Raw genomic sequence first — 277545 nt, 5'->3', positions numbered from 1 at the left:
GTGCCTGCCCCGGGCAGGGAGAATGGTGCAGGGAGCTGGGGACCTTGGTTTCCCTGGAGAGGAAGCCGACAAAGGGCTACATGATTCACCGGCGTCTGCTGGCTAAGGAGGGACGGGAGCCAGGCCTCCAGTCCACGAGGCTGAGGGATGGGCATTCCTGAGCCAGGTGACCTGGGAAATCCAGACACAAACACGGGAGCTACCCAGCCCAGGTGGCCGTAGCCTCATAGGCCACGTAGGGGAAGGTCCGAGGGTCTGGGGTGGGACATAAGCGGGCCCGCAGAGCTCCCGGCCCTGGTGTGCAACGTTCACACACGTGGAGCCCCTCAGGCCTGCTCAGGGCTGGCACAGCAGAGCCCCTCACCCTCCTGGGCTCCTCAGGGGCTCATGCACTTGCTGGACTCAGTCAACCAGCCATGGCAGGAGTCAGATTCACTGAGGTCTCCACGGTGAGGCCAGTCTGTTGCCCTGGACACAGGCAGGGACACTAACCAGGTCTGGGGCAGGGCAGGGGGTCTCCGCCTCAGCCCTACTGACACTTGGGGCCAGAACATTCACTGTGGTGGTGGTTACATGTCCCCTGGACAGCAAAGTCGCTGTCAGTACAGACCAGTGGTCCAGAAGCCCTGCCCACCTGTGCTGTCCAGTCCAGGAATCACTGAGCACACAACGCTTGTGATCCTTTTTCACTTTAATTATAGCTAATTTAAATAGCCACGTGTGAGTGGAGACTTCCCTACTGGATAGCACAGCTCCAGAGCAACCGCACCACAAACCGACCTCTTCCCGCCTCCCCTGCACGGGGGCTGAGCTGGGGGAGGTTGGGGCATGAATGCTTTTCCGCTCCCTCCTGGTGTGGGCCAGGCTGCCTGATTAGTCACCAGGATTGGCACGGAGCACCAGGAACCTGAAGAGCTGCTCTCCTTGGCTCCCACAGTCGCTTCTGTCCAACCCGAGGCCTGGGTGACCCCAGCAGGTCCTGGAGTTACCCTCAGCCAGCATCTGGGAGCTAGCTGTGCCCAACACACACACACACACGCATGTGTACACACACATCTATGCACACAAATACACACACAAACACGCATACACACACCCACACATGCACATTCACATGCATGTGGGCACATACATGTACATACATGCACACAAATGTGCATGAACCCATGCATACACATGTACACAAACATGCATGCATGTGCATGCACACAGACGCACACTGCTTCTTGCTCCTGCACGCCCCCAGGTCCCACTATGGGCCCTCAGGCCAAGGTCACTTCTACTTCAGAGCTCAGGGAAGGTCACCTTCCTCTGGAAGATGCCAGAGTTGCAAACCACAGCCCCGTGCAGGCCCTGTGCCTGCCTGGTGCCTCCCGGGTCCTCCACAGCCTTTGGCCAGTTGGTAGTAGTTGTTCCCTTGTCCAAGGTGGGCTTGTCCATCCTTGCTCCCCTCAAGGACAGGGGCCCAGTCTAAAACCTGCACGGGGGGTGGGCTTCAACCAGAAATGGTCTTCTAGGGGTCTCCCCATAGGAGCTCCCCAGGGGCTGAGAGAGGGGAAAGGAGGGAGACGGGGGCTTAAGGAAGGACAGCACCCCAGCACTCCCCAGATCTCAGACCTGGAGGAGCAGTGGACCCAGGCCACATGCAACTGTCCCCACAGCTCCAGAAGGTTTGCTAGCCTGGCTGTTTCTCCCACCCACCAGGCAAGAGCGTCCCCTGTAGTCAGTGGAGCTGGGCTCCTAAAGCTCCCAGACTGCCTGTGGCGTCACCTCCTGGGGCTTCTCACCACCCTCCCGCAGGGCCTCCATACAACAGCTACCAGCTGCAGCCAGGAACTCTTAGCTCAAGCCCAGGGATCTGAGGAAACGACTGTGGCCCCAGATAGGGCCCCTGGGCCCCCACCCTCTTGGGGTGCTCTTTAAACCTCATGGGGGCTTGGGGACAGGGACAGACTCAGGCTCAGTGATGAGCTGAGGGCCTGGCCACATCAAGGGCAGAGTGTGAGGCCCTGGGCTCCAGTGGGTGTGAGCTTTGCTCTTTCTGATAGGCACCCCTGCCCTCAACTCTGGCCTGGGAGCTGCTCTGGGAGCCCCCAAGCCAGGCCTCAGTAGCTCTTCCCACACGGCTCCTCCTGCCTCACTCACGCGCTTGGCTCCAGGCGACTTGCTGTCCCCAGATGACGGCTGCTCAGTGTGTGAATGGGGCACAGGGTCCAAGGGCAATGTCCCCACCCTCCCTGTGCAGCTGAGCAGGCAGCAATGTTGGGCCTGGGCAGGGCCAGCTGTGCTGCACAGCCTTGCTGACAAATGCGGTCTCTTCTGCCCATGTGACGATTCATTTCCTGAGTAAACAGTAACTACATAAGCAGCAAATGTTTACAGAACGGTTATTTGGCTCCAGGCCCTTTTCTAAACTGTGTATATGGTAACTCTAGCAACCTTTACTGCAACCCTCGGGGTTCCCTGTATTTATTGTTCCCATTTCACAGATTATAAAGTAAAGGCACAGAGAGGTCAAGTTACCTGCCCAAGGTTGCACAGCTGGTGGGATTTGAAACTTGAGCACCTGACCCAGAGCCCAGCCTCCCAATCACTGGCACCCCACTGCCTAACAGTGGTGGGCACCCCCTTCTGATCAGGGCCCACGTACACCCTGCGCACCAGATGAATGTCGTTCCCTGCTAGGGGGAGGGGACAGACAGAAGGGGACTTGGCAAAGGCGTTGAGGAAAGCGTTCTGCGTAGAAGGAACAGCATGTGCCAAGGCTCAGAGATGGGGAGATGCTGAAACACTCACGAAGCTGCAAGTCATTCCTGCCAGGCTTGGTGGGAGGTGAGGACCCTCTAAACCCCTATACAGTCTGAGCTTGGTACTCAGGGCTGCTTTGTTTTTCTTTCTCTTATTTTTTTTAATTAATTTTTTTTTAAATTTTAATGTTTGTTTGTACGTATCTGTGGGGTACAGTGTGTTGTTTCACTACAGGAACATACTGTACACTGAGTCACTCAGGGTAGACAGCAGAGCTTTGGGCTCATTCATCCACCAATTCCTCCCCCACCTGCTCTCCCCTCTTGGCCTCGCTGACCGTGATTCTACTCTCTGCTTCTCTGAGAAGAACCACTTTTTTTTTGTTCTCTCTTTTAGATTCCGCATATGAGTGAGATCATGCAGTATTTGTCTTTCTGTGCCTGACTTACTTCCCTTAATATAATGGTCTCCAGTTCCAACCATGTTGCTGCAAATGACATGATTTGTTTTGTCTTGTTTTGTTTTGTTTTTAATAGCTGAATAGTATCCTATTGTGTGTATTTACCGCAGTTTTTTTTTTTTATTCATTCATCACTTTGGCGATCGTGAATAGTGCTGCAATGAACATGGGAACACAAGTGCCTCTTTGATATACTGATTTCATTTCCTTTGGGTGCATACCCAGTAGAGGGATTGCTGGGTCATAAGCATAACATAGTTCTATTTTTAGCTTTTTGAGGAACCTCCATATTTGTTTTCCACAATGGCTGTAGCAATTTACAGTCCTGTGAACAATGTAGGAGTATTCCCTTTTCTCTACATCCTCACCAGTACTTGTTATTTTTTATCATTTTGATAATAGCTATTCTAACTGGAGTAAGGTGACAGGTCAATATGGTTTTGATTTGCATTTACCTGACCATTAGTGATGTTGAGCATTTTTTCCTGTGGCTGTTGACAATTTGCATGTCTCCTTTTGAGAAATGTCTGTCCAGGTCCTTTGCCCATTTTTTCATTGGGTTATTTGTGGGGTCTTTTTGCTGTTGAGTTGTTTGAGTTCCTTGTATATTCTGGACATGAGCCCCTTGTCTGAGGTGTAGTTGGCAAACACTTTCCCCCATTCTGTAGGTTGTCTCTTCACTTTGTTGATAACATCTCTTGCTGTGCAGAAGATGTAGTCTTTTTAGTTTGATGTAGTCCTGGTTGTGTATTTTTGCCGTAGTTACCTGTGCCTTTGTAGTCTTATTCAAAAAAGTGCTGCCTGCTTCTATTTCATGTAGTGTTTCCCCTATGTTTTCTTCTTGTAGTTTCATAGTTTTGGGTCTTCAATTTGGTTCTTTAATCCATTTTGAGTTGATTTTTGTGTAAGGTGAGAGATAAGGGTCTAGTTTTAGTTTTCTGCATGTGGATATCCAGTTTTCCTAGCACTATTTTTGAAAAGGCTGTCTTTCCCCCAGTGTATATTTATGGCATCTTTGTTGAAAATCAGTTGGCTGTAAATGTGTGGGTTTATTTCTGGGCTCTCTATTCTCTTCTGTTGGTCTATTTGTCTGTTTTTATGCCAGTGCCATGCTGTTTTGGTTACTATAGGTTTACAGTATATTTTGAAATCAGGAAGTGTGATGCTTCCAGCTTTGTTTTTTTGTTGTTCAAGATTGCTTTAGATACATGGGGTCCTTTGTGGTTCCACACAAATTTTAAGGTCATTTTTTCTATTTCTGTGAATAATGTCATTGGTATTTTGATAGGGATTGCATTGAATCTGTAGACTGCTTTGGGTAATATGGCCATTTTGGTTATATTAATTCCAACAATCCATAAACAAGGAATATCTTTCCATTTATTGGTGTCTTATTCAATTCCTTTCACCAATGTTTTATAGTTTTCATTGTAGAGGTCTTTCACCTCCTTGGTTAAATTTATTCCTAGGTATTTCATTTGGGGGGAAGCTATTTTTGTGTGTAGATTTTTTTATTGAAACATAATTGACTGTACATATCTGTGGGGGACAGAGTTGCATATCAATACCTGTGTGCAATATGTGATGCTCAAGTCAGGATAATTTGTATATTCAATATTATACAATGTAATAATTTTTTATGGCCCTTTATGGAATCCTCCCTTACCCTCTCTCTTCTGGGTGTGTTGATTTTGTATCCTGCCACTTTACTGAATTCATTTATTAGTTCTAGTAATTTTTTGGTGGAGTCTTTATGTCATCTGCAAATAAGGTTAGTTTGACCTCCTCCTTTCCAATTTGGAAGCGCTGTAATGCTTTCTCTTGCCTTACTGCAATGGCTGGAACTTGCAGTACTAGGTTGGATAAGATCAGGCAAAGTGCGCATCCTTGCCTTGTTCCAGATCCTAGAGGAAAAGCCTCCCATTTTGTCCATTCAGTATGATATTAGCTGATGGTTTGTCATATATGGTCTTTATCGTGTTGAAGTACATTCCTTCTGTACCTGATTTGTGGAATGTTTTTACCATGAACGGGTGACGGATTTCATCAAATGCTTTTTCTGTGTCTATTGAAATGATCATATGGTTTTTTCCTTCATTCTGTTGATGTGACATATCACTTTTATTGATTCGTGTGTATTGAACATCTTTGCATCCCTGAGATGAATCCACTTGATCATGATGGGTGATCTTTTCAATGTGTTGCTGGATTCCGTTAGCTAGTATTTTGTTGAAGATGTTTGCATCTGTGTACATGAGGGATATTGGCCTACAGTTTTCCTTTTTTGTTGTGTCTTTTTCCAGTTTTAGTGTGAGGGTAAAGCTGGCCTCACAGAATGAGTTTGGACGTATTCCCTCCTATTGAATTTTTTTGGAAGAGTTTGAAAAGGATTGGTATTATTTTTTCTTTAAATGTTTGGTAGAATTTGGCACCAAGGCCATCTGGTCCTGGAGTTTTCTTTGTTGGGACACTTTTTATTACGGCTTTAATCTCATTACTCATTATTGGTGTATTTAGGTTTTCTAATTCTTCACAACTCAGCCTTGGTAAGTTGTATGTGTCCAGGAATTTATCCGTTTCTTCAAGGTTTTCCAGTTCATTAGCATATAGGTGTGCATAGTGGTCTCTTATGATCCTTCGTATTTCTGTGGTATCAATTGTAATGCCTCCTTTTTCATTTCTGATTTTGAGTCTCTCTTTTTTCTTCATTAGTCTAGCTAAAGGTTTATAGATTTTGCTTATCTCTTTGAAAAACCAACTCTTTGTTTCATCAATCTTTTGTACTGTTTTTTAAATCTCTATTTATTTTGGCTCTAATCTTTGTGATTTCTCTCCCTTTACTCATTTTGGATATGGTTTGTTCTTGTGTTTCTAGTTCCTTGAGGTGTAACATCACGTTGTTTATTTGAAGTCTTTCTTCTTTTTAGACGTAGGCACTTGTTGCTATAAACTTTCCCCTTAGAACTGCTTTTGCAGCATCCCACAGGTTCTGGTATATTGTTTTCATTTTTATTTGTCTCCATTCTTTTTAATATGGTAAATTTCATGTAACAAAATTTCACCATTTTAAACTGTGCAATTCAGTGATCTTTAGTACACTCATAATGTTATGCAGCATCACCTCTACCTAGTTCTGCAACATTTTCATCACCCCAGAGGAGAAGGAAAACCGTACCCATTAGCAGTCACTCCCTGAGTCGCCACTCCTAGCCCCTGAAACCACTCGTCCACTTTCTGTCTCTATAAATTTGCCTATTCTAGACATTTCATACCAATGGAATCGTGGTCTTTTGTGATGGGCTTTTTCCACTTGCCGTAACAGTGTCAAGGTCCATCGGTGCTGCAGCGTGTGCCAGTACTTCATGACTTTTCATGGCTGCATAGTATATTCTGTTGCATGGATGTGCCACAAGTTGTCCATCTGTTCATTGGTTATGTGCAATTTGGTTGTTTACACTTTTCAACTATTATGAATAGCATGACCATTTGCATACAAGTTTTCACGTGGACTAATGTTTTCAATTCTCTTGGGGTGGAACCTAGAGGTAGAATCGCTGGGTCATAGGGTAAATCTACATTTAAATTTTTAAGAAACTGACAGACTGTTTCCAAAGTGGCTGCACCATTTCACATTCCCACAGCAAAGCACGAGGGGTGCAGCTCGGGGTGGCTCCAACGGGGCAGCATTTGCATGGAATGTGAGCTCTGGAACAATCTCTCTGGCTGTGACGCAGACAGCAGGCTGGAAGGGAGTGAGAACAGTCATTGGGGACAAGGCTGAGAAGCGTAGCAGGAACATTAGCAGAGAGCTCTGAAGACCAGACAAGGGAGTATAATGTCTTGCTGCTAGCAATGTGGATCCATGGAAGGTTCTGGAGAGCTCCTATGTCACATGAAAGTGTAAATGAGGCAGTCTGACCTGGTGGCAGAAGCTTCCAAGCTGAGCCAGGCCTAGCCCCTCCCACTGCACAGCCCAGAGGGGTCCCCCTCTGGGGCGGAAAGGAGTGCTGATCTCTGCAGCTCCCTTTCAGTCACTAAAGATAAGAGCCAGAGGACCCTGCAAAGAAGAGCCAGGACCCAAAGCCCACGGTCCAGCAGGCAGGAGGTTAGCTGTGTGAGTGGGGCCTGCATGGGACCTCCTCCCAAGGGAGCCGAGTTTGCTCACTGAGGGCTGCTGGTGTGTTCAGGAAACATGATCAGCTTTCCAGGTGGACTCAAGTTGGGCCCGATTTGGCCCCTGGGCTGCTGATCTGTGTCACCTGAGGTGATGAAAGGAGGAAGGGGACCCTGCTGCGGTCCCCACATTTTGGGTCCTGGATGCAGCTCCGTGCCCTGGCAGTAGCCATGACCCAGATCCCAGTGCAGAAACATTACCCTAAAACTCACAAGGACAGGTCGGGAAGCTCTCATGCTGCTTGCAGGGGAGAAGAAATGCCTTTCACTAAAAGCGAGAAAGCACTAAAGTAGCCTCTGTGAGAGCATGGGGGGTGGGGCAGGCTGAGAGCAGCAGGCGGCTGACACCAGGCCCAGGCGGGGAGGCCAACCCCGCCTGGAGCGGGACTCTGGCCTCCTGGGTCTCAAGGTCAAGGTTTCTGTCGCCCCCCCCTCCTCTCGCCCAGGGCAGTCCCCGGAGAGCCACAGCCCTGAGAGGGGAAGGGAGGACCAGGGGACTGAGTGGGATTGGATGGAGAAGCAGAGGGACGGGGGAAGGACTCGAGGAGCCTGGCAACTCCGTGGACCGCTCGGCCTCTGCCCGCAGCCAGGCCCGGGCTCTAGAGGACGACCCCTGCCGCTCTCAGGGCCCGCGGGCACTTCGGACCAGGAAAGCAGGCCGCCTTTGTCCTCCGGGGGGCAGTGCTGGCTTGGTGCCCTGTGTCCCCACCAGGCTCGAGGAGACCCCAATGGGGAGTTTCCCATCCCGCACTCAAGGCCAGTGAGCGCCACTTCGGGGTGGCTCTTCCACGTGCTCAGAGGTCCCCAGCGTCCGGCCATAGCGCAGGTCCCCACAGGTCCCCCGCCGAGCTCTGGTCGCAGTGCGGGCCCCGAGGGGCACCCCTCTTCTCCCTCTGGAGCCGGCCGCACCCTCGGGGACGCGGCTGCTTCCTGCGTGTGGCCGTGAGTGACCGTGACGCAGCGCTCGCGTCCCAGGTCCCTGAGAGCTGGGCCGTTGGCTGCGGGGGCGTCCGGCGGCCACCGCCACCGCCTGACCCGGAGCCCGCAGCGGTGGAGGGGGCCGGGCGCCGGGGCCCGCACAGCCGGGCTCCTCCTGGGCCACCGCCACCGCCGGCGCGAAGAGGCGGCGCCGGGAACGGCGGGTGCGGGAGGGCGGCGGGCCGGTCCCAACAGCGGCCTCAGCAACCGAGCAGGACTGGGCTCTAGCAGCGTCCGACCCGCGGGGTCGCGGTCAGCCCCGGCACGGAGGGGACGGGACGGCGGCCCGGTGGCCCCTCTGGCCGGCAGGCTCCCCGCTCCCGCCGAGCTCAGCTGACTCGAGGCCCCTCCTCCTCACACTCGGAACCACGTGGTTCTTCTGCCACCGTCATTTGCAAGCAGGACGACAGCGGTTTTCCCACCCTCTGCTCTGCTCGGTCCTCTCACCTCCAGCCCCAGGAGGTGAAGTCTTGGGACGCCCCGAACCCCTCTGTCCCTCTTCCCCTCTGATGAGACCCGGGGGAGGCATCCACTCCCCTGCCCCCAGCTCCGGGTTTCCAGTGCCCGCCTGCGGGTGGAATTCCCTGAAGCTGCCCTTTCCACGGCCAGAGCCTCTGTCTCACGCTTGCTTTGCCCAGTTCCAGAGAGGTGGCCGTCACCTACCCTCCACTAGACCTCAACATGCCTGTGGGCACACGCACATGCACGCTGCAAGGGCACTTCACAAAGCTGTGGGCACCTGTGCAACGAACATACACATGAGTGCATGCACACACATGCACGTGCACACGTATGCACACACACACACACACAGTGCTGCCAGGGGCTGCTCTCCGCTGCTGCCCTCCCGCCACCTCCCTGACTGCAGACCTGGCTTCTGGCCCCCCTTGTTCACTAGGAGGCCTTTCTGGGCCCTTCCTGGCTGGGCTCAGGGTTTAGACTCTGAATCCTCACGTACCCACAGGTGCCTTTCTTTGCCCGCCAGGTGGATGGTCTCTGTGCCAGGCACAGGAGTCCTGGGAGCCATCTCAGCTGTTGAAGATGTTCATCTGTAGTCTCTGCAGCCTTCCAGTTACGTGTAAGGAGACTGTCATAGTCCGTTTGTGCTGCTATAACAAAATGCCATACAGTGGGTAATTTATTAAGAATATAAATTTCTTTCTCACAGTTCTGGAGCCTGGGAAGTCCAGAATCAAAGTGCCCATGGGTTTGGTGTCTGGTGAGGGCTCTGTCTCTCCTTCCAAGATGGTCCCTAGTTGCTGCATCCTCCAAGAAGTCAAACACTGTGTCCTCACATGGCGGAAGGGACAGAAGGGGAAAAAAGGAACCAATCTCCCCCTCAGGCTCTTTTATAAGGGCATTCATCCATTCATGACCCAAATACCTCCCAAAAGGCCCCACCTCCCAACACACGCATTGGGAGTTAAGTTTCCAACACGTGAATGTTGGGGACACATCCAGACCAGAGCAGCTTCTTGCTAAATGAAAATTTTCCTCTTTGCCTCCTGAGTTAGGAGTGCTGTCAGGATGGGCCTCGGTGTGGGCTGTTTGCACATCCTGCCAGGAGCTCAGCGGCCTCTCCATCTGCAGGCCTGGACCTCTCCTCAGCTCTGAGCAATGTCCTGCTACTGTCAATGATGCCACCTGCCCTCACCCACCACCACTCTGCCCCGTGTGAAACTCACCGACCCACTCACAGGCTCTTCTCTTCACTGCTGTCGTCTGAGTCTCCCATCTTTCTCCTTGTCATTTGCATCTTTTCACCTTTTTCTGCTGTGATGGACGGTGTTCCTCATCAATGACCATCCTTGGTGTTAGTTCCCCTGCTGACCTTTTCTAGCTCACAAGCCAGGCGTCATAGGTGCAGGAAGTCTTCTCTGCACCATGCCTGTGTCCCATCCTGTCTGCTTTCTCAGTGGAGGTAGTTGTGTTCGTCCATTTCTGTTGCTTATACCCGAAACTGGGTAATTTGTAAAGAAACAATATTTACTGCTCACAGTTTTGGAGGCTGGGAAGTCCAAAGTCCAGAGAACACATCTGGTGAGGGCCTTGTTCTTGGTGGTGACTCTACAGCGACACAAGGTATCACATGGTGAAATGGCAGGAGCAAGAGAACTTCTCACATGCTCTCCTTTAAAACCCTCAGAACCACTCCCATGACCACCATTAAACCATCGATGGATTAATCCATTCACTGGCGCATGGACCTCATCATCTAATCGCCTCTTCAAGGCTCCACCTTTCAATTACCATTCTAGGATTTCCCACTCTCTTTATACTGTCACAGTGGGGTTACATCTTCAGCATGAGCTTTGGGGGACAAACATACCCAAACCATATCAGTGGTATTACTCAATGAGCACGACCGCTGCTTTGTCCTCTCTCTGACCCCTGGGCTCCGGGGCCCGCTGTCCTCTTCCTTTGTAAGTTTGTTGGGGCTGTGGCTGGTAGTGGAGGAGCCTGGATGACCACCCCGCCTGTGGGCCACTGGCATGTGCTTGACTTGTGCCAGCCACACCTTCCAGCAACCCTACATCACCGTGTGCCCAGCTTGTAGAGTCAAGACACAAAGAAATGTGCAAGAACCAGGCAGATGGGCACAGCACCTGCTGCAACTGGGTGAAGGCCTCGGCACCATGGGCAAGCAAAGCAAGCAAGCCATGGAGGACCAGCCGAGAGGGGCCACCCAGGGCAGGAGGGAGGAAGAGCCGCCGGCCAGGTGAGCAACAGCGGAGGGTAAGGGGAGGCGAGGCTCCTCGGGCACAGAAGGCACCTCCTGCTGAACCTTTCAGGATGGGCAGCTGCCTGCTCCAGCTTCTCCACTCCTCTCCTCCCGTCCTCTCTCTCTTTCCCTATGTTTTTCAAATTTGTGGTAAAACACACATGACATAAAACTCACCGTGTTAATCATTTTTAAGTGCACAGTTCAGCAGCAGGAGGCACATTCACATCACTGCGCCACCATCACCAGCATCCGTCTCCGGAACTTTCCACCTTCCCAGATTGGAACTCTGTCCCCAGTAAACACCAGCTCCCCAGTTCCCCAGCCCCAGCCCCTGGCACACCTTTCTACTTCCTGTCTCAATGAATCTGATGACTCTGGGTGCCTCGTGTCGATGGAATCTACATTATCTGTCTTTCTGTGACCAGCTTATTTTGCTTGGCATAATGTCCTCCAGTTCCTCCATGACAGGATTTCCTTCCTTTTTATGACTAAATAATATTCCAGTGTGTGGACTGCTTCCACCTTTTGGCTCTTCCATACTCTCTTGAACCCCTGTTTTTGCTGGCTTTTGTTAAAATCATACACAATATTTGAAATTGGAGCTGCCATGGAAAATCTAGAGATTTTAAACATATAGCTTCTCTGGGCCCAGTCTCTGCGTCTCGCAATGATTTCTAAGGGAACAATGCACATGAGCATGCCTGTGGTTTTTCAGTGGGTTTTAGGAGAGGAAAGAAGAGATTGCTGACCTTTGAGTGCCCCGTGGGGAGCCGGATGGGGTGGGCTGCAGCTGGCGTGGCCTTCTCTCCGGCTATGAGCCAGGCACAAAGCCCCTCTCAGTGACCCTGGGATGCCCCAGGCTCCAGCCAAGAGGAAGCCACAGGTTGTTACAATTATGCAAATGGCCCTGTTCTCCCCACCCAAACCTTAACTGGCTCTAGGGTGGCATCCTTGGGCTTGCCAGTGACCTGTGACCTGTGACCTGAGGCAGAAAAAGAACTGGCCAACCAGCAAGTTACCATCTCTTAGGAAGCTGAACACATGCACCATACGGAGGTCAGGAAAGCCCTGAAGGGCACTGTGTTAGTCCATTTCTTTGCTTATAACAGAACACCTGAAACTGGGTAATTTATGAAGAAATAACATTTATTCTTACCGTTTCAGAGGCTGGGAAGTCCATGGTCCAGAAGACACATCTGGTGAGGGCCTTCTTCCTGGTGGGGACTCTACAGGTTTCCATGGTGACCAGGGTGTCACATAGCAAATGCACTGAGCAAAGGCCTCACTCGCTCCTTTTAAAGCCACCAGAACCACGCCCGTTACCCATGAATGGATCAATCCATTCACAAGGGCACAGTCCTCACCATCTAATCGCCTCTTAAAGGCCCCACCTTTCAAATACCACAGTTGGATTTCCTACCCTCTTAATACTGTTACAATGGGAGCCAGTTTCCAATACGTGAACTTTTGGGGGACACACTTGACCAGTAGCAAGCAGAAGCTACTAGAACCCAGAACACACCAGCCAGTGGAGGAAGAAGGCAGCTGGGTGGCCGAGAGGTGCAGGGCCGCCCCGAGAGACAGCAGTGAGGGCCCCCGAGAGACTCCCTCCCTGCATCCAGTCTCAGGTCGGGTTCCCGTGTGTCCTTCTGAGGACACACGCACGCACACACATCCCTCCCCCTGTTTCTGGAGCCTGGGGTAACCTACCACTTGCTTGATTAGAACCGTGAAGCAGGGATGGGAAGAGGAAGGCATGTGTGCTCTTGGGGGACGGTGCTGTGAGTTTTGAGGACCGAATAGAAAATATGGAGCTCTGCAGCCTGAAACTAGCCCTGGCCTGGCCTCAGAGACCTTGCCAGCCGCGCCAGTGGGTGAGGGACAACAACTTCGTTCACCCGGATGCAGGGCAGTGTAGGGTACCACCTTCTTTTTGGGGTGATAAAGTACAAAGCCGACTGTGGCCATGGTTGCCTACCTCTGTGAATGCACTAAAAACACACTGAATTGTACACGTTAAATGGTGAGCAGCGTGCAGTATGAGCTGTGTTTCCATAAAGCTGCATACGTACATGCACATGCACATGCACACACATTCACGCAGCAGATCACAAGAGAAGCCCTCCACGCCACAAGGACAGTGTTCTCAGTCTGCTCTTCAGCTCTGCCTCTGCTGAGGGTTCAGGGGGACAGAGGGCAGGCTGGACGTCCCCTCTCCTAGCAGGGCTTCTTCACTTGGGACCTGACTCACCTGCCCAGGAGGTCAGAGGGAGTTTGGGTTAAAGCTGAGGGGACTCAGCTGTATTTGGAAGTCCATTAAAACCACAAAGTATCAGGTGGGGTGGGAATGGGTCAGCAGACACACAGGACCCTGGCAGTGAAGCCCAGTGGATGGAGGGAAGCTGTGTACAGCAGGGACATGCGAGAATCTGTGCCCCAAGTCCAGCCTGGAAGCCCCCAGCCCCCCATTCTCCAGCAGGGGCCATGCCTTGTCTTCTTGGGAGACTTTGCTTCTACTGGGGTTTTGGATTAAAATAAAAAGACCTCAGGCAGGAGCAGAGGGGGCCACAGCCCAGTCTGGGACACACCTGGGGAGTCCTGGGCATGAGTGAGTTTTGAGGGAGGAAAAGGCCCAGGCCAGCACCCTTGCCGGGAAGTATGAGCCTGGGAGCAGGGCAGCAAAGCCTTGCTTCAAGAAGGCTACCCCCGCCTCTGAAGGCAGGGTCTGCACCTGTCAGTTTTGTTTGGTGCTGGCCTGGTCTTAGCACTCACCTTGAACTAGGCATCCACCCCGTAAATCATTCATGAAGCCAATGTTTACTGAGTGCCTACTATGTGCCAGGCGCAGGTGCAGGTGTCACTTGGGGCCGGTGTAAACTGGGAGACTGACAAGACCATTCCCAACAAGAAGAACACGGGATGTTTGCCAAGCGCCTGCATGGGCCTTGTGCTGACATTGTACAAGGAGTGCCTGGGGGGCACTGGTGTTTGGCCCCTTCTCAAGGTTGCAGGAGCAGATGGCAGAGCACACTCAGAGGAGCATGTGAGCACAGAGGATTCCTCCCCCCACTGTAGAGGCCAGAAGTGGGGAGCACAGCCTCTGCAAGCCCTGGTGCTGCAGGGTGCTACACAATGGGAAACTGAGGCACACACAGGGGACTACTGTGACCCTGGGGCATGCCTCTGCAGTATGGTGCCAGAAGCACAGTGCCGAGAGCCCTGGTTCAGGTCCCTGGTGAGTGGCTCTGCACTGGGCCTCTGCCTCATCTGGGCCACTGAATACAACACAAGAAGGACTTTCGTTCCTCTGTCCGGTGATTATTCTGACCAATACGAGAATACACAGGCAAAACCCTGGGGCCTGGGGTCTGGGGCCCCCCAAATGCTGCAGCTTCCTTGTCAAGAGAGGGCCCCGAGGTCCCAAGAAGAAGCTGCCGGCCATGATCAGCAGGGGGCTGCTAAGGGAGCAGTCGATCCAGCTATCCAGGGAGTGGGTACCAGGCCCCTCTGTTCAGTTTGCATGCGTGGTTTTCTCTGGCAGGAGGGTAGGGTGCAGTTCATCAACAGCAAAGCCACCAGCAAATTCTTCCAAGAAGATTATTTTTACTAATTTGGCAAGATCCCCCCCCCCCCAGACCCCCTTAGACTGAGGAACTGGGCAGTTCCCCACTGCCCACCACTCATTAGTGACAGATCGCAGTTTGCATCTCCTGTCTCCAGGCGCTGCTACATAATGCTCAGGAACTGATGCCTGGCTCCCCAGTCTCCCAGCTGTTTGGGGGCAGGGGCTGCACTACTGAGGCTGAGGGGTGGAAAGACTGGGAAGCGGAGAGACGTGGAATTGATGTCCTGCTGTGCTCCACGCCCAGGAACTGGCGGCTCCTGTAAGGGGGACTGCTCAGGAGTCCCGGGCATACAGGTGTCCCCGGAGCCCGGCCTATGTCACCCACTCTGGGCGCCCCAGCCCCCCATCACCCTCCCGCAAAGGGCACCTCCTGGGGGCCTCTCGCGCCGGCTTCTCCGACACCTTCGGGGAAAACGAAAAGCCCCAGCGCGAGCACGTGGAGACTGCCTGCAGGAAGGGCCAGACGACCTGCGGTCCCAGGGCCGCGGGACAAACGCGGGAGGAAGCAGGACGGGCGATGCAGGAGCGGGGTGCAGGGAAGCCAGAGTGCGCTCGCCCCGCCCCCGAGCGCCGCGGCCCCGCCCCCGAGCGCCGCGGCCCCGCCCCTCCAGGTTGCTAGGGGAAGTGGCGTCACAGCGCGATGGCGGCTGCTCCTTTAGGCGGCCGAAGGGGGATTTAGGCCCGGAAGATCCGAGTCCATCCGCGGCGGAGAGAGGGCGAGAGGGGCCGGCGGGGGCCGGAGCAGGGGCGGTGGCAACCGGACTGTCCCATCCGCCCGGTATTGAGGCGCTGGGAGCGGCGGGGCGGCCGGAAAGCGATGGTGAAAGCGGGGCCGTGAGGGGGGCGGAGCCGGCAGTCGGACCCGCAGTAGCGGCAGCCGCGGCGCCGCCTCCCGGAGCTCAGACCCAGGAAGCGGCCGGGAGCGCAGGAGTGAGCCGGGTCGCGCCGCCATGGAGTTGAGGGTCGGGAACAGGTACCGGCTGGGCCGGAAGATCGGCAGCGGCTCCTTCGGAGACATCTATCTCGGTGAGGCGCCCCCCACGGGCGCCCCGCCCCGCCGATCGGGGACCCCGGTCCCGCCGCCGCCCGAGATGAGCGCGGCCTCCGGAAAGTGGCGGGGGTCTGCGGTCGCGGGGCGTGGGGGCCCGCGGGCTCTGGGGCCGCCGGCTTGTGGCCGGAAACCAACGGCCACTCGGGAGCGCGGCCTGGGGTCAGCGGGGCCTGGGGTGGGGGAAGGGCATGGGGTCAGCCGGGCCTGGGGTGGGGGAAGGGCATGGGGTCAGCGGGGTTTGGGGGTCAGCCGGGCCTGCGGTGGGGGAGGGCATGGGGTCAGCGGGGTCTGGGGGTCAGCCGGGCCTGGGGTGGGGGAAGGGCATGGGGTCAGTGGGGTCTGGGGGTCAGCCGGGCCTGGGGACCACGGGGCCTGGGATCTGCAGTGCCCGTGGGTCAGTGAGACCTGGGGTAGGGGGGAGACCAGGGAGGGTCTGGGGGTCAACGGGCCTTGGGGTAGGGGGAAGGGCCTGGGGGTCAGCGGGACCTTGTAGTGGGGGGAGGTCCTGGGACTAGGGAGACGGCCTTGGGGACAGCATGGCCAGTGTCGGCTTATTCTCCACCCTTAAGGTTACTGCAATAAACAAAGGCCTGCTCTTCCCTCCGCACCAGTCTGGTGCTGGCTGTAGCCCCCTGGCAGGCTGCCCCTGCGTCTTCCACACGTGGGGGAAAATGTCACACCACGTGAATGCAGTGTGAAGGTGGGAAGTGTCCCAGTCAAATGAGGTTCCTCAAGGCTTTCTGTTCCTGCCCTTAGTGACAGTGGTAGCTCTACTGACCCATTAGAGGGGCCTTATGATCCCCTTTCAGCCGCAGCCTCAGTCCAGAAGAGAGAGATTTTGAAAAATGCTGCCTGAGCTAGGGCGGAGCAGTGTCTGTTCAGCGTCTTCCAGCCTTGGAGTGGTAATTGGTACCTAGAAATAAACGGGAATTGAATTTAGGTGAGCGTGGGCAAAGTCAGGTGGTGTAAAGATGTTGGCAAAATTAGGGGCAGGTGGAGTGGTAGAAAGTCATACTCATGAGCTGTCCTTTTGACTTGAAATTCTCAAGGTAGATTTGACAAAAAGGTTTGGGGTTAGAATGTTCTGGATTGTGTTATATTGACATTGAAAGAATGTGCACATACACATGTGTAATAAAAGGCTGGCTTAAGTCTTCGAGTTGAGAATTTTCAAATAATTTGTCTGTATTTCTCAATGGAATCGTATTGTGCATAAATTATTCCAAACCCCCTGAACTTGAGAACTTGTAGCCTGGCAGCTGGTATGAGTGCAGAAGGGACTGTTGTCAAGTAAGTTTGGGGGAAAACGTGTTCTGTTGAGCAGCCTGGCTCTGGTGTTTCTGTTTGGCATGTGATGCTTCCAGTCACGCCTGCATTCCCCTCTGCTCACGTCCTTCCCTCTCCTCACCTGAGAGAGGATTCAGGACCTTGTGGGCTGACAGTGTTAGGATGAATTGGCTCATTTGAGTACCTCATAATTACTTTTGGTGCCTGGTTAACCTACAGGGTAACCCCGTCACATGCCATACTGATGCCTTTGAACCTATACTTCTGCCTAATGGCTTGCTGAGTAAAATATGCTTTAGAGATGTTTGGGTTTTACTATTTAAACATTTATATTCAAGTAGTCAGCCAGAGGCACTCTCGGCAATGTTTTGGAAATCAAAGTGCTGGGTAGTGAAAGCTGTTTGGCTTATTTATAGAACAATAGATTTTGGCAAAAGTTTCAACCTCAGGATCTTGGAGCTATTCTGAAAAGCCAACACATTAGCCACCCTTATGCAGGCATCAAAAAGTAGATATTTTGAAACTTTGTTTTCTGGTCTGAGACCTTGCCAAACAGCCTTGTGCTCTCTGAAAGTAGATTCAGGCAAGTTGTGGTATGCTTGTCACCAAGTCACTCACAGAGAGGAAGCTCTCCTCATGGAGAGCGTAAGCTTTGTGGGGGACGCTGTCTACTTATTCACTGTTGCATCCTTTGGGCCTCACCTCATACTGGGCACATAGTCAGCACTTGATACAATTGGGGATTCCAGAGAGGTCCATTCTCATTTCCTCCTCTGTGTTCCAAAATGGACAGACTGTGGCTCTGGTGCCCTGGGGTTGGAACGCCCAATCGATTGGTCCATACATCAGGGTACACTTCCAGTCACTTGTGTGGGGTTGGGCACTACTGATCTTTTTGCATCAGCATGGGCTCTTGGCCTGCATCTCTGTCCTTTAAGGCCACCCTGTCAAAGAAATGAAATGTATAATAGTCGTGTTAGCTCGAGTAAGCCTGGAAAGGTGAGTCTGAGGAAGACTTACAGTTAAGACTCAAAGACGGCCAATCTGAAGACAGTGGGACGCAGTGAGACATCCATACCATAGTCTTCTTGCATGTGCTTGGGCAACCAGTTAGGCGTAAATTGAGGAATCAGGTGCTCATCTTGAAATCTGTGTGTCATATGTGTTCCAGCGTGAATGTAGTTAGCACCGCTCCTACTCCATCACTTTGGTGTTACTCAGAAAGCTCTCCACTCCTCCAGGTAGGGTTCACCTTGTTTTGAGTGTGGCAATTGGGGTTTTGGATTTCCACCTGGGACTTCTGTGCTTTCAGATGTTTGAAACTGGGGGGAGGGGAAGGCTGTCCTTTAGTTTGCAACGTGCTTCGCGGACAGAGAAGGCTCAGCATTGGCCTGCTTTCCCTGGTGGCCTGTTGTGCTGACAGCCAGGAGGAAGGGCTACAGTACTGTGCCCTGACAGGTTATCATTCACATCCATCCCAGAATTGCCCCTTCAAAGGGAGCAGTATCTTGGGACTATTTCTTGAATGCCCAGGATTCAGAAAGTATATGTACTGGACTTGGGCTACCGTGGGACCCCAAAAAGTCCAATCTCAATCCTCATTCTCAGCCTGGCAGATCCAGAGGCCCTTCAGGAAGGCAGGCTGGGAAGGCGTGGCAGCCCACACACAACCCTTGGAGAGCACCCCAGCAGCCTTCCCAGCCCTGTGTGTGCTCGCAGTTTTAATGTCCATGTGCTTAGGCCCATCGCTCTGGGGCAATAGGTTCTTTGAGTCAGTGGAAACCAGAAGTCCTTGGCTTTTGCTGGCAGTGTACCACTTACAGACTTGATAACATTTGAGAACAGAGCCAAGATTCTTAATGTGGACCGTGTGTTCCAGGCCCTAGCACGGCAAGGGTGTCTGGGGGAGGAAGCTACGCAGGGTGGGCTGGGCTGGAGGCCAGGATGTCTGGCGCTGTCGTCATGAGCAGAGCTGTATCTCTTCTAGAGGCAGGCAGCAGGGCCTGGGGGCCTGAGGGGTAGAATGGAGCTTTTCAATTTTCGCATCTTTCCTCTCACTGGCTGCCTTCTCTTGAGAAGCACTGTGCAGGGCGTGCGGTACACAGTAGGGCTGCAAGGCACTGGCCAGCCTTTAGAGGAGAGCATCGTCTGCCCTCACTGCAGCGCTGAGGACTGCAGCTTCCCTTGCCTTGGAGTTTGTGTTTTGCGCAAGTATGTCACATGAGAAGTCATGGTGCTGCACCACGCCACCATGCCAGCATTTGCCCTGCGAGACCATCTTTACCCTGCTGTTCCAAGGTGTCTCCCTATTTCTTTGTTGATAAGACAGTCCTTAATGGGAATTACCAGCATGCAGACTGGTAATTCAGAGTTATCTTCCTGTCCCAGGACAGGGTCCCACTCTGGGTTAGGTTCACTAAGTTCACCATCTGCTTTTGTCTGCTCAACTTGAGGGACGTAATTTTGCTTTCCTGGGACAAACGTTAGCCTTTGTCTAAACATAAACTAACATTTGTGTCAGGTGAAGGAAACCCTCTTACAGCAGACCCAGGTAGTTGAGCTGCGCAAGAGAGTAGAGGTTGTTTTGGTGACGGGATTTTCTTAATGTAAACAGACAACCTGAGCAAACGTCTGCTTGTCAGTTGGCTGTTACTTGTTCTGAACTCAGAACTCAGTAGTATCTTTTAAATAGTTCTCCTTCTTGTAGTACTTCTGAGGCTCGGCTGTGGTGAAGGACCAGGTTCTGTAATTTCCAATCTGTTGCAGACCAAAACTTTTGTACAATAGATAAAAATGTTGCAGCAACACCAAATTGCCATCACAGTTCCTCAGTGCTCCCTTGCTGTCCTGTGTGTGTCCCCATGTGGATTGATGTTAGTTGGAGGCCTGAACTTTGAGCAGCACTGCCAGTGGGGCTGGGGGGTGTCACCAGTGGGGAGACAGGGCTGCAGACTGGTGGATTTGAGTTTAACTTGGTGGCCTTGTGAAAGTTGGTACCCACAGGATGCACAGAAGCTAAAGCTCTCTTGCTTTCTATTTCTACCCAGCAGACAAGGTCCCTGAAGGAGGGTCCCGGAGTATGTGCTGCTCTCACTTCTGTTGGCAGAGCCCATGTCTGGCCACTCTTTTGTAGCCTGTCATCAGAGTTGGGACAACCTTTATGTCTGAGCCTGCAGGAGGGCTGGCTCTGTTGGCTGGCACAGCACATGGTCTTGGCTCCGTGGTAGAATGTGATTCATACTGTGTTCTAGAGTTGCCAGGGGTCATTTGTCCCCAGTGCTATCGATACTTGCAGGGATGACTGTCACATTAGCTTTATCAGCTATAAAACAGTGGAGCTAGAGGTGTTCTCCACCTTCTTAAGGCTGCTAGTCCAGCAGACTGCATGACCCCGGGCTGTCCTGTCACTGAACTGGCCAGGGCAGTGGTGCTGTCACCAGAGGCTGTGCTGCTCTTGCTTTGGGGTGCAGGGAGTTGCTGACGTAACTAGTGAGGTGAGTCACCACCCCTCCTGCCTGGGCGATTTCAGTTCAGAGTCCAGGTCCTCAAAGGAGCTCAGAGCTCATCTTTCTTTTGCACGGTATGTTTTATGATGAAGTCGTTACTCTTGTGATTGGATGACTGTCCCAGCTGTAGGCAGGAAGAGCAAAATGTATTATCTGTCTTCCTTTTGAGTGCCCCAAAGAGTCTTTGTTGAATGGTAAATGAGGTTCTTAAATCTAGATGGTTATTGGCAGTGATCAGATGGTGGTTTTATTCCTGTGGAACTGTAGCACTGGCTACCAGTTTTGGATCCAGGCTTGCTGGAAGCAGTGGATGTCACGCAGCCACCTGATCAGACTTAAGGTGACTCTGTTTCTCTGTGGTTCTTGGGGTTGACTGGACAAGTGTGAATTTTAGCAGACTGTCCTAATGCTTGCTGACCTTATTCTGCTTTTCATCTGGGAATCTCAGCTTCCTTTGCAGCTGTCAATCCATTCACCCACAACTCTCTCATGACACAGATGGCAGATCTCCTGCTGATGTCGACTGACAAGAGAACCAAGTCACCAAGAACTAGCCAGGTTGCTTTCCCCAGCACTGCAGTCTGCCCAGCAGAGTCTCCCTGGGAAGGAAGTCTCATAGGGTTCTCTCTGGACTGCTGGAGCCAGCGTTAATTCCTTTGCAAATAACCACACTACTGGGAAGAATTAAAGTGTTTTCTACTTAGAAGGAACCTGTGAAGGGAGAGGAGAACTGGGTAGTACCACGTAAGACTTACACTTCTGTTCTGTCCTTGGGAGCATCCTGTGGTAGAGAGTGAAGGAAGGTCTGAGCCCAGTTTTGGGTCAGATTTGAACTCAGGAGCATTTGTGTGTGAAATCTGGAAGGAGAGTGGTTGCCAGGTTTGCAGTTCCTTATTGGAATAAAGCAGAGAGAGAGTATTTCTAGATAAAAACTGTAATTTTGCCTCCGAATTCATAGGCTGACTATCACAGTATTAGTAGATGGGTCACCAGTTATAGCCACAGATTAACAAAAGCTGTGTGCCTAATGTGTGCATTGCATAAGTGGTGTGGTCTGGGCTTTGGAAACAGAATCCATTTTTCTGGTCTGGTGTCCCCAGGAAGGGAGGGGCAGCCCTTGGCCTGTTCTTTGCCGGGCCTGCGATGGGTTGGCTAGAGAGGACCCTTGCAGCCGAGTGGGGACTGAACCCATGAGAACTGCCCAACTTGACAGATGCATGAAGCTCAGTGCTGGGCCTGGGTGGACTGTGGGTATGTGGATGTTTGGTAAAAACCAGCTCTCCCTCTAGAGAGAGACTCAACACACCCCCATAGGCCTATCAAGGTGGCGTGGAGAAACAGACAGAGTCACCTCGGAATTCTGCCACAGTCTGCCTCAGGCCTGTGCGTGCAGGGGTCAGCTGACAGGGCTGATCGGAAAGTGTAGACCAGGAAGGACAGTGGCCTGTTTCCAGGTCCCCTGGTGACTGACCAGAGTGGTGCATGTGGAAGTGGGTCGTGGAATACCAAATAGACTTTTCTATACATTTCAGACACTTCTGTTAGAAAAGTGAAAATAAGGATAATTTCCACAGACTTGTCAGCCAGTGACACTGTCTCATGGTGGAAGGAGAGTATCCGCTGTTTGGTCCTCTGTGGAAAATCCAAATAGTGCCTTTTGTTCCTCTAGCACATGGTAACATCGGGTCCAGAGGTACACATCAACGTTTGTGGTTTCCTGTCTTTCCCAGGTACGGACATAGCTGCAGGAGAAGAGGTTGCCATCAAGCTTGAATGTGTCAAAACCAAACACCCCCAGCTCCACATCGAGAGCAAAATCTACAAGATGATGCAGGGAGGAGGTATGTCTTTTGCCTGTTAAAAAAAGAAAACCCAGGTTTTGTTTGATAAAGGAGAAAGCATCACAAATCAGAGCCTCTGGTTTATTTGGGGGAAAAGGGAGGAGGATGTCCATCCACAGCCCTGCCCAAGTGGTGGCTTTGTTCAGAGACTGTTCTAGATATAGAGGGCCTTCCTCAACAGAAAGAAACATAATCTTATGCTTTTTACTCAAGTACCACCTCCTTAGCTTTATGTTAGGTAAGAATGTCTTTGAAATCAAGGGTTTGTGTGAACACCGAGGTTCAGTGGTGGGCATGTCACACTTCAGGGCCTTCCTGATGTGCGATCCCTGGGTATGGCCTCTGCTTGGTCACATACTTTGCTTATAGCTTCTAGGCTCCAGTTTTTCACTGAGTAAAGCAGAGTTTTAAACTCAGCAACCTCTGTGACTCCTCCCAGCTCAGTTACTGTCTAGTCCTATGAAACATCACCCCAGGGCCTTACGGTACCTGGTGTCAGATGGTGGGCCAGATGTGGAGCTCACATCCTGATCTCAGAGTCTAACTTTTAGAATTCTCTGGACTTTAAAATAGTTTGGCTTGATGGAGCAGGAAGGAGTTTGATTTAGGGATTTCAAAGGTACAAAGACATGGCAGCATCGTGAAGGACATGTCTCGCCAGAGGAGCTCTTTTGGCGGCCAAGCCTCGGCTGCGTGTAGGAGCCCTCTTTAGGAACAGAGCCTGAAGCACAGCCCTTCCAGTCAGGAGTTCCTGTGACACTTTCCTAGTTGGAGGGTGGGAGGGGAGCCTTCTCAGCACTCTGCTGAAGGAAAGCTTGTCTTCAGTGCCTTTATCAGCCCTTTTGTCAGCAGAGGGGGAGGACTGTTGATTGTGACATCTTTTTTCAGCTTAATTTGTGCTACAACTAGAAACCAGCATTTCTAGGTATAGGGAACACAAAGTATCTTTGGCCTCAGGTATACCCCAAAGCTGCACAAATGGTCCTATGGGGCACGTTACAGAGGGGGATGTCCAGTGTCTGTCCCCGGCCCTGTGACCAGAGGAGGCCACAGGGATAGAATCTCCTACCTTGTCCCGAGAAGAGGTCAGCAGGGACCCAGCCCCGAGTGTCTGCATTCTGGCGGCCTTTGGTAGAGGACAGACTTCCCAAGGCATTGGGGACTGTCCACATAGCTTTTAACGTTGTGTCAAGCGGAGTAGAATACGGTGATGCAGGATGTGGCCTTTGCTGGACAGGAGGCTGGTGCTAGGCGTTGGGGGTAAAACCTACACACTTTAAAAAGTGAGGGTTTAGGGAGAGACTTGCAACGGAGTGTGCCAAAGGCAGAGGGAAGAAAAACACTCCACTAGAAATCCAGGATGGGCTCTGGCTAAACAGACCAGCACTGAGCAAAGAAGAGTATATTCGGTGCAGAACAGGCTTTCTTGACCTCGGCACTACTGCCATTTGTGGGGCCATTCTGCACTGTAGGATGTGGAACGGCATCCCAGGTGCCAGGAGCACCTTTCCTCCTCAGTTGTGACGATCAAAAATTTCTTTGGACGGTGGCAGATGCCCTCAGGGACAAAGTTGCTTCCCCTTGGACCCTCACTTAGATTGGGAGAACCACTGTCTCTCTTGTTCCTGCGCAAGTCCCTTTTGTAGGATCCTGGAAATCAAACAGAATTCCAGAAATGGACTTTCTTCCATCTGTACTTTCAGTGCAGAGCCACATCTCTGGCCATTCCCCACACATAGGTCAGGTTTTACTCCTGTTTTAAATGCATACTTGGAGGATACTTAAAGATCTAAAGATCTGTATTTTAGAAGAGGAATTACGTCCGGGAACGCAGAGTGCATAATTCTGGTAGTGATCATTGAACTCATTCTGAGACTAAACTGAGGATCCATCCATAGATACAGGATGGAAGAATCCACTTTGCCTAGAAACCCCCAAGTTTTGCTGCTGTCCAGCCTCTTGCAGCCTCTGTCCTGCAGGTGGATTGTTCTGTTTCTTCTGAAAGGGGCAGCAAGCACCTCCCATTGTGGTTTTTCTTTCTTTCATGTAAGAGCCAAGCAGTGGTGCTGAGTTCTGATCTTGCTTACATTTGATTGGTACAGGCTGCCTTGTAGGAGAAAGCTCAAAGCTGAGTGGCTTTATTCCATTCTCTGTAGCTTATCGCAGTGCAGGATTCATCCAGGAAACTTCCAGATGCTGGCGGGGTTGCTGTGCCTGGCTAGAGAGAGCTGCTGCACTCAATCACAGATGCTTAAGGGTGTAGTCAGCATTAAAAAAAACACATTCATCAAACATTCACCTGTGCAGTGGGTACAGTGTCTTTAGCCTTGTGTTATGAATGAGGAAACAGGCACAGACAGCTATGTAACTTTCCAAGATGCAGACTTGTACTTGAGCTTTCTAGCCCCTTGGCCACTGCTGCCCAGCAGCTGTCTGCTCACAGGGACAGGGTTGGTGGCTGCCCTCGTAGCACCTAGCTGTCAGGAATGTGCCCCAGATGCTTCCACCTGTCTAGGATCTGGTTGGGACAGTAGATGAAAAACCTGAAATAGCAGAAATACAGTAAATTAAAATTAGCTATGTAGGTGAAAGACTTGGATAAACACCACATTTTCCTCAAAATTGAGTGGATTGGCCAGTTAGCTCAGTTGGTTATAACGTGGAGCTGATAACACCAAGATCCAGGGTTCAATCCCTGTACCAGCCAGCTGCCAGACAAAACCTAGAGACTGTATTAACTGTTCCTTCCAATCCTAATATCCCAAAAAAGTAGCTTTAGCCCACTTCCTCATCCAGTAACCCCTCAGCAGAGAACATGTATTTAGTGCACCACTGCTTTTGTCAAGGCTAAAATTGCAGGTGTGGTTTGGGGGAGGGGAGGGTGTGGTCTTTGTGTAGAATCCGGGCCATGAATGAGGCTCTGCAGCTGGGAACAGGTGACTGCCTGCCATTATCTTTTTATTATGAAATATTTTACAATAACAAAGAACGTGTAATATGTAAGGTATTGAGAACATTCCAGTGGGCACCCCTGGCCCCCTCACCCCACTCGAGGGAACACAACCCTGTGCAGTCTGTGTACCCACCCAGCCCCAAGTCCATCTCCACCAGGCCCTTGCTCGTCCATTTTTGTTCTTAAGGTTTTGTTTCTCTGTCACCCCACGAGAAACTTATGCTTTTCAGAGTCTAAATAATGACATTGTCTGGAAACATTTGGCAGTTTTATTTATAATTATTTTAAGGTCAAATTGCTGAAAACTTCATAAAAAATTTTTATTGCTGAGTCCCCATATTTATATTGAAACATCTCATAAATCAAAATGGGAAGCATTTGCCAGTGCCTGACCTAGTCCTCCAGTTTTTCATCCCCAAGTGTGTGGTTAGGTATCTTTGGGTCTCGTGTGGGGAAAGGAGTATCAAGTATCAGAATTGCAAATAGTAGTTTGCATGACCCGTTTCCACTGTAGTGGTGCCTGGGCAGGGCAGCAAAGGGTCTCTGGCACAACTGGAATACTTGGCCACGGACAGCACTCAGTTCTTTGCTTTCTAACCCGATGGCCTCACCTCTTCAGCAAAAACACCACTGGCAGCACTTCAGGAGCACAGGCATTGCAGATGCTGCTTTTGCTGGTGCGCAGCATGTCTCGCTGGAGCCGTCTGTTGGCCATAGCGGGGAGGCTCTTCACCTGGTGCCAGAAGGGCACTCTCATGGACGGTGTCACTGCTGAGCGCTTCCTGGGGCTTCCTTCCCAGTCTGTTAGCTGATGGTCTGCTCAGGGTGGAGCGGGCCACAGGGAACGCTTCGCTTCCTTCCCTTCTGTCCAGAGGACTCTGTGAGCAGGAGCTCTGTGCTCCAACTGGGTTTCATCTAGCCTAGCGTGTGGGTGAGACAAAGAAGGGTGCACCATTGGGCTTGAGTGGACGTGAGTCCATGCCAAGCATGTCTTCTGAGCATGCAGAACTTTTAAGTATTATACAGTACAATCATTCTGTATGTATTCGTGACTTTTCTATGGACCCGACACATTCCTGAGACGCTTCCGTGCTGACACAGCTGTATGTGGTTCATTGATTTTCATTGCTGTGTATTAGTCTGTCGTGTCCACATAGAATGGTTCACTCATGTCATTCCTCCTGTGGTTGAGGAGCCATGGGTTGTTTCTACCTTTTGTTCTTTGGGACCGTGCTTCTGTGAACATGTGTGTCCACAGGTTCTGGTGCACACCTGCTTGCACCCACACCTGAGAGTGGCATGGCAGCTTCACGGAGTGCAAATGTCCAGTTCTGTGTGACCATGCTGAATTTCATGCAGATGCACATAAACACAAAAGTATTTCCCAAGGTGGTTGTGCAGACTTATTTTCCTGCCTGCAGTGCATGAGAGTTCCTGTTTGATCCATGTCATCTTCAGCCTTGTCGTGGTCCTTTCTTCTCAACATGGCATTGGAGACCCTAGCCAGCACAGAAGGTTGGGTGAGTGGCGTCAAAGAATAAGGATGGAAAAGGAAGGAATAAAACTGTTATTTGCAGGTAATGCAACTTCCTATGTAGGAAACACAGAACAAATTAGATATTTCAGCTAGATAGCTTAAGCTCAAACTATAAAATCAATTCATTTTATTATACCACCAAGAATCAGTTACAAAATATAATTTTTAAAATGCCATTTACAGTAGCAAAAAGAAACCTATCTTGGAATAAATCTTATGACAGGCAAGGCCTGTGTGCAGAAAATTAACAAACTTTATTGGAGGACTTCAAGGAAGCCTTACCTAAGTAGAGACATTCTTTGTTCATGGCAAGGGAGACTCAAGACTTGCTCTTAACATTCAGAAAGATTCCAGTCAAAATGGAGCAGAATTTCCTTACGTTGACAAGATGACTCTAGAATTCACAGCGAGGAGTGGAGAGCCAAGAGTAATGAAAACACTCCGGAAGAAATGGCTGGTTCTGGACGGGGACCAGAAGAGAGAAGGTGAATCTGGAAGGGAAGAGCACCCAGATGTCGAGAGGGCACAGGAGTGAGTGGAAGGGTGTCTGTTGGCCAAATTTGGGATGATTAAAACTTCAAAATGTGTCGTCTGTGGGAGGTTGGTTCCAGGGCTTCCCATGGATCCCAAAATCTGTGAATGTCAAGTGCCTGATGTAAAATGGCATGGTGTTTGCATATAGCCCCCACACACCCTCCGTGTATTTCAGATTATCTCTAGGGCATTTACAATACCTAATACAGCATAAGTAGTTGTTATGTCATATTGTTTAGGAAATAATGACAAGGGAAAAAGTCTGTACATGTTCAGTACAGCACAGTTTTTTCCTAATATCATTAATCCACAGATGCAGAGCCCACAGATACGGAAGGCCACCTGTAATGACAGGAATGGATTATAACATTTGAGGGGGAGAGAGACTTCATGGATCCATAATACTGCATATGTAAAGAGAGTATATATACAGAGAGAAGAGTTTATGATTCCTTAACACACACACACACACAGACACGTAAGAAGAGACAGTTAAGCTCCACAGAAGATTGCCACCTCTGCAGGCTGTTTTTATTTCCGGTCCTTTCCGTCCTTCATATAGGTCTAGATTTCCCCCTGGCGTTATTTTCCTCTGCGTGAAGGACTTCCTTGAACACGCCCGTAGTTCAGGCTGCTGGGGATTATCGTTTGTTGTGAGCAGTTTGATTACTGTGTGTCTGTAATTTTCCTATGCTTGGGGTCCAGTGAGCTGTACCTTGCAATGTGGCTTGTGCCCCCTTCTCCTTTCTCTTTCTTCTCCTTCGGGGGTTCCCGTTACACTGATGTTGGGTGCTTGGAGTTGTCCCACACACAGCTCACTGAGGTTCTTGTTTGCTGCTTCTGTTTGCTTTTTGTTCCTATTGCTACACCACATTTACACGTCTTCTGCAATGTCTGATCTGTTACTAATTCCACTCAGTGTATTTTTCATCTCAGACATTGTAGTTTTCATCTCTAGATGTTAGATCTGGGTCTTTTTTATATCTCCCGTGCCTTTAACTTTTTTGACATGGAATTCAGTTATAATTTATAAAAAGCTTTCTGTGCCCTTCTGTGTTGATTGTGACTTCTGTGTCAGTTGCAATTGGTTGACTTCTCACTGTCGGTTGTGTTTTCTGCTTTTCTGCGTGGCTGGTAATATCTGGATGCCACACATTGAGAATTTTACCTTCTTGGTTTTGGGTATTCGTACATTCCTCAGGTTCTTCCTCAGCATTGTGGTGGGATGAAGTTATGTACATTGACCTGTTCCGTCCTTGCTTCTGTGGTAATGTGGTGGTGAGGTGGGCGTTGGGGGGCTCACTTGAACTGGCTGCTGCCTGTCTTCCAGTCATCAGTGTCATTTGCAGATGTCCAGTGTCTTATAAACCATCCTTTCACGTTTTATGTTTTGTTTTCTTGGTTTTCAGGTATGAGGGTGAATTGTGTTCCTATTACTCCATTTTTGCTGGAAATAGAAGTAATTTTTAAACCTTTTTCCCCCTTAGAATCCCAACCTAGAGATAACTTTTACACTTTTAGAGGAAATAATAGCATTTCTTCCTAACTCTGAGATCAGAGATGATTTCTTAATATAAGATACTGATGAAAGCGTTACTCATGAAGGTAAAGATTAATACATCCATCTTCGTAAAAATTAAGGCACCTCTTTTCATCAAAAAATTCCAAAAGAAAATTTAAAACATGCTATTGACCAAGAGAAACTTCACATAAAACCAACAATAGTTTAGTATCCAGAATCTATAAAGAACCACTATAAATAGGAAAAAGATGCCCTGATAGAAAAATTCACAAAAAACACGCACAGGCATTTCAGAGCAGAAACATGTGTAGCCAATAAATACATGAAGAGATCCAAATTTAAGCATTCAGTGAGATACCGTTTTATACTCACTAGATGGATAAAGATTAAGAGCGACAGTCCAGGCGTTAGAGAGGAGGATGCGCACTAGCAGGACGTCATCCGTGGCTGGTGGCCATGTAAATTGATTTATCCAATTTGAAATCAATTTGACATCATCTTGTACATCTTGTGTAGTCAAGTAATTTGTACCCTACGACTCAGCAACTGTGTTTCTTGTTATATACCTGGAAGAAGAAGAAAAAATGAAAAAGAGTGTCATGTGTATAAGAACTTTCACAGTGGATGTGTATAAGGATGTACTTAACAGCACCGTTTATATGAGGAAAAGTGAACCTGAACCATCTGGATGACAGGAGGAAAGACGGGTGTACCAGGGCACTTCAGAAAGTTCACGGAAAGATCCATGATATCTTCTAAGTTTGTTTTCCTCGAACTTGTCGAAGTGCCCTCGTGTTCTGTGAGTGGGACGTGATGCAGCATGCACGCTTATTTCCTACAAGCAGGAAACGGCAAGCTTTTGACAGAGGTCGTCTGGGGAGCACAGGATGAGAGAGCATGTGGTGGGAGGTAGGTGCTACTGTTGGGAATGTTCTAGGGTCTTGTGCAGGGTGGTGGGTTCCAGGCTTCCATTAGATTGTGCTTTATATTATAACTTTGGTGTTATGTTCGTTCTCCTGAAAGTGTCAAATACCATCTTTATTTATATAATGAAACAACTTTTTAAATGAAGGGGATTTACCTGTTGGTGTCAAAACTTGCTATAAGGCTAAACTAAAAATTTGTCTTGCCATAGAAGGACATAAAAGGTTCATCCAAATAATTCACAAAGCCGTATGTAGAACCAGATGTATAGTTAGGATCCAGTGCTGTGAAACATACCGAAAAGGGTTTAGGAGAAATTATACAACTAAAGAGCATATTTTGGGGGACAGCATTGTGAGAAGTGCGTTTGTTTCGGTGGCATTTGAGTCTTGACTCTTTGGAATAAGGCTGCTCTGTACGTTCTTGTACAAGTCCGTGTGAGTGTCTATAATTTCCCTGAGCATCTTACGACTGTTGCCTCTTTGTGTGTGTTCTCAGATGAAGTGTCCAGGTCGTTTGCCCATTTTTCCAAAAGTGGAATGTTTGTCGTTTTAGGGTTGATTTATATTTTCAGATCTGATATATTTTGTTTTTGTTTTGGCTGCCGGCCAGTATGGGCATCCGAACCCTGGACCTTGGTGTTACCAGCACCACACTGTAACCAAGTGAGCTATCCAGCCTGCCTTAGATCTGATATCTTGAAGGCATCTTTAAATTCTTCCCTTGTTTGGGGTTCTGCACCTGCTGGTTCTCTGCGTTGTGTTTATCCTGCCATCTTTGTTCTGTCCTCCACTGACTTGTCTGCCTCCAGCCTGGGTCACCGTGTAGATCTGCAGAAAGTTCTCATTGCTTTTGCTCTAACCTCATCCAATCATTTCTGGCAGCATTTGAGTAATTAAAAATTTTTTTTGTACCCAATCCACGGTAGCTGTCTTGCTCTTCTGTTTCTCAGCCATGCATTCCTGATCTTTCTTCCAAACCTTGTCTTCACTCCAACCGGTGTGACTGGTTTCTGACAGATTCCGCTAGTCGTGTGTCTTGAGCCCTTCCTTACCCTGTGACGCCTTCTGCTCCCTGTTCCCCACTCCACTGCCCTTGGGCTTGGGGCCGTGTTTGTGAGGTCAGTCTCCCCTCGCTTGCAGCTGCCGCCTGCCTGACCATCTGCATTGTGCCATCTATTTACATAAGTGGCCTAATCCCAACTGTAGGTACTGAGGACAGGCGCTGTTGGCGTTTTCTAACCCCCTGGGCCCCAACCTGCTCCACTCACCGCCAAGCAGAGGGAGCTGCTGCAGTGGCTTGCACTGAGATGCTCTGTTTTGTCTCTCGTCTAGTGGGCATCCCCACCATTCGATGGTGCGGGGCAGAGGGGGACTACAACGTCATGGTGATGGAGCTGTTGGGGCCGAGCCTGGAAGACCTCTTCAACTTCTGCTCGAGGAAGTTCAGCCTCAAGACTGTTCTGCTGCTTGCTGACCAAATGGTAAGGACTCATTTTTCCGAAGCGTCCAGGCATCGTGGACACTTGGCGCTCACTCGTTGGTCTGATAGTATAAATTACTCAGTTGTTGCTCTCTCTGTGATTAGGCCTGTTGATGTCCAGAGAGAAAGTGTGCATTCGTTTAACCTTAGCACCAAGGTAACAACACAGTTGGCCTGGAGACCCACTCTCTGAGTGTGCGCATAGTATGGTCATATTGAATGGGCCTCCTGATTCGCCCAGGAACACACGTTGGATTCTTCACAGCTTCTGTGCAGTTTCTGAGTGAATTCTGCGTGTCACTGTGCAAAGGGAGTGGCCCGCGCAGGCCGGTGTCTTGTAGCTGGCTGTCGCCCCCAACTCCCCACCCCCCACAGGAGTCAGGGAGAGGGAACACCCAGGCCTGTCGGGTGGAGGGAGCTGGAGGTGCCTTGGGAGACAACTTTTGGTCAGTTCGGCATCTACCCCTCCTGACATCGAGGGGTGGAGAATGTGTGGTGACAGGTGTGGTCCTCCCTGCTAAGCAGGCTCCTCTTCCAAGGCCGGGTCTGGGTTTCATCTCTCACCATTACTTCTCTGCTTGTAGATTAGTCGTATTGAATACATTCATTCCAAGAACTTCATCCACCGCGATGTGAAGCCGGACAACTTCCTTATGGGGCTGGGGAAGAAAGGCAACCTTGTGTACATCATCGACTTTGGGCTGGCCAAGAAGTACCGGGACGCAAGAACCCACCAGCACATCCCTTACCGAGAGAACAAGAACCTCACCGGGACGGCGCGGTACGCCTCCATCAACACGCACCTCGGAATTGGTGAGCCCCTGGGGGCGGGCTGCTGACCTAGGGTTCCCTGGAGCATGTCCCTCTCTCAGCGTAGGGAAGGGCCAGCGTCTCGGGGGATCTGGGGGTCGTGAGCATGTTTGGTCCTCACGAGTCATAGTCTCGAGGCTGTCATCAGACCTTTGGAGCAGACAGGCCAGCTCTGGTGACTGCCGTTGGATGTGGTGGGCGGGTAATGCCAGACTGTTTCTGACAGCCATCTGTGGTGCTGATAGTGCCCCCTCAAGGGGTTCGGGAATTTCCTTAATAACACAAGAAGGGTCACCTGTGCTGAGTAACTAACCCAGGTGTGTTTCTCTGTTATTTTTATGGTGCATTTCCATTTTAAGTGTTTCCTGGGTGTCTTGCTTTTATATGAGCACACGTGTGCCATCCCTTACACATTTTTCCTTTTCTTTTCAGAGCAATCTCGAAGAGATGACTTGGAGTCTCTGGGTTACGTGTTAATGTACTTCAACCTGGGCTCTCTCCCCTGGCAGGGGCTGAAGGCTGCCACCAAGAGACAGAAATATGAGAGGATTAGTGAGAAGAAAATGTCCACTCCCATTGAAGTGTTGTGCAAAGGCTACCCGTGTAAGTCCCCGCAAGCCCGTCTTCTCACTGGAGCTAGCATGGCACTCGATGTGCTGAAGTGGCCCTGCCTCTCACTCACCTTCTACAAAGATGGTGGCAGGAAGGGAGGGCGCTTTTGTGTGTGGAGGTAGCAGTCACCCTCGTGTTCTTTTTGACCTGTTTACTGAGGACCTGTCTGTGTGGTGGGTTCTCCGAGGCCCACCCTCAAGGTGGACCCCAGCGGCAGGACTGAGCCTCAGGAGACAGACACCCCGTTGTTAATAATGGGGTGGATGTGTAGGCGTCTTTTAAGCTGACTGTGTCTGCTACCCCAGCCTTCTTTCCATTTCTCAAGCCATAACCAAGTGAGTTTTCCTCAGTCTTTGTGTGGGACTCCCCTAGGATGAGTGACCTGATGAAGTCAAACTGTGCTCTGTGGTGTTCAGTTTTCTGAATGCTTTCCTGAGCACCAGCTTCCGTAGAAACATAACTGTAGCACATTTCGTCTCTCACACCTTCAGCGTGTAGCAGTTAAACAGTAATGTCACAGACGCCAGTCTGGGTCAGGGCATCACCGGTGAGCTTCGAGTTTCTTGTTTTACAGCTGAATTTGCCACATACCTGAATTTCTGCCGTTCCTTGCGTTTTGATGATAAACCTGACTACTCATACCTGAGACAGCTCTTCAGGAACCTCTTCCACCGCCAGGGCTTCTCCTACGACTATGTGTTTGACTGGAACATGCTCAAATTTGTAAGTGGCACTGCCGGCACTCTTGCTTCTCAAATTTGGAGGGGAACGGCCCGGCAGCAGGAGGCTGGTGGCCACCGCAGCAGGGCTGCATCTCGGGGATGGAGTTGTGCTGTGCGGGGCTCAGGGTCTGCAGGGTGCCTGCTGCATTGCGAGAGCAGTGCTCGAGGGCAGAGGGGGCTGAGCACAAAGGGCCAGCAGAATCACGGGGTGCGGACAGGGGGCCCTGGAATGGTGCCTGCGCATGCTGGTCTGCCCAGAGCTCTCGCTGCACTGCGTGCTCTGCACAGTTGTCACTGCCAGTCCCGAGGGCTGCCTGTGTTGTTGTGGCGCCTCCTGGCTTGCTGGTGGGAAGCGTTGTCCTGGTGCAGGACGGTTGTGTTTGCGGCTGGGGGGCTCCCACCCTGCCCCTTCCTCCCTCTCGCCCCTCTGTGTCCGGTCCAGAATGCGCCCTGGAGCCAGGGTGCTCCTGCCCTTCCCCACACGAGGTGTTCTCGCCGCCCTGAGATGAGTGGCCCAGCCTCGAGCCTCATGAGCAGCTCACTCAGTCTGAGTGTGACCCTGTGATGCGCTGGTCTGGCTCCTGGTTCCCTCGTTACCCACAGTTTGTTCATTGAGCGTGTGTGAGAGGACACCACCAGCTGTGGGCAGGGAGGGCCTGGAGCTCTGAAACAGGAAACCCATCCCCAGGTGGGCTGTGAAGGTTTAGTGAATTAACGTTAGGACACCACTGCCAGAGCTCCAGCCTTGTGGTACTTCCGCATCCTCTTTCACTAAGTTTCTGTTTAGTTATCAGTTTGACACAGAAATTGGCACCTTTTCAGGTGACAGAGTCTGCTGATGGAGGAGCAGAACTGCCTCTCTAGGAGCTGCAAGTGTGGGGCCTCATCAGGGCCCATGCAGGGTACACTCAGGCTGGCCTGTGCCGTGCAGGAGAGACCCAGGGGCTGGAGGGAGAGTGTCCTGTAGGGTGGGCTAGCTCAGGAAGGACCCTTGCCAGCAGGAGCTGGCTCCCTTGGCTGGGCTGGCAGCACAGGGCAGCCCTGGCACTGCTGCTGCAGACTGTCCAGTCTTGTTCTGATGCCGCCCACCCCTCATAGCAGGCTGGGCAAGCTTTCTGTAAAGGGCCGTAGAGTCTGTGGTCTTGGCTTTGCTGCTTGCTCCCGTTAACTCTGCCTTTGGAGCCTGAAAACAGCCACAGGCAGCACACAGATGAGAGGCTGTGGCCGTGTCCAGTAGCGCCACCTCTGCAGACACAGGCAGTACTGCATTTGGCCCCTGGACTAGCTTGTAGACCCTGCCTCATAATGATGGTAATTCATGTATAACCTTGAGTGTGACAGCATCTCAGCCTGACCCCCTAAAGTCCAGTGCCCCATGCGTCTGGTTGTGCCAGCACAGTCCCAGCTCTGCTGGTCTCTGAGATTTCCTTCCTGCCCCTCCCCCGTAATGGCTGTCAATGTTTGAAGTTTAAGGAAGTTTGGAGCCATCCCCAGGGGAATGCAGCCATGGGGTTGGGGTTCCGTCCAGCATCTCCTCTGGCCACCCACAGGGATTATGCCATCGTCCCATGGCAGAGATGGCATTTACTGACTCGCCGTGCTGCTGTGGACAGCTTCATGGATAGTCTTGTCCCAAGTGCCCCTTGGTGTTTTCTCAAGTTGCCAGGGTACAGCCGAGGGCCTTGGGTTGCTTTTTACCAAACCCATTTCCATTCTGGTCTCATCTTCTGTCCTCTTTAAGGGTGCCAGCCGGGCTGCCGACGATGCTGAGCGGGAACGCCGGGACCGGGAGGAGCGATTGAGACACTCCCGGAATCCAGCCACCCGTGGCCTCCCCTCCACGGCTTCTGGCCGCCTTCGAGGGACCCAGGAGGTGGCTCCCCCAACACCTCTCACCCCTACCTCACACACGGGTGAGTGCATCCTTTCCAGCACACTCTTCCTGTTTTGCGTTTTGAGGAGTCACTGTTTTGGGGGCTCTCTGGCTGCTCCAGCATGTGACCTCATGTGGGAGCCCAGGCCAGGCGCACCTGGTGGTCAACGGTATGTGCACCCCCCTGAGTCCATTCTTGTCCCTGAGAGTAGACGGGCTGGGGTACAGGTCTGGCTGCCTGTCTGCTTTCAAAAACAAAGTACTCAAAAGTCACACACTGGTGAAAATGTTGGAAGTCAGCTTTTATTCAGGAATACTGGTGACCTGAGGAGAGATGGTGGGCTAACCCGTCTCTCCGGTAAACCTGAAGGACAATGGCCAGACTGAAGCCATCTCCAAGACTCAGACTTACTGAGGGGTTTTTAAGAGGGGGGTTGAGGGAATGGAATGTGGGAAGAGGGAGGGGGATGTACAAGGGGCCAGGTGCAAGGTCTCGCCAAGGCTCCATCTGGCTTCTGCTGGTGTCCTTGCTGTTCCCTCAGGGTCCTGCTGGAGGGGTGGAGTCAGCAGAGCTTTAGTGATGTCGTCTTTGGTTTCTAGGGTTTGATAGTATGTGCGAGTCTGCAGCTCCAGGCTGACTGGAAAACAACTTTATGTAAATAATGTCATCTTGCTCCGTAACCAACATTCAAAGTATCAAAATAACCATGGGAAAAGAGGGAGCTCAGACAAAGGCATGTCAAGAGAAAACTGTCATTCTAAAATTTGCCTACAGCCCATGTAGTTTTAGGTCCCAACATGCATCAGTCCTGCTCACTTCAACATCTTAGAGGATTAGGTTCCTGAAAGCTGTTACCGCTGGTCATAATTTCTTACTTAAAGCTTTCTTCTTTCTCATGACACACATTCTCCCCATGAACCTTTGGGTACTCATCTGAGTGCCCGTGTGCTGCAGGCGGCACAGGTCTTGGAGTGTACACCCCCTGCCTGCCAGCGGGTGTTCCTGAGCCAGCTGGACACCTGAGCTGATGAGCAGAAGCAGTCCGGGGAGGACCCTATGGGTTGCCAGTGGCCGGGGCCATCGGCTGCTGTTGCACCTGCAATTCAGTGAGATATCCAAGCAGCCAAGAGTCCCCACTGGCCATGGCTTCTGAGGAGACTCCTTTGTGCAAGATCCCCAACCCGGTCCCAGGTGGCAGGTGGAGGCAGCTCACTCCAGCCTCTCTCTCTCTCCTCAGCTAACACCTCTCCTCGGCCCGTCTCCGGCATGGAAAGAGAGCGGAAAGTGAGCATGCGGCTGCACCGTGGGGCCCCGGTCAACGTGTCCTCCTCGGACCTCACGGGCCGACAAGACACCTCTCGCATGTCCACCTCACAGGTATGGGCCTGAGCTTGCCGCTGTTGGGCATGGGACGGGGTTGGCCCAGGACCGTGACTTCCTTGCTGGGCCTGGGCTTACGGGCCTGGTGCCGGCACTGGGATAAGATGTTAGAGCGGTTTGTTTCCTTTCTTCCTCCCCTTCCCTCCCCATTTCTGAGAATTTTTAACCCACCAGGGAAATTGTGCCCCTGGTTGCTGTTCTGGCTTCTTGGTCGAGAGCCTCAGAGATCAGCCATGCTTTGAAGGGCTCACTTTCCCTGCCCTGGTGGGACAGGACACAGGAACCAGCGGACAGAGCACAGGAGGGCTGCTGTCTTCTGCTGCCTGGTCTCTGCGTGCCCAGCCGTCTTCCCCACACGGACTGGAAGCTGCACGCCTGTTCACACCTCTTGTCAGGAAGTGGCTTGTGGGGGGCACACCCTCCTCTCCTTGCTGACCAGGAGCTCACCCTACCCTGGGAAGGCAGTGGCACCGCTGGCAGAGTACCTGTAAGGGCACCTGTGTCCTGTTCACACTGTGGACCAAGGACAGAGCCCTGTTAGAGCCTCCATGGGCTCCACGGTGGTGGCATTCCCAGCGGCATGCCCCGTGGTGTCTGCTTTCTTCTCTCTGACGAGACGAGTGTGCTCAGAGTGGCAGGCTTGCCGCACGGCGCGGGCAGGGCAGGGCCTCTCCTCCTCGTGACCGTTTCCTCCACCACCATCCTCCGTTCTCACTCTTCCTTGTGTTGTTGTCCTTTTGTGTTCGTTGACATGCCTCTTTCGACAGACTAAACTGCTTTTTACCCATGTACTGATTTTCTTTCCTCGTGGCTCCCGCAGGGGCAGGGGCAGGGGCTGGGGGTCGAGGACGAGCCCCAGCAGGGCTGCTTCTCACTCACCCGCGAGCATCCTGCGGGTGCCTGGGGGTCGTCCTGGGCCATCTGACTAGATGAGCAGGAACTCAGTTCAGAAATGCTCAGGAGCCTGGTGCTGGGGCTGTGGGCAGGCGGCACCTGTTGGGCACAGGGTGGCGCCTCAGTGAGGCCTGGCGTGCTGCTGAGTGCGGGCCGTGTGGGTTGGCTTGGCTGAGAGAGCACAGGATCCCCGAGGCCAGCGTCGGATGGGGAGGCAGGTCCACTGAGAGGCAGGAACTTGTGACTGCTCGTCTTGTAATCAGATAAAACATATAGTTTTGACGTCTCTAATTCACTAATAGTTTTTTTTGAAACAGATATTTTCATGTGATAATTTCCTCTCAGAAAGACCAAAGGTGCATAGAGTGTGAACAACTGTCTTTGGCTTGTGGGGTGTGAGGGGTCCGGCCACATCACGAGATTGCGCACACTCCCTGCCCCCACACTGCGGGACACAGAAGGGGCTGACGGGTTTCTTCCCACGAGCCCTGGCATCCTGGAGTCAGCCACTGTGAGCAAGTCCTGGGAGGGCCCTCCAGCGCAAGTCATCCCATTCCACGCGCGGGGCCGCTGGGTGGGTGGGCTGTGTCTGGACTTGGACATCCTCTCGTGAGCAGCTTGACAAGCAAAGGCCAAGGAAGGGACAGGCTTTTTTTTTTTTTTTTTTTTTTTAAAGAAAGTAAAGCTTCTGGTGGTTTGGGATTCTTGAGGTAAATGACAGTCAGAAGGTTCCGCGGGCACCAGACAGTCACAGGCTTGAGTCAAGCAGCCTCTTCTCACCACATGGCTGGAACGTGCCAGCCTACCAGCCTCAGGTTGCTGAGGACTTGCACGGCTCCAGGGTCGTGGAGGGGAGCACGCGTCTTTCCCTATGGTGGTCACATGTCTCTGCTCTCTTTGCGTATCTGTCTTCCATTTGGAGAAACAATGGGGGCTTTAGAGGGAGGAGTCTCTGGAGAGACTTGATTTGGGGGTGTTTCCCTCCAACAGCAGTACCTTAGCTGTTGTTCCTGGTCACATTGGGATTTTCTTAACACCTCATGTTCAGGCACAGGCTGTCAGCTGTCCCTGATGCACTTGCCCCGTCTCCAGGGCCAGTGCCCTCCTTTGTCACCTTTGGGGGGAGGGTTTTTCTGGTCAGCCAGCGGCGTCTCCCCTTACAGAGTGTCCCATTCCCTCCAAGGCTCACCAGCAGCTGCGTGCTTGGTGGCTCTGGGATCCGCAGACCCAGTGCTGAATTCAACGGAGACAAACAGGAGACTTAGTGAGCTCCTGGAGACCCTCAGCCAATTATCTGCCCTGGTGCTTTGGAAGTTATAGAGTGGATGAGGTTGCCCCAGCTTTTGCCATTCTGTGGCTGCTATTCACATGTGTGCCCCCAGGGGAAGCGGGGATGAAGCAGCAGCAGGCGCTGCGTGTCCGTGGTTCTGTCAGCGCCTCTCAGGAGATGGCACGTTCAGTGGAGTTATACAAGCAGGAAGGCCTCCTGCTGCTCGCCGGCTCCCCCCTGCCACAGGACCTTGTCCCCTACCCAGACTTTGCACAGGGGGCAGCTGGTCCCCGCGTTCCTTCTGCAGGGCAGCTTGCTTTAGGCCAGCCACTGGGGCAGCCTGTGATCTCTTAATTTCCGTGTGGGAGTGGGAGTTAGGCCTCTTCAGCCAAAATAACATGGGCCTAAGGGGCATCTGGCTGATTAATCTGTTTGGGGTTTTTCCTCTCTGTGAGAAGAAAGGCCTCACAAGTCCAGCACCATCAGTAAAAGTGCCATTACTTCTTTCTTTGGTTTTTTTTTTTTTGGTGGCTGGCCAGTGTTGGAAGTCATTTCTTTTGGTGACTCATTTTGATCCCCACCCTGTCCAAAATGAGGTCTGCAGCCCAGTTCCTCACGTTAGTCCAGGTGTCCTGGAAGGGGCCGTGCCCTGCACTTGTCCAGGGGTGTTGTAAGGCCTGTGTGTAGGGCCCTGCCAGGGCTGCCCAGTGCCTGCCAGCCCACTGGGCATGAAGAGTTGGGAGGGTCTGCCCGTGCCCTCGTGGGCTGTTGGCAGTTGATCTGAGAAGAAGGGCCGCGGCTGTGCTCATTCAAGGGCCAGTCATGAGAGGCAAGTAAGGCCCAGGCCACTCCTGAGGTCCCCGACGGCACCTGTCAGTGGTCTGCAGACCTGGGCAAAGCAAGGCAAGGAAGCCCATGTGGACATTAGACCAATGAAGGCAGTTGGGGCCGGCGGGACGCTTACCAACGGCTGTCTTTTCCCCACCCCAGAATAGCATTCCTTTCGAACACCACGGCAAGTAGCTGCTCGTCTCCCATCGGAAGGCAGCACCGGGTGAGTGTGCTCATGGCGGGGCTCGTCAGACACAGGTGCCAGGTGGGGTGGGAGCAACCACCCCTAGCCCACTTGTGGGAGCCCACAGGTGGGGCTGGGCTTGCATGCCAGGTGCTGGAGGCAGACTGAGGCTTCTTCTGCTTGGTGGTTCTGTGTGGGTTCAGAGCAGCTGTGGTCAACTGCCCGGTCTTGGGGGAGAGCATCCATAGAGAGTCTCCCAATGGAGCAGCCCCCAGGAGACCCTCCTGCTGTGCCCTTGGCCTTCGGCCTCCCTGTGACCTGCTCTGCTGCCATCCCCAGGTGCTTGTGTGCTGAGCAGGAGCACCAAGGCCCTGCCCTCAGGCCTGCCTCCTGGTTGTCCCAGGACACTCAAGCCGCCTGGTCTAGGTTGTGCCTGGGAGGTGTGTTTGTGTCGTGCTCAGCTGAGTGGCGCCACGCTTGGTGTTGGGGGGCTCTTGCGCTCTTGCTGCGTTCAGACTCCTGGTGGTCCCTGCCCATCTTGGCTTTTTAGTCATCTCTCTTCCTGTCTCTCATTTTTCGCTGTCCTCATTTTGTGTTTCTTTTCAAACTTGGCCTCTGCCCAGACATCTCGTCTATGCAGCTATTGTCCGTATTAACCCATCCAGCCACAGCCTCCCGCTCCCCCTGCGTTGGTGCATGGCTGGGTGCCCACACTGCGCTCCCCTCTCGTCAGTGATGTGGCACTTGGTGGTTCCTTCCAGCAGGGGATTGAGCTTCGGTCAGGCTCGGTGCACTGGGAGACCTGCTGTAGTTTTAACACTACGTGCACCATTGGAAATGTGTTGACAGGACTTGCCTTTCACGTCTTCCCCCAAAGGGGTACCCATTTTCACAACACCAAGTTACTTTCCAGGAAGGGAAGCTGGGAGTGAGTGTCTCCTCCCCACTCAGGTCCTCATCAGTCATTGCCCAGCGTGGCTTTGTGGTCCCCTTGCTTGCCTGCCTCTTCTTCCTCGTCTTCCTGTCGTGCGTTCTGCTGAGCACATGTCCTGGCCACAGAGGACCCTCGGCGCGGCTGGGGACACAGGCGTCTAGGGCGGTGCTGGGCGTTGGTGTGTCCCCTCCCTCCCAGGCTCCGTCTCATCTGGTGGCGTTCCACCTGAGCGCCTGGCTGGCCCCGCCCCTCTGGCCTCATGCTGACCTTCTCCTGTGCTTTGGCTCCGACAGATTCCCGGTCGGGTGGCTTCCAGTGGTCTTCAGTCTGTCGTGCACCGATGAGAACTCTCCTTTTGCTGTGAAGGGCAGACAATGCATGGCTGATCTACTCTGTTACCAATGGCTTTACTAGTGACGCGCCCCCCGGTCTAGACCCAAAACGTTAACACCGGGAGCTCTCCAGGCCACTCACCCAGCGACGCTCATGGGGGAAACAAAGTACAAATACATGGACAGACTCCAAGAGCTGCCATCGCCGGGGCTGCCGCCGAGCCCCACGTGGACTCAGTTAAATGGGGCTGGGAAGAAGAGCAGGCGAGAGAAGGCTGCAGAGGCAGCGCCTCCAGGAGCCCGCAGCCTCCAGTGCTGGTGAGCCTGTGCTCCCGAGGATCCCACTGTACCCGCCAGTCTCCTACTTGGTTAAGACAGTTTTATATCATTTTGCTAAAAATTACTGGCTTAAATCTGTGTAAAGAAATCTGTCTTTTTATTGTTTCTTTCTTGTCTGTTTTTGCTGTCTTCAGAAAAGGTGTTGACTTTAAAGAATCCTGAAACAAAGACACTGGCTTGGAATTGCTGTATAAAAAGGAGTCAGGCAGGGAGAGGGCACACATGAATTTCACAGATGTGTTTTGTCTGATATTGTTTTGTTGTGTTGTCTACCTAAGAGAGGATGCTTCTCATCAGAAGTTCTATTACGTGTATGTGTGTGTCTGTGGTGGGGGGAGACCCAGGAGCCAGCTTTTGGCGTCTCGCTCGCCCTTCCCCACTGTCAGCTGAAATGCCTGTCGCTGGGAGCTCACAGCAACCATTGGAGCAGTCAGCGCAGGCTGCTACAGAGCAAGGGCACAGCAGGTGTTTCCAGGCACAGCCATGTGCTGTTCTCCCCAGAGGAGGCCAGAAGGAAGTGGGGACTGAAGAACTTGGAAGCAGAGGCTTTGCGACCCCAGCAGCACAGTTGGGAGTTGCAAGATTAGAAGTGGAGCGCACACTTCGGGTTCCCGGGGAAGGCCTGAATCGAGAGCCGCTGGGGCCATTCTCTGGGGGTCGTGTGTGGAAACTTTGGTGGTGTTTGCTGCCTCAATGCCTTTGAGTTTGGGAAATTTTCTAAACAGATTGTCAATGTTACCATGCGGATTGGCACTTAATGTGTTGACGCTTGTGTGCTCAAAGCCAAGGAGTGGGGCTGTCCTCGCTAGATGCCGTGGTTTGCCCACCCTGAAGTGCCAGGAATCATGTAGCTCTCCCAGCCTGAGCCTGGAACCTTCACATCAGAGAAGCATATGATCCTGCATGACCTGAGCAGAAGGAAAGAAACGGGGTGGAGCTAAGTCACAAGAAAGGAAGGAGTCTCCAGGAGCTTGTCCTGTCCTTTACGGGCTCCCAGGCTGCTGTGCTCTTGGTAGTTTAAGATGCTCTTTCTTAAACCTTTAATTTTGCAGCAGTCAGATATTACTACCGAAGTAGTAATAGCCAGTGGACGTGAGCTCTCCTGTCTCGGGAAACGAGGTGCAATATATGTCCGTAGGTACTCACGCATTTCTTCCTGTCGCTGTGGAGAGTGTTCAGTTTGGAAACAGCTGCTCCTTGGAAGCTGGGGACCTAAAAGTGTCCACCTTGGCTTTTTTTCCCTTCCTTCCCCCAAACTGCCCTAGCACAGAGATCCTGGCTCTAGGACGCTGTAATTGGTGTGCGCTGGCATCCCAGCCAGCCAGCCATCTGTCCAAGCCCGTAGGTGCTTCTTTCTGAATCCTGAGCTGTTTACTTTGTGAGCATTTTGGGTTGCGGGGCCTTGACTGGGTGGGCTGTGTGTGGGAGTGCAGAGGCGGGTGGGGCGGGGCAGGTGAATCTGAGGTCTCTGTTGCTGCTGAGCACCTTTGTCAGAGGTGAGCTTTCCTCTCTCGGGGAGGTGTCAGCAGCTGCAGGCCTGCAGTGGTGTGCGGCTTCTTTATAAGTACCCGTGTTCCCAAGGCAGTGCCAGGAGGGTGCAAGGCAGCTTTCTGATGTCTGCACCCAGGTGCCAGCCTGGAGTTGCTGGCTGCATTTGAAGTGGACTTAGATCCCAAGTCCTCGAGGGCCTGTGGTTGTAACAGTTCTTGCCCGATACTTACTCCCCTCATTACTTGCAGGAAACGTAGTTAGAATGTCTGTATCAACCTGTGCATTGGAGGCCAGCCTCTGAGCTGCGTGTTTGTACTGCCACTGTGTTTGTGTACTTCAACAATTGTGTAAATAATAAATTCATGATGACTTCTGCCTTTCTTCCCTGCCCCTTTTATGTGGTCTTTACTTCATTGGCTTGGGACTTTTCAATGTTTAGATTAACTACATGAAAACTAATTTTTTGAGGATGGGCATTCCTGTCTGTCCTTTCTCAGACTGCTGGTGTTGAGGATGGGCATTCCTGTCTGTCCTTTCTCAGACTGCTGGTGTTTGTGAGCTGGTCGGAGCAAGCTGGAGGGGCGGGGCTGCTGCTCCCCACACGCGTCCCTCCCACGCTCTGGCGTGCACACAGTGGGGGGCCAGGGGTGTGAGTCCACTTAGGGATGTTGTGTGTGACTTTTCTGAAAAGCCCCTCACCCCTTAACGGCCTTCAGGAAAGAGGTCCCAACTGCCACAGTGCTCCGGGCAGCACTGGCAAGAAGCACTCTGGCCGCTCAGGTTTTTGGGAAAGCAAGCCCGGCAGGAGCTGGTGGGATGCCTTGTGCATGCGGCCATGTGGGCTGCTCACGGCCTGGGTGGCGTGGCTCTTCTCAGCAGTGAACAGCACCTGGGACATCACTGTCCATCCCCCAGGCTCCCTCTGCTGCTGGCGTGGTTGAAGTCCACGCACCGGCTCTGTCTCCACTCTCCGGAGGCGCTGGTAGGTTGGTGTACAGGCACAAAGAGAAGGTGTCCCTCACGTACACTTGAGCAGCCCACAGCAGTGTACCTTTCCTGAGGTCAGGGGCAGGGGCTGTTAGGCTTTTGGATCCAGGTCTGTACCCGTCACCTGGACCTGTCTTCTGTCTGGCAGACTCCTGCACTTCGTGTGTGTGCTGATGAGCTCAGCAGGGCCAGGCGCCCCCACCCCGCCAGGCACTGGGGCCACTGCCACAGGCACAGCCACGCTGCCTGCCCAACTGAGCAAGGGTGTGCTGGTTTGTGATGGTCAAAGTACTAGAAGGACTTCCTGGTACAAACTTGGTTGGAGGTTGCTGGAGCTAAGACCAGCCTGGCTTTCGTGTGGCCCCACTGATCCCCAACGTGACCCCCCCATGGCCAGGGCTCTGCCCACCCTCCGGCCCAGACTTGCTCTTGCCTCTTCCCCGGCCACTGGGCTGTGGTCCCCAAGGCCACCTCTCCAGGCCTGCCTCACACAGGTTCTGGGAAAGGGATGGAAGGACTTCCTCCCGCCCCTTCTCACGTCCCAGTACCCAAGACTGAGAGGACAGCACTCCCCATGAGCGTGGGTGACTCCTCCTTGCTCCGCTCTGCTCACGCTGGCACCAAACCAGAAAGGGCAGGGACACTAAGTCCGAGCTCCTGCCTGACCTTCCGAGCCCAGAGCTGCCACCTTCGTCGTCCTGCTGGGAGAGGGGCAGGGGCACAGGCCCCGCCTCACCTGAGGGCCGACCGCCAGAGGCAGCCAGCACCCTGAAAGCCGCGCTGCCATCTCACCTCTGAAGGTACATGTGTGTTGCCACAAGCTGGCCGGGTGCTGTGTCCCTGAGGACGTGGTTTAGACAGAGAAGAACCGGGTGGTCCCACGGGCAGGCCCTCAGGTCGGGGGGGGGTGCTGCTTCAGAGCTTAACCCACAGACCCCTTGCAAGGCCAGAAGACAGCAGCATCCACTGGCTGCCAGGGCTTTCTGAGTGCCCTGCCTCTTCCCCCAGGATCCCCCAACGAGGCCCAACAGGTGGTCGGGTGGGGTGGCAGCCCACAGTGCCTGGCTCCTTTGCCTCCCACCTCGGGTTGAGGGATGGCATGATGATGTCTGCTCCCTCCGCTGACCCCAGACCCATGTAGAGGTAGGTTTTACGTGGTTGGATGGACATGCCTCTTTAGGCACAGCAGTGTCGCTAGTGTGGTGGGTCTTCATGGGATGTTGGACATGAGCCTCCTTTGGCACCAGAATCTGCTGGGGACAGCCCTGGCACCCTGGCCCCAGCTTCCTCCCAAGAATTCGATGGCTTTCCTTGATTTTGTTGGCCCCCAGGCCTCATGCCTCGCCCCCCGGGTCAGAACATCAGGCACCAATGCCCAGGTGTCCAGCAGCCACAGCTGCTTAAGGACAGCAAGTGTCTTTTTCTTCCATGTCTTGGGCATAGCTGGAAAACATCCGGAACAGTAAAGTGGGCAGATGAGGCCATCTGCACACCACCTCACCCCATGGGTGCACAGGAGCTCCAGATGCTGTAGCCATGCCGGGGGTGTTGCTACCCTGGTGCCAGGAGCCAGCCCACATAGGTCTGAGGGGCTGCAGGGCCACACAGCATGTCCTCCCCAGAGGCGCCAGCCGAGCTCACACCCACCCTGAAGTGCATGGACCCCAGCTCCCAGCAGAGCAGTGGCGTCTTCCCAGGGAGGGATCCTGATACTGTGACCATCTCAGAATCTCTTCCCAGTGTCCCCAAAGAGTGACTTTCGGGGACCGCCATTTCCCACTGCTTCCTGTTCTGCCCCCCCCCTCCAGGTCTTGGCCCACTGCGTGCTCTGGGTGCAGGTGTGGGGACAGAGCAAGGAGAAGGAAGGGTTGAGAGCCCACGCTGGGGGGGACACCGCCTCCTGCCGCTCCGTCCTGGGCTTGGGTGCTGACGCAGCTTAGGGCCAGGGCGGGGGCTGGCTTCAGGCAGAGAGGTGCAGTGACCAGGTGTGATAATGTTAGGGCCTGATGAGTGCTCACAGATGGTTTCAGGAGCAAGGCTCCCCTCTCCCGGTTAATGGCCACTCTTCTGATGGCCCCTCTGTAAGGCCAGGGTAACTGCTGCAGCACAGGACCCAGGGCAGCCAGGTCTGGCTTATAGAAGACCTCTTGGGCCAGGAGAGAAGGCAGGTCTGGGCAGCTCCCCATGGCCCTGAGATAACGAGAGGTGGCTAGAGAGCAGCACGTGGGGAAGCCGTGTCCACCAAGGCCCGGTGCCTCCTTCCCACGCTACCCACTCCCAATCTCCTTGCCCCTTTCCCTCTGCTGGTCCATGCAGGCAGCTGCCAAGGACCATGGGGGTTGTTGGCTATATCTGGGCTCAGCCAATCCTGAGGGCCTGGGGCCCCTGCCAGTCCCCACCTTCCATGGGGTAAAGTCAACACACCCAGGGCAGTCTCTCCAGGACACGTGGCCATTAGCTGATCAGAGCTGGGCCTGGACCCCTGTGGCTGCCAGCACTGCCACCAGCCCCTGGCAGAGGAGATAGGAAGGCCAGAAAGGGGAGGAGCCACCCCAAAGCCACGAGGCTGCTGGTGAGGTGGCTGCAAGCAGGTGCCATGAGCTGTAGGAAGTGGAGCCTGCCAGGGGACAGATCGGGGAGGCTGGGCCTGGGACGTGAGCTCTCGCTTGCTTTTCGTTACAGAGGAGCAGGGACATGGCGTCTCTCCGGCTGCATGCAGCCCGACAGGGCACCCGCTGCCGTCCCCAGCGCCCGCGACGTACCACCTACTAAGGCAGCCCCAGCAGCCTCTGACCGGGCTCCCAAGCCATGCAGGTCGCCACTGGCCACGAGGGCAGGTGGGTGTAAGGTCCCCGGGGCGAGTCCTGCACTCAGTGTAGGCTGAACGGAAGAAGATGAGCTGCAGAGACCAGCCCTGGGCTGACCACGTAGAGTGGAACTGCCAGCCAACTAGAGGGTCAACAAGTGGAGGGCAGGGAAGTCATATTCTTTAAACACACGCACCAGGGAACAGAGATCACTCGTTCATCCCAGTGCGGAACACACCCCATGGGCTCCAGGCCCTGCCCCGGTGCCCCCAGCACATACTCCCTCCCTGCCAGCCACTGTGCACTGGCTCCTTTTCTCAGTGCCCCACAAGTGCTGTCACTGCTGGGCAGTGCCGTGTGAGCAGGGAATGTTCTGGAACCGAGCACTGAGGACCAGAACCACTTTGTAAGAATAACCAGGTCATCTTAACAGAAGTGAGACTCGGGGCGAACAGACAGAAACACAAAACAAAGCTCCACATGGCTCCTAAAACATGATTCCTCGTGGGACACCTTGTCCCACATGCAGGTTTACTCTGCACCTTCCACAGGTGCGACAAGCTCTTTGTCCCCTAGACACACAGGGGGACGGGCAGGGGCACCACTGTGGGGACCAAGGGCACAGAATAGGGGTCAGACAGGCACTAGGGAGGGCCCGGCACACAGTGCCTGCCTGCCCCCATCCCTGCCCTCTGATTAAAGTCGTGTTGTCTCTGAAGCGTGGGTTTCTAGGTCCTTGAGGACAGCGGTGGGGGCCAGGCTGCGTGGGTCACACTGGGTCCCTGGTGCAGACGGCTAGTAACCTCGCGGCTTGGCTTCACCGCAGATCCGCCTTGGAATGACACAGTTCCCACCCCGCCACCTCCCCGCAAAATACTGAGCAGGTGATGATCCGCTGACCAGGCAGCCGGAGCCGAGCCGGTGGCCCCGCCTGAAGCTGGTCCTTTTTGTGAAATAAATAGGAGCGTTGCCGGTCTCTGTACCTTGTCCCTGTGCCCCGCGGGCCCGGCCAGGCCGCTCAAACGCTTGTTTCCGGGGTGTGAACGACATCCCCGTTCTTCTCGGGCTCTTCCTTCAGGAAGTGCTCCACCTCCCGCGAGTCCACCCTGACATCCGCGGGGGCCGTGTGCAGCTTCTCCTCTGCGGCCACCGCCTCGGGCCTCTTCCCCATGCAGAAACAGTTACCCAGCAGCAGCACCAGGGACGAGGTGACCACCTCGGCCCCCGCCAGGAGGAACACGTATTTGTAGACGTGCGTGGCGTCCAGGAGCTTGCCTGCAAGAGGACCGAGTCAGCGGCAGCAGCACGGCCACCCCTGGGGCCCAGGGCGCCCGCTAAGGCCTCTGCTGTGTCTGCTGGTGTCTCTCGGCACTGGGGGAGCGCCCCACATGCGAGAGCCAGTGGGGACAGGAGGAGCTTTCCCCTTGCACTTTGTGTGTGCCGGGGGTGGGGGTGTCCGCAGTGCGTCCTCTGCCCCCAGCCACTTCCTCCTCCTCCCTTCTCCCCAGGACAGCAAAGACTGACAGGCTAAAAACAGAAGTGGCTTTGCAGAGGGCGTGGCACCCTCCTGTGCCTGGCCACCCCAGATCCCACGACGGAGGGTGGGACGGGGTGGCTTTGAGCTCCCTCCCCGACCCTGGGCCCTTCTGGGGCAAGGAGGCTGGGGGGGGTCCCACAGGGCCGGCTAGTCCAAACCATTTTAAGTTTCAACTTTTCTCAGTTGCCCTTCAAAAAGAAGAACAGAAGCCCAGGGGCACAGCGCTGGCACGGCCCCTTCCCAGCACACCGACCGCGCCCGCGCCGTCCCAGCACCATCCCGACACCATCCCGACACCAGCACACCCTCCCGCAGCACGCGCTCACCTCCGGACGGGGGCCCGATGAGCACGGCCATGGCCTCCAGCAGCAGCACCAGGCCGATGGCGCTGGGGAACTTGTGGGTGCCCACGACGGCCATGAGCACCTCGAACTGCAGCGCCCCCACCATGCCGTAGGAGATGCCGAAGAAGATGCAGAAGACCACCAGGCCGCCGTAGTTGCTGGCCGTGGAGCCCGTGAGGTCAGTGAAGCCGTTGAAGAACATGGCGAAGCTGAAGAGGTAGACAGAGTAGGGCCGCACCTTCTTGAGCCCTGTGATGAAGCCAGCGGTGGGCCGGGCGAAAATGTCGATGAAGCCCAGGATGGTGAGCAAGAATGCAGCCTTCGTGTCGGGGACACCCATGTCTTTGGCATAGCTCACCACGAACACCGGTGGCACGAAGAGCCCCAGCACCATGATGGAGGCGGCCACAGCGTAGATGACGAAACCGCGGTCCCGGAAGACACTCAGGTCCAGCAGGCGCCGGGCCGGCCGCTGGGGTCCTGGTGCCACGCCAGGCTGGGGCGCCACCAGGGGCCTCATGAGCGCAGCGCACACACAGCAGTTGAGCAGCAGGCCACCCAGGATGAGGAAGCCACCCCGCCAGCCGTAGTGGTCCTGCAGCACCTGCCCCAGCGGGGACAGAGCACACAGGAACACGGGGCTGCCTGCAGCCGCCAGCCCGTTGGCTATGGGTCGCCGCTTGTTGAAGTAGCGGTTGAGCATGATGAGTGAGGGCTGGAAGTTGAGTGCAAGACCCAAGCCTGGAAGAGAGGGCACTGCTGAGACCCCTGCCTGGGCCACTCCGCCCCACCCAAGTCCTGCCACCCACAGGCTCCATCCTAAATGGTTCTGCAGTGGGTCCCACGTGTCGATGGAGTAGACCTAGCCGTGTGCAGAGGCCCTGCCACCACCACACTCGAGAAGCCAGGGGCAGGCCAGGGTCCCTGGGGAAACGTGCCCACTGCTCCCTGCACTGCTCTGGAGGGAAGGGAGGATGTGTCCAGGACATCCCATAGCTGCCTGCTTCATCCTCCAGAAGCATCATGGCCCACCTGATCCCCAGCCCCCCGGCACCTGAGACCCCATCGGGCCCCACTCACCAGTGATGACCCCAGTGGTAAGGTAGACCTGGATGATGCTTCTGCAGAAGGACGCAGCCACCATGCCCAGAGATGCGAAGAGGCCACCCACCAGCATGACTGGCCGGCAGCCGAAGCGGTTCACACACACGCTGCAGAGCGGGCCTGGGGGAGGCAGCAGCTGAGGGGCACCAGTCCAGGCCTCCAGCCAGGCCCTGTCCTCCCCACACCCCCGCCTGCAGCTTGGCAGGCACCCCAGGAGTGCCCTGTGGACCAGGTTCCCAGAGCATAAGTCCCAGGTGGACATGTCACATTGTAGGCAGAGCACAACTCATAGCAGTTCTTCCCCGTTAGCAATCTGCATCCCTCATCAAGAACTAGGCAGCTCCTAAAGAACGGCTCACAGGAGCCTTGTGCTCTGGGACCATCTATAAGTACAACTGACCCGCTCAGACAGGAGCCAAGACAGACTTCGCCTGTGCGCATCTGGTCCCATGGAGGACAGATGGCTCCCCTCCAGGGTTCCCTTTGGGCCTGGGTGGCAGGCCCCGAGCCCCGGGATGAGTGGCCTGGTGCATGGATGGCCTCACCTGTCCCATAGAGCATGGCCAGCAGGATGGAGGATATCCAGGCCGTGTCGCTGTAGCCAATCCCAAACTCCCGAATGAGCTCCTTGAAGAAGACACTGACGGCCTTCGGGAAGGCGTAGGAGAAGCCCGTGATGACAAAACAGCCGAAGAGCACTGCCCAGCCCCAGCCCCCATCGGGGGCCTTGACGCCCACAGGACCCTCGTCGACCACAGCTCCTCCCATGGCCAGGAGGGCTGGTTCCGCTTCACCTGTGAGAGGAAGCAGGCTGGCTCAGGTCACCAGCAGGAAGGGTGGTGACAGACACACGAGTGATGGGCGTGTGGAGCCGCCCCCACTGCTGGCCACTGCTACCTAGTCCTTGTGCAACTGGGGCCGTTGTCTGTCCCCCTCCACCCAGCCTCCTTCCACACAGCTGGCTCTGAAGGGCAGAGGCTTTTTTGGGCTCAGCCAGGACTCGGATTACCTCCTGGGAAGAGCAGACCCCAGCAGGGAAGAATGCCTGGCTGGTACTTTCTGCCATGCTGTGTCCTCCTGGCCTGACCCTGTGCTGGGAAGTAATTCTGGCAGCAGCCTGCACTTCCCGCCAGCACTGAGCTCTCCCCTGGAGCATCTCCTGCCTAAATCTAGGGGTTCTGACCTTCCTCTTGCTATCCTGCCCCCAGGGGGCCTGGGCTCCCACTCCTGCCCACTCTGGCTGAGAGCTTGGCAGGGAGGTCTGAGCACCAGGGATTGAGCAGGGGCAGGGCAGTGATAGAGGTAGGAAAGGTGGGGGTGAAGACTGGCCACCTGTCCCCTTTGGGCCCTCAGAGGAGGACCCGCCTGCCTCTCCTCACTACATTGGTGCCCCCAACTCTTCCAGTGGGCAGAGCTTGCAAGTCCCACCTCTGCCAGAGTTACCCCAGGCTGAGGCTCCTCAGGAGAGACTGAGGGCCTTGGTGCCATTTAGGGAAGATCGGGAGCCAGAGAAAGCCAGCGCAGAAGGGACACAGGGTCCGAGGCCAGAGAGGGACTGGCGGGAGGAGGCTTCCATCCAGCCCACCCCAGCAAACTGTGCTGGCCGAGGAGGAGCCGGCCTGAACTTCCTGGTATCTCCAGGAGCTTAGCTCCCTTGAGGCAGAGCAAGCCGGAACGCTGGGGCCACACTTCATCCCTTGCCCCCACCAGAAAGGCATAACCCCAGAGGTCAGCCTGCTGTCCTCGTCCCCCACCTCACCAAGGAGAGCTGCAGCAGGGTCGGTGTCCTGAGACCGAGGTGTGGTCCCTGCAGGCTACTGGGCCTCTCCCCGCCACTGGTGAGCTGTGAACCAGGTTCTCTGTAAAGAAGAAAGCCCTGGTATGCGGCATCTGCAGATCTCCCTGCTGTGAGCGCTTGCCGACCGGGATCCTCGGATTCCTCCTGCAAATGTGTTCACGGACCCTTGACCTGGCAAAGCCCCGTGAGTGCCCACTCCTGCTGCTAAGGCACACGTGTAACCTAGAGGCAGGGCTCTGTTGGAGAGCCTGAGCGCAGCTGAGAGTGGAAGGCTGCTAATTCCTCCTGCTCGGCACCTCCCAGCATCCAGGCTGCCCGCCGTCCCCAGCCACCCCCACCCCAGGTGCCGTGCCCACTGGAGCCCTCAGTGGTCTAGAGGGTGTTTTTAAGGGTTTCCTGGGTGTTCCAAGCAGTTGCTACTACCCGTGTCATTTGGTGACTGGGTCCCCCAGGGGCCAGCTTTGGCTGTCAAGGTGATGATGAGCAGACATGGCCTACTGAAGCAAAACAACCCCCTGCCCCGGGCCGGGCTAAGGGTCAACTTCAGAGCCTGGGCGAGTTCCTGGGGCCACTTCTGGGAAACCTGAGAGAAGCTCCCGCCTACCCTGCACCCAGACCCCTGACACCCTCGGGCCCTGCCCTCCACTGGGAGTTGGGAGAGTCCTGGGGTGTCTCTGAGGCTGCCTGGTGGGTACAATCAGCTGAAAGGCACATGAGAGCCGACACGACCCAAGGAGAAGCCCAGCCCCCGGGGTTCTACCTGCAGATATGTCCACAGACCCTTGACCTGGCAAAACCCCTGTGGGTAGTGTACAGGTAACCTAGACACTGGCCTAGGGTGGGAGTAAGGGCCGAGTCTGGTGGGAGCACAGGCTTAGGGGCCCCACCCTGGGTTGTCCAAGGATCAGGGGCTGCAGCTCCCCCAAGAGTGGCCTACTGGCCTTCCAAGGCAACCTGTGACCATCCAGCCACATGCCCAAGCCCAAGCAGTGCCTGAGACAGGACAAAAGCGGGGTATCAAAGCACAGACACACCAGTGGGGACCACCAAGCTGCAGGATGACTTGTCTATGTTTGCATTAAGTTTAAAGGCCCCCCAACACACACGCGCGCACGCACACAGTTTAGGAACGCATTGCAATGCAACGGAATGCAAGAAGGAAAGCACGGGAACCCGAGACCTAGGACTGAGAATGAGGTCGTGGGGGAGACTGGGGTTCCCAGCTTGTGCTGGGTCATGGGTTTACATATGTTTATTGCACTTTTAAAAACATATCAAGTGGGCCTTGCAAGGCCAAGGATGGTGTGTGTCCAGAACCCACAATAAGGAATTGCCTGACTTCTATACAAAATCCGCTCCCTCCCAAGAAAATTAAAAAGCTGATGCATCGGGACTGGGGCCTCTGAAGCTCCCCTGGCTCCCCCTGCCATGCCTGGTGCTTGCCAAGGGACCACAGGCACCCCAAACTTTTGAAGCCCCTGTTCCTTTGTTGTCCACTGCTCGGGGCTTTTGAACCTGTGTAGGAAAACCCCTTGATAAGCAGCATTGGATAAATGGTTCAGAAAAGCTGTGTAAAAGGTAATCACACATAGCTTGACAGACAGGGGTATAGGGGAAGGCGTTGGTGGGGGTGGTCAGCTGCCTGCAGGAGAGGAGGCACCCCCTGAGCTACAATCGAGGAGGGTGGGCAGAGAGTTGGGGTGGTGCTGGGACTCAGAGGCCGGAAGGGCACAGCGCGTGCTGTGGCCTGTGTGGCCGTGGGGCTGCCCTGTCTAGACCCAGGGGGAGGAGGTACCCACCAAGGTCCAGCAAGTGCCGGCATGTCTGTGAGCACGCGCCAGGCAGGCTGGCCTTTTGGTGACATTTACCCTCCCAGGGAAGCATGCAAACCAGCCCAGAAATAACCTGTCCTTTGGGTCTCGGAAAGCTGATCCACCAGGTGGGAGGGTGTGCCTGCCTCCGGGTCAGGCGAGGCTCCCGGGTGCTCACCAGGCCTAGTCCTCAAGGTCCTTCGAAGGCCCCACGACCCCAAGCTGCCAGAAGCTGAGCAGGGGAGGGCCTATGGGGGTGAGGGAAGGGGCATGGAAGTGCCTCGGATGACCCAGGAGACCCCACATCGGAGAATCCAAATCAGGAACCCCTGTTCCCCAGCTCCCTCAAGGCTCCGGGCAGCAGAGTTCTGTCAGGATCCCAGCCCCCATGCCGCACAGCACAGGTTCTGGGCCAGGACTCAGCCATAAGGCCCTCAAAGCCAGGCCCCTGCAGCTGGCTTCACCGTCTGCCTACCCTTGCCCAGCCTGGCCCAGCCTGGCCCAGCCCGGAATGACTCACACACAAAACCCCACACAGGGAGTGTTTTGAGCCTGCCCCTCTGGACCTCTCTTCAGTAGCCTTATTGAGAAACCTTGCCCACCTCTTCAGGGACCCCTGGGTACCCGGCATGCTACGCCTTAGGCTTCTGGACCAGTGTCCCCTCCTCTGTCTGGATCCTCGGGTCTGTGCACAAGGAAGGCCACATCCCTGGATGCAGTGGCCCAAGCCCTAGAGCCTGTGGTCTGTCCCAGGTGCTCAGTAAGTTCCGGCTTACTGGGGAAGGCTGGCCTCATATCTAAGTGACTTCCTGTCATTGGAGGGACCAGCCTTGGCCCTGCCTTTGTGGCCCATGCAGGAGAAGGAGCAGAAAAAGGGGCAATTACATTCCTTCCTGGACTCTTTCCACATCAGGAGCCCTGGGAGTGCCTCAGAACCAAAACCAAGGACACAGCCCCGTTGTGGCTGCACCTGACTTCTTGCAAAGCCAGCGAGGGGTGGCAGAGGGCAAGCTGGTGTGGCACCCGGGGATGGGGGAGGGCCTCCCTCCTTCCATCCCCCCACCCCTGTTGAGCAGAGAGGTAACAAGTAGATCTCAGAAGCCTCTGGCCAGAGTGCCTGTTCCCCTCCCTGCGGGAGTGAGAGACCAGGCCACCTCAGCCCTGTTCCCACCTGTGTGCAGACGTGTGTTAGGGGAAAGTGCCGGTGGCTTTTCCTAAAGAGGGGTCCAGGCTGGCAGAGGGTGGGCATTGGGAAAGGATCTGCCCCAGGCCTGATCCTGGCCGGCTAAGCCTGGCCTGGGCCCTCCTTGCCCTCTCCACTGACCCATGCAGCCTGCCAGCGCGTGCCTGGCGCCCCTGCAGGCTCTTTGTGTTGGCCCACATTGTACTTGCAGGGGTCAGTGGGGCGGAAACGCTGGCCGCCTTTGCCAGACTGGACACTGTGGCCGGGGGCCAGCCAGCAGCTCAGGGTTGTGGCCAGGGCCAGGATCCCCAGCTGTACCCCCCAAGGATGGCTGGGCTCAGATCCGGCAGGTGGAGCATCCACCCTGCTGCTTCAACCCTCGGCTGCAGCCCAGTGGGTGGCCCTGGGCGCATTTTCCAGCCCGCAGTTGGAACCCCCTTCTCTCCAAGGTTGGGGTCAGTGTCATGGGGCCAGGAGGCCCTGGAGGCTGGAGCCCGCCCAGCATCGCCCTCCCCCACCTGCTGGACCTGGGAGTGCTGAGCCACTCCTCCACGAGGCTACCTGGTCCCATGCCTCTGGTTCATCCCCCCACCCTAAAGCCCGTGCCCTAAGGCCAGGCCAGGAGAGGGGCTCTGGGGTCAGGAGGAGCCTCTCCCACCGTTACCCATCGAGCGTGGTGGGGGCAGGTGGGGAGAAGGGACCCTGAGCTCTGCCCGCGCCCGCTCCCGCTTCCCGGCTCGGGGCGGGGGTCGTCGGGCGATCCGGGCGGGTCCCACCAGGGTAGATGCGGGAGGGGGAGCGGCAGGGAGGATGCTCCGCCCGCTCAGCCGCTGGACGTGGGGGACGTGACCGCGCCAAGGGAGGCGCCGCCGCCGTAGTGCCTGGAGTAGGCGCCCTCCCCGCGCGCTACCGTAGTTGCCGGCGCGCGCGCAAACAGCGCGGGCGGCCCGGCCCGTGGCTCCCCCGGGTCACGGCCCGCTTCGTTCGCCGCCCTCCGCAGGCGGGACGGGCGGGCGAGGCTCCGGGATGGGAAACGTTGATGCGAACCGCGGGTCCCCGCGCCCGGCCCACTTCACAGATGGGGACTGAGGCGGGATGTCCGCGCTCCTCCCAGGTGACATCGGGAGGACGCCCCAGGCCATGTCCGCTCCCGCCCCGCCCCTGCGACAGGGACCGGTGCCCGGTGCACCCAGAGGCCTGATCTGGACGGTGCACCCAGAGGCCTGATCTGGAGGCACCTCCAGTGGCTCCGCAACACCACCGAGAAGGGCACAACCAAGCCCAGGGTATCACCCGGACTTGACATTTAGCTCCTCACCAGGAGGGGATGGCACTGGACCTGCCCTGGAGCCAGGCCTGGCACAGGGGTCACTGCGGGCCACTGGGTGGGATCCCATAGGGCGCCCCTACATACACACACTCCTCAACTGCTGTTCTGGGGTCAACAGAGCTCTCTTGCTGCTGCCCCTCCAAACTCAGGCACCCATGCTCCAGTCAACGAGGGCCAGACGGGCTTCTTGGTGGCAAGTTATTGCCAAGGTCACATGGGGTTGGGTGTGAGCCTGCCTTGGGACCAGGTCCCCCATGCCCACCCCAGGCCCTGTCCACACTGTGGACCCTGGGGCAGCAAGGCTCCACACCTGCCAGGGCAGAGCCCCCAGTACCCCCAGAGCACCGGTGGGGCAGGGCCCTCCACACACAACCTCCTAGGAACCTGAGGGAGCCCGGTCTGACCTGCGCACCATATTCGTGGGACGTTCCTGTCCTTCCCAGCACAGACAGACCCAGCATCACAAGACTTCAGCCAACTCTGGGGCCTGTGGAATGAAGCGGGGGACCCCTGGACACCCCCGTCCCACACACACACACAGAGCGCCCAAGCCTGCTCTCGACTTTGGACAAGCCCCTGGGGCCCGGGTTGCATGGGGAGGGCCCACTGCCATTTGCTGTCCCTCAGACCACGCAGCAGGCCTAAGCGGTGTCACGGAGAGTGGTACTGTCAGCCCAGGCATCCTGGACACAGCTCGGTGCCTCTGGGACAGAGAGCAAGACACTGGCCCCTCAGCTGCCTGTCTGTCCCTCACCCCGACTCCAGACACTCCCAGTGGCCGCGGCCCAGGGCTGGCGGGCTCAGCATGCCGGGCTCCCCACTGGCCCATGTCCGGGAAGGCGCCTCGCCCACTTTTCCGATAAGGACACTGAGGCTGCGGTCGGGAAGTGGGAGGCCACCGAGGCCCCGCCCGCTTTTCCCACGGCCCGGTCCGGGGGCGGAAGGGGCGGCCGAAGAGGACCCAGGAAGCCCAGCCTGATCCCGGGCGCGGGGCGCGGGCTGCCGAGCGTTCGGGGCGGCGAGGAGGGGGAGGAGGGGCGGGAGAGGAAGTCCCGGGGCGCACGTGCTCCCCGCGCCCCTCGGGGAGGCGCCCCCAGCATGGCCCGCGGGCCGATGTTCATCCCCTGCACGGGCCCGGCCGGAGCCCACCCCCGAGGGCCGCCCGACGGATGCGCGCCCGGGCCGGCCGGGGAGGCGAGGGTCCCTGCCCTGGGCGCCCCCGGGCCGAGGAACGGGAGGGGAAGGGAGGACGGGGCCCGGGCCGCGCCTACCTGCCTCCTCTGCCCGACTCTGCCCGCCTCGGCTGCCGGCGCCGCGCCGGGGGCGACTTTAAGTGCTCCGGTCGCTCGCGCGGCACGTCCCCCGCGCACGTCACCGCCGCCTGGCACCGCCCCTGCCCGCCCCGCCCGGACCCCATGCGGCTGCCGGAGGGGGCGCCTCGGCCGGGCCCTGCTCTCCGACGGCGCGGCCGCCCCGGCGCGGGGCGCGGGGACCCCCGGGCCGGACACCCGCCTCCGCGGCCCGGCGCTGGGCTGGGAGCGCGGCCGGCCCCGCGTCCTCCCGGCGGTGACCCCTCGGCCCGCCCCCCACGCCCGGGCTAAGACCCCTGCGCTGGTGTCTGCCGCCCGGCGGGGTCCCCAGGGCCCGTGCCCGCGCCCGCTCGCTCGGGGGAGGCGGCCCGGCGGCCTCCGCTTCCTGGGCGACCGGAGCGAGGCAGTCACCCTCTCTGAACCTGGGAAGCCGCAGAAAGCCGCCGCCCCAGCCCTGCCCCGCCGCCCTCCCCGCCCTCCCCGCCCCTCCCGCGGCCCGGAGCTTCCCGGGCGGGCCACCTACTGTCCTCGGCAGCGCTGCCTGGCTTGCACCCCCATCCCCCGCATTTTTCTCATCTGCAACGTGAAGACAACTGAGTATTTCGGGTGCTGAGCATGGGGAGGCACCAGGGAGCGTGGCCTTTGGTGGCCTGTGCCCAGGATGCCACTTGTCAACGGCCACCCAGCCCAGGCCACAGGAAGGGCTTTCTAAATGGCACCCTGGGTCTCCTGGGGCTAAGGAGGCCCAGGAATTGGTAACTGGGCTTTAGTACAAAGATCTCAAAAGATCGGGAGGGTGGGGGGGGGTGAGCATCACTGAGGACTCCCCCCTCCAGGCGATGGCACGGGGTCCCTGGCTGCAGACAAGTCCCATAAGGCCTTCTGCTCTTTCTCTTGCGTGTTAAGAGCCCACCGTCTACAGGCCCCCCATGAAAAGACCCTTGGCACTCACAGAGGCTGGGTCTGGCTCCCACCCCTGCCTGTGCTAAAGAAATTCAAGTGTGATCATGGCCGTGTGAGAAGCCCACGGCCTGCCCTTCTTATTTGGCCCATGTCCCCACCTTGGGTGTCTGTAGGGTCTCCAAGGGGTCTTGGTGGTCCAGCCAGCCTCAAGTGGTGCCACTGCCTTCCTGCACCAATAGACACTCACCAGCTTCCTCAAAGGCTGGGGTGGAGAGTACACTAGCCTGGCACAGCGACGCTGGTGGACAAGGTCTGGAAGAGCCGCAGAAAGGACCCCCCGCCCTCACCCAAAGAGCAGTCAAGGCTGTGGACTCTGTCGGGGGAGGGCAGTGGAAGAGGGATGGCTGCTGGTGTGGCAAGGCTGGGTGGGCCTAGTGCGGACAACAGCAGGAGAAAAGGCGAAGAGGGTTTGGCAAGCAAAGAGAAGCCATCCTGGGACAGCTCACCCAGGACCCAGTCCCAAATAGACCCCCCCGGCTCCCTCTCTGAGGATTCTGGCACCCCATTAACAGGAGGTGCGCCTTACCTCTAAGTGCTCAGCTTTAGAAAGGCCCCACTGGGGTGCCCAGCACCAGGTGGGGACTCCAGACTCTGCACCTGGGCCCCGGTCTCGGGTGGCTAGGCCCCGTTTGACACGCAGCATGGAAGGGGACACCTGGACGCTGAGCACCCTTCAGGTATGGGTTAAGGTGCCTTCCAGGGGGCCTCCAAGCCCTTCCCTCGGGAGCCCTGAGCATAGCGGGGGAGGGGCATCGCCAGCCCCGGGGTAATTCCCGGGCCGTGGCCTGGAGCTGGCTGGGGAGGGTGGGGGACTGAAGAGACCACAGGCCTGTCTGCAGCTCGGCTCTGGGTGGTGTTGGGAGCACCCACCGCAGGCCGGGCTCCCACAGCGGCCCAGGCCAGTCCCCAAGTCCAGACTGCGCTTTTCTGAAAGCAGGGGCTGGAGGACCTGGAAAGGTGCAGTCGTCCGTGGCAAGGGGACAGCTTCACAGGGCTGCCCCTGATGACCTGGACTGCTCTTGGCTCTGTCCCCCCCAGACCACCCCACCCCTGCCAGGTGTCCCCACCTGCCCCATCCTCCTTGTGTTACAACTACAGGTCCCATCAGGCCCTGGAATGTGCCCTGAGGGGCCTCCAGGTCCTTCCCCACCCCCTCCCTGGTGGGCTGAAGCCCCTTGGGGACATCACTCCACTTTTCCAGGAGCATTCTCTGTAGGAGGGCATGGACGCGAAGGAGGGCGTTGGTCTGCCCCTGTCACCTGCCCCATCTTGTCTCCAGGGAGTATGGGAGCTAGGATCCACCTGTATCTCCAAAAATGGTCTTGGAAACGTGGAGAGCCTTTTCTAAGGGTCACTGTGGCTGCTGCACAGTGGTGGGACAGGCCTCCGCTCCTGTCAGGGCACAGAGAACCTTCCGGGGCCTGAAGAGCCACATAGACCCCACATCCTGGGCCCTTGGGAACTCCCCAAGATTCTCCAGATCCCAGCCCAGTCACCCTGTCCTGTCCCAAGCCTGGCCGTACCACCCAGCACCAGCTGCCGCCCCAAGGATGGGATTGGAGCCAGAACAGGCTGAAGAAAGCCGAGTCATGGGGAGGGACATTCCAGCCGAGCCACAGGCTCCCCCGCCCTGGGGTCCCCAGCTGCCCAGCTCCTGACCCTGCTGCTGGCCTTAGGGCTCCCTGTCCAGAGGATCTGGTGACACAACTGTCACAGCCTGTCACTCCACACCTGCGGCCACACCTTCCCCCAGACTCCAGGGAAGCCGCCCTCCCCTGCCCGGGCTGGAAGGGGGATGCAGCTAAGACCGAGGCCAGTGGAGGCAGACGCTCCCCTCCCCCCAGGGCGGCCACCTGCTCCTCCCGCCACTCACATTCCCCAGGGCCTTTTTGTCTGAACCTGTCCAGGCTCCCGGAGGAGTCAACATGTTAACATATTAGCCTGGCAGCTGCCCAGCCCTCCCAGTGAGCGAGGCCCAGGCAGCGGGCAGAGGCGGAAACGGGTGGGAGAGGCCAGAGCTCAGCCCAGCCCAGCCTGGCCCAGCTGTGCTGCCGCCTTGTGGGTGTTGGGCATGGGGCGTGGGGGCGTGGGGGGGTCGGTGTGTGTTTGTGCACAGATGTTGGGGTGTGCATGGGGACCAGCTGTGGTTGACCTGATGTTAGCAGCTACCTTGGTCCAGCCAGGTCCTCTCCTCAGTGCCCACAGCAACCTCTCGCCCATGTCACCAGGAGACAGAACTAGGACTGGGTCGGTGCTGCCAGAACATGCAGAACCCAGGGCCAGGGTGGAAAGAAGCACGGGACCTCCCCGGCCTCAGTCTCCTTCTCTGAGAAGTGCGTGCAGCACAGCCTGCCTGCCGGCCCTTGGGAGGGTTTAAAACTCTGGCCCTCGTCACCTGTTAGGTGCCTCTTCCCCTCCCGGCCACCCCAGAGAACCTTGCGTGGTTCTTCCTGTACCCCGTCGAGAAACCCCATTTTCTTGGCATCCCCTCCCCACTGCCCCACCACCTGCCAACACTGGCTGGGCCCAGGTGGGGCTCCTGAGCTGCACTTCAGGGTCATTGCTCACTCACACCTGTCCCGTGCCCCTGCGCTGTGCTTGGGTTCAGACAGGGGCTGCATCCTCGTGCCCGGTGCCCAGCTGCCTGGCTCAGCCTCTCCTGCCATCTTCCCGACGCCTGCCCTGGTGCCTTGACTGAGCTCCACGTGGACGGCGTGTGTGGGCACCAGCAAGCATGGGGGGTATGGGGCGGGGGACCTCCAAGGGCCCAGCTCCTGGGGAACTTCTGAGGACACGGCCTCTGAGGACAGGCAGCCTCTGCCCAAGGGTCACTGCTCCCCTGCGAGAGCTCAGACCCGTTGGTGCCCGTCCCCGCACCACACCCTGGCACCACCCTCCAGGAACTCTCCCTTACCCTTTTGTAAATGAGAAGATGCAGCCTCAGGAGAGGCAGGACCCATCGCAGACCTGGCCTGGCTGTGGGCCTTCCCTATAGGGTGGAAGGACAGGGAGGAGGCATTAGCCTGGCTGGCTGGGGGCTGCTCAGCCACAGGAAGGGAGACCGGCCGGGCCACAAGGCTTCTGTGACTCTTCTGTGGGCTCTTCAGGCCTCGCTGCACATGCTGTGCCCTATTCCTGGACATGCGGGGGCATGTCAGAGAGTTTGACCTGTCAGCCCTGGACCCCAGGGGAGGCCAGTGAGCCTGGGCTCCAGGACCTTCCACTATCCAGATCGGGACAACCAGGTGGGATGGGAACCAGCTGCTCAGGGGCAAAATAAGTGTGGGAGGGTCCTGGGCAGCCATGGCTGTCCCTCTGTACAGGCCCTTTCCTTACAGGGGTGTCAAAATGTCCTGCCAGCCCAACCCCAATCTGTAGAGGTGAAGCCTCGGCTCTGGGGGAGGAGCTGGGCTGAGAGGCCCCTGCCTTACCTGGGGAGGCGACAGTGCCTGGCGTCAAGGTCCCCTGACCCCCACAGGCTTGGGAGCTGTTACTGGTTCTCTGTTGCTGTGTAATAAATCACCCCCAAAACTTAGCAGCTTAAAACACGCGTTTATTATCCCACACAGCGTCTGCGGGTCAGGAATCGCAGAGTCTGGGAGGAAGTTGGGGTCTCGGGGCTGCAGTCAGATGTCAGCTGGGCCGCATCACTTGAAGCCTTGGCTGGGGCTGGGGGCCTGCTTCCAGCAGGGCTCCTCACGTGCCTCCTGGCAGGAGGCCTCATTTCCCTGCCACTGGGGCCTCCCTGAGGGGCGCTTGAGCGTCCTCATGACGTGGCCACCCAGCAGGGCAGCCTTTTATGTCCTGGTCCCAGGGGTCCAGCACCTTGAACAGAAGAGGATCAAAGGATTTGGAGGCCCCAGAGGCTCCCAGCCCCCAACCCTTGGCCCTGGAAGGAAGGGGGGGGTATCGAGTTGTGGAAGCAGATCAGAATTGATGCCAGGGCCACAACGGACAACCACGGGGTCCCCCTGGGGAGGGGGCTGCCACTCCTCCTCCCCTTCCCCAGAAGCCTCCAGGCAACACCTTTTCCAGGCAGGTCTCAGTCCTTGGGGATTCTGCTGGGAGGGGCCTAAGCACCCCTGCCCACCCTCCTCCCCAGCTGCTCAGCCCCAAGCTGGCTGCAGGTGTGGGACGCGGCTGCAGGGGCCTCCTTCGGCTCCTGTCCTCCCCAGGCCCTCCTGGCGCCTGTGCCCAGCCTGCGGCACACAGCGGGAAAAGTGAGGGGTCCAGGTGTGGCAGCTCCACCACCACAGCCTCGGGGAGCAGCAGAAAGGGCGTGGGATGCTGTGGTCCCTGTGTTTTACTGGCCAGTCGCCCTTCTGGAGGTAACGACAGTCAGAAACAGCCTGAACATACTGCGGGTGCAAAGCAGGATGCAAACTTGAATGCACGGCGGGATCCCATTTTTGTTTCTAGAACATACATGCGCACAGACGTGTCCTCAGGACCAGGGGGCTGTGTTACATTTCCTCCTCTGCTCTTCCATAAACGTCCCACGTCTCCAGCAGGGAACGTGTGTTACCTGCTCCTGTTGTTGCTGTTCAACCCTTTTTTAACCAAGGTGAAATTCATGTGACATGGTATTTGTTATCAAGTGCACAACTCGGTGGCTTCTAGTGCCTTCAAAGTGTTGTGCAACCACCAGCTCTCTCTATTTCAAAACGTTTGCGTCACCCCATGGGAACACCTACGCCGATTAACTAATCGCTCCCCGCCCCCCACCCCCTGGTAACCACGAATCTGCTGTCTGTCTGTGCAGCTGCCTGTTCTGGACATTTCACTTAAATGGAACCATACAGTACATGGCCTCTTGTGACTGGCTTCCTTCACTTATCTTTGAAACTCGTCCCCGTTGTAGGATTTTTCAGAACTTTATTATTCCACTATGTGGATGGGCCACATTGTGTTTGTCCATCCATCTGTCAGTGGACACTCGGGTCACTTCCACCTTTGGCTGTTGTGAATGTGCTGCTGTGAACATTCGTGTACACGTACTGGTGTGAACATATGACTTGACTTACCCGGGGTGTGACCTGGGAGTGGACTGCTGCTCACACGGTGACTCTGTTTAACTTCTCAAGCACGTTCCCTGAACTGCTTCCAGAGCAGCTGCACAGTGGCGTGTTCCCGCTGCGGTCCGTGACGGTTCCAGTGTCTTGCAGCCGCACCGGCACTAACTTCCTGTGGGCTTGGGGCTTGGTTTCATTTTCTGCTGAAGACATCCTCGTGGGTGTGAGGCCGTGCCTCCCCGTGGTTGCGATCGGCACCTCCCTAGTGGTCAGCAATGCTGAGCGTCTTCTCGTGAGCCTGTTGGTCACTCGTGTGGCTTCTTTGGAGAAAGGTCTATTCAGGTCCTTTACTCATTCTTTAAATTGGGGTGTTTTTTGTTTCTTGTTTTTGTTTGAGTTTTAAGAGTTCTTCATCTGTCTGGATATTAGACTCTTAGCAGATGTCGGGCCTTCAGATGTCCCCTCCTTTCCTGCGGGCCGTCTCGCTCTCCTTTGACGCACAGGATTTTGCCTGTGTCTGTGTTGCTTGTGTTTTTGGATCATATCAGAAATCCACTGCCATTAAGATTTACCGTTATGTCTTCGTGTAGGAGTTTCATGGTTTTAACTCTTATGTTTACTTTGTTGATCCTTTTTGAGTTAACTTTTGTGAATGGCATGAGGTAGGGATTTGACTGCATTCTTTTGCATGTGGATGTCCAGTTGTCCCAGCACCATTTGTTGAAAAAATCTCCTGCTTTCATACTCACAAACATAAGCATGTGTGACCAGCCCGTTTAAGCTGGAGTGGGGCTCCTTGTGGGGCCAGAGGCTGCCCTGTGTCTCACCTTCCTCTCCTGGGGGTAGCGAAGCCCTGTCCCCACCCCTTGTCCCCCATCACTCTCAAACCTCAGTGGGCCAGGGGTCACCAGCCTCAAGCTGGAAGCCTTAGTGGTGGGCACAGAGCAGGAGGCAGCCTGGCATGGGCACGGGGAGGAACAGCCCTCCTTGGCGAGAAGTTGGTAGGGTGTCTGAGCCTCAGCTGCAGTGGAGCCCAGCCTGGGGTGGCCAGGCCAACAGAGAGACACACCTCTGTCCCAGGATTGGGCTGGGCAGGTGGTCTGGTGGGTGTCCCCTCTCAGCTCAGCCTTTTGATCCGGAGGCTGGACAGGGAGTGGCCTTGAGAGTTTGAGACCCCCCTGCCTCCACCTGCCGCAAAGGCGGCCTCCCTGGCCCTGAGGGTATGAGAGCCTAGGATGCCTGCAGGCTGGGGTGGGGGCAGCGGTGCAGCAGGTGAGAGGCCTTCTGAGCTAGAAGGAGCCCAGGAACAGAGCCTGGCAGCTGCGCCACCTCTGCTGGCAGCACCCGCTCCCAACTTGTGTGTGCCTGAGGGTGGCCGAGCCACACCTGCACCCAGATGAGGCATGGTGCCCGTCACGCGTTTGGGATGGCTGCCAGCCTTGGCAGAGCCCCACACTGCACGGAGCCTCCCTCATCCATCCCCACCACCTCAGGGTAAGGTCTGCCCCAAACCCATATCTAGGTCTCCAGCCCCAAATGCAGCGGCCACTTCTCTAGCCTCACGTCACAGACCTGCTGGCCAGGTGACACTCCATTGCTCCCCCGTGGGCATCCCTGGCCTCCAGAGCCCCCACCTGGTTCTCTTCCCTACTGCAGTGTGGAGGCTTCCCCCGTCTCTCAACCTCTGCATGCGGGGACTGGTCCCTGTCCCTATTCTCCTCTCCGTGCATTCTCACAGCCCTCAGGACCCTCATGCTGTGACCACGACATGCCCCTGCAGCCCAGGCCCTCACGACCCCTCTGTCCTGCTTGGTCCAGCAGAGCTGCCCCCACCCCTCAGGCTCCTCATTCTCTCTATTCTTATGTCCAGGCCGGTGGCAGGTCCCCAGCTCCTCCAAAAGCTGAGAGAGCCTTGCTGTCCTGGTGTCCTTCCCACCCCAGCACCTGGAACAGGACAAGTGCAGGTGAGTGATGGACTCTGAGGAAATGGTCCCTCCCGCCCAGCCTGGCCCCAGGCCCTCACCCCCACCCAGTCCCTGCAGCCCACTCTCCACCCCACGGTCAGCGCCCGGCCTCGTTTATGCCCTAGCCCTGGCCGGGCCCAGTCCTCTCTTGCTTGGCCTGGAACGTCATTCAGGCCTCACCTGCTCGGGTGGGCATCCCTGGTGGTCCGCCTGGCTCTGCCCCACCCGCACGCTGTAGGCACTCCCTGCCCCCTCCAGGGCTCTGTGCACCTGCTGAGGTGTGGCCCAGGAGCTGACCTGCCATGTCCCTTGAATTCTCCTCCCCCAGTGACCAAGGCTTGGCTCACCTGGGCCATCCACTCCCCCGTGCTACCTGGAGCCTGTCATTGCTGGTATTGGAGCTACCCCATAATGTCAACCTGGAGCACCCCAGACCAAGGGGGCAGAGTTCACGACCCTCCTGCCCCTGCCGTGGCCTCATGCCCAGCCCCAACCTAGCACATAGAGGCACCAGAAAGCTCTCCTGAGGAGTCCTCGGCCTTCGCCAGGACAGAATTGAGGGTCCAAGGACACAGCCAGGCTGTGGGGAGGGGCTGTGGGGGTCGGGCCGAGCAGGGCCCAGGCTTTATACCCGGCTTTGCACACCCACCTGAGGGCCGGGCAGGGCCTTGCCTAACTTCCCTCCCCTGTGCTCAGCACTAGGCGCTCAGAGGAACCTCCCTGGGGGGCGGGGAGGGTGCGGGATGCAGAGGCAGGGGGCGCTTCCACATGGCGTGGGGGCCGGGGAGGCCGTGGGGAGGCCAGGGCCGCACAGCCCCTCCTCTCCCTGACCTCAGTTTCCTCATTTCTCCCCAAGAGCAGTGGACCTTGTCATCTCTAAGGGACTTGGTTACAGTGTGAAAATGCCATGTGTCCCCAGGGCACCCCCAGCCCCCCCCAGTCACCTCCCGCTCACAGGCTGCCATCCGTGCAGTGGACAGCACTGCAGAGGAAGGTGGACGGGACCTCGGTCATTCTCCTGGACCAAGATGGCCTGGGGGTCAGCCTGGCGAGGGCCCCTCTTGGTGCCCACTCGCTGGGTGGCATGGTGTTTCACACCAGCCTCAAGGGAGCATTCCCTGCCAGTCCTGTGGGGCCCACACCGGGACCCCTGGCAGCCCCGGCTCTGCCTCTGGGTCGTGACGTCTGGGAAGTGGTTGATAGCCATGGCTTCTGCTGGGGCATTCCTGACACCACGTCAGGCTCCCTGGTCCCATCTGGATGAGGCTGGCATTGCTTACCCTTCCTGGAGGGCTATCCTTCCCACCAGACCCTTATCCTGCTTGTCTGAGCCTGAGGACACCCTCCCCAGCCCTCAGCCGACATGTCTCAGTGGCCCTGTTCATAGGCTCTTGGGGGGCAGGAACCATCTAGTTCACCACCCAGAGCCTGGTGCGTGTTGGGGGTGGGCAGCAGGTGTCTCCTACTGAACTCCTGCCACGATGTCCCCCTTTTCCCTGGACCCCATCAGAAGATTTGCCCAAACGTTCATGCCCACCTCCCCTTCTTGCTGGAGCAGCCTCAGACACAGAGGCCCCAGGGAGCAGGTGGCAGCCGAGCCTCCGCCAGTCCCCTTTCATCTCTCCTCCTGCCCGCCCCAGCCTGTGGGCCCGGGAGCCTGGCAGATGGAGAAGCTGCTGGGGCAGGCCTGACTCAGGGTGTTTCCCAAATCTGAGGGGAAGTGACTTGCTCAGGCCATGCAGGTCAGTGCCTGGGTGGGGCCCCCACCCGCACAGGTCTGGGATCCCCAAGCTTTCAGGGCCTCACGTGAAGCCTGGAGGCCTCAGGCAATCAGCCTTCGAGGACTCCCATGGCAAGTCAGCCCCCAGCACTGTGAGCCCTGTGGCCAAAAACCAGAGGAAGGAGCCCGCACCACGGGCAGTCAGGACCAAGACTCCTAGTGCAGCCCCTGGTTCTCCTGGCGAGACCCCAGGGCCATTGTCCTGGGAGGGTGTCCAGCTGCCAGGCCAGGCTACCCACCCAGTAGCCAGTCAGCAGCCACCAAGGTCAGTCTGTATTCTGGATGTGATAGCCACAGCCCAAGCCCAGCACCTCCAGCAATGGACTTTTGGCCTTCCCCGCGCCCTTCTGGGTCTGCACCACCCTGCGACAGAGGCAGCCTGCCACCGAGATGTGTGTTGACACCTGCTCTGGTCAGGCAGGATATGGGTGCCAGGGATACTGCTGGGGGCAGGACAGCCCGACCCCACCCAGATCTGCTCCACCTGGGCTGTGCATGGGGGCACTGGGAGGGTCAGGTCCTGGTGGTGCCCCTCACCGGGCGTAGGCAGGGCCCTCACCTCTGCTGCTGCGTCTGCATCTGTGATGGGGATGACTGCACAGTGGCCTGTGGGGGCCCTGGGGAAACAGTCTGCAGTGACTTGAATGGTGGCCCCCAAAAGACAGGATCAAATCCTAGCCCCCAGTACCTCAGAATGTGGCTTTCTAGGAAACAGGGTTATTGCAGGTGTAATCAGGTAAGACAAGGCCGTACTGGAGTAGGGGGGCCCTGATCCAATCAGACTGGTGTCCTGAGAAGAGCAGCTTGTGAAGACAGAGACACGGGGGAGAAGGCCACGTGCCAACCGAGGCAGAGGCTGGAGTGACGCAGCTGCCGCCACAGGCAGCAGGGATTGGCGGCCACCCTTCGAAGTGGAAGAGGCGAGCAGGGTTCTCCCTGGGGCCTCTGGAAGGAGCGTGGCCCTGCTGTCGCTTTGATTTCCCCACAACTGTGGGAGAGTAACTTCCTGTTGCTTAAGCACCGGTTTGAGGGATGTTGTCACAGCAGGCCCATGACACACACAACCATGCATCTGTCACCTGTGAGCCCGGCTGTGTGCCACCAGGGGCTGGACTCCAGGGGACAACATAAATGTGGTGTCCTTCAGCCAACTCCCTGAGTGCCCAGTTAGAGCCCAGCTGGGGAGCCCGTAGGGAAGGGAGATGAAGGGTCAGAGAAGGGGCTTTCTTCAGGCTGGGGGTCCAGGGCTCAAGAACATCTTTCTGCCCCAAAGGAAGTGCTGAAGGGCAGGGGCAAGGTGTCCCTGGGGGCAGAAGGGTGTGGGCAAGGGCAGCACCCTCCAGTTGGTGTTTGAGGAAATCTTGGGGCATAGGGGCGCCTGGGCAATGGGCACTGCCTTGGGCCTGAGCCACTGGGGGAGCTGGGAGCTGGGGCAGGGACCATGGCACCTCACCACTGAGTTGCACTGGGATTAGAACTAAGGCTGCGGGGCTTGCTCCATGGCTTCAAGCCCTGACGTGATGGCCCTGGTGCTCCCTGCTCCTATCCTTGGGGCACCAGAGCATGTCGTTGGTCTGCAGGAATGACTAGTCAACATGATGCTGATGTGGCTCAGCACACACCTCCAAGCACGCTTACATTTGACACAGTGTCTTAGTCTGCTTAGGCTGCCATAACCACATACCACGGGCTGGGCAGTTTAAACAAAGAAATTTCCTTCTCTCAGTTCTGAGGTCTGGACGTCCAAGGTCAGGGTCCAGCAGGCTCGTTTCTCCTGAGGCCTTCCTCCCTGGCTTGCAGACAGCACCTTCCCCCTGTGTCCTCAAGTGGCCTCTCCCTCCTCTTTTGAGGACACCAGTCCTATGGGATCAGGGCCCCACCCTATGACCTCATTTGACCTTAATCACCTCCTAAAGGCCCCACCTCCAAATACAGTCACATGCGGGTTCTGGCTTCAGCCTGTGAATTTGGGGAACACAATTCAGTCTGTAACATATGGGTTCTCTCATATCCACACTGTATATGTGTGGAAACTGAGGCATGAGGAGCCAGGGTGCAGACCCAGCAAGTCCCCACTTCAGGCACTTCACTCAGGCAGGCTCCCCTCAACCTCCCCCATCACCCAGCCTGGTGGCTGCCTTCATAGACATGGGGGCCCAAACTGCCGGCAGTGGGGCTGGGGTAGAGCCAAGGCAGAGGCTGTGGGCATCCTTGTGGGTGCATCTAGCCCTGGAGCCGATCAAGGGGCCAATTAAATGCACACCCATGCGCTGCTCAACCCAGCACCGCCCTGCGGGTGGGGCAAGAGGGGAGCAGCCCCGCGCCCTGCATTCTCTGGTAACAGAATGACCTGCGGGGTGGAGCCCAGGAGACCCAGACACACCGGGAAGGCAGGACAAGGAGCTGGACACCGGGGCTGGGCACGAGGTCCGGGTAGAGGCCACAGCACTGCAAAGGCCCTGGGGCAGCAGAGGAGAGGGGGCGCGGTTTGTGAGACCAGAGACTGGGGACGGTGAGTGAGGGGCAGAGACGAACAGGGCTGGATGGCAGGATGCCTAGACAGTGGAGCGGTCCACGTGCAATAATGGGGGGGATGACACCATACTCCCCGCATATGACCCCCACTGGGGGGATTCCCAGACACCTCCCTTGCAAAAATGGCGGCTGAAATGTGCGGGTGAACACGGGCTTCAGTCCCAGGGCCCGGCCTCAGTGTACCCATCTGTAGACTGGATGAGGAAAAGATGCCATTTTTGAGGATGGGTTCCGATATGGCTGGGGGTAGCCTGCGACTAGTCTGGGATGTGGCACGATGGCCGCCACCTGCCCCTGGGCTCTTCCTGGACCCAGTCCCCGCCCCCCCAGCTGTCTAATCCAGGAGGCACAGGCCAGGCGCGCACGTGGGCGCAGGGGTGCTGCTGCATCTGTCCCCTCGGGCCCCTGGCCGAGCCGCTCCTCGGGGTGGACGGAGTGACCGCCCCTTCCACACGCGTGCAGCCCCGCGTGCAGTCCCCCACGTGCTCCCGCGGCACCCTCGGCCTGTCGGAGCCGCCGGCTCAAGCTCAAGTCAACCCTCTGGGACCCTCGGCCCAGCCGCGCGCTGCCTCCCGGTTCACCCGCCATCCCCGATGGCCCGGAGGGTCCTGAGGTCGCCCCACCGGCAAGCGAGGAAGCCGAGCTCGGGGTCTAAGTGTGCGGGGACCCGACTCACTCCTCCGGACCTCTGCGTCCCCAGCGCACTCCTCGGCGCCTGCGCGTAGGGCGGGGGTGGGGTGGGGTGGGGTGGGGGGGTGGGGTGGGGTGGTGGGGTGGGGTGGGGTGGGGGGGTGGGCGGAGGAATCCGGAACCCGGCGCCGGGGCTCGCGTTTCCGGGCGGCGAGACCCGAGCGCCGTACCGAGCGCACCCGGACCACGGCGGACGGACTGGGGTTGCTATGGCAACGCGGCAGGACCGGAAGCGGCGGCGGAGGGGCGTCCCCGTGAGTCGCGGAGCCGTGGGCGTGGGGGAATCGCCTCGGGGACCAGGCCGGCGCCGAGGCGGGAGCCACCGTGTCCTCGCAGAGCGACGAGGCAACCTCGGGCCGGGAGCGCGGGCTGGGCGCAGCGGCGTGAGTGCGGCTGGCGGGAAGTCGCGGAGGCCGTGCACCTGTTGCCCACTCCCCGAAGTGCTGACCTCTCCCGCGGATGACCACGGTCCGCTCATAACACTGAGGAGGTTAGTGAGCGCTGAGGCAGCCCCGCGTCGCGCGTCACCGTCTGTGTCACTCCCTAATCCGCGACAGCTCTCGGTCCCCTTGACGTCCGGGAGCCGCTCGTTTGTGGAGGGCCCCTCAGCTTGGGTTCGTCTGAGGTTTTCTCATGATTGGTTTCAAGTTACGCTTTCGCGGCTGTGTCCTCCTCGGCGCATTCCGTCGGGAGACGCAGACGCTCTGGTTTAGGAGCCGTTTCCTTTGTACGTTATCAGCATCTCGTGGGGCAGGGGCTCTGAGACTGTGGAGATACCTTGCTTCTCATCATACTTTCTATCCCTAATTTTAGCATCCGTAGGTGGGTGTTTCCTGAAATACTCTTTTCCGTTTGTGTGTTTTGATTTGTTTCTTGGTGGCTGGACTGTGTGCTGAGATAATTATTAATGCGGTATTTACCAAATTATTTTTCTGTTTCCATTGCATGTACATTTATTAGTTGGAATTCTGCTATAAGAAAGACCCTTCCTTTGTTGCCACGTTTCTGTTTGTTGAGTTGCTTGTTTATGCTAGTACAGATATTTTAATTTTATTTTTATTACATGGTTGTAATTGATTGCTGTCACTCATCCTGTTGCTTGGATTGTCCAGACTGAGGCATTAGGAGCCCCCTCACCTTGGCTTCTGTCCTCCTAGCGTGTCCCAGCATTCTGGAGCATTTCCTTAGTTTTTGGCACTACAAGAAGTTCCAGGTTCATCCTGTGCTTTTCCTCTTGACATCGCCCGGAACCATTCATTTCTCTAAGTGGCCCTGGTTCCTTCTAGTTTAGGAGGTGTGTTTAGAAGCCAAGATCCGGGTACTAGGTAGTCTTATTACTACTGGGATGTCGTTGCTTCTTGGCTTTCTCCATGGGCAGAGCGAGGAAACGTGTTTGTGTACACCATGCACATCTATATCTATTTCTATGTCTGTGTGCCTGTGTCTGTATTAAAAACGGTGAGTCTACACTGCTTCTAATCCAGTTCTACTCCATCAGCACAGGGTTCACTCTACTTTCCTTTACCCTTATAAACCTGTCTCCTCTTGTCCTCACTATATTTACTGACTTAGAATACACATAAATATCCTAGATCCTAGAATACACATTAAGTAGTTTCAGAATTGCCAATCCATATTCCTGTGAAAAACTAACTTACTAACTAGAGTATAATATTTATGTGTAGTTTTTTTTTTTATCCTCAGAGTATATAGCCAAAATACTGTTTTCTAAAGTTGCTTTAGTGTGTTTACGTTATTCATTTGTAAAAAAAAGTTAGGTTCACTTGTTTCTATTTCAAGTCCTTAATAATTTTAAGTTTTTCGTGTTTTTTTTTTTTTGCATGTGAAATATTTATGTGGTTCCAAAGAACCACATAATGCAGATAACAAGACCGTTCGACTTCTCTTCCATTTTGTTTCTCCTTACTCACTTTTTTTTTGGCAAGTGTAGATTCAGGGGAAATAGCACTGCCTGCCCCTCATTGTGGTGGTGCCCCTCTCCCCCAGCAAGTGCCAGCGATGGAATTAAGATCTATCCACTGCTAATCTCTCATTTCAGGTTTTAAAAATGGTTGTGGCTACTCTTTGGCAGTCAGCAAAGGAAGGATTTTCCCTTTCTTAGGATCAGGGTCACAGGCCCATAATTTCCATCCCTTGGACCCATTTAAAGAGTAGGGGTACAGAGTTTAGCTCTTGTGGCCCCAGTGGGATTCCAGGGAGTGCCAGGGGTAAGTCCCCTGTCCTGAGTACAGAGCAAGTGAACTACCCTTTGACTGGCCTTCAAGGCCCATGAAATATTTTATAAGCCAAGGTCATTAAGTATGTTTATGGGCACCAGTAAGACAACATTCCTTTTTTTTTTTTTTTTTTTTTTAAAAGATGACCGGTAAGGGGATCTTAACCCTTGACTTGGTGTTGTCAGCACCACGCTCAGCCAGTGAGCGAACCGGCCATCCGTATATGGGATCCGAACCCGGGGCCTTGGTGTTATCAGCACCGCACTCTCCCGAGTGAGCCACGGGCCGGCCCAACATTCCTTACTCAAAGTAGATTTGGGTCCTTCTGCATTGGAAATGGTGGGGCTCATCTTACTGGTGGCTGAATGGAAAGTCAAGTGCATCTGAGCGGCAGTTCTACAGAGGCAGGATATAAAAAGAAACGGCTGTTTTGGATGTCTGCCCAGTCAACATGCCTGAATGGCTTGCTCATAAGTGTTTAGTGACTTGTCATTTAGCCTTGACAAATTGTCCTTTTGTGTAAATTTTAGAATCTGCAATGCTTATGTTTTGTTGGGGTCATGCAATGCTTTTTCCAATTAAGCGCTAATCAAATGTTTATTCTAAAAAAATTGCCCTGTGTTTTCTTTAGGCTAGTCAAGTGAAGCAGTGAGAGTGGAGAAGGAACAAAGAAACTTGTAACTGGTTGTGATCAATTAGCTGGGAGGGTTTGTTTGTTTGTTTGTTTGTGGCTGGCCGGTGTGGGAATCTGAACCCATTACCTTGGGGTTATAAGGCTGCTCTCTAACCAACTGAGCTAACAGACCAGCCCTATTAGCTGTGACACCGCTGCACTCAGACCTGCTGCTCCACATTTTTAGTCAGCCAAACAGAGGTGTGATTAATTCCCCTGATGCACCTGCAGACCGGGTAGCCCATGGTTGCACCTCTGACTGGCAGTTGTGGTGAGGGATAGGGTGATTGCACACTCCTCTCCTGTTATCCAGGGGGTAGTTGCTGCAGCAAGCTTGCTGGAGAGATGGGGTTCCCAAAATCTACACCATCAGAGCAAGGCACATCCTTCTGCAGAGCCTGTCATGCTTGGAATGTTCTCTGTCTCCCGTATAGCTGCTTTTCAGATGACCTTAGGACTCACCCTTTGTCTTGAACCCTTTTCCTCTTAAGTATGATGCCAGCTGTCCTAGCACTGGCAGTCTCTGGCCATGTCATAATCTATGTAGAGATTAATCAGGGTCTTTTGCCAACTGGAAGCGCCAACTTCCGCACCTCTTCCTCTGCTCTCTCCCGCTGTGCTCTGCCTCCTTTTGCCTGGCCGGGCTGTATGCTCAGGGGCAACATTGCCAACCACTGCTGGGTTTGGGGTGAGTGAGTTCCAGAGCTGCCCCGCACTCCACTATGTTGTTTGTGGCATCATCTTAACACCAGGGGCACAGTCAAGCCATCACTGATGACCAGACTGAGGCTGTCTGCTTTATCCACTAATGAGATGTGTCTCTCGGATGAGGTCTCTACTGCCTGCAGGTCTGTTTGGAGACTGCAGGTTTTCTCTGTGTGGGAAATCACGACCTTCATGAAGAGTTGTTTCCATCTTCCTAAAACCTAGAGACTTCCAAGTGCTTTTCAGACTTGCCAGATAAACTTACTACATCCTGTTAGATCAAAGAGGCTACAAATCTCAGTATTTTTATATTTATATTTATATTTTTTATTTTATTTTAACTTCTCAATATACATTGTAGTTGATTTTTGTGTCCCTTTACCTGTTCCTTCCCCCCCTCCCCCACCACTGTTGTGATTGTTGTGTCTTTTTCCCATGACCCTTTATTTGTTTGTGTGTTTATTTATTTATGTTTAGCTCCCACAAATAAGTGAGAACATGTGCTATTTCTCTTTCTGTGCCTCACTTGTTTCACTTAATATAATTTTCTCTAAGTCCATCCATGTAGTTGCAAATGGTAGTATTTCATGTAACATTCCATTATGTAGATGTACCACATTTTCCATATTCACTCATCTGATGACGGACATTTGGGCTGGTTCCAACCCTTGGCTATTGTAAAGAGTGCTGCAATGAACATTGGGGATCAGGTATACCTTCGACTTGATGATTTCCATTCCTCTGGGTATATTCCCAGCAGTGGGATAGCTGGGTCATATGGCAGATCTGTCTGCAATTCTTTGAGGAACCTCCATACCATTTTCCATAGACGCTGCACCATTTTGCAGTCCCACCAACAGTGTATGAGAGTTTTTTTTCTCTGCAACCTCGCCAGCATTTATCATTATCAGTCTTTTGGATATTAGCCATCCTAACTAGGGTGAGATGGTATCTCAGTGTGGTTTTGATTTGCATTTCCCAAGTACTGAGTGATGTTGAGCATTTTTCATGTGTCTGTTGGCCACTCGTATATCTTCCTTTGAGAAATGCCTATTCAGATCCTTTGCCCATTTTTTAATTGGGTTACTTGTTTTTTTGCTGTTAAGTTGTTTGAGTTCCTTGTATACTCTGGATATTAATCCTTTGTCAGATGTATATTTTGCAAATATTTTCTTCCACTCTGTTGGCTGTCTTTTCACTCTGTTGGTGGTTTCTTTTGCTGTGCAGAAGCTTTTAGTTTGATATAATCCCATTTGTTTATTTTTCCTTTGGTTGCCTGTACTTTTAGGGTCATATTCATGAAGTCTGTCGCCACTCCTACTTCCTGGAGTGTTTCCCATATGTTTTTTTAAAGGAATTTTATAGTTTCGGGTTGTATATTTAATTCTTTAATCCATTTTGAGTTGATTTTGGTATATGGTGAGAGGTACGAGTCTAGTTTCATTCTTCTACATATGAATATCCAGTTCTCCCAGCACCATTTGCTGAAGAGGCAGTCTCTTCCCCATTGTGTAGGCTTGGTGCCTTTGTCAAAGATCAGATGGCTGTAGGCGTGTGGGTTGATTTCTGGATTCTCTATTCTATTCCATTGATCCATGTGTCTGTTTTTATACTAGTACCATGCTGTTTTGGTTATTATAGCTTTGTAGTTTAAAGTCAGGTAGTGTTATGCCTCCAGCTTTATTTTATTTAGCTCAGGATTGCTTTGGCTATACATGGTCTTTTGTTATTCCATATAAATATCTGAATAGTTTTTTCCATTTCTGAGAAAAATGTCATTGAAATTTTGATGGGGGTTGCATTGAATCTGTAGATCACTTTGGGTAATATGGACATTTTCACAATGTTAATTCTTCCGATCCTAAGAGCATGGGATATCTTTCCATCTTCTTATTTCCTCTTTAATTTCTCTCAACAGTGGTTTGTAGTTCTCTTTGTAAAGATTTTTCACATTCTTGGTTAACTTTATTCCTAAGTATTCTATTTTTTTGGTGGCTATTGTAAATGGGCAAACTTTCTCAGTATTTTTAAAATGAGAAAATCAAAGTGATAGGATGCCTGCCTGGTGCTGATCTGTTGCCTGCTCGGGCAGCAGGCCTCCAGACCCCACTTTCTCCTAGAAGACTGTGAACACCGTAGGCAAAGCTAAGTTGACATTGGGTCTCTCCCTTCTCTGGAGTTTTCTCCTGCAGCTCCCCAGAAGCTTTGTGTGGTTCCTTTTGAAAACTGGGTGCTTGCTAGGGACATTTTCAGGCTGACGGACAGATTGGGTCCAGACTTTGACTCTCGTGTTTAAAGCTGATTAATCGCAGCTGCAGGGCTCCTGGGATCATCCCTTGGTGAGCTCTGTACAGAAGCAGGGCAGCAGCTCTGTGATGGGGTGAGAAGGAAGGCCCACCCATGGGCTCCTGAGTGCCCTGAGATCTGGTGCAGTTGACTGACACAGCAGGGTGCGAGCTGGCTCCTCTCACTGCTGGACGGAATGAGTCATTTGCCATACATTTATTGAGCTGCTCCTGTGTGGGCAGAGCTCTGGGGAGATGCCCATCCCAATCTAGAAAAGAGGTGAGCGCCATCTGCCTGGCCTGGCGCCTAGAAGCTGTCACAGAAGGTGGCCCTCAGAGTCCTGAAAACCTAGTGGGAAGGAACCTCACCAATAAGGGGACGAAGGGCATTTTAGGCAGAAGTGGCATGTACCCAGAGACAGAAATACAAAGCTCTGGGCCTGCTGGGAGCAGCTGGAAATCCAGGGGGGGCTGTGGTGGGTGACACGGGCCAGGCCTGTCCTGGGAGTGTTTGTATACAGTGCCAAAGAGATTGCGCTTTACTTTGAAAATAAAGGAGCCATGGGCAGATTTTAACCAGAACAGTATAACATGATCAGATTTCTGTATTCGAAGAGTAACTCCTGTGTGACCGACGAATTAAAGAGGGTAACCTGGTGGCAGGGAGCCTGTTCCAGGACCAGGTGCTACAGGCGGTCCTCAGAGGACCTTGCAGCCCTTGGCCTGAGCCTCCTTTGCAGAGAACTGTCGTAGTGACTCATGAGCACCGTGAGAGAGGCTCTGAGTCATCAAAGGTAGCAGTGACGTCGGCATCATTTAACATTGTGTATTTGCCAGTATTCCAATTCTTTCCCCGTGAGTGTGTACAAGTATGTGTGTGGCCTATGTGTATGATGTTTCTGCTGCCAAGACTATGCCAGACAGTAGGACTCACTATGGCAGACACGAGGGCAGTGGCATTGTACCAGTTTGGGATGGGAGGTTAGGAAAGATTTCCAGAGCGATATTTGGGATAAGGTCCCAGTGACAAAGAGCCTGCCCTGTGGGTTGGGAGGAGCCTTCCAGGCAGAGGGGCAGCTGCAGCCCAAATGCTAGTCGGGGATTCCTTGGCACGTCCCAGATTCTGAGGGAATGTGGCAGTGGAGCCTTGGGGTCCGGTGTCTTAAATGGAGTGGTAAGCCCTGGCTAGGTGTTTTTAAAACACGTTCCTTTGGCAGCCATAAGGGTGAGTGCGGAGCAGAGAGGACAGTTCAGGTCCCTTGCAGTGCAGGCACGGGGCTGAGAGACAGCAAGGAGTCAAGGCCCATTCCACAGGCGGGATGCCAGTGCCACTGACTGGGTCAAGGGAAGCCAAGGCTGAAGCGTGGGGTGGTCGCACTCCAGTGGTGGGTGGGGACCCTGTTGGCTCTGGCAAGGGGTGGTCACGTGGCAGCTCCAAGGAGGCCGAGGTGGGCGTGAGGGCTGGGCAGGCTCCACCCTGGCAAGAACGTGCCTCTGGGACCTGCTGGCCAGTCCTCTGGATGGGGCCTGTGTCCTCTGCAGCCCTCCCACCCCTGCTGACGGTTCATATCGGTGGGCTCAGCCTGGCCATGTCCTGTGCCCTCTCCCTCTGGGACTTGGGACTTTGCATGACCGTCCCTCTCGCGTGCAGAGGCACCCCAAGATGGGCCAGGCCTCTTTTTGCTTCCGCAGTGGTACCCTGTACACGTCCCAGCAGGCTGAAGTGTGGGTGCCCATCCCCCCACTGGAGCAGAAGCTCTTGAGGCCGCACAGCGTCCATGTGGACACCAGAGGAGGTTTGTGGTGGCCGCTCGTGTCTAGGTTGAGCTCATACTTGGACCCTAAAGGGCTAGGGGGTTGCTAGGGCCAGCCATAAAAACTATCATATTTGTCATATAGGCACTCATGAAAGATCCCCCACGTGAGGCGCCAGCAACGCAGGCCTGTGGCTGAGCCCGCGCATCAATTTCCACGGTCTGTGCCACCTTCATGCGGGTTGGGTGTGGCTCACTGAGCCCCAGGTGCTACTCGCTGGCCCTTTCCAGAGAAGTGTGCCAGGCCCTGCCCTGTGCAATCCGTCGCTCTTAGGGAGACCTATTCTTTCAGATGTGAATGCCAGTGCAGGGAAAATGCGTGCTTCACCTGAAAGATGGCCTAGCTTTTTCTGCATGAAACGGACAGGCCACACGCTCGACTCTGCCTTTGTGCTTGGCGCTCCAGCAGCCCCCCATGGGGGGAGTGGCTCTGTGTCCAGTGGTGGCATGGCCCTGGCACAGGTCCCCAGCTTTCTCCAGGCCAGCTGATCACGTGCTGCTCCCTGTTTCACTCCATGTGTTCTAAGCACTGCTCTGCTGAGCTCAGAGAAGCCAAGGTGTTTCCGCCGTCCACTGGGCACCCAGCACACAAGATGTGTTTTCTCCTATAAAATGCACCCTTATCATTTCTTTGGGCCTGATGGAATATTTTGGGATTCTCCAAATGCTGGCCAGATCATTTTGACAATTTCTTTTTAAAATTTTTTTCATTTTATTACCAAGACATTATAGTAATAGTTTTGATTGAATAGCTAATTTTTTGTTGTTGGTTTTTGTTATTAGTAATTTTAGGAGGGAAATGAACTTTATGTCCCTAAGAGGTGGCATTCTTGCTGATGTAGAGAGTGGCTGCTGGGTTAAGAATTCTAGAGTTAATGTAAAAAAAAACCACATACACAACAGAAAAACAAAACCCTTTGTTTCTGTTCCTGTTCGGGAGTTTTATGTGTGTGAATGTCTGCTCTACATTGACCTAGGTGGAGGCACGATATCGCAGTGTTGTCTTCAGCACCTTCGGGATCCTATTCACCTTCAGAGCCCTCTTGCAGGGCCTGGGTGCTGCCTCTCACCCAGAGTTCTCTCCGTGGATGTGTACTGAACTGGTGAGTTGAGATGACCTGAGACAGTGTGGTTTTTTTCCTTCCTAAAGAAGGCGCACTTATGAACCGTCAGACACACTGCATTTTTTTGGGTGATGGTGATACACACCCTCACTGCCAGACACCCTCCTCCAGTCTCTGACCCACCCTTCTGGAAGAGCCCTTTGTGGGAAGTGTGTCATTCAAGTCATTCAAGTGTGGTGGCCCCTGTGCCCCGGTCTGCACACCACCTGGCCATGCCACCCCAGCACCAATGGCCGCAGGTCGATTTGCATAAGTCAAGCCTAAGGGTCCCCACCTATGTGGTTTTGTGTGTCAGAAACCACTCCTTCTCTGCCAAGTGGTGGGACCAGGGCCTGACCAGGTGAGGCAACAGTTTGTAGCACGCCCTGGCAAGGAGCAGGCCCTCAGGCGTGGTCATGGCCACTGCCAGTGCCTGCCCTATGTGGCTAATCATTGGCAGATACACAGAGATGGGAGTGAGATTTTAGATACTTGTTAACGATTTGACAAAGTAATTCATTGTTGTTGAATCTAATAATAAAATATTAGACTTGTATATTGTATATCTTCATTTTTTCATTTCGTTCTTTCTAGTACTTTATTTTTATTGTTTCCCTAAACTATCAGTCCGTGATGGATTGGAAATGAAAGAACAAAGGAACCTGCTCCTAGGTGGTGGATCTAGCAGCTGGAGTTCTGCGCCCAGAATAGAGTGTGGGGTGGGAGGGGCCTGGTTCTCAGGGGCCAGCCTGGATCCAAGTCCTAGCTCAGCTACTTACAAGCTCAGTTTTCTCAACTGCAAAATGGAGAGTGTGTCGTAAAGCTATTTTATAGGACCTAGCTCTGTGGGCAAGCAGACCATGTTTCCTGTCTGTCCTTCCTCTGCTTCCTCTGCATCCTCTGCATTTACTGGCACCATTCCCCCTGCAGTGGGGTGAGGACAGGGTAGGAAGAGTCCTTGGCTAGGACTTGAGGTCTGGACCCAGTGCTGCCTCGAGGCTCTGGGCCTCACCTGCTCCAGAATGCAGAGTGTGAGACGGTGTTAGCCGTGGATGGGGGTCTGAGGTGGGCCTCATGGAAGAAGAGTGGGAGCCCCTCACGTTTTGCCAATGTCCTCCTTCTCTTTGATGTAGCCGTTGCCATGTTGCCACTGTGCTCGGAGCAGACCCTGAACGAGCTGCTGAGTCGCAAGGAGGAGGAGTGGAGGGCGCTGCGGGCCCACCGCGCCCAGCTGCAGGAGGCGGCTCTGCAGGATACGCAGAGCCGGCTGCGGGAGGCACAGGGGGAGCTGCGGCGCCTGCAGGAGGACTTTGTCTACAACCTCCAGGTGCTGGAGGAGCGGGACCGTGAGCTGGAGCGCTACGACGCCGCCTTTGCCCAGGCCAGAGGGCAGGAGGAGGCCAGGCAGGCCGAGGTGAGCGAGCTCAAGATAGAGGCGGCCAAGCTGAAGCAGGCGCTCGCCAGAGAGGCCAGGCGGGTGGAAGAGCTGCAGCAGCAGCAGCAGATGGTGCTTCAGGAGCACCGCCTGGAGCTGGAGCGCCTACACAGGTGAGGGGTGGCATCGCGGGCCAGGCCCCAGTGCCACCTACTTCCCCGCCACATGCTTGTACTGCACCCTTGTGCCGGCTGCACACTCCAGGCTGCAGGGCTGGCCAGTCAGTGGCTACTGAATAAGTATTCATTGAGTGACTATAGACAAGACCAGGCCTGGGGTGTCTTTTTCTGGGTTTTGACACAACTCTGAAATTAGTGGAGATTGGCTTAAATATTTGGAATTTGTTTCAGCAATTACAAATCTATATTATTATTATTATTATTATTTTTTTTTTTTTTTTTTTTTTTTTTTTTAAAGATGACCGGTAAGGGGATCTTAACCCTTGACTTGGTGTTGTCAGCACCACGCTCAGCCAGTGAGCGAACCAGCCATCTGTATATGGGATCCGAACCCGGGGCCTTGGTGTTATCAGCACCGCACTCTCCCGAGTGAGCCACGGGCCGGCCCCAAATCTATATTATTTTAATAGAACATATTTAAGCTTATCATTATTTTAATGTGAAACATACGTTAATTTCAAAACGAAGGCCGGCCAGTTAGCTCACTTGATTCAACCAGCCAGCCAACAACAAAACAAAACAGAAAAGGAAATGTGCTGACTTCAGGCAAGTAGACGTAGGAACCTACTGCATCCATGCGTGGGGTCTTGTTGGCCAGGCCTGTGGCGCTCACCCCCGTGTCTGTCTGTCACGGGTATCCCCCTCAGCTCTGCTCTACTCACCGACCATGGCATTGACAGTTTTGACAAGACAGTGAGAAAGAGAGACATGGCAGGCTTCATGTAAAAAATCTTCCACCACTTCCCCTGCCCTGCATCTCAAAAGTCACACACGTGTGCCATGGCACATTAACAGCAACACTGTGTCTTCCCACCGGCCACTCGTCCGCATGTGCGGTGTGTGTACACAGACTGTCTCAGAGGGCACGCTGCAGGTTCTGCCTGCACCAACCAAGACTCCAACTGTTTTTCATAGTCACATGTTCTAAAGTCAGCAGCACTTTAAAGCACCTAAAACCACAAACGTGATGTATTCTTACTTTAGAAAGTGCTTTCTTATAGAAGGTCATGAGGCGAAAGGTCAGAGTGCAAGCCGTGGCACGTGTCCTGCTGTGCTCCCTCCAGGCCCTGGCATGGCCTCCACATGCTGCTCGGAAGCTCGCTTCTGCACTTCCTGGTCTGTTTTTGGCATCTTTTCTTTGTGTCAGTGTGTTCAGTTCTGCCACAGCCTTTGAACAGCCACCTGGCCCTCAGCTATGTGTGCTGGTGCCGTGCTCAGAAGGGTCTCAGGTGGGCACGAGCTGGCCCTCAGGACAGCGTCAGGTGTTCCCGCTCAGCAGGGGCCTCTGAGGCAGGGCAGGTGCAAGCAGAGGAGGCCCATACTGCTGGGCGCAGGGACACTCTGCTCAGAAGCTCTTGATCCTCTGAGCCAGTGTCTCCAGGGTGCCTGCAGCACATGCACCCACCACAGGAGTCACTCGGGGAGCCCAGGGTGTCTGTGGTCCCATGGTGTCCCCAGTGCACGTGGGAGGGTCCAGTCCTTTGGCCCAACCAGCACTGCTTGGTCATGTTCACACCCATGTGCCACCTTCCCAGGTACCGAGGAAAGGGCTAGAAAGTTGCACTGGTGCTCACCTTCTCCTGTGGGGGGAAGGTCTCAATAAGCCCCCACCCCCAGGAGGGACGTCGACATGCAGGGGCTCCGCAGCTTCACTGAGGGCTCACGGGCAGGTGCGCGGACACTTCAGCATGTGAGCCTGGTCTGCCTCCGCCACGTGCTGCCTGCACTGCTCTCTTTGAGTGTCTATGAAATCCTTGTGAAAGTGCTTTACGGTATTTTGTGAAGTGTTTCCTCAGGTCTTTTGTGCATTATTTTTCTCCAGATCTGGGGTGTTTTCAGGCAGACTTTGTCAGTCCCACACTCTGTGTCTGTCTGTCCTGGGACTCTGACGGCGTGAGTGTTAGATCCTGTATTACTGTCCCAGGTCCTTGGGCTCTACTTATTTCTTGCTCTTCAGTTGCTTTTCTTTCTGCTGTTCTGTCTTCAAGTTTGCTGGCTCCTTCCTCTGCTGTGTTCATTCTGATGTTGGTCTGTCCGGTGAGTCTTTTATTTTGGTTATTATGCTGTTCAGTTCTCAAATTTCCATTTGATTTTTTGTTTTATCTTATTTTTCTTTGGTGAGATTTTCTACTTTTCCATTTGTTTTATTAAATTGCTTGTTGAAGCATTTTTATGACGACTGCTTTAGAGTCATTGTTACATAATTTCAGCATCTGTGTTATCCTGGGGTAGCAGCTGTTGATTGTCTTTTCTCATTCAGGTTGGGACTTTCCTGGTTCTTGGTATGTTGAATGACATTTTATTGTATCCCAAACATTTTGGGTTTTAGGTTGTGAGACTCTAGACCATATTCAATTTTCGCTTTGCAGGTGGTCACCCTGTTCAGGTGGGGTGTGCGGGTCCAGTTGGGTGGAAGTTCTGCTGCCCCCAGGCCCTATGGAAGCCACTCTTGCAAAAGTGCAGCAGCAACCCCACATGTACCGCACACTCTGCAAACATGTGCCTTTGGTGCGTGTGCAGTGTGGCTTTTCTTAATGCTGTGTTTTGTCACTGCAGTGACAGGAACGGTGAGATCGACCACCACCGGGAGCAGTATGAGGATCTGAAATGGAGGCTGGAGAGGAAGCTGCAGGAGCTCGACGGGGAGCTTGCTCTGCAGAGACAGGTGGAGTCTCGTCCCTTCCGAGTGCCTGCCCGCCTGCCGCTTCAAATCTTAAATTACATGGGGTGAAGGAAAAGATAAGCATTTTGTTCATTGAACATGTTATCTATGGGAGTAAAAGTGGAATTATTGGGCAGATTTCCACACAGGGATGGTCTGTAGGGAAATACAGGGTGTCTAAGTCTTCCTTTGTAGTAACTCCCACAGTGTTCTCTCTTCTCATGTGTGAGTCACGGCTCCAGAGAAAAACCAATGAGCGATATGTAGAATGTATGACAGGAGGTTGATTATGGGAACCCACTTACATTACTGTGGCCAGCAAGGCCCACAGTCTGCCATCTGCAAGCTGGAGAATCTAGAGAGCTGGTGGTGCAATCCAGTCTGAGTTCAAAGACCTGAGAACCAGGGGAGCCACTGATGTGTGTCCTGATCCAAGTCTGAAGGCCTTAGAACCAGGAGCTGTGACGTCCAGGGCAGGAGGAGACAGACATCCCAGCTCAGGCAGAGACAAACTTGCCCCTCCTCACTTTCCTGCTCTGCTCAGGCCCTCAACAGATTGGACGGCACCCGCCTATCCACACTGTGGAAGGCAGACCTTCCTTACAAACTCTCCTGACTCAAATGTTCATTTCTTGTGGAAACACCCTCACAGACACACCCAGAAATGTTTTTTACCAGCCCCCTGGGCATCCCTTCGCCCAGTGATTTGACACATATAATTAACAATCACACCTTAGAAATAGTTAAACATTTCCTTCTTTATTTTAGAAAAAAGTGCTATTAAAAAAGCTTCAGTTAAAAAGAAAAAAAAAAAAAGGAAAAATAGAAAAGCCTGACTTATTTGCTGTAGAAGAGTTTGGAAGTCACATTATGGTAAACTATATTTCCTTCAACAAAACAATGAGTAATTATAGGTTTAAATATAGATGTTGTCACCAAATTTCTCCTCAGTGTTCTTGAAACTTAGCCCATGCCTCCAGAGACTCAGCCATGCTGGCGCTGGGCTAAGCGACACCGCATAGCCCTCTGTCTTGGCGCACACATGGCGCTGCTACATGCAGGGTGCAATGAGGAGCCGGGGCATGAGCGTGAGCTCTTGTGCTCCTCACAGCAGGGACACAGTCGCACCGTCTGCTCCCAGTGTTTTGGAGACTCATGCTGCTGATCCTAGAGCAGGAGCTGGACCTGGGAGTCAGCCTTGCTGGGTCCCCATTTCTGCCTCTTCCTAGCAGAGTGATGCCGTGTGAGCCATCTGACTCTGAGTTGGCTCCTTTGTCTCTCGACGATGCATCACTGAACAGACGTGGATGGATGCCTGTGGTCATGGGCGCATCAGTTCCCAGAAAAGACCGAAACTTCTGGGCTCACGGAGCTGCTGTGCCAGTGGAGTGGGCTCTGCCTTCCCCACAGCATAGCACCAGGGCCCAAAACAGACGGTAGGATGGTGTCTGAGAGACGTTCTGGGCCAGCCAGCGCTGACAGGATGTGTGGACACTGGCCATCCCTCCAGCCTCGGCCTCACGCATAGCTGCAGAGGAGGGGCCGTGCTTGTGGCGCAGCAGGCTCAGTCGTCCCCAGCCTCGCACAGACATAGGCTCCAGCTGTGCGGTGCCCTTCGTGCCCCCTGGAGGCGCCAAGTCTGTTGTCCACAGCACTGCCACTGCTCAGAGCGCCCTGAGACCGTCTTAGAAATTACCTGTAGAGGACTTTCTTTTGGAGTTTATAGGGACCGAAGACTTTGTCCATTATAGCTGGATTTGACTTTAGGAAGCAGCTAGAGGTCTTTAAGCATCACGCCACAGGCTGAAGTGTATGGTCAAGAGAGACCCAGGAGGGCTGCTGGTCAGCGCAGATCGTGGTCCTGATAACTATGCCAAGGCCCAGGGTTCCATCCCTGTGCCGCTCAGCCACCAACAAAATAAACAAAACAGACCAGTGAAGAAGTCTGAGAAAGGCTTGGGGCAGTGGGGTTGGGGGGAGTCCTTCCAACCAGGGGGCAGGTGGGTGCACGGTGGCACTGGAGGACAGAGGCAATTCGGGGAGGTTGTGGTCGGCAGGACCTATGTGGCTCTGGGCGGCTTCTTGGCCCGTCCGTGTGCAGAACTTCTCCTCAGACCCAGCAGTGCTGGTTCAGGTGGACCCTCCCAGCCCCCAGACGTCTGGAGACATGTTTACGTAACAGCCCTGTCTCAGGAAGGGAGGGGACCTGATGTTTTATCATTGCAGCTTTGGCTGCTGCCAGAAGTGTGGGTAGCATGTGTAGTGTGGTTCTGGAACCGTCTGAGCCCAGGCCAGCTCTCAGGTGCAGGGTGCCTTTGCCTGAACGCTGTTCTGCCGCCCACGTCTCAGTGTTTTAATTATGAAGCGAGGGTCTTATGTGCTGGTCAGCTTTGTGGCTTCCTTTGGGCTGGTTTCCTGTCTCTCGTTTCAGAAGATCTTTCTGTCCGTTATTGACTTGCCAGAGGTGGAACTGAGTTGATGGGGTGGTGATTTTTCTTTTTAAAAAATGAAGTGTAAGATGATGGTAAATGAATTATCCTGTCTGATTTTTATTACACGTGTGATTCGGGCACATTGGATGTAAGGGAATTTTTTCCTTGTTATCAGTCAAAGGGTTAGAAGCCACCAAAAGGAAACTGAATGATTATTGATTTATTCATTTAACAAATATTTTTTTAAACATGAGCTACATGCCAGGAGCTCTGCCAGGCCCTGGAGTTGGGTGTGAACACCTGGACTTGCCTGGACACTGGCCCTCGCAGAGTGAGCTGATGCCGGGGGCGGGGTGCACAATTGACCTGAACCATAAGTGAAGCCTGCAGCTATAGCCTTTCTAAGAGTGTCACCTGCCATAGACACACAAGGCAGGAATGGGGCAGAAGTGCCAGGGTGGGGGTGGGACTCACCTTCTAAATAAAGTGGTCAGGAGGAGCCCCCAGAGAACACTAGAGCCAGACTCTGCAGTGGGGGGAGCGCTCAGCTGGAGGGAGGCAGGCGCCTGTGTGCTTGGGGACCCCAGGAGGCCAGCGTCACGTTCAGGAGGGCTGACAGTGGGATAGGCCTGGAGGGCCTCACAGGCCATTGTGAGGATGGGGCTTCGCTCCACGTGAGGTGGGGCACTGTGGGGTTGGGCAGAGCTGTGCTGTGAGCAGAGCTGTGCTGGATTGAGGGCTGAGGCAGGGTGGAGCGGGGAGCCCCGGCATAGCTGAGGGGTGGGCCAGGTAGTAGGGCCCAGATGGCGAGAATGGTGCATTCTGGATGCACCGAGAAAGGAGAGCAGGTAGACATCGGATGGGTCAGACAGGTGCACATGAGAGGACATGTCGAGTCCAACACCTGGTCTGGCCCTGAGCACCCAGAAGGGTGACAGGATGCCAGTGGGGAGGGGGTTTGGGAAGCAGATTGGGGGTGTGGCTGGTTAGGCTGGCATGAGGTGTCTCCTGGACGTCCAAGTGGACATGTTGAGGAAGAGTGGACTTCACTCGAGAGGGATCTGGGCGAGGTACAAGTTTGTTGGAGATGGGAGGGTACAGAGAGCCTCGAGGCGAAGATGGAGAGGCAAGGGCGGGGAGGCGAGGGCTGGTCAGCCAGCCAGACCGCAGGGTGGGGTGGGGTGGGCGCAGAGCGCGGCCAGCATGGCTTCACCTTTGTGCCGTGCGGTGCTAACGTGCCAAGTTCTGCTCACTGGCTGGCCGGAGAGGTCCCCGCTCACAGGCTCTGGTCAGACGTGGGATTCGTGCCCCCTGGTGGCCACAGCTGCCTGCAGGACCTGCTCCCCCGGGCCAGCCTGCCCAGCTGAAACCAGATGTCTCATGATTTTGTAGTAGTTAGGATGAGTGAATCAGTGATTTCCACGTTCTGACTCCGTTAGGAGTCACTCCTTTGACCCTCACGCTTCATTTTTCCTTTTAGAGGATTAAAAAAGCAAAATATGTATTTTCAGTTCTACTTTCTGTGCAGTTTCCCTGAGGCCCCCTGGCACTCAGGGGAGTGTGAGGTACACAGTGGGGCTGGCACAGGGCTGGTCCACCTGTCACTGCATGGACGTGCGGGTCCTCGCCATGGGCCGGGCCGCCAGAGGGGGCTTAAGTGGTGGCAGCAGATGTGGCCGTATTCTTAACAGCTAACCCTGCCTTCAGGTGATTGAGTGTCCGAAGTGGGTGGTCCTTGCGGGGGCTCGGTGGGGAGGGTCTGGGGTCCCTGTGCTTCTCATTGTAAGTCCTTGAGCAGTCGGTTCTCAATGTGGACACACTGGTGGCTTCACTCTGTTCAGGGCAAAAAGGGGCAGAACTAAAAAGAGAGACAGATCCAGACCCACAGTGGGAGCTGACGTTTACGTGAACACCGCAGACAGCGGCAGGCGCTGTAGGAAGAGCCCCAGAAACAGTGCAGCGCGTGGTTGGCTCTGCCCCATCCCCACCGGCCTCGGACCCCAGCTTCTCCCTTCTGGCACTTGTGTGGTGCCTCCTCATTGACCCTGACCCCTTCCCCTGCGGGGTCTTTGCTTGGCTGTGCTGTCCTCCTTTCACCACGAGCCCTTTCTGTTCCAGGAGCTGCTGCTGGAGTTCGAATCTGAGATGCAGAAGAGGGAGCATGAGTTCCGCCTGCAGGCTGACGACATGAGCAACGTGGTCTTGTCCCACGAGCTCAAGGTGACGGGGGCCACTGCCAGGTTCTGAAAGTTTTCCTCATCAGCACTGAGAACCTACACTTTTGCGTGGAGAGGTGACTTCCAAACTGGGAATTGGATGGTTCACACAGAGGCACATGGGCTAGGGTCTCGGCTGCACAGAGCTGGGCGGGGGCGGGGAGGGTTGGTGAGATGGAGGCGGAAACCTCTGCTCAGGTGCCCCAGCACCTGGTCAAGCTGCTCGGCACAAGGAACCGCCCTCCCTTCAGGGTAAATACCAACCCGACAATGGCCAGAGTGACGAGGCTGCTGTAGACTCTGCCCCTGTGGTCTGTCTGTGTTCTCCTGGGAGAGCCTTGACACACACCTGGAGGGGGCTGCCATTCGTCTCTTCCTTGTCCAGTGGAGGAAGCTGGGGCTTGGGCTCAGAGGCCCATCTGAAGCCGGCACGATGGTGCATGGCAGAGCTGGAACCAGAACCCCCTCCCAGGCACGGTGCTAGCTGCCTCTGCATGCACATGGCTCCAAACACCACCCCACATGCTGCCAGGGCACGTGAGGAACAGGCACGCGAGGAACAGGCACGCCTCACCTTGAGGGCTTAGGACAGGGCCAGCCTTGGGGCGGAGCTACAGTCACCACAGCAGGAGAGGAAGAGGAAGAGGGTGACTCCTGGTCTGCCCCTACCACCCCTGACTGGTCACTGCTGGGCTGACATCCTTTGTGGTTGGCGCAAGGTCCCTCCCCAGACCCCCCAACCTCCCCACAGTGCAGCAGCCCAAGGGTAGCCTTGGCTCAGCTGGAGGCCCCAGGGACCCTGGCAGGTGGTGGGTGGGCATGTGTGTGTTCAGAGTGACTGGGGCCCAGGCCAGGCAACCCCCAGTCTCACCTCTGGTCACAGACATCAGTCCCTCTGCCAGGCAGTGGCAGCCCGAGTCCATCCTGTCTCCACTGGCCCCAATCCCTGCATGAATGCTGCAGTGGTCTGCGCGCCCCCTCCTCATGAGTCCTCCGACCCCAATCCTACCCCTGTCAGCCAGAGCCCAGAGCAGTCTAGGCCTCAAGGCCACTGTGGGAACTTCTGAGCACCAAGCAGAGGGACAGCAGGTGGGGCATGCAAACACCCCGTACTCCACGCTGGAGTGGGCACTCCTGTCAAGGCAGGGGCACCCGAGGTGTCGGCTCCGCTTCTATCTCGATCTGCTGTGTGAGTTAGTTCAACTGCCAAACACCAGCCTATGGCAGAATTCACGACATGCAATTTACTAATAAGAGCAAGAGCCAAGTCTTAATGCCCGCTCTGTGCAGGCTGTTCTCCCATACACTTGTGCTAACTGATTTGGGAGCAACGACCATCACCACCATGTTTTCCAGACGAGGAAAGGGAGGCCAGAGAAGTTGTTTAAAAACTCACTGTGCCCGTGGGATCTGAGTGGGGTCGCCCAGCAGTGAGTCATGTTCTTACAGTCCAGCTCTGCGTGTTTGATTTCAGTATGCAGGTAGTACCCAAACTGTGTGCCCTGTTACCTGCCAAAGTGGAATTAAATTAGTCTGTTACGGTGATGGCCTTGGATGCACATGGGGCACCTGACAGGGCGAGACCTGGCTTCAGCGGGGTGCAGAGTCCCACCTGAGTTTCACCCCAGAGTGTGTGAGGATGTTCTCGCTGTTGTACTGCTTCTTGAATTTTAATTTTTCTCCTCTCTCCCAATCCTGATAAAATGGTAATGTGGTACCTCTAACACTTCAACTTGTTTCAATTACATCCTCATTTTGAATTCTTAAACCATCTCTCAAAAGGTTAAATTGCTGAACAAAGAACTTGAGGCTTTGAAAGAAGCTGGAGCCAAGGCTGCAGAGTGTCTGCAGAGGGCACAGACGGCGAACTCGGAGTTAGAGGGGAAGCTCCAGCGCCAAGCCTGGGAGCTCCGGGACCTGGAGGCCGTGAAGGATGCCCGGTGCGCCAGCCCTTCCTCTTGGGGTCCACTCCCTCTCCCTTTCCCTCTCCCTCGAGGCAAGTCAAGCGAAGCGGTGGGAGTGGAGAAGGAACAACGAGATCTGTAAGGCGTGTGCTCGGAGAGGTGTGAGCACCGCTGCCCCTGGACCAGCCCTCACTTGCTTTCTCCGCGCTATTTGTTTCTTTGTAGGATAAAGGACTTAGAGGGTAAACTTTGCTCTGTGCAGCTAACCAGTAAGAAGGAAGAGGAAACATTTAAAAGGAAGTGAGTATTTATTCTCCCAAGGCCATGTGGCTTCTGTCAGTGGCCCCAGGAATGTCAGGTAGAACTGGCCATGCGCAGCCGTGAGTTTACGGTCCGTGGAGCAAAGGCTGCCACTACTCAGGATAGTCTGGCCGGGAACTTGCTGCTTTGGATATGTGTTTATGCTCTTGCTCTGTTCTGGGTTTTCTCAGTGATATTTAGGCTTTTTGGTGTTTTAAAACTTAAAATTCTTAGAACCTAAGTTAAAAGCTAACTTGTAAAATGTAGAAGTTTTGTTAACTGGGCTACCAGTTCTGGACCACAGGGATACACTGTGTTGGTGATACGGTCACTTTATTTTTGACTTACTGCAGCAGAATAACTTTGTGCTCTTTGGCCCTATGCAAAGCACACAGACTGGGAAGAGCTGTGAGGAGTTGGGTATCTGTCTGCAGCCTCGGCCTGTAGCCACACTGCACTGGGACAGTACCAGGCTGCTTTGCAGACCCACTGGCATCGGCGAGAGGGCCGTGTCCTCCCCCAGCACCCGGCATGCTCCGCTGCAGAGGTGCACATCTGCGCTGTTTGATGAGACCTAGCAGCATGGGGCGTGGGGAGCAAGGGCCCCTGCATAGCCATACCATCGGCCTCAAAGAAGCTAAAAACAGCTCCTCTTTGTATGTTCTTAAGTGTACCTCCAGAATTTTTAAAATCGTGCACTGAAATAGTTGAAAATGATCATTTAAAAATAAAACTGTTCAGTTACTCTTTGAAACATATCTAGTATGATCTGAATACCATAGCAATTTAGCACCCATTACTGTTCGTTTGTTTGTTTGTTTTTAATAAAGATGACCGATAAGGGGATCTTAACCCTTGACTTGGTGTTGTTAGCACCACACTCTCCCAGTGAGCTAACCGGCCATCCATCCCTATATAGGGATCCGACCCCGTGGCCTTGGTGTTATCAGTACCACACTCTCCCGAGTGAGCCACGGGCCGACCCATAGCACCCATTACTGTTGATTCAAAAAAGTGCCTGGCTGGCCGTTAGCTCCCTTGGTGAGAGTGCAGTGCTGACAGCACCGAGGCCCGGGACCGATCCCTGTGCTGACAGCACCGAGGCCCGGGACCGATCCCTGTGCTGACAGCACCGAGGCCCGGGACCGATCCCTGTGCTGACAGCACCGAGGCCCGGGACCGATCCCTGTGCTGACAGCACCGAGGCCCGGGACCGATCCCTGTGCTGACAGCACCGAGGCCCGGGACCGATCCCTGTGCTGACAGCACCGAGGCCCGGGACCGATCCCTGTGCGGGCCAGTGAAAACAAGAAAGCAGAAAAGCACCCGAACCAGCTTCTCTCCACTAGTCAGAAGTTTTTACATTGTTTCTTTTTCTCTCTGAACTCTCTGTTCCATTCCACATCCTTCAGAATTTTAGGTGAATATATTTTTTTATGCTTGAAAAAATTTGAAATCAATCACCTGTAACAATGTGTATATTCATAAAAACTAAAAATAGTAATATTTGCTGGCGTCACAAGGTTCTAAGTGTTCAGAAAGTCTTCTAAATTGAGATACTATGATAATTATTAGTACACACTTTACAATACAGTATCCAGTGCTATAAAACTCAATAACTGTTAAGTAGAATATGAGGCGATTGGGGAATGTCCCTTCTGCTGGGACGAGTAGGGCATCCCCACAGCAGTTTAGAGAGCCTGGATCCCCTACATGCTATGGCAGCACCCCACGTGCTCCGAACCCCTTCCCTGTTACCTGCCAAAGACCACCTGCTGACCTCTCCTCAAGAACTATTTTATTTTTAAATTTAATTTTATTTATTTTTTATTGAAAAATAATTGATTATTCATATTTGTGGTACAGAGTTGACTGTCAATACTTGTGTATAATATGTTATGATTAAGTCAGGATAACTAGCATATTCATCATTACAAAACAAATCATTCTTTGTGTCCATTAACCAATTTCTTGCTAACTCCCTTCTCCCTCCCCTTTTCCCACCTTCAAGAATGATTTTAAATAGTCTGTTGGCTGCTGGTGTAATGAGCTCCTCCAGCTTTGTGAGAGCAGAGAGCTGGCAGTAACCAGCTTTGCCAAGGGCCTGAAGTCCAGTCCCCAGGATCACTCACTTTCTCGGTTCCTGAAGGCCTAGCTCAGAGGCTTTACCAAGACTTTTACATAGCTATGGGATATCCCTGATGTCTCTGTACTTAGCGGGCCCTCGTAAAACCCAATATGCTCAGAGCGGGGGGAGAACCAAAATATTGTAAATCTCAGTACACTTGTGCTGATAGAATTTTTTTAAAAATTTTAATTTATCAATATGCAATATAGTTGATGTTCATAAAATTGCTTTCTTTCTTTCTTTTTTTTTTTTTTTGGCAGCTGGCTGGTATGGGGATCCGAATGCATGACCTTGGTGTTACAAGGCTATGCCGTAACCAACTGAGCTAAACTGGCCTGCCCCGATACAATATAATATTTTAAAAATAAAATGCTTTCCTCTTGTCAAGAGCTTTGCGATCTCCCCACAAAACCTCAGACTTGCAGATTCAGTTTCAGTGTCAGGAACACGTTCACCAGATCACCCGAGTGACAAAGCCTACGCTCACTCTGAAGCCAGTAGCCCACTCGGGCTTGCTCTGCATTGGCGTCTTGCTTTAGAAAAGCATGTTTATAGGTGTTTGGAGGAATAACATCAAAACACCGAGAGCTGCGGAACATACCTCACAGAGTGAATTACTAAAGGCAGTCCAGGTTGAGGCAGCGTATAATGGTAATGTATTTAGTACACACTGTACACAACAATCCCAGCACTGACAGGCCCGGCTAGTGCCCACTTGCAAGGGCAGTTAGCATCTGGATTTTTGCTTTCAGAGGTTGATTAGAAGTCCTAAGGGCCGGCCTGTGGCTAACTTGGGGGAGTGTGGTGCTGATAACACCAAGGCCATGAGTTCGGATCCCTATATAGGGATGGCTGGTTCGCTCACTTGGGAGAGTGTGGTGCTGATAACACCAAGTCAAGTGTTGAGATCCCCTTACCAGTCATCTTTTAATAATAAAAAAAAAAGTCCTGGTAGTGGTGTAAAATTTAGCTTTATGCACCTGCTTTTGGCATCTTCTGGGGAATTGTGGGCTCTTGGAGGGTGGAGAGATAAGCAGTCTAGTCAGGACAAGCTTACTGCAACAACTACGGCGTGAGAAAGGGGCTGAAGAACTCCTCGAAAGGTGCCGGGAGTCTGGGATTCTGGGACCTGGTGAGTCTCCATGGAACCCCTCACTGTGTTACAGGCATGAGGAGCTTGACCGTTTGGCCAGAGAGAGGGACGCGGTGCTGGCAGCGGTGAAGGATGCCCACACAGAGCAGCAACGGGCGCTGGAGGCCAGGGTTCTGGAGCTGCAGGCCCAGTGCGAGATCCTCGAGGTACAGCTCCGCAGGGCCGAGTGGAGACAGGCGGACGCCGTCCAGGAGAAGGACACCATCATTGACCAGTGAGCACGGCTGCTGCTGGGCAGGCCTGGGCTGTTCAAATCAAGGGAAATGGGCACAGGGTGGGGAGTCACTTTTGTAGCTCTCTGTTCATTTTTCTTAACCATTCTTTTCTTTTCTTGAAATTGTGTAGTGTGTGTGTGTGTGTGTGTGTGTGTGTGTGTGCGCGCGCGCGCGTGCATTTATTTATTTATATACATAACATAAAATCCATCACCATAGCCATTTTTAGTGGACAGGTCAACAGCCTCAGGTACATTCACAATGTTGTGCAGCTGTCAGCACCGTCCATCTCCAGAACTTTCCATCTTCACAAACTGAAGTTCTGTCCCCATTAAACGCCAGCTCCCTGTGGGCCTCCGCCAGCCCCTGGCAACCATTGCTTTCCCTCCTGTCTATGAATTTGACTACTCCAGGGACCTCATGTGAGTGAAAGCTGACCGTATTTGTCCTGGTGTATCTGGCTTGTTTCATTCAGCATAGTGTCCTCAGGGCTCATCCACGCAGCAGCTTGTCAGGATTTCATTCCTTTCTTATTTCAGTTTTTTTATTGTGGTAAAATACATAACAGAAATTTTACCATCTTAGCCATTTTCTTTCATGGTTTACAGAAACGTTACAATTAAAAGATGCTTAATCTTCTGTTTTATGCACTTCCATCGAGCTGCCTTTCAGTGGGTAAACTACATGCCTGCTGCAGTCCTAAAGCCCTCGAGATTTTCAGGATGAAAGGCGGTCTGCCCGCACTACCCCAGACCTGAATTCCCACTCCTTTTGCCTAAAACTTCTTGCTCCATGTATTGTGTCCAAGCAGACTTTTCATACCTTTGTTTAAAAGGTCTCCCCAGTCTGCACCCAAGCCATCCATGGAGAAAAACATGTAGCCAGTGGTAAAATATAAAGGTGGTCCAGACAAGTCAGACCATACACCCTTTCAACGTGCAGCTTTCTGTTTAGTGCCTGCGTGCCTATGGCTGGAGAGAGGCTTGCCTTTGGGACCTCAGCAACCGTTTTCATCCCACGTAACTGCCCATAAGATGCCATCAAAAGCCACATTGCGGGCCAGCCCGTGGCTCACTCAGGAGAGTGTGGGGCTGAAAAGCCACATTGCACCTGTGCACCCCATGGGCTGACTCATCGCTTTGGAAGCCATCTTAACCGTTTTTTTTATTTTTTTTTTATTTTTTATTTTTTTTTAAAAGATGACCGGTAAGGGGATCTTAACCCTTGACTTGGTGTAGTCAGCACCACACTCTCCCAAGTGAGCCAACCGGCCATCCCTATATAGGATCTGAACCTGTGGCCTAGGTGTTATTGGCACTGCACTCTCCCGAGTGAGCCACGGGCTGACCCTTTAACCATTCTTAAGTGTACAGTTCAGTGGTGTTGAGTAAGGATTTCCTTCCTTTTTAAGGCTGAATAGTATTTCACTGTGTGGATATGCCCCATTTTGTCTGTCCATCCATCCACCAGTAGACATGTGGGTTGTTTTTACCTTTTGGCTGTTGTGAATAGTGCTGCTGTGAACATGGGTGCACAAATACCTCTTCGAGACCTGCTTCTGATTCTTCTGTGCATATACCCAGAAGTGGGATTGCTGGGTCACACAATTCTGTGTTTAACCTTTTGAGGAACTGCTATTCTGTTCACACAGTGACTGTGCCCTTTTGCATTCCTACCACGAGTGTGCGAGGGCTCTGGTTTCTCCATTAACTGATTTCTCTTTAAACCCATTTTCCTGTCTGGTGTCTAAGCCGGGCGGCAACATGTCAGCAGCTCTGTTCCACTTGTGCCTCGTGTTTAGGGAGAAGTGCATAGGAGGTAAACTGCCGTAATTACACTGAAATGTTCAGCACTAAATCCCGGTCTCCCAACTCTCAATAAGGAAGTGATCCTTGGACAAGCTGTATTTACTGAAGACATTTAAGACAAATAAGTCATTTGCTAGTGTTTATCATGCTTAGGAACTGGCTTTCCCACTTTGTTTGGGAAATATTTCTGTCTCTGTTTTTACAGAGAATTCTCTACCAAATTACATTTCTATTTAAGGGAGAAATGTTAGAACTATAAAATACCAGGAAGTTAAAGGCTTGCTCAGGATACTTTCTTTAGATTTAGCATATCGTTTCATTGTTTGATCAATTAAAGTCAAGCAACGGTCGCTAGAAAAGCCAGGGTGACTGAATCTAACAAGGGTCGACACGCAGCAGCCTTTCACGCTGCTGGCGTTTGGGAGACAAGCTGTGGTGTTATTCTGTGTTTCCGTTTCGCTGCTTGTGCACTTGCAGCAGTGGTCCTGGACAAGCCTGATGTCTTAAACTAAATGTCTGGAAGGTCTTCTCGTTGAGGATTATTACTACAGATACAGGGTATTATTTTTGTAATAGAAAGCAGATTTCTAAATTACAGAGCTTATATCTTTCCTCTTTTACTTCTGGGGAGTTCAGTTATCGTTCCAGTCTCACTATCCTGAGTATAAGTTAACGTTAAATGACTACCCACAGTTATTAGTAGCCTTTAGTGTAGCTTAGCAGTTTTGTGGTGGTTTGGGGAGAACCTGTAGGCTTAAGATGAAAGCATGTACTTCTTTGTGGTGATCTGTGCACTCCACCATGTCTGCTCATGTTCTTCTGTTTCTACGTGATAGCTCAGCAGCCGTGCCCTGTCGATCTAAGCCTGACGCCGTGCGTCCAAGCAGACAGACAGGTGGGAGATCAACTGGGAGGACCCAGGCAGATGCGTTCACTGAGCCTGACATTTCTGTGCCAATGCTGGGAATGGAAGCCAGCCCTCATTCTTAGGTGGCTTATGGTCCAGAGGTAAAGCTGCTGCCCAGAGCACCCAGAGGCCATTGATAAGTCTGTTTCTTCAGTACCCATTGGCATGGAAGGAGCCAACATACACGTCTGTGTCATGTGCCAGAGATGGCTAGAAAGGTTGATGCTTTAATATGCCTCTTTTTAGCTTTCCTGAAAAATATGTCCAAAAGTGTCAGCATGGGGGCTTTTTTTCGTCTTGCATAACACTAGACTTGAAATACACCACACATGCCGGGTTTAACTGAACCCTCGTGACCAGAGGTGTCCTCTGTGGGTAGCCAGCTCACCTTCTGCTTCTAAATGTTCGTCAGTTGGAAGTTCATCAGCTCAGGAGCATCTGAAAGGTCCCTTGTAATGTGAAGTTGTTGTGGCTGTTGCGGGAGCTCATTGAGTCATTCAGGCAGTCCAGTACAGAAGCAGGCCTGCAGCCAAGCAGGCAGGTAGGCAGGCGCTGTCTTTCTTAGGTGCTAGGGCTACCCTAGTGAATATCTCTAGATGTCTTCTCTAAATGTTTTTCTTGGAAAATTTATCCAATTTTTGGTAATTCTACCAGAGGCCTTCTACTGTTAAGGTTATTTAAAGGGTTCTGTAGAACCTTATTTTACTATTCAATATGTAAATCGTGTTGAATGTCTCCATGCACGCCAGGCATGGCAGGGGTGGCAAAGGTGAGCGGGTCCGAGACAGCACTGCCTGCCCCTCCCACCTCAGTACCTGCCAGCACCAGGCATGCTACAGCCTTTAGCCCATGTCTGGGTTGGTGGGATGCATGGACACAGGGTGGATATTTCTTTTTGTGTCAAACCATTTCCTTAATCTAGGCAAGAAAGTTTCAGTTCTAGTGTGACATTTCCTTTGAGGGCTGAGCAAGTATGTGTGCTCACACACGTGTGTGCACGTATGCATGCATGTGTGCATGTGTGTTGGGGGCGCTGGATAAGAGAGCTGGAGTGAGCGAATGGAAACCCCACTCACATTCTCATGGTTTCCCTCCTTTGTTCAGACTTCGTGAAGACGCATCAGCTCTCAAAGCTGGCTGGGATGCCCAGATTGCTCAAATGTCCAAAGAGGTGATCGCCAAAGACCTTCAGGTTCAAACGCTGCAGGGACAGGAGGCAAAGCTCAAGGCGCAGTTGGCCAGATTTCAGCAGGACATTGAAAGGTAGCTGGCCTCAAGGCATATCTCTTTTTTTTTTTTTTTTTAATTTGTAAGAAAATGAAATTTTATCGCTTACAGTTTCTGAGGCCGGGAAGTCTGATGTCCAAGGAACACATCTGCGGGTGCTAACAGTGACCCCGGGGTCTCACGTTGCAAGATAATGGAAGCAGAGAGAGCCCCGGGGCAGATATTTCTGTTGAGCCCTCTTGTGGGCTGGATACTGTTGTAGGTGCTGAGGGTTCAAAACAGCAAAGCAAGTCCCTGGCTTCACACTCTTTTGGGAGAGAAAGACAGTAAACAAGAAACAAATAGAAATAGAACATCATGCCGTGAGAGGGAGGCGTAAGAAAGCAAGCAGGCAGGGGAGAGGAGGCTGTGCATCTGGGGCCTTTTGGATGGCGGACGTTTCTCCGTCTGCCATAGGAGCCGTGAAAGGGCTCCCACTGTGTGATCCTGTGTTAGGGATCGCCTCTGTATGTCTCTTGCCTGACTGTTTTGCTAATGTCTTAGTGTTTTTTTTTTTAATCAGTTGGAATGAACACTTACTCGAATGAAAATAATACAGGTTGAGCATCCCTAATCCAAAAATCCGAAATCCAGAATGCTCTAAAATCCAAAACTTTTTGAGCGCCAACATGGCCACTGTGGGAAATTCCACACCTGACCTCATGTGACAGGGGGCAGTCAAACCATAGGTGCACAGCACACAGTTTGTTCAGTGTCCCCAAGGGAAAAAAGACCTTTCAGCTGCCATATCTTTTCCGCCAGCTACCACAGATTATCCACATGGGTGACTGAGACAGTGACGCCTTTGCTTTCTGGTGGTTCAATGTACACAGTCTTTGTTTTATGCACAAAACTATTAAAAATGTTGTATAAAATTACCTTCAGGATATTTGTTGTATTAGCCAATTTTGTGTTGCTATAACAGAAATACCTGAGACTGGGTAATTTATAAAGAACAGAGGTTTATTTGGTTTATGATTCTGGGACAGCTGCATCTGGCACAGGCCTCAGACTACTTCTACTCATGGTAGAAAGTGGCAGGCAGCCGGCAGATACAAGCAGATCACATGGTGAGAGGAAGCCAGAGAGAGAGAGGAGGTGCCAGGGTCCTATAAACAACCAGCTCTCACGAGAACTAATAGAGCAAGAACTCACTCATTAATGCCCCCTCCCCCAGGGAGAGCATTAATCCATTCATGAGGGATTCGCCCCCATGACTCAATCAGTTTCCAACACTGCCACATTGGGGATTGGATTTCCACATGAGTTTTGGAGGGGACAACACATCCAAACTCGATCATTTGTATAAGTTGTATATGAAATATAAATGAATTTTGTGTTTAGACTTGGGTCCTATCCCTAAGATACCTCATTATATATATGCAAATATTCCAAAATCCAAAAAAATCCAAAATTTGAAACACTTCTGGTCCCAAACATTTCAGGTAAGGAACACTTAACCTGTGTTTTATTCTCCATACATATGTATACATTAAAATCAACTTTTTTGAAGAATAATTTAAATATAACAAAATGCGCCCATTTGATGGATCTAAACAAGTGTATATACCCCTGTAACCACCACTCCGGGCAAGATTTGAAACCTTTTTGTCCCCCGATTCCCCTCGTGCCCCTCCGTGGCCAGTCCGCGGGCCAGTCCGCGTTCCAGCACATGCTGGTCTGCTTTCTGTCGCTGCAGATGAGTTTTGCTGATCTAGAATTTCCTCTGAATGAAATTGTACAGTGTTTTGGGTCTACCCTCTTGGGCTTAACATCATAATTTTGAGATTAAGGTATGTTGTGGTATCAGTAGTTTGCTCCTTTGTCACTGTTCACTAGTTTTCTGTTGTTTGAGTGAACAACAGTTTATTTCTATTTTTTCTGTGTTAGTTTTGGTAATTTGTGTGTTTTGTTGAGTTTGTTCATTTCATCTACTTGTTGGCTTTATTGGCACAGCTGGGTCCCCTGCTCGGTCTCACCCGGCTGGAATCAGGTGTCTCTTGGGGCCTGTCCTCTCGCTGGAGGCTGGGGTCCCCTTCCAGACTCTTGCAGGTTGTCGGCAGAATTCGTTTCTGCAGCTGTGGGGCTGAGGTCTCCGTTTCCTTGCTGGCTGTCAGCCACGGTCGCTCTCGGTGCTGAAAGCCCCTCCAGGGAGCCTCTCACAACACAGCAGCCATACCTTCAAGGCCAGCAGAGGGATCTCCCTCCAGTCTTACACAGCATTACCATGTCACAGCCTGGGACAGGAGCAGCCTTGCCCTGGTCATGTCCCACCCGTGCCCTTGGACTCTGCGCACCACACGTGACTCCATCCCCTCCAGCCCCAGCACTGAGAAGTCAGACACTAGTCCAATTCTTGTTCTTTTCTCTCTCTCAAGCCTTTAGCTTTTGTTCCTGTCCTTGGTACTGCACAACTTCTCCACCCAGCGTCTGCCTGTGGGACTTTAAAGCCATTGGCACTTGGTGAACTCTTCCAATCTGAAGACCCCCGTGTTCAGTTCTGGTTAATTTGCTCCTTTACTTCCTTGAGTGTTTCTTCCCTTACATTCTGATCTGCCCAGACCTCCTGTCGGATACATGCTGGTCTTCCGAATTTAGCCTCTGGGCCTTGTGACATCCCCCCGTGCTTTGCCCCATGGTGCTGCCCTCTGAGAGGTCTCGCTCACCTTCCAGCTCACGATCTGCTCTCCAGCTCTGTTCACCGTGCTCCGGTCGTTGGCTTTTCAAAGCTGAAAGTCCTCTCCCGTTTCCCTGTGTAGCCGTTTTTCTCGTTCTCTTAAGTCGGTTGGCTTGTTCCCTTCTCTTCTCACATGCTGGTTCTTGTTTCCTGAGCGTGGTCACCCTCTTTCACGGTATTTTTTCTCCAGCTCTGGCGGTCCCTGGTGTCTGCTCGTCGCTGTTCGGGGCATGCCTGTGTGCCTGTCCACAGCTGGCTCTGCTCCACGTCTGCCAGCACGTGAGCAGGCCACACGTCTGTCAGCACAGGCTGCTCGAGACGCCGGGAAGGACAGACGGCAGCTCCTCATCGCCTGTCTCACCCCATGTGGCACCTTCACTTCTCATGTCATAGGACCTCAGGAAAACATTAATATTGGGCGGTTTGAACATGTCCTCAGGTACAAGCAGCAGCTATCTCTGGCCGTCAAAAGGGAACAGAGCCTGGAGCGTGATCAGGTGCAGCTGGGCCTGGACTGGCAGCGCCGCTGTGAAGACATCGAGAGGGACCAGATCCAGAAGTCAGAGTCTTTGATTCAGGGTCTGACAGCGGCAAGAGAGCAGGTGTGTGCCAGGCAGCAGAGGGAGGGCTGGGAGGCTCGCTGTCGCTGTGGCAGCACAGGTGTGGGCTCTCACCAAATTATTCTTTAAATTTGAAAGCACTAAACCTCACTGAGCAGTTTGATTTATAGGAACAAAAATTGCAGTAATGAGAAAACGTCCTGCTGTCCACCAGGCTGTGACAGTGCTCTACCGCACTAGCTATTTCTCCAGTTGACAAGCAGTGTGCTTTGGTAGCGCTGGTATGGTCCCCACCTCCTGAGCATGACTGGCCCAGTGAGAGCAGCCTGGAGCACTGGGGCTGGGCAGGAAGAGCTTCGCTGCCCAGCCCCAGCAGGGACAGCCCCAGTGCTCTGAGAGTCACGTGTGCCCTGGTTCTCATGGCATTTCTCACCCATGTCTACTGTCTGCTTCCCAAGCAGGGGTGGGGTGCTGGCCTCTACGCTGAAGGCTAGCACTGCCCCGTAATCCACACCTGGACTGAGTCCGAGTGTTTTCCCAGGTTGCTGCCAAGCTCCAGGAGACGGAGCGCACGCTGCGTGAGCAGGAGGTGGTGCTGAAGGCCTTGGCCCTGGAGCGGGACCAGGCCCTGCAGATGCTGAAGATGCACGGACTCCCCGGGCTGGAGGCACAGGTGAGCACAGCCAGCTTGGCACCCCCTCCTCCCTGGGATCAACACCAGTTCCCCAGCCCTTTCCACCTCTGCTCAACAGCGACAGTGGGAAAACAGCCCCACATCGCACCAAAACCGGAGCTGCGCCTTTCCAGTCATGTTCCTTTTAAATGACAGATGCCCAAGCAAGGTAAGTCCGAAGCTTTAAAGAGTTACAGTCTTCTTTGTATCTTTTGCATTCAAAAGCTCTAAAAACCCCAAATCCACACACCACGTGACGCCAGATGCTGATGTGATAGTGTTGTTACAGTGTTTGTCTCAGAAGTGTCATGTGGGTCATTCTGTGCTAGTCTGTGGCATGGGCTTCAGTAGTCAGTAGTTGTTAATTACCTACCCTGTGTCTGGTCTGCCTCAAATTCTTAAGTCTGTCAGTGCATTTCATCTTAGAGGCGGCACCCCAGCCACTGACACATGGGCCTGCTGAGGAGATTGCCTGAGCTACAGTGACCTGTGGGCAGAGCTGGGCCCCGGCTACACAGCTGGGAGGGAGAGCACAGGGGGCCAAGGGTGAGGGCTGTTCTCAGCCTTTGAGCACTTTCATTTTTCCTGCTGTCTTTCTAATGGGGCATATACATACAGAAAGACATGCATAGACTTCCAGCATGCAGGTCAGCTTGACAAACCCACACGCCCACACCTCTAGCAAGACGCAGTGTGTTTTCATCACCCAGAGACCCCCCTTGCCCCTCCCGTTGGACTCATCTCCCACCTGATGCAGCCACAGCTCTGACTTCTCTGCCCGTCAATTCATTTCTTTGCCCATGGCTTGTCTTGTCCTGGAGGATCCAGACAGGCAGGGTTTCCCTCAAGAGCATTGAGGTGGCCACGTGTATATGAAACCCAGAGCCTAACCAGTGGTACAAATGTTCCTGAGAGGGCTGCCGGCTGCTCAGGTGGTCAGAGCATGGAGCTGATAACACCAATGTCCAGGGCTCAATCTCTGTACCAGCCAGCTTCCGAAAAAAAAAAAAAAGAACATCCATAAGTCGTCGTTCATACACTTTTACTCAGCACTGTCCCCTGTGACGTGTGTAGAGTGCAGGACCTTCATCTCTTCCCTTAAGGGTGTTAAGTTCCAATTCAGAGAGTCAGCGTGCACATGTCATGGTCCTGTCTCTCTCTGTCCTACACAAGAATCATGGAGACTCAGGAACCAATCTTGGGTTCGTGTGGACAGTTGGGCAGGAGCCACAGCCTTGTGCGGGACACAGCACGTGAGTCGCAACGTGAAGGAACTCAGCCACCAGCCGTCCAAGCGCACGTCATTGCTGGCCATGGAACCAAATGACTTCATTTTTAAAATCTGAAATGACGCTTCTTACCCTGTTGGCATCATTGGTTTGTGGTGCTGATGATGAAAATTCAGCGTGCTGTCGGCAGTCCAGAAAGAAATCTCAGGGTGCAACTGTAGGGGGCTGCTCATAAGTGAAGCCTGAGTCTCTCCAGTAATGCAAAGGAAAAAGAAGTCAGAACTTTCTCCCAAAGGCTCACATCTTCATATGTAGTGACCAAGTGACCTGAGCCAAAGATAGCCATCTTTTTTTCCCCACAACGATATCCTCACCTACTTCCAGCACCTACTGGAGCCTGACACTGACTATGGGATGCCTGTGGGCTGAGTTGTATCCCCCAAAAAGATAGGTTTAAGTCCTGACTCCCAGAACCTCAGAATGTGACCTCATTGCACACAGAGTTGTTACAGATGTAATTAGTTAACATGAGGTCATTCTGGAGTAGGGCGGGCCCTTATCCAACCTACTGTAATGCTTGGTGTCTTCAGCAGAGGACAGAGAGGCACACAGGGGAGAAGGCCATGTGATGACAGAGGCAGAGTGGAGAGGTGCATCTATAAGCCAAGGATCATGGCAGCTGCCAGAAGCTGGAAGAGACAGGAGGGAGCCCCACAGAGCCTCAGACAGAGCAGGCCCTTCTTGCACCTGTGGCTGTGAGAGAATCCATCCTGTGGTGTAGGCCACCCAGTTTGTGATCCTTTGTTATAGCAGCTGCAGATGCTCCTGCAGATGCCGTCTGCTGCAGGTTGCTGGCTCAGGTCTCATCACAGGACCTGGTTTTGGAAGGAGGCCTGGAGACCATCTTGTTTTGCTTCCATCTAAGGATGACCCTGTGGCACGTGCCCGAGCTCAGCCTCTCAGTGATTCCCACCATATCATGTGTCCCACCTCAGTACCCGCGTCCATCAGGGCTCCTTGGAGAAGCCATGTCACTGGCCTGCTGTGGACTCTGGGCTGCAGGAGATGAGCCCCTGCAGAGCACTGGGCAGTGCCTTCCAGAGCAGCCTCGGGCCAGGCTCAGCATGACCTTTTCTCAGGTGACAGAGGTGGAGATGACCCTATTCAAGGGCCCATTAGTGTTTTCCAGTCTGATGTGTATCCCTGTATGGAGAGCCGCTCTCCCAGCTGTCCAGGGTGATGGAGGCGCTAGACTTCTTTGGAGAACCTTTGTGGGCAGTGCCCGGGCCTGCTTGGGCCTGCCTTTCCCTGCCTGACCAGCTGGCAGCTCCAATGAATGGACAAGAGCCAGAGCCACCCCAGCTTGCCTGTTCCAGCGTTTGCGGTGGCTGCACTGTCAGAGCACACGGGCTGGCGCTTGTCCTGTCTGAAAGGGATTCATGCTCCGTCTAGAGCGGAAGGCATACCTGCAGGCCTCGGGCTCCATCCTCCGTGCTGGAGCTCAGTGTGGTAGGCTGGGTGCGCTGGGACCAAGAAGCAGACAGTGACACCACGCAAGGGATGCTGCTTTTCTCCTCACGAGCAGACGTCATGGCGACAGTTCTCTGCACATTTCTCTGCACTGTGTGCTCTGCACAGTCCCCAGTCTTAGGACAGCCTATTGAAAACACATTCTGCTGGGTCCCACTTAGACCTGCCAGGTAGGGAACCCCAAGGACTCGAGCCCCTGAGGAGACCCAAGAGCCACTGGCAAGGCCTGGTCGCCGGCCTGGAAAGTGCGTCATTTGCACTCCCAGGTTCCAAGGAGCAGGGACGGCAGCCGGCTGCATGGTCCTCTCACCCCACAGCACCTTGGGGGTCTCACACAGGTGGTAGTGCCTGGTCATATGTGAGATGACTGCTCACCCCTGCTGTCACACAGGAGACCTTCCAGCAGACACGTGGCAGAGGAAACAAATGCTGCTTTTCATCAGTGTCCCCACTCTGGATTTTATTGCTGTGTTTTCCCTCCAGGCCAGCAATTGGAGGAGGACACTGTCTCCAGGCACCAGCTGAGCAGGCATCGAGGCCTGTCAGTTGGCTGGCATCTTTGTTAAGTAGACAGTGAGCCTTAAAAGTGGGTCTGGGGTCAGGAAGGATCAGCGACCCCGTCTGCTGCGTGGAGACCAAGACATGTGCCTCTGATTTGTACCAAGGGGGCCTGACGGTGGGTCCCAGGCGTGAAGTGTGGGGTCAGACAGGGCATGTGCTTGCCCTCGGACCACCGTGGTCCCCAGAGAGGAAATAGAAGCCACCCCAGAGGCTTCTGCAGATTGGGCCCTGCATGCTGGCTTCTGACCGAGTGGCTGGCTTCAGACCCAGGACTAGGGTAGGGAGAACACTTTGCAAGTTTCTGGCTGGCAGAGCAGAATGAAGTTTTGAGTTGAATCCTGCAGGTGATGGCACCTGCACTTCCTGCCTCACAGGGTGCTATTAACGGTTAGAGAGTACGGTGTGACTCACCTGGTAAACCTGCAGGTGCCAGTGACCATGGCCTGAGTGTCAGAGACTGGCCCTCTCAGCAAACTCAGACAGAGCAGCAGGTGGGTTTGTCTGCAGATTGGAGCTGGGTGGGCGTGGTTGCTCAGGGAAGCATGTGGCAGGCGCTCCCAGATTTCCACAGTGCGGGCAGGGTTTGCCTTGTGGCAGCGCCATGACATTTTCATCTTGCAACTTCATTTGGCACGTGTTTACAACACGAAGCTTCAGGAGGAGCGCATGCTGATTACTGTAGTGCTCAGAGTCCAAGGCAGACCATAGTGCAGGTGCTTCTGTGCATAGACCACCACATGGGTCCCAGGAGGGACAGGGCCAGAGAGGCTCCGTGGCCGATGCAATGTCACAGCTATGACTGTGGCACTTCGAGTTGACTGGGCCTCCCTGGGGGCCTCACGCCTCCTCATACGTTGCGAGGCCCAGGCTGTCAATCCGTGTACGCAGGAGGACTCTGAGGCACACAGGCCGGTGACCTGCCCCAGAGGTGGTACAGGGAGAATGTGGACGGAGCCAGGCCAGCCCCTGACTGCTCCGCTGTCCTGCTGGTGCAGTGGGCAGCCCGTGAGGAGGAACTGCTGAGGGGAGGGTGGGGAGAGGGAGGGGCGTCTGGAGCGTGAGAGGCGAGTGGTGAGGCCCGGGGGGGTCAGGCGGGGTGACGAGGGCAGCGGGTGGTGCTCGAGGGGGGCATTAATAAGTGGGGACTGTGGTTAGGAGAAGGAAGGATGGCTTCGTTCTGGACATGGAAGTCGTATGGGCCCTGTAGAAGCCGGAGGCTGTAGTTAGCACAGGGGTCTCCGCAGTTGGGAGCCCGAGGCTCACACCGCCGCTGCTCTGGGCCTGAGCAACCGTTGCTGCAAAATCAGGGAGGCGACACTCATGCGGCGCCCTTAGCCCTCGGCAGCCGCGCTTGCGTCTGTGACTGGCTGCGGCGGAGCACAGCACTCCGGGGTCTGCCCTTGTGTAACTGTTTCACTTGGGGAATTGTTTTTTTCATTTAAATTCTGTCATAAATATTTTCCCATATCGTTAAAATTCTTCAAAAACAGAATTTAAGTGGTTGCATGTTTTGTCATACGGCCATGCCACATAGTCATTCTCTTACAGTCATTGAGACTACTTACAAATGTTCTTTTAATACTGTGCCGGGCATTTCCGTGTCTCCCTTTCTGAACCTCTAGTTGGAAGATCACATCCGATCACGCACACTTGACCTCCTCCTCAGAAGGTAGTTTAACGCCCTCCTCCTGGGAGCCTTGACTTGCCTCAGGGCGTAGCGGGCGTGGAGTTGGAGGACAGCACTGGGTCCTCCAGGGTGGCCGCTGCCCTGCTCTGCGCGGCCACTGCCCTTCCCGCCCTGCCTAGGCTGGGCCCTGGCTGAGCTGGCAGGGACCCAGGCACGCCGTCTGTGTCCCATCTCAGGAATCCCCATTCTGTGGCAGCAGTGTCCCTAGACAGGTCTTCATCTAACTTGTCTGGTTTTCTGTTGTTCGCAGCCAAGGGAGGGAGTCACAGTGGTGAGTCCCTCCTAGTCAGTGCAGAAGTCTCTCTCCAGAACTTCGTTGTTATAGCCCGTGGAACCCTCCGCTAGCGACAGCCCCACGCCCCTGCCCCCAGCCCCTGCAAGCCCCACTCTACTTTCTGTCTCCCTCGCCATGAATTTGACTGCTCTAGGGACCTAAAAATCATGGAACGCTTCCGTCAGGTCAGGAGGGAAGGTCGTGGCAGCCCTGCAGGACGGCGGGGGTGGGCGGGCATATTGTAACCGTGACCATTTTCCTCTCTGTCCCCCTGTTTTTGGTACTATGTTTGACAGGTCCTCTCAAAACAGCATGGAGAAGAAACCAGTGAAAGGCTTCCAGCTAGTGAGACCCAGCGGCTGCGAGAGCAGAACGCAAGCTTGCGAGACGCTGTCGCACAAATGAGGAGAGACATGGAGGCTCTGAGTGACCACATCCTTCCTTCTGCCCAGTTAGCAGGAGAGACCTCAGCTACCAACCAGCCCAATCCCAAGGCAGGAGGGGACACCAGCACTCCTGGTGAGAGAGACAGAGAGAGACAGACAGAGAGAGATAGAGAGACAGAGACAGAGAAAGACAGAGACAGAGAGACAGAGACAGAGAGAGAGAGAGACAGAGAGAGGGAGAGACAGAGAGAGACAGAGAAAGGGAGACAGAGACAGAGAGAGAGAGGGAGATAGACAGAGACAGAGAGAGAACACAGAGAGAGAGACAGAGACAGAGAGACAGAGAGAGAGAAAGAGAGAGAACAGAGAGAGAGACACAGAGGGAGAGACAGAGAGGGAGACAGAGAGGGAGAGAGAGAGGGAGAGACAGAGACAGAGAGAGGGAGAGACAGAGACAGAGAGGGAGAGACAGAGAGAGAGAGAAAGATAGAAAACAGAGAGAGAGAGAGAGACAGGGAGAGACAGAGAGAGAGACAGAGAGACGGAGAGAGAGAGAGAGTGAGAGACAGAGAAAGAGAGACAGAGAGGGAGAGACAGAGAAAGAGAACAGAGAGAGAGAGGGAGAGACAGAGAGAGAGAGACAGGGAGAGACAGAGAGAGAAAGAGAGAGAGAGAGAGAGACGGAGAGGGGAGGGTGGAGCGGAGGGGTAGGGAGAGGACAGACAGAAGACGGGTCTCTGTTGTGTTTGAAGTAGGCTGTTTCGAGGTGTTATATGTTAACACCCTGTTAATATATCACTTCCGTGTCTGATAGCTGCTTTTCCTTCAAGAGAAGAGATCTTGAGTTTTATATTAAAAGCTTTATTGGATAAAGCAGAGGGAAGTGAAGGGTGTGTACTTGACACCCTTCAAGACCAAAGTCTTAGCTTGGACCTGGCAGGCCTGGGGTTGGGCTGCCCCAGGGTGGTTAGGGGCCGGGGCTGCTGGAGCCCGGCCGTGCTCAGGAGGAGCGTCCTATGAGGAGCTGAGGTGGGCGTGCCTGCCCCCATACCTTGTCTGTGGTGGGGGTACCAAGAACGGCTGTGGGTGGGTGGACACCAGGCTGCTGGAATGGCTCCTGCTCAAGACGGGACTTGCTCACCTTGTGCATGGATTGTCATCCAACCCATGTCCGCTGCCCGCCGCCCCAACAGGAAAGAACAAAGGACTCGAAAGTCAGATTGGTGGTGGGACAGGAGGGCAGCTCTCCTCAGCTGAGGAGGTGGTAGGCCACCCCCTCTCAAAGACTCAGATTGACTGAGGGAGTTTTTAAAGAGGGGATTGAGAGAAGGAATGTGGGAAGTGACAAGCAGGAGAGAATGGGACATGAGCACAGGGGCTTTGTGCCAGGAACCAGGTGCCTGGTCTCACCAGGACTCCTCTGGTTTCTGTTCTTGTCCTTGACGTTATCTCAGGATCCTGCAGAGTTTTGCTTTGCTTCAGGGTGGAGTCATCTTTGCAAAGTCTCCATGCAGCTTTCCAGGGCTCCGGCTGTCTTTGCTGGTGCCCAGGGTCAGCTTCCAGACATCTGGCCTTGACCACTTGTTGAAATTTTGCAAGTCTCAAAGAACTGTTAGTTTTGCAAAGTACTGATTAGCTTCTCAGCCTCATCTTTCTATTTAGCAAGCAAGATGAGAAAGTCAGGGGATGGGACGAAAGGAAAAAAACTGTCCCTTTTAATGCCTCCCCCCGCCACCGCATCCCAGGTGGTTTTAGGTCCCAACATGGCCTCAGTCCTGCTCACTCCAACAGGAGGGTGGGGGTAAGGCGTGGTGAACATGGAGGCTGAGCCTCTGGAGGGTGCTCTGTGCCAGTGGATGGGAGGGACGGGAGGACAGGGCGGCAGGGAAGCACGCAGGCGCCAGCCGGGTGCCCACACGGAGCGCACGCAACTGCACATGTGTTATGTTCACTGGTTTTTTTTGGCAGATTATGTTCTGGCCCTTGAAGCAGAAATACAAACTCTAAAGCATAAATTTAAAGCACTGGAAGAACAGCTAGAAGATGTGTTAGATCCTTCAAAGACGTCCTCCTCTTACGCTGATACTCAACCCCGTGTCCAACCCTCCGCAGAGACCACCGGTGAGAGCCCTCCACATGTTGCATCCCGTCACACTGTCTGCTTATTTTATTTTATTTTATTTTATTTTATTTTTTTAAAGATGACCAGTAAGGGGATCTTAACCCTTGACTTGGTGTTGTCAGCACCACGCTCACCCAGTGAGCCAACCGGCCATCCCTATATGGGATCCGAACGCCGAACCCATGGCCTTGGTGTTATCAGTACCGCACTCTCCCGAGTGAGCCCCGGGCTGGCCCACACTGTCTGTTTAAAAGCTGGAATGTGATTCTGTGGAAAGTTCACTACGTGAGCACTTACAGCTCAAGGATTGCTGCGAACATCAGGCTCGCCATTGCCAGACCCGGGAGCCCTGTGTCCCTCCACAGTCGGCCCTGTCCCAACCCCTGCAGGGCTCAGTGTTTCCTGTCTTCACGTAAACGGGGTCATACGGTCCGTGTGCTTTTGTTTGGCTTCTGGTGACCTCCATAATGTTTCAGTCAATCACGCCAGACTGTTCTCCAAGTGTTTGTGCTCATTTACCCTTTACCCACAGGCCACGAGGGGCCTGTTGCTCCACGTCCCCACCAGCACCGCGTATGGCCATCTGTTCAGACGTCAGCCGTTCTGCTGGGTGTGCAGTGCATCCCACGATGGTTTAGTTTGCATTTCCTTCTTTATTAGTGAGCTTGAATGTCTTCTCCTGTGTTCACTGGTGTATTAGTCTGCTCAGGCTGCCATAACCACATACCACAGGCCCGGCAGCTTAAAGAACAGACACTTATTTTCTCAGTCCTGGGGTCTGGATGTCCAAGGTCAGGGTCCGGAGGGCTGGTTTCTCCCGAGGCCTCACTCCCTGGCTTGCAGACGATGCCTCCCCCTGCACCCCTGTGTCCTCAAGTGGCCTCTCCCTCCTCTTTTGAGGACACCAGTCCTGTGGGATCTTATGGGACACAATTCAGTCCATAGAAATTGGCCTTTCAATATCCTCTTTTGGAGTGCCAGTTCATGTCTTTTGCCCATTTTTTATTGGACCGTTTGCCCTTTTTCATGAATTTTTAGGGTGTTTAACTGTGAGTGTGACCCTGTTATTAGTCACATGTGACATCTTCTCCTAGTCTGTGGCTCTGGGTAAGCGGAAGTTCTTCGTTCTAACAGACTCAGCCAATCCGTCTGCTCCTTATTTTATTTTAATTTTTTTTTGGCAGCTAGCCAGTGCAGGGATGGAACCCTGGACCTGGGTGTGGCCGGTCACCCACTGCTGCTGTAGCCCCATCCCCACATGGGGCCTTTCTCACCACCCCGGGCCCTGTCCCTCCCAGGCGTGGCAGCCCTGCACGGGACATCCTCCCCCTGCTGGGGCCAGACAGCCCACCTCAGCTTAAGTGGATGCAGGCCCCGCCCTGCGGCCCAGGCAGCTCCACGCTCATCTGCCTGAGGGCTTGTGGGACCAACTGTCAGGAAGGACAGGAAGGGGCAGGGCGGCGGGGTGCTCTTCTCCCTTGGTGAGTTGACCCTCGTGTGGCCATGTGGCCTTCCTCTGCATGTGGCAGTGTTCTTGCTCTGCAGTCCCCTATCTGGCGTGGGCTTAGCCTCCCCAGCTTTCTTCTGGCTACTGTGTGTGGCATGTCGTTTACACTTAGTGCAGTCATTGATATGTTAGGTGTTAAGTCTGCTGTTTAATACTTGTTTTCTGTTTGCTACTTTTGTCTTTCATTCCTGTTTCCTCTTTCCTGCCTTCTTGTGGGTTGCTTCAACATTTTCTGGTATTCCCTTTTTATTTGTACGTAGTATTTTGAGTATGTTTCTTTGTGTAGTTTTTCTAGTGGTTCCTCTAGGGCTTACAATGTGCTCACCGTCACAGTTGGCTAGCGTCAGCATCTTACTAGTTCAAGCGTGGGCACCTCACCAGGATCTAGGTCCCCTTACCCGTGCCCTGTCATGACACGGGTTTCTTAGCCATCACCTCCGCACACATTGAGAACCACATCACACGGGCTGTGGTTTTGCTCTCACCCATCAAACATGGCTTGAGGCGCTCGGGAGGGAAGGCACGCCCCCCCATGCTTGCCCCGTGCTTCTCCCTGCGCTCCGGTCGCCAGGCCTCCTTCCGCTGTCCCTCAGCAATCCTTGCAGAGCAGGCCTCCTGGTGACGAGCTCCCTTGGTTTCCCTCTTTCTGAAAGTGTCTTTATTTCACTCTCATTCCTAAAGAACGTCTTCCCTGAATAAGTGCTGTGCCACTTCCTTCCGACGGGACCCCAAGCGGTGGTGTCTGCTGGACGGCCTCTGCCACTGGAGTCACGGTCCCTGCAGGTCTTGGCGTGCTTTCGAGACTCTGTCTTTAGTTTTCAGAAACTTCATCGTGCTGTGTCCAGACACTGACTGCTTTGGGTTATCCTATTTGACGTTGAATCTGAAGGTTTTCTCTTTGCACAGATCTGAGACATCTTCGTCCCTGCTTGCTCACGTGTTTTTCGGCTCCACGCTCCCTTCCCTTTTGGAGCTCTGATGACCCAAACGTTTCATCTTTTGTGTTGTCCCAAGGTCCCTGAGGCTCTGTTATTCCTTTCTCGATCTGTTTTCTCTGTTGTCCAGACGGGATCATTTCTGTTGGTCTGCTCTTCAGGCTTGTCAGCTCTAAAGTTTCCACTGTGGTTTTCCCGTACCTTTCCTTTCTTTGCTGAAACTTTCATTTTGCCATGGTTGAGGGTGTATCGTATTGCTTGTTGGGTTATTTTTACGATGGCTGCCTTAAGGTCTTTGTCATGTAGTCCCAACATGTGTGTCACCTTGGTGTTGCCATTTGTCATTCTAGTTGAGATTTCCCTGCTTGTTAGCTTGGCGAGTCATTTTTCATTGTATCGTGGACAGTTTGAATGTTATGTCTTGAAACCCTAGTTCTGATTAAGTTTGTTTTAATTCTCTTTTCTATTTTCTCAGGCAGTCACCTTTCCTAGGTTCGTCGTGCACATCCTGGCCGCTCTCTCGGGCTGGGGTGAGGGCATCATTTACTTTCTGAGCCTCTGCAGTGCTCCTCTGCTTTGCCCTCCTGAGCTGCCAAGAAGCCAAATCCTGGGTAGCCTTCGCTCCAGGGATCGCTTCTCACACAAGGTTCCTGCCTGCTCGTTCCTCCTGGAAGGGGCACTGCGCTCTGTGCAGAGCAGGAGGCAGGCAGGATGGTGCGGGGCAGTGGGCAGGTGTTTGTCTGGAGGGCGGCAGGTGTCCACAGAAGGGCTGCACCTGTGGGTCTCCCTTTTTCTGGAGCTTTGGCTCCAGAGAGCAGGCTCCTCTTGGACCCTGTTTTCAGTCGGAGCTCCGTGCTGTGCTGCTCCAGCGTCAAAGACAAGGAGTGCACTGTAGGCCCCTTGCCACTTGGCCTCGCTTTCGTCCCTCTCAGAACCTTCCTCGGTGGCTTCTGTGTTCGGGCCAGGGCGTCTAGTCGCGGTAAGGGGGAACAGGGGGTCGCACGCTCCCTGTCGTTCGACCAGCCCTGCGGTTCTGGAGTAAGCTCAACAGGCCGTATACAGCCTTCTCTTTATGTGTTGCTGGATTTGTTTCACTGATATTTTACTGAGAATTACTACATTTGTGTTCTTGAGTGAGACTAGCCTGTAATTGTCCTTTCTCATAATGCTTATGTTGGGTTTTAGAATCAAGATTATTCTGGCCTCAGAAATATGTTGGAAGATGTTCCCTGTTTTTCTGTTTTCTGAAAAAGTATATATCAGATTTATGTTAATTTTCCATTAAACAGTTGGTGGGATTCAACTTTGAAACCACAGGGGCCTGGTGTTTCCCCTGTGGGAAAGTTTTAAATTGTGCATTCAGTTTTTTCATAGTTATAGGGCTATCCAGATTTTCTTTTTTTGTGCATCATTTCTTCATGTTACATTTTACTAAGAAATTGTCCATTACATCTAAATTTTCAAATTTTTGGCATCGACTTGCCCATAGTATCCTGCTGTGAGTTTTAAATGTCTGTGGGCTCTAAGGTTAGGACGCTTCCTCCGCACGCGTTACACTGGTCGACTGCTTCTGTGCTCTTTTATTTTTTCTTGCTTAGTCTCACCAGGGATTTATCTTTTCTTTTTTTCTTTTTAAACCTTTTCAGACAATCAAGCGATCGTCTTGTTGCTCCTCTGTGATACATTTTTTTCCATTAATATCTGATAGTAACTTTATTCCTTCCTTCCTTCTACTTTATTTGGTTTTAATTTGGTCATTCTTGTTCTGACTTCTTGAGATGAATGTTCAGCTCATTAATTTTTTGTTTGTTTGTTTGTTTGGGTTTGTCTTGGCACTGGCCAGTATGGGGGTCCCGATCGTTGGCCTCGGTGTTCTAACTCCTTGCTCTGAGCAGCTGCGCCAACCTAACAGCCCTGAAGCCATTCTTGAAAGAGTGGCCTTAGATGCGCTCCTTAAGTTTGGATAAGCAGTGCTGTTATAATCATTCACTTAAAAATACTTTGTAATGCCCATTGTGATTTCTTCTTTGACCCATATGTTATATGGGCATCTTTTTTCTTAATTTCCAAACCAATGGCCCCGTATTTAAACAGAGAGACAAGAGTGTGTGATCTCTATCAGACACTAGGTGGTACAGTTGGGGTTTTTCCTGCAAAGATTCCTGATTTCTTTACATAAGGATTACACTTTATGTCCAGCACATTTCTCGTCTTCATACTGACCCGGACCCGGTGACTGCAGTGAAGACTGTCTTCATGTTGAAGTTGGCCAGCAGGTGCCGCAGGCCTCCGTGGGGGAGGGCGGAGGTGAAGGTGATGTTCATGTCCCTGGAGCCCTCCTTAGTTGTCAGCATCTGAGCCTGACAGAAGTCACTCTTCTCTACAGGAGGATCCGTCCAGGCTGGTCAGGTGTGTGTTGGACTGGCGCTCAGGAAGCTCAGAGACAGAGTGCATCTCTTGAACTTGCTGGTGACACGGCTCCGACAGAAGGTGAGGCCGCCGCTGGCACGTGGGGTTGTGCAGGTCTTCCTGCCAGAGAGCTGCGCCTGCGGTGGGCATGCACATGGTCTCTCAGGCCTGCTGGCCGTGACCTTGAGGGAACTCTCGGTGCCCGTTTCCTCCTAAGGAAGGTGATATTGTGAGGAATAACTGGCTTATCTTGCATGTGGCCATGGCAGGTGCACAGTAAGAATCTGGTAAACGAGGGGCCAGCCCATGGCTCACTCGGGAGAGTGCGGTGCTGATAACACCAAGGCCACGGGTTCGGATCCCATATAGGGATGGCCGGTTGCTCACTGGGTGAGCGTGGTGCTGACAACACCAAGTCAAGGGTTAAGATACCCTTACCGGTCATCTTTAAAAAAAAAAAAAAAAAAAAGAATCTGGTAAACGAGAGAAAAGGTCAAGATAGGGCAGCGTCAGCGGGCAGAGCCCACGGAGCCCAGGTGGGGCCTCAGGGCTTCTGTGACGCCACTTGCCCACTTGGGACATGCCCTGCAAGTCCCAGTCTTGCCAGCACCCCGGCGCCCGGAGCAGCCAGCACTCAGTTCTGTGACACGCGTGTCCGTCAGCTCCAACGTGACTCGCACCCTAATGAGCGCTGGCCTCCACAGTCTCCTCAGCTTGTGCCTCTCTGGGGGTCAAGTTGTAATCATACTAGGGAGACGTGACAGCTGCACAAATTCTAGCAAAATCCTGTCCTATTATGCATGTGGCTAGGGTCATACCCAGGTTTGATTCTACAAATTTATATCTTTTTTTTACTTTAAAAAAAATGTTGGTAAAATATACATAACAATGTTTACCATTTTAACCATTTTTAATTGTGGCATTCATTGGCATTAATACATTTACGTTCTTGTGTAAACATTACCATTATGTATTTCCAGAATTTTTTATCTGCTCCAGATGGGACTCTGTACCCATAAAGCAGTGACTTCCCATTTCCCCCATCCCAGCCCCTGGTGACTGCCGTCCCACCCTGTCTCTGTGAATTTGCCTATTCTAGTGTCCTCGTGTAGATGGAATCACAGTATGTGGCCTTTGGTGACTGGCTGCTTTCACTCAGCATCATGTTTTCAAGACCCATCTGCGCCGTAGCACGTGTCAGAACCTCGTTCCTTTTCTGGCCAAATGACATTCCGTTGTATGGACAGGCCACACTTTCTGTGTCCGTTCGTGCCCCAGCAGGCATTTGGGTTGTTCCCACTTTGGGACTATTGTGGATGACGCTGCTGTGGTCATTCCCTCACAGGTGTCTGCGTGGACGTGTGCTCTCAGTTCTTCCGGGTACACGCCTAGCAGGAGAATTGCCGGGTCAGATGCTGATTCTACATTTAATTCTCTGAGGGACCACCAAACTGTTCTCCAAAGCGGTGGCACCATGTTACACCCCACCAGCTGCGCATGAAGGTTCTGGTCTCTCCACCTGCTCACTGACACTAGCTGTGTTGTGTCTATTTGATTCTAGTCATCTCCTGCTGGCAGATGATGTCAAGCATCTTTCCATGGGCTTCTTGGCCAGTTGTATATCTTCTCTGAGAAATGTTTATTTAAGTCCTTTCCCATTTTTAATTGGGTTATTTGTCTTTTTATTGTTGAACTGTAAGAGCACTTTTTATATTCCAGATACGAGTCCCTTATCAGATGCATGATTTGCTAAACTTCTCTCCCATACTGTGGTTCGTCTTTTTACTTTCTTGCTGGCGTCTTTGGAAGCACAAACATTTTTCGTTTTGGCCAAGTCCAGCTTATCTATTTTTTTCTTGTTGCTTGTGCTTTTGGGTCATACTGTCCTGTTGTTTTCTGTACACGTGTTTCTTATGAGGCAACATAAAGAGGAATTTTCATGTCCTTTTAAGTCCATAAATACATAATCACACTTTACCTGTGGACTCTGACCCCTCTCTAAAGCAGAACATCCCTCTGGAAACACAGGAATTGTTCTGAGCTTTCCATCTACCACAGGGAGCAGGGGAGCAGGCAGTGCTCTCAAAATCGGACGCCTAATTTGTTTATTTATTCTGGCCCTCCAGGAGATTCCTGTTTTATTTGTTTGCTTACTTAATGCCAAATAAAATTTGTATGTAATTATGTTGTGACGTGGTGTTATGAAAAATGTATACATTGTGGAACGACTAAATCAGGCTAATTAACATATGCATTACTTCACATACTTACCTGTTTTTGTGTGGTCTGAGGCCTTATCGTGACTGGAAGTGCGTCTTCGTTGTTATGAGGACAGGAATTGACCCCTTTTCCATTCCTACTTATGGGATTAACCATGCACCTACACATGAGGGGAAGGGAGGACTCCAGACCTACGAAGCTTCAGTGTTGCCATTTCCCAGTTCCAGCTTGCCGTTGGAATCACACACACACATGTGCATGCACACACGTGTACATATGCACATGCACACGCATGCACATATGCACCCACACGCTGCAAACAAGAAATAGACGTTTAAATAAAAGCTTTTAATTTTACCTTGGTAATCAAAGATGATTTGATTATCCTGGAGAAAAGTTCTCCAAGTGTTTTTTTTTTATTTAACATTGTTTACATTTGTGTATGTGACAAATTAAAAATAAATTATTCATAAGGAACTCACTGTAGGAGTTCCTGGAGTAGGAAAAGTAATACTTTATCTTCCTGAGAGTCAAATGGGGACGTTACAGGATGTGGAGAGGGCGCGTGTCTCTCCTTTCTGCCTGTTTCTGTCTCTCCTTGCATCAGCAAACACTGAGAGAAGCAGTTGAAGGAAGAGGCTGGCCCGGGAGCTCTGGGGGCCATACGAGACCCCAGGGTAGGAATCTCATGGCCAACCTGCAGCCTTCGAAGTTGTTCCTGTGGCCTGTGACCTGCCTTTCCGAGCATTCTGTCTTCCTCTGCCTCCCGTCTGCTCCCAGCTCACCCCTGCCTTTGGACGGCCTCAGCCCACAGCCTCTCCAGCCCTCCCACCCACCTCCCCATTGCTGCCCCTTTGATTAATGGAAGAGAAAAATCCACACCTCCCACTGCTTACTTGCAATTTTCTAGAGATGTTTGTTTTGTTACATAAAAATTATCGGAGGCCACTGTTTTGGACTAAGCTCCCACACTAGGCCCCAAAAGACCAAACTAAAAATAAAAAATGGAGTCACCCCTGCTAAGCTCCATATCACCAAACCCAAACTAAGTTGATGTCTGACCTTCCAAGAAATCAGGAGAGTGAGACAGCAGCCAATTTCCCAAACAGGCCAGTTGAAATCCTCAATCAGCATGATTACAAAGTTCCCTCTGCCTTAATCCTTACACAAAAAGAGATCCTCAAGTAACCTGATGTTAAATAATCAGTTATTTTCCTATTGTTCTGTCTTCCTGTCCCCGTCTTATAAGAAAAAAGTAACTCTGAAAAGTAACTGATATGTTCTCTGTTCTTGTTTCCACCGTCTTCGGCTCTTCTGTCTGTAAAGCCAACCTCTTCTGCTCGGCTCATCAAACATCATATTTTATGGAATGACACGTTTCCTGATTCTAGAATTGCATGAAAGCCAGTTGCAGTCTTTAAACTAACTTTGATGTAAATTTGTCCTTTGACAGATCCTACCTGGGACCAGGCTTAGGAAGAGGGGGTGAGGCCCTGTGCCTCCGTGCAAACACTTCCACGCACGGACTCTCCCCAGCTAGCCTTGGGTCCAGAGCGTGGGCTCTTGGTGGTAGCTTTCCACATCCCCACTGTGCAGGGCACAGGGGGAGCTGCCTGTTGCCAGCCAGCATGGCCGGAGGGCAGCGGTGGCGACAGTGGGGCGCAGGTGTGCAGGCGATCAGTCTGGCCAGAAGGGAGATTGAGAGGCTGGGCCTCCTCGCCTTCCCGCACTCCCGCGTCCTGGCTTTTCTTGTGCTTTCGGCCCTTCCTGCCTCCTAGTCGCTAATGCTCTTTCTGAAATGGCCTTGCAGGTGCTGCAGAAACCCCTGGAGCTGGGCTCCGTCCAACGCGAGCTTCCCCATGAGGTGGACCAGGTGCATCTGGAGGTTTTGGAGCTGCGGAAGCAGGTGGCTGAGCTGGGGACGTATCTCGGGACAGCCCGGCAGGAAGGAGGGGAGCCTTCAAGCAAGAAGCAGCCGCACACCATGGGCACCACAGCCCTCAGGACAGAGGTGGGTGCCCTGTGCGGGGAAGCCGCTGGCTCCTCCTGCCGCTGGCCTGTCCCTGCTCCTGCTATGGAAGCACCTGCTAGATCGAGCACCCCCCACCTCATTGAAGCTTAGTCTCCACTGTGACTCTTGAGGGTGGGAATCCTATTATGGTCATTGAAAGGTGGGGCCTTGACGAGGTGATCAGATTGTAGGACTGTGCATAGTGAATGGGTTAATAAGGGTGATCAGGGGCGTGGTTCTGAGGGCTTTAAAAGGAGAGTGCGTGAGGAGGTTAGTCTCTCTCTGCTCTGCCATTTTTGCCATGTGAACCCCCTGCATTGCTGTAAAGCCACCACCAAAGAAGACTCAACAGACGTGTTCCCTGGAATGTGGACTTCCCAGCCTCTGAAACTGTATGCAATAAATTTCATTTCCTTACAAAGTACCCAGTTCTAGGTATTTTGTCATGAGCAACAGAAGCGGACTAACACACCATCCCTGCCGGCGCTCTGCTGCACCCCTGGCCTGCGCGGGAGCTCTGGTGGGAGCCGCAGCAACGTCTGCTCCCAGAAGGCAGCCCTGCCTCCGCCCCCTCCTCCTTTGCGTGCTCCCATCCTGAGCTGGCTCTCACTCCCGGTCCTTTGCTGCTGACAGGTGCAGCCCTACCCTCGGTCTTCCTCTCGAGTTGAACACGACTTATGTTGGAAACTTGCACAGCGAGGAGGGCTGTCGTGCTCCCTGGAAAACGAGCCCCTTGCTGAGAGGGCGTCTGCGGGCACAGGCCCTGCCCTGTCTCACGCCGCGTGGGGAGCAGGGCCACGTGGCACTCACGGCAGAGTCCATAGCTGCTGCGGTGCTGTGGACTGCTCCAGGCATGGCTCGCCCATCCTGGTCCTGGTCAGGCCCTCAGCACCGACTGCCCACCTAGGTCTGTGACTGCATTTGAGCCAAGGTTCCAGCCATGGAGAGGACTCCGGGTGCTGATCTGTGCCTCCACATAGATGACGCAGGCCCCTTCTTCCCTGAGGCTGTGACAGAAAGGTTGCAACGGACAGATTGCCTGGCCTCGCCTGATGTGCTCCTGAGTCTGTCAGTGACCTGCAGTGACCCTTGGTGATTTGCAGTGACTGTGGTTACCTTTTGTTACCTTCAGTGATCTGCAGTGACCTCCATGAGTTGTGATTACCAGTGACCTGTGGTGACCTGTCAATCAGCAAACCTTTTTAGGGCCAGTAAAGTGACGTCTGGGAGGCACTGGGCGTTCTCTGGCAGGAGCAGTGAGAAGATAGAGACAGTGCACGTACCCTCGCAGCGCCGAGCTTTGGGAGCAGGTTACCCGGGCCATGGGCAAGCCGGGGGCCTGATGCCAGGGGGCTACAGATAGGACCAAACTGAAGAAGATGCGATTCGTGGCTTTCTCGGGCTCGAGAAAACTGAGGAGGAGGCTGAGTTCACTTCTGTGTGGCAGAGAGATGAAGGGCTGCTGGGGGAGAAGACGGTGCGGGGCAGGCACGGGAGCCTGAGGTCCTCCTGTGCTCGGCCACTGGGCACCAGAAGTGCTGAGCTGGTCAGTGTAATGCTGAGCTGCCTCTGTGCCTGTGGGTAGGTGGCTGCTGTCCCCTCTCCGGCTTCCGTGGTCCTGCCACTCCAGGGTTAGCTTCTAGCCCAGCTGAGCCATGACGCAGGCAGGGCAACCACACACATAGCCCCCACGATCCTTCCAGGTGCTGTCTGGCAGTCAGGGGGCCTGGGGTGCTCTTGTTAGCACCCCTTGTGTAATTCACTGTCTTCCTACTTGTTTAGAGTGAAGGGCATAGAAATTATGCAAATAAGCAGAATTTAAAATCAAGCTATGAGATCTCATGGCAGACAGACCCGAAGCCACAGCATGGGAGCATGGGTGGGCAGCTCTCAAGCCTCCAGGTCCACACCTGACTGCCCAGTGGTCAGGCAGTCTTGCTCCTTCTAGTCCTGAGCATCCCGTGACCTTGGTGAGGTATGAGGTCACTCCCTGGGTGGCCAGTCCCTGCACCCAGACAAGGTCCGCCAAAGCTCCTGCCATTGTCAGACAGCATGCCTGACCCCTGCAGGCAAGGGTGCTGGTGCCAGGCTGCTCACCACTGGGAGAGGGAGGCCGGGAAGACAGGGATCCTGGGGTGTGGGTGGGGTTGGCGTCCTCAGCGTAAATGACATCTGTTTGCTGGCACCGTCCCCTGAAAGGCCTAGAAGCATCCACTCACGGCAGCAGTGAGTGCTCAGTGCCCAGAGTCTGGTTCTGGAATTCCCTGCTCTACCCAGGAACCAGGGCTCCTTGGGTGGCAGAGGATTCCAGCTTGGAAACATGTTGGATGGATGTGGGAACCAGCCAGGTCAAGGCCAGTGAGTCATGGTGGTAAAGATCACACTCCACTGAGTCAAACAGGAAACCACGAGTGCATCCTGACACAGACAAACAGATAAACAAGGGAGACATGAAAGGAACCGTGGTCACAGACGCTCGTGGACGCACGCTGGGCTTAGAAGCACAGGACTGACAGAAAACGGGATGTTCGTATGGTCTCCATTCAATACTGGATATCCCCCAATTTACTTCGTAATTTTCAAGGGAAAATAGCCCCATTTCAGTGGAGTAGCCTGTTGGACACATCACCAGTGCTGGTATAGACCACACCATGCACCCCTGAGTGGGATGCACTGAGCACACACTCCTGGGTCCCCGCCAGAAGCACAGAGCCTGACGCCGAGCATGAGGCAGCTGATACCCTAGCAGAGGGATGTGCTGCAGATGAGCTGGCCCGGACTCCAGCGCGTCAGTGTCCCAAAACACAAACAGAGGCAAGGGAGTGTCCCAGCCAGGATACCGGAGACCCGGCACAGCTGCCATGTGGGATCCCGGCAGTTGGGGACACTTGCATGTGGACTGTGGATTAAGTTGTGTGTGCATCCAGGCCCCTTGTTTTCAGGAAGAACAAACAGGTGTTCAGGTGTGACGTGGTGCAGTGTCTCCAGCTTACTCTCAAGCAGTTCAGGGAAGCAAGGACATGGCATGGATGGGTGATGGCAGAGCCTCGGCCACCTGTCTACATGGGGGATCTGGGGAAGGGGGTATGGCAGCCCCTCGGCCTGTTCTCATAACTTCTCTGTCAGAAGTAGCCCCCCATCTCCTGCCCCAGCCAAGGAGCAAGGAGTCTTTGCCACTGTGGCTTCTGGGGACCAGGCGTGGGTGGCATTGCATTCCCACACTTCTCGTGCTCTGTGACCCCCTAGCTGGTCCCCACACAGGCACCTCTGCAGAGGAAGAGAGTGGTGGACGATAGATGGGTTGCCCTGCGCTCCAGGCAGGCCTGGCCTGAGCTGGCCTGTGCGGCCACACCTGGGGCCCGGCCAGCCTTGCCTGCTCCCCTGGCCACACCACCCATGCCAGCTGCACCTGGTCCCCAAAACTCCAAATTCAGTTCCTCCCCCGGCCTTCCTGCCCTGCACCTAGCCATGGGGAGCACATCCCAGATCCACTGGGGGGCGGTGTTAGCCACTGTCACGTCTCCATTGGCTCTGCCAGGAAGCTTTGGAGCCACCACGTGGGAGCCGAGTGGTGCAGCACCCGCCGTGGCTCAGGCCTCAGCCTCCCGGATGACTTCTCTGAGTTCGGTCACTTGTGAATGTCATTAAGACATTCCAGCAAACTAGACTTCCCTTCTTGTTTCCTTGCAAATGCCCAGATACACTGAGACAGTTTTCCTCCCTCACCAAGGTGCTGGGATCAGCAGCGCAGGTGAGGGGGCTGTCGGGGCCGCCGCTGCTCCTGGGGGTGCCAGGTGGACCCTGAAGCACGCAGTAGTTAAGAAGACACTCCTGAATATGTCTCAGGTTGTAACATCTTTGTTTGGGGATAAGACTTCGGAGTCATCAAAATAAACTTTTACTAAATAAAACTTAACTAGAAACCGAACCCAAGAGCGGTGGCATCCTCAGTCCACATCCCCCGCATCACTGGGCGCACAGTCACGGTGACTAGGACGTGAGCCCCCGGAGGCCGCACTCTCATTCCTGTACCATAAGATCAGTGACGTGGAGGTCCTGACGGAGCCCTCCAACCTGGCACCAGCATGAAGGCCCAGGACAGCGGCAGGCTCCTTGGTCATGCCAGGGACCATCTTTGGAGGAAGAGGTCTGCTTTTGAAGAAGAAATTTTCTCTTAATCTCTAAGTGTTCTGAGGTCTGCAAAGTCTCTGTTTTCAGTATTTTTTTCTTTTTCTTTTTCTTTTTTTTTTTTTTTTCTCACTTAAAATAACACAAGAGACCCAGTATGCTCCTGTAGAGGACCCGGGCCTTTAAGGAGCCAGGCTTGGCATCCCAGCTAGCTGCCCAGGCCTCCTGGGGCGTCACTGTCCCTCACCCCAGAGTTCCCAGTCGGCCCCTTGAGGGTGTGCGGAGCCACTGACCTCCCTTCCAGGTCAGCCCGGCTTCTCCCAGGCCAGGTGGGGCTTTTGGCCTTGTGCTGGTGAGACTGAGCAAGCCGCTGCTCCGCACGGCCAGGGATTGGAAGGGGCTGCTCCCAGAGCGGGCAGTAGTCTGCATGCCGGGGAAGTGAGTTGCGATTTGGGGTGCTCAGGCCTGCAGCGAGGCCTCCCTGTGGCTGCCCTGCAACCGGCCCTCCGAGACATGGGCAGACATCCTTTTGCTGTGTCATCTCCATGACCCCCCTCGGTCCTACAATAACCTGCGACACAAGCCCAGGGGCACCGGAAGGCAGTTGGCTGTGTGGCTCCCACTAAAGAACAGTAACACCCGGAGGGCACGGGCACCTGCCAGGCTGGAAAGGCACACCAGGAAGCCTGCGGGACAGGGCATGCTGGCCTGTTCCAGGGACTCAGGAGCTGTGCAGCCAGGACGGGGTACGGCATGGCCTCTCCCAGGTGCTGGGAACGGTTGGGCAGAGCAGGGTGTCTGTTCCCATGTGCCAAGGCCTGGGTGTCACTGGTTTCTCGTGTTCCCTTCTGTTGTGACTATAGTCCTGGGAGCCGTGGTGTAGACCATGGCTGTGCTGAACGAGGACAGCACAGTGCCTCCTAGGGCTCAGATCCAGGGTGTGGCCCAGGCCCAGGATGCAGAGGGGCAGGGAGCAGGGAAGCTCTGCAGACCCCCACGTGAGCTTCCCGCTTTCAGCCCCCTTTGCTTTCTTCCTTTGTGGCCTTCAAGATGTTGGGAGACCACAGCCAACAGGCAGGTGTAAAGAGTGAGCCAGAGGGGCAGGTGGGGCCCAGACAGCATGTGAGGCAGGGAGGACTTGCGAAGAGGGGCCACAGCCAGCACAGGCCGGGGGCTAGTGCAGAGTGAGTGACCACACTGGGGCGGGAGAACTGGGCTAGGCTCCAGCACAGGCCCCCACAGAGCCAGGCGCCTAGCGGGGTGCAGCCCTCCTGGCCCTGGGGCACCGCTGGAAGTTGATGTGAGGCAGGGAACCAGGCGCAGCCCAGGCTGGGAGCGGGGAGCTGCTGTGCTAATGGCATCAGTCAGGTCTCTGTCGTCTTCACGCAGGAACCTGGGGGCAGGAGGAGGGGCGTGCTCACGGGCCTCTGGTCTCACAGGCGAGGACGGATTGGGGGCTGCACCCCCTCCTGGGGCCCAGGCCCAGCAGGAAAGGGCTGAGGAACTGGGCAGAGGGGAACCAAAGCCAGACCTTGGCCAGGGGATTCGTGGTCTTTGTCCCATTTGTGGAAAAGAAGGGACAGCCTCGTCGTTCATCCTTCCTACAGTTACAGCACAAAGAACAGCGAGCCCTTTGTCTTCCTTCTGGAAGACCGTCACTCCCCGTGGTGCAGACTGCCATACCGATTCCGGGAGGGGGCTCGGGTGGCCCCCTGGGCAGGGCGGCCACCACCGCGCCCCCATCCCATTCACCCTGTTTTCCACGAGAGGGCTCATTGGTGCATTGTCTGACGGGGCTGTGTGCCCCGTGGGTTTACAGGGCCTTGCAGACAGAGGACCCGCTCAGACCAAGGACCAGGGGGAGTTCTCCATGCACCTCCGGCCAGGAGCACAGCCCCCACAGGCCTTATCTGTACACCGACTGCAGAGGAAACTGAAGGAAGCAACCAGAAAAATCCTCAGCCTCCGCCTGGAGAAGGAACAGCTCATCGAGATGGGGAACAGGCTCCGTGCCGAGCGGGGCCACCCCAAAGGTGAGTCCCCAGGAGCCTCGACCTAGGGTGTCCCCCTCAGGTGAGGGTGGGGTTCTGGGGTGTACGCTCCATCATTGAGGGGATGAGGGGGCCATCCAGAAAGTGCTCTTTCCTCTGGCCTGCCCCTTGGGCACAGGATGGGGCGAAGGCTGCTCGGGTCAGAGTTGCCATGGGGAGGAAGGTGGGTGCCTCGGGGCCATGAGGGACAGCAGAGGGAGAAGAGCTCTCAGCCCTGCGTGTCTGAGAGCCTGGGGCTGGTGGGAAGGCTCTGGCCCCAAACTTCTCCAGAAGGCAGGAGGGAGAACAGAAGCCGCCCACTGTGGAGTGAGGCCCAGTCGGAAGTCGCTGGCACAGAGCAGAGCTTCATGTCAGCGACGTGCATGCCGCGAAGCCCTTCTCTGGCAGTGTTTGCGAGGGAGACCCTGCAGATTGTGAAGCCTCTGCGCTTCTGTGTGGCTTTGCCCTGCTCCCAGGCCGGCTCCAGATAAAGGCAGCAGCATCTCCTGGTGGAGACCGAGGAGACACACACGGGCCGGCCCCGTGGCGCACTCGGGAGAGTGCGACGCTGGGAGAGCACCGCGGGTTTGGATCCTATATAGGGATGGCCGGTGCGCTCACTGGCTGAGCGCGGTTCGGGCGACACCAAGCCAAGGGTTGCGATCCCCTTTCCGGTCACAAAAAAGGCAAAAAAAAAAAAAAAAGACACACGTGTTACAAGCATGCAGGACAGGCTACCCTCAGAAATTCCCAGACCCGCCACGGAGGAAACAGAACTCAGGCCTCAGGGTCCCACGGGAAGTCCAACAGGGTCACCATACGTAAGTGTGAGTAGCCTTTTGTGCAGAGCATCACTGTCCAGTCCTCCCGTGCGCTCCCTGTTGACACTGTCCAGTGACATTCCAGGGTCAGTAGCATCGCTCTCAGACTGCAATCGTACCGAGTTCTTCTCGCTTTTCCTCCAGCCCTGAAGAATGTGCCCCATTTCTCGCTGCAGCCACCCTGGCCTGTGTAGCCTCTGCCTGTGGCTCCTTTTCCAACAAGATACCAATGGCCGTGCTTTCAGTTATTGTGATGATCCTGAGGTGTAGGCTTTGGGGATTCTACCCCCTTGTGGATTTGTAGTACGTAGGTCACACCTTCTCCTGTCCTCTGCCTGACAGCTGCGGGGGCAGGGGCCTGGGAACCACATCCACAGAAAGTCTGCTTTAGAAGCAAAGCTCTAGGCCCTCCCGTCTTTTTTTCGAGGCAGAGTCCTGTGTGCCCCTAAAAAGCCACAAGCATGCCAAGCATGTAGCAACACTCAATGCTTTCCCCCCATCGCCACAGCACAGCCTCGTCCGGGCACATCCTGCAACGCGGGAAAGGGAAGGCGGGGCCTCACGCCCCGTCTTCTGGTCTCTCTCCAGGGCTACGCTGCATGCCTAGTAGTAGTAGGTGTGGTACATTCACATTTGTGGTCCTTCTGTGAGTGCTAAAATGGTCTTGCAATTGGCAAGTGCAGCCCATGTCTTAGGGGAGTAGCGGAGCTAACGGGAGTCACAGTGCCTCACAGAGGGGCATGCAGGTGACCTGAGAACTTCTGAGCAGGACAGGATAGGGGCGTTTATACAATCAGTTAATGCTTGCTGAGTGGCTGGTGTGTGCTGACCCCCATGATATGGAGGAGCAGCAAACCCCATCTGTGAGACTAACCCATTGTCCTTTGAGAGCACTGTTAAGTATCAACCCTTTCCATCTAAGACACTTAGAAGAGATGTTATCTTAGAGGCTTCGTCCTACTGTGAACCCAAACCCAGAAAGACAGTTAGACAGCTCTCAGTGGCAGGTGTTTTAGAAGATGCTGTTACTGTGTGAATCAGCGGGACATGTGCTGTTTGCCCCAACTGCCTCGTCAAGGAGCCCCTGAGTGCAGGGAGCAGACCTGGTGCATTGGCTTCTTGATCACAGCTCGGCTCAGGACCGCATTTGTCTGTGTGGGTTCTGCCTCTTCCCGGACCAACGTGGGTCATTTACATTTTGCTAGAAAACCATCCGTCATCTCTAGGCATGAAGAACTACTGTAGAGTAGCCCACAGTGGGCTGTAACTGCTTCCGCTCCTCTGGGTCTGCGGTGGTCTCTCCATTTTGTAAGGCTTCTATAGTTTCCATATGTTGATATTTAATTCATCTGGAGTTTACTTTTGTGTGTGCTGTGATGTGGAGTTCAGCTCAAACTGTCCCCACAGACTGCACAGACTCAGTTCATCTCGGCAGCAAGAAAAGTACCCTACAGGAGTCTAAAACCTTCCAAACCACCGAGGCATGGGAAGGTGAATGACCACAGGTTAGATGCTGTTGCATTTTAAGTCATACCTAAGGAAAAGGCTCAATGATGAGAGACAGCAAACTGGGGACATACACGACACATTTGTCTAACGAAGAGTTGGGACCTGCGGTGGGACGTCCAGAAGGCGTGGGCTTAGGGCCAGGCCGGTGGGTCCCGGAGGAACCCAAGGAGCACAAATTGAGTCCCTGCGAGGTTCTTTTGCGTCTCAGATTTAAAAGTCTCATGTTTGGGGCTCAGGATACTGGGAGACACCATGCAATGTTGGTAGGAGTCTTAACTGGCAAAGCCTTTTTGGAGGGCAGTTTGGCACATCTATCAAATGTTAAATGCTTGCACCCTTCAAGTCAGAGACTCTTCTAGAAATCTATTCAAAAAATATGCTCTCAGATATGGGAAAGATATGTATGGGACATTCTTAGCAGAAGCCTTGCAATAGCAAGAAAATAATTTCCCCACGTGAAAGCAGCTGCCTGCACAATAGCATTTTTAGGTCAACAAGGAGACACATAGAGGGTGTGTATGCCTGCATATGTGTGTGTGAGACTACATGTGCCTGTGTGTGTGAGACTGTGCATGTGACTGTGCGTGCATGTGTGCGCATGAGACTGCATGTGTGACTGCGTGTGCATGTGTGACTGACTGCATGTGCATGCGTGAGACTGCATGTATGTGCATGTGTGAGACTGCATGCCCATGAGTGTGTGAGACTGCGTGTGTGTGCAAGCACACGTCCACAGGGAGGGCTGGATGCAAGCCTGTGGACTTCTTGGCAGTTTGGAGAGGAAAGCAGAGTGAAGAGAGAAACAGAGACCTTGGCTTCGCTTGGCATATGCCACATGCGCTCTCCTGCCTCCTTCGGGAAGGTTGTGCCCCCACGTGAATGCTGAGTCCTGCTGCACAGGCTTAGGCAGATGGGCCTGTCCACATTTCCTACTACAATCCTTTCTCTGGCTCATAAATCATGTGGCTGCAGTCATGAGCAGTAAAGAATGGCTGCCGTGACAAAAATATCTTGTCACTCACAGTATCAAAGCTGAGAGGCCCACACAGCAGAGGCAGAGCTGCACCTGCTCTGTCTGCAGGAATGTCCAGGTGTTCCTCCAGCCACCTCTGCGGCACTTACCGTGTGTTCCAGCACCAGCAGCCCCAGGGCTTGTCTGCACCTGCCTCAGGTCATGTCCTCACCTATCTGCCTATGGGAATGGATCCCAGGCCAAAGGGAGCAGGCTAACTAACCACCCCTTTGCTGCCCCTCAGCCACCTTCAAGCTTGGAGCGTCATCTCTTGTGCTGCAAGGTGGATGGGAGGAAGGTCACAGGTGTTGGGGCTGGGGAGTGTTACCTGTGCTCAGGTCACGCCTGTCCCTGTTCACACTCTAGCCTGGCTGTGGAGCCTGAGCACTGACCCCTCCCCTCTGCGACAAGGACCATCATCCTCCCCTCCTGCTGCAGGGTTGAGGCTGAGGCCAGGGTGAAGTGAGCTCAGTCCTGGAGTAGAGTGGCTGCAGCCAGGTGGGGTGGGCACCCCAGGTCTGCTGCCCCCAGAAATCAGAACTGGACACATGTTTCCAGATCTTGTTGGAAGCGAGGGTTCCTCAGAAGGTTTCTGATGATCTTCATGATACCTAGCATTTTTTAAAGGTTTTTTTCCCCTCATTATAAAAGGAATGTTCGGTGTAAAAATTAAAAAGAGTGCCAAGAAATATTAATCTGTACAGAAAACCAGAAATGACCGACTAGAGCTAACCCACGTTTGGGTGAAACACCAGGCACCTCTCTGTCCGTCCGTATGTGCCCACTCTGCACACCCCTCACACATTCGCACACGTGGCTGCTCACACACAGACACCTCGTGCAGGCCCAGCACACGCTCACTCACCCAGGGCCGCAGGTTACCTGCAGGTGACGCGCACAGGGCACTGCTGACTCACTCCTCCAGCGGCCTGGGGTGTGCCTAGGTTGCAGAGGCTTCTGCAGGTCCTCTCTTGTGGCATCGAGAGGGTTGAGAGAGCATTTGAGATGCCCTCCAGGGAAGGGCATCAACCCTCATCTTTATAGCCGTGAATAAAAGTGCCTCTTTGACCAGCCTCATGAACACGAAATATCCATTAGAAAATGGATTTGGGGGGCTGCTCTGGATAGATAAAAATACTTCATTGTTTTAACTTGTATTGTGTGTGTGTGTGTGTGTGTGTGCCTGTGAGTGTGCGCCCTTGTGCACATAGTGCATGTGTGTGCATGTGTGTGTGCGTGAGAGCACAAATTGTGTGTGTGAGTGGATGTGTGCGCACATGTGTGCATGAGTGTGTGAGGGTGTGAGTGTGCATTAGTGCATGCACATGTGTGAGTGCGTGTGCGTGCGTGTGTGTATCCATGTTTCATCATCGTGTCATTTTCCTGCTGAATCTTTGATTCATCTAGGAATGATTTGGTGAAATAGAAGATTTGGAATCTATTTTCTTTTTTTCCTATGTTAGCCAGTTGACCCACTATTTATGAGGCATGTGTGCATAAACAGTAAAATCTCTACTTATATTTAATTTATTCATTATAATGACACATATGCATCTACAACTTCATTGTAAAATTGTATCAATTGGAAGTAATAATTTTGCTTGCATTTTATGGAATAGTGCATTGAAAGTGTCTCAGTGTGCTCCTTGACCTTGCTTCCCTGCACGGCACAGGCCTCCCAGGAGCCTTGGAGAGCCTCCTGCATGAGGACAGCCTGTCTGTTCCAGGGATCCTTTGAGGGAAATGAACTGCATTCAGGTGCCTGTGGTCTTTCCTTTAGCAGTTCCTTCAGAAAGATATGGGGGCAGTAAGCTCTCTTTATGTCTAAATATGTCTGAAAATGATCTTATTTTGACCACTTTCAAGAATGATGGCTCAGCTGGAAATAGAACTCTATGTTGTCATTGTCCCACTACTTTTAAAGAAGATGCATTCCGACGTCTTGAGAGAAGCCAGCCTGGTCTCAGTGTGCGGCCTCTTTTCTGCTCCTCTGCTCTGCTCTCCGCTGCCACTGTCTTCATGTCCAGTGTGGGGAGCTTTTGCTTTACCTGCTCAGGAGCCAGTTTTCTTTTCAATCTTAGTGCTCACGGTTTATTGTCTCTCATTGCTGAAAGTCCTTGGCCATCATTTCTTCAGACACCGTCTCCCTTCTGCCTGGCCTGTCCTGAAGATCCGATCAGACTCAGGAGGTGTGTGCGTGTAGAGAATCCCTCTCCCTGTGCTGCCTTCTGGGATCTCCTCAAAGGTGCCTGTTCAGAGCTGCTGGATGGCTCTGTAGACTGAGCGTTCACTTCATCTTTTTCATTCTGTCCCTTGGCTTTATTTGTGATTCTTTTCCTGATTTCTTAGATTGGATGTTTAACATTTATTTTCATTCTTTCTTAACTGCATTTGTTTTTTCTATTTTTTATATTATTGGGATTAAGTTCCAAGGAATCACACTTTGTAAGGTGTGAGTTTTCACTGAGTGTCACTTTGGTCATGTCCCAGGGTTTTGAGGGGTGGCATTGTCAGTGTAATTATCTTCTAGACAGTCTGCTTTTCTGTTTCACCCACGAGTTGTTCCAGGGAGAGTTTCGAAATTCCTGTGGTTATTTTTTAAGGCAAATGTGTTGGGTATTACTTTTGATTCTATTCTGTTTGACAACCTGATTAAATATACTCATCCACGTTCCTCACAAGTTTATTTATAGCTGTCAGTCTGAAGACTCTTGCACTGCTCTTGTATTTCCATCTTTTTCCTTCTCCTCACCATGATGTTTTATAAATCTTTGTGCCGTGTTGCTTACAGCACCAGTGTTCATGACAGTTATCGCGCATCGTGATGGTTTAGTACGTGATGTCTTTCCTGATGTTTAATAATATTTCTTTAATTATGTGTTAAACGATAATTTTCAGGAAGAAGTAAAATATGGCTCTGAAGTAGATATGAAAGACGAGCAAGAGTTTAGAGTTTCATCCTATTCATGAGGAAACCAGACAGATGTGATAACTAGTTCCAAGGAAAAGTCAAAAGAAGCAAAACTGTATGTGGAGTAAGAGTCAGATGCGGGGCCGAGCCCGTGGCGCACTTGGTAGAGTGCTGCGCTGGCAGCACGGCGACGCTCCCGCCGCGGGTTCGGATCCTATATAGGACTGACCGGTGCACTCACTGGCTGAGTGCCGGTCACGAAAAAACGACAAAAAAAAAAAAAAAAAAAAAAAAAAGAGTCAGATGCGGATGGAGGCGCAGCCGGCAGCGCTGGAGGGGGCGGGGTGGATGCTGCATCTCAGCCTCTGGAGCTGGAAGTGGCGCTGGACAGTGAGAGGCTGAGCCCTGATGGCCCAGGTGACACAGTGCAGATGGTGCAGTCCCTACCAAAGCGTAATTTTGTTTCCTACTTTCCCTACTTTTGATAGAAAACAATCTCCAAAAAAGGCTATTCCTGAGCAAGGCTGGTCTCAGTAGATTTGGCCTGAGTATTTCCACAAGTGCAGCCAGACTGCAAACTCACCGTGTTGCCTTCTTAGGTTTGCTTTCTCGAGGTTTCTTTAAGGCATTTCAGATTGGATTTCTTTCTTTCTTTTTTTTTTTTTTTTTTTAAAGATGACCGGTAAGGGGATCTTAACACTTGACTTGGTGTTGTCAGCACCATGCTCACCCAGTGAGCTAACCGGCCATCCCTATATGGGATCCGAACCCGTGGCCTTGGTGTTATCAGCACCACACTCTCCAGAGTGAGCCACGGGGCCAGCCCCTCAGATTGGATTTCTGAAAGCTGCTTGTGTACTGCCCAGAGGCCAGGAAGCCAGCAGACTTCACCTGCTGTATAAGTCTGAGCAAATTCCTTTCTTCTCAAGGTTTCCAAATAGCTAAGCTTCCTGGACCTGTCAGGAAATGACCTTCGTAACCCACCTGTAAGCCAGGTATCATGTGGGTTGTCTTTGGGGCACTTCCTTACAAGAGGCTGGTTTTGACGGACTGAAGAGCATCACTCTCAGATGTGGCCTTCCAGGTAGGGCCTTGGTCACATAATCAGCACTCAGTGTGAGAAGGAAAAAATCAAGGCTGTCAGGAGATTTGAACCCTAAGATAGAATCACGGGTTCCTGAGAAAGTACGTGGCTGCCCCTATGAAAGCGACAGCAAAACATTAAACAGAAACAGAAGGGAAGGTGATTATAGAAAACCTCAGCTCTTTTGTAAGTATGGGAAGTTTTGTTTTCTTAAACGGTCAAGACACAACAAGTCAACAAAAAGCACAGAGAATTATCCTGGGTGCTGTCCAGGCGGATGAAACAGAAGGTACAGGGTAATCCTTCATATTTTAGGTAAAGGCAATAAATTGTAAACCAAGGAAGCAAATCCATCAAAACTGAGCAAACTTTGGTAAGATCTTAACAGATTTTATAGCTTTTTTTAAAAAAATAGCCAATTTTTAAAAACTTTGGTAAAATACAGGGGGCCGGCTGGTTGCTCAGTTGGTTAGAGTGCTGTGTTATAACACCAAGGTTGAGGGTTTGGATCCCTGTACTGGACAGCCACAAACAACAACAACAACAACAAAACCACTTTGGTAAAATATACGTAACGTAAAATTTGCCATTTAAATATTTTAGGCTGGCCGGTTAGCTCATTTGGTTAGAGCATGGTGTTATAGCACCAAGGTCTAGGGTTCAATCCCTGCACTGGCCAGCTGCCAAAAAAAAAACACGGGGGGACCCACTTATTCTATTTTATGACATGAAGCATTGCTCAACTCTAGAATCACAAATAAAGCCAACTGAGGTCTTTAAACTAAATGTGTTATAATTTTGTCTTTTGACATGTTAGTGGCTGGTACAAATTCCTAAGCCAGTTCCAGTCTGATTTCAGAGTGGAACCTGTACTAACCGCTAGGTTAGAGGGAGTCCCTTTAACTTTTAAGACTGTGTTTTTCATTAAGCTTGGGATGGGAATATGTTCTCCAAGATGGAACAGAAAGATAGTATTGAACTCACTGGTAAAGAAAGTTTTCACACGTTAGGTTCGTTTTTTAATAAACAGGGTCCTTTTTTTTTTTTTGTCTTTTTTTTTCGTGACCGGCACTCAGCCAGTGAGTGCACCCGCCATTCCCATATAGGATCCGAACCTGCGGCGGGAGCGTCACCGCGCTCCCAGCACCACACTCTCCCAAGTGCTCCACGGGCTCGGCCCATAAACAGGGTCCTTTAAAAATAAATAAAAACAAACTGTTATAAAGTGTACAGCTCAGTGGCATTAATTACATTCACAATGTTGTGCAGCCATCACCACCATCTAGTTCCAGAACTTTCTCATCACCTCGGAGGAATTAGCCGTCACTTCACTTCCCGCAACCCCCAGCCCCTGGCAACCAATTCACCGTCTGCCCCTGTGGACTTGCCTGTCCTGGACATTTCATTTAAGTGGAATCGTACACTACGTGGCCTTTTGTGACTGGCTTCTTTCACTTAGTGTAATGTTTTCAGGGTCCATCCATGGCCACGGCACGTATCAGTGCTTCATTCCTTTTCATGGCTGAATAATACTCCGTTGTTTGGATAGACCGCATGCTGTTTATCCATTAATCAGTTGATGGACATTTGGGTTATTTCCACCTCTTAGCTACTGTGAATAATTTGCTATGAACATTCAAGTTTTTGTTTGAACACCTGTTTTCAATTCTGTTAGGTATGTACCCAGAAATAGAATTGCTGGGTCTTACAGTAATTCCATGTGTAACTTATTAATGAGCCACCAAACTGTTTTCTCATGGTGACAGCACTGTTTTACATTCCCGCCAGCAAGGCGCAAGGGTGCTGACATCCCACACCCTCACCAACACTTGCTATTTTCTGTCTTTTTGCTTACGGTGATCCTAGTGAGTCTGAAGTGATCTCAGTGTAGTTGTGATTTTGCCTGCTCCACTGATTTATGATAGTGAGGGTCCTTCCGTGGGCCTCTTGGCCATTCCTACTATACCTTCTGATTTCATAGCTTTTAAACTCAAGCATTATAAAATAGGGAAAATAATTTCATTTCTAAATTTGGTCTTTCATGTGTCCTTTTATTATCTGGAAAAAACTGTCACTTTACTTTAGAACCCATCTCAGGAGGCCCACAAGGGAAGAACTAATTTCATGACACTAATCAGATGTTAATAACATGCAATATGTTCATTATTGCTATCTTCAAATGAATTGATACATAAGCATTTAAAAAATTTCTGGGCCGGCCGGCTAGCTCAGCTGGTTAGAGCTGGTGCTGATGACACCAAGGTGCGGAGTTGATCCCTGCACCTGCCAGCCACAATTAAAAAAAAAAAATTAAACTGGACTTGAGGAATTACAATGGTGATAACAGATAAAGTTGGAAATGTTCAGAAATTTGTTCTTTGAAAGTGGTCTTAAATTTCCTTTTTCTCTCGTGCCATTTTTGATACTGGTCATTCCGTGACTGAGTGCAGCAGAGCAACATGAGTGTGCTGTAGCTCGGCTTCTGGCTTTGGTTTTCTGCTGTTATCAGCAGAAATCCCCACTTGGAATTTTTGTCCTTAGTGTTTACCTACAAATCAAATATTGTCTTCCTTCCCCTTGCTCATGATACATAAAAAATGTATGGTCATGATAAAATGTACATAACATAAAATTAACCATTTTAGTTATTTTTAAGTGCACAGTTAATGGTATCAACTATATTCATATATTTGTGCAATCAATAATACATTTGTTGATTCTTAACTGCTTTTTAAAAACAGACCAGGGCTGGCCAGTTAGCTCAGTTAGTTAGAGCCTGGTGCTGATAACACCAAGGTCCAGGGTTCAATCTCTCTACTGGCCAGGAAAACAAAATTTCTGTTTCAGTTTCCAATATGGTAAGTAGTGATAGTTAACAGCCCCCCAAAAAACTTGTTGGGGCCCTCAATAAGTTTAACCAAATTGATTCATTATTCTGAAAAACACTATTTCAACAGTAATTATATCTTGTAGTATGTCAGCTTTAACATAAATTTCCAAAATCTTTAGGTAAATAACTTAACACAAATGGAGTTAGTGAAAGAGTATTCATTTCTAAGATATAACGCTGAATCGTGGATCACAACCACAGTCTCTAAGTTTATACGCTTAAACCTGTGCTTCTTGTTTCTGTAGCTACAGCATGCATCTCCTGGGTCTGCTCATGAGCGTGTGCATTTCTGCCACTTAGAAACTAAGCCATCTCTGGGACAGGCGCGGCTGTCAGAGGTGTGACGTGCGCCCATGAGTCCTGCTGAGATCGTGTGTGTCTCGCAGATCACGGTTTCTACCCCTCCCGGAGCGCTCTATGAAATAGAAGTTACTTTGGTTTTGAAAAGGAACATGCTGTTCTTTTTGAGTGTTTGTGTTCAACACAAGAGAAATCCAGAAGTGATGTATGCACAGAGAACAAACCCATTTGCTGGTATCGTTTCCAGGGAAACCTCCCCTTCATCCGCCTGTCCCCACCCCTGAGACCCAGAGCCCGGGAGAGCTGCCTCAGGTGTCTTCGGATCACAGCCAACCTTTGGGACAATTGCAGCCCCGTTTTACAACTCAGGTAACACTCTTTTACCTAAGAAATGTATTTTCAATAGCTTTTTACTAATTGCTTAAGTATTGCACTTTTATTACAGAAACTTCAAAATATAATAAACACTATATAAAAAGGCTCCAATTTTCTTTTATTTTAAAAAAACGATGACCAGTAAGGGGATCTCAACCCTTGACTTGGTGGTGTCAGCACCACACTCTCCCAAGTGAGCTAACCAGTCATCCCTATATAGGGATCCGAACCAATGGCCTTGGTGTTATCAGCACCACACTCTCCTGAGTGAGCCACGGGCCGGCCCTAAAAAGCCTCCAATTTTCAACATCTAGACGTAGTTACCTGTAACATTTCAATGTGTTTCCTGCTGTTTTACATTAAAATTAGTAATTTTTACATTAGTTAAAAACAATATTATACATATGTTTTACTACAGTTTTACCCCCTGGGTAGTATTTTTTTAAACTTTACCAATATGATGGGTAAAAAAAAGAATTTCATCTTTAATAAAAAATTTCTTATATACTTGGTGGTAGTAAATGTTTTTAAACTATTCACCATTTACAGTTCTTCTTTTATGGGTTATTTATGCATGTTCTCTGCTAATCTTTCTACTGGTGTTTTTGTACTTATTGGTTTGTAAAAAGTTCTTTATATATTAAAGCAATTTCTGCTTATCTGTTGCACATCTTTGTCAAATTTGTCATTTGCTTTTTAATTTTCCTCTTTTTTAAAAAATGTCCTCAAGTAACTCTTTTTTTTTTTTTTTTTTTTTTTTTTTTTTATTTTTTGTCGATTTTTCGTGACCGGCACTCAGCCAGTGAGTGCACCGGTCAGTCCCATATAGGATCCGAACCCGCGGCGGGAGCGTCGCCGCGCTCCCAGTGCAGCACTCTACCAAGTGCGCCACGGGCTCGGCCCACAAGTAACTCTTTTTTAAACTTAATGAACTCCCGGTCTACTTTGTTTATTTGTTTGCTTTTCTCTTTGTTTGCTCTATGGTAGCTGGTGGGTACAGGGATCCGAACCCTCGGCCTTGGTGTTATAAGGCCAAGCTCTAACCGACTGAGCAACCAGCCAGCACCTTCACCAGTCTGCTTTAATGTTTTATTCAGTTGTTTTTTGACTTAGAGGGTTTTTTCTCTATTCTGAGTTTAGGTAAATATTCACCCATTTCTTCCAGCTGTTCTATCTTATTGTCATGGTATCCTATAAGTAACTATCCATTTTCTCACTGATTTGAATCGACTCTTTTGTCATGTGCTAAAAATCTATACTCTTGCTTATGTCTTTCTTTTTAATTGACTTTTTATTTTGAAATAATTTCAGAGTTGCATAAAGTTGCAAGAATAGATCATGTACACCTTCATCACCAGTTGTTGTCTTCTTGCTACATTTGCTTTATCATTCTTCTCTGCTTCCCCCACCCTTTAGCTAGACAGATAAATAGATGATAGATGAGAATTAGAGGAGAGATAGATGGGAGACAGATGGATGAGAGATGAGAGATAGATGGGAGACGGACAACGGGTGGTAGGCGGACGACAGGTGGTGGATGGACGACGGGTGGTGGACGGACAACGGGTGGTGGACAGATGACAGATGGTAGATGGATAGATGGATAAATGGATGGTAGACAATGATAGATGGATAGATAGATGGTACATGGATGGTACATGGATAGTACATAGATGGTACCTGGATGGTACGTGGATGGTAGATGAGAGATAGATGGGAGACAGATGGATGAGAGATGAGAGATAGATGGTAGATGGACGACGGGTGGTGGAAGGACGACAGGTGGTGGACGGATGACAGATGGTAGATGGATAGATGGATAAATGGATGGTAGACAATGATAGATGGATAGATAGATGGTACATGGATGGTACATGGATAGTACATGGATGGTACCTGGATGGTACGTGGATGGTAGATGAGAGATAGATGGGAGACAGATGGAGGGATAGGTAGACAGGTGGATGGTAGATGGTAGATGGATGGTAGTAGATGGGTGGATAGATGACAGATACACAGGTAATTTTTCCCTCTGGACCATTAGAGAGTAAGTTGCAGACATCATACCCTTTTATCTCTAAAAACAAAGACCCTGTCTTCCAAATAGATTCAATAAACATGTCTAATACATGCTGGCAGTTAGCTCGGTTGGTTAGAGCACAGTATGAACACCAAGGACAAGGGTTTGGATCCCTATTCCCGCCAGCAGCCAAAAAGAAAACCACATCCAATGCAGTGCGAGAATTAGCACGTGTTCTGCCTTCTCGTTTTGCCAGTCGTCTCTGAGGCCATCTCCTCCCATCCAAGAGCCAGTCCAGGCCCCACGCTGCACCTTTTGCTGGTTCAACAAAACACTCGCAGCCCTCTTTGTCTGTCACAACGTTGACAGTTTTGAGAGTCTAGGCCAGTGTTTTGTAGACTGTGGGTCTGCCACTGCATCATTGTCAGATTCAGGTTCTGCATTTATTTGGGGGTTTTCTACATAGTTCCCACAAGCCATCTGTTCCTGAGCCAGTCCTATCCTGCTTTAAGTACCATGGCTTTGTGATATATTATCACATCTCATAGAGCAAGTTTGCCCTTATTTCTGCTCCTTTACAAAATTTTCTTGGCCATCCTTTCCCATTTATTCTTGATGGGATAGATATTATGTAATTATTTATTTTTATTGTAAATATGTTAGACTTCTAAGAAAATACAAAGACTAATATAATGAGCAGCACCCACCTTAATCAACAAAATATCACAAAGTCAAAACCGTTGCGTGTTCTTCCCAGCACCCCTCCCTCTCTGGACACCCCGTCTCTACTGCTTCTGTCCATCTCTGCGGCGTCACAAGCCCGCCCACACCGTGCCTGGCTGTGGGTGCTTCTGCACACATGCTGTCGTTCACGTTACACTCTGGCATATCCACGTTGACATGTGTGGCTCTGGGTAAGGAGTTGGCACACCTTTCCTATAAAGAGCCAGAGAGTAAATATTTTAGGCTTTAAGGGCTGCTTGGTCTCTGTCACAGCTTCTCAACTCTGCTTTCAGTGTGAAAAGCAGCCACGGGCCACATGTAAACAGACCAGCATGGATGTGTCCCAGTGAAACTTCACGGATATGAAATTTTAATTTCACATCATTCTCACAGCGTGAAATATAATCTTTTGATTTTTTCAGCTGTTTAAAAATGTAAGAAACTATTCTTAGCTCATGGGAGGTACAAAAAAAGGTGATGGGCCAGATTTGGCCTACGAGCTGTTGTTTGCTGACCCCGGTTTGTGTATTTTCTTTCTGTTTTATGAATACACCCAAATTTTTAATCCATTCTCTTGTGATAGATGGGCAATTGGTTACCAGTTTTTTGCTATGAACATTATTATAAATATCTTCATGTACACGTGCACAACAGCATCTCTAGGGACTGTGCCTAGATCAGAATCACCAGGTTCCAGGGTGCGTGCATCTTCATCTTTCTCAGACATTGCCAAAGGACAGTCTAGAGTCACTGTGCCCGTCTACACCCTCACAAATAATGCATGAAGACCCTTGAAAGCTTGTCCATATGTAGGTCATTTTGAAGGTTTATAAAATATAGTCGTCTGTTTTTTAAAATGTGTTTAATATAATATTTTTTTAAAAAATTAGACTAGTATAGCAGTTTTATTTTTACAGAAAAACAAGGCCAGCGCCGTGCTGCAGCGGGATCCCGCTGACACCGCCTTGGCCGGAAGCTCTCACCACAGGCCAGGGCCATGCAGGGGGCTGCCCCGACCCTGCAGGAGAGGTTGCAGCCCGCCCTCTCCCCGAAGGATGGCAGAGGTCCTCAGGCTGCCTTTAGGAAGCCTGCCGAGTCCGTCCCGGCTGGTGGGAGCAGGCATGTCCTCCCTTTGGCCTGTCACCAAATGGAGTGAATCCCCAGTGCCGGAAATTTAGGGAAAGTGTTTCTTTTTGATCTCAGGGGAAAACTCGTTGCCAGACGCCATCGACATGAACCCCTGAATTCCTTTTATTTAAATTTCCACAACAGGGCCGTGAGAGTGCCAAGAAAGAATGTTTTTCCGAGCACTTGGGAAGGAGCCCTCCCTGCTTGGCACGGAAGGTCGGCAGGAACGCTGCAACGCGTGGTGGTGGGGCAGGAGCAGCAGCGCCCATCCAGGTACCACCAGTGCTGGCGTTCGCACCTGCTGTGGTGCGGGGACTGTGGGTGCTGTGCGGCGGGTGTCCTGGAGGACAGCTGCTGCTGCAGTGACTGCTGCTGACAGGTCACCCAACCCCTCGCTTAGAATGATAGAGTGGGGGAGGACTCTTAAAGCCACCCATCCCCGCTGGGGCCCTTGCTCTGCGCAGCTCGGAGACAGATCAGTGCATCTGCCCCGGCATCCTCCGTGTCCGTGCTCCCGTCACACTGCACAGCCCTTGCCCTAGACTTCTTTCATGCTCCGAATGCTCGCGAGCCTGGTGGTTCTGGCATTGCCAATGCTCAGTGTTCCCAGAGAGCTCAGCTCGCTCTCCTGGACACTCGCCCTGGCACAGTGGCCTGTCCTGCTGGTCCTGGAAGTTCTCCGCAAAGACCCGTCTCTGAGCCTTGCCCACAGTCACCTCAGTGACCTGAAGGGGCATGAGAGGGGTTGTTGCTTCCTCTGGGTTAGAGATGGGGTGGCTTTCAAGGGTGATCAGGCCTTTTTCTACTTTTATAGAGACAGCAGAAAATCTCCACAGTGACTTGCAAATCAACCTGTCAGAAGGAAAACAGGTCCCCAAAGCTGCAGAAGGCTCGAGAATTCCCTGAGGAGGACGGCCACCACACCCAGAGATCATCATCATTGGCCAGCAGTTCCCTTCAGGACACGTGGAAGCTACTAGACCTGGGGTCCAGCCCTTCTGGCCTCACCTCCCAGGATGACTCCACTCCAGGTAGGAGAGGGTGCCTTCTCCAGGCTGCCGCTGCACAGGTCTGGGTGACGGTGGCAGGGACAGTGTGGTGACTGCTCTCTGAGGCTGGCATGGCAAGTCAGCATCCTGCGTGCTTCCCACCACTCAGGTTCGTGCACTTTGGCTTCAGTGATGTGTAAGTCTTGTAGACTCCCCACCTCTCCTGTGGTGCTGGCGCACTTCCTGTATCACATAGCAAAGCCCGTGGTGCAGAAGCCCGTGTCCTCGCTCAGTGCCATGGGGGCGCGTTCCCTGCTTGCCTGGCATGGGGTCTGTGGGCGATGAGCAGGGTGGTCTCTGCTCAGGGGCTTCATGCAGTTTGCACAGCCTGTGACTCTGGAGGGTGGCTGTCCTGAGTCGTTCTCCATCTTACAAGGCTGAGAAGCTGAAGGCGACCACGTCCTTGGTCTGCTCCACTCCCTGCTTCTCTGTCAACTAAGTCACCTGCTGGGTAAGCTCAGCAAGCTGCCACTTCAGCTCACGCTGGTGGTCATCATGGCATTTCCAGGAAAATCTGTCTGAAGGACCCACCTTTGGGGAACTGCCTGAGACCATTACGGAGCAGGAAGTGTGGAGGGAGGAAGAGGCTGTGTGCAGACACTGGGGACACATGGCGAGGGGTGTGGGCGCAGGTGGAGGCGCGAGCGTGGGCTCCGCCCTGTGTCCCTGGGCAGAGGTTCCTTGTCCTTCTAAGACTGCAGAGTATCTCATTATGTAGATGTTCTCTAATTTACTTAACCGTTCCCTGACCAGTGGGCATTTCGGGTGACTTCCGGCCCTTGGCCATCACAGTAACACTGCGGTGGGTCACCTTGTGCGCACACCACAGTGCATGTATGGAAGTATGTGTGTGAATTCCCAACAGGGTGCTCTGTCAGGTGTGCTCACCGCTGCTTTTGGTAGATATTGTCATACTGGCCTCCATGGAGACCGTCCTGTTCCTCCTCCCACCGGCGGTGCTGGACAGCACTCCTTGCCCCAGACCACCCCGACCACCCCAGGGCAGCTGGCGGACTCGAGTCCCCAGGCAGCTGCTACCCGGGCCGGGGTTCCGACTCGGAGGCTCTGTGCCTTCTCTTGCGTTTCCCTTTCCTTCCTTCCTCTGCCCATTTGTGTATTGGGCTGTTGTCTTCTTCATTTGTACGAGCTTGTTATACAGTGGAAATTAAGCCTTTTCCAAGGTGAAAATTGCTAATATTTCCTGCCAGTTTTTCATGTTTTTTTACTTTTCTTATGATGGTCATTTTTCAGGCACATATTTGTTACTATTATGTAGTTAATGTCTTTGTTTTTGATCCTTTCTGGGTTTTGTGGCATACTTAGGCCACTCAAGCCTGGTTTCTTCTGATACAGCCCTACTTTCATTTTTTTATGTTAAATACATGATCCACTTAGAATTTATCATAGTGTATGTTATGAAGTAGGAGCCAACTTTTTTTTTTGCTCCGGATAACCCGTGCTTCCCCACTTGTCTGACGTCCCACTTTCACTGTAACGCTGAAGTTTCCACGTGTCTGTATCTGGACTGTTTGCTCGGGCCCACGGCTCCTGGTCTGCTCACACACAGGGCCATATTATCTGAATTATCGTCACCACTGGTCCCTCTTAGCGCCTGGCTGACCTGGGGTCTCCTCTTTACACGTCTTTCTCAGAATTTTCCTGGTTATTCTCATTTATTTACTTTTTCCACACAATCTTTAGACTCACCATGTCTGGTTCTCCCGCCCCACCCCCAAAACTCTATTGTTAGTTTTCTCAGGATTCATGACTTAGGAAGAAAAGACATTGTGACAACGTTTCTGGTTCTCCTGGGTGCTCCAATTTTGCCTCCACCTCTCTGATATATTTATTTTATATATTCTTCTTTTTGGGACTCAGTGAACTCAAACTGTGTCTCATTCTGTTCTCCTAATACCTCTCCTCTGTGTCTCTCCTTTGATTCTTGGAGGTATTACTTCATTGCATTTCTAATTCATAGTTTTCGTCCATTCTACTGGAAAGTCTTTTGGTGAATGTCCATTTTCACTTAGTTTGCTTGTTTCCTTCCTCTTTTTTCTTATTGTCACCCTTCATCTTTAAAAGAGGTACATTTTTACTTGACCAGCTATTCGTAGGAAGTTTGTATGGGAATAAAGACAGAGCCATTTTCCATTGTAGCAGTTTTATTGTTGTTTAAATGTGCTCAGCCTTTGGGCCAGCCCGTGGCTCACTCAGGAGAGTGTGGTGCTGACAACACCAAGTCAAGGGTTAAGATCCCCTTACCGGTCATCTTTTTAAAATAAATAAATAAATAAATGTGTTCAAGCCTTTGCTTATCCCTGGCCTATGAGAGTCAGTGCCTGCCAGGCTTTCACAAAGCCTCCTCCCCTCCGTCCCCCACAGACGCCCCGTGCTCTGCACGTGTCCCTGGTTCACTCTGCACTCTCTTCTGGAAGTGCTTGCTGCCAGCCACATCCACCATAGCAAACAAGGAACCTGACTTGCTCCTGACACTCGCTGTGCCCTTGAGATGGCTCTTTGTAAGAACCCAAATGCCCCAAGGGATCACACCCTGATCACATAAGCCCTTCTCCGCCGCACCCCATCATGGCGCTGGTTGCCCTTCTCTTCCGCATTCTCCTTCCCGCCAGCGCGAATCACACGCCAATCAGCTCCCCCCCAAGCCCCGTGCGGTATGCTAAGTAGGGATTGTATTTTAAACCAATCAGCTTTCCCTTAAAGCCCTATATATATGTGTGTGTGCTGCCTAATAAACGAGCTCTCTCCGGTGGATCATCAACTGGTGTTGACTCGTCCTTTCACTCTTTCTGGGCTGTGGACGAGGCCTGAGGTCTGCGGCTGAGGCAGTCTCCACCACCTGCCATACGTGCCCTTGCTTAGTATCCACTACCTGCTGCAGTCCTACCACTTTTTACACCTGGAGTTTTAGCTCCTAGTTTTATTAAAGTGAAGTCTGCATTTTTGTTTTTCATGCCCTTTTTTTGCTTTTGGATGATTTACAAGAAGAGAAGGGGAGGAATGCTGACATTGTGATGCCTTCTTCAAGTCAGAAACTTGTCTTGTTTTTTTAAAAAAGCGCACTGATTATTTTGGCAAATGATCTAAAAATATATTATTATTTATTAGTTTCTACTATTGAAAAGTCAGCATTTTTCTCGTTACACGTTTCGTCACAAGCTTAGCAAGATGTTACAGGTCTCATTGTCTCCCCTGCATGCATGTACTGGGACAGAAGCACCTGGGTCTCCATCTAGCCACATGCACAATTTCTGGACACCATGATTGATGGGGCCCTTGTCTTGTTTCTGATAAAATGCAAGCAAAGAAGTGCTCCGAGTGTGGCCTTGCTTCAGCCCGAGATGTGATCTTCCTTTGCCTTTCCTTGTAATTCTGCTTAGGTCTTGTTTTGTTTTTCAACTTACATGGAATTTTTTCAAGTTTACAGATTTCTGGGTTTTCTTTTTAGCTGTCTTTTACATAGTGATTTCTAATATGTTTACAATTTGATTAGAGAATAAAATTACCATGATGTTAATTCTCCTGAGAAATATTATTTCTTCAAGTATAATTATGAATTACCTGTTTCTGTCGGTTCTTTGCGTCTTTTGAGGTGCATTGCCGGGTGCACGTATGTGTAGGTTTTCTGCCTTCTTGACCTCTTCTTCCCTTTACCAGTATGAAATGTTCCTTATAGACCTTTATGGGTTTTTTCACCAAGAAACCCATTTTGTTTGACATTCAGATTGCTATCTCAGTATTGTTTGGGTTTATATTGGACTGCCTTATCTACTCATTTTTAACCTTTCTATATCTTTTTGTTTACAGGGTGTCTTCTGTAGAAAATCTAGTACTCTATCTTATCTTTTGTTTACCCCAGTCTGAAAGTCTGCTTTTGTTTAGTGGTTTCATGCATCTTCGTTGATTGTAAGTGCTCTTTTACTAAGTGCTTTTTTCTGTCATCTTATTTTGTATTTTCTGTTTAGTATGTTTTTATTTTTACTTTCTTCTGGCTCTTTTTATGTTACACTCTCTAATTTTATACTTTGCGTGGGGGGAGGGGAGCGGCTGGCCGCGACAGAGACTGGACCCTGCTCCTCGGTGTTGTCAGCGCCACACTCTAATCAACTGAGCAAACCAGCCAGCCGTCCATTTTTATCCTTCTGGTAGTTACTCCTACTATTTAAATTTAAATTATTAAGACCTATACTTATTCTCATTTCTCCCATTAATTTCTTAAACTTATTGACATCTGTATTTTCCATTGGTATCAAGTAGAGTTTTAGCTGTTGAGGGGTGGTTGTCTTTTAGAAGCAAATTGGACCAAGTTCTTTTTTACTTATTCTTATTTACTTTCCAAATCTCTCACAGTAGCCTCTGGATATGTTTTTCTTCTTCCAAGGGAATTTTAAAAGACAGTTTTAATATGAGTACTTTTTAAGGCCTTATATATTAGAGTATTTTTTACTTTTGCCTCACATTTAAATACACTGTAGCTAAATGTAAAACTCTAGTCTTCTGCTTCTACTAATAGATCAAGCCAAGCGCCTGGATTGACACTTACTGAAAGCAGCTAATACTGCTGAATAAAATACTGAAACGTGCTTGTAAGACATGAGTAAGCCAGCAAAAAGGTAAAAAATTCTCAACCTAATGATCAGGTGAAGGAGGGGCTCTGCCAGCAAGTTGTATACTGAAGTTGGCTTTGACCCCAAGGACTTTGTCAAACTGGGTGAACTTGAAATTTGGTGTCACAGCCTCATGGGGTCCAGAAAACAGGTGACAGAACCTAGGACCCACCAAGGGTAGGAAAGTGATGGGAAACCCCACCCCAGTAAAGCTGTGACTCCAAAGGACCACACCCCCAGTGTAAAGACAAAGCCCTGCACTTCAGACCCCACACTGCCCAGCCTCCCCACCCCCCACCCGGAGCTACACAGACCCGTGAGTGACTCGGTCCTGTGCTGAATGGTAGTCGGAGGGCAGTTCCTTACAAGTGGCCGCACAGTCAGCCCCGCGGGTCTGAGAGCTCAGAGTGATTCTGAACAGGCGGGGCTCAAGCCCTGGGCAGGTTGAGCAAGTGCAGATCATTTCAGGGCAGTCCACCCTTGTTCAAGGCCAGAATCAGTTCCCACCGATCAGATCCTGGTGAAGAACAGGACTCCATGCATAAGGAGCAAGGCAGCAGAAACAGACCCAGAAGATACAGGGTATAAATAACAGTTTAATATGTTTAAAGAAATAAAATAGCAGCAAGAAAATACATTCAAGAAACAAGGAACTGTAAAGAAAAACCACGCAGATGTGAAGAAGAACCAAATAGAACTTTAAGAAATAAAAATGTAATAATTGAAATAAAAAACTCAGTGGATGGTTTAACAGCCGATTATATACTTCAGAATTAATGAAATGGACATTAGATATGAATAAATTACCCAGAGAGACAAAAATATTAAAAAAGAAAAAACCGGGCCAAGCTCCGTGGAGGACAGAGGAGGAAGGTCTGATGCGTGTCAGTCAAAGGGGCAGAAGGGGATAGAGCAGGTGGGCAGAGGTGGCGTGGGGGCACTGGGGCCGAGACTTCCTGATGTGTGTCGCACAGCCCTGCTCCTCAGTCGCAGGAAGCCTGACAGACCCCAAACAGAACAATTGAAAAGAAATCCACACCTGGGTCACTTATAAGACCCAGGGAAAGCAAAGGTGATGAGATTGTTTTGAAAGCTGCCGAGACAGCAGATCACCCTCAAAGAAGTGACGCTTGCCTGATCCCTGACTTGTCATCAGTACCAGGGAAAGGCAGAGACGTACGGTGGTGTGTGGACGTGCTGAGAGGACACGGCTGTCAACCTACACTCCCACGCCTGGTGAAATGATCTTTCACCAACGAGGCCAAAACAAAGACTTTTCAGACAATAAAAACTGAGCAACTTTGCCACCAGCGGTCCCTCACTAAAAAACATTTCAAAGCAGAGGTCAGCAAACTTTTTCTGTAAAGAGACATACAGCAAATATTTTTTTGGCTTTGCAGCCTATGGTCTCCTTCACGACCTCCCGTTGTGGTGCAGAAGCAGCACAGACAATGTGTAAATGACGGGGTGCAGCTGTGTGCCAATAAAACTTTATTTACAAAAACAGGTGGTAGATTGTTCTGTTTCTTGAGCTGTGTACACAGGTGTTTTTAAATTATCCTTTAAATTATTTTATCTATTTTTTACTATTCTTTGGACTATACATGCATGTTTTATGTGCTTGATGTCATTTTGGGTATATTTTATGATAAAATGTTTTAAAGAGCGGGGGAGTGGTCAACTGTTGAATACTGTGGGTAAGTCAAGGAAGGTCATGACAGAGAAGTGACCCCTGTTTTTGCAAGGGGAAGGTCACTGGTGGTCTTTTGTTTTGTTTTTTTTTTTGGTGGCTGGTCTGTGTGGAGACCTGAACCTTTGACCCTGATGCTACCAACTCCGTCCTCTACCAAGTGAGCTCACCAGCCAGCCCCACACTGGTGGTCTTGAGGGTGGTCTCCGTGGAGTCATGGGATTGTTATTCCCGCCATCCTGGCTAAAGTGGCTTGAGGAGCGGATGGGACAGACAACTTATTCAAGAAGCTGTGCTTTGAAAAGCAGCAGTTAAAAGAGGCAGTATTTGAGGAAGATGTAGACTCCAGGGGAGGATTAAAATCTGGCAGTGTTAAAGCCTGTTTAGGCAGTGGGAAGTGTGATGACTCCAGAGGGGGGATGGGCAAGTGCAGGAGAGAGGTCCTGGAGGAGGGGATGGGGCTCGTGCCAGTGTGCGGGGCTGGACAGGGCAGAGAGCGGGCACCGAAGCAGGTGGCTGGCAAGCAAGAGTGACCCCCCTGAGGAACCCCGGGGGAAGGGAGGACCCAAATCTTTTGCAGCAGGCTGCACCCCACCCTCGGCCCAGGGGTGATGCCCCATCTGTCTCCTGAGTGGCCCTGCAGAGTGCCCTTGGGAGGGCAGCTAGCCAAGGCAGGTGCCCACTGCAGGACTGCAGAGCATGGGGCTCGTCCCGCAGGAGGTCTGCTGGTGGGAAACAGGTTTCTGCGGATTCCCTTTATTTCTTCCTTTTATGTGCGACACAAAGCCGCAGGCTCTGAGAGGGTGACAAAGAGGAGTTGTGAAATGCCCTTTGGCGAGTCAGAAAGCAGACCCCATAGGAAGTGCTGGGGTTGCCCGGCAGCGTGAGCCCTCTGCAGAGCCGGGCTGCTGGGCTGCTGTGGCCGCAGGTGATCATGGAGACCACCATCCCAGGGCAGAGCATGGCTGTGGGCCCAGGCGTGGAGTAACAGAGGTGCCCAGTTACCCAAGGACAGCCAGGAGTTTGGCCTGTGGGGACATGGGGTGGTGTACATCAGTTAAAATGCTCTTGGCATGGGCCAGCCCGTGGCTCACTCCGGAGAGTGTGGTGTTGAGAACACCAAGGCCCCGGGTTCAGATCCCATATAGGGATGGCCGGTTAGCTCGCTGGCTGAGCGTGGTGCTGACAACACCAAGTCAGGAGTTAAGATCCCCTTACCGGTCATCTTTAAAAAAAAAAAAAAAAAATGCTCTTGGCTACAAGGCACAGAACAGCCTGATGGACACGCATAAAACAGAGCTGCCCAGCCTTTACCTCTTCATGGCGCCCACTGAAAAGGACCCAAGTTCACCAGGAAAAGGAAAGCACCAGGGGATCAGCATCTTGAGTACCCGAAACGTCCCAGCACACAGCGTGGGCAGCACGACAGTGGACACGTGACCAAAAGGTAGGAGTTCAGCAACCACGTGACAAGCCCGAGGCAAACAGGTTAGGCCCCGCCCCTCTGGGACTCTCTCCTTCTGATGCTTCCAACATGGCTGCAGCAGCTCCCAGCATCACACCAGGAGGCAGCGGGCAGGACAGGATGCGTGTGCTGTCCTCATGCTTCCTTGTCCTGTGCTCAGGGAGGGAAACAGTCCCCAGAGGTCCCGGCATCCTGCTTTCCCATCTCACTGGCCGCGTGTGTCACATGGCCTCCCTTCCACCTGTCGCCAGCTGCAGGATCAGGGCCACCTCCTTGAGAGCCTGCAGCCCGGAACTAGACAGCATTGGGGTCTCTTGGCAGGAAAACTGGGGGAGAGCTGTTGTGTGCACCAATGACAGCACCTGTGCGGTGAGGCAGTGAGACGCGGGCCTGAGAGGGCGCAGCTGGCATCACTCAGCCATGCTTTTGCAATATAAGAGTAAGGAAGGGACATCTCAGCACGGCTCTGTGAACTTCTAGTCCCACCTGTGATTTAGTCGAGAGGAAGAGTGAAGCTGCTGGTGCAGTTGGTGGCTTCAGTTGCCCCTAGGCTTCTTTCTGCTGTCCTCTGTCTTGAATTCTGAGCGTTGTGACTGAATTCCCTGTGTGATGTTTGTACTTCGTGCAAGAACGCTTTTTAAAACAGTATTACGAGCTAAGTGACAATGCTGAGGAGGATAATATCTCCAGTCGAGATGTGACCACGTTACCTCGAGCATGCAGCGAGTGTCTAGGATAAAGTGTGTCATGGGAACTGGTCCCCAGACAAGCAGTGTGGAAGTTGCATTCTAGAAACTGAGAAGAAATTTCCTCTGCTTTTTTACATATTCAGTACATTGTGAGCTGTGAACACTACACAGTCATGAACAGAGTTAAAAATAATCATGAAATAATACTGAAGTAGTATAGTTATCAATTTAGTGGCATCTACGTTGACTGACACGAAGAACTATTGTAGGACATGGTGTCTAGTCAAGATGTCACGTGGCTGTGCTGAGCAGACACTCTCTTCTATGTCTTGAGATGGGACCAGAACTGCCCCTTCCTGCCCTTGCTCTGTCCACACCCGGCAGTAAATCCTGTCCCAGTGCAGGTCCCCATACCCACGTCCAGGGCCTGCACAGCTGCCCACACACCCCCAGACACAGGTCCTTGGGAGGCAGGCAAACACCTCAGGGTCACTATGGCCCTCTCTTCCATCCTCCCGGATCCACCTCCAAGAGGGGCCTCCTCTCACCTGCGTTCTTGCCTTGGACAGATCTCCCAATCCCCCAGCACATTTCCAAGGAGGCGTACAGCTTGGCAGGGCCTGTGCCTTCAACCCCATCTCCCTCCCCTTTTCCCCCAGCCACCATGCAGCAGCTCCCACCTGCCCACACCTGCAGACCTCATGCATCTGCCCAAGAACCCACCCTTGTCTCCCCAAGCACCTGCCTGCTCCCCAAAGCCCTCCCTGGGACACCGTCCAAAGGTGCAACCCCACCCGGCTTCCTCCTCCTGCACCAGCCCCCAGCCCACTCACCATCTTCTTTCTTACTTATCTTGATTTGGTTCTGTCTGTTTCAAGAATGTTCCAGAGAGCGAAGGGAGACTCTTCCTTGATCCCTGTCCCCTCTAGCACCGTCACAGGCCGGTACACAATAGGTGCTCAATCAATGTGTGCAGGGAGATAACTGAAGAATGGGAGTCGTGGGAGGCTGAGCCTGGGAGGTCTGGAAAGAGTCTCAGGAAAAGGGTGTGATTGATTAGAGGAACTACCAAACACTGTTTAAAAATGTAAGGCTTGGTACCTGGTTTATTCCTGCCAGAGAAAAAAAGAAAAAAAAGGGTCCAAAATACAGACACTTTCTGGATGGAAGTATTAAATATTACAAAGGCAGCTCATTTCTCCAAATTGAAGTAACCTTCAGTGTAATCTAATCAAAGTACAGAGAGAATTTCTCCTGAAGCTGGGTAAGTGGATTTTCAAGTTCTAGAGCAATAAAATGCATTGGGGATGAGGTAATTAGCAAGATCTAGCCTTCCAGATATCAACACGCATGTTAAAATAATACTGTGACACTAACACAAGAAGGCCAGTTAAAAAGAACAGAACCCACCCCAGCTGCCCCCCAGCAGAGCCTGTCAGGTGAGAATGTGGCTGTTCCCAAGAACCAGGTAAGAAAGATCCATTCAGTAAATGGCAGGGTGGAATCACAGCGCCTTCCAGGCCTGACTTCCTCTAAGACCACAGAAGAAAATGCACCCAAGGCAGAGTTAAATGTTCTAAATCAAATCATAAAGTAAATAGAAGTGGAACTGAGTGTTTACAAATGCCTAGAGGAGGGTTGACTGTAGATGTGAGTGAAAGAATCACAAATTTCTAAGATAATTTCTTTGGTGGGTACAGCTGGCTGGTACGGGGATCCGAACCCTTGACCTTGGTGTTGTAACACTGTGCTCTAACCAGCTGAACTAACTGGCCAGCCCTAAGATATGATTTTTGCCTCAAAAATAATCAGACTGGAAAGGTATTCTTCAGTAGCACAAAAGAGATCAACCACATGTGAGTAACTTATGCACGTTGACAGCCCTCAGCCCAGGCATTTCTAGAAAAACACAAGGACCGATGTTTGACCTCACTGACAAAGAAGGGCCTGCTTACAAGCCCACCCCCCGTGCAGACCTGCCTCCACCTTGCTGGGGTGCAGTTGATTGGTGTGTTTCAAGCGCCCTAAAGATCTGTTCCAAGAGTTATTTTGGTAATCGGCCTTCCAAGAGTCTGGCCCACATGTGTGGGCAGCTCCACACATCAGGGCATGTCGTGGACTGCCTCACTGGGGCAAAGGAGCTCCAACCCTGCCGAGTCATGAGAGATACCCCCTTGTGCTACAAAATAAAGCAGCACATAGGGTTCCAGGTGAAAAGTTAGTCTCCTGCTCCCTTCGCTGTCCTGATCCCCTCGGCCACAGCTAACCAGTTCCCCTGCATCTCCCAGGCTTGCCATGTGCTCTAGCACGCGTACGTCCTCCTCTTTTCAGCTACAGACAGGGGTGGGCCTTTTTATTGATGTCTGCGACGTTTCTGCGTCAGTGCATGCAGTGCTGGCGGGTCTTCTCAGCTGATTCCATGTCTCCATCTCTTACTAGGTTGCGTGTGGTTTTCAGCTCAGAAGACGGTGCTAGAGTGTGTGCCCAGTTTGCGGGAGTCTGTTGGATACATATCTAGAAGGGAGGCCTGGCCAGGTGGCTCTGTTGGTTGGAGCACAGCGTTATAACACCACGGTCATGAGTTCAGATCCCCTTACAGGCCAGCCACCAAAAAACAAAAAAACAACTTCTAAAAGGGCCGGCCGGTTAGCCTAATTGGTTAGAGCGCAGCTAGGCCACAGGTTTGGATCCCCATACCAGCCAGCTGCCCAGCCCCCCCCCAAAAAAAATATATATATATCTAGAACGGAAATCACCGGGTCAAAGGCATGGTAGTCTGAGTTCTGAGAAGTGTTACCAAATTGCCCTCAGAGAGTTGGCTGCCGTAGCAGGGAGCGAGGCACCTTCCTCACCCGGTGCCAGCAGGTCTTATCAAATGTTTCCTTCTTTTCTTTTTTTTTTTGCCAATCTGATAAATGAAAACTCATCTTTCATTACTGAGTTCGATTTGCCAATTTTAATTTATGGAAGAGGCTGGTCGTTTTTCCTCATCGGGTGGCCCTTTTATGTGCAGTTTGTGTGTTGAGGTTTTTGTGCCCGTGTGAGAAAGCTAGTAACATGGCAAATGGGTGTTCTTTGTGATTTCTGGAAATCATCAACACAGAGGGCAAAAAGTGTGCTCTAGAGAGGGACCCCTGCCCATGCCCCAGGGAAAGGGGACAGGGTACTGGAAGACCAGGCGGAGGGGCTGCATGCCTGTTTTTACAAATAAATGCAATCTAAATGCATATCTTAAAAGGAGGAATAAGGACTTGGGAGGTGCTGATAACACCAAGGCCACGGGTTCCGATCTCTATATAGGGATGGCTGGTTAGCTCACTTGGGAGAGCGTGGTGCTGACAACACCAAGTGAAGGGTTAAGACCCCCTTACCCGTCATCTTTTTAAAAAATAAATAAATAAAACAGGGAGTAACATTGAGATCTGGTGCTGACTGAGCGCCAGACGCTGTTCTCAGTGCCTCACCTGTGCTAAGAAGCTTAGGCTAAGGCCATAAAGCTGCCTCGGTCCACTTTCAAATGTGAAAACTGAGGCCCTAGGCCACATAGCCCACAGCCAGGGGTCCCAAGTCCCATCCCTCATTCTACTCCCTGGAGTTCCAAAAGGGACAAGCCTGACCAGAGCAGGGGCAGGAGGGCAAAGGTCATCCTAGGGTCAAAGGAGTTAGTGGGTGGGGAAGCTCCTAAGGAACGCAGCTTGTGGGGCCTGAGGGGCCAGGGCTCCTCCCTGCCCCTCTGGAGAGGCCAAAAGCCACAAGGGATAAGACAAAATTACTTCCTTGTCGTGTGGTCTCAGCACGCAGTCCCACTAGCCCACTGCCACGCAGCCTCACGCCGAGGGCACGGCTGTTCCAGCGTCCCAGGAGGGGAAGGGACTCCTGCTTTCTTGTTTTTCAACACCCGCCACTGTCCTCTTAGCTCTGCCATTCTGCTCTCAGGATGGGCTGCGAGGGGCAGAGCCAGGCCATGCTGGTGACATTTTTATGAGACTGGTGTGCACAACCCCAGAGTTGTGCAGCATCTTTTATCTGCAGCTGAAGGAATCTAAGAGCTGGTGCTCTCATCAGGATAGGGAGCGTCATGGTGTCCTGAGCTGGGTGAGCAGCCCCAGTGTCCTGCTGGCACTGGTACCACAGCCCGAGACTTCTGAAGAAGTGCAGAGTGCCCTCCAGACTTTCTGAGAAACAGATGGCCAAATAGATCTGCTAGCTCTTTTCTTGAAATTGTTATGATGAAATAAATACTGCCACTTAGGAAAATATCTTGTGTTGAAATAACTTTTAAAACAAAGTAAATATATTAAGAAGTAACCAAATCAGCTTACTTTTAAATGGTATTTATTCTAGGGCCACAGAGTGGCAAGCACTCACTCCTGCTTCTGGCCAGGCTGTCGTTACCAGGAGCAGACTTTAGCACCCCTCCATAAACAACTAGAAGACTGGACAAAATAGAAGAAACAACTGTTTTCAGACCCTGAGCAGCAGGCAGCACAGGACTGTGGTCCTCGTGGGAGGAAAACAGACTATAATGGCGCCTGGGCCCCCACTTTCTGTCTGGAGCAGCCTCTGGCTACAGGTGCAGGGAGTGGGAAGGGGCCCAGCAGAGCTCAGCAGCCTTCCTGAATTGGGGAAATTGGAATTGGAGTCTGGGGAGGCAGAAGAGACTGGAAGTTTCAGAGCAGAGTCCAGAGAGGAGGAAACTATGCCAAAAAAGAGCTCCAGGGCCAGAGAGGCCACGGGTTCGGATCCTATATAGGGATGGCCAGTGTGCTCACTGGCTGAGCGTGGTGCAGACAACACTGTGCCGAGGCTTGCGATCCCCTTACCGGTCAGAGAAAAAATAAACAAATAAGAGCTCCAGAAATTGTTACAGGGGTTCTCTTGAGTCTTCACTGAGTACTAGCCCACAGATGTATGGAATAAAACTGCACAAATCCAGGCAAAGGAGAGACAGGCAGCTTGTAAGGGGAGCAGTCTCCCGAGCTCCCACAGGTGGGGAGATGTTCACACTCCAGCCAATCAAAGTAACACATCCCCAGCAATCACCCTGGGCATTTAGTGGAGACCTGGGAGAAGCCCACACCTGAGCAGTAGGGCTGCTTGTCTCTGGTGTGAAGGCTCATCTGGACCTGCCTAGAAAGGCTTAAAAATGGTCTTGGAAAATGACCACACAGGTAGCCCAGCTGCCTCCCAGAACAAAGCCCAACACTTTTTTTTTTTTAAACAGCTGGCCAGTACGGGGATCTGAACCCATGACCTCGGTGTTACAAGGCTGCGCTATAACCCAAAAGCCCAACACTCCTTAAAAGACAACAGCAAAATTTCAACAAAATATTCAAAATGTTTAACATCCAACGAAAAATTGCAGGACACATGAAGAAGCGGAAAACAGGATCCATAACGAAGAGAGAGATCAGTTGGCAGACGGAAGCCCTGGACGGACAGAAGAGAGCCACCTCGTGTGCTCGAAGGCGCCTGCGCGGAGGGAAAAGCAACTGAAAACGTGACAGAACCAAATGAAACTTACAGAGATGAAAAATGCAGTGTTTGATAAGGAGAACGTTGGATGAGATTAGCAGCAAGAGAGAGGATGGAAGAAAGAACGGGAACTTGAAGATGCAACAGCAACAACAGAATCTGTCCAGAAAGGAGCACAGAGGGGCTGGCCGTGAGCTCAGTGGTTAGAGCGCAGTGGTGTAACACCAAGGTCAAGAGTTCGGATCCCTGTCCCGGCCAGCTGCAAAAAAAAAAAAAAAGGAGCACAGAGAGGAAAAAAAGGGAGCAGATGTAGAAAAGAGCATTGGGGACTTGAAGTACAATATCCACCAGTCTACAGAAACAGGACAGAGCAAGAGTTTGAAGAAGTAACGGGAAAACTTTTTCTAAATTTGATGAAAAATCATAACTCACAAATCCCAGAAGCTTAACTGCCCCACGCCCGCACGCAGCAGGATAAACACACACACACACGTGCACACGCATGCAACCCAGGGAACAGCGTAATCAACTTGCTGAAAATCAGTGATAAAGAGAAAATCTTAAAAGCAATCAAAGAAAAAAATAAAAGACATTACACACAGAGGAGTGAAGAAAAATTACGACAGACTTCAGAAATGGTGCAAGCCAGAACAAAGGGTCGTCACCTTTAAAGTACTGACAGGAAAATAGGTTGCAAATAGAGCCTCAGGGCCTGCAGGTAGAGCACGTGCTGACAGCACCAAGGCCCGGGGTTCTGATCCGCCCAGTGGCCAGCCTCTCCCCCCAAAACAGAATTCCGTACCCAGCAAATATATCCCCCAAAGATTAAGGAAAAATAAAATGTGTAACTTAAAACCTTCCCCCAAAGAAAACTCCAGGCCTGATGGCTTTCCCAGTGAAGTCTATAAAACATTTAAGAAAATTCAGATCCCGATACCAGACAGCCACAAAAAATAATAATAATAATAAAATTTAAGAAATAATACAAATCCCACAAAAATTCATTCTCAAAAAATAAAAGATGACACAAGACTTTCCAACTCATTTTATGAGGCCAGCATTACCCTGACACCAAGACCAGACAAAAACATCACAAGAAAACTATAGACCAATATCCCTAATGAATGTGGACAAAAAAATCCTTAAGAAAATGTTAGAATATCAAATCTAATGATATGTAAAAAAAGATATATAAAAACACCTGTGGGTGTGATCTCAGCCATGAGGGGTTGGGATAGCATTAAAAAGCAATACATTTTATGAAAAAGGAAAACCAGAAAAATAAAGAAAAAGAAGAAAAAAAAAGGAAAACCATATATCATTGTCTGAAAATAGATACGGAAACATTACTTAACAAAATTGAACACCGTATGGGGGAAAAGCTCCATTTTTCTCCCCTCTGTTCTGCTCCTACACCACAGCACATAAAGGAGAAAACTAAATTCTGTTTTTTCCCTCCGCTACACTGCCACCAATATTATACTTCTGGTCACCAAAATGTGTGTGGGTTTTTACCACGCCACATAATTCGTCAGTTCTAGTTGGTGTCCTACGATTTACCTCAATTCTGACATTGTGTACCTTGAGACAGTGTCAGGTCCCCCAGGTTGAGGGCTCAGGCCACAAGACCAGCCCCACTTCAGACCCCGATCCCAGATCCAGGCTGTCACCTGTGCTCTGACTGACGGCTAAGAATCTGAGGTTCCCACGACCCCCTCCCCAGGTTTGGTCATTCACTAGAACCGCTCACAGAACTCAGGAAAAGTTTACTTACTCGATTACCAGGTTATCATAAGAGTGTAACTCAGGAACAGCTCGACAGAAGAGAAGCGCAGGGCAGGGTGTGGGGCAGCACCTCCAGCGCTCCCACCCAAACTCCATCCTTCTGGGGCTTTGTAAAAGGTGGCCCCAGTAGGCACGATTGATTAAATCACTGGCCGCAGCGATTAACTCAACCTCTAGCCCCTCTCTTGCCCCAGCAGGTGGGGGTGGAACTGAGACTTCCAGGCCTCTAATCCCCAGGTCCGTGCTCCCGGCCACCAGCCCCCATCCTCAGGGGCTTTCCAAAAGTTACCTCATTAACATAAACTCCGGGGGGTAGAAAGGGGCATGTTGTGAATAACAAAAGACTCCCTGTGGCTTTTACCACTTAGCAAATTACAAGAGCTTTAGAATTGTGGGCCAGGAAATGTGGATGAAGACCAAAATATATACTTTTTTTATAAATCACAGTATCACAAACACCCATTTATAATTTTTTAATTAGTGGCTGGCTAGTATCCATTTATAATTTTTTTTTTTAAAGATGACCGATAAGGGGATCTCAACCCGTAGCCTTGGTGTTGTCAGCACCACGCTCTCCCAAGTGAGCCACGGGCCGACCCACATTTATAATTTTCTTAAAAAAAGAACTCTCAGCAAACTAGGAATTGAAGGGAACTTTCTCTCTTTTTTTCTTTTGGCACCTGGCTGGTACAGGGGTCGAACCCAGGACCTTGGTGTTGCAGGGCTCCTGTGAAAACCTGAAGCTGGTAACTGACTTACTGGCAAATGGCCACCTGCTGTGGCAGTTCTAACCATGTCACAAAGGGAGAAACATGGGGCGAGACATGCAGACTGGAGAAGTGAAACTGTCTTTCTCCCACAGCACCTGATCTAGTTCGTGGGAAATCCCAGGGAATCTACAAACACCGCTGCAGCTGTTACCCAACCCAGGTCTGGCTGCCTGCCGCCGAAATAGAAACACGGGCCTTGAACGGCCACTGTTGGTGCGATAGGAAGTCAGCTTTATTCGGGAACACGGGTGACCTGAGGAAGGGAGATGGCCAGGCTAAAACCGTCACCAAGGCTCGGACTCACGGAGGGGCTTTCGGGAGGAGGTTGAGTGAACCGAACGCAGGCAGCAGATGGGAGCTGCGGGGCTGCACGAGGGGCCAGGTGCAAATGCCGTCTGGTTTCTGTTCTCATCCACCAAGTTTGTTATCTCGGGTCCTGCAGGATTTTGATTTGCTCGGGATGGAATGAGCACAGCTTTACTGATGTCTCTGTTTCTCAGGGTCTGAAAAACAGCTCTACACTTAAGCAAATAATGTCATCCTGCCCTGTAACCAAGGTTTAGAATATCAAATAACCACAGGAAAAGAGGGAACCTAGAGAAATGCATGCCAAAAAAAAAAAAAACTGTGACTTTTAAAATCTTCCTGCAGCCCAGGCAGTTTTAGGTCCCAGCACAGCTTCAGTCCTGCTCACTCCAACGTGAGTAAAAAGTGACTCTAGCAGAGGCCAGGACACAAGCTCAGTTTGCCAATATCAACTCTCTCTCTCTAGATAGCAATGAAAATTGGAAATTGCAATAAAAAGTACCATTTACAATAGCGTCCAGAACCATGAAATACTTAAAGATGTACTAGACAAAATACCTGTGCACTGAAAAAAATCCTTTCCGAGAAAAATTAAAGAAGGCCTACCCAGTGGAGAGGCACACCACGTTCAAGGATTGGATGACAGAATGTTGCGAACAAGTCTGTTCTTCCAGAATTTATCTATAGATTTAACACAATCTCAGCAAGACTTAAAAATTGAATTTTTTTTTTTTAAAGATGACCGGTAAGGGGATCTTAACCCTTGGTTTGGTGTTGTCAGCACCACGCTCAGCCAAGTGAGCTAACCCGCCATCCCTATATAGGATCCAAACCCGTGGCCTTGGTGTTATCAGCACCACACTCCCCCAAGTGAGCCACGGGCCGGCCCCCAAAATTGAAATTTAAAGTTAAAAAGTATGTGGAAATGCAAAGGATTTAGAATATCAAAAGCAATCTTGAAAAAGAACAGAGTTGAGGAACCTAAACTACCTGATCTTAAGACTTACTACAAAGCTTCAGAAATCACAACAGTGTGCTGTTGGCGTAAGGACAGACCTACACAGCAGTGTAACACAGTAGAGGTCAGAAACAGACGTACACACACATCAGAAAGACAAATTACAATGAATTTAGTTAAAGGTTGCAATTGGATTTACTACGATTCTAGAATCTGGCACACATCATCCCCTGAACTAGAATAATTGTTCCAATGAGCAGAGCAGAGGAGGTTGGTTTTACAAACAGAAAAAAAGCCTAAAGAAGCAGAAACAGGAAGAAGCAGATTGGTCATTTCAAAGTTACTTTCCTTGTGAAGCGGGGACGGTAGGAAATAACAGATTAACATCAGTTCACTTCAGGTTACTTCTTTTGTGTGAGGATTAAAGCAGAGGGAACTTGGTTACCATATGTATTGGAGATTTAAACTGGCCCGTTTGGGAGATTGGCTGTTGTCTTTCTCCTGACTTCTCGGAAGGTAAGACCACAGCCTCAGTGACTGGAACTTAGCAGGGGTGACTCCATTTTGACTTAGTCTGGTCTGGTGGGGCTTAGGGCAGGAGATTAGTCCAAAACTGTGGCCTCTGATAATTTTATTTAACATGCATTTATAAGTTAATTGATGATGTTCTAATGTGTAATTTAAGGGGAAAGGATAGTGATGGAGTTTGGATGTGTTGTCCCCTCCAAAACTCATGTGGAAATTTGATCTCCACATGGGGTGGATCCCTCATGAATGGATTAATGCTCTCTCTCTGGGGGAGGATGATTAATGAGTGAGTTTTCGCTCTATTAGTTCCCACAAGAGCTCGTTGCTTAAAAAGACCCTGGCACCTTCTCTCTCTTGCTTCCTCTCGCCATGTGATCTGCTTGTACCTGCCGGCTGCCTGCCACTTTCCGCCATGAGTAGAAGCAGCCTGAGGCCCTTGACAAATGCAGCTGTCCCAGAATCGTAAGCCAAATAAACCTCTTTCTTTTATACATTACCCAGTCTCAGGTATTTCTGTTATAGCAACACAAAACAAATTAAAACAGAAAATTGGTACCGAGAAGTGGGGTGTTGCTATACAGATACCTGAAAATGTGGATGCAGCTTTGGAACTGGGTAATGGGCAAAGGTCATAGGAGTTTGGAGGACTTAGAAGAAGAGAAAAAGACGAGGAAAAGTTTGGAATGTCTTAGAGGCTTATGTGGTGGCGAGCAAAATGCTGATAGCAGTGTGGACAGTAAAGGCCATGTGGATGATGAGGTCTCAGATAGGAATGAGGAACTTATTGGGAACTGGACAAAAGATCACCCTTGGCTACACCATAGCAAGGAACCTGGCTGCATTGTGTCCATGCCCTTGGACTTTGTGGAAGTTGGAACTTAAGAGTTGTGAACCAGAGTATCTGGCGGGAGAAATTTCTAAGCAGCAAAGCATAAAGGATGCTGCATGGTTATTTCTAACAGCCTATGCTGAGTTATGGCAGAAAAGGCATGATGTAAAGCCAGAATTTAAAATGGGAGCAGAGTGTACAGATTTGGAAAATTTGCAGCATGGTCATGTGATAATAAAACAGAGAGCATGCAATGGTGCAGCCCAGCGACCATTAGCTCAGAAGATAAGTACAAAGGAAAGGGATTATCAAGAGAAGGAGGAAAAGGCCCCGAAGGCACTGCAGAAGCCTCTGGGGCCAACCCTTCCATTTCAGGCCCAAAGGCCTAGGGAGACAGAATGGTCTTGGGGGACAGGCCCAAGGCACCCTCCATGGCCTTGCTGCCCAGGGCCACCTGAGAAGCTGCTTCCAGCACCAGCACCCCAGCTGCTTTGGCTGCTCCAGCTGTGGCTAAATTGGCCCCAGGTGTGGCTGGACCCACAGCTTTGGAAAATACAAACCAGAAGCCTTGGCAGCGTCCGCGTGGTGTTAGGTCTGTGGGCTCACGGAATGCCAGAGCTGGGAAGCGTGGTGTTAGGTCTGTGGGCTCACGGAATGCCAGAGCTGGGAAGGCTTGGGAGCCTCCACCCAGATTTCAAAATATGTATGGAAAAGTCTGGGGGCCCAGGAAGAGATCTGTCACAGGGGTGGAGTCACCGCAGACAGCCTTCACTAGAGCAATGCCGAGCAGAAATGTGGGGTCAGAGTTGCAGCAGAGAAACCCCAACAGTGCCATGCCTAGTGGAGCCATGACAGTGGGACCACCATGGAGACCCCAGACCTGTGGAGCTACCAGAGTGGAACACCAGCCTGGGAGAGGTGAACTGTGGCCTGGGACCAGGAAAGCCATAGGAGTGGAGCTGCCCAAGGACTTAGGGACCCAACCCCCACACCAATGTGCAGAGGCAGTTGAACATGGAATCAAGGTTCACAGCTGGAAGGACTTCTGCTTTTGGTCTCAGATGAGACTTTGGACTTTGGACTTTTAAGTTGGTGCTGGAGCAAGCTAAGACTTTGGAGACTGTTGAGATAGAATGATTGTATTTTGTATGTGAGAGTGACATGAGTTTTGGGGGGCCAGAGGTGGAATGATGGAGATGTGTTGTCCCCTCCAAAACTCATGTGGACATATGATCCCCAATGTGGCAGTGTTGGAAACTGATTGAGTCATGGGGGCGGATCCCTCATGAATGGATTAATGCTCTCCCTGGGGGAGGGGGCATTAATGAGTTCTCGCTCTATTAGTTCCCGCGAGAGCTCGTTGCTTAAACCCTGGCACCTCCCCTATCTCTCTCTCTTGCTTCCTCTCGCCATGTGATCTGCTTGCACCCGCCGGCTGCCTGCCACTTTCCACCATGAGTAGAAGCAGCCTGTGGCCCGTGCCAGATGCAGCTGTCCCAGAATCGTAAGCCAAATAAACCTCTTTTCCTTATAAATTACCCAGTCTCAGGTATTTCTGTTATAGCAACACAAAACGGACTAAAACAGATAGTTTATCTTTTTTTGTGGTTTTGGCAGCTGGTCTGTATGAGGATCCAAACCCTTGACCTTGTTATCAGTATTGCTATTCAATAAATTGTTCTGGAACAACTAGATAGCCATATGGGGAAAAAATGAACCTCAACCCTTATACCAAATACAAAAGTGAATTCAAAATCTTTCAGAAGCCTAAACATAAAAGCTAAAACTATGAAACTTATAGGAAAAAATCTTTGTGACCTAGGGCTAGGCAAAGACTTCTTAGATAGGATACCAAAAGTCTGAACCATAAAAAGAAAAAAAAATTAATAGATTAGGCTTCATTAAAAGGGACAAGTTCTGCTTTTTATTAGTTTTTTTTTTTTGGCTGCTGGCCAGTGCAGCGATCTGAACCCTTGACCTTGGTGTTACAAGGTGGTGCTCTAACCAACTGAGCTGAGTGCCAGCCTGAGTTCTGTTTTTCAAATGACACTGTTAAGCAGATGAAAAATGAAGCTACAGGCTGGGAGAAATTATTTGAATACACATTAAGGACTTACGTCCAAAATATATAACGAATTTTACAACTCAAGAAACAAAACCAGTAAAAAATAGCCAAAATATTTGAGTAGACACTCTACACAAAAAGGCACACAAATGACCGATAAACCCATGCAAAGATGCTAAACATTAATAGGCATTAAGGAAATGCAAATTTAAAGCATAATGAAATGCCACTAGATGCTCACACAAATAACTGGATTTTTTTGTTTATTTTTTTGCAGCTGGCTGGTACGGGGATCTGAACCCTTGATGTTGGTGTTATAACTCCACACTCTAACCAACTGAGCTCATGGAATTTTCTGGAACATGATAATATGAAGTGTTGGCAAGGATGGGGGAGCAGCTGGGATTTACATGCTGCTCATGGGAGTGCAAAACGGGTTCTTAAACAGGGCCGGCTGGTTCGCTTAGCTGGCTAGATTGTGGTGCTGATAACACCAACGTCAAGGGTTCTGATCCCTGTGCTGGCAAGCTGCCAAAAAGAAAAAGTTAAACATACAGTAACTACACAAGCCAGTCGTTCAACCCACACTGGGAACAACACCAGTGTCAATCAGCAGGTAACTGGGCCAGCAAACTATGGGGCACCCATACCGCAGGGAGCGCTCAGCGCACAGGAGCTACCGAGGCCTGCAGCAGCAGCAGGAACGCGCCTCAGAGACACCCCTCTGGAATCGGGAAGTAGCCGGCTCTTGAAGAGTACCTGGTGTGTTTTTTCTAGAGAAGACAAAAAGTGACCCATCGGAATCAACAGTGACAGTAAACAGATTAGCAGTTGCTTGGGGTGGGGGCGGGGAGTGTGATGGAAATGTTTCCTGTTACACGGTGTAGACATGTTCTAAAACCCACATAAATGAACACTTAAAGTGTGTGCATTTTATTGTATGCTAATTATACCTCATTAAAAAAGATTTTTTAAGAAAAAGGAGCACCCGTGGCTAGCACCAGCAGAGCATCTGCTGGGAGCAGCCAACATTGTGCCCCAGGTGATGCTCCCAAGGTGTTTCGGCCTCTCTCCTGTCCCACGTCACTCTTCTCTCCTCCCTTCTGGTGCAGGAGATCCGGGTCTATCACAGACAAAGTCAAAAGGACGCAAAAGAAGACACCAGCTTTAACCTGCCTGTAGAGTTCACAGATGCCGCAGGTCCCTGCAGCACACTCGTGATTCTTATCAACTCACTGGAGGCCTCTTAATTGTCCTCCGCAGTGGCACTCAGGAACTCCTGAGGGAGTCATTATGGTCGACGGAGTGTCCTTCCTGGAAGTGCGCACGGAGTCCTGGGGGAGGGGCACACCGGGCCTCGGTCTCCAGGCTGGGCCCGGCTGGGGCTGCCCAGACTGCTGTCCATGTCAGGCTGCTCGCAGGTTTACTCTGGAGAAATAGTGCCTCTCTTCAGAAACCAGCGTATAGGACACTCCCACTTCCATTTTCTTGATGTGTAAGGAGTTATTTAGTCTCTGGAGAACTGCCACAAACTTCACACTCATTTTGGAGGAAACGGTGGCCTCTGTCCTCTGCTGAGGGGAGGCCATTGGGTGGCTGGCGGCAGAAGTAGGCGGGGAAACTAGTGGACGACCCAGCCAGGGAGGGTGTGACGAAGAGGAATGGCTTTGTTCCAATAGCACTTTATTTACAAAACAGGCAGCGGGCTGGTTTAGAGTCTTCTTGCTGTCCCCAGTGTCTTTGTGACACTCACTAGATGGTTACAGCTTCGGTAGAGAAATGCTCTGGAGTTTGTAGATTGATCTGCTCACTTGCTTAGCTCCTGTACTAGCGCTAGTAGTCGGTCTTGGCCTCCTCCTCACACAACCTATGATAAGAAGCAAGCATCTTTTCTGTGCCTTGTCTAATGGTCCATCAAACTCCTTTCTCAGTTTGGATCTGCTTCCAAAATGTTATCTTCTGCACTTTCAGTGTCATGAAATGTCTCTGGGAGTTCCTTTGAGGTGAAGCTTTTTGCTGGAGTCACTTCCTCCGACTCATACTCGTCCTTTATGTCACAACCGCCTGCCTCACTTACACACAGAGGCTCACCTCTGCTGAGATCCTCTGGAACTGCAGCACCATCAGCTCTGTCTTCCATAACGTTCCATCTGCATCCCGCAAAGTTTCTGCACAGTCATCTTGCACTACTATGCAAAGCAAGGACTGCCTTTAATTTTTGGAATCTGGATGCAAATTTGGCAGTGGTGGTTTCCTTATATGAGTTTGCAGCTTTGCCAGACACTGTAGCGTTAATCAATTCATGCCAGCTCCTGAAGTGATGCAGCCAACCTTCCCTGATTCTTCTCAGTCCCCTTGAAATTACCATTTTTGTTCGAGGCAGCAGCTAAACATCAATGTTTTGGCTTGAATGCTAGCCAAACTGATTGGGATTTGTTTTTGATTAGTCTTGAATTGAAAATAGAAGTAAATGCTCCATCTGTATCACAAGCGGCTTTCTGTTCCTAGTGCTGTTTAAACTGAAAGGGATTGAAGCGACTTCCCCCTGTTTTTATATCCATCAGCGTCTTCCAATACGGTTCCTACTGTGGCTCTGCGCCAGCCCGGGGCCCCGCTGGCCTGGCTCTGCCCCACATCTTCACGTCTGTTAATCACGTCCAGCATTGCCACTTTGCATCTCTCTGCTGCCCTGTCCTCTTTGCTGACCAGTTCTGCTGATCTGTTTTTGTACACACTGTCGTGATCACGAGTTTCATCTCTGGGAGACCCTCGCTTGCTGAGCTGAAGGACAGATGCACAGTGACCTGCCACCAGCAGAGCTGAGAGAGCGATGCGAGTGGCGGCGGTCGTGACACACACCGTTAACTTGCACAGTGACCTGTGGACTGAAGAGCCAGCAGCAAGCGATGCAGCTGCTATCAGTCAGCGCCACGGTAGCTAAGTTCTAACCATGTCGTTGGGGCTGGTGTTATCGGACTCAACTGTGGAAACCGGTATCCAAGTGTGTCGGATCCGTGCACAGCAAGGACTGCCTGTATCTTATTATGTAAATCTTCAAAGTATTGATCCAACAGATCTGACAAATGATGTTCTCTTAGAAAAACATCCTTCAACTTTATTCCTTCCATATATATTTTGAGTAATTATCATCCAACACCCATGTCTCTTTTTCTGACATCTCGGAGAGTATAATTCTTTATTTCCTCAATTCCCCCACTATGGCAAAGCATCTTTCGGAAAAGGTTTCCTGATTTAAAAGTCAGCATATCCTCATTTTAGACACACATCCGCGATCCTCTGGAATCACACTCCTATGGCCCCCCCGTGCCGGGAGCTCCCACGCTGTCCCCTGCAGGAGGGCAGGAGTCCCGACGGTGGCAGCGGACTGTCCCCAGTTCTGGCCCTGCCTCTCTGCTTCCCGTGCTCGGCCTCACAAGAAGCGCGAGGGCACAGGTGGAGGTGGAGCTGGAGCCGGTGAAAGCAGGAGGGAAACGACGATGACAGGCTCTCCGAGGTGGAACCAGCCTTGCGTGACCGGAATAAACGTTACCCGATAAGGACGTGCTTTCCAGTCCTTGTGTGATTTGATTTGCTAGCGTCTTATGTGCAGCTTTTGCAGCTGCCAGTCGAGTAGGCCGGTAGTTTTCTGGCAGTGTTCTTATCCGATTTGGGAATCAAGATTACTTCCCCTTGCTCTTTTTCTACTTTTCTGAATAATTTGAATAAGATAGGAATGACTGGGGTTTTTTAAAATTTGTTTTCCTTGAAAATTCAGTAGAACCTCCTACAAAACCATTGGTCCAGGGGTCTCTTGGGAAGGGAAGTGTTTGATTACATTCCAATTTCCTTCATAGTTATTGACAAGTTCACACGCTTCTTTTTTTCTCTCGGTGCTGATTTTGGAATTTCCCCTTTCACCCGGGGCTGTCACATGCCCGTGGGCGCAGGTCGCTATGACTCCCGTTTTAACTGCCTTTCACGCAGCCGTGGTTCTCTCTGCTGCTGTGTTCACGGCTCTCTCTTCTCCTTGATCGTCTGGACAGAAGTTCGCCCTCATTTCTTCAGACAGCAGTTCGGGTCGTGTGTATCTTGTATGCTGTTTTCTTGGGGTTTCACTGAAGTGTGCTGTTAAAGTTATGATTTCCGTCTTTCCTCGAGCTTGTCTCAGTGCTCTCTTCCCAACTTCTGCTGGAGGTTCATTCCATCTAAACCTTTCTCACTGTTAGTGTTTCCCGGTAAGTGTTTAAATCTGTGTTTGAGCTGTGTCCTACAAATCCGAAGTTAGGGATTCAGCTCTAAGTATTTCCCGATTCCTGTTATGATTTCCTTTGTAGTGAAGCATTATTCAGTAATACATTACACAGTTTCAAAGCATAAGGGGTTTGAGGGGTTTGATGTTGGTTTCTAATTCATATTTGGATGAATTAAGCCTTGCTCTGCGTCCTGACACAGCTCAGGCAGACTAATTCAGTGACTCCATTTTGCCATCTGATATGGATTGAATTGTTTCCCCCAAATTTTATGTATTAGAAGCTTGACCCCCCACTGTGACTGTTGAGGGTGGGAAATCCTATTACAGTAACTGAAAGGTGGGGCCTTGAAGAGGTGATTCGATTCTGAGGACGTGCCGAAGTGAATGGATTAATAATGGTGGTCCGGAGTGTGGTTCTGAGGGCTTTAAAAGGAGAGCACGTGAGAGTCTCTCTCCCTCTCTCTCCTTCTGCCATCTCACAATGTGATATCCTGTGGCACCACCAAAGAAGACCTTCGCCAGATGTCCTGGACTTTGGACTTCCCAGCCTCTGAAACTGTAACCAACAAATATCATTTTCTTATAAATCATCCAGTTTCAGGTATTTCTGTTACAAGCCACGGAAACGGACAAACACACTGGGCATTGCAAGCTGAGCTCCTGTGGCCAGAATACCATGAATCAAAGGCTCTGCCGCGTACACTGTTGGCAGCACCCCATGCACTACTCTATTTTAGTTTAAAACGAGTAACCAGTGACAATCTGATGCTATACCTTTCACACCCAACCAGGAGATGTTGTACCTGGAATGCACATTGCTGTTTTGGGCATTCTATGGACAGCCTGTTACCAGGGCTGCACTGCCCCACCAAGGACTGGGGACCCTTCAGATGAGCCAGATCAGCCCAGCGTCCACAGGAGGGGAGCCATTCCCATGAGGCCCGATATTTAGAAGCCAGCAGGTGCCCCTCCCAGCAGTGCCCCAGGCACTGACCAAGAAAAGGTTGTTACCACCAGCCACAGAGGCTGCAGGTTGATAACCTTTGCCACTTGCTCTCTGAACTCTTCAATCAAGGAATCTAACCTGGCAAAGATAATAGTGGCCTCCAGCCTCAGCCTCTGACTCAGGACATGGATGCCATCTGCCCCCAAACTAGTGTGGACAGACGCCAGCGAGGTGTGTGGGACCAGGGGTTACGACACAGAGACCGGGCCTCTGTAAGGGCAGCCAGGTTCCCTGAGGAACACTGATATGGTTTCATTCATGAGATACATCCAGAAGCCCCCACACACACCCAGCGGCTCCGAGCCCTTTCTGTAGAAGAGCCTGTTCTGGAAGCATCTGTCCTGAAAGCACAGTGGCAAGCTGAGAGCAACTGAGACAGGAGGTACGACAAAGCCAGCTCGGGGCTGCCTGCCAGCACCTCCCATGTGGGCCCATCTCTGGGCAGACACCGGCCATGACTTACAGTCCAGGACCAATCCACGTGTCTTCTCCAAACTTTTCCTGGGGTTGCTGCAGAGCCTGAGACAGTCACGTCAGTCCAGACCTGGGGGCCCCATGCCGTGCTGAGCCTCTCCGTGCTGTGTCCACGCCTCTCTCTTCCTGGGGGCTCTTTCTTACCCTCAGGTCCGTGGGGATCTCATGCCCCGTGTGGCTCTGTGCACAGACCTGAGCCTTGCAGCAGGGTCTGAAGGGACTCAGGGCGGCATGGTGTCGCTGGCCCAGCCCGGGGTGCTGGCGGCGCGGACCTAACCACGGTCCGGGGCCACTTGCTCCCTCGCTGCATGTGCTGCAGGACCGTCATCCCTTTGCCTCCATCTGGGGGAACCAAACGAAGCCCATAGGGTCTAAGAGCCGCTGGCCAGACTTCCAGAGAGCTATTTCAGGGGCTGCTTCTCCAGGGAAAAGAAGGGCTGGGGGAGGCCTGTGGCCAGGTGCGCGGCCCTCAGCACCTTGAGCAAGACGGGCAGCTTATGTGAGCATGGCCGGGCCGCCATGGAAAAGGAGAGCCTCGCCTCACTACTAGCTGTCCCTGGCCAAGACAGCAGTGAGCAGCGCAGGCCAGTGGTGGCGGTGGCAGGCGCAGGCACTCCCTCCCTGGCGCTGCTCCCAGTGACGGCCCCTGACGGCCCAGCCTGCTGCTCTGCAGCCCACTGGAGCTGGGGGCAGCCTGGCAGAATCCCCCTCCTCTGCTCCCAGGGCCATTTTCTCCTGTCCCCAGAGTGTGTCTGACAGAGGCCATGAGCTGTCCAAACACAGCCCCTGCCGGGAGGGGGCGTGAGGCCAGCGCTGCTCTGTCTGGGATCATGAGAGAGCTGCCCCTTCCCATGACCCCCAGCCCCGGCCTCTGCACCTCGTTTCCCTTCCAGAGCCCCAGGGCCCCCTTTGCCCTCCAAAGGGGAAGGCGGGATGTCCAGAGGCTACGCAGCTCTCAGGCCATCGCTCTGACGACATCCCTGTCCCACAGCTCTGCTGCCCTAGCTCCCACTCGTCCCAGGCACCCATGTGCCCACAGCCTGCCCCTGTCCTCTGGCCTCGCCCAGCACCTCTCTTTCCTGTGGGGCTGAGCTCAGGTCCAGGAGGGCAGCAGGCCTCTGGGTCCCTTCCTGCCCTGTGGAGCCCTGCGTGCTGGCCTTCCACTATGCAGCCCCCAGCAAGGACAGGGCCCACCCCTCTTCAAGGCCTCACACCCACAGAGCATTTCTCCTGAATCCCCTCTCACGGGCCACACTGAGCAGCACAGCAGACAGGCCGCCTTCAGCAGTGATGTGAGAACTAATGAGGGGTCAGTCTTTGCTCAGCATCTGGAGCCAGTGCCCCCCAGGCTACACCCCTGCCTGCTCCAAAGGTCCAGTGAGTGGAGTCCTGAAAGATCTGGGGTTTCCCACTGCCTCTGCTTCCACTGGGCAAGCAGGCAGGACCGCCCAGAGCCCCCACACCAAGGGCAGGGCCGTCCCCCTCCCAGAGTGGTGCAGCACAGGCTGAGGAGGGCACCTGATGCCCTCCACGTGGGCTCTCCTGTGGCCAGCTTGGGGGAGGGGTGGGGAGAGGTGGGCAGGGCAGCTGGACAGAGAGCAGGACCCATGCTCACGCCTGCCAGAGCGTCCCCTCTGGAGGGGCAGTGGGCACCAGATCATCAGGGCTTTCCTCCCCTGGAGCCCCATTCCTGAACAGGCACCCACCAAGCTCCTTGTCCTCCTGTGGTGTGACAGTGCAGAGTAGTAGTCCCCACAGTTCCAGGAGGGCAGCCCAGGGTCACTGCGGGCCACTGTGCTGCAGGGGGGTGAGGAGTGGCCGCTTGAGGGGTCTACCCAGTGCTGAGCTCCACGAGATGGGGGCTCCTTTAGGAAGAGACATTGGGCAAGTGAGGGTTGATGCAGGAGTGGGAGAGGCCAGGCCAGGGTGCTGCATGTGAACGCCATGGCATGGGGGGGTCCTGGGAAGGAGCTCGCAGCTACTGGAGACCCGGGACTGGGCTGTGGGAGCAAGGCCACCTCCACCATCCACATCCACTTTTGGCTCACGGGGAAGGGCTGGTTGTGTCCCAGCCATTGTGGGACCTTGGAAGGTTTTGGTGGGCAGAAGAATGTAGTATAATCCCATTTATAACCACGAACAGAAAAGTGGGTTCAGGATGCGCAACCAGGAGACCTGGGGTGTAATTAGTCCCACTTGAGAAGTGTTGAACTCAGTGTGTGAGGCCCCTGTAGAAGCAGGAAAGTGAGGCCATCAGCGTGGAGGGAGCAGAGACTGGTCTGGATGGACCAGCTAAGGCCACCGAGAGCCAGGATAGGCCTTTGTTCCCTGTGCCCAAGGCCACAGCTTGGACCTGAGTCCTGAGCTGCCATCAGGGGAAGGCCGTCCTCAGCCCCAAGGCAGGCTCTGGAGAGTGAGGGCATGACCCAGCCCTCCTCAAATCCCTCAGAAGCCCAGGCAGCACTGGCTCAGGGTCACCCAGGTCACCAGGGGCAGCCACTGTTCTTGGGGCTCCCGACTCCACTCCCCGGAGGCCAGGCAGCTTGGGAAACTGGCCCCTAGAGGCCGGCTCAGGTGCAGAAGGAGAGACCCACTGAGCAGCCAGAAAGCTGGGGACCAGCACTGCCCCGTGTGCTCAGGGAGCCCTTGGCACCCCCATCTGAGGCAGAGACTGGGCCCCACCTCCACCTCAGATGCGACCAGCTCTCCTCGAGACTCTTCTAGGTTCAAACATCAAAAGTACAGCCACCACAGAGACAGAGAGTGTCTTGCTACAGCTGCAGTGTCCCCGCCCACCCTCCAGCCCAGCCCAGGTGCACCTCAGACCCCTGGAGGAGGTAAACCTGGGAGGGGCTGGGAGGCTTCAATCCCACTCCCTCGGTTAATAGCCACAAGGCTTTAGAGGTCTCACGGAACTATCCAGAAGCTGTGTGTTGAGCCAGAGCCAGAGCAGGCCGAGCAGCGTGCAGGAAGCGGGTGTGCAGGGCCCCAGGAGGCAACGTCCCACGCACTGTGCTCGGCAACTTGTGTGTCCAAATGATTTTCCTAAGGCCTAATCAGAGCTCAGCACAGAAGTCCCGGGCTGGGCTCAGCAGAACAGGCCAGGCGAGAAGAAAGGGTGGCAAGCGGTGAGGGACACCAGATCTGGGGTCACAGCAAGCTAAGCCTGAGCACCGAGCTTCATGCCTCCAGCTGGGACCAGCCAGGCTGGGGCTGCCCTCCTGTCCTGGAGTCCTGGGATTGGCCAGATGCCTGCCACCATCCCTCAGGGACAGAAACTGGAGGCCACCACGCAGGATATTCTGTCCTTCCTGGTCTTGTCTTTCCCTCCAGTGCTAGGCAGCCAGAAGGGCTTGGAGGCCCTGCCCCAGGCTGGACAAGGTGGGCCTGCTCTGGGGGAGGTGCAGGCCAGCCCTGCTTCCCCCAGGGCCTGTCACAGCTCCACTCTGAGTCAGGACCCACCCCACCCGGGGGCTGGCAGGACTGGTGGCCTGCTTACTCTGCAGCCACCAGCTGTCCTCAGCCTGTCACCTCCCTGGTTCTCCCAAGCGGGCAGCGAGAGGGTCCTCCATCTCCCACCCTGCAGCACCAGCGCGGGCCTCCCACCCAGAGTCTTGGGGCTGGGCTGGCCCTTCTCTCTAGAGCTCACTTTCTCCAGAAATCCCCCAGGCGTCTTCTCATGAGGAGTATCCTGGGAGGGAGGACCAGTCCCTTGTCAGGGAGAGGGGCACGAAGGCACCTGAGTTTGGGGATGCCCTCTAGGGTCATGGTAGTGACATCAGGACCTGGTCAGAGATGACCCCACTTTCCACCCTGCCCCTCCCCACTGGCTGCTGCCTGCCAGAGGAAACTACGTGAGGAGAGGACGGGACAGCGCCGGGCAGGACGAGCTCAGTGGAGGAATTCCTCAGGGCGCTGCAGAGCCAGAGGTGGCGGCCAGGGCAGCGGGAAGCAGGGAGAAGCCCAGCAGGCTCCTGGGAGGAAGGGAGCAGGGGGCCAGAGTCTGTGCAACCCCAACAAGGCTGTGGGGAAAGGAGAGTGGGTTCCAGTGCCTCAAGAGGCCCCCATGAGATGAGCAAGGCCAAGTAAGCCCAAGATGGAGAGAGGGGCCCCCGGCGCCATCCCACCCGGTCCCTCAGCTCCATGCCAGCCTGCACAGGCCCAGGACCCAGCACCCAGCAGGAGGCCCCCCGCCCAGGCACCCACCCATGCCTGCCTCATGCTGGGCCCTTCAAGCCTTGCCAGCCATGTCTGCAGCAGGCCGTGGAGTGGAGGGCTTGGTGGACACCGGACAGACAGTGCGTGTCTCACACGTGTGAGAGGACCAAGCAGAGGCTGGCGGTGCTCGTCAGGACGCCCCAAGCCATGCCCGTTCTGCTCTAGAGTCTAAAGGCCCCGCCGCAGGCCAGGAGCCCCCACCTGCTGGGCCACCTTCCAGGGAGGGAGAGCGGGTCCATAGGTTTTTAATAACGTTTTTGTTTTACAAAAGAAATCCATTCTTAATGCAGAAAACTTGGAAAATAGAGAAACGCTGGGAGGATGGAGATCCCCCAGAAAGCCCTGGTAAAAGACGTTCATGGCTGACGCTTCAGGAAGGCTGCCCTGGCATCGCGGCCCAGGCCTGTGAATGCTGTGGCTCCTGGGTCCTTGGCCTGTGCCCGGCCACGTGTGCTGGGGCTGCTGGGTGGCCAGATGTGCCCGGCGAGCACAGCCTCTCCTCAGGCCCTCACCAGCCGCTGCTGCAGCAGGCAGGGCATGCGCTTGGAGGGTGCTGACAGCTGGGGACCTGCCTGGGAGGTGGGGCTGTGAGTCAACCATTAACCCCAGTGCCCCCATCCCCTCGTGGGACCCATTACGAAATGGTCACCACAGGACCATTTTCAGAGCCAGATGTCCCAGTGCCTGGTGGAGGGGCAGGCCCTGGCCCTGCAGAGCATCCAGCCAGCTCGTGTCCAAACAGACCTCCTGTGCCCCCACCCCAGTCCGAGAGCCTGAGGCACAGCTGCTGCCACTCGCCAGTCTCTCAGGAGGACCCTCTGGCCTGCACAGGCTCCCACTAAGAGAAGAGGGGGAGGGCCCCTGGTCCTGCTGGCAAGAGAAGCAAACCAGTGCTCCTAGAGAACGCGGCACCCTGAGCCGCAGCCCCCCGCCCCTCCCACATCCTAACCTATGTCCCTTCCTTCCTCCTCTTCACCCGTCAGAGCTCCCAGCACCGGCAGCCGACAGGAGCGCCCCCGCCAAGACACAGGCAGCCTTTGCTGTCGAAGGGATGAAGATGCCATCCCAGTCAAAGGCCAAACCTGCCACACCCTCCAGGTCTCATCTTGCAAGATCTAAAAGCTGCCCGCAGCCCCCGAAGATCCGTAACTACAACCTAAAGGACTGATTTCCTTGGCCACCTCCTACACGGCAGACCCCACACAGGCTCCCCACGGGTGCTCGGGCCTGTGCCTAGCGACGCCAGGCGTGTGTGCGTGCCCACCGCCACAGGGTGGGGCCGTGAACTGTAGAGCAGGCTCCCCCGCTGCCCAGATGGCCTCGCGACTGAAGGCCTCATGACCAAAGGCCTCGCTGACCAACCGCAGAGCCTATTAAAACCCAGGTGCTTGGCCAGCAGAGTTGTTTATCTGTCCTACTTGGGAAATGTGGTATCAGTGCCTGTGCCAGAGCCTGGCCCTGCCTCTGCCTCTTGCCAGTGACACCATCTACAGCCACCTGCAGGTTGTCATTGTCATGAGAAGTGTGGCCTCTCCCGGAACCAGGGGTGGATGGGTGGAGAACAGGATGCCATTTGTGGGGTCCTCCCAGGAGTCAGAACCATGGATCTAAATGAGCCTGGCCAAGGTGACCCCGAAGGCCAGGCCCTTGTGGCCATATTGGGCCTTCTCTTCCCACACGTTGGGTTTTTCATGTCAAGGTGCTGCCAGGGCAGAGGAGGCCAACCCAGGACAGGGGGCACCTTCCACATCTGTCCCAAGGTCGGGCACCACAAGGGTGGAAAGCACGTGGGTAAACCAACACCTGCCCACTCCCACTGCCACAGGAGCACGCCATGTTCCGCCACCAGAAGGCCCTTCACCAGAATTGTCCCTGCCAGTGCAGATGTACTCCACAGCTCACATGACGGTCACAACTACATCATGTCTTAGGGGACCATGTCCCACTCCTTCTCCAGGGCCCTCGGCCTTTTCTTCCCTGGCCTCTGTGCCTGGTCATGCTCTGCCCACAGCAGAGCCCAGGAGTAGAGGTGGCCGGTGGCGCGCCTGCCCTTAGGCAGCCTTTCCCCCTCTGAACCAGGCAGACAGCTTCTCTGAGAGGATGACGGGGAAGAAGGCTGCTTCCAGCCCTAACCTGTGTGACCTTGGCAAATCCTGACCTTTGCAGCTTCATTTTATACCCGTGTAGAGTACAGACAATGACATATGCCTGCCTGGCTCATAGGTGTGGGGGTCCAACAAACATCCCAAGGGGAGGCCACACACAGCATCAGGGGCCACTGCAGGTCCATGGTGCGAGGCTGGGAGCTCCCGGCCCAGGTCACAGGGCTTTGCAGCTGGCTGTCACGCTACTCTCTGCACTTTGGCTCCATTCACTTGTTGCATGTGAGTACTCTGGGGCAGGGCCGCCTGCACGCCTCCCACGGGCCGGATGCAGCTCTGCCAAGGGGGGTGGTCTAGGTGCTGAGTTTCCAGCACATGCCCCATGGAAGTGAGGTGGGTCCCCACAACTTCCTTTAGCTGAAAGAGTGAGTAGAGACAGCTGTCGCTGTCTGTGGACGCATTTCAGGGCCTGTGGGCGAGACTCCTGGGCTAGATTCAGCCTCCCACCCTGAGACCATAGCCCCATCACCCGAGGCCCTGACAAGCTGCAGAGAGCAGAGCCCAGCAGCACTGCTCGCGAGAGGGAGCTTGGCATAGTGCACACAGCATGGTCCCACCGCTCCTGGCTGGCTCAGGATACCGGGCCATATGACCTCGCCCTGAAATCACAGGAGAAAGAGAAACCCCCGGGAAGGCAGGCAGGTTAACTCCCTCGAGTGGGGACAGCAGTTCAGGTGTCTGGCCCTCTCTCCCCTTACCCTTCCCCAACCCTGGTTTCCATATGGAGGGAGTTACAGGCCCAGTGCTGGAGGAGAGGGGAAGACTGGAATTGCCTGGTGCGGGCCACGGGTGGGAGAACTGCCAGGAGGCGCAAAGTGCCTGAGGACGGTGCCAAGGAAACGCAGTCCTGCGGGTGCCTTTCTGAGCTGTCCTCTAGGAGGCCCTGATAAGTGCCACACCCCAGACAGTCCACTGAGCCCCTGAAAGGAGGACAGGGTCAGAGGGCTGCCTTGGGGCACCTGCGTGCAGCCCAGCACTTGAACACAGTCTCGGGGCCCCAGTAATCTCGGCTTCCCTTCTGCGGCCCAGGCTCTCTGAGACCCCAGAGCAGGACATCTGCTGCCCCACAGGTGCTGTCTCCTAGGGGCTCTGGCCCTGCAGGCGGGAGGCCGCCAGGGGCAGGAGGGCGGCCTTCATGGCCTCTGGGGAGACCCCAGACTGGCCTGGCTGTTTCTTCTGGGCCTGGCAGTCCGGGCTTTCTCTGCGAGGTCGGTAACCATCCGAGCAGAGGAGAAAGGTTACCAGGAGGCAGGGAGAGGGCCGAGGCCGCGTGCCGGGGGTGCGCGCGGAGACTTCGCGGCGAAGGGCTCCTTTATGGGAGTCGCACCGGGTGGGACTCCGGCGGCCCCGCTCGCGGGTGGCCGCGCCCCGCCCGGGGGTGCGGTGGGGATGCGCCCGCCCGTGCAGCCCGGGTCCCTGTCCGCGGGGTGGCGCTGGCGGGGGGCGTCGGGCGGGTGGGCGGCCACCAGGGCTCCCGCGCCGGCCCCGCGAAGGCGCGCGGGTGGCCAGCAGGACGGGCCGCGCCGCGCCGCACCGCGGTGACCGGCAGTAACCCCGCCAGGGGCGCCCTCGGCCGGGGTCAACGACCGCGCTACTGCCGGGGCCCGCGCAGCGCCCCGCCGCAGGCCCATCACCCTATCGCCTAGCAACGCCCACTCGCGCACCGCCATTGGCCCGGCACGAACGCCCCCGGCGCCCGATTGGCCTCAGCGCGGGGCGGGCCACGCCCCCGGCGGCTCCGCGCGGCAGCGACTGCGACGGGGGGCGGGGGGCTCAGCCCCTCCGCGCGTCGTGGGCCGCCGTCCTCGCTCGGCCCCCCTCGGCCCGACGCGGTCCCCACGGTGGCCCAAGCACGCCCGGTCTCGCAGGGCCCGCAGCGCCCGCGCACAGCGTGCACGTGGCCCCGGCGGACGCAACGGTGGGCGGCAGGGCCGGTGCGGGGTGGGCGGCGGAGGCGCGCCGCGGGGGCGGGCCCAGGCGCGTGCGCGTGCGCCCCGGGCGGTTCCGCGCTCCGGGTCCGCGGGGCGGGGAGCGGAAGTCGGTGGGGGGGGGGACGGGGGCCGGCGCGCGCCCGCGCGGGGGTCCCGGCGGCGCGCGCGGGCATCACCCCACCGGCGGCGGCGCGCCGGGTCCCGGGGCGCAGCCCCGACGCTCATTGGCCTGGGCGGCGCAGCCAAGCTGTCAGCCCATGTGGCGTGGCCGCCTAGGGATGGCCGCGGTTTAAATAGAGTCGGCGCCGGCCTAGAGGGAGCCAGAGAGACGAGCGGCGCCGGCCTCGCTCGTCCGCGCTGCCTCCTTGCCCGCCGCAGCCGCGCCCAGGCCAGGTACGAGCGCCGCGCCGGGGGCTGCGGGTCTCGGAGTCCGGCGCCCCGGCCGGCGAGCGGGCGGGAGGACGTAGGACCGGAGCGCACGCGGACCCTCGGGCCTGGCTGAGGCCCACGCCGCGCCGCGGCCGCCCCTCGCCCACAAAGGCGCCGCCGCCGCCCGGGCCGCTCTGCCCGCGGCCTCCCCGCCCCCGGAGTTGCCGGGCGGCCGAGGCCCAGCCCGGCGGGGGTGTCCTTCCAGCGCCGGGGGCGGGCGGGGGCCGGCCCCCGTCACGTGGCGCGGCGCGGCGCGCTGGGGTGGCCGCGGGCGCGGGGGTCTGCACGGGCGCGCCGCTTGGACGGCCCGGGGCCTAGGAGCCCCGCGCCGGCCGGTCGTTAACGCCACGAGGCCCTGGGCTAGCGGAAGTTGCCAGGCCGGCCCTGTCCTCGCCCCTCTCGTCGGGAGCTCCCCTCGGGACACACGGCGGGGCGGCCTGGGGCCGAGCCCGGCTCCTCTGCAGAGCTTGCTACCGTCCGGAGCTGGGAAGCACCTGCCTGGCTCCTGGCGGGGAGTGGTTCCCCATGTCGGACCCTGCCGGAGGGGCTGGACTGGCTGGATCGGCCCGCTGTGGGGCAAGTGCCCTTGCCTGTCTCCACTGGGTCCCTCCCAAGCCCTGGCAGCTCCTGGGCTGGCCTGGGCGGCGGCAGGCCCCCACCCCAGCATGGAGGCCAGCTCTGAGGTGGACGCCCTGCCGCTCCTCTTCCCTGGGGCTTGGGCTGAGCGTGGGTGCTGCACACCAGTGTGTGCTCGATCGCTCCCTCCCTGGGGCCCTACTTCAGGACCTTGATCCCGTGGGCAGGTTGGCGACCCGATTGCAGGAACTTGGGTATGGCCCCTGGCACACAGGCGGTAGGAGGTTGCAGGGCTGAGACCCCTCTGAGCTGCTGGGGAGCCCAGGATAGCAGGGCCACCAAGGGGTCACCCCAGGCCAGCACCTTGAAGGAAAGAGATCAGGGTCCCAGAGGTAACAGGTAGCTCTGGGTGAACTGTGAGGGCTGGACAAGGGTGACCTCCCCCCACACCAGGGCACCTGGTGGGGGCAGGGCACAGAAGTTGGCTGCCCCTGGGGCTTTCTGAGCTCCTGCTCCCGGACAGCGTGCAGGCAGAAGGCAGGGACCCAAGGGGATACCACAGGTGGATCAGGGGATTCATGCTCTGTGGACCCCTGTGCCGGATAAGGCATGGACAGCTGCTGTTCTGGGAACTGAGACTAAGGACAGGGTGTGTTGGGGCCGGCACTGACCTGTGGGGCACCTCTGCCATTCTCCCTACAGAGAGAAGCCATGGAGGAGGTGGTGATCGCCGGCATGTCCGGGAAGCTCCCTGAGTCAGAGAACTTGCAGGAGTTCTGGGCCAACCTCATCGGTGGTGTGGACATGGTCACCGAGGATGACCGCCGGTGGAAGGCGGGTAAGTGGCAGCAGCAGGAGGTTCACTTTTGCTCCTCAGGTCAGCCTCCTGGGCTGCCCTGAGGACCTGGCCTGAGTCCAGTCCCACCTGCAGAGCCATCAGCCCCCGGCGGGTGATTCTTCCTGGAGATGGTGCCAGGACAGCAGGGAAGTGGGCCCAAGCTGTGAGGCTCAGAGAGGATGAGAGACTTGTCAGGGTCCTGCAGCAGGGGACAAGAGCCAGGATGAAGCCAAGGGAATGGGCTCCCCACCTGTGTCCCAAGCTGGGAGGTAGGGACGCCAGGGGCACTCAGAGAGACTGGTATGACTTCTTTGCACCCAGTAGATTCTTCCAGAGTGGCTTTACCTGATGAACTGGATGTGAGTCAGTGTGGTGGAGTTCACACCAGGCAGAGGGTCTCCCAGCCGGGGACTGGGTGGGCAGGAGGTGGCCGCCCCCAGCCTCACCTCCACCTGGCTCTGCTCTAGGACTCCACTTACACAGTGCCCTGGTGGGGCCCTTCTCAGGGGTGGGGCTCCTTAATTCCACCCTGGGGACCTCCAAGGTCCTGTAGCTCCCACAGGTGCCGTCCACCTCCCCATGGCCTCAGTCAGGGAAGGAATATGCCTACATGTCCCACAGGACTCTACGGACTGCCCCGGCGGTCTGGTAAGCTGAAGGACCTGTCCAAGTTCGATGCCTCCTTCTTCGGGGTCCACCCGAAGCAGGCACACACCATGGACCCCCAGCTCCGACTGCTGCTGGAAGTCACCTATGAGGCCATTGTGGATGGAGGTGGGTTTTCAGAGCTGCTGGCCGGCCCGGGGGCAGCAGGAAAGGACCTGCTCTGGCATTGGGGCCATCCGCAAAGATCCAAAACAACGTTATCATTTTTTGGTCCTGAAAGTAACACACGTTTAGAGTACAATGGGATGCTGGCCCTGTCCTCAGCCTGTGTCCCCAGCCCAGCCTGATCTGGGTTCAACGGTCTCAGGGAGGCGTGACCCTGAGTTAGTTGTGGTTTCACAACTGCACACTTCTGGTGTCCCGGGTGTGCCCTGACACCCCAGTTGCCTCATTCCCCAATACGTGGCTTGTCTTGGCAAGGGCAGGCATGTCGAGCAGAACAGGAGGCCGTGGAGGAGGCATCAAGCCTTCGTCCCCACTCCACAGCCTCTGTCCCTCTTTTCCTGCCGAACAGCTCCACCCCTTCTCTGTGTCCCTCTCATCCCACCACCCGCACCCAGCCCAGGCCCCCAGGCAGCCTCAGCCTGGGCCTCCCCCGCCTTAGGAGGGCTGAAGCGGCCAAGGACCCTGCCCCCCATCCCCCCAGTCCTGTCCTTCCACTGGCTGGTATTGATCTCAGACAAGACAAGGTGGCTGTCCCTTGTCTCTAGCTGCTGGTGGCATGGACTTATCCCTCCCAGGTATAGAGGGGCCCTTCCAGCCGAGTGAGTCTGGGGGACCTGCCCGCACCCGCCTCTGGCCAGTAGACGGAGCTGCCCTTGGGTTGCTGTTGAGCGCAGTGGGCCCACTGGGTTAGAAGAATAGGCCTGGCCAGGGCGGGGGGCCCTGGCGGCCTCCATGGTGGAGGTAGAGGCAGCGCTCCTGCCCTCAGGCCTTTCCTGCTCACCAGGCCCCACCCATAGACCTTGGGTGCTACTCCCTGGGGGCTGGCTGGTGTCTCCTTTCCTCCTTTTCGTGGCCGGACACTCAGTCTTTGTCTTCCTCTATCTCCTTATCTCAGCCGGTCCCAGGGCAGGCCGCCACTGGTGCTGGGCGCTTATTGGCCAGTGGACTTGTCAGGCCCTCCCGGTGACACCAGGGGCTGAGGGAGTCGCCTGGGGACAATGCTGTTCTCTGTCCTTCCCTATGGCCGCCTCTGGCCCCTGCCTGAGCCAGACCCTGGCGCCATTTCTAGCACCTGCCTTCCCCCGACGCCCTGCATCCTCCATGACATGGTTCTTGTTGCACGTCCCTACCTGGCCTGGCTACCCCCTCCCCCTCAGGAAGTCCCTCCTGTTCAGGCCCTTTCCAGAGTCCTGGTGGGATGGAGGCCTCTGCCCCCAGCTGGGCTGCGTGGCCCCTCAGGCCCACTCCCGAGGTCTGACCACTGCTTCTGGCAGGCATCAACCCAGCATCGCTCCGAGGGACGCACACTGGTGTCTGGGTGGGTGTGAGTGGTTCCGAGGCCTCGGAGGCCCTGAGTCGAGATCCCGAGACGCTCCTGGGCTACAGCATGGTGGGCTGCCAGCGTGCCATGATGGCCAACCGGCTCTCCTTTTTCTTCGACTTCAGAGGTGGGTACCTACCCTGTGCTCCTGGGCTCTGAGCTCCCCGTCCCTGCGGGCGCTGGGCCAGGGCTGACACTCTGCATCACGTGCCTCCTGCCCCACACCCTTGCTTGCAGGGCCCAGCATTGCCCTGGACACGGCCTGCTCCTCCAGCCTGCTGGCTCTGCACAGTGCCTTCCACGCCATCCGCTGCGGGGAGTGCCCGGCCGCCGTCGTAGGGGGCATCAACCTGCTGCTGAAGCCCAACACCTCGGTTCAGTTCATGAAACTGGGCATGCTCAGCCCCGAGGGCACCTGCAAGTCCTTCGATGACTCAGGTGAGGGCAGCAGTGGGTGGCCCAGGCCAGAGGGGGCTCTGTGGCCCCCCTGGGCAGCCAGGCCAGTAGAGCAGGACAGTGTGCTGGAGCCCTGCCTTGTGGTTCCCCCACGTCCCCTCCCTGGAGCAGGTGGTGTCTTTCACGCTACTGATCAGGGCACCTCTCATTTCCTCGGAGTTCCTGGTGGGCCATGGGTGGGCTGAGCCCCAGGCTGAGGTGCTGTTCTGCCTCAGGGAATGGGTATTGCCGCTCGGAGGCTGTGGTGGCTGTCCTGCTGACCAAGAAGTCCCTGGCCCGGCGGGTGTACGCCACCATCTTGAACACCGGCACCAACACAGATGGTTTCAAGGAGCAAGGTGGGCTCTGGCCGGGGGCAGGGGCTGTGAGCTGCAGCAGGCAGGCAGTGGTTGGAGGTGCTAAGGCCTGATCCTCCCGCAGGTGTGACCTTCCCCTCCGGAGAGGTCCAGGAGCAGCTCATCCGCTCCCTGTACAACCCAGCTGGGGTGGCACCCGAGTCTCTGGAGTACATTGAAGCCCATGGGACAGGCACCAAGGTGAGTCCCCATCCAGCCTGCCTGTGCCCCATGCCCCACATGGGGGAGGTGCCAGCTGCAGGCCTGACTCTCTTTTTCCTGAAGGTGGGTGACCCCCAGGAGCTGAATGCCATCGTCCAAGCCCTGTGCACCTCCCGCCAGGACCCCCTGCTGATTGGCTCCACCAAGTCCAACATGGGGCACCCAGAGCCTGCCTCGGGGCTTGCAGCCCTGGCCAAGGTAGGTGGGACTGGGTTTCCTGGGACGTAGCTGTGGGCTGTGTCCACCACACGCCTATCTTGTGCCTCTGCTGTCTCAGCTTCCTGTCTGTGGAGTGGAGGCAGGGGCTTCTCTCCAGGGACGGCTGGGGACATGCCCTCATTCTATGGTCCCTGTTGGTCAGATGTGCTGAGCGGAGGAGGAGGAGGAGGGGCAGCTGGCTGTTGAGCAGGACATATGTGATTCGCAGCTTCCTAATCAACTAGTTGGGCCTAGGGGCCTTCAGGGTGGCCCTGGCTGGGCCCTGGAGGACCCAGGTCACTGCTGCTCAGACCCCCAGGCTCCCTCAGCTACCGTAGCTGCCTGTCTGCAGCTCCAGGAGCAGACCCTGGGCAGGGGCTGGCTGAGGGGTCTTTGTGTACAGGCCCACCGTGGTCAGTCAGCTGGACCCACCAGGCAGGGCCTGTGTGGGGGTGCCAGGCCGACGGGGGAGGTCTTGTGCCAAGTACCCACACACACTGGGCTTGGCTGTGGGATCCTTGTGTGGGGGTGGGACTAGCTGGGGAAGGGAAATGCATCAGCGGGTGCAGCACACGGCCCCCAGCGGGGAGAACGTGCCTGTCCCCACTCAGTCAGTAGTGCAGGGCCTGGGGTCGGCTGCCCGCCAACCACATGCTCGACCCATAGGTGCTGCTGTCCCTGGAGCACGGGCTTTGGGCCCCCAACCTGCACTTCCACAAGCCCAACCCCGAGATCCCAGCACTGCAGGATGGACGGCTGCAGGTGGTGGAGCAGCCCCTTCCTGTGCGTGGTGGCAACGTGTGCATCAACTCCTTCGGCTTTGGTGGCTCCAATGTGCATGTTATCCTCCGGCCCAACGTGCAGCCGTCCCCCGTGCCTGCCCTGCAAGCCACCCTGCCCCGCCTGCTGCAGGCCAGCGGGCGCACCCACAAGGCTGTACAGAGTCTGCTGGAGCAGGGCCACCAGCACAGCCAGGACCTGGCCTTCGTGAGCATGCTCAACGACATTGCAGCCACCCCCACAGCCTCCATGCCCTTCCGGGGCTACACTGTGCTGGGCACTGAGGGCAGCAGCCAGGAACTGCAGCAGGTGACCCCCAGCGAGCGCCCGCTCTGGTTCATCTGCTCAGGTGAGCCCACTTCCTGCTTCCCTAGGCAGTCCCTGGGAGGTACGGCCACTTCAGAGGAGGCCAGGGTGGGCAGGCTGGAGCCAGTGGCCACACCCCTGACACACTCTCTGGGCCAGGGATGGGCACGCAGTGGCGTGGGATGGGGACAAGCCTCATGCGCCTGGGCAACTTCCGCAACTCCATTCTGCGCACCGACAAGGCCCTGAAGCCATTTGGGCTGCAGGTATCAGAGCTGCTGCTGAGCTCAGACGAGAACACCTTCGACGACATCGTCCATGCCTTCGTGAGCCTCACCGCCATCCAGGTGGGGCCCATCCCTGTCCAGCACTGTGGTTGGAGTGCCTTCCTGGAGTCTCCCCCAGGAGCCCAGAAGCCCAGGAACTGCAGTCACATCCAGTCCACGGCACCAAGGCGCCCTATGCTGGGCAGAGCCTTGTGCTGGGCACAGCCTGGGGAGGGGATGTGGGTTCCCTGGCAATTCTGAAGCCATGCAGGAGGATCCCCCAGAGAGGCCTGGTGTGCTAGGGGCACAGGGGCCAAGCATGTTTCCCATCAGGTGGCCTGGGAGGGCGAAAGGGGGATTCAGGTGGCCTGTTGGTGTGGGAGTGGCCCCCACACCCAGGTGCTTCCTGCTGGGGTCCCCCTGGTGCCCCAGTGCCACTGTGACATATCCGTCCCGCCCCCAGATCGCCCTCATAGACCTGCTGACCTCCATGGGCCTGAGGCCTGACGGTATCATCGGGCACTCCTTGGGTGAGGTGGCCTGTGGCTACGCCGATGGTTGCCTGTCCCAGGAGGAGGCCGTCCTCGCCGCCTACTGGAGGGGCCAGTGCATCAAGGATGCCAACATCCCGCCCGGTGCCATGGCAGCCGTGGGTAGGCATTGCTTTGTGGAGCTGGCTAGAAGAAATAGGGCTGAGTCTCCCCAGGATGAGGTTTCTTCCTCAGATCCTCCAAAAGAAGAGACTGTATTCTTACTGGGGAGTGGAAGGGGCTGCTGGCACAACGGGCTGGCGCCCTCTCCCAAGCCCTGGTTCTAGCCCTAGAATAGTGGGAGTGACCCCAGGGGCCACCCTGCTCACAAGTCCCCATGTGACCCCCCTCCCAGTGCCAGCCTGTGCGCAGCAGCCTCACTGAGGGGCAGTGGGCCTGAGCTAGACCCATGTGGGGAAGAGACCCCTGTCCCATGCACACACAAGCCAGAACTGTGGGACTTTGGCTAAGAGTTGTAGGACACTAGGCATGCCTTGGCCTAGCTCCCCTCCATGTCCTTGAGTCTTGGGGATTCGTGCTTGGGCAGGGGGCTGGGGCTGCAGAGGACACCTGAGGGAGCTGTGGGCAGGTGAGGCCACGGCCCTCCATGGTCCAGTGACAGGGCCCTGGGGTGTCATTACTGAGCTGAGGCCCAGCTCCCCCACCTGCGAGACACCCTGGGAGTGACACTTCATAATGACATGTTCACCCTGAGATCAGACACAGTGAGGGGGTGAGGTGCCTCGTGAAGGCTCCGCGGCTGTCATTACACCCCGTCTGTCATTACGGCTGACACCCCCGGCCCTGGGCGGGTGCTCAGGTAGTGATGTCCAGGTGCGTGGGGCTCAGGCTCCCTGGCTGCTCTCTGAAACCAGCTCTGCTTACAGGCTTGTCCTGGGAGGAGTGTAAGCAGCGCTGCCCCCCTGGCATCGTGCCTGCTTGCCACAACTCTGAAGACACAGTGACCATCTCAGGACCTCAGGTGTGCCTCGTGGCTGTGCTGGGCGCCTCTGTCCCCTCTATCACCCAACCAGGAACAGACTGGGCCCCACCAAGTCGTGGGCCAGGCTTGTCCCCAAGTCCCCCCATCCCTCCCTCAGGGAGCTCTGTGCACCCCCACCTGCCATAAGATAGGAACTGGGCAGATGGCATGGGGGGTGCCCAGCTCAGGAAACCTCGTCCAGGGCACTCCTGACCCTGTGCCGCCCCCAGGACTCAGTGAGCAAGTTTGTGGAGCAGCTCAAGCAGGAGGGTGTGTTTGCCAAGGAAGTGCGGACGGGTGGCATGGCCTTCCACTCCTACTTCATGGAGGCTATCGCCCCCACGCTACTGCAGGCGCTCAAGAAGGTGGGCCGGCTGGCGTGGGGCCAAGGGTGCTGGGGCTCCACACCCCCATCCCGCATTGACCCCGACGTGTATGCAGGTGATCAGGGAGCCACGGCCCCGCTCGGCACGCTGGCTCAGCACCTCCATCCCTGAGGCCCAGTGGCAGGGCAGCCTGGCCCGCACGTCCTCAGCTGAGTACAATGTCAACAACCTGGTGAGCCCCGTGCTGTTCCAGGAGGCACTGTGGCATGTCCCCGAGCACGCGGTGGTGCTGGAGATTGCCCCGCATGCCCTGCTGCAGGTGTGAGCTTGGGCCAGGCTGGAGATGGGCAGACGGGAGGGCGCCTTGGGGGGCGGTGGACACAGAGAGGTTGGAGGAAGCCCGATGACCTCTGTCCCGCCCCCAGGCCGTCCTGAAGCGGGGCCTCAAGCCCAGCTGCACCATCATCCCACTGATGAGGAAAGACCACAGGGATAACCTGGAGTTCTTCCTCACCAACATCGGCAAGCTGCACCTCACAGGGTAGGTCTCCCCACCCCCGCCCACACTCCCCTGGCTAGTTCCCCGGGAGTGGAGGACAGAGCCCTTATTGGCCCAGGCCCAGAAGCTGCGGCCTTCAGATCATCCCCAAGAAGCGAGCATTCGAATCCGGAGTCCATGGGCACCTTTAGCCCCTGGCCCCTGGCCCCAGCTGGGCTCCCTCTTGGGGTCCAGGGGAGCCAGCTGTGGGAGTGGGTGACGGGTTCTCAGAGCCCTCCCTGCCAGGTGTGCCGCTGACGCCTCCCCTCCCCCCTCACCAGCATCAACGTCAACCCCAACGCCTTGTATCCTCCTGTGGAATTCCCGGCACCCCGAGGAACCCCTCTCATCTCCCCCCACATTGAGTGGGACCACAGTCAGACCTGGGACGTGCCTGCAGCAGAGGACTTCCCCAGTGGTTCCAGCTCATCCTCTGCCACCATCTACAACATTGGTGAGTCAGGCCCGTGGCCAGCAGCTGGACAGGCTTCTCCCTCCCCAAGTGCGTGACACTGAGGCCTGTGCCTCCCTACAGACGCCAGTCCTGAGTCCCCCGACCACTATCTGGTGGACCACTGTATCGACGGCCGCGTCATCTTCCCTGCCACCGGCTACCTGTGCCTGGTCTGGAAGACACTGGCTCGTGCCCTGGGCCTGGCCATGGAGCAGATGCCCGTGGTGTTTGAGGACGTGACACTGCACCAGGCCACCCTCCTGCCCAAGACGGGTGAGGGGACAACCCAGGAGCAGAGGCTGGGGCAGCTAGGGGAGGGGGTTGCTGATCTCTGACCGCTGACCCTCACGCAGGGACCGTGCCCCTGGAAGTGCGGCTTCTGGAGGCCTCCCGCACCTTTGAGGTGTCTGAGAACAACAACCTGATAGTGAGCGGTGAGTGGGGCTGGGACTGGCATGGGGCTGGGGGGGCCAGCACCAGCACCCCCTGCGCCCCACCCTCAGGCCCATCTGTGCTCCTCCCACAGGGAAGGTGTACCAGTGGGAGGACCCCAACCCCAAGCTCTTCAACAGCCCGGAAGCCATGGGCCCTGCGGACCCCTCAGCTGCCTTCCACCTGGCCCAGGGGGACGTGTACAAGGAGCTGCGGCTGCGGGGCTATGACTATGGCCCTCACTTCCAGGGCATCCTTGAGGCCAACCTCGAAGGTGAGCAGGGCCTGGGCACCACGTAATCTGCTGTCTCCTGAGCTCATTGGGAGGATGGTCATCAGTGAGGGGCTGCAGAGGGCACCCCACACTCACTGTGTCTGGCTGCTGGCTGCTGGGAGGGCTGCCCACCTCAGATGGAGCCAGCAGAGCCCAGCAGGAGCAAAGGACCAGTGGGCCCTGGGAGGTGGCCCCAGGGGCAGGAGAGAACCAGCCAGCCAACCAGCCCCTCTGCTGCAGGCACCTTGGGCAAGCTGCTGTGGAAGGACAACTGGGTGACCTTCCTGGACACCATGCTGCAAATGTCCATTCTGGGCATAGGCCAACGCAGTCTGCTCTTACCCACGCGCATCACTGCCATCCACATCGACCCTGCCGTCCACCAGCAGAAGGTCCACACACTGCAGGAAAAGGCCCAAGGTAGCACTGCGCCCTGGCCTCACCCCACACGTCTGCGACCCCAGCCCCACGCACCTGCATCCCCTGCCCCAAACCCAGCTGGACATGGCCCGGGCTCATATAGTGTGTCCCCACAGTGGCCGACGTGGTGGTGGACAGCTGCCTAAGTAGCATCGTGGCTGGTGGTGCTTGTGTCTCCCGACTTCACGCGTCAGCAGCCCCACGGCGGCAGCAGGAGCAGCTGGTGCCCACCCTGGAGAAGTACTCCTTCACGCCGCACGTGCAAGACGGGTGCCTGTCCGCGAGCACCGCCCTGCATGACGAGCTGCGGCTCTGCAAAGGTGAGGTCCTGTGCTCCAGCCAAGGTGGCCAGAGAGCAGCCAGTCCAGGCTGCATGCGACTTCTCACCACAGGCGTCTGTCACCCTCTGGACAGCTCACAGCTGGGATACTCTAGCTTGCCAGCTGCTTGCTTTCACATTGACCCCAAACCTCTGCCCTCCCCCATCTCTCGGTCCTTGTTCCTGACAACTGTACCCCTGCTTTCAGAAGGGGTGTAGGGACTCACACCTCTAGCCAGCCACCCACGCACAGATGAATCCGTGTGTCGAGGGTGGAGTCATCTTGTACGCCGGGGTGACACTGGCCTGGGGTGTGGGGGGGCGGGGCACTGAGCCCCCTCTGTTGGGCTCATACCTGGGTGGGTGCACAGAAGCCCCTATGGCCTGGTGCAGCTCCTCACCACATCCACAGTGGACAGGAATCAGCGTGGCTGGTCATTGGCCCTAGGGGCTGAGCTGCCCACTCCTATCCACTCCATAAGGACGGCTGCCACCAGCAGGCTCAAGGACACCAAGGTCATGTCTCCCCTGCCAGGGCTCACACAGGTGCTGCAGGCCAAGGTGGCCCAGCAGGGGCTGAAGATGGCGGTCCCTGGGCTGGATGGGGCCTGGGTCCCCCAGGAGACCCCACAGCAGGGGCTGCCTCGAGTGCTGGCAGCTGCCTGCCAGCTGGAGCTTAACGGGAACCTGCAGCTGGCACTGGGTCAAGTGCTTTCCCAGGAGAGGTCCCTGCTGCCCGAGGACCCCCTGCTCAGTGGCCTACTGGACTCGCCAGCACTCAAGGCCTGTGTGGACACTGCACTGGAGAACATGCCCAGCCTCCGGGTGAAGGTGGTAGAGGTGGGTGCCAAGCAGGGACCCAGACCCAAGGGGCATTGAGGCCCCTTTAGGGACGTTGCACCGTGGCTGCCACCCTGAGCAATCGGGAAGGCCCCCCCCATCAGTTACACAGAAGGAGCAAAGCCTGAGGGAGAGGGCAAGGACCTGTCTATGCCACAAGCAGCCCTGGGAGGCTGTGGGCTCCGAGAGGGAGACACGTAGACAGGAATTCCAGGATTGGAGCCAGCAAGGTGGACAGACTGGGGCTGCATGGGGTTCCACCCCTCCGTGAGTCAGGGACACCTGCCTGGTGGCATCTGATCCCAGGAGCCTCCCCTCCCCAGGTGCTGGCCGGTGATGGTCACCTGTACTCCCGCATCCCGGCACTGCTCAACACCCAGCCCATGCTGCAGCTGGACTACACAGCCACCGACCGCCTTCCCCAGGCCCTGGAGTCCAACCAGGCCAAGCTGCAGCAGCATGACATCGCCAAGGGCCAGTGGGACCCCAAGGACCCTGCCCCCGGCAGCCTGGGCGCGGCTGACCTCCTGGTGTGCAACTGCATAGTGGCAGGCCTTGGGGACCCAGCCGTGGCCCTGGGCAACATGGCGGCTGCCCTCAAGGAGGGAGGCTTCCTGCTGCTGCACACACTACTGCGAGGACACACCCTTGGGGAGACCCTGGCCTTCCTTTTCTCCTCCCAGCCTCAGCACGGGCAGGGGCTTCTGAGCCAGGTGCGGCTGTGGGGCTGGCTGGGGCCAGTAGACCAAGGGAGGGCCAGGCTGGCAGAGCTCTGACTCCTGCCTCCATCACCCACCACACACAGGACGAGTGGGAGAGCCTGCTCTCGGGGACATCGCTGCGCCTGGTAGGCCTAAAGAAGTCCTTCTATGGCTCTGCGCTCTTCCTGTGCCGCCGGCTGGCCCCCCAGGGCAGCCCCATCTTCCTGCCTGTGGAGGACACCACCAGCTTCCGATGGGTGGACTCTCTGAAGGTTGGGCCTTGGGAGGGGCCTTCCCAGCACAGCACATGCAGTCGGAGACCCTCCTAGAAGCTGACCTTCCTCTTGTCCTGCAGAGCATTCTGGCCGACGACTCCTCCCGGCCTGTGTGGCTGAAGGCGGTCAGCTGCGCCACCTCGGGCGTGGTGGGCTTGGTGAACTGCCTGCGCAAAGAGCCCGGCGGGCACCGCATTCGGTAGGAGAGCCATGCCATCCATTCACCCTGCCCCCCGCTCCCCTGCAGGCCCCTCACCAGCTCTGGTCGCCCGCAGGTGCATCTTGCTGTCCAACCTCAGCAGCACATCCTACCTTCCCGACATGGACCCTGGCTCTGCAGAGCTGCAGGAGGTGCTGCAGGGGGATCTGGTGATGAATGTCTACCGTGATGGGGCCTGGGGGACCTTCCGTCACTTCCCACTGGAGCAGGGTGAGTCTCCTGCTAGGTTCCTGGGTGGGGCCAGGTTGGTTGAGGGGTGGGAGGTGGGGGATGTTGGCCAGGAAGGCCCAGTGGCAGCCCTGCTTCCTGTGGCCCCCAGACAAGCCAGAGCAGCAGACAGCCCATGCCTTTGTGAATGTTCTCACACGTGGAGACCTGTCCTCCATCCGCTGGGTCTGCTCCCCCCTGGGCCACATCCAGCCCTCTGGCCCTGGCACACAGCAGCTCTGCACCGTCTACTATGCCTCGCTCAATTTCCGAGACATCATGCTCGCCACGGGCAAGCTGTCCCCCGACGCCATCCCAGGTATGGCAGCTCAGGGCCTTGGGGCTGGGGGCAGGGCCACGGCAGGACCTGGGCGGCAGAGAGGGCTCCTTGCACACCAGGGACCCCCACCCCAGGATCCCCCACTTGGAGAGCAAAACTGTGGTGGCGATGCCAGGCTCACTGCCCTCTGCCCCCAGGGAAGTGGGCCGCCCGGGATTGCATGCTGGGCATGGAGTTCTCGGGCCGCGATGCCGGCGGCCAGCGTGTCATGGGGCTGGTGCCTGCTGAAGGCCTGGCCACCTCTGTCCTGCTGTCCTCGGACTTCCTCTGGGATGTGCCCTCCAGCTGGTGAGTGGGTCAGAGATGGGCCAGGAGCCTGGGGCCCCACGCACACATCGGCTGCTGCCCAGGCCCAAGCTGAGGCCTCATGCTTTGTCCCCAGGACCCTGGAGGAGGCAGCCTCAGTGCCTGTCGTCTATGCCACAGCTTACTACTCGCTGGTGGTGCGTGGGCGCGTGCGGCACGGGGAGACGGTGCTCATCCACTCAGGCTCAGGTGGTGTGGGCCAGGCCGCCATCGCCATCGCCCTCAGCCTGGGCTGCCGTGTCTTCACCACTGTGGGGTCGGCTGAGAAGCAAGCGTATCTCCAAGCCAGGTTCCCACAGCTTGACCGTGCCAGCTTTGCCAACTCCCGGGACACATCTTTCGAGCAGCACGTGCTGCGGCACACGGCTGGCAGAGGTGAGCAGCTTCCCATCCATCTCCTCCTCGTCCCCTCAGTGGCTGAGTTGCAGGAGGCACCAGCCCAGGGAGGGACAGGGTCTGGCCCTCTGGACCAGTGCCAGGTGGGCCAGGCAGCAGGGCTGACAACAGGGCACCTCTGGTCCTCCCAGGTGTTGATCTGGTCCTGAACTCACTGGCAGAAGAGAAGCTGCAGGCCAGCGTGCGCTGCCTGGCTCAGCACGGCCGTTTTCTGGAGATCGGCAAGTTCGATCTCTCCAACAACCACCCACTCGGTGAGGCCCACAGCCCAGGGTGTAGGGGGCGGGGCAGGGCCAGGGCCGGGTGGCAGGTGGAGGGCCGTGAGTGAGCATGCCCCTGCCTGCCAGGCATGGCCATCTTCCTGAAGAACGTGACCTTCCACGGGATCCTGCTGGACGCAATCTTCGAGGAGGCCAGCTCCAGCTGGCGGGAGGTGGCCGCGCTGTTGCATGCTGGCATCCGCGATGGAGTGGTGCAGCCCCTCAAGTGCACCGTGTTCCCCAAGGCGCAGGTGGAGGATGCCTTCCGCTACATGGCCCAGGGGAAGCACATCGGCAAAGTTGTCATCCAGGTGAGGGAGGGACCCTGACGTCCCGGGCCCCTGCCCCTTTGGGCAGCGCATGAGCAGGTGGCTGCTGCTTGGCCTGCAGGTGCGCGAGGAGGAACCAGAGGCGGTGCTGAAGGGAGTAAAGCCAGCCCTGATGTCGGCTGTCTCCAAGACCTTTTGTCCCATGCACAAGAGCTACGTCATTGTGGGCGGCCTGGGTGGCTTTGGCCTCGAGTTGGCCCAGTGGCTGGTGCTGCGTGGGGCCCAGAAGCTTGTGCTGACCTCCCGCTCCGGCATCCGCACAGGTGAGCGCTGAGGCCACATGGGCTAGACTGGGCAAGGACGCGCTTCTGCTCCTCTGGGCCCTCCCGACAGCCCGCCCTGTGTGCTTGGGAGGGTGTCCCGGATGGGGCTCAGGGTGGCATGGGGAGCAGCCCTGCACCCTGGCTCAGACCGACAGCCCCGTGTCTTAACAGGCTACCAGGCCAAGCAGGTTCGTGAGTGGAGGCGTCAGGGCGTGCAGGTGCTGGTGTCCACCAGCAATGCCAGCTCGCTGGAGGGGGCCCGGAGCCTCATCACAGAAGCTGTGCAGCTGGGGCCTGTGGGAGGCGTCTTCAACCTGGCCATGGTAAGGGAAAGCCCCAGGGTAGAGCTCCCTCGTGCCAGGTGCCCCCCAAAGTCCTGAAGCCAGGGGTTGGCCCCAGGGCAGGGGGCTGGGCCCAGAGCACAGTGGTGCTTAGAATGCCTCCCTAGGTCCTGAGAGACGCCGTACTGGAGAACCAGACCCCGGAGTTCTTCCAAGACGTCAACAAGCCCAAGTATAGCGGCACCTTGAACTTGGACAGGTGGGGCACGGGCCTGCCCTTCTCCCCACCCCGACCTGTGCCTCCACCCACTACCACCAGCGTCTGCTGGGGTCTGAGCCAAGGGTTTGGAGCAGCTGGTGTGGTCTTGTCTGGCCTTTCCCACAGGGGTGGGTTGCAGGCCCCCAGTGTGATGTCCCTGGATGGGGTGTTGGCCACAGAACAGTGACACAAATGCCCACAGGGTGACTCGGGAGGCCTGTCCGGACCTGGACTACTTCGTGATCTTCTCCTCGGTGAGCTGCGGGCGCGGGAACGCAGGCCAGACCAACTACGGCTTCGCCAACTCCGCCATGGAGCGAATCTGTGAGAAGCGCCGGCACGACGGCCTCCCGGGCCTAGCGGTGCAGTGGGGTGCCATTGGCGATGTGGGCATCGTGCTCGACACTATGGGAACCAACGACACAGTTATCGGCGGGACACTACCCCAGCGCATCACCTCCTGCCTGGAGGTGCTGGATCTCTTCCTGAACCAGCCCCACGCGGTCCTCAGCAGCTTTGTGCTGGCTGAGAAGAAGGCCACGGCCCTCAGTGATGGCGATGGCCAGCGGGACCTGGTGAAGGCCGTGGCACACATCCTGGGTGAGCACCGTGGGTGGGACCCACTCCCTAGCCCCTGCCCCCCACCCGCATTGGGGTCTCGGAGCAGTGAGGGGCCCAGGGAGGGGCTTTGGTTCCACTCGCTGGCTTCGTTGTCAGACCCATTTCTCATCTGCAGAAGGGATGAGTGTGCTCACTGAGTCACCAAAGGTCAGAAACGGTTCCTGCAGAGCAGGGTGCCAGCGTGTGGGAAGTTACACGGACCGCCCCTGAGCCTAGTACCCCCCAGTGTCAGCCTGGTTACCACTCTACCCCCGGTGTCCCCATACCCCTTCCCGAAGCACCAACCAGCACCTCCTTTCCTCCCCAGGCATCCGCGATATGGATGCCGTCAACCTGGACAACTCACTGGCAGACCTGGGCCTGGACTCGCTCATGGGCGTGGAGGTGCGTCAGACCCTCGAGCGTGAGCATGACCTGGTGCTGTCCATGCGCGAAGTGCGGCAGCTGACACTCAGGGCACTGCAGGAGCTGTCCTCGAAGGCTCACGTGTCTGATGGTGCGTGCTGGGGGAGCAGCAGCAGCCCCTCCCTCTCTGTGGGTCAGGGCTGCTCACTGGCTCCTCTTGGGCACTCTGGGGGTGATTTCCCACCCCCACACCCTCTCCCTAGCAGCCCAAGTCAGGCTTAAGCGTGTGTTCACGTGTCTGTGCGTGTGCGAGGAAACCCACACACATGGACCAGCTTGACATCTGCTCTTGTCCTTTCAGAGCTGGCATCCCCAATGCCTAAGGACAGCCCAACCCAGCAGGAGGTCCAGCTGAACCTGAGCTCCCTGCTGGTGAACCCTGAGGGTCCCACCTTGACGCGGCTCAACTCGGTGCAGAGCTCCGAGCGGCCCCTCTTCCTGGTGCACCCCATCGAGGGCTCCACTGCTGTCTTCCACAGCCTGGCAGCCAAGCTCAGCATCCCCACCTATGGCTTGCAGTGCACCCGAGGTACACCTGTCCTTCCTCCTCCCCTGGTTAAGTCGGGGACAGCATTTGCTGTCCGCGGGGCCGGGGCTGCAGCCTGCCCTCACTGAGCACACGGGCGTGCTACCGTTGCAGCTGCACCACTGGACAGCATCCAGAGCCTGGCCGCCTACTACATCGACTGCATCAGGCAGGTGCAGCCTGAGGGGCCGTACCGCATCGCCGGCTACTCCTATGGGGCTTGCGTGGCCTTCGAGATGTGCTCGCAGCTGCAGGCCCAGCAGAGCCCGGCCCCTGCCCACAACAGCCTCTTCCTGTTCGACGGCTCACACACCTACGTGCTGGCCTACACCCAGGTGAGAGCCTGGCAGGGGTCTCAAGGTCCTGGAGGCGGCATCTGGGCACCCCTCCTGCTGCCCTGGGTTTGAGATGGGTCATCTCTGGAGGGTTTCACCCTTGGAGCCTGCTCCCCTGCAGCATCCCTCCCCCTCCACAGAGCTACCGGGCAAAGCTGACTCCTGGCTGTGAGGCTGAAGTCGAGTCTGAGGCCATGTGCTTCTTCGTGCAGCAGTTCACAGACATGGAGCACAGCAGGGTCAGTGCAGGGAGTTGTGGAGTCCTCGTGGCCCCCCTTGGCCTTTCACCTCCACAGCAGAGGACAAGACGTAGGGGTGGGGCCCGGCCCGGCGCTGCTAGGGGCTCCCTGAGCGTGGTCAGAGCCCATCTGTCCTTGCAGGTGCTGGAAGTGCTGCTGCCACTCAAGGACCTGGAGGAGCGCGTGGAGGCCTCCGTGGACCTGATCACCAAGAGCCATCAGGGCCTGGACCGCCAGGAGCTGAGCTTTGCAGCCCTGTCCTTCTACCACAAGCTGCGGGCAGCCGAGCAATATGCGCCCAAGGCCAAGTACCATGGCAATGTGACGCTGTTACGTGCCAAGATGGGCAGCGCCTATGGCGAGGACCTGGGTGCTGACTACAACCTATCGCAGGTGTGTGGGGGAGCTGGGGAGGGGGTGCGAGGGGTAGCTGCGGGTGGGGGCGGGTAGGAGGAGTGAGGCAGCCCCACTGCTCATGGCGGTGCCCACAGGTGTGTGACGGGAAGGTGTCTGTGCACGTCATCGAGGGAGACCACCGCTCACTGCTGGAGGGCAGCGGCCTGGAATCCATTATCAGCATCATGCACAGCTCCCTGGCCGAGCCGCGTGTCAGTGTGCGCGAGGGCTAGGCCCGCCCCAGCCCCAAGGTCGCTCTGTCACCCCCTCACTGCATTGGCCACACCCTGGGGCTGGGGAGGGTCCTGCTGGTGGGACCCCACAGCCTCCCCAGCAGCGGCTGGATAGGCCGGTCACACTGGGTCCCCACCACCAGCGGCATGGCACCACAGGGACAGCAGAGCCGCTGACTCGGAGACCCCCGGTCTGTGAAGAGCCAGCAGAGCCGACGGGAGCCAGGCTAGTTTTTTGTACTTGTTGTCTCTCCATTTGGATTCTCATATTTATTGCATCCCTGGAAAAGACCCCTAGGGCCTGTTCACTCTGTGAAGACGCCGAAGCTACTCCGGGGCAGACTTCTCAGGGGTGTGCCACCGGGGTCTGGGCACACCGCAGCCCTCTGTATTCACTGTACAGGTGGCTGCCCAGGCCTGCTGGCAGGGTCCCCTTCTTGGCCAGATCTGGCTCCTGCCCACTGCTCCAAAGGGTACAGGGAGGGCCAGTCCCTGAGTAGCGCAAGGACCCAGAGCAGGCGTCAGAGCCCACAGCTCCTGACCTCGGTGCCCCGGCTGCACCCATGATGCAGGGCCTGCAGGGCACAGCCTGGCCCTCCGACCCTGCTGACCGCACCTGGCACCAACTCTGTCCATGTTAGTTTTTCAAGAAACAATTCCAGTTGCTGCTCAGATTTTGAAATTTACTGTAACTGTCAGTATAGGAACCATGTCTGGATCCTGTTTCATTTTTAGACCAACTTGATAAAAATACTGCTCTTGACACCCTGTCCTCTCCAAGCCTCCCCACAATAAAACTGCACGTGAGCTCTGGCCTCTGGTCGCCTTTCTTTCCTCCTTCCTGACCTGCCGTTGGAAGTTCCAGCCCCATCCCCAGCAAGTCCTGGGGTTGTGGAAGGGAATGCCCCCTCTGCCCACGCAAAAGAGCCACACAGAGAGCACGGGTCTGCGGTGGGTCTCCAGCATTCGACTGAGCGCGCACCACCCGCGTCAGGAAACAAGCTGCACTGGGAAAGAGCCCAGAAGGACTGGAGGGAACAGTAGGACTAGGTACGTACACAGGGCTGGGGATAGGGCCTGTTCCCACCAGCCAGACTGGGAAACTAATTCACAGCACACTGAGCAGAATACTAGAAGGATCTTGTCTCGGTCTGGGGAATAATTAACCCGAGACTAATTAGCTAACTGAGTACTAGTTAGCACTATAGTTAGCTCTGTCCCACCAAAAAAAAAAAAGTTTACAGAACCGGCCCGTGGCTCACTTGGGAGAGTGTGGTGCTGATAACACCAAGGCTGCAGGTTCAGATCCCTGTATAGGGATGGCCGGTTGCTCACTTGGGAGAGCATGGTGCTGATAACACCAAGTCAAAGGTTAAGATCCTCTTACTGGTCATATTTTTTTTTTGTTTTTTTTTGTTTGTTTGTTTGTTTTGTTTTGTTTTTTAAAGTTTACAAGTAAACTTGATCTATCCTAGAACAGAGCACGAGAATATTTGGGTTAAATTTACAATCCCTGGCAACTGATGAAATATTAGCAGACAAGGAAGCAAGAGAATGTGGCCCATAACAGAGAAATGATTCAATCAAAATGGACCCAGAACTGGCACAGGTGTTAGAATTAGCAGCCAAGAACGTTAAAATAATTATAACTATTCCAGATGTTCAAAAAGATCAGTACAAATATGTAAATTGCAAAAAAGATGTAAAAAACTTGTAGAGATGAAAACTACAATGTGTGAAATGAAAAACTCAGATTGTGGGGTTGACAGATTCAGCATCACAGAGAAAAAAGTTAGTGGCAGCTTTAAAATCTTTGTCTTTGAAGGCGTAGCAATAGAAACAGTCCGGACGGGAGCCCGTAGAGAAAAAAGAGCTTAAAAATGAACAGGGGGGCCGGCCTGTGGCTCACTCGGGAGAGTGTGGTGCTGAGAACACCAAGGCCGCGGGTTCGGATCCTATATAGGGATGGCCGGTTAACTCACTGGCTGAGCGTGGTGCTGACAACACCAAGCCAAGGGTTGAGATCCCCTTACCGGTCATCTTTAAAAAATAAATAAAAATGAACAGGGGATCGGTGAGGCAGGACAGCTTCAAGCAGCCCTAAACACACACCTGCATCCCTGCGGGAAAGCGCACAGGGCAGGGCACAGAAATATTTGAAAAAATAGTGGCCAGAATTTTTTCTGAACTTTTTGCAAATATAAACCTACAGATTCAAGAAATTCAATGAACTGCACGCACAGGAAACAAAACTACACCGATGCACATCATAATCAAATTGCTAAAGCAATAGTGAGAAAGAAAAGCTTAGATGCAGGAAGTTCTACGTGTGGAAAGATGGAGGAGACGTACTTTTCCCTGTTCCTCCTGCTAAATTAAGTACAGCTGAAAGCCCTAAACATTTTATACCCACCGTATTAGTCCGTTTTGTGTTGCTATAACAGAAATACCTGAGACTGGGTGATTTATAAAGAACAGACTTTAATTATTTGGCTTACAATTCTGGGACAGCTGCATCTGGCATGGGCCTCAGGCTGCTTCTATTCATAGTGGAAAGCGACAGGCAGCGGGTGGGTACGAGTAGATCACATGGCGACGGGAAGCAAGAGAGAGAGGAGGTGCCAGGGTATTTTAAGCAACGAGCTCTCACAGGAACTCACTCATTAACCCCCTTCCCCAGGGAGAGCATTAATCCATTCATGAGGGACCCACCCCCATGACTCAGTTTCCAACACTGCCACATTGGAGATCAGATTTCCACATGAGTTTTGGAGGGGACAACACATCCAAACTCCATCATTCCGCCCCTGGCCCCCCAAAACTCATGTCACTCTCACATACAAAATACTATCATCCCATCCCAACAGTCCCAAAAGTCTTAGCTTGTTCCAGCACCATCTTAAGTCCAAAGTCTAAAGTCTCCTCTGAGACCAAAAGCAAAAGTCCTTCCAGCTTTGAACCTGTAAAAGTCAAAACCAAACTTATCTACTCCCAAGAAACAATGGTGGAACAGACACTGGGTACACGTTCCCATTCCAAAAGGGAGGAATAGGTCAGAAAAAATGAAAAACAGGCCCCATACAAGTTTGAAATCCAGCAGGACAGACATTATGTCTTAAAGGTCCAAAATAATGTTCTTTGACTCCAAGTCCTGCATCTTGGGCACAGTTGGGCATCTGGGCCCCCAAAGCCTCAGGCAGCCTCGTTCCCACAGCTCTGCCAGGCACAGCCCATTGGGCTGCGCTGCTGCCTGCAGCTTTTCCAGGCCTGCATTGCACGTTACTAATGGCCCTGCAGTTCCAGGGTCCTGGTGGCAGCCCTCCCGCCTTGGCTGTACTAGACATTTCCCTGGTGGGGGCTCTCTGTGGGGGATCCAACCCCACTTTCCTGCTTGGCATTTCTCTAGCACATGACCTCTGTGGTGGCTCCGCCCCTGCAGCAGGTCTCTGCCTGGGCTTCCAGGCTTTTCCATCCATCCTCTGGAATCTGGGTGGAGGCTGCCATGCCTCCACTGCTCTCACGTCCTGCCAGCCTGCAGACTTAACACAACATGGATGCCACCGAGGTTTCGGGCCTCTACTCTCCAGGGCTGCTGCAGGAACCACACTTGGGGCCGGAGCAGCTGGGATACAGGGAGCAGGATCCCGAGGGCAGCTGCGCCCCAGGTCTGTCCTCTGGGATAACTCTGTCCTTCTAGGCCTCAGGGCCTGTGATGGGTGAGGCACCCTTCCAGACTTCTCAAATACCTGCAGGGCTTTCCTCTCATTTTCTCCACTGTTAGCATCTGGCTGCCTCACCACCAAGATAATGTCTTTAGCAACCAGTTTATCTGCTTCACCCTTGCATTGTTTGCCTGCTCTCTGCTTCTTTACCACATGGCCAGGCTGCAAATTTTCCAAACCTTTACACTCTGCTTCCCTTTAAAATTTTGGCTTTACACCATGATTTTGCTGCCATAACTCAAGGTAGGCTCTTAAAAGCAACCATGCAGCTTCCTTACTGCTTTGCTGCTTAGAAATTTCTTTGGCCAAATGCTCTGGTTCACAACTCTAAAGTTCCAACTTCCACAAAGTCCAAGGGCATGAACACAATGCAGCCAGGTTCCTTGCTATGGTGTAGCAAGGGTGATCTTTTGTCCAATTCCAATAAGTTCCTCATTTCTATCTGAGACTTCATCATCCGCATGGCCTTTATTCTCCACATTGCTATCAGCATTCTGCTCGCCACCACATAAGTCTCTAAGACATTCCAAACTTTCCCTCGTCTTTTTCTCTTCTTCTAAGTCTTCCAAACTCCTCCAAACTTTCCCATTACCCAGTTCCAAGGCTGCATCCACATTTTCAAGTATCTGTATAGCAACACCCCACTCCTGGTACCAATTTTCTGTTTTAGTTCATTTTGTGTTGCTATAACAGAAATACCTGAGACTGGGTAATTTATAAAGGAAAGAGGTTTATTTGGCTTATGATTCTGGGACAGCTGCATCTGGCACGGGCCTCAGACTCCTTCTACCCATGGTGGAAAGTGGCAGATAGCTGGTGGGTACAAGCAGATCACATGGTGGGAGAGGAAGCAAGAGAGAGAGAGAGAGAGGAGGTGCCAGGATCTTTTTAATCAATGAGCTCTCGCGGGAACTAATAGAGTGAGAACTCACTCATTACTCCCCCCTCCCCCAGGGAGAGCATTAATCCATTCATGAGGGATCTGCCCCCATGACTCAAATCAGTTTCCAACACTGCCATATTGGAGATCAAATTTCCACATGAGTTTTGGAGGGGACAACACATCCAAACTCCATCATCCACACACGTATATCTGTCTCAAACATACACTCTGAGGGGGGATAGGACCACTAGTGATTTGAGACCCAAGAAATAACACCATGGGGAGTTCCTGGGTTTTCTTTTTTGCCTCAAATATCCCAGACTCAGAACTGAAGGTGCCAGCAACCTGGAAATGCCAGTGGGCACAGACCTAAAAAGCCCCCCCAAAAGTCAGCTCTGTCTAGCTAGAAAGCCAGAAAAGGGGCAGCCTAGAGAGACAGGAGACATATGTGCAGACGATGACTGCTGTGCTCAGCTAAACAGAAGACTGTCCCCGCCTAGTGGGGAGCCTCAACTGCCATGTTTGACAGGCTGTACAGAGGCGCCATGCCCCTCGCTGCTGAAGTGGTGTCGCAAACGGCTAAGTGGAGAGTCAGGACGTTCCCCCCTTCCCCAGTGGGGCCGGCAGAGACCACCCGAAGAGCCATGACAATGTGCTGTCACTCTAACAGGGTGGTGACCACGACTAGCAGGAACCAGAACTCCCACTTCTCCCCACAGAAATGAAGAGTCCTCCTGCTTTGGTGTCAGCAGAGGCTGAGCGGGGAGCCAGGGCCTGTCCCTTTCCCCCTCTGGTGGTGTCAGGAGACCAGTGAAAACAGAAGTCTTCTTTCTTTTCTTTTTGCACTGGCCAGTGTGGGGATCCAAAGGTAGGTTTAAACATGACCCACACTCTCACAACTTAATACCCCAAATGTCCAGGTTTCATTCCAAAATCACTTATCATCTCAAGAACCACGAAAATCTCTACTTGAACGAAAACACAAAAGACAACCAACTGATGCTAACACCGAGATGACAGAGAGAGTAGAATTCTCTGGCAAAAATGTAAAGCGACCATCACAAAATGCTTCAGTGAGCAGCAATGAACACATTTGAAACAGGGAAAAATTAGAAAGTCTCTGCAAAGAAATAGAAATGAAAAATACAACTGAAATTTTAAAAACTCAGTGGACGGGCTCAATAGCAGAATAGAAGGGACAGAGGAAAGAATCTGTGAAACGGATAGGACGATAGAAATTATCCAATCTGAACAACAGAGAAAACAGACTGAAAAAGAAATTAACAGAGTCTCAGTTACCTGTAGTACGATAAAAAAAAGACCTAACGTTTTGTCATCGGCGTTCCAGATAGGAGAAAGAAGGCAGGGTTGAAAAAGTATTAAAAGAAATAATGGCTTTAGAATCCCCCACTGGCAAAAGACATGAGCCTACAAATTTGAGAAGCTGACTGAACCCCAAACAGAAGAACCCTGAAGGAATTCACCCAACACACATCATAGTGAACCTCTGAAAACTAAAGCTAAAGAGAAAATTCTCAAAGGCAGTGAGAGATATGCCACTTACCCAAAGGGGAAAGACTTCAAATGACAGGAGACTTCTCATCAGATCCATGGGGTGCAGAAGGAATCGGCACAAGAGTTTACATGTGTAGATGGAAAGAACTGTCATCCCAGGATTCTATATCCCACAAAAAACATTCTCAAGTAGTGAAGGGGACATCAAAACATTCTCAGATGAAGACAATTTGTCACCAGCAGACCTACCTTAAAAGATTGGCTAAAGGAAGTTTTCTAAACAAAAAGGAAACAATAAAAGAAACAATCTTAAAACATCAGAAAGAAAATGGACAAGGAAAAGATAGGGATAGATACAATATTTTTCTTATCTCTTGAGTTTTGTGATTTATGTTTAAGAATTGACGTAAAAATTATAACATTATCTGATATGTTTAAATATATGTAGGGGAGTTGTTTTTGTTTTTTGTTTTTCTTTTTTTCCAACTGGCCAGTACATGGATCAAACCCTGGGCCTTGGTGTTATTAGCACCATACTCTAAGCAACTGAGCAACCCGGCCAGCCCTGTAAGGAAATATTAAAGATAATTATAATATAAGTGGGATAATTATAGGATAGAGAGATGGAAGGAAAGATTCATACACTTTACTGGAACTGGTACATGACACCAGCAGACTGTAAAAAGTTACGTATATGTAATGTAATACCTACAGCAACCACTTAAAAGGCTATACGAAGACATGGAGTAGGAAGCCCCAGGGAGCAGTCCTTCCACCAACACAATCATCGAGCTAGAAAGAATGGCTGGAATCAACTATTTCAGAACGCTAGAACCCAATAAGACACGACAGCTGGGGGCGCTTGCTTAGGGGAGAAGTGCATGCTCTGGTAGGAAAGCAGCATGAGCAAACAGTTACCATCCCCCATTTACCACCCCACCATGTCTGTGAGGCAGTGGCCTGCACTCCTGGAGCAACTGACTAGTGCCAGAGCAGGCAGGGACAACCTTGTCCTCCAAAGTTTGGGGTTGTGCATTTGGGTTGGTCTGATGATTCCCTGAGGAACCAGTGCAGACACTTGCCTTGGTTTAGGCCTTCTCAGCACACATCCATCTGTTCCCCTTCCAAGGCACGTATCAGAAGAGTTAGAGAGAGGAACACCTTTATCCTCCCATCACTTTTGGAACCCAACATTTAAGGAAATTGTTGTCAGGTCTTTGATTGACTGCAGAAATATGAAACAGAAACTTCACTGACCATACACAACAAGGAATACACACTTTGCGAAAAATAGTATGGATAAGTTGTAAGAAGCTATGGTCTTCAACAAGCAAAAAGTAGCAATCCCTGAGTAGTGGGAGAGTCTGATTCTCAGAGTTACTACATTATAATACTCAATATGTCCATTTCTTTTTTAGAAAAATTACAGGGCATACAAAGACACAAGGAAGTATGACTCATGCACAGGAAAAAAGGAATTTGACAGAAAACCATCCCCAGAAAGCCCAGACAGTGAAATTACTCATCAAAGACATTAAATCAACTGTCTTGTATATGCTCAGTGGATGGATGGAAGCCATAGTCAACAAACTAAAGGAAATCAGAAAAATGAGGTATGAACAAAATAAAAATAAATACAGACATAGGAATTATAAAAAGAACCAGACAGAAATTCCAGATCTGTAAAGAACATTAAATGAAAATGAAAACTCAGTAGAGGGGTTCAAGAGCAGATTTGAACAGGCAGAAGAAAGTATCGGTGAACTCGAAGATAAGGCAATTAAAGTTATTCAGTCTGAAGAGAAGAAAAAAGAATAAAGAAAAATGAACAGAGGCTGAGGTGCCTGCGATACACCACCAAGCAGACCAATATATGTATCACAGAAGAGAGAGAGGGAAAGAAGAAAAATATTTGAAAGTATTTTTGAAATATCTTTTAAAATTTATATACTAAACATTTATTAGCAGTAAAGATTTGAAAATAATGTCTGAAAACTTCTAACTTTAATGAAAGATATGATGATACATATCCAAGGAACTCAATAAACTCCAAGCAGGATAAACTCAAAAGATCCTACTGAAACAAATTGTAGTGAAACCCAGAGACAGAGAATTTGGAAAGCAGCAAAAGAGAAGCAACTCATCATGAACAAAGATTCTCAAGAAGATTTACAGCTGGTTTCTCATCAGACCATGGAGACCAGGAGGCAGTGGGATAACATATTTTAAGTCTTGAAAGAAAAAAACGTTCAACCAAGAATCTATATCCAGCAAAACTATCCTTCAAGAATAAAGGGAGGGTATGGGGACTATCTCTACTTTCTGCTCTAGTTCTCTGTAAAACTAAAACTGATAGAGGAATAAATAGACAAATAAATAAATAAATTCCAAATAGATAAAAGAAAAAAAAAATGAAAGAGAATTAAGACATTTCCATATAAACAAAAGCTGAGGGAGGGGGTTCATCATAAGTAGATCTATCCTATAAGAAATACTAAATGGAATCCTTCAGGCTGAAATAAAAGGATAGTAGACCGTAGCTCAAGGCCATGTGAAGAAATAAAGAACACTGGTAAAGTTAACTACATAGGTAAATATAAAAGCTGGCATTATTGCACTTTTGGTACAAGGGAAATGCAAAAAAATTATTAATCTATTTTAATGAACACACAATGTATAAAGATGTCATCTGTGACAATAGCAATATAAAGAATAAAGGCCAGAGAGGTATAGGAGCAGTACTTTTGTAGCTATTGAAATTAAGTTAGGATTATTCAAACTAGGTTGTTATAAATTTAAGATGTCAACTGTAATCCCCAAGGCGACCACTAAGAAATCAGCTGGAAATGTATGGAAACGGGGGCTGGCCAGTTAGATCAGTTGGTTAGAGAGGAGCCATATAACCTCAAGGTCACAGGTTCTGATCCCTGCACTGGCCAGCGGCCAAAAAAATACACACACACAGACACACACACACCCACACACGGAAAGAAAAAGGGGATCAAAATGGTACGCTATAAGAAAATCAAGTAAAAAAAGGCAGTAGCAGAGGAATTTAGGAACTTTATATATACACGACATGCAGAAAACAAATAGCTAAATGGCAGAAGTAAATCCTTCCTTTTCAGTAATGACTTTATATGAAAATGGATTAAATTTTCTCCAATTAAAAATCAGAAGTTGGCAGAATAGATTTTCAAAAGCCATGATCCATCTATGTGCTGTCTGCAAAACACTCACCTTAGATAGAGTGATACAAAGAGATTGAAAGAAAAAAGGTGGAAAATTATGTTCCATACAAATAGTATGAGCTGGGTAGCTATATTATTGTCACACAAAACAGACTTAGAGTCAAAAAAGTTTACAAGAGACAAATAAGGACATTATATATTGATAAGAGTTTCCAACCATCAACAATTGGCCAAGGGTTCAGATCCCCATAATGGCCAGTCACCAAAAAATACTTTTTTAAAAAATAAAAATAAATATAAATATATATGGTATAACAACTGTATGCACCTAACAACAGAGTCCCAAAATAAATGAAACAAAAATTGACATAGTTGAAGAAACAGATATTTCTACAATAATAATTGGATGCTTTAATAGTCCACTTTCAATAATGAATAGAACATCCACAGAAGATCAACAAGGAAATAGAGTATTTGAACAACACTATAAACAATTACACCTAACAGACGTATACAGAACATTCCACCCCACAAAAGAAAAATACATATTCTTCTCAAGGGCACATGGAAGATTCTTCAGATAGACCCTATATTAGGCCACAAAACAAGTCTTAATAAATTTTATTGATTGATTGATTCATTCATTTTTAAACAATATTCGAGATTATTAAACAAGTTTTTAAAAGTTTTATAATGTGTTTGATTTTCATCAGTTTCAAGATTTATGTTACTCCCAAATTTTGCGTATAACCGAACTTTCAAATCTACTAACACCCACTGAATGGATTCCACTCTGGATTCTAAGGCATCGATTTCTTTTTGCAATTTTTTCTTTGCTTCTTCTAACATTTCTTGTGTTTATTCATGAGGATGGCCAATGGAAACATCTCCAATTTGATAAAGCAGTCATCACCTGCAAGTATGATGTCATCACAAGCATCTTATAAATTTTGAAGATTTTTCTTTTTGACTTCTATTTCTTCCTTTAGCTCTGTGATTCTACCCGTATTCCATGAAAATTTGTTTATCTTTTGTTGATATTCTAAAGTAACATTGACATTTTCTGCAGATGCTTTCTTCATAGTGACTGCCATCTTGGGCATATTAATAACTTTTATTTATTTATATTTAATAAATTTTAAAAGGTTGAAATCATACAAACTATCTTTTCTGATCACAATTAAACTAGAAATCAATGACAGAAGGAAAACTAGAAAATTCACAAGCATGTGGAAATTGAACAACACACTCGTTTTTTTTTTTTTTTTTTGTCGTTTTTTCATGACCGGCACTCAGCCAGTGAGTGCACCGGTCAGTCCTATATAGGATCCGAACCCGTGGCGGGAGCGTCGCCGCGCTGCCAGCGCAGCACTCTACCAAGTGCGCCACGGGCTCGGCCCGAACAACACACTCTTACACAACCAATGGGTCAAAGAAGAAATCACAGAAGAAATTAGAAAATACCTTGAAATGAATGGAATGAAAAATACAACATGCAAAAACCTATGGGATGCAGCAAAAGTAGCACTCAGAGGGAAATTCATAGCAGTGAATGGCTATATTAAAACCGAAAAAAACGGGCCGAGCCCGTGGCGCACTCGGTAGAGTGCTGCGCTGGGAGCACAGCGACGCTCCCGCCGCGGGTTCGGATCCTACATAGGAATGACCGGTGCACTCACTGGCTGAGTGCCGGTCACAAAAAAGACAAAAAAAAAAAAAAAAAAAGACAAAAAAAAAAAAAAAAAAACCGAAAAAAACTAAGCACCCAATCTGAGGTCACGGTCTTAGTTTTTAAAAATTCTTATAAGTGTACCATCAGCCTTCTTTATATTAAAAAGTTTTAATAAATTTAATAGCAGCTACAAAAACAGGAAAAAAAATCTCAAATCTATGACTTAACTGTACACTGAAAGTGACTAGATAAAGAAGAGCAAACTAAACCAAAAGTTGGCAGAAGGAAGAAAATAATAAAGATTGGGGTAATAGAGAATAGAAACAGAGAATAGAAAAACAATAGAGAAAATCAACAAAACCAAAAGTTGGTTCTTTGAGAAGATTAACAAAATTGACAAACTTTTAGCTACACTGAAAAAAAGAAAACAGAGGAGACTCAAATTTCTAATTAGAAGTGAAAGTGGGAACATTACTACTGATTTTATAGAAATAAAAATATAATATTATGAACAATTGGATGCTGACAAATTGGATAACCTAAATGAAATGGACAAATTCCTAGAAATACACAATCGACTGGAGAAGAACGTCCATCAACAGGTGGATGGGTAGACACATTGTGGTAAGTCTGCACAATAGGACACCTCTCAGCAATGACAAAGAATGAGCGATTCATGCACAAAACAGCATGGGTGAATCTCAAAATAATTTTGCTGAGCGAAAGAAGCCAGACCAAAAAAGAGTACATATAATATGGTTCCATTTATATAAAATTCTAGACAGGCAAATGAATCAATAATGACAAAAACTAGATGGATGGGTCAGCGCCCATGAGGAGTGGGCACTCATGCATTGCTGGCAACTCCGCAAGACAGTACAAGCTCTCTGGAGGGAATTTAGCAAGATACAGAAAAATTACCCATGCTTTCTCCCTTCCTGGAGTTTATCCTGAATGCACACCTACAGCAATACAAAAAAAAAAAAAAAAAATCACACACAAACACAAACACACATGCACGTGTATTTATTGCAACATTATTTAAAATGGCAAAAAATTGGAAATGACTTAAATGTCTATACATAGGTGATTGATAGGCTAAATGTCAGCCCATTCACACAAAGGGGCACTGTGAATGAGGAAGGTCAATGTGAATTCCAGGGTATATTATTAAATGGAAAAAAAGCAAAATGTAAAATAATGCTATTTTTTTCTGTATTAGAGGAGGAGAAATAGGGGTGTGTGTGTGTGTGCTTATTGTTGCAAAAATAAACACAGGAAGGATAAACTGAGTCCAGGGGGTGGTTGGGAAAGGGGCAGAAGAAATAGTGGCAAAAAGGACATATCCCTGCATATACCTTTTAGTATAGTTTTGAGTTTTGGAATTATATTAATACCTTATGTATTGAAAAAAGATCTACAAAGATGGGGACAAAACTAAAATTGAATACAACAGAAACAAATGAATCTAACTGCATAGTAAATAGATAAAATAACCACACAGAAGAGAAAAAATGAACTACCCTCAGTGGATATGTTCTAAAGATTTTTTTTTTTTTTAAAGCAAAAAATCTTGATCGTTTTTGGAAGATTAGTTGTTAATGAGGGAGAAGAGAAAATACAGGATGGGAGAAGAAGGTAGTCAGGGTAAGGAATTGGAATTAAAAGCATCAATAGACCTATTACTTTTTTTTTTTTTTTGGCAGCTGGCTGGTACAGGGATTGAACGCTAGACCTTGGTGTTGTCAGCACCACACTGTGACCAGCTGAGCTAACTGGCCAGCCTATAGACCCATGACTTTAAAACCATACACACACACATACACACACATACACACACACACATATATACATATTTATATAATTTTCAGTTTGGTCTAAGCAAGAGTGGCTGAGAAGTCTGGGACTCGCTTCCTCCACCCAGCCCCCTTTGGTGGGGTGGAAGCACTAGTGCAGGGTTGTAGGCTGAGGATACCAGCCGCCAGTGCCCTTGCCCAAGCTTGCTTGTAGGGTGGAATCCATGCCAGGAGAAGCAACTTGAGAAGACCACAGTGTGTCCCTCAGAGAAATGGCCTTTGCCACGTCCACCTCTGAAGTAGTGCTGGAGAGATTCTACCGGGAGAGAGTCAGACCTTAAGAACAGAAGTTTCCCTGGCTCTCCCTGAGGGAGCCAAAGGGAACTGACTTTATCTGGAACAAAGCATAGGGAGCTTCAAGCCCAGGGTGCTGGCAAAAAACAACGGAGACGGCTGGCTGGTTGGCTCAGTCAGTTCCAAGCAATTTAGAGGAGGCTGTTAGGTAAAGAAAGTGAGAATGGGGCAGGAAAAAATGTCTGGAGAGAAGTAATGGCTGAAAATTTGCTAACTGTGTTGAAAAACATTGATTTATAAATGCTAGAAGCTCAGTAAACCCCAAACAAGATGAATACAAACAAAAATGCAACCAGGCATCTCAGACAAACTGCTGAAAACCAAAGGTAAAGAGAAAATTATTAAACATGGTGGGGGGAGGGTATCACATATAAAGAGCAATGATGAAAGTAACCTTTGACCTTTCAGAGAAGACGGTGGAAAGTTTTCTTTCCAACCATCACCACTATCTATTTCCACAACATTTTCATCACCCTGAACACAAACTTTCACCTTTCAGCAATAACCACCCCCTTCCCCCAACCTCTAATCTGCTTTCTGTGTCTCTCTATTAATTTGTCTATTCTAGATATTTTGTATAAGTGGAATCAAACAATATTTGTCCTTTTGTGAAAAATATTTATTTATTTATTTTATTTATTATTTTTTTTTGTCTTTTTCATGACCAGCACTCAGCCAGTGAGCACACTGGCCATTCCTATATGGGATCCGAACCCGCGGCGGGAGTGTTGCTGCGCTCCCAGCGCAGCACTCTACCAAGTGCGCCACGGGCTTGGCCCTTTGTGAAAAATATTTATAAAATGATAAAAAAAAACCTGTCAGTCTTGAATTTTATATCTAGCAAAAAACTAGGGTGAAATAAAGATATTTTAAAATAAATGAAAGTTGGGAGAATTCATCTCTATCAGGCCTGGACTACAAGAAAGGCTAAAGGATGTTTTATAGACTAAAGGAAAATATACCACATGGAAATTCAGATCTACAAAAAGGAAAAAGGCGCTGGAAGTGGTGAATAAGTGGATGAATGTAAGATCTATGTTCTTTGTTCTCTCATCACTTTCTTTTTTTTCTTTTTTAAAAAAGATGACCAGTAAGGGGATCTTAACCCTTGACTTGGTGTTGTCAGCACCATGCTCTCTGAAGTGAGCAAATCGGCCATCCCTGTATGGGATCTGAACCTGTGGCCTTGGTGTTATCAGCACCACACTCTCCCAACTGAGTCATGGGCCAGCCCTTCACATCATTTTGTTACAAGACAAAAAAATTAAGATTTGTAGGGTGCCCCTTACAACTCATGTTGTATGTGCCAACACTTGCACCAGGACTACAGGGCAAGGCTCGATGAAACTGCGCTCTTATAAGGTTATTACAGCTGTGAAACAGTGAAGTGTGATATAAGAGATAGAAAGAAGGAAGCATCAGGTATGAATTGTGCAATACTAACTCTAAATAGACTTTGAAAACTTAGGATGTATACAACTAGTCCTACAACAGCTAACAAGCAATAAAATGAGGTATTATTAAGAAGCTAACACAGGAAATAAAAAGGGACACTAAAACAATAATAGTTTATTATCCCAGAAGAAGCTGGAAAGAAACAACAAAGGAACACAAAACAGAAGTGACAAGTGGAAAGCAAGGAGGGAGAGGACCGATGTGAACCCACCACATCACTAATTGTATTAAATGTAAATGGACAGATCATTCCAGTTGAAAGGAAGAGATGATCAGACAGTACAAAAAGAGCAAAACCCGACTATATGTTGTCAAAAGAGTCAGACTTTAAATATAAAGAGACAATTAGTTGAAAGTAAAACGTTCATCGCAGCACTCTTTACAGTAGCCAAGAGTTAGAACCAGCCCAAATGTCCATCATCGGATGAGTGGATATGGAAACTGTGGTCTATCTACACAATGGAATACTACTCTGCTATAAAAAAGAATGAAATACTGCCATTTGCAACGACATGGATGTACCTAGAGAGAATTACATTAAGTGAAATAAGTCAGGCACAGAAAGAGAAATATCACATGTTCTCACTTATTGGTGGGAGCTAAAAATAAATAAATAAATTCACACACACGTTAAAAAAAAAACGGGGGGGATAACAATTGCAATTCCTTGAAGTTGATATGACAAGTGAACAGAAAGGACATTGTTGGGAGGGAGGGGGGAGAGGGAGGAGGGAGGGAGGTTTTGGTAATGGGCCACAATAATCAACCACAGTATACATCAACAAAATTTTTTTAAAAATCCATGCAAATAGTAAGAATAAAAAAGCAAGTGTTGTGAAATTGTTAATGGAAAATGTAGACTTCAAGATGAAGAAATTACAAGAAATATAATGGGACATAATAACACATTTGATAACAATAACAGGCCTGGCTGGTTAGCTCTATTGGTTAGAGCATGGCGCTGATAACACCAAGGTCAAAGGTTTAAATCCCCACACTGGCCAGCCACCAAAATAAGAAAACAAAAAAAAAAGTAAAATGAAGACAAGCAACACAGAAAATTAATAAGGCCCAAAGTTAGTTCTTTAAAATGATTAATAAAAGTGATAAACAGCCTAGGAAGACTGACCAAGAAGAAAGAGAGTAAACACAAATCACCAATATAAGGAAAGAAAGGAGAAATATCACTACAGATGTCACAGATATTTAAAGGATACTAACAAAATTATAAAACATCTTCACACCAGTAAATTTGACCATCTATACAGACTTATAAGAGTCTACCAAAAAAAAAAAAAAAGGCCCTGTGTTGCTTTTCCCCCCACAGATTTGTCACCCCTCTTCCCCTGGGTGACAGAGCTGCAAAGGATTACTGAAAGCCCATCTCTCCTGAGCAGTGAGAAGCCCCAAAGTGGTTAATCTCCCCCAGAACCCTCAAGCAAGAGGCATTCCTTCCATTTGGGAAATTAACCACGAATTGGGGTTCTCTTCCTGCATTTATTCTCCAGACCAAGAATTTACAGGAAGAGACATAGGTGGAGATTTGCTAAGTAGAATTTAACAAGTTTAACAATAGAAGCTGGTAACATGCAGTAAAAACAAGTCAGATGACACTCCCTTATACAATTAAGTGATCCACCAACAAAAGCTTGATCTAGGAAACATTTCTTCTCCCTCCAGCAGCTTCCTGGTAACTTTACATATCAATCACTAACTAGTCTGTCTTTGAACCAGCAACCTTGCTGTGTTACAAATCTTTATCTTACACCAGAGACTTTATAGCCTGAGGAAAATTTCTTGTCCTTTGCAAGGGCAATATTTGAAACTGCAAGGCTTTGTAAAACCAGGCCCAGTGAAGTACATTTGCTTTACGAATCCTCTACAGCCCTGCTAGAATTAACAAGGGAATTTAGCAATGTCACAGGATGCAGGCAACATGCAGACATTGTCTGCCTTTCTTTATACTACCAATAAACTATTGGAAGTGAAACTTAACAAATGATACCATTTACAAGGGTATCAAAAAACAAAGCAGAGATACTTGGAAATGAAGTGTAAGATTTCCAGGCTGAAAGCTAGAAAACACTTTTGAGAGAAATTAAAGAAAATCTAATAAATTGTACAATGTACCATATTCATAAATTTAAAGACTCAACACTGTTAATATTTTTGTTCTCCCCAAATTGATGTAGAAATTCAATGTAATCTGGATCAAAGTCCCAACAGGTTTCATTAAATGTTAAAAATGACAAGATGATACTAAAATATAAATGAAAAATGCAAAGAACCTAAAATGGATGAAAGATATTTGAAAAACAAAGTTGGAGAAATAACACCCCTGATTTCAAGACATTATAAAGTGATATTAATTAAGATGGTATGGTACTGGTGTAAAGACAGACATATAGATTAATGAAAGTGACTACAGAATCCAGAAATAAGCCCACACACAATGTGGTTGCTTTATAAAAAGGTACTCGAGATACTTCACTGGGGGAAAAGAGCCTTTAAACAGATAGTACAGCCCATCTCACATCACATAAAAAAAGGAATGAGGTGGGTGGTAGACCTAGATGCGAAATCTAAAACTATAAAACTTTTTTGAACAAATATGAAAGGAAATCTTCATGATCTTGAGGAAGCAAAGATTTCTTAGGACACAAAAAGATTTCTTAGGATAAAAAAAAAGAGGCAAGAAAAAAATGTTTAACTGGCTGCCCTCAAAATCAAAAGATACTGTTAATCTGCCTTCAAAAGATACTGCTAGTAAAAACAAGAAAAAAAAGAAGATACTGCTAAAAAAAAATGTAAATAGGGCTTGCCGGTTAGCTTAGCTGGTTGGAAGATGGTGCTAACACCAAGGTCCAGGGGTCATCCCTGTATACCAGTCAGCCATCAAAAACAAAAATAAAGGGCCGGCCCCATGGCGCACTCATGAGAGTGTGGTGCTGATAGCGCCGAGGCCACGGGTTCAGATCCTATATAGGGATGGCCGGTGCTCTCACTGGCTGAGCGTGGTGCAGACAGCACTGAGCTAGGGGTTATGATCCCCTTACCGGTCAAAAAATAAAAATAAAATGAAAATACAAGCCACAGACTGGGAAGAATTATTTACAATTCCTATATCTGACAAAGGATTTGTATACAAAATTATACGAAGAACATTTAGGATGCAATGGTAGGACAACTCAATTTTTTAAAAATTTTATTTATTTTATTTTTTTAAAGATGACCGGTAAGGGAATCTTAACCCTTGACTTGGTGTTGTCAGCACCACGCTCTCCCAAGTGAGCTAACCGGCCATCCCTATATAGGGATCCGAACCTGTGGCCTTGGTGTTATTGGCTCCACACTCTCAGCACGGCTGGCCCTACACACCTCAATTTCTTAAAAAGGCAAAATAATTGAATTGATACTTCAGAAAACAAGATCAATGAATGGCCCAATAAACACATGAAAATAGGTCAACATCATTAGTCATTAGGGAAATGCAAATTAAAACCACAGTGAGATTCCACCCACACTAGAATGGCTGAGATGCCATTACCAAGTGTTGGTGAGGACATGGAACAACTGAAGTTCTCATACAGTGTTGGTAAAATTGTAAAGCAGTGCTACCATTTTGGAAAATAGTTTAGCAGTTCCTTTTTCTTTTTCATAATCAGTTATGTTTCCTTTTCATAATCAGTTATGAAAAGAAAGAAGAAATGTGCATTTATAATATATTTTATAAATATGTGATTCCCTTTACTGGTGCTCTTTGAATTCCTCATGGGGTCACTTATTTTGTTGAGTTGTGACAATTCTTTACATTTTCTAGATACAAGGCCTTTGTTGGTATATGGTTTGCAAACATTTTCTTCCAGTCTGGAGCTTGTCCTTTCATCCTCTTCACAGAGTCTTCCATATAACAAAAGTTTTTCATTTTGATAAGGTCTTATTTGTCAATTTGCCCTTTTATATATCATGCTTTGGTGTCACATTTAAAAATTCTTCACCCAGTTGGAGGTCAAGGCAGGAGCCGTGGGCAGTCTTCACTGCCTGGCAGGAGGCAAGAACATGCCTGGGGTCCTAGACAGCAGCCACCGGCAGCCCCCGCCACCTAATAGAAGGCAGGAGCATGCTGAAAACACCACTTCTGCATGGGTGGTCCACTACAGCCACTGCTGCCACAAGGGTGGCCACTGCCACAGTAGCAACCACAGCCACTGTGCAGACAGCCCACAACTCACTCAACTGCATTGACACGTGGAGTATCACCAGTGGTGACCAGAAAACGTGGAGGAAGACTCTCTCCTCAGAGCCCACTGCTCCAGAGTGACAGAAGAAGCAACTGCGCTACCAGATGCCCAGACATCAGTGTAGAGATACTAGAAATATGAAAAACCAAGAAAATAGGACACCTCCAAAAGAATACAGTAATTCTCAAGTGCCAGGCCCCATAGAGCAGGAAACCCTTGAATGGCTGAAAGGAATCCTGAGTAACAATCTTAAGGAAATTCAATAAGCTATGAGAAGACTCAGTTAGACAACATAAAGAAATGAGATAAAATATCCAGGACATGAGGGAGAAAATTTACAAAGAGATTAATACTTTAAAAGATAATGTAGCAGAACTCCTGAAACCAAAGGATTCATGCAATTAAGTAAAAAACACAACAGAGAGCACAAGCAGCAGGAGAATTTCTGGTCTAAAAGGTAGTCTTTTCAAAATAAACCAGGCAGAAAAAAAAAGAAAGGAAAAAAAGAATTTTTAGAAATGAAGAAAATCTAAGAGAGCTAGCAGACAACCTTAAGAGCACCAACATTAAGTCATGGGTGTTCCAGAAGGGGAGGAGAAAGGAAAAGGCATGGAAGACTTCTTCAACAAAATAAAAATGGAAAACTTCCCAGGTATAGGGAGAGATAGACCTTCAGATCCAAGAGGCTCAAAGATCCCCAAACAGATTCAACCCAAAAATATCCTCTCTGAGACACATTATAGTCAAACTGGCAAAGCTCAAAGACAGAGAGGATCCTAAAAGCAGCAAGAGAAAACTGTCATGTCACTTATAACGGAGTCTTTATCAGACTAACAGCAGACTTCTCAACAGAAACTCTACATGCCAGAAAAAAATGGGATGATATATTTAAAATACTAAAAGAAAAAAATCTGCTAGCCAAGAATACTATACCCAGCAAGGCTGCCTTTCAGAAGTGAGGGAGACATAGTGTATTTTCCAGAGGAAAAAAACTGCAGGAGTTCACCACCACACAACCAGCCTTACGAGAAATCCTCAAGGGAGTCCTGCATCTGGAATCTGGAAAACGATAATCACTATACCACAAATACACAAGAAAGAACAAAAGGCATTGGTAGAATAAAAATGCAAACCAGAAAAAGAAAGAAACGAAATCTTACTACCTCAAAAAACCACCAAACATGAAAGACAATAAAAGGAGAAGAAAGGAGCAAAAGATACTTAAAACATCCAAATAAACATCATGCTAGGAGTGAGACAACACCTTTCAATAACAACCCTAAATGTGAATGGATGAAACTCCCACTCAGAAGACACTGACTGACTGACTGGATTAAAAAGCTAAACTTGAAGAGACTCATCTCACCTGTAAAAACACAGAGACTAGTAGGGAAGGGGTGTAAAAATACACACCACACAAATGGGAACCAAGGACAAGCAGAAGTAGCTATTCTCGTACCAGATAAAGTAGACTTTAAAATTTCTTCACCCAGCCCTAGGTACCAAAGATATTCTCCTACGTTTTTTCTAAAATTAAATTTACATTTAAGTTTGTGATCCATTTTGAGTACATTTTTGTATGAGGTTGAGGTTTGTTTACTTTTGCATGTAGATGTTCAATAGCTCCAATATTTTATTAATTTTGTGTGTGTGTGATAAAAAAATACATGACATTAAGTTTACCATCTTAACTGGTTTTTTTGTTTTCTTTTTTTTTAAAGATGACCGGAAAGGTGATCTTAACCCTTGACTTGGTGGTGTCAGCACCACGCTCCCCCAAGTGAGCCACGGGCTGGTCCTTAACTGTTTTCAAGTGTACATTTCAATAGCATCAAGTAGATTCACATTATTGTGCAACAGATCTCTAGAACTTTTTCACCTTGCAACACTGTAATTCTATATCTGTATCACTAAACACTAGCTCCTTCTCTCCGCTTGCTCCAGCTTTTGAAAAAGCTATTATTTCTCCACTGAATAGCCTTTGCATCTTTTGCAAAGTTTATTTGTATGGGTCTGTTTCTGGGTTCTGTTCTCCGTGTCAGTGTGTGAATCAGCACCACACAGTCTTCATTTCAGTAGATCTATAGTAAGTTTAAACATCAGGTAGAGTTATTCCTGCCACGTTATTCTTCATTTTCATAATTCAAGGTCCTTTGTTTTTCCATATGAATTTTAGAATAAGCTTGTTTATGTCTGCTAAAAGCCTTGCTGGACTTTCGATAGACTTGCACTAAATCTTGGAGAGTATTGATTTCTTTTCAGTGTCGAGTCTTCCTATCCATGATGACAGTATGCCTCTCTATACCATGAAAGAAAGTCTTCTTTGACTTCTTTTGTCAGATTTGTATAATTTTCAGCATACAGATTGCCCTGGATTGAGTGTCCCCCCCCAAAACTTGGCCCCCATTGTGACAATGTTAAAAGGGTGGGAAATCCTATTATGGTAATTGAAAGGTAGAGACATGAAGAGGTGATTAGATTGTGGGACCGTGCCGTGGTGAATGGATTAAAAATGGTGGTCAGGGGCGTGGTTTGGAGGGCTTTAGGAGAAGAGAGAAGAGAGTCTGTCTCTCTGTCTCTCTCTCTGCTCCACCATTTTTGCAATGTGATACTCTGCTGTCACTGTCACCACCACCAAGGCTCTTCCCTGGACTTTGGGCTTCCCACCCTCAGAAATCATAAGCAATAAATTTTGTTTCCTTTATAAATTACCCAGTTCTGTGTATTTTGTTACAAACAACAGAAATGAACTAATACGCAGATCCTGCACATATTGTGTTAGATATACAACTAAGTATTTAATTTTCTTTGGAGCAATGGTTAATGGCATTGTAGTTACAATTTTGTTTCTCACGTTTCTTGCTAAGTATGTGAAATGTGATTGATTGTTGTGCACTGACCTTGCTAACTCATTTATTAGTTGTAGTTATGGGGGATTTCCTTGGTAATTTCTTTTTTTTTTTCCTTTGGTGGCTGGCAAGTACTGGGATCTGAATGAACCCTTGACACTTGGTGTTATACCACACTCTAACCAACTGAGCTAACTGGCTAGCCCCTTTCTTGGGAATTTCTACATAAACAACCACGTCATGTGCAAATAGGGACATTTCTGCCTTTTTTTCTTTTCTTGCCTTACTGTGCTGGCTACAACTTCCAGTGTCTTTTGAATAAGTGTGATGAGAGGAGATATTCTTGCCTTGTTCCTAATCTTAGGAAAAAGTCATTGAGACTTTCACCATTAAGTATGATGTTAGCTGCAGGGTTTTTTTTGTTTTGCTTTGTTTTTTATAGATGCTCTTTGTCAAGTTGAGGAAGTTCCCCTCTATTCCCAGTTTACTGAGTTTTGTTTTTAACCATAAATAGATGTTGGATTTTGTTAAATGCTTTCTTTGCATCTATTGGGATGATCATATAGACTTTGTACTTTATTCTATTAATATAGCATATTACATTAATTGATTTTTAGATAATAAATCATCCTTGCATTCCTGGGATAAATCCTGCTTTGTCATAGTATAGAATTCTTTTTATATTTTGCTGAATTAAGTTTGCCAATATTTTGTTGAGGATTTTTGCAACTACGCTTGTGAAGACTATTAGTCCATAGTTTTCTCTCTCTGGTTTTGGTGTTAGGAAAATACTGGCCTCATTGAATAAAGCCATCTGAGCTTGGATGTTATTTTTTGGAAAGATTTTTTAATCACCAAATCAAATGATTTGAGATTTTTCGTCTTTTCTAATGTAGGTGTTTATAGTTAAATTTTTCTATCTAAAAATTGGTTTAGCTGCACTCCATACATTTTGATGTTTTATTTTCATTCATTTCAATTTTTCTTTTCTTTTTTTGGTGGCTGGCTAGAACCATTTCAAAATATTTTTAAGTTTACCTTTGGGTTTCTTCATTGGTTACTTAGTAGTGAGTTGTTAGTTTTCAAATATTTGTGCATTTCCCAAATTTCTGTTTTTATTCATATCTAATTTAATTCTGCTGTGGTTAGAGGACATATTTTCTATTATTTAAATCCTTTTAATTTTATTGAGACTTGTTTTATAGCCTAGTACATGGTATAGTCATATGGGTGGAGTTTTCTCATGTCAGTCAATTCAGGTTGGTTGATAGTGTTTTTCAAATCTTCTACATCCTTGTCAATTTTTTATCTAGTTGTTTTATCCATTAAGAGTAAATTATTGAAATCTTTAACTATTATTGTTACGTTGTTTCTTTCTCCCTTCATTTCTGTCACTTTTTCTTCATGAATTTTGGAGCTCTATTGTTTGGTGCATGTTGTTTGTTTTGGTGGCTGACCAGTAAGGGGAGTTGGATGTGTGTTTATAATTATTGCATCCTACTGATGAATGGACACTTTTATCATTATAAAATGCTCGTATTTGTCTCTAGTGATGTATTTTATCTTTAAGTCTATCTTGTCTAATATTGTATACCCATTCTAGCTTTCTTCTGAGTACTGTTTTCATGGTATACCTTTTCTCACATTTCACTTTCAGCCTATTTGTGTATTTGAAAAGTGTATAGATTATACAGAGAATAGTTAGGTTTTTTTTTTTTTTTTTTTTTTAAAGGATGACCGGTAAGGGGATCTCAACCCTTGGCTTGGTGTTGTCAGCACCACGCTCAGCCAGTGAGCAAACCGGCCATCCCTATATAGGATCCGAACCCGCGGCCTTGGTGTTATCAGCACCGCACTCTACCAAGTGAGCCACGGGCCGGCCCAGATCTTGTTTGTTTTTTAATCCACTCTGGAAACCTTTGCTGTTTGCTTCGAGTGTTTAATCCATTATCATTTAATGTTATTATTGATATAGTTGGATTTACATATGTGTTTTACAATTTGTTGTCTTATTTTTCATGCCTTTTTAATTCCATTGTTCCTCCTTCGCCTTCTTTGTGTTAATAGATATTTTCTACTGTACCATTTTAATTCCTTTTATATATATGTAAAAATAGTGATTATTCTGGGGATTACAATATGCATCTTAATTTATCACAATCTTCAGATTAATACTAACTTAATTCCAGTGAAATATAGTAACTTTGCTCCAATATGGTTTTATTTCGTCTTCCCTCCTTTGTGCTATATTGTCACACATACTATGTCTTTATATGTTATAACATCTTTATGTTAGAAGTTATACAAGATATACATTTGTTATATGTTGCAACATGATTTTATAATTATTGTTTTATGCAACTGTTTTGTAAATCAGTTAAGAAAGTAAATTAGAAAAAATGTTTATACTGTTTTTTATATTTACTCATGTAATTACATTTACTGGTGTTCCTTATATCTTTATATTTATTCTCATCACCATCTGTCACTTCCTTTATCACGAAAGACTTCCTTTAGCATTTCTTGTGAGGGAGATCTGCTAGCAATACATTCCATCTTTGTTTATCTGGAAATGTCTTTATCTCATCTTAATTTTTGAAGGATAGTTTTGCTAGACATAGAATTATTGGGGAGGTTTTTTCTTTTAGAATTTTAAATATCCCTTTGTTCTTTGGTCTCTATTGTTTCTGATGAGAAGCCATCTGTTAATCGTACTGTAGTTTCCTTGTGTCTGATGAGTCACTTTGCTCTCTCATGATTTTGTCTTCATCTTTCAGTAGTTTGACTAGGAAGTATCTACGTGCAGATCTCTTTGTGTTTATCTCAACAGTTCATTTATCTTCTTGGATACGTAAGTTAATGTTTTTCATCAAGTTTGGCACCATTATTCCTACAAAAATTTTTTTCTGCTTTTTTTCTCTTTCCTTGAGATATGTGTATGGGGTTATGTGTATGTTCATATGCTTAATGGTATTCTATGGGTCTCTGAGGCTCTGTTCATTTTTCTTTGTTTTTTTCCTTATGTTTTTTAGATTGGAGAGTCTTCATTGATCTATCTTCAAGTTCACTGCTTATTCCTTTTGCTAGTTCATATCTGCTGTTGAGCCCCTCTAGCGAATTTTTCATTTCAGTTATTGTGTTTTCCAACTCTAGAATTTCCACTTGGCTCCTTTTAATCATTTCTTTTTACTAATAATTTCTATTTGATGAGTCACTGTCATCATACTTAAAAAAAAAATCTTTGAACATGGTTTATTTTACTTCTTTGAGCATATTTATAATAGAAGCTTTGAAGTCTTTGTCTTCTAAATCCAACCTCTAGGTCCCCTCAGGGACAGTTTGTATGAACCTTTGTTTGTTTTCCTGTGCATGGCCTACATTTTCTTCGCATGTCTCAATTTTGTTTTTTTTAAATGGAATCTTGGGCATTTTTTCACTTGGTGCTGGTAACATTAAGGTCAAGGGTTCAGATCCTGGGATCCCCTTACCCACCAGCCACCAAAAAAAAAAAAAAAAACTAAATAATAATAAAAAAATAATAATACATTTTAGACAATATATTGTAGAAACTCTGGATTCCACTGGGTGGTGGTGTTGCTGGGTTTTGTGGCCTGCTCAGTGACTTGCTGTCGTCTGTCTCCTGGGCAGTGTGTGGCCCCTGATGTCTACACTGTATGTGTGTGTACACGCACACACATATATATACATCTTTAATCCTTTTCTCATGCACTCTTCTAGCCCGACTCCCTCAGGCTTGCCCGGGGTCAGCAGGGTAGCTCCGGTCAGCTGTCGTAGTCACGTTCCAGCACTCCGAGCCCGGGCAGCCCACCGCGCGGCCCGGACTCCCCTCCGCGGGCGCCCCGCCGGCCCCGGCGACTCTCGTCGTCGAACTTCCGGCCTCGCTCCCGGGAGCGCCCGCCCTTGGTCGGACGCGGGAAGCCCTGAGGAGGCTCCTCCGCCCCGCTGATCTCGGGTGTCTTCTGGTCAAAGCCGCCTCTGTCAGCTCCGCCGAGCGGTCCCCGGTGCGAAGTAACCAGAGCGCCACGCGGGCGGGGCCGCTCTAGAGAAGGGGGTGAACCCTCCGACCTCCGACCCCGCGGCGCCGCCCCTCCGCCGCGGGCCCCTTGGCGCCGGGCGCGGTTTCCGGGGGACGCATTGCCCGCCGCACCGCGGACTGCCCGGACCGCACTGCCAGCGCACCTTCCGGCGGCGGCGCGGAGCCCGGCCGGCTGCGGTCGGACGGTGGGAGGCGGCCCCGGAGCGGGCGGGACCGGGAGCGCGGCGGCTGCGGCCGAGGTCTGGGCACCCGGGCCTGGCCGCGTCCCGGGGACTGCGCGGACGCGGGCGAGGGCGCAGCCGGGCGCGGGGGTCTGCCCGGTACCGGGGGACCCAGCAAAGACTTCCCAGAACCGGGGGACCCAGCACCAGGGGACCTGGCACCAGGACCTAGCTCCAGAGGACCCAGCACTGGGGACCCACACCGGGCTGTCCAGCATCGGGGGACCCAGCACCAGGAGCCCAGCACCGCTACCCAGCACCACCGAGCTTCCCAGCACCTGGGGACGCAGCACCACTAGGCTTCCCAGCACCAGGGACCCAGCACCACCAGGCTGCCTAGCACAGGGGACCCAGCACGAGGGGACCCAGCACGAGGGGACCCAGTACCGGGAGACCCAGCACCAGGACCTAGCTCCAGGGGGCCCAGCACTGGGGGGACCCAGCCAGTGCTGTGGCTTCGGAGGACACAGGCAGGAACACTCACAGGTAAGGATGCCAGTGACCTGGATGATTTTTACGTGTAATTTCACAATCACTGAAAATTCCAAGTTAAGGGTGGGCACTTAGTCAATCATTAAACTGACGCACCTGCTTAGTAATGTTAAAAGTTGGTGCGTGAAGTAGATGTTCCTCCCAGGCTGTCCCCAAGCTGTGTCATGCCTAACCGTATCTTGGCCACTGCACGTTAAGTCACTGGTGGAAGGATGGTTCCGACCAGGTTAACCAGCCCAGCATGAAAAGACAAAAGCCACAGCAAAGAGTCCCTGTTCTTTCTCACCCTTGCTGGAGGGGCTGAGAATCATTTTTATAAGAGGGGCACGGGCTCATCCTCACAGTGTTCATCACTGACCGCGGCACCCCAGAAGAGGGGCCACAGGGGGCGGGGAGGCTGCAGGGTGGTCCTGCCTTGGTGGAGGCCCTGGGCCTGGTTACAACTTCATTTTATGGTGGTCAGCTCAGGGCCAGGCTCCGGCTAGGACACTGTCTTTACCATTTCGTGTTCTCTTCACCCCAGGCCTAACAAGCAAACACTTGATCCCACTAACAAATGAGGGGTTAGGGCCCAAGGGTCCAGGGACTTGCCCAAGGTCTCTGCTAGAAGGTCTTGAGCCTCCTCCGACACCTTTAGTGCCTGTGTGTGACCCAACAGTAAATCCACCAGGTGGCACTGGAGTGTCTGTTCTTGAGAAGAGTGACCAGCTCCTCTGAGTTTCATCTTGTGGCCCTCACTGGGCTCGGCTCTGCACGCTGGGCTGACCATGGCCATGGCTGAGCCCCTGATCTTCTCCCTCCTTCAGTGTGGAGACAATGCCAAAGCTGCACGGCTTTGAGTTCTGGAGCTGTACCCTGCAACGGGCCCGCCACGTGGTGGCCCCCATGGTGGACCAGAGTGAGCTGGCCTGGAGGCTGCTGAGCCGCCGCCATGGGGCCCACCTCTGCTACACGCCCATGCTGCACGCCCAGGTCTTTGTGCGGGATGCCAACTACCGGAAGGAGAATCTGTACTGTGAAGCGTGCCCTGAGGACCGGCCCCTCATCGTGCAGGTGGGCAGGAGACTGTGGCTGCCAGTGCCATTGCCCTGGAACACCTGGTGAAGCATCCTTCCCTCTGCATGGGGACATCACCTTCAGCCATGGGAAGAAACAGCTTCCCCATTCTGGGGGGAGGGGGATGGGCATGTGGCACCAACACAGCTGCAGCAGTGATTCCATGGAGCTGCTGGGTGCACCCCAGAGCCGACCCCCTTCCTGGGTGATGGGAGAGATTCACAGCCCCCCACTCAAAGTGATGAGAAAGGCGGCTCTGCTCATGGGAGGTGACAGCAGCAGCAGCTTCTGTTACACAGCAGAAGTCCTGTCAGCCTGCAACTCTCACCTGGCAGTCCCAGCTCTGTCTTGTTGTCAACATTGGCAGGACCAGATGCTTTCCTACAGTGAACCTGGGGCCACACCCCCATCAAGTCACCCTGGAACCCCTCGTAGGGCTGGGCAGCCAGGGACCAGAGCCTGGCCCAGCTTGTGGGTGACTTGTGTCCTCTCCAGTTCTGTGCCAACGATCCAGAGGTGTTTGTCCAGGCGGCTCTCCTGGCCCAGGACTACTGTGATGCTGTCGACCTGAACTTGGGCTGCCCACAGATGATAGCCAAGAGAGGTGAGCTCAGGCCCAGGGTTTTGTGGTACATGCCTGCCGAGGCCCAGTGTGCTGGGCCTGTGGGTGCTGGGTGGGGAGTCCAGGGCCGGCTCCCTTGTGGCTGGGGTGGGTGAGCTTGGGGGAAGGCTCTGATCCCAGTGGCAACTCAGGCCAGAAAGCTGGCCCTTTCTCTCCTCCTTCTCGAGGTTGCTGTTCTCAGGCACCGGGGCTGGGGCTGGGGCCAAGCTCTGCTGGTGCAGGCAGGGGGCCAATCATGCCCCCTCTGGGCCCATGTGGTTTGCTGACAGGAAGCTGCTGTCAGCCCCTTATGCTGCCGTGTGCATGCATGTGGGGCTCAGCTTTTCTCCTCTCTGGGCCCTTGAGGTGCTGGGTGGTCCGCTCAGCGCCTTTTGAGGTTGGCAAACAGGCCCCATAGTTGGCACTGACCAACTGCTTGACTCCGTGATTATGCCCTGCCCCAACCAGAGACACTGCTGCTTCTGGGGACCCTGTAGTGCCGGCTGCAGGGAGCTTTGGCATTTGTATGGATGCAGGAGGAAAGGTGGGCCACATGAGGGGCAGAGGCAGCCTTGGTCCTTCCTGGCCTTGCCAGGGGTGCCAGAGGGGCCATGCTTGTCCTTTGCAGGTCACTATGGTGCCTTCCTGCAGGAGGAATGGGACTTACTCCAAAGAATGAGTGAGTTGTCCACGAGCCACTGTGTGGCCAGCGAAGGGGCCCCAGAGAGGCATGGCAGGAGCTTAGTGCTGGCCACTTGGCTAGGACCCAGGAAGGACTGTGGCCAGCAGAGCATCCCGAGGTCACTCAGGAGACTCCTGGCCACAGCACTCTCCCTGCTGGAAGAAGGTGGCTATGAAGAGTTGCTGTCCTGGGCCAGCTGCCCCCTTAGAGCCAGACAGTGCTGGAGCAGCATCTAAGCTTAGTGCCAGCCCTGATGCCCAGGAGATGGAGCCTCAGTTGCCATTGTGTGGGAGCTGGTGTCTGTCGCTTGTTGCATGAATGTGCGAGGACAAAGGAAAAGGCCAAGGGGACCTGCCCAGCAGTCTGAGCATGACCACCCGGGTGATAGCTAGAGTGCCCCTGGCAAAGCTGATGCAGCTCGGCTGTCCACAAGGGGCCTGGACCTCAGGGGCTTTGCAGGCTGGAGTGGGAGCCCCCCGCTTCCCTCAGGAGCCATCTCTCCTCCCCAGTTCTGCTGGCCCATGAGAAACTCTCTGTTCCCATCACGTGCAAAATCCGTGTCTTCCCGGAGATCGACAAGACCGTGAGGTACGCTCAGATGCTGGAGAAGGCCGGCTGCCAGGTGAGGGCCCAGGGCTTGAAGGCGGGTCAGGCAGAGCGGGGCTGGGCCACCAGCTGGGTGGGGCCAGAGCATCCGCTGGGCCCACGTGAGCCGGGCCCACATGAGCCAGGCCCACGACAGGCTTCCCTCTGCCTTGCATGGGGAGCTGAGAAACTGAGGGAGAGGGTCCCCCAGAGTTGGTCTGCGGGCTTCAGCCAGGAGCAGGGTAGAGGGTTGAGCCAGCACTGGTCTGTGCTAGTTGCTGACTGTGCATGGGCGCACCAAGGAGCAGAAGGGGACCCTGTCAGGTGCGGCATCCTGGGAGCACATCGAGGCTGTGCGGTGAGTGAACGCAGCCGCCAGTCCTTCAGGCTTCGTGGGATGGGGGTGGGGGGCAGATCCAGCTCCACACCTCAGGGTACTCAGCACACTTGGCCCCCTGCCAAGATAAGAGTTTTGGGGCTGGTCCCAGTCTCCTGGGCCTGGGCCCTGTTGTGGGTCGCGTGCAGGGACAGGCGCTTCTCTCCTGGCAGGAAGGCTGTGGCCATCCCTGTGTTTGCCAACGGGAACATCCAGTGCCTGCAGGACGTGGAGCGTTGCATCCAGGCCACGGGCGTGCAGGGGGTCATGAGTGCAGGTGAGCTGGGGCTGTCCACGTGCCCATGCCCCCAGCCAGGTGGCCAGCCAGTCCTCTCACGGTCTTCCCTGCAGTGCTGTCCCACCTGCTGTGCTGGGCTTGAGCGCTCAGGCCAGGCCTACAGGCTGCCTTCCAGCAGCCAGCCCACGAGCGGGTAGCCACCTTGTCTTTGATGTGAGGTGGCACAGGAGGGTGTCCCAGTGCCCTAGGCTTTCCTCCGTCGTCCACTGGGCATTGGCCTCATGAGGCCTTCCTTTCCTTGTCTTCCCAGAGGGCATCCTGCACAACCCTGCCCTGTTTGAGGGCCGGAGCCCTGCCGTGTGGGAGCTGGCCGAGGAGTACCTAGACATCGTGCGCCAGCACCCCTGCCCGCTGTCCTGTGTCCGTGCCCATCTCTTCAAGCTGTGGCACCACACGTGAGTTGGCCCAAGGCAGTAGCTGTGTCGGGTAGGTGCCAGAGTCCTGCCTGTGACGTCTGGGGGTTTACCATAGCAACTTGCCACCAAGTCAAGTCCTGAGGGCTGGTGACTTGGAAGTGAAGTTGGGCAGGAGGCCCAGTGGGAAGAGACCCAGGCCCTTTGTGCCCAGTGCACACGATGGGGTGTCTGTCTTAGGCTGCAGGTGCATCAGCAGCTTCGAGAGGAACTCGCCAAAGCCAAGACCCTGGAGGGCATCGCTGCTGTGAGCCAGGAGCTGAAGCTGCGGTGCCAGGCAGGAACTGGGGCTGCGGGAGACCAACAGTGGTGGGGGCCAGGGGCCTGAGCTGTGAGCCATGAGCCGTGAGCCGTGAGCTGTGACCAGGGCCCTTGGGCTTTTGCAGGAGGAGATGGCCCAGCAGGAGGGAGAGAAGCCAGCTGGTGGCTTGCCGTTCTTCCACTGGATCTGCCAGCCCTATGTGCGGCCAGGGTGAGCTCCCCCACCAGTTTGCGGGCAGGGGTGCACATGACGGGGGGCCACCTGCCCTGTGCCTGCCTCCCCCAAACCCCGCCATGAGGTCAGTTGGTGTCTGCTCTTGAGAGACAGGAGAGGGTGAGGGAGCCCAGCCTGCTCTCTGTGTTCTGGTGGACGTGCTGGAGGTTTAGCTCTGTCCTTCCCTGTCACTGGACACTTAGATCTTAAGTCTTTACTCCCATAAGACACTTTTCCAAACTCTTCAGATCCTGAGTGGATTTGTCCCTGGGGTCAGGAAGTGAGGTGGAGCTGTCATCTCCGGCCACAACCTGTCCAGGGTTCAGTGGCTCAGATCCTGGGCCCCTGACATGCAGACACCGTCCCAGGGGGACCCAACCTATGCCAGCCACTCATTCCACTGTGCAGCCCTGTGTAGACCCAGCCCGTCTGGCCAGCCAGACAGCAGAGCTGCTTGGGGCATGGGGAGCTACACGCCACTGCACCAGCACCTGTCACTGCCCCTCCTGCCCGCTGTGGCTGTGCCTGGCATCCACCTCTCCCAGGTGTCCTTCAGTCCTGCCCGCTGCCCTCCCCCCAGGCCCAGGGAGGGGAGCAAGGAGAACGGCAGTGCCCGCAGCAAGCGGGCCCTAGAGGAGGAGGAGGGAGGCGCAGACGTCCTATCCAAGAACAAGCAGAAGAAGCAGCTGAGGAACCCCCACAAGACCTTCGACCCCTCTCTGAAACGTGAGTGCTGCTCCCACCACTGGGCCTGGGGGAGGCAGGCAAAGGCCAGCCTGGGTGGCTCTTCCTCACCCTCGTCTTCCACATGGCAGAAACCCGGGTCCAAAGCCAGAGACACACCGTGGAGGGCCTGCCTGGGGCACTTGGGGTATGGTTAGGCCAGACTTCAGTGTTGTGCGGTGAAACCCTGTGCAGGGGGACATCTACTTACAGCGAGTTAGGCGAGGCTGTGGGACAAGTTCTTCAGCCAGGTGCTTCCAGGGTTGCCACCAAGGGTGTTGTCTGCAGGGCCCCAGTCCACTGAGGCTGTCCTTGCCCAGCAGAGCCCTTGGCATGCCCTGGCCTCATGCAGACAGCCCAGCAGCCTCTGAGCGGGAGGCCGAGAGCCTGCAGAGAGGGCTGGGGCTGTGCTGCTGGGCTGGAAGCTGCATCTTTGGACAAGATTAGACGGGATGAGGCTGCGTGTTCCTCTCCACGAGTCCAGAAATGTGTTCACTCAGGACTTCTCAGACACAGCCCCGTGGTCGGGCTGCAATGTCTCAGCCCAGTGCCATCCCTGTGTTTGTCTCTCCTAAGACTGCTGGACCAGCCCACCTGGGCTCTCAGCCCTGACTGCCTCCCAGACCCCATCAGGTCTGCCAGATGCTCTGCAAATCAGAGCAGCAGGGAGAGCCCCGAAATCTTCCCACCCCCCAGGGGCTGGCAGGTCTGCAGTTGCTGGCTACCTCGCACCCTCAGCCACCTCCTTGAGGCAGCAGAGAGGCAGGAAAACAGGGCTTTGGGCCAAGTTGCTGATTTCAGCCTTCCCAGCCCTTTTGCTGTGGGAAACGGGCAGTGAAGGGTGTCAAATCTCCCCAGCCTGCCAGTGGGTGGAATGCCACTCCCTGTCTTCATCTGGGGGTGGGATGGGGCAGATCTTCCCGCCAGGGCTTCCTGCCCCTTGCTTTGTGTTTGTTTCTGCAGAACCTGTGCTCACTGTGTCCTGCTGCCCACTCCTTGTCCACAGGGAAAAGTGGACATGGCCAACCTTGTCCTCTGCCCCCTAGCCTGGCTGCCCATCGCCAGTAGGGACACCTGTTAGTGGGCTTCAAGAAGGCAGACAGGGTGGCCGGTGGCCATCCCAGCCCGCAGTGGGCTTCCCTCTTCAATCAGCATCTTTTTGTTTTTTTCCTAGCAAAATATGCAAAGTGTGACCAGTGTGGAAATCCAAAGGTGAGCCAGTTCGGTTGGCCACGTGCTGCCCAGACCTCAGCTCAAGTGGATGGGAGGGTGGTCCCCATTGACGCTGTCTCAGAGTGGTTCAAGGTGGGGTGGGTGCTCCTGTGAACAGCCCCCTTGCCTTCTGTCCAGTCCTCCTGGGGAAGAAATGGCTTTTGTCACCCCCTGCCAAGGCCTGGAGTGGGGATGACCATGAGTGGACGAGTGGCTTGGGGGCCGTGCTCTCCCTGTGCTATGATCCCTGGGCTGTGTCCAGGCCATGGGGTACCCAGCAGGGACTTGCAGATGGCCAGGGCTATTCCCGCCTGGCCCCGGGGAAGGGGTAAAAGCTCACTGGCTTTCCTGTGCCCAGGGCAACAGGTGTGTGTTCAACCTGTGCCGTGGCTGCTGCAAGAAGCGAGCCTTCAGAGAGACCGCGGACTGCCCAGGTGAGGGCACCTGCCGCCAGCAGCCATCTGCCCAGTAAGTAGTGGGCCCTTGGCTCCCTGATCCCATTTTATTTTCCCTCTCACCCCCCCTCTGTCAGGTCACGGATTGCTTTTTAAAACCAAATTGGAGAAGTCTCTGGCCTGGAAAGGGGCCCAGCCCGAGCTGCAGGAGTCTCAGCACACAAGGCCTGGGGCACCAGGTGGCATCTCTGAAGTTGTGGGCAGTGCTCTGGCCTAAAGGGCTGGCAGCACTCCTGCCCAGGACTGCTGCTGAAGCCTGGACCCGTCTTTCTTACTTAAGGAAATGCCTTTTACTCAGGGAATCTCCTGCTATTTACCAGGGAAGGACATGCCAGTGTCCTCCTGCTGACCCACACTGGGGGCCTGGAAATGCTGCACCGGGGAGCAGGCCCCAGGCTGGACCTGCCCTGTTCTCACAACTCATGTTTTCAAAAGTGAACAATAAATCATTTCGAAGATGCAGTGCAGAGAGCTGGCAGTTTGTGGCACCCCCAGGGCCAAGGAAGCCCCTGAGCTGGGAGGGCACAGTTAAGGCCAGGGAAGACTTCGGACGAAGGGGAGATGTCTCTGCATGAAGGCAGCTGAGGTGTCTACAAAGGGAAGCTGGGGGTTTAGGTCCCCTCCCTGCCCACCCCCATGGCCAAGCCAGAGCCTCCAGGGGGCTTCCTGAAGTATAGGAGAGACCTGAAGCATGGACCAGGCCCTGCCCCTCAGAAACCCAGGCGGCCCAGCAGGGCCAGAGCCTCTGGCAGCAGGAAGGCACAGAGCCAAACACAACTGCAGTCTGCTTTTAATGCAGTGGGACGTCACCACCTCGCCTGCAGCCCACACGACACATGGGGGAGGGTTTGGGAGATGCTGCGCAATCCACTCCTGGGGACAGAAACCTGAGGGGTCGAGCCCTGCAGGCCCTCCTTCCAGACGGGTGGAGGGGCTGGCATCCCTGGCCAGGCCCTCAGATAGCTGCAGACAGTACTCAGCCTCCTCTCTGAAGGTAAGCAGGCAGGGCCAGGAGCCAAGTCCACAGGGATGAGGAAGGGGTGTACAGACCGTTCTGGAGCCGGGAGGCCGCCTCTCACATGTTGGTGCTCATCCGGGACTGGCTGTTGGCAGGAGTCAGCTCCCCCTGGCTTCCTTCTCTGGGAGGGGACTGCGATGGAGACAGGTGGCTCAGCCTGGGGGCTCCGAGGTGCAGGCCCACCCCTGGCACCCCCCCAGGTCACTCACCTTGACGTGGATCTGGTTGCGCAGCACAGCCGCCCTCAGGATCATGGCCTTGGCGCGGCGCTGGAACTCCTTGCCCATCAGCAGGGACTTCTCAAAGGTGGTGCTGCGCTGGTCCACATCCCGGGCGTACAGGACCTGTGCAGGCACAGGCTCAGCAGGGCCCAGTGGGACCACCCGGGCCCACCAGCTGTTCCCACCTGCCCTGCAGCCCCCAGCCACCTTGCTGTGCGAGTCGATGCGGGCATTGATGAGCCCCTCCAGGATGAGCTGCGTCAGCTCATCTTCCAGAGCTGCCACCGTGGTGTTGAAGGCCATGGCCATCTTGTGCATGTCAGCAGACACATAGGGACTGAAGTACTGCAAAGCAGAGGAGCCGTCAGCCCTGCAGTGGCCACACATGTCTGCAGTGCCCTGCCCGGCCTATCCCTGCGCTACCTGGATAAGGGCGCGGTTGCGGATCTGGGCATACAAAGTCCTGACGTGGGGGGCCAGGTACATGTCCAGGAGCAGGTTATCCTACAGAGGAGGGCTGGTCAGGGGCTGGCCGCTGTGGCCCTGGTTCCTGCTAGAAGCAGGGGACCAGCCCACCCCCAGGCCAAGCCCCTCACCTTCATCTCGTCCAGCATCTTCAGGCATGAGGCATACTTGGACTCATAGAACTTGAAAATGATGTCTCGAATTTGTGGTTCCAGCTCCAAGAACAACTTGAAGGAGCTGCAGATGCCAGACTGCTCAGAGCCCACCCCCTCCTGCCCCTGCCCCAAAGGTGCCAGCGGAACACCAGTGTCTGGCACACACCTGGGTGAGCAGAGCAAGGGGATATAGGGACAAGCGGGGCCAGAGAAAAGGCCCAGAAAGAGGGATGGAGGGGCTGCCCCTTGGGACTACAGGGCCAGCACCCCCACCCCGTACCCACCTGCTGGAGATGACATTGCGCTGCAGCTCCTGCCGGTCAAAGGTGGCCAGGGCACACAAGCCACCATAGACAGCCACGTTGCTGGGGGAAAGCAGCTGAAGGGCAAAAAGGAAGGGGCTCCAGAGACCTGGGATCTCTGGAGGTCCCCAACAAAGACAGGCCTCCCACCTGCCCAGGCAGTCCCCTCACCTCTGGGAAGTCGCAGTGATCAAAGGAAGCCAACAGGAAGCACTTGGCAGCCTGCTTGTACTTGCGGGCGGCCAGCTCAGCCAAGCCTGTGAGGACAGAGGACAGGATGAAGCCCGGCTGCCTGGAGGAGACCGCAGAGCCTCTGAGGCCAGGCAGGACATGACCATCAGCGGGCCCCCTGGCCTCTTGTGCCTCAGCAGCAGGGACAGACTCTAGCCATCAGGCCCCATGAACCCTGAGCATGCTCCCTGAAGTTAGGTACCAGGGAAGCCTTAAACAGTGGATATCATGATTGCAAAGGACACCCAGCCTCAGAGAAGCCAATGACCTGTGCCAGGCCACACACTTGACTAGTGGGGCACAGGCTGTGAGGGCACTGTGTTGGAAATTGACACCTGTGCTGACCACGGGTCACATGCTGGTCCTCCCATGGTAGACTTGAGCAGGCATTTCCCACAACCATGGATTTGGGGCACATTTACCCAGCAATGCCCTGCAGCCTGCCAGGGTCCCTTTCCCTAACCCTGATGCAGGGATGGTCCTACTTCCCTGGATTGTAAGAACAATAAGGGGCGCATGGGGGGTTGGCTGGTGAGCCCTGCCCAGGCACCCAGACCCTCACCTGCAGCACACTTGAGCTTGGTGAGGATGGCCTGCGTCTGGCTGTCCCGCTCCCCACGCTGCTGCGGAGGAAAGGCCACGCATATGAGATACCAAGGCCTCCCATGACCTTACCGTTCCCTGGAGCTCAACACCCAGTCCCTGGTCCCCAGCCTGAGGGAACAAAGGCAGACTCAGAGGAGAAGGTGGGGATGGGGGGGCGTCAGAGGGGCCAGCAGTGGTCAGGGCTCCTGGGCAGAGTCTCAGAGGAGGTGGGCCATACCTCGGCTATCTCAGGAGTAGACTCGGCCTTGCTGACGTAGCTCAGCACGTGAGACCAATTCTGCAAGTAGACGCTGACCTGGGGGATGAGTGGACAGAGCCAGACTAAGCCTGGGTGCCACTTCTTGGCCCAGGGCTGTCCCGGCACCCCCATGCCCACCACAGGGCTCACCTTGATGACGTTCAGGCACATGTTGATGACGTGCTTGGCGCTGGTGCAGTAGTCTCGGGCCCGGGAATAACACTTGAGGGCGTTGCTAAGGTCCCCACAGTCGAGGTAGTGGTCACCCAGGTCATCATGGCCGCGCCTGTGAGTCTGGCCGTGAGTGGACGCCACTCGAGGCCATCTAGGCCCAGCCACCCTCCTCCCCTGCCCCGGGCGGGCGGCACCTGATGCTCTCCTTGATGGAGTTGCCCTTGTAGTTCTTCAGGTCTGTGTCCAGCTTCTCCAGCTTCAGTAGGGCCTTCTTCCGAGTGGCCTCCACCCAGGCCGTGTCCAGGGGTGGCGGTTCCACACCGCTCTCAGGGATAGCATCAGGTGCATTCTGCAGCTCCCTGGGGGAGGACCTGGCCATCAGTATGGTGACGGTCACGGGGCCAGAGAGGTGGGAAAGGGAGTCGCCAGCCACAGATTGGACCTCAGAGACGGATCTGCAGGCAGGTTCCCAACTCCCACCTTGAGGGACCCAGTCTGCAACAGGGCAGAGATGACTGCTGACTGTGGGAGCCCACAACAGTGGGCAAGCCCAACGGGGGAGAGGCTGCCCAGTGCAGCCTGTGAGGAGAGGAACAAGTCTCATCTCCACCAGCTCCTCCCTAGTCAGAACAACTGAACGTGGACACGTGCAGGAAGACATGCAGGGGAAGCCTGGAGACATGCAGGGGACGTTCGTTCCCCTAGCCAGGGAGAGAAGAGCTCAGGTGTTGTTGCCATATACCACCCGTTGCGACTTGTCAACACAGAATTGTGTTCCCTGCACTTCTTGCATGGCAACCTCACCATGTAGTGGCAGTGCCAGACCAGAGGAGGGGGCCCCGAGGGGACACACCACATTCAGCCCCGCGTGCCTTCTCCCAGCACGGCCTCTACCTCCTCTTATCAAGCTCCTGGCCTCACCTGGTGGCCTCTGAAAGCTTCCGGTGGATCTCCTCGTACATGTCCACATTAAAGGTTCTCTGCACAAAGGAGAGCGCCATCTTCAGGGCCTCCACCCGCAGTGGGGGGCAATGATCAGCAATGAACTGCAGCCGCTCGATGCGCATGAGGCCGCTGTAGCTGGCTGCATACTGCTCCAGATCCTGGAGGTGGGAATGCGGGGGGGAGACAAGAAGGTCAGGCAAGGTGTGCAAGGCAGGACCCCACAGTCCCAGCCCTGGCCATGAGTGAGGAGCAGGGGCCTGTCCCAGCCAGAATGCTTTGCCCATGCCAGGAGGCCCTGAGCCCATGCCGGGAACTCGGTATCTGGGCATGGGGGTGTGAGACCCAACGCTGTCCCACATGCTAAGGAGAGACCACTGGGGTGGGCTTGGGGCAGCCTCCAGAGCAGAGCCCCACAGTGAACAGTGTGAGGGCTGGGGACGCACTACTGAGTGCTGGTCACTGGGCTGAGCAGGAAGAAGACAGCATTTAACAGGTGAACCCCTAAAAAGACCCACCCTCGCTGTGAGACTCAACAGGCAGGGCTCCTCCACGTGGGTGCAGGGTCTCCAGCTGAACATAAGACCCAACATAAGTAATCAGTTAAAAGCCCTGAGGATTTCTGGGTCAGAGAAAGACGCAAGCACGGAGACTGCTGAGAAGGATCAGTCTATCTCCTGTGTGGGCCGCAGTGGAGAGTCTGGCCTGGACCCCCCAAGGTCCCCCGCTACTGGGCTCCATACCAGGGTGGGGTTCTCCACCACGTAGTTGACATCGGGTGCATTCTGTGGGTCCTCCTGGGGGTCCACGTCAATCTGCATGGGCTCCACGGCCCCCTGCAACATGGGCGAGGCACCATGGCACCTTGAGCCATGAACTGCCCAAGGAGGGCAAGAGACCCTCACTGTCCTCCTTCGTCAGCTCTGCCTGAGATCTTCCAAGGCACAATCGGACTACATTCCCGCTGGTGCTGCCCCCAACTGTGTCCTCCCCAGCCCCTCCCCACTCTCACCCAGGCTCTGGTGCCGCCACTCAGGAAGGGGGCTCCTGGCGAGACTCTAGCGGCTCAAGAGCAGACACCCTCACCCGACTGTAACCGCCCATCTCTGGGGCCGGAAGGCAGACACAGGGAGGACCAATTAACAGAGACCCCCGAGGGCCCCCACACGTTCCCAGCCCCGTCCTGAGGCAGTTTCCTCCAAGCCACAGAGAAGAAATGGACACCACCTTAACCCCAGGAGGCAGGAGGACCAGCCCTTGCAGCCTGCACTGAGCAGCAAGACTGGGGTGAGAGTCACGCCTCGGGGTGAGAGAAGGGGACAGGAGTCATCTCGGGGAGTCCCGCGGCCCCCCGCTGGGAGGCACAGAGGGGCCAGGACCCCACCACCTCGACAAAGCGAGCTGCACAAGGCCCGCCCGCCCGGCAGGAGCGGGACCGGCCTCCGCTCTCCTTCGCTTAGGCGCAAAAAGCGCGGCTCCGTCCGGGCTCCGGGCCGGCGGGAGCACCTCCCTCTCGCGCCGGGCGCTGGGTTCCTGTCGTCGCGGGCGAGCAGAGGACCCTGAGCCGGAAGGTACCTCGTACAGCGGCGAACAGGCCGAAAGACTGGCGCTCAGGATGGAGTCCCCGGCCGTGCCCGGCAGGACGAGGTCTGCCCTACCGCCGCGAGGCGCGCGGCCCAGATCTGTCACTGACGAGGCGGCCGCGCTGGGGGCCGGGCCACCCCTCATCCTGTGCTGACTCTCTGCACCCCCCGACCCTGACACAGAGCTGGCTGGCTGCCGAGGGAGAAAGAGCGTTAGCGCGGCACGGCCGGCTGCCTGTGCTGGAACGGCGGGGGGCGCGGACCTGAGGGCGACGGCGGCCACCCCGGCCACCCTGGCCCCGCGGCGGCAGCCGGCGGCGGCAGCGGCGCGCCCAGGCCGGGCTTCGCGCCCGAGCGGCCTCCGCGGCCCGACGCGCGCTGCCCGCGGGGACCCCCAGCCCGAACTGCCGGCTCGACCTCGGCCCGGCCCCGGCGGCGGTGGGCGCGGGAGCCGGCGCGGCCCGCAGCTCGTTACCTGCAAGTTGAACACCTGAACGGGCAGCGGCATCGTCCGGCCACCCCGCCGCGGCGCGCTATCCACTTCCGGGGCAGCGCGCCGCCGCTTCCGGGTCGCGGGGCAGGGCGGGGTGGCCTCTGCTCTTAAAGGGGCCGCCGCTGCTCTTAAAGGGGCCGCGCCCGCCCACGGTCCGGCCAGGCCCGCTGCGCCCGTTGCGCCGGGGGTCGCGGCGCCCGCATGAGCCGCGCGCGGGGGGCGCTGTGCCGGGGCTGCCTCGCGCTGGCCGCCGCTCTGGCCGCGCTGCTGCTGCTGCCGCTGCCGCTGCCCCGCGGCCCCGCACCGCCCCCCGCCGCCGCGCCGCCGCCCCCCGCCCGGCCGGCCGCTGCCCCCCGCCTGCGGCCAGACGACGTCTTCATCGCCGTCAAGACCACGCGGAAGAACCACGGGCCGCGCCTGCGGCTGCTGCTGCGCACCTGGATCTCCCGCGCCCGCCGGCAGGTGGGCCCGGACCCCGCAGCGCGGCCGGCGGGGGCGGGAGGTGCCGGCTGGGGCCGCCCTGAGGGGTCCCCGGGACGCTTCCTGACGCCTCACGGCCGCCTCTTCCCTAGACGTTCATCTTCACAGACGGGGACGACCCTGAGTTGCAGCTCCAGGGAGGTGAGCGTCCCCCAGCCCCGCTCGGTCCCCGCTGTGGCCCCAGGCCTCGACTGCTCCCCGCCGCCTGGGATCCGGGGGCCGAGGCCCGGGGCCTCGCAGCTCGTGGAGGCAGGGCCGGGACACCCACCCGGCCGGCCCGCGCTGCGTCCCGACCCCGCCACGGGCCGGCCTCCCAGGGCCTGAGGCCAGCGCCACGTCCCCTGAAGAAGCTCCAGCAGGGAACGGGCTGGTCAGGGCCCTGCGTGTCCGGTCTGTTTCCACTCTTGGGCTTCCAAGTCGTCATCCCTGCTTCAACCTCGGAGGTCAGCAGCAGGGTCCCCCGAGTGAGGGCCGAGCTGGGGCTGCGCTCAGACCCCTGCAGGGTGGCCAGGCCCGCAAGACAGCCACGGTCTGCCCTGGACCTCAGCGGGCAGGCTGGGTGTGGACCCTCACTTATCCCCAACCCGCAGGTGACCGTGTCATTAACACCAACTGCTCGGCCGTGCGCACCCGCCAGGCGCTCTGCTGCAAGATGTCAGTGGAGTATGACAAGTTCATCGAATCTGGGCGCAAGTAACGCTGTCCCTTTGGAGAGCCCAGGGAGAGCTGGGGCGGGGCCTCCCTCCAGCATCCCATGCCCTGTGCACAGCATTCTCTTCTTCTGCAGGTGGTTCTGCCACGTGGATGATGACAATTACGTGAATCCCGAAAGTCTGCTGCATCTACTGTCTGCCTTTTCACCCAGCCAAGACATCTACTTGGGGCGGCCTAGCCTGGACCACCCCATCGAGGCCACCGAGAGGGTCCAGGGAGGCGGAACTGTGAGTACAGGGTAGACCTCTGCCCTGACGCCAGGCCTGGGAGGCGCCGCTGGGAGCTTGGAAAGCGGGCAGGAAAAGGCATGGAACTTGAGGCATGCACTGCACTGACCCACCCAGGCAGCTCGGATGTGGTGGTTCAGGAGCAAGCAAGACGTGCGTGGAATTGGGCAAGCCAGGAGGGGTCTGGAGGCCACAGGCGACTGGCTTGCCAGGTGCCCCGGCCCCTGGTGCCCTGGGAAGTCTCTGTTGCCTGGGCGGGATCTCCTAAGGGGCAGATTAAGGATGACTGTCAGGGAGTCGGATGAACAGTCAGGTGAGGAGCCCTATCCCGGGAAGCCCTGATTGGGACTCTCCTGTCTCCAGGTGACCAGAGTCAAATTCTGGTTTGCTACCGGGGGGGCTGGGTTCTGCCTCAGCAGAGGCCTTGCCCTCAAGATGAGCCCGTGGGCCAGGTGAGTGGTGCCCAGCTGCCCAGGCTGGGAGGCCAGGGGGCTGGGGGCAGAAGAGGCACTGACCACCTGCCCCTGTAGCCTAGGCAGCTTCATGAGCACAGCTGAGAGGGTGCGGCTGCCCGATGACTGCACAGTGGGCTACATCGTGGAGGGGCTGTTGGGTGCCCGCCTGCTGCACAGCTCCCTCTTCCACTCCCACCTGGAGAACCTGCAGAGACTGCCACCCGACACGGTGCTCCAACAGGTACACGGCAGCCCCCGGGTCTTGCCTCATCCACACTCCTCCAGGGTGGTCTCCCAGCTGAGTGAGGGCATGGGGGTGGGGGGGGGCTCCGGGTTGGGATTTGCACATGGCTGGGGTGGACCTTGAAAGATCCTTTTGCCTGATGGACACAGGTCCTTAAGTGCAGGTGGTGACACCAAGTCTCACTGGGGTGGGGGGGTGGGAGGGGTTCATTGTAAAGGGCAGATCTCGGGTCTTCCCAAGGCTCAGGGACTCAGAGGCAGCTGGGCGGTGGTGAGAGTCATGGAGCAGGTCCCAGGGAGGTTCCAGACTCCTTGCCCGGCCCCACAGGCCCCTCCCAAGTTGTCCTGCTGCGTCTTGACTCGCGTCATCTTTCAGTGCTGTTCCCCGAACCTGGCCCAGAGCACAAGGGGGAGGCGGGTGGGTGCAGGGCCCCTCTAGCAGGGAGACTCCTGAGGCAGGAAGAGGGTACGGAGGAAGAGCTGGCCCTGAGGGACAGCGGCCCCCACCTTCTGTCCTCCCTCCCCCTCCCCCTTGCAGGTCACCTTGAGCTATGGGGGTCCTGAGAACCCACGTAATGTGGTGAACGTGGCTGGAGGCTTCAGCCTGCAGCAGGACCCCACGCGGTGAGTGGGCAGCAGTGGGGGTGGGCTGTCAGCCCCACAGGAGCTCCGGTGCCAGCCTGCCCCACCCGCAACACTGACCCAGGCTTCCTCCTTTTCCAGGTTTAAGTCTGTCCATTGCCTTCTCTACCCCGACACGGACTGGTGTCCTGTGCAGAAACGGGGATGATCTCACCTCTTGGTGAACACGGCCTGTGACCTGGGGCAGGCTCTGGCTCTGCACCTGCCCCAGGGGCGGGGAGCAGTGTCAATGCTGGCCTTATGTGGCTCCCTCAGGCCACTAAGGCCACCGCTACCATCACCACCACCTCCGGTGAGATGCGGGTACCTGGCAGATACTCAGCTGGCCTGCAGGCCCCCGGAACAGCCTCTTGGTGGGCCTGGACGACCAGATGTTTAGAGATAGCGAGGACGGCCAGGCTCTGAATTTTGGATCACTCCAGGGAAGACAGGAAGGGCTGGTGCTACAGAGGGGCCCTTGACGCCCTTTCTCCAAGCCGGGCCCCAGAAGGTTGCTCCACAAGAAGAGGTCTCGACCCTCACGTCTGCATACCCGAGAGGGAGCCGCCCTCCTTACCATGCTGGAGACGAGGTGCTGGGCAGGCCTGGGTTCTGCCTGTGATCTTTCAGGCCCAACTGGGGGCTATTGCAAGGGCTTTGCCCAGCAGGTATCCTGGGGAGCGCCACCCTCCCCACCGCAGTCAAGCTGGGTGCTCCGGGCACAGCTGTGTCCCTAGACCAGGCGCTTCCATAGGAGGCCTCCAAACTGGGGGCCTTGAAAACACTTCTCCACCTTGACTCAGTGTTCAAGACTTTCCACTCTGAGCCTCGCTTCCCCCTCCACCAGCTCCATAAAACAGCAGGAGCTTTTTGTTTGGGCCCTCCGCAGGACTGAGACCACCCTCTGGGCCCCACCCGGCCCTGACTGATGCCTTCCATGTGGGGAACGGAATGGGGGAGCCGACCCCTTCTCTCTGCCCCTTGCTGTGCTATCGCAGTCAGCCAGTAAAGACTTCTCAGTTTCTGTGTTTCGCTTGTGTCCTGATCTACCATGTGAGCTCAACTCTCACAGACCCACACAGCATCCTGCTCTTCTCCTGACAGGATCCACCCAGAGACAGTCTGTATCCCAGGCGGGTCTATATTATTTGCAGCCAGGCCCACCGAGCCTTAGACCTGCCAGACTTCTCTGTGAGCCAAAGCATGTGGCAAGGGCTGGCGGGGCAGGGTTTCCTGTCCCAAATGTTTTCCCGAAAGTGCTGAGTACTGTGCTTGCTTCCTTAGCATGCTGTGGCGCAGCTAGTTGTGTGTGTCCATGGCTGTGTGCATGGGTGTGTACACGTGTGTGCATGGTTACTGTATACGTAGCTATGATGGGTACGCAAGCATACGTGTGTGTGCGCGGTTGTGTATGTGTGTATGTGGCTGTGTAGACGTGTACACATCTGCAGGCATGTATGGCATGTATGCATGTGCATGGGTGTGTGCAGGTGTCTCTAGGGGCAGGGGGCAGTACACTCATACCCAGGTTGGAGGTCGTGAGGGCTGGCTTCTGTGATTTGTGCACAGCCAGGAGTAAGACGCACCCCAGGGACACTCAGGTCAGGCACTATGGGTTTTGGGGGCCTGGAGCTGCCACAGCTCAGGGAGAGCCCCAGCTTTGTGCACTGCAGGCTGTGGCTGAAAGAGGAGTCCTGGGGCCTAGAGCAAGCGTGAGGGCTGGTGAACTTCCGCAAGGCTGAATCTTCGTTTCAGCGACAGAGATAGAGTTTGTTCAGTGGCCATCAAGTTCCATGAGAGCAGATGTCACCAGCGCTGCCCTGTCACTGTGTCTGTGTCTGCCGAGATGTGTCACCATCTGTATCATGACCGAGATGCCTTGGCCCTCGCGGAGGGTCATGTGGTTTGTTCAGTTCATGCCAGATGTGGGGTTTCAGGCCTTAGGATTTCCCTCCTTCCTGAGCCTGGACTGTGTCTGTCCCCTTGCTCAAGCTCCGCCCGGGAACATAATGTCCTTAGGTTGCAGGAAATGAGAACGTGTTTACACCATTGGAAAGGGTGTCTGGGGGTGGATTCCTATGAGTGGGTTATTATCCAAAGCATGAGAGTGGTTTCGTGGATCTTCTTTATGGCCAGAAGCTTTCCATAAAGTGAGTTCAGCTTGCGGGCCGTGGGAATGCAGCACTGCGTCTGGGCTGCCTCTGCCCCAGGGGGGAAAGTCCGGGGTGGGGCTGCACTGCGGGAGCAGGAGTGGAGCCCAGAGATGGGCAGATGGGCACCAGGGAGCCGCCATGGTGGGAGCAACCAGCAGGGGTCTCCAGGAGGGCTCTGTAATGCCCCCAAGGCAGCAGTGTAGCCATCGGCCCAGGTCAGGTGGGGAGGGGATTTGTGGCAGGTTATGAGAAAGTGTCCATGCTCAATGGCCACCTCCTCACACATTCCCAGATACAGACTGTTTGGTGGCCTCTGAGACCCCAATACTAGCTGACACCCCAGACCCTCCCCCTCCTGTCATCCTGCCTCTTTCATTCACGGAGCACCCAGGGGAGGGTCGGATGGGGCCAAGTGGGTGGGGTGGGGTGGGTCCAGCTGGCACCATGGGGCTCCTACCAGGGCAACTGTCCCCTGGTTCCACAGACAGCAAAGTCTGAAAGGAGGTACACCAAAAGGTTTATCAATAGTTGTCTCTGAAAAATGAGAAAATCAGTAAAAGTTTTTTTGTTTTTTTCCACTTTCTTGTTTTTACAAATTACCTATAATGGACATATAGTAGATGAATATAATCAGAAAATATTAAAATGTTATTAACCAAAGTTAAAAATTTAGTTGTGTGCACTTGGACCTCCCGTTTTCTGGGCGAGGATATACCAGGCATCAGTAGACCTTGGTGTGATTGCCTGCCAGGCTCCCTGCAGCGCTGGTGGAGTGACATCCGAAGCACAGAGTGGGGAGAGATTTGCTGAGAGAGGACAAGGCGGCACTGTGCTCCCGCAGAGGCAGCGGGATGGGGACGGCAGGGGGCAGTGTAGGGCCAAGCAAGAGCCGTGCTCTGGCTGGGCAGACGGACTGGAGTCCCAACTAGACCTATTGGTGGGGCGGCCTCAGGCAAGCTACTTAAGCACTTCTGAACCTATTTTCTCTTTTGTAAAATAAAGAAAATAGAATCTACTAGAATGAGTTGATTGTCACCCGTGTAAGATGTTTCTCTGTGTATGTGTGTGTGCGTGTGTCCCCTGGGAGCAGTGGTTCAGTATTAGCTAATTCAGTATTCAATGGTTGTTCAACTCTGTGAGTATAACAGAAACCACTGAAGTGTACAACTTAAAGGTCAAGTGTTCGGATCCCTGTACCAGCTAGCCACCAAAAAGTAGATAAAAAATAAAATTGTCCACTTTTTTTTTTTATTTGGTGGCTGGCTGGTACTAGGAACTGAACCCAGGGCCTTGGGGTTATAAGGCTGTGCTCTAACCAACTGAGCTAACCAGCCAGCCCCAAACTGTCTGCTTTTTGATATGTGAATGATATCTCAATAAAGGTGTTACTTAAAAAGTGAGTCAAGATGAATACAAAATGGAATAGCCCAAGATTTATACATAATTACAAAAATATTTTCACAAAGAAATCTCCAGGATCAGGTGGTTTTAGCAGCGAATTCTACCAAACATTCAGGGAAGGAAGAACATGAATATTGGTATTACTCAAACTCTTCCAGCAAATAAGTGAGAAAAGGGCACTTCCTGGCTCATGTTATGAGGCTAGAATAACCCTTGTACCAAAATCAGAAAAAAGCATTACAAAAAAATTGACGAGCTGGATCTAAAATTTATATGGAAAAGCTAAAGGCATAGAATATATAAATCAACCTTGAAAAAGAACAAAGTTGAAGGACTTCCCCAGCCTGACGTCAAGACCCATGATAAAGCAACATTGATGAGACAGTGTGGCACCTGTGTAAGAATCAGCAACTAGACCAATGAGCAGAGCAGGGAGCCCAGGTACAGACACACGTGTACTGTCACATAATTTCCAATAAATTCACCAAAGCAATTTAATAAAGGAAAAGAAAATCTTTTCAACAAATGGTGCTGAAAAAACTGGATATTCATATGGCAACAATGAACCTTGATCCCTTGCTTTATAGTATACACAAAAATCAATTTGGGATGATCCAATCCCTATCAAAATCTTAGTGACCTTTTTCTGCAGAAATGGGGAAATCTAAAATTTATACAAAAATCTCATATCAAATCTCGAGGGACCCCAAATAGCTAAAGCGATCTTGAAAAATAACAAAGTGGGAGGGGAGGACCCACACTTCCTGATTTCACAACTTATCGCCAAGCTGTGGCAAACAGACATTATGGCTCTGGCTACAGACACGTGGGCCAGTGGAGATTAGAGAAGCCAGATCACTCTCACATACCTGGTCAGATCATTTTTGACAAGGGTGCCAAGACCACCAAATGGGGAAAGGATAGCCTTTTCAACAAATAGTGCTGGGAAATCTGGATTCCCACATAAAAGAATAAAGTTGGATCCCTACCTCACACCATATACCAAAATGAAATAAAAATTGATCAAAGACAAACATAAGAACTGAAATTATAAAACTCTGAGGAGAAAATACATAGGGCAAAACCTCCACAACACTTGATCTGGCACTGATTTCTTGGATATGACACCAACAGCACAAACAACAAAAGAAAAAAATAGACAAAGCAAACCTCATGTCAATTTTGATGCACAAAAGCTTTTGTGCATCAAAAGTCAATATCAACAGGCTGGCTGGTTAGCTCTATTGATTAGAGCATGGCGTTATAACATCAAGGTTTAGAATTCAGATCCCTGTACAAGCCTGTCACAACCACAGAAAGACTTATCAGAAAGGCAACCAACAGAATGGGAGAACACAGTTGCAGATTTCATATCTGATGAGAGACTGATATCTAGAATATATAGAGAACTCTCAAAACACAACAACAACAACAAAAAAGCCTGATTCAAAAATGGGCAAAGGACTTGAACAGACATTTCTCCAAAGAAGACATACAAATGGCCAATTAGCACATGAAAAAATGCTCAACATCACTAATTGTGAGGGAAATGCAAATCAAAACCATAAGGAGACACCCATTAGGATGGCTACTATCAAAAAACAAAGCAACAAGTATTGGCAGAGATGTGGAGAAACTAAAACCCTTGTGCACTGTTGGTAAGAATGTAAAATGCCACTTCTATAGGAAATAGTTTGGCAGTTCCTCAAAAAATAAGAAACAGAATTACTATATGATCTAGCAATTCCATCTCTGGTATATACCCAGAAGAATCTAAATCAGGGTCTTGAAGAGCTACTTGTACACTCATGTCCATACCAGCATTTTTCACAATAGCCAAAAGGTAGAAGCAGACCAATGTCCATTGAAAGGCAAGTGGGTAAACACAACGTGGTCCATCCATGCAGTGGCATGTTACTCAACCTTGAAAAGGGAACAGAATCTGACACGTGCTACAAGATGGATGAACCTCCAGGACATTATGCTAGGTGAAATAAGCCAGTCACAAAAAGACAGATAATGTAGAATTGCACTTGTATGAGGTTCCTGGAGGAGTCAAATTCATAGAGACAGAAGTAGAATGCCAGGGGCTGGGAGAGGGTGATGAGGGGTTAGTGTTTAATGGGGACAGAGTTTGAGTTTTGCAAGGTTAAAAGAGTTATGAAGATGGATGGTGGTGAGGGTTGTACAACATTATGAATGTATTTAACACCATTGAACTGTAGACTAATAGATGGTTAACATGGTAAATTTTATGTTATGTGTATTTTACCACAATAAAAAAAATTGTAAAAAAAAGTATCCAAATTATTTAAAAGACAAGTAAAATTATCTCTATTTGCAGATGACTTCATCTTATATTTAGAAAATCCTAAGTGGACTGGTTGGTTGGCTCTGTTGGTTAGAGCATGGTGTCATAACACCAAGTTCAAGGTTTGGATCCCCAGACCAGCCAGCCCCCCACAAAAGGAAAATCCTAAATAATCCACAAAATAACTGTTAGAGATAATAAAAGAATTCAGCAATGTTGCAGAATACAAGATCAACAGACAAAAATCTGTTGTATTTCTATACATTAGTAAGAGCAACTCAAAACTGAAATTAAGACAATTCAATTTAGCGTCTAATAGAATAAAGTATATAGGAATAAATTGAACCAAGCAGACAAAACTAAAAAATGTTCCCCAGAGAAATTAAAGAATATGTAAATAAATGGAAGGAAATCGTGTGATCACAAATTAGAATGCTTAATATTATTAAAATGGCAATGCTATCCAAAGTGGTCTACAGGTTTAATGCAACCCCTATCAGAATTCAAATGAACGTCTTTGCAGAAATGGGAGGGCTGATCTTCAATTTTGTATGGAATTTCAAGGGGCCCCAAATAGCCAAAACAGTATTGAAAAAGTACAAATTTGAAGGACTCACACTTCCTGATTTCAACACTTATTACAATGCTGCAGTAATCAAAACAGAAAGTACCAGCATAAGGTTAGACACATAGACCAGTGCAACAGAACTGAGGATTCAGAAATAAACTCACGTGAGGTACTTCAGATAAGTTTGTGGAAAAGTAGAATTAAAAGACAGTATGAATTTCTCGTGAAGGTTTTGAAGTTCCCTCATATGTATACACCACTCAGTATGATTGTCATGACCATTTCTCGGCTGAAGAACACACTTCAACAAGTGGACTGGGACAGCCAATGCCCACATGCAAAAGAACAAAGTCACAGCACACACAAACATTAACTCAGAATGGATGAACAACCGAAACTTAAGAGCAAAACAATAAGACTCTTAAGAAAAAACATATCAGTAATTCTTCATGAGCTTAGACTTGGCAATGGATTCTTAGATATTCCACCAAAAACACAAACATCAGAAGAAAAAATGCACGGCGCTGGCCGATGAGCTCATCTGGTTAGAGTGGGGTGTTGTAACACCAAGGTCAAGGGTTCAGACCCCCATACCAGCCATTCCACCAAAATAAATAAATAAATAAATAAATAAATGCACAAATTGGACTTCATCAGAATTAAAAATTTTTGTGCATCAAAAGACATTATCAAGAAAGTGAAAAAAACAACCCACAGAATGGGAGAAAAGATTTGCAAATGATATATGTGATAAGGGTCTAATGGCTTGAATATATACATATTTTCACAACTCAACATCAAACATGCAAACAGCCCAACTTAAAAACAGGCAAAGGATGTGAACAGACATTTCTCCAGAGAAGATCACAAATGGCCAACAAGCACATGAAAAGACGCTCAGCACCATGAATCGTTAGGGAGATGCAGATCAAAACCCCAGTGAGATTCCACCTCACATCCACTAGGATGGCTGTAATAATAATCATAACGTTAGTGGAGGAGGACAAGTGTTGGTGAGAACACAGAGAGACGAGGACCCTCGTGCACACCAGGGTGGATGTCAATGGTGCAGCTGCTGTAACAAACAGTCTGGCTGTTCCTCAGAATGTTAAACATAGAGTTACTGTATCGCCCAGCAATCCCACTCCTAGGTATATACTGTAGAGGATTCTTAAAGCAAATGTACTTCACAGGGCCTGGTTTTCCAAAGTCTTGCAGTTTAAAATATTGACCTTGCGGAGGACTGGAAATTTTCCTCAGGCTATAAAGTCTCTGGTGTAAGATAAAGATTTGTGGCATAGCAAGGTTGCTGGCTCAAGGACAGACTAGTTACCGATTGTTATGTGAAGATACTGAGAAATTGCTGTAAGAAGGGAATGTTTGCTAGATCAAGCTTTTGTTGGTGAATCACTTAATTGTCTAATGCAATATCATCTGGCTTGTTTCACTGAGAGTTACCAGCCTATATTGTTAAACTATAACCCCACCTATGTCTCTTCCTGTAATTTCCTGGTCTGGAAAATAAATGCAGGAAGAGAATGCCAATTCGGGGTTAATTTCCCAAGGAAGGAATGCCTCTCACTTGAGGGTTCTGGGGAAGTTAACCTCTTCAGGTCTTCTCACTGCTCAGAAGAGATGGGCTTTGAGTAATCCTCTGTGGCTCTGTCACCCAAGGAAGTGGGGTGACAAATCCGTGGGGGGCAAAGCAACAATATATTCAAAAGAATTTAAAACAGGGACTCAAACAATAAATGTACACAAATGTTTATATCAACACTATTCATAGTAATCAAAATATTCATAATAAACAACCTAGATGTCCATCAACAGGTGAGTACACACAGTGTGGTGTGAGCACACGGTGGCGTATCATTCAGCCACAAATGGAATGAAGTGCGCACATGATTAGTGTTCATCCATCTTGTAGAAAATACGAGCACTTCATTCCTTTTTTTTTTCTTTCTTTCTTTTCTTTTTTTAGCCACTGTCCAGTATGGGGGTCTAAACCCTTAACCTTGGTGTTGCAACACCACACTATAATGGAGTGAGCTAAGCAGCCAGCCTCTGGCCTCTTCCAAGATTTTCTTTTTATCTGGTTTTAATCATGTTGACTATGATGTACCTTGATGTAGTATTGTTTTGTTTTCTTTTGTTTTGTTTTTTAATACTTAACTGCTCAGAGTTCACTGAGTTTCTAGGATTTCTAAGAACTTGCTAATTCTAATAAAATTTTGAAAATTTGGGGGTGCTATTTCCTTTTTTAGTACATATTTTATTTTTATAATCTCAAGTAACATTCACAAAAATTGGACATATAACTTCTGCTCATCAAAAGACACCATGAGGGCATTATTTCTTCAAATATTTTTCAGCCCCATACTCATCTTCTGGGATTTTAATCTCCTGTATATTAGATCATTTTATATTACCCAGAGCGTCCTCAAGGGTCTGTTTATGTTTTTTCAATCTTTTCGTTCTCTTTCTTCAGATTAAATAATTTTTATTGATCTGTTTTCATGTTTACTGACTCTTCTGTTCTCTACGACATGCTGTTAAACCTACCTATTTTCTTTCTAAATTTAATTACTATGCTCTTTTTTTTTTTTTTTTTTGGCAGCTGGCCGGTGCAGGGATTGAACCCCGGACATTGGTGTTATCAGCACCATGCTGTAACCAACTGAGCTAACCAGCCAGCCCTGTTGTTGTACGTTTAAATTTAAGAATTTCCATTTGTTTCTTTTCCATAGTTTAGTTTTTCTTACTAGGCTGAATTTTCCTACCTGTTCACTCATTGATATATTTTCCTTAAATTCTTTGAGCATTTTTTTTTTCTTTTTCTTTTTCTTTTTTTTTTTTTTTTTTTTTTGGTGGGTGGCAGGTATGGGGATCCAAATTCTTTTTTTTTTTTTCTCTTAGTTTTATTTTGTCCATATACAATGTGATTGATTATTGTGGCCCTTTACCGAAACCCCCCTCCCTCCTCCCTCTCCCGCCTCCCACCCAACAATGTCCTTTCTGTTTGCTTGTCGTATCAACTTCAAGGAATTGTAGTTGTTATGTCTTCTCTCCCCCACCCCCCGGTTTTGTGTGTGTGTGTGTGAATTTATTTATTTATTTTTAGCTCCCACCAATAAGTGAAAACATGTGGTATTTCTCTTTCTGTGCCTGACTTGTTTCACTTAAGATAATTCTCTCAAGGTCCATCCATGTTGTTGCAAATGGCAGTATTTCATTCGTTTTTATAGCTGAGTAGTATTCCATTGTGTAGATGTACCACATTTTCCATATCCACTCATTCGATGATGGACATTTGGGCTGGTTCCAACCCTTGGCTATTGTAAAGAGTGCTGCGATGAACATTGGAGAACAGGTATACTTTCGACTTGCTGATTTCCATTCCTCTGGGTATATTCTCAGCAGTGGGATAGCTGGGTCATATGGCAGATCTATCTGCAATTGTTTGAGGAACCTCCATACCATTTTCCATAGAGGCTGCACCATTTTGCAGTCCCACCAACAATGTATGAGAGTTCCTTTTTCTCCGCAACCTCGCCAGCATTTATCGTTCAGAGTCTTTTGGATTTTAGCCATCCTCACTGGGGTGAGATGGTATCTCAGTGCGGTTTTGATTTGCATTTCCCGGATGCTGAGTGACGTTGAGCATTTTTTCATATGTCTGTTGGCCATTTGTATATCTTCCTTAGAGAAATGCCTACTTAGCTCTTTTGCCCATTTTTTAATTGGGTTGCTAGTTTTTTTCTTGTAAAGTTGTTTGAGTTCCTTGTATATTCTGGATATTAATCCTTTGTCAGATGTATATTTTGCAAATATTTTCTCCCACTCTGTTGGTTGTCTTTTAACTCTGTTAATTGTTTCTTTTGCTGTGCAGAAGCTCTTTAGTTTGATATAATCCCATTTGTTTATTTTTCCTTTGGTTGCCTGTGCTTTTGGGGTCATATTCATGAACTCTGTGTCCAGTCCTATTTCCTGAAGTGTCTCTCCTATGTTTTCTTTAAGAAGTTTTATTGTTTCAGGGTGTATATTTAATTCTTTAATCTATTTTGAGTTGAGTTTAGTGTATGGTGAAAGGTATGGGTCTAGTTTCATTCTCCTGCATATTGATATCCAGTTCTTCCAGCACCATTTTCTAAAGAGGCAGACTCTTCCTCAGTGTATAGGTTTGGTGTCTTTGTCAAAGATCAGATGGCTGTAGGTGTGTGGGTTGATTTCTGGATTCTCTATTCTATTCCATTGATCAGTGTGTCTGTTTTTATGCCAGTACCATACTGTTTTGGCTATTATAGCTTTGTAGTATAGTTTAAAGTCAGGTAGTGTTATGCCTCCAGCTTTATTTTTTTTTGCTCAGCGTTGCTTTGGCTATGCGTGGTCTTTTGTTATTCCATATAAATGTCTGGATAGTTCTTCCCATTTCTGAGAAAAATGTCATTGCAATTTTGATGGGGATTGCATTGAATTTGTATATCACTTTGGGTAGTATGGACATTTTCACTATGTTGATTCTTCCAATCCAAGAGCATGGGATATCTTTCCATCTTCTTGTATCCTCTCTAATTTCTCTCAGCAGTGGTTTGTAGTTCTCATTATAGAGATTTTTCACATCCTTGGTTAACTCAATTCCTAAGTTTGTTTTTTTTTTTTTTTTTTTTTTTTTGGGGTGGCTATTGTAAATGGGCAGGCTTTCTTGATTTCTCTTTCTGCCTGTTCACTATTGGAGAATAGAAATGCTACTGATTATTGTGTGTTGATTTTGTATCCTGCTACTGTGCTGAAATCATTTATCAACTCCAAGAGTTTTTTTGTAGAGGCTTCAGGCTGTTCGATATATAGGATCATGTCATCTGCAAACTGGGACAGTTTGACTTCATCTTTTCCAATCTGGATGCCCTTTATTTCCTTCTCTTCTCTGATTGCTCTGGCTAGTACTTCCAACACTATGTTGAATAGGAGTGGTGAGAGTGGGCATCCTTGTCTAGTTCCTGTTCTTAAAGGAAAAGCTTTCAGCTTTTCCCCATTCAGGATGATATTGGCAGTGGGTTTATCATATATGGCTTTGATTATGTTGAGATACTTTCCGTCTATACCTAACTTATAGAGGGTCTTTGTCATGAATGAGTGTTGAATTTTATCAAATGCTTTTTCAGCATCTATAGAGATGATCATATGGTCCTGTGTTTGATTTTATTAATATGGTGTATCACATTTATTGATTTGCATATGTTGAACCAACCTTGCATCCCTGGGATGAATCCCACTTGATCGTGGTGAATAATTATATGTATGTGTTGCTGTATTCTATTTGCTAGTATTTTACTGAGGATTTTTGCATCTATATTCATCAAGGATATCGGCCTGTAGTTTTCTTTTTTGGTTATATCTTTACCTGGTTTTGGTATCAGGATGATGTTTGCTTCATAGAATGAGTTTGGGAGATTTGCATCTGTTTCAATCTTTTGGAATAGTTTGTAAAGAATCGGTGTCAATTCCTCTTTGAATGTTTGGTAAAATTCTGCTGTGAATCCGTCTGGTCCTGGTCTTTTCTTTGTTGGGAGCCTTCTGATAACAGCTTCAATCTCCTTTATTGTTATTGGTCTGTTCACATTTTCTACATCTTCATGGCTCAGTTTTGGGAGCTTGTGTGTGTCCAGAAATTTATCCATTTCCTCCAGATTTTCAAACTTGTTGGCGTATAGTTGTTTATAGTAGTCTTGAATGATTCATTGTATTTCAGATGAATCAGTTGTAATATCACCTTTTTCATTTCTAATTTTTGTTATTTGAATCTTCTCTCTTCTTCTTTTTTTTTTTTTGTTAGCCATGCTAATGGTTTGTCAATTTTATTTATCTTTTCAAAAAACCAACTTTTTGATTCATTGATCTTTTGTATTGTTTTTTGGGTTTCAATTTCATTAAGTTCTGCTCTGATCTTAATGATTTCTTTCCGTCTGCTAACTTTAGGTTTGGATTGTTCTTGTTTTTCTAGATCATTAAGGTGAAGTGCTAGGTTGTTCACTTGCCATCTTTCCATTCTTCTGAGGTGAGCATTTAATGCAATAAATTTCCCCCTTAATACTGCTTTTGCAGTATCCCACAGGTTTTGGTATGATGTATCATTATTATCATTAGTTTCAATAAATTTTTTGATTTCCTGCTTGATTTCTTCTTGGACCCATATGTCATTAAGTAGAATGCTGTTTAATTTCTATGTGTTTGTGTAGTTTCTAGAATTTCATTTGTTATTGGTTTCTAGTTTTAATCCATTATGGTCTGAGAAAATACATGGTATAATTCCAATTTTTTTGTATTTGTTGAGACTTGATTTGTGACCTAATATGTGATCTATCCTGGAGAATGATCCATGTGCTGATGAGAAGAATGAATATTCTGAGGTTGTTGGGTGGAATGTTCTGTAGATATCTGCCATGTCCAATTAGTCTAGAGTATTGTTTAGATCTTGTGTTTCTCTGCTGATTCTTTGCCTAGATGATCTGTCCAATATTGGCAGTGGGGTGTTCAGGTCCCCTGCTATTATGGTATTAGTGTCTATTTCCTTCTTTAGGTCTAATAGAGTTTGTTTTATAAATCTGGCTGCTCCAACATTGGGTGCGTACATATTTATGATTGTATGTCTTCTTGATGGATCAGTCCTTTTATCATTATATAGTGTCCCTCATTGTCTCTTTTTATGGTTTTTAGTTTAAAGTCTACTTTGTCAGATATAAGAATAGCTACTCCAGCTCGTTTTTCTTTTCTGTTTGCATGGTAAATCTTTTTCCATCTTTTCACTCTTAGTCTATGTGAGTCTTTATGGGTGAGGTGGGTCTCTTGAAGGCAGCATATAGTTGGGTCCTCCTTTTTAATCCAGTCAGCCAGTCTGTGTCTTTTGATTGGGGAATTTAAGCCTTTTACATTAAGAGTTGTTATTGAAAAGTGTTGGTTTATTCCTAGCATTTTATTGATTGTTGTTTGGTTGTCTTAGGTGTCTTTTGTTCCTTGCTTTCTGATTTACTGTTTGGTTTCTGTGTTTGTTGGTTCCTTAGGTTGTAGATAGCCTTTTTGTTTGTTTGTTTTCTCTTCATTAATGCCATTTTTATTATACAAGTAGGTTTAGATTTTTCTTGGGTTTTTATGGCAGTGGTAGTTATCTTTCAGGAACCAAACCCAGTACTCCCTTGAGAATTTCTTGTAAGGGTGGTCATGTGGTGGTGAACTCCCGCAGTTTTTGTTTGTCTGAGAAATATACTATTTGCCCTTCATTTCGGAAGGATAGCCTTGCAGGGTAGAGTATTCTTGGCTAACAATCTCTGTCTTTTAGTATTTTGAATATATCATCCCATTCCTTTCTGGCTTTTAGGGTTTGTAATGAAAAGTCTGATGTTAGCCTGATTGGGGCTCCCTTATAGGTGATTTGACGCTTCTCTCTTGCAGCTTTTAAGATTCTCTCTTTGTCTTTGAGTTTTGCCAATTTGACTATAACATGTCTTGGAGAAGACTTTTTTGGGTTGAATACGTTTGGAGATTGTTGAGCTTCCTGGATCTGAAGATCTGTGATTTTTCCTATACCTGGGAAGTTTTCTGCCACTATTTTGTTGAATATGTTTTCAAAGCAATCTCCTTTTTCCTCCCCTTCTGGAATACCCATGACTCGGATATTTGAGTGCTTAAGGTTGTCTGATATCTCTCTCAGATTTTCTTCAATGCCTTTGATTCTTTTTTCTTTTTTCTTTTTTTTTTTTTTTTGTCTGCTTGTGTTATTTCAAACAGCCCATCTTCAAGTTCAGAGGTTCTCTCTTCAACTTCCACAAGCCTGCTAGTTAAACTCTCCATTGTGTTTTTTATTTCACTGAATAACTTCTTCAGTTCGGCAAGTTCTGCTACATTTTTTTTCAGGGCATTGATTTCCTTGTGCATTTCCTCTTTCAGGTCCTGTGTACTTTTCCTCGTTACATCATGATGTCTAGCTGAGTTTTCTTGTATCTCTTTCAGTTTCCTTAGAATTATCACTCAAAATTCCTTGTCAGTCATTTCAAGGGCTTCTTGTTCTATAGGATCTAGAGCTTGAGAGTTATTATCCTTTGGTGGTGTACTTTCTTGATTTTTCGTATTTCTGGTATCTTTTCTTTGATGTTCATTCATTGTGGCAGAGGGTTTCACAGTCCACAGGTTTGACACTATTGACTGACTAAGATGTTGCTGTGGTTGCCAATTTGGTAAGGCTACCTCCGTGACTGCTCAGTTGGCCACTAGTGCCTTGCGTGTGTGGTTGCCTCGGGTCTTGGGCCTCTCCGGGGAGCCACCTCTCTCTGGTCAGCTTGGACTCTGCTGGGCTGCTGGGTGACGGGGTGGTACCGCAGGGTGTCGCTCGTGCCGCTGCCGCTTCCCCCGCTGCTGCCGCTGCCGCCACTCACGCCGCTGCCGCCGGCTCCGCTGCCACCCTAAAAATCTAGGAAGTTCTGGAGGCCGTCCAATGCCAAAGGATGGACATGGAGACATGAGGTACAGCGAAGTGCGACTTTAATTACAGCCTTATAAGCTCCAGGTGTCTGAAGGGCAGGCACCTCAACTACCCTGACGTTCCTTGATATGTTCTGAGCTGAACAGGTTGGAGGAATCCTATACAAACAGCCTGAGGTGGAAAGGGATCTGAAGCCCGATCGATGAGGAGACTTTTCTGGAGAAGTCTGAAAGCCTCAAACTGGATGGAAATGACTCTGTAGTTTAAATCTGCCATGCATGTGAATAAAATTATGCCTGATGTGCAGAAAATGGCAATCAGCTAACAAACATCCGCAGGCAGCCTGGCTATTTGCTGAGATCTCATGGGTGGACCTAGATTTAATCAGACACAGAAGAGCTAAGTGTTTCTGTTCTCAAAGGGAATCACCAGTCTCCATCTTTTTTTTTTTTTTTTTTTTACAAATTTTCTTTTTATTTCACACCCCATGACCCAATCATTTGGCACTAAAACCAAAAAACAAGGCAAGAAAACTATAGGAATAAAAAGTGAAGAAATTTTTGTATTGTATTCAAGTATTTGTTCTGATTATCTTAGAGAAAGAGAGTATTAGGAAATCCAACTTCAAAAGAGAAATTCAAAATGCTGCTAAAGAAAATCAGAAAACTAATCTGTTAAGCCAGAGACCAGTGATTCAATTTGTTTGAGTCCATCATTTTAAAATTTCAGGTCTTCGCCTCACCCTGTGAGTCCCACACTCCAAACAAAACCAGAAATACACTTAAAGGCCAACCCTCATCTCTCCTCAACCTCTGCTGGTTCTGCAACTAACTAAAAATTCTCTTGCTTTTCTTCTTCTAAGGAGTTTTAAGCTAAAGTTTCTCTTCTCACACACTGTCCTTATAAAATGGTATTTGTTACCTTGTCCCCTCCCTGCCATCACCAAAAAAAAAATAAAATAAATACAAATTTGAAAAAGCTAAATAAGACTGGCTTTTAAAATCCAGTAAAGCAAGATAAGATAGAATTAAGCCTGAAGGGATTAGAAGATAATTTTAAAATAGGGGGAGAGGGAAAAAAACCCCACAGAAAAACGGTGCTTCCCCCAAACACTAAAATCCACAGGCATGGTTGACAACGGTAACACCTGGACTTTGGTAGGAGTGTCACGTTTGCCAAAGCTGACTTCTGAAAATATTAACCTGGCTTCAGAAAAATTCCTAGCAAAGTGAGCCAACAGCCGGGAAGAGGTTGTTATGCAAGAAAGATGAGTAATTCCATTTATAAACATATATAAACAGAAATGAAGACCACACTCCTGGAAGAAAGATTCAATAAAAACTCACAACCCATCCTGAAGCTTCCTAGCTGCTGAATTTTTTTCCCCGTGTTCTGATTGTTACTTCAAAAACTGAGACTAAGGCACTGGCTGGTTAGCTCAGTTGGTTAGAGTGTGGTACTGATAATTCCAAGGTCCAGGGTCTGATCCTTGTTCTGGCCAGCCACCCCGCCAAAAAAAAACAAACCTGAAACTTACTGAAGATCAGTTACAAGGAGCAAAGGGGTGGGTGCGTGGGTGTGGGTGAGTGTATGTATTTGGGTGGGAGGGGAGAAATCTAACTAAAAGATACAGAAAAAACTTCAACTGGACTCTCTCAAGAGGCCAAGGAATAACTGAAAGCCACTTTCAAATCCAACTCAGGTCATAGGCATCATAAACTTAATCCCCAGAGAAGATTAAGTCAGCAAGGACCTGACTATACCACAAGCTGGTTTTATGACACGTCTTCATACCTGCCAGCAATAGCAAATCTATTTGAAAAATTTTGCTTCACAGGCCTTTCTATTACCTTTCCCAGTTGGCCAAATAAAGTACCTCTCTACTTTAAGAATCTTGTGATGACTTCATTCATTATCACCTCTGGCGCCAGAAATGGGAACTGCTTAGTAAGCATGGTTTATAGGTGTAATCACTACTTCTGCAGGTTTGCACAGCTCATGTTAGCTTGCGAGGCTCTTAGTGGTTCCCCCATACCCAACCACTCCATCTGCACAGGAGCATGCTACCGCCAGCTGCTCTAACAGGCAGCACAGCATTTCTAGCTGATACTTAGAAATTTGCTCTTGGTGATACCACATCTAAAAGAAAAAAAGAAGAAAAATAGAAATCTTATTCTACAGAATTGGAGAACGAGAAAACGTCAACACAAAAGTCCACTTCAGTCTGTTGGTTCTGGAAGAGTCACGGCTGAGTCCAAAAGTCTGACCCTTCCTCACCGGCTGACAGGCAGGCTGTGCACTCACAGGAAGAACAAGTTCTCGCACAGCTGGATGGCTGGCTCGTGATGCAAGATTTGTTCTGACAGGAAAGCTAGCTTGTGGGCATACTTGCAAGGAGCTGGAACTCTAATGGTACCAGGCCAGTTCCAGTACATGTGGCACAGTTTGAAAGTCAACCTCTGCATGTGATCAGGGCTCGGGTTTGCGCTGTTGAGAACACAGACATAATGTGTAGGAATGCCACAGCCCTGCCGTATGTGATGGGCAACAAGGTAGAAATCCACCCACTCACAACTTGTTATTGTATGATCTACCACTGTCCCAGGGGAAGGAGTCACAAAGTGCTCAGTGGCAGCCAGGTACAGACTGGTGCTGACTTTCTTCTGAACTACAAATACCGCCATCTTGGGCTGATAATTCTCAAAAGTTTCAAAACATTTCTGTAGTTGAGGAATCTCATAGTTGGCAACTGTCTTTAGTTGGCCATCAGACACTCCATCACGGTACACCACGATCTTCTCTGGTAGACAGTGGTTCACCTCATAAAACTTTTTTTAAGGAGCCCACCAAGCACAGCTTCAGGCTATCCACAATCTCCTGGTGAGGCATCTGGAATATCACTCGTGAATACCATTTTGTGGAGGTGAGATTGATGCTTGCAACAAAGCCAACCACAGAGCGCATGCCTCTGCTGGGGTCATGGTAAACATCCATCCCGATCACCATTAATTGTTTCAGAGGGATATCCACTCCCCAGAGCTCACCACCCAATTTACGGTTAATCTGAAGTAGAATTTTCTGGGCCACACTCCGAAGCCTGGTGGGCTGACCAATGGTTCGAACATTGATGACCTGGGAGGGCACTGGGGACTGCACACAGCACAGCTTCTTGATGGCCCCATAGAGATCATCTCGTGTGCCTGTGACGATGCAAACAACCATCTCTATCTTTCCCTTCATGGCTCTGAAGTCCTTCTTCATCTTCTCCGGGATTCCGGTCATGAAGGAAAGCTCAGGCAGCAGCAGGATTTCACCTTTTAGCAGCGTCCCACGGTTATTCTGCCTCTCACTGGGCCTGTGGATCAGCAGTGGCTGGTCCTCTTCCTTAACTGTGATCCCATAGTTTTTGCTGTAGTATTCCAAGAATGTGATCTCCTTCCCATCAGACATTGTGAAGCTATCTTTTGCAGTCTTATTCCAATCCACATCATCAATACGATACGTACGATTGTTGTATCGGGTGATAACAATATTGCCAACCAGAAGCTTAGTACACTCATCCTGGAAGTTTTCTTTGTTTTGCTGATACATGACATGCATGACATCCAGCACAGAATCATTCCGAATGGCTTTATGGGGACATCAGCTAGTAGGAAGAGCCCTCCATCTGTCCTCTGGATGCTAGCTGCATAGCCTGGCCACATCTGCAATCTGTGTTGCTGTAGTATCATAGCACTTGTAGGGTCATAGAAGTTTCTCCCCACAAGCTTCATATCTAAAAGTTTCATTACCCAATGGAAAACAACATTGTAGAAGGGAATGCACAAGTCAGAACAGGGCTCCAGGATCTTTGTCAACTGAATCTTAATGCAGATCGCGGCACCATCAGTTTTCCTTTGACTTTTTAAATCAAGCACTTGTTGAAGCTTGATAGGCAGTTAGAGAATAGATCCATCAAAAGCAGTGACATTTCCGGTGACAGCTTGATGGTCCTTCAACATGCCAAACCTCATGCTTTTGCACTCCACATTGGGGCTGAAAGTCACATGATATTGATAAACTGCTTCATTATGACACTGTATTTTGATGAGGTTCAGTTCCAAAGATTGAGGTGTTCCTTTTGATCCCTGCTTCACCAAAAGCTCTTTTTTCTTGTGCTCTGCAGTCAGGACCAGAGGATGATCTGGAGACTGGAGAGAGGACTGGAGAGGTGGTGATGACAGCCGCGGGTGATTCCGGAAAGTGAGGCTGATGCACTGGGAGGCTTGTCCACTCCTCTGCCTATACCCCCAGCTGCTCTTCCTAATGGTAATAAAGAAGCTTCTGAACTTCCTCTTCCAAGCATTCTCTTCCAACCAATAGAGGCCTCTGCCACCTTGCTGTCCCCTCGACCTAAAATGCCTCTACCTAAAGGAGGTACTTCTCGTGTTAGAGGGGTTTGGGACACTGTCTGAGACCCAGACCTCGAAACATGGAGACCAAACCCACAGATTCTCTTCGCGTTGGCCCATTCTGTGTGCTTGGTTCCTCTGGCTTTCCAAATACATAGCCTCTGCCTGCAGGTCCTGCACTGCCCAGGGCTGAGTCCAAAGGTTTAGGAGCTTGTGGCCAACAGCCTGGCATCCGAACACATTGAGATGGGTAGACAGGAGAAGGGCCCCTAAATGGCGGTAGGATGGGATCCATTGAAAGGCTGTAGAGGACACAGGTGTTGATCCTGTTCTGATTAACTACCACTCCGTGCCTGAGCAAAAGCCCACCCCAGCCTGCACCGGACCGTTTTTTTTTTCTTTTTTTCTTTTTTTTTTGGGTGGGTGGCAGGTATGGGGATCCAAATTCTTGATCTTGCTGTTATCAGCACCATGCTCTACTGAGTGAGCCAACTGGCCAGCCCTGTATGTATGTATGTATGTAGGCATGCATGCATGCATGTGTGTATGTATGTATGTATGTATGTATGTATTATTTATTTATTTATTTAAAGATGACTGGTAAGGGGATCTTAACCCTTGACTTGGTGTTGTCAGCACCACAGTCACCCAGTGAGCTAACCGGCCATCCCTATATGGGATCCGAACCCGTGGCCTTGGTGTTATCAACACCACATTCTCTCAAGTGAGCCACGGACCGGCCCTCAGCCCTGTATTTATAATAACTGCTTTAAACTTTTGCGTGGTCAATCCAGACAATTGTCTGTTGACTGTTGTTGTTTTTTTTTTCCTCTTGACTATGGATATCATTTTCCTGTTTCTTTTTATTTCTAGAAGACTTATATTCTAGACATTGTAGATGATATGCCAATAGAGTCTGGATTTTGTTATCTTCCTCTGAAGAGTGGGTTTTTGTTCTGGCAGGCAGTTTGATTACTGACTAATTTGAGTTTGCTTAGGTTTGGTTTTGCTCTTTATTAGGGTTATCTGTGGAAAACCTACAATGTTTCCCATGGCCCCCTAAGTTAGTAGGATTCAGCCTCCAAACTCTGTTTCCCCTGTGAGTACTATTGGGGGATTGATTTAGGCTTCAGAGAATGGGACTAGAGTAGGCCTGATCTGGTCATCTTGACACATAGAATCAGACTTTCCAGGTCTTGCCTGGAAGCCCAGGGAGTGAATGAGGTGTGAGTGAGCTGCAAACACACTGACTGGGCCAGAACTGCCCAGTTCCCTGGGGTTCTGCTGACTCCTGCTCTGTTCTGTTCTTAACCCCACAGCAGCCATTCCCTTGGGTAATCTCATCCTGCGCATGTACATCCCAGTGTTCAGCCACACACTCCAAAGGAACCAACACACAGACTCTGGGCTCGTCCCCTCCTCTCCAGTGCTCTGCCCTGTGGATTCCAGCCTCTTCAGCTGTCTCATGCTCTGATCTCTGCCTCCTCCACTTGGCAGGACCACATGCTCTTCTTGGACCCCTGCTCCCTGCACCACGGTCGGGACATTATCCCAGGTGGAACATCCGTGGGGCTCACCCTGGGGAGTGTCCGACTTCTAGGCATGGAAGTCTTGTGCTGTCCATTGGAAACAGTTAGTGAGTATATTTTGTCAAGATTTATGGTCATTTAAAGTGGGAGGACTAGTCTGGTCATCAGTGATGACATCACGGCTGGAAGCAGATGTCTGTGATGCTTCATGCATACTTATAGTTTATGGAGAGGACGGTGTGTGGTACATCTTGGTCTGCTTTTGAATTGCTCCATTCTGCTCTAGGGAGAGTCACAGAAGTTCCTCAGGAAACAGCCCTACAAGGAGGTGCCAGCTGGAGGAAGGTTCCGACAGGGTCTAAGAACACAGAAACATGTCTGAGCTGGGCTGACCCCTGAAGGACAGGGCGCTTCTTGACTTCCTAGAGACACCATCAAGCTGGAGGGAAGGGCGGGTCCTCGCTGGGTGCCTGACAGAAGCAGGGTGGGGTGCAGACAGAAGAGGCTGGGGGCAGTGGCCTGGCCTGCAGATGAGAAACCCCTCCTCAGCCCCAGAAAATTACCTAGCACCCAGCAGCAGGGACCTCAGCTCCAGGACTCCCGAGTGCACGGGCACCACACCCGCAGGCTGGGGTCTCTTTCCCCACCCCCCCAGCTGCTGACCCTGCAAGGTATAGGGCCTCAGTTTCCCCTGGATGAGGGTGGGGGCCGTAGGGGGAAGTGTGACACCCCCTTCCTTGCTCTCTCTCCTCACCACTGGGGCCAATTGTGGGAATAGCTGGCATGGCTTTTCCCAGTGGTATTGCCTTACACAAAGCTTTTGTGCCTCCAGAAATATCTGTGGCCTTTCCCCCACCCCCAGAGCACTTTGTACCCGGAAGAGCTTAGTCTCTTGACAAAGGCACCCTGCTGCTGGCCCTCTCCCAGTTCACATCTTAAAAATCCTGTTATAGTCCCATTATATGGTGGGGGGCCACGTGGGGGGAGTTCTCAGGCCTCTCCTCACCAGAGGAGCTGCCGGCCCTCCTGGGGGCAGATGCTGACCCCTGGGACCTAAGAGCCTCCGGGAGATGGGACCCCTGCCCCTGGGAGCAGGCCTCACAGCCCTGCCCAGTCACTTCCCAGAAGCTCCAGCACTAGGCTGGGAGCAAGTCAGCTTCATGGAGGGCAGAGACCCCCAGAGCGGGGCCAGGGGGCTTTCACGCAGGCAGGGGTGGGACACCCCATGAAACCCCAAGATCTCAGCCACGATTCTTATGCCCACTGGCAGCGATCTCAGCCAGCACTGAACACAGCCACCCCATCCCGTGCCAGGGGCAGTCTGGGCCCCAGAATGTGACACACCCTGGTGACACTGCTTGGAAGCTCCCTCTACGCATCAGTGTCGCTTCTGAGACTCTTGGCCAAAGACGCAGTAGGGACTTGCCGCAGCAGGTCAGGAAGAGAATCGACAAGCCACTGTCTGCCTGATCCACAGTGACGAGGTAAACCTGTCATGAGTTGGCACACGGTTCCCTCGGCCGCCCGTGTTTCTCCCCCCTCAGCTGTACCCCTGGCAAGCTGTCTGGCTGGCCTGAGTGGTGACCTGCACTCTGCCCCATTTCCTGCCTGGCTGGTCCCAGGATCCCATGGTGATGGAAGATGACGGGCAGCCCCAGACTGACACACGAGAGCCAAGACATGGGGGTCTGTGGTCAGAAGACAGTGTGGTGTCTGCCGCCCTGACAGTGGTAACCTCCCAGAGACGAGCCAGAAGTCCTCCAGCTCAGTTAGGGTTAGAAGCTGTCGACAACGGGGCCACCTGACCGCAGAAGGGGCAGCTCCCCCACGGGACTTTGTGCTCCGCCACGTGCAGGCGAGGACCTGTGCCACCTTGTGCAGGTGGAGGTGCAGCTGCTGCATCAGCCGCTGTGGACGGGAGGAAAATGTGACAGGAGGTGGAAGTGAGCACCGGGCAGCAGAGGAAGGACACTGCCAGTCACTCCACGTGTTTGCTGGGATGTGAGTCCAGAAATTACAACACAAGATATTAAATCAGAAGTTCCCCCTTTGGTAAAATATCGGATGCCTGGGTGGTGGTTAAAGACACGGCAACTGGAAAATCCAAAGGGGATGGTGTTGCATTTTTTTAAATAACAAACTGCATGCAGAAAATGCAATTGTGCACATGGGAGGTCGGTGGTTGGGAGGTCATCAAATCGGAACGAACTGGGCCACACATAAACCACCTGCCTCTGAAAGTACAGAAGGACCCGACACTAAGCAGATGGGAAGACTTGAATGTAGCAAGCCGGCCGAGTTCAAGGAGTGGTACCGTGTGCAGAAGAGGAATGGCTTCTGGGTTAACAGAGCAGCTTCTGAGAAGACATTCTCACCACTGGGACAAATTATGGAAATAAGAGGTTTTCCAGAGAAAGGGTATTCGTTTGTCAGATTTTCAACCCATGACAGTGCGGCCCATGCCATTGTTTTGGCAAATGTACTATGATTGAAGGACGTGTGGTTAAAAGCCATTGGGTAAAGAATCTCCTGATAGGACTAAGGACTCCCAACAGGTTGACTACAGTCAGCGGGGCAAGTGGAGCCAAATGTGTGGAACCCACAACGGCATGGACGGGGTATGGAGAATGGGTTGCAGGTACCACCTCACAGAGTGTACGGGCAACCACGGAAGTAGCAAGGGTGTGGAGTAGATCTGTCACCATCCGCCGCCTGGAGGGGTGGACCTGGTGCTCGGCCTCGAGGACCAGCTCCTCCCCTGTGCTAGCTCCTCCTAACCCAGCTGGATGTGCATTGGCAAGTCACCAAACACGGCGAGCCGGGACTCCAAACAAAACTGTAATTAGTGACAAGCTTCGATTTCCTGTGACACTCTGAAGACGTGAAAGTGGACATCAGAAAACGAAAATATTCATTTTAAAAATGGAAATGTTTGGGCACTTTATCACAGTTTTGCTTTGGTGAAGGACACATCGTTCAGTTCTGCCTTTTTAAGTTTTTGTTCATGGTAGATGTGAACATGATTTTTCTTTGTGTACAAAAATTGAAAAATAAAGTTAATAAAGAAAAAAAATAAAAAAGAATCAACAAGCTGACAACGCAATGACCATAAGGCTGTGGTTGGGGTTCATGGTCCAACTCAGGGACTTCCTGGTGTGGTGGGAAGTTAGAAAAGGACAAGAGAGGCGAGAGGACACCTGGCTGTTGGCGCGTGGGATGGTGGGTACGGCCAGTCCCCCGAGGAGGATGCAGGCGTGCATGGCACAGGTGACACACGCAGACAGGGAGCTCCGCCCCATGTTGGGCACCACTTGGTTGGACACAGTGAGCTTCTACCAGCTAAGGTGCCAACCAACAGAGACGACCAGGGCTCGGCCAATGACCAAACGACACGAATCCAGCTGGGAGGAGTTGAACCCCGGGTAATGTAGCTGGCAGTGCTCTTGGGCCTCCCCTCTTGCCCGAGCCCGCTCCCTTCTCTCCGCAGTGCACTTTCTCTCCTAAATAGACCTGCTCTGTGCTTTTCACCTCTGGCGTGTTTCGTCCGATTCTTTGTTCGAGACCCCAAGAACCCAGACTTGGCTGGCAGAACCTGAAATTTCCCGTTTCCCTTAACTTCTTAGTTCCCTGACTAGGAACCTGCAGTTTCCCTTAACGCTAGTGCAGAGGCGGAAAGGGGGTGACCCCTTTTCACTCTATCATAAAGGGCCACCACCAACACCCTGTAGCAAAACACGGGTTGACAAGAGGAAAGCATGACAGCTCTATTACGTGCATGTGGGCACAGAAGCCACACAAAATACGAGCTCAAAGAGGAGCCATGATTCTCTGCTTGTTACCAAGACCTTAAATAAAAATGATCAGAGGCCACCACTTCGGACTAAGCTCCTGCCTGGGGCCCCAACTGACCAGCCTAAAAACCAAAATGCAGTCACCCTGCTAAGTTCCATTTGCTTAGTTTGCGGTCTGAAAAATAACAGCCAGTTTCCCAAGCAGGCCAGTTTAAAGTGTTTGTTGTTTGTTTTGTTTTGGGCCCCAGGATCTTAGTGTTATCAGCACCAGCTCCAGCCAGCTGAGCTAACAGGCCAGCCTGGGTCCCTCGGCTTTAATCCTTACCCACAGGAGACGGTGAAGTAACCTGGTGTCAACTAGTCAGTTATTTTCTCTGTTCTGTCTCTCTGTCCACACCTTACGTGGAAAGTAACTTTGAAATGACCGGTCTGTTTCCTGTTCGTTGTTTCTGCTTCCTGCAGCCTGTTCTGTCCACGAAGCCTGTGTTATTTGTGACACACGTTGGAGCGCTTCTCTGACTGTCAGTGGTGTTTCCCAGTAAACTTTACCCAATTGTTTCTGCCTCGATAGCCTGAATTTCGGTCGACGCGTTGCGGCTCACGTTTGCCTGTGTGCACGCAGGAGTGGTGACAGGGGAGGTCATCTCTCGAGGGTCCCCTGGTGCTGTCTCTCAGCCACGTGCACCTCCACGTGATGGTTTTGCTGTGCCGGCGTCTGTGAGGGTCCTCACGCACAGGGCCTGCTGAGAGCAGTCCTAACCACCGTGACAGAGCCCCTTCTACCCTTCCTGGCACGCATCAAGCGAGGGCAGGAGTCTCTGTCATTGTCACGTCTTGCCCTGTGTCTGTCCCTCCCAGGACTCGGTCTCATGTGGGGTGGACAGAATATGGTGATAAAGGGTTTGGTCGGGGAGAGCCACACCAGGGCACAGAAGCCCAGAGCAGCGGTCCTCAGAGGGGCTGACCCTCCAGCTGAGCCCAAGACCAAGAAAGCAGCTGGGGGCCTTGTGCCTTGAGTGGCCAACTCTCAGCCCAGTGTGGGTGAGGTGGGGACAAGTGACTCAGGCTTCAGCTTTACCCTGAGAGCGGGGAAAGACTTGCAGGGGTGAGGCAGGGCAGGGAGCTGGGCAGGTTCGGGCCTCAAGAGCTGGGTGGCCAGGACAGAGGCAGGAGTGGAGGCCCAGAGGTCATGGAGGTGACCCGGCCACAAGTAGAGGCAACTGGGGATGCAGACAGATTAAAAGCTCTTGATGAAGTAGAACCAGGGGGCCCAGCGGTCACCAGATGGCCAGTGGAGGACAAGGACAGTCTGAGCAAGTAGGGGCTCTGGCTGAGCAGTGGGGCTGTGGTGGGGTGCAAGGGCCATGGCTGCAACGTGGGGTGAGGATCGGATGGCACAGCAGAGACTGCAGCAGCTGAGTGCTCAGGGGCAGTGCTCAGGGCTCCCTGTGCGGGAGACAGCGTGGCTTCCAGTCCCTCTGGCACAGCTCCTGCAAGTGCCCACCCTGCCACCCACATTCTGGGTCCCAGGGAAGCCAACCATGCACTGTCCCAGCCCCACCTCCCAGGCACAGAGGTTTCTCCCACTGAGAAACCGTCCCCCCCAGACAGCTGGGTGAGGCCCGGCCAGCAGAGGTGCGCTCCTTCCAGGGGTCCCCCTAGGAAGGGCTTTGGGTCAGGGGGAGATGCACCATGCCCTACCCCACATCACGGCTCTGACGGGGCCCCACCACTATCACCTGGACACTGCCCTCCCCAGGGCCCTGAGCTCAGCCTGGAGCATGGCTTTTCCAAGTGGGTGCCTGAGGCTGCCCCCAGCCCACCAGTCCCCAAACTCCCCTGGCTCTGACCTCTAGCCCTGCCCTGCTCTGCTCAAGTGTCCCCTGTGGACTTGCCCCAGGGTCTGGTTGCAGGCAGGTTTGTTCAAGGGCTCTCTCCTCAACCTGAGAAACAGGAAAAGCAATTCAAAGCTCCCCTCTTAAGGGACCGCTGAAAGGACCTTGGTCCAGGTCCAGCCCCAGCCCCTGCACGTGCAGGCCCTTCAGGATAGCACAGAGGGGCCACACACCTGCATGGGTGCACACATGCCATGAAGCTGACTGCCCCAGCAGCCCTCCCCAGGGCAGCCCCGTAGACCCTAGGCTGTGCTCCCCCAAGGAAGCCTCGGGAGGTTTGCTCCACGGGGGCCCACCCAGTAGCTCAGGCTGCACCAGTGTGTGGGTGGCTGGGCTGGGCCAGCTCTGCGACCTTGGACAAGGCACTAGCACACATTCCCCCCGGACCCGCTGCCCTGGCCGGGGACTCGCGTTTGTTTGCCAGGGTGGGAGGCCAGCAATGCACGCACGAGAAAGCCAAGTGGAGAGCGAGGAGCTGGGCAGAGTGTGGCCCCAGGAAGACACGGCCACGTCCAAATCTGCAGGCCCTGTGGATGGGACCTTATTTGGAAAAAGGGACTTTGCAGATATAATTGATGTAAGGATCATGAGATGGGATCATCCCAGATTAGGGTGGGCCCTAAACCCAGTGACAAGTGTCCTTATAAGAAACAGAAGAGGAGACACAAGGAGGAGCAGAGACCTGTTGGAGGATGAGGCAGAGGACAGAGTGAGGCAGCCACAGGCCAAGGAGCTCCAGGGCCCTGGAGCTGGGCGAGGCTGGCAGCGAGGGGCACAGGCTCCACCCGGCCTGTGGGGGAAGGAGATGGTGAGAGCAGCTTCTCCCTCCAGGAGCTTCTCTGCAGAGGAGGGCACAGAAATGAGGCCCCGGGCCCTGGGAGGGACGGGCCACCACGGGGGTTGCCCGCAGGAAGCAGGTCATCAGCTGAGCGGCAGGAGAAGTGCGGGGGCTCGCCGGGAGGAGGAGGGGCAGCTGGTCGTCTGGCGATGATCACTGTGAAGCCTGAAGAGGCCACCAAGGCAGCCAGGGGAGAGCTGGGTGGAGCGGGTGTGGCAGAGAAGTCAGGCCCCAGCCCACATCTCAGCGGCGCCCTGATGTCCCCAGCTCCTCTGAGTGCAGGGGGGCCGTGAGACAAAGCCTGATGCATGGCCATGGGCGGAAGCGATGTCACACGTCACTTCCAGGGTCAAGTCTCTTCCCCGCCATGGCAGTGGAGCCTCCGCCAGCCCAGGTCCCCAGACCCGGAGCCTGAGTGAGAAGTGAACCTCACTTATGAGAAGCCACTGGGATTGTGTTGTTTTCTGTTGTGCATGAGCTTGGCTTGTCACAAAGTGTTTGGCAAACTGCACAGTCTGGGGGAGCAGTGAACAGTCCCTAGGAGACTGGCCCTCCTTCAGACACCAGCTGCAATCGTGGGGGTCCCCAGGGCGCCCTCATTACAGACCAGCTGGCCACGCATTCAGGGGGCCCCACAGCCACTCTTGGGTTTCATAATTTAGTAGAATCCCTGGACTCTAAATGTGACCTTAGTTAGAAAAAGGGACTTTGCAAATGTAACTGAAGTACGGATCTTGACCCCTGGCCCCAGACCCAGTGCCTTTTGAATCAAGAAAGGTCCCGTGACGCAGCCAGAACTTTGGACGTAGGTGTCCCTCCCACCCTCCCCAAAGGTGCCGGCTGCCACTTACAGGGTGACTGTTCATTGGGAGAGAAAATAATCAGACTTTCTGAGGACTACTGGACGCTGGCTCTGAACTGACACTAAACCCTGGAAACCCACAGCACCACATGGTCCCACAGCCACAGCAGGGGCTGAGGGAGGCAGGTGACCAATGGACTCTCCACACATCATCTCCTAGCAGGCCCCCAGCGGTGGCTTCCCCAGCAGTGGCTTCCCCAGCGGTGGCTTCCCAGAGCTGGCGGGCAGAGGTGGAATGGACCGTGCAGCAGTGGGAAGAGCGCCTGGATCAGTTTCCTGAGCCGTGGAATGAGGGCTGCGATGGCGGGAAGGGACATCTGGAAGACACTAGAACTTCCTCTGCCTGCCCAAGTGGTAAACCGGTAGCAGTATGCTGTTCCTGGAGGGATTCAGAGATTAGTCACACCGCCTGGGCTTGAAAGGGCAAGGTGGTGACTCCTGTCACAGCCCCATTCAACTTGGGCTGTTCCGAAGTCAGGTGGGTGGATCTTGGTAGAAGACAGTGGATTCTCATAAAGTTGACATCAGGTGGTGACTCCAATGGCAGCTGCTGCTCCGGAGGCTGGAACCCGTGGTCTGCAGCTATCGGTCTGTGAGTGCTGCCCTGCAGGAAATTCACAGCACAGTCTGTTTTTGAGCAAGGTATGACATCCTCTGTAGATAACTACAGTATTGTCATTCTGAGTCATAGTTTATGTTTACAGGGTGGCCAGTGAGCTCAGCTGGTTAGAGCATGGTGCTGATAACACCGAGGTCCAGGGTTCGATCCTATACTGGCCAGCCGCCAAAAATAAATAAATAAGGATAAAAAAATAAAAAGAGAGATTGGATACTTGGCCATGGGCCACCGAGTCACCATGTGCCCTGAACTGCCTGTCATTAATGGTGTTGTCTAATCCACTGAACCATAAAATTGGGGGTGCACCTCTTCACTACACCACCAAGTGGAGGTGCCATCTATGAAATCAGGCCACGTTGGCTCCTGGGGGCACAAGTAACCTGCATGAACGAGCAGCCCAGAGGCCCCCGGCCCCCACCCCAGCCACGTGGCCCCCTCGCTGTGGACCAGCTGCTGCGGCCTCAGAGGGAGTTCCGTGTGCCCAGGTGCCTGGGAGGGAAAGCGCTGGGGGGTGCATAGTGGTTCTGCCCGTGCACTGGCTCTTCCTAGTGTGGACACTGTGGCACTGCAGCCCCTGCATGAGGGCAGTGCAGGGGATCCTCCCCGTGGGCACCTGGCTGTCCATTGTGCCTTCAAAGGAGAAATGGCCAGAAGTTGAGAGAGGAGATGACCTGCCAGCAGTGGCAAATGGCTTGCTGGGTGGCTGAGGACGGGAGAGTAACATGACTGGAAAGTCGGTGGTGTCTCAGCCGGTGCAGATTGCCACAGCACAGTACCCCAGGCGGGGTGGCTTCCACACAACAGAAATTCATCCTCTCAGTTCTGGAGGCTGGAAGGTCGTGATCAAGGTGCTGGCAGACTCGGTGTCTTGCGTGGGTTCTCTTGGTTTGTAGACAGCACTCTCACTGTGTCTTCACACAGTAGAGGGACGAGGGTCTCTCTGGGGCCTCTTTTATAAGGACACTGATCCCATTTGTCAGGGCCCCACCCTCAAGATCTCATCACCTCTCAAAGGCCCCACCTACTAACACCATCCCATTGGGGGTGAGGATTTCAGCGCTTGAATTTGGGGGACTCAAACCTTCAGACCATAGGAGGTGACAAGGAGGTCTGTGGAAGAGATATGCAGACAGACCTCTCCATATGGGCACAGCGTGTGACAATAATTGCATCCCATGGAAATGCTCACCAAAAGGTGACCTCGGCAGAAGATGATCCTAGGTCAGATGGACAAGGTGGCCCATGCTGTGGACATCAGCTTTCCTCTTGCCCCAGCAACCACGTCCTGGCCCAATGGGCTCATGGCCATGACTGTAGAGATGGGCTCAAGGGCATGGACGCCCAGTGCCCTTCCCACGACAGCTACTGCTGAGCGCCCAACCTGTCAGCAGCAGATATGCCACCATTTCCCGGGGGCACCTGTCGGCTGCCTGGTGGCAGGCCAATTGCCTGGACCACTTCCATGATGGAGGGGCAGTGCTTTGACCTCACTGAACAGATGCACTGTGGATACAGATTTGACTTCCTGCCCACAAAGCCTCTGCCCATGCCACCACTCCTGGGCTGCAGGAATGCCTTAATCACTGCCATGGTAGCCCACAAAGCACCCCTTCTGGCTAGAACTCATGTCACAGCAGGGGAAGGGGCAGGAACGGGCTCTTGCTCATGGAATTCACGGGCTTACCATGTTCACAGCGTCCTGGAGCAGCTGGCCTGACGGATGGAGAAACACCCTCCCGCAGACCCAGTCACCGGCCGCTGGGGCAATGCACAGGGGGCCGGGCAATGTCCCCCAGGGTGATGTGTATGCTGCAAGTCGGCATTCAGCACACGGTGCTTTCTCTCCCACAGCAGGATTCGGGGCTCCTGGAATCGAGGGGCAGAAATGGGGGTGGCTCCTCTCGTTATTGTCCCTCATGATCCAGTAGCAAAACGCGGGCGTCCCACTTCTGCAACTTTGGGTTCTGCTGGTACAGAAGTCACAGTTTTCAGGGACACAGCACCACAGCCCACTATCAGCAGGACCGCAGCGGGCTTCGGTTACCGCATCAGGCACAGAGCCTTGGCCGGCTGAGGCACCTGCTGCAAGCACGACCTGACACGGCAGGAGATAAATGTCAGCTGAGACAGCGTGACCGTGCGATCAGCTGCAGAAGAGAGAACCATCACCTCATTCTTATTTTTACACAAATGTGTTTGTGTGCACATTAACCATTTCTTCTGTTCTTTCTCCCATCCCCCACCATGTACTGTAAGAAGTGCTACTAGTGACTAACCCACATCTCAGTGTTTAGGTCACAGGACATCACGGGAGTGTGTGACTCGGGTGGGAGAGGAGTGAGCATCACCCAGACATGCTGGGGACGGAGTGGCATGTGTTTGGTTGTGTGCTATTGGTTGAACTATGTTAGGGAGATTTTGCTATTGTCTTTACTTGAAAGTTAAGTTAATTAAGTCTAAAAGAGCATTCTAAAATTATTCCTGGGGTTTAGTTTATAGAGTATGACTGGGTGATGACACAGGGAGTTCAGGGCCACAGAAAGAAAACTTTAATGTTACCTCAATTTCACTAGAAATAAGAGGTACACAGGGCCGCGGGGCACAGCAGGTTTGGGTCAGGAGAGAGGGCAGGGTGAACAGCACAGGACCAGCTACCGGGCTCTGAGCTACAGGAGCAATCCTAGTTGCCTGGCACCTGGCCTTGGGGTGCTTGAGGCAGAGGAATGTTGCCTCCTGGGTGTGCAGCCCTGATGAGGACAGATGGCTATGGACTGTTCATTTGCATGCCAAAGGTACGTTCCCTGCTGAGTCCTTTGCTGTCTCTAACAATTGACTAGGCTCAGAAGCCAGAAAGGGTTTTTTAGGAAGTCAAAACATCATAACATACAGAAAAATTTTAAAGTATATACAGTACAAAGAGGTGCATTCTGGGTGTCACCCTGACAAGGGGTGGACTGTGGTGGGTTTGCACTGGATCAGCGTTCACTGAATAAGGCTGAGCCCAGATCCCTGAATCCCGTTTGCAGAGACTTGGAGGACAGAGTGAAGCCTCAGCAGCCCTGTTCCCTTTACGCTTGGAAAATCGATGCGGTGTTCACAAAGGTCAAAGCTAACCTCCCAGTGTTGTCACTGTCCATCCAGGGATCAAAGTAATGTCACCATTGGTGGGACAAATTGAAACTGCGACCAGTTGATGAGATGCCAGGAGAACACAGTGTCACTCCTGTGATGCTTCTGAAACAGACACACGGCCAGACTCTAACTACAGGAATCAACGGGCGCATCCAAATCAACAGACTTTCTACCAAAGAGCCAGCCTGTGATTTTTAAGTATCAAGGTCAAAAGAGGCATAAAACACTGAGTTCTAGAGTGAGGGAGACTAGAGAGACGGGACGTCCAAAGGCAACACATGATCCTGCACTGAACCTTTTTGCTATAAAGAACGCCACCCAGTGGGACTGAGGGTCGGGGACAGGGACACCTCAGTGTTGGTTTCATGAGTCTGACAGTTATTAGGTCACACTGTGGCTGTGCAGGACAATGTCCTTGTTGGAAGGTGCTAGACACTAAGCTATTTGTGGGCCAATAGGGTGTTAGTCTGGCAAATTACTCCCAAATGGCTCAGGAAAAAAAAGTTCATTGTACTATACTTTCAATTTTGAATTTTTTCAGAATAAAAATTATCTTTAGGGGCCGGCCTGTGGCTCACTTGGGAGAGTGTGGTGCTGATAACACCAAGGCCACGGGTTTGGATCCCATATAGGGATGGCCGGTTCGCTCACTGGGTGAGCGTGGTGCTGACAACACCAAGTCAAGGGTTAAGCTCCCCTTACTGGTCATCTTTTTAAAAAAGAAAAAACAAATATCTTTAGCATTTGACAATTTGTCTGGGGCTGGCCAGTTAGCTCAGTTGGTTAGAACGTGGGGCTGACAATACCAAGGTCCACGGTTTGATCCAGCTGCCAAACAAACAAACAAACAAACAACAAAAAAAAGAAAATTTGTCTAGAGTGTAAGGCGGTCTTGGCGAGAGGGAAGGTGCTGGCTTTGTTATTTGGGGGTGTGGACTGGTGGAGGTAGCTGTTTTTGAGCTGCTGCTTCAATTGTAATGAACTGCAGATGTTTGGGAGAGCACTTCCCTGAGGCACCTCTGTAAAGAAATCAGGCAGGGGTGAGCGGGGGGCTGCCCCTTAAAGTCAGGGCCACTGAGGGTGGCAGACCTGCTCCCCCAAGGCCATTAGAGATCAGCTGCCATCAGGCTCAGACCCAGGTCAAGGACAGGGGTGGGAGCAAAACTCCATCCTGCAGAACTTTGTGAAGAAACCCCCACCCCGACCCCATGCGTGTTGGATGTCTCTTGCGCATAACTGATTTTTTTTTTCTTTTGCCATTGGCCAGTATAGGAATCCAAACCCCATGACCTTGGGGTTACAAGGCTGTACTCTAACCACATAATTAATTTTCAGGTTCCCACTTCCACAGACTCCTCCTCTCTTCTCCCACTTTTTCAAAAATAAATTTCTGATCTCTGGAAGGGGGAAAAACCCAGCTTGAGTGCACTGCCTGGTCTCCGCCCAGGACCAGGAACTCCTGCATATTACAAGGTCAAGGATAGTACCATGCCCATGGCCTCGCGAGGACAAGCCCACGTGGCCTCCAGGAGACAGGGGTGATCTCAGAGAGGCGGGATGGTTTCCAACAGGAACACCTACACCATTGGGCGGCCTTCTTCCTGGAGTCACATCTGGGGGTCCAGCCCCAAGCCTGAGTGAGGGGCTTAGCTTCAGGGAGGAAGAGGCTGCAGGCACAGGGGACTGTACCTGGGAGGACTGGGACTCAATGTCTCCTGCCTAGTGGAAGCATCACATGACCTGCCTTGGACAGAGGACTTTGTCCCAGGGACACTGTTACATAAGGCTGGGCGGTGCTTGGGACACACCATGAGACTCATTCCCAGAAGTGGAATTGGTATCAGAATCGGTGGCACATGGGCAGAGGGATGCATGTTTTGCCAAACTGCCCCCCGCAAAAAAGTCCATTAATCTGCACAGAGATGGAAAGATCTGGGGGGAGAGGGGAGGGGCTGGGGAGGCCTGCTGGGGAAGAAGAGTCCCCTGCAGCCACACTTAGTTTTGCAAGGGCCACACTTCAGGGCAATCACCAAGGGTGGGGTCCCAGGCTGGCTAGGGGCAGGGGAGGGGCACCTGGGAAGGACCAAGCAAGGAAGACTCTGGAGGCTATGGTGACCCCCAGACTGGGGCAACGGTGGGGTTGGGGTAAGGTGGGCAGGGGTGAGCTGCAAGCAAGGGGTGCCATTGGCCTCCACCCTGGGGTCTCCAGGCCGCCTGCCCCAGCCAGCTCAGGAAGGGGCACACCACCACTTGCTCCCCAGGGCAACAGAGCCCAACACAGGGCACTGAAGCATTACTAGAGAGCTGGCAGTGGTGACCGCAGATGACCCACTTCCCATTCCCATGGGGTTCAGCTGCCCTGGCCCCTCAGATGGGTGGGAATAGCCCCAGTTGACAGGGAGGCCCCCCTTCCTCTTCCAGTAAAAACAGTGTTACAGGGTAGTGTTTCTGTCCAGACAAGAACAGAGAAAACAAAGTTTCACCCCCACCCCCAACATGCTGCTGCGTCTAAGCATGCATACACACATACAATTTATTTTTTATTTCTTTTCCAAAATCTGGGATGGAGCTTCTGGCAGGCACGTTTGGGCAGGGGATGAGAGAGCCGTCCCTGGAGGGGAGTGGGTTATGCCCAGCCCCCTCCTAGTGTCCCCGCCCTACCTGTCTGTCCAGGCCTATAAAACCTCCGAGTCCTCCTCTGGCTGTGAGAGGCTGGGGTCAGGATCATGCAGCTGAACTTCAGTGGCCTGCGCGTCCTGGTAACAGGGGCAGGAAAAGGTGGGTGTGCACAGGGCAGGTGGGGGTGATGCTAGTCCCCACCTGACTGTCGCAATTCGCCCACTGCAACCGATGGCTCTCCCACCCCCCCGCAGCCCCTGGGACCTGGACCTCACCTGCTCCCCACCACCTGCTGGAGCCTCACTGGGGACAGGACACCAGCCACTCGCTGGTCAACACAAGACCGCCCTGAAAGGCATGAACTTGTCCTGTCCCCAGAGCAGCCCCTGGACCCAGGCTGGGTAGATAGGGTGTCAAGTCACGTCCTCTTCCCTCAGGCCCAGTGGGAGGGAGCTGCCCTCTGTGGCCTCCTTGAGCCTGATCCTGGTCAGCCTGGCCTCTGACTGGGGCCCCCACCTACTCCTGGGCTACTGCCCTCTGGCCAGCATCCTCCTGCTTGGTCCTGCTCCCACCTGCTCCCCTGACCAGATGTGCAGGGCCATCCACCCACCAAGTCCCATGCTTGCAGGGGTCGGGAGGGACACTGCAAAGGCCCTACATGCCTCCAGAGCCAGAGTCGTGGCTGTGAGCTGCACCCATGCCGACCTGGTCAGCCTCTCCAAGGAGGTGAGGCACACAGCCCACCATGGCCCTAGGGATGTTTCAAGAGCCTGCTGGGACCACCTCCAGACCACTGCCCAATGTCTTCCACAGTGCCCCGGAGTAGAGCCCATGTGCGTGGACCTGGGTGACTGGGAGGCCACGGAGCAGGCGTTAGGCAATGTTGGCCCTGTGGACCTGCTGGTGAACAACGCTGCTGTGGTGCTGGTGCGGCCCTTCCTGGAGATCACCAAGGAGGCCTTCGACAGGTGGGAAGTGGGGAGAGCGGTCACGCCAGGAGGGGCTGCTGAGGACAGGATCAGAGGTGGCCAATGTCCCTCACTCCTGCCAGGTCCTTCAATGTGAATCTGCGTTCTGTGATACAGTGTCCCAGGTGAGCCAGTGGGAGAGCGTGGCCCAGCCAACAGCCTGGTGGGGTGGGGGAGGGTCAGCTGCTCCTCACTATGGCTTCCAGATCGTAGTCCGGGGCATGATCGACCGTGGAGTGCCCGGTTCCATTGTCAACGTCTCCAGCATAGCGGCCCATGTCACCTTTCCCAACCTGGTCACCTACAGTGAGTCCCTTTGCCCAGCCTGCTCCCCCCTCCACTGCACACAGAAGCCCCTGCGCTCAATCCCTAAGGGGTCCTTGGCACTGCCCCCTCTCCCCCGCAGTCTCCACCAAGAGTGCAATGACCATGCTGACCAAAGCCATGGCCATGGAGCTGGGGCCACACAAGGTAAGTATGGGAGTGGGGGCCAGGGGGCCAGGCCTGGGGGGGCACGAGGTGGGAGCTGGGGGGCAGTGTTAGGAGTCGGGGGAGAGAATGGTGGTGAGGATCCCGGGGGCCACACAAGGCTCTGGGTAGTGGGGTCAGGGACTGGCTGAACACAGTAAGTATACTCAGTCCTTAGGGGGACCAGGGGCTGTGGGGAAGTGGCTAGTCCACGGACTGAGGCCACTACCTCCGGCCCCGGGGCCAGATCCGGGTGAACTCCGTGATCCCCTCAATGGTGCAGACGGCCATGACCCGCAAAATCTTCTCCGACCCCGAGTTATACCGGAAGCTGAAGGAGCGCCACTCGCTGAGGAAGCTCGCAGGTCAGGGGGACAGCGGGTGACGGCGCCTGGGTGGCCCAGCCGAGCCCAGCCGCCCGCCGCCCCGCAGAGGTGAAGGACGTGGTCAACAGCATCCTCTTCCTGCTCAGCGACCGTAGCGCCTCCACCAGCGGCTCGGGCATCTTCGTGGACGCCGGATACCTGGCCTCCTAGGCCGGACTGACCCGCCTGCACCCCAGCCGGGCGCCGCCCCGTCCACCCGCTCAGGTCCCGCCACGCTCAGGCCCCGGCACCGCCCCATCCACCCGCTCAGGCCCCGGCGCCGCCCCGTCCACCCGCTCAGGACGGCACCGCCCCGCCCACATCCTTACCACGCCACTCTCAGGACCTCCCGCTCAGGCCTCGCCCCCGCTCAGGGCCGTCCACCCGCTCAGGCCCCGCCAAGCTCAGGCCCCGCCCCCGCTCAGGCCCCGGCGCGCCCCGCCCACACCCTAACACTCCACGCACAGGCCCCGCCCACTTCCAGCCCCCGCCCACCGCACTGCCCCGCCAAGCCCTCCCCCCCGACCCATCCCCATCCAGACTCCGATCCCGCCAGCCCCGTTGCTCCGCATCCGCACCCGCCGCTGCCGCCCACCCGCTGTGTTCCCCGCTGTGCCGGGGTCGAGTGGCCTAAATAAACAAGCCATTCTCCTGGAACCACAACATACCAGGGCCCTGTGTGGTCACGCCGCGAGGCTGGGAGAGAAGGGACAGGGAGGGGGCGCACACTTCACCTTTCGTGAAGTGACGACGGGGCAGATCCTGAACGCAGCCCAATTCCACCGCGGACCTCATCTGGTGACCAAAGGACCAGGAAGGTGCGGGGAGATGCCCTGGACCCTAATTCCTCTCGAGGGAAAGAGGGACCGAGAATTCAGCAGGACGGGAGGGGGCGGAGTGTTGGACCAAATCCAGTTTATCCTCCCCCACCCAGGTGCTCCACCGCTGGGCACACCTCCCTCAAGACCACGTATCAGAGACCGTCCGAGCTAGGGAGGCGGGGCTGCAGCTGCAGCTCTATGTCTGTCCCTAGCTTGAATTTGGGCACAACAGCCCTGCAACCCAAGGCTGGCCAGAGGGTCTTGCAAGCCCTGCAGGGCTTCAGCTGTGCTTGCTTAGGCCGGGCCCTGGCATGGCCCGTGTCACCTAGGAGGCTGTCGGGCCGGAGGTGGCCAGTCAGCTGGACTGGCAGAGGGTCCAACGCTGGGCAAGGGGGCAGAGGATGAGGGGCTGGTGTGGGGACCTCCAGACAAGAGCTGGGAGGGGGCATGAGAGATGCTGACCAGCCAGCAGGACCAGCCAGGGAGCAAGGTTTGAGCTGGCTTGGGCCAGTCTGGCCAAGGATCACAGGACAAGTTAGGGAATTTGGACACTATCCGAGGGTCAAGGTTAAGCTGCTGACAGGATCAAAGCACATGTGCACTTTAGGAAGGACAGGTTGGAAGCTGTCCCTCTCTTGGCTTCTGGCAGGCAGAGGGCATGTCCAAGGTTAGGAGCAGGAGCCAGGGTTCACAGGGTAGCCAGAGGACCATGGGCTGACCACAGGGCTGGTGGGAAGGCGCACTTGGCCGTCTTCCAGGGGCTTCTCAAATCTGTGCCTCCTGCAGCCAGTCCACCTCTCTGGGCGCAAAGCCCCAGGCGATCCAGGGGCCCTGCAATCACTAGCTCAGTACTACTGGACACAGAAGGTCCCCAGAGCCTTAGGTCTAGAGTTTCCCACCATGACCCACAGAACAAAATAGCTCTTACATGGAGCCCAGGTGAGCACGCATGCACGCGTACCTCTGTGCCTGATCCTCAAGCCTCGAGAAGCGATGCTCGCCTCCGCTGGCCGCCTGGTACTCCGATGACCCCGCTCCTGCCCCATCGATTTTTTTTTTTTTTTTTTTTTTTTTTTTGAAGATGACCGGTAAGGGGATCTCAACCCTTGGCTTGGTGTTGTCAGCACCAAGCTCAGCCAGTGAGCTGACCGGCCATCCCTATATAGGTTCCGAACCCGTAGCCTTCGTGTTATCAGCACCGCACTCTCCCGAGTGAGCCACGGCCGGCCCGTGCCCCATCGATTTCTGAAAGGTGCTGGTAGCCTGACGGGGGCTGGCCCCGTGATCTCGGAGGTGCACTCCGGCTGAGGCCACTTTAGCTTCGGTTGGCATTGGCGTCTTCCTCGGGCTTATCTGGTTGTCTGCGTCCTCGCCCTCCGAGCCTTACAAGTGAGCCGGCACAAGCACCCCCAGGCCTGAGGGACGCGCGAAACTCTTTTCAGCAAAGAAGAAGGAAATCTTTCCATTTCACGTGTAGCCACACGTTCTTTCTGGTATTAACTACCACACCTGTCTTTTGTAATAATCCTGGCTGGGAAATCAATGCTGGTCGGGGTCCGCTAAGCGGACTGGGGGTCGGTCACCCCTGGGCAGTTCGAAGAACCTGCCCCGCTCCAGCCACGCCTACTCCCGTCTGCCAATCATCCTCGAAGGGGAGCCCTATTCGGGTGTCCCCGCCCCCCAGCCGGGCCCCGCCCTGCGATTGGCCCCGCCGCGCCCCGCCCCGCGCCCGGAGCTTGAAGTCTTCCGGCCCGCAGCGCGTGGGGCGGAGACGCGCCGACATGGAGCTGGGGCTGGCGGGTCGCCGCGCGCTGGTCACCGGGGCGGGCAAAGGTGGGCGGCGGGCGGCGGGCAGCGGGCGGACCGGCCGCGGAGGGGCGCCCGCGCTGAGCCGCGCTCTCCGCAGGCATCGGGCGCGACACGGTCCAGGCGCTGCACGCGGCGGGGGCGCGGGTGGTGGCCGTGAGCCGGACCCAAGCTGACCTGGACAGCCTTGTCCGCGAGGTAGACACCACCCTGTCCCAGCTCTGCAGGCGGTCGGGTCCTCGGGCTGCAGGGAGGCCGAAATGTCTGCTGAATCGCAGGGAGGAAGAGAACTCGTCCGAGGCGGGGCCGGGCTTCTGGTCGCGCCGCCTTGGGTTTGCACAAAGGGCGCTTGCCCCTCTGGGACCCCTAATCCCTCCCCTTGTCCTCCTGAAAGGTCACCGAGCCCTAGCCCCCTCCCTCAGTGGCAGAGGCACAGCTATGCCACTTCTCGGGCATGGAGTCTCTGGTCGCTGTTCCCCCTCCTCCTGATACACACAGTGTCCCGGGATAGAGCCCGTGTGCGTGGACCTGGGCGACTGGGAGGCCACGGAGCGGGTGCTGGGCGGCGTGGGCCCCGTGGACCTGCTGGTGAACAACGCTGGTGTGGCGCTGTTGCAGCCTTTCCTGGAGGTCACCAAGGAGGCGTGTGACACGTGAGCCCCGCGGGAAGGAGGAGCCCTGGGGGGAGGGGCTGTCCCCTGCAGCAGCTCCAGACCCTGATTGGGGTCTGTTCATCTGCCTCTAGGTCCTTCAACGTGAACCTGCGGGCTGTCATCCAGGTGTCCCAGGTGAGCTGCCCTGCTGGGCAGGAGCCAGAACTCTGCAGGATGGTGCTAGTTCTGCCTCATCCTCCCTCTGCAATTCCAGATCGTGGCCAGGGACTTGATAGCCCGGGGAGCACGGGGGGCCATCGTGAATGTCTCCAGCCAGGCATCCCAGCGTGCATTGACTAACCACAGTGTCTACAGTGAGTGAGCCCCAGTTGTACCCTGGTCCCACCCCACATCCAGCCCCCAGCCCCAGCCACAGCCACCTTGGGCTCCACGCCACCCCTCCTCACAGGCTCCACCAAGGGTGCCCTGGACATGCTGACCAAGTCGATGGCCCTAGAGCTCGGGCCCCACAAGGTGAGCCGAGCTGGGGTGTCTCCCATCACCCAGCCAACATGCTCAGGGAGCCCTGCCTGCCTGGGTGACCCCTCCCTATCTGGTGCAGATCCGTGTGAATGCAGTAAACCCCACAGTGGTGATGACACCCATGGGCCAGGCCAACTGGAGTGACCCCCACAAGGCCAAGACTATTCTGAACCGCATCCCACTTGGCAAGTTTGCCGGTAAGTCTGGTGGGAGCCCCGCCCACAGTTGCACCAGTAGCCCCTGTGTCTGTCTGAGACCAGGGGTGGGAGGGAAGGATGGAGAGCAGTCTCCTTTGCCTACACCACTGGCCCCTACCCCGCTGCAGAGGTGGAGAATGTGGTGGACGCCATCCTCTTCCTGCTGAGTGACCGAAGCGGCATGACCACAGGCTCCACTATGCCAGTGGATGGGGGCTTCCTGGCCACCTGAGCCCCCACCACCCACACACCTCAGCCCAATGCTGAGCCCACCCCTGTTCCCCCATTCCTTCAATAAATCTGATTCTTCTGCCCGGATTGCGTTGCTGATTCCTGGGCTGCCAGCAAGTGGCTGGAAGGGCTCAGGGCTGGGTGTGGGAATGGATCCCAGGTAGGCAGAGAGCTGTCAAATTCACATTCCAGGCCAGGTGGTAGCCTGCCTCCCACACCTGAGATTTTCAGGCCTGGCCAGCTCCCTAGCAGGCATTGGGAGGTGGTACCTTCCCAAAGGCTGGTGTCTAAGGAGGGTGGTGAATTTGATCAGGGATGGCCTTTGGCCCTGTCCAGAGAACTCTGGGGTGGAAGCAGCAGTGTGCTTGTGAGTGTTAACAACAGCTCTGTGAGTGTAATTCTGATGTGAATGTTGGTCGATCTTCCTGGAAGTTAAGGAGTAAGACCAAAGTGAAGCAAGGAACACGTATGCCAAACGTCACGGTTTGCCAGTGAGGCAAGCAACTCCCTCGTGGAATCAGGTAGTAGTTTTGAATGCTGGAAGAGCGGTTCCTAGACCTTCTGTGCCACTCCTGGTGTACTGAGCACAGACACGCACATTTGAGCTTCATCTGCATTTTGTCTCTCAC

At 52.6% G+C, this 277545-nt stretch overlaps 10 protein-coding genes, 1 long non-coding RNA gene and 2 pseudogenes across 24 annotated transcripts; 8 read left to right on the top strand and 5 right to left on the bottom strand.

Moving 5' to 3' along the window:
* Nucleotides 1-15333: 15333 nt before the first annotated feature.
* On the top strand, nt 15334-43400 carry CSNK1D (casein kinase 1 delta). 3 transcript variants are annotated; one of them, XM_063081301.1, is made up of 10 exons: nt 15334-15735; nt 22284-22394; nt 31199-31347; nt 31931-32159; nt 32589-32759; nt 33343-33491; nt 35232-35403; nt 36602-36741; nt 39899-39962; nt 41151-43400. In XM_063081301.1, exons 1-9 carry the CDS (start codon nt 15660-15662, stop codon nt 39929-39931), a joined length of 1230 nt encoding a protein of 409 aa, XP_062937371.1. In that variant the 5' UTR covers nt 15334-15659; the 3' UTR covers nt 39932-39962; nt 41151-43400. The 3 variants fall into 3 exon arrangements, with proteins under 3 accessions (XP_062937371.1, XP_062937370.1, XP_062937372.1); XM_063081302.1 differs by lacking the exon at nt 39899-39962 and adding an exon at nt 21052-21297 and having other exon boundaries at nt 15648-15735; XM_063081300.1 differs by lacking the exon at nt 39899-39962.
* Nucleotides 43401-47298: 3898 nt separating this feature from the next.
* On the bottom strand, nt 47299-57287 carry SLC16A3 (solute carrier family 16 member 3). 4 transcript variants are annotated; one of them, XM_063081296.1, is made up of 6 exons: nt 57192-57287; nt 51558-51657; nt 50344-50592; nt 49775-49918; nt 48677-49435; nt 47299-48088 (listed from the first exon to the last, which is right to left on the bottom strand). In XM_063081296.1, the coding sequence occupies exons 3-6, from the start codon at nt 50564-50566 to the stop codon at nt 47832-47834; spliced, it is 1383 nt and encodes a 460-aa protein (XP_062937366.1). In that variant the 5' UTR covers nt 50567-50592; nt 51558-51657; nt 57192-57287; the 3' UTR covers nt 47299-47831. The 4 variants fall into 4 exon arrangements, with proteins under 4 accessions (XP_062937366.1, XP_062937367.1, XP_062937368.1 ...); XM_063081297.1 differs by having other exon boundaries at nt 51558-51740; nt 57192-57246; XM_063081298.1 differs by lacking the exon at nt 57192-57287 and adding an exon at nt 53502-53830 and having other exon boundaries at nt 51558-51740.
* Nucleotides 57288-61729: 4442 nt separating this feature from the next.
* LOC134364362 (uncharacterized) lies at nt 61730-63388 on the bottom strand. Its single transcript, XR_010021844.1, has 3 exons — nt 63218-63388; nt 62620-62743; nt 61730-62018 (listed from the first exon to the last, which is right to left on the bottom strand). It is a non-coding gene; the product is annotated as an uncharacterized LOC134364362 (long non-coding RNA).
* A 7020-nt stretch (nt 63389-70408) lies between these two features.
* On the top strand, nt 70409-172855 carry CCDC57 (coiled-coil domain containing 57). Of its 3 annotated transcripts, none has more exons than XM_063081079.1 (20): nt 70409-70664; nt 78866-78991; nt 80125-80539; nt 83162-83270; nt 87818-87919; nt 89698-89855; nt 90045-90119; nt 93414-93614; nt 97435-97593; nt 100713-100875; nt 101375-101506; nt 107084-107306; nt 109142-109294; nt 114124-114227; nt 118177-118377; nt 124325-124538; nt 135310-135431; nt 139453-139581; nt 140123-140339; nt 172476-172855. In XM_063081079.1, the coding sequence occupies exons 3-20, from the start codon at nt 80133-80135 to the stop codon at nt 172658-172660; spliced, it is 3054 nt and encodes a 1017-aa protein (XP_062937149.1). In that variant the 5' UTR covers nt 70409-70664; nt 78866-78991; nt 80125-80132; the 3' UTR covers nt 172661-172855. The 3 variants fall into 3 exon arrangements, with proteins under 3 accessions (XP_062937149.1, XP_062937151.1, XP_062937150.1); XM_063081080.1 differs by lacking the exon at nt 70409-70664 and adding an exon at nt 70894-70996; XM_063081081.1 differs by lacking the exon at nt 78866-78991.
* A 2615-nt stretch (nt 172856-175470) lies between these two features.
* On the top strand, nt 175471-194663 carry FASN (fatty acid synthase). Of its 2 annotated transcripts, none has more exons than XM_063081078.1 (41): nt 175471-175572; nt 177293-177428; nt 178050-178202; nt 179534-179707; nt 179818-180018; nt 180252-180374; nt 180457-180572; nt 180657-180791; nt 181458-181920; nt 182037-182224; nt 182607-182796; nt 183561-183655; nt 183886-184020; nt 184097-184300; nt 184407-184522; nt 184801-184973; nt 185055-185246; nt 185327-185407; nt 185500-185679; nt 185920-186099; nt 186216-186419; nt 186954-187258; nt 187582-187971; nt 188064-188231; nt 188315-188433; nt 188510-188664; nt 188774-188980; nt 189139-189289; nt 189384-189682; nt 189835-189957; nt 190051-190274; nt 190354-190555; nt 190727-190878; nt 191004-191095; nt 191298-191695; nt 192024-192212; nt 192423-192650; nt 192762-192982; nt 193123-193221; nt 193363-193614; nt 193713-194663. In XM_063081078.1, exons 2-41 carry the CDS (start codon nt 177302-177304, stop codon nt 193848-193850), a joined length of 7542 nt encoding a protein of 2513 aa, XP_062937148.1. In that variant the 5' UTR covers nt 175471-175572; nt 177293-177301; the 3' UTR covers nt 193851-194663. The 2 variants fall into 2 exon arrangements, with proteins under 2 accessions (XP_062937148.1, XP_062937147.1); XM_063081077.1 differs by lacking the exon at nt 175471-175572 and adding an exon at nt 175759-175978.
* Nucleotides 194664-203866: 9203 nt separating this feature from the next.
* On the bottom strand, nt 203867-204255 carry LOC134364481 (prefoldin subunit 4-like; annotated as a pseudogene).
* A 15516-nt stretch (nt 204256-219771) lies between these two features.
* On the top strand, nt 219772-227641 carry DUS1L (dihydrouridine synthase 1 like). 2 transcript variants are annotated; one of them, XM_063081345.1, is made up of 14 exons: nt 219772-220292; nt 221105-221351; nt 221850-221958; nt 222584-222634; nt 223147-223259; nt 223498-223580; nt 223772-223875; nt 224147-224291; nt 224490-224586; nt 224696-224781; nt 225365-225510; nt 226682-226719; nt 227078-227153; nt 227252-227641. In XM_063081345.1, the coding sequence occupies exons 2-14, from the start codon at nt 221115-221117 to the stop codon at nt 227389-227391; spliced, it is 1425 nt and encodes a 474-aa protein (XP_062937415.1). In that variant the 5' UTR covers nt 219772-220292; nt 221105-221114; the 3' UTR covers nt 227392-227641. The 2 variants fall into 2 exon arrangements, with proteins under 2 accessions (XP_062937415.1, XP_062937416.1); XM_063081346.1 differs by lacking the exon at nt 223498-223580 and having other exon boundaries at nt 223147-223225.
* A 311-nt stretch (nt 227642-227952) lies between these two features.
* GPS1 (G protein pathway suppressor 1) lies at nt 227953-234391 on the bottom strand. Of its 5 annotated transcripts, none has more exons than XM_063081342.1 (14): nt 234040-234391; nt 232270-232362; nt 231506-231687; nt 230779-230943; nt 230561-230696; nt 230390-230467; nt 230129-230189; nt 229507-229592; nt 229318-229412; nt 229010-229115; nt 228837-228917; nt 228621-228758; nt 228402-228536; nt 227953-228324 (listed from the first exon to the last, which is right to left on the bottom strand). In XM_063081342.1, exons 2-14 carry the CDS (start codon nt 232345-232347, stop codon nt 228250-228252), a joined length of 1416 nt encoding a protein of 471 aa, XP_062937412.1. In that variant the 5' UTR covers nt 232348-232362; nt 234040-234391; the 3' UTR covers nt 227953-228249. The 5 variants fall into 5 exon arrangements, with proteins under 5 accessions (XP_062937412.1, XP_062937410.1, XP_062937411.1 ...); XM_063081340.1 differs by lacking the exon at nt 234040-234391 and adding an exon at nt 233585-233648; XM_063081341.1 differs by lacking the exon at nt 234040-234391 and adding an exon at nt 233585-233648 and having other exon boundaries at nt 230129-230186.
* On the top strand, nt 233789-237373 carry RFNG (RFNG O-fucosylpeptide 3-beta-N-acetylglucosaminyltransferase). The gene is made up of 8 exons (XM_063081347.1): nt 233789-234064; nt 234175-234223; nt 234673-234775; nt 234870-235023; nt 235387-235475; nt 235554-235719; nt 236260-236345; nt 236445-237373. The coding sequence occupies exons 1-8, from the start codon at nt 233804-233806 to the stop codon at nt 236509-236511; spliced, it is 975 nt and encodes a 324-aa protein (XP_062937417.1). The 5' UTR covers nt 233789-233803; the 3' UTR covers nt 236512-237373.
* Nucleotides 237374-253548: 16175 nt separating this feature from the next.
* On the bottom strand, nt 253549-255934 carry LOC134364376 (piwi-like protein 2). Its single transcript, XM_063080276.1, is given in 6 exon segments — nt 253549-253707; nt 253813-254082; nt 254084-254886; nt 254889-255506; nt 255509-255703; nt 255706-255934. Coding segments are annotated over 6 exon segments (2274 nt in total).
* Nucleotides 255935-258238: 2304 nt separating this feature from the next.
* On the top strand, nt 258239-263985 carry LOC134364480 (nucleolysin TIAR-like; annotated as a pseudogene).
* A 7046-nt stretch (nt 263986-271031) lies between these two features.
* LOC134364612 (carbonyl reductase [NADPH] 2-like) lies at nt 271032-272896 on the top strand. Its single transcript, XM_063080580.1, has 8 exons — nt 271032-271083; nt 271553-271650; nt 271738-271892; nt 271976-272010; nt 272070-272198; nt 272299-272363; nt 272608-272725; nt 272793-272896. The coding sequence occupies exons 1-8, from the start codon at nt 271032-271034 to the stop codon at nt 272894-272896; spliced, it is 756 nt and encodes a 251-aa protein (XP_062936650.1).
* Nucleotides 272897-275318: 2422 nt separating this feature from the next.
* Nucleotides 275319-276999, top strand: DCXR (dicarbonyl and L-xylulose reductase). The gene is made up of 8 exons (XM_063080301.1): nt 275319-275379; nt 275453-275550; nt 275851-276005; nt 276098-276140; nt 276220-276319; nt 276415-276479; nt 276568-276685; nt 276814-276999. Exons 1-8 carry the CDS (start codon nt 275328-275330, stop codon nt 276915-276917), a joined length of 735 nt encoding a protein of 244 aa, XP_062936371.1. The 5' UTR covers nt 275319-275327; the 3' UTR covers nt 276918-276999.
* The last annotated feature ends 546 nt before the right edge of the window (nt 277000-277545 follow it).

Source organism: Cynocephalus volans, chromosome 16 (genome assembly GCF_027409185.1).
Source record: "Cynocephalus volans isolate mCynVol1 chromosome 16, mCynVol1.pri, whole genome shotgun sequence".
Taxonomy (NCBI): domain Eukaryota; kingdom Metazoa; phylum Chordata; class Mammalia; order Dermoptera; family Cynocephalidae; genus Cynocephalus; species Cynocephalus volans.
The sequence above is the reverse complement of the archived record's forward strand: the minus strand, read 5'-3'. Positions and strand labels throughout refer to the sequence as shown.

Coding starts and splice junctions, on each gene's coding strand:
- LOC134364612 (XM_063080580.1), top strand. CDS start 271,032: ATGCAGCTGAACTTCAGTGGCCTGCGCGTCCTGGTAACAGGGGCAGGA. Junction 271,084..271,552: donor GGTAACAGGGGCAGGAAAAG/GTGGGTGTGCAC, acceptor CCATGCTTGCAG/GGGTCGGGAGGGACACTGCA. Junction 271,651..271,737: donor TGGTCAGCCTCTCCAAGGAG/GTGAGGCACACA, acceptor TGTCTTCCACAG/TGCCCCGGAGTAGAGCCCAT.
- RFNG (XM_063081347.1), top strand. CDS start 233,804: ATGAGCCGCGCGCGGGGGGCGCTGTGCCGGGGCTGCCTCGCGCTGGCC. Junction 234,065..234,174: donor TCTCCCGCGCCCGCCGGCAG/GTGGGCCCGGAC, acceptor CCTCTTCCCTAG/ACGTTCATCTTCACAGACGG. Junction 235,476..235,553: donor AAGATGAGCCCGTGGGCCAG/GTGAGTGGTGCC, acceptor CTGCCCCTGTAG/CCTAGGCAGCTTCATGAGCA.
- CCDC57 (XM_063081081.1), top strand. CDS start 80,133: ATGTTGCCACTGTGCTCGGAGCAGACCCTGAACGAGCTGCTGAGTCGC. Junction 93,615..97,434: donor AAGGACACCATCATTGACCA/GTGAGCACGGCT, acceptor TCCTTTGTTCAG/ACTTCGTGAAGACGCATCAG. Junction 135,432..139,452: donor AGCCCCGTTTTACAACTCAG/GTAACACTCTTT, acceptor TTTCCACAACAG/GGCCGTGAGAGTGCCAAGAA.
- FASN (XM_063081078.1), top strand. CDS start 177,302: ATGGAGGAGGTGGTGATCGCCGGCATGTCCGGGAAGCTCCCTGAGTCA. Junction 184,974..185,054: donor TGCCACCATCTACAACATTG/GTGAGTCAGGCC, acceptor GCCTCCCTACAG/ACGCCAGTCCTGAGTCCCCC. Junction 189,290..189,383: donor TGGGATGTGCCCTCCAGCTG/GTGAGTGGGTCA, acceptor CTTTGTCCCCAG/GACCCTGGAGGAGGCAGCCT.
- DCXR (XM_063080301.1), top strand. CDS start 275,328: ATGGAGCTGGGGCTGGCGGGTCGCCGCGCGCTGGTCACCGGGGCGGGC. Junction 276,320..276,414: donor GACTAACCACAGTGTCTACA/GTGAGTGAGCCC, acceptor CCCTCCTCACAG/GCTCCACCAAGGGTGCCCTG. Junction 276,686..276,813: donor CCCACTTGGCAAGTTTGCCG/GTAAGTCTGGTG, acceptor ACCCCGCTGCAG/AGGTGGAGAATGTGGTGGAC.
- DUS1L (XM_063081345.1), top strand. CDS start 221,115: ATGCCAAAGCTGCACGGCTTTGAGTTCTGGAGCTGTACCCTGCAACGG. Junction 224,292..224,489: donor TTCAAGCTGTGGCACCACAC/GTGAGTTGGCCC, acceptor TGTCTGTCTTAG/GCTGCAGGTGCATCAGCAGC. Junction 227,154..227,251: donor AGAGACCGCGGACTGCCCAG/GTGAGGGCACCT, acceptor CCCCTCTGTCAG/GTCACGGATTGCTTTTTAAA.
- CSNK1D (XM_063081300.1), top strand. CDS start 15,660: ATGGAGTTGAGGGTCGGGAACAGGTACCGGCTGGGCCGGAAGATCGGC. Junction 15,736..22,283: donor CTTCGGAGACATCTATCTCG/GTGAGGCGCCCC, acceptor TGTCTTTCCCAG/GTACGGACATAGCTGCAGGA. Junction 36,742..41,150: donor CTCGCATGTCCACCTCACAG/GTATGGGCCTGA, acceptor TGGCTCCGACAG/ATTCCCGGTCGGGTGGCTTC.
- SLC16A3 (XM_063081296.1), bottom strand. CDS start 50,566: ATGGGAGGAGCTGTGGTCGACGAGGGTCCTGTGGGCGTCAAGGCCCCC. Junction 49,919..50,343: donor GGCCATGCTCTATGGGACAG/GTGAGGCCATCC, acceptor TGCCTCCCCCAG/GCCCGCTCTGCAGCGTGTGT. Junction 49,436..49,774: donor TACCACTGGGGTCATCACTG/GTGAGTGGGGCC, acceptor CCTCTCTTCCAG/GCTTGGGTCTTGCACTCAAC.
- GPS1 (XM_063081343.1), bottom strand. CDS start 233,254: ATGAGGGGTGGCCCGGCCCCCAGCGCGGCCGCCTCGTCAGTGACAGAT. Junction 230,697..230,778: donor TCCATCAAGGAGAGCATCAG/GTGCCGCCCGCC, acceptor CCAGACTCACAG/GCGCGGCCATGATGACCTGG. Junction 228,918..229,009: donor AGATGCTGGACGAGATGAAG/GTGAGGGGCTTG, acceptor CCTCCTCTGTAG/GATAACCTGCTCCTGGACAT.